Raw genomic sequence first — 275,970 nt, forward strand, 5'->3', positions numbered from 1 at the left:
TGGGTACTTTCCAGTTTTACAATGAATACGTTAAAAATATTCCAATTTAACAAATTTTTATGTTCCAAGTTGCGAAAAAGGCGATAAAGTTTCATTTCCATGGCTGAATATTATTTCCATGTGTATTATAGACTTCAAGTTCTCCATCACAAAATGTGACTATAATTCAACTTTAAAATAATACGTTACAATGTGGATATTCTTCTCTGTAGTTAAAATATAATTCCATCTTCTGTACCTTGTCAAGAGAGTAAGGCTGTGATAAGTTCAAATATAGTAGTGTTTATAAAGTTCTGGAGTAAATGGTGGAATCATATTAAGAATCTGAGTGACGTTTTCATATGAAGGAAAAGTCAAGGTTCAGTGTATGTTTGGTGATTTAAGTAGGATGTATGCAAGAAAATACAAGATATTTTTGTAAAATATTTCAAAGAGTTAGCAAAATTTTTGTCAGTAGTATAAATGAATTTTACTGAGTAAAAGGTAGTGTTCTGAATATATATATGTGGGAAATCATAACATCCAATGCCGAATTAGAATACTAGATGACGTCATCCGTACAGCCCAGCGCAGTAAGAATCATCCCAGACAGCGCTGAGACCTGGTCGAGAGCGGAGGGCAGACGTGAACAGACGGCTCACACGTCTTCAATAGTTTATGAACTTAGATTGTGCTTTGATGTTATGCCTTTAGCTGTGATGATTTAGATTATCATACTATTTAAAGCTATGCTCGAATGTTTGTGTAAAAGGACTGTTGGTGCATCATTATGTTAATCCTGCATACCGTTAACTTCATCTTTATATACTTTTCTTAATTACTTTTATTTCTTTCTATTAAATAAACCATTTAAATATTACTTCGTGCTCTCATGCTGTGAATTAAGTCAAATTCTACAAAAAATATGGCGACCAACCGTGCGGCTCGAACTTGGAAAATATGTGAGTGACATTATGAACTGTGTTCTCAACTGTGCATTGAACTACTGAGTGAACTGTTCTCACAAGTCATTCGATTTATTGGATTACACGTATAAAATGTGGATTACCCAATTGACGACGATCATCTGTCGGGTGAGTACAAAACTTTCTTTCCAATATGAAGTTAGTAGAAATTCCAGAATTGGAAGCAGCTTTAAAGAACAGTAAAAGTTCTGAAATCAAAAGTTTGCATAAACTTATTTTTAATACTGATGGAGATCGAAATAACCGGAAACGATTACGTGAATTTTCTGGCTTTATATTTAAACCAGATTCTGAAGAATATAATAAGAAAATAGATGCAGGGCAGAATAGTTTTACTTTGAATGAGTTAATTAAAGTTTGCAATGTACTATGCATAAATTCAGAAGGTTTAAAAACGGAAGTCGTAACCCGAATTGTCTCTTTCCTATGTGATTTATCTGTATTATTTGAAAATATTTTGCATGAAGAAAATAGTGATATTGAAGATGAAACTATTAATAAAATTTCTGAAGTAATGCTTGATGATATTCAAAGAGACAATCCTGGTTTTAACGAGTCTCAAGTAAATAACAGTATGCAGCTTCCAATTCAAGATCATTTTAAACCTCATCTTAGTTTTTCGGATATTGAAAGTATTGTTAATCCTTTTTCTGGTAATTCATATGAAAACGTTGATAAATGGATTGATGAATTTGAAGATGTTATAAATTCTTTGAAATTAAGTGATTTGCATAAATTAGTTTTTGCTAAAAGATCATTAAAAGGTAAAGCGAAACTATTTATTCAGAGTGAACCTAAAGTTAATGACTGGTGTAAGTTAAAAAAGCTTTTGAAATCTGAATATGGTAAAGCTTTTAATTCTGCTGAATTGCATGAAATGTTATGTAAGCGTAAATTAATGCCTAATGAATCTTTAGATGTGTATTTTTTGAAAATGAATGAAATGTGTTCGCGAGGTAACATTGAAGATGCTTCATTAATTAAATATGTTATTGATGGTATTCCCGATTCTGTGGTTAGGAAAACTATACTATATGGTTGCGAAACGATAACTGAATTTAAAGAAAGGCTTAAAATTTATGATAAAATGAGATCGGACAATGATAAGTTTAAAAATCCGAAACCGAAAGTAGACACTCAAGTTAAAGATAGAAGTAAGCTTTCGTCATCAAACCGAAATCAATCTAACGTTAATAAGGTCAAATGTTTTAATTGCTAGAAATTTGGGCATTATTCAAAGCATTGTGTAAACAAATCGAAGGGTGTAAAATGTATAAAATGTAAGAAGTTTGGGCATTATTCAACGGACTGTCCAGAGCGGAACCCCGAGACACAATAAGCAGCTTTATTACAACGAATTTCCGACAAGGATAGAATTATGAAGACTGTAGAAATACATAATCATTTAGTTGATAGTCTAGTTGACACTGGTTCAGATGTAACGATATGCAGCGTAGAGTTACACAAGCAGATTGGTTCTCCTAATTTAAATTGTAGCGATATCACATTAAACGGAATTGAATCAAAGCAAACGTACCCCATCGGCTTTTTCATTTCTGATATTTCAGTTGATAGTTTTTCACTTCGTACGAAAATTTATGTGTCGTTTCAATTCAGTAAAAAACAGATCATTCAAAATTCTAGATAAGCAAATGAAGAAAGGTTGCTTACCTTTATGATCCGCGTTCTTCGATTCTGGTCCACCGCTTTTGTAGACTCCGATTTGGTTTCAAACTCATCTAAAATTGGCACTATTTTGTATGAATCACTTTATTTGACGTTTGACACAAAAGAGGAACAAAATCTAAATCATTACACTATCAAAAAAACACTTCTAACTACTTAGCATCATTGTTCTACATATCTAACAGCGTCATTAGTCTACTGCGTCACTGTTCTAAAAGCATACACTTATCGTTGCCAGTTCTCAAAAAACAAACTTTCTTTTTCAATTTTCGTCGGTCTGGAGGCTCAATCCGTTCCTCAAGAGCGGAGCGTGCGTCGTTCGCGACACACTCCCCCCGATGAGTTTCACCAAGTTGAAACTCAGCCGCAGTCTGGTTGAAAGTTCATGAGGTTTAATCGTTCAGGAGTTCGAATCACTCGTCCACATCTGGTTGTTTTGAGGGGATTCTGATTGAGTTCATCTGACTGATCTTTGTCAGTGGCACTAAACTCTGTAGATCCAATAGAAATTGTAGGCTTATCACACATTTTTTGATCAGAATGCTTCTTTCTCAAACAGTCTCCTATATTATCCGTTTGTAAATGGACTTCCAACGGATAAATTCGTTGTATGGGTCGAAGGATTTCGCCACTTTTGGTGCGTAATTTTACTAAACGAACTACACCATTATTTCCTGGGATGAGTGTTATAATTTTTCCTAGAGGCCACTTAATTCTTTTCTCAGGTGTTTCTATTAACACAATGTCTCCAAGCGATAGTTTAACATATTTCTCTGTTTTTAAAATATGGTTTTTCAGTTGTCCTAAGTATTCAGTTCTGAACTGTTTTCTTAGATCTTCTCTAACCTTCACCTGATATGCATACCTTTTTGTAAGTATTTGGCATCAATAATATCTAGATCTGGAACGCCACTTTCTTTTAGATCACAAAAAAACATTGCAGGTGTCAAGGGTTCCAGTTCCAAGTCCTCGGAAATATAAGTTAATGGTCTGCAATTTAAGATATTTTCGCAATCACAGAGGATCGTATAGAGTTCTTCATATTTCAGTGAGGCATTACCTAAAACTTTTCTGAGAATGTTTTTCATCAGGCCAATCATTCTTTCCCAAAATCCACCCCACCAGGGAGAAGCTGGTGGGATAAATTTCCACTTAATGCGGTTGACAACATGATTTTTAATAAGTTTATCCCAGTCAATCATTTTTAGGAGCGAATTTGTACCAATAAAATTACTACCGTTATCAGTGTAGACAATTTCAGGTCTTCCTCTGCGTGCTATAAAACGTCGGAAAGCCAATAAAAAGTTATCTGTTGACAAAGACGTTAAAAGTTCAAGATGAATTGCCCTGTATACAGCACATGTAAATAAAACGATCCACGTTTTCGATCCATTTTTTAAAAACAAAGGGCCAGCTAAGTCGATACCTGTCACTTCAAAAATAGAAGAATCTTTAACACGGTCCTTTGGCAAAGGTGCGGATTGTACCGTGGAGGGCCTCGAATCAAATCTTCTACATTTAGTGCAGTTTTTCAACACTTTACGAATAGTTTTACGACTTTTCAAAATCCAGAAATTTTCTCGTAGCATTGCCATTAAAGTCTGAGTTCCGCAATGCATTTGTTGTTCATGTTTTTCCATAATCAGTTTAGAGACAACTGGATGTTCAGGAGGTAGGATTACAGGTGTTCTAAAATTTTTGAAGTCTTGTCTCATTAATATTCTTGACTTTACTCTTAAAAGACCAGATGAATCAACAAATGGTTTTAAATTTCGTAAGCGTTTATCCTTTTCTGTTTTAAAGGAGACCCTTTGCACAATTTTCCAAACAAGAACTTCAGCTGCATTCAATTCTTCGATTTCTAAGTTCTTTGACGTTGTTCTGTTTTTATCTCTGCAGTTATCAATATACCTTTTTATCCAAGCTGTAACTCTAATTATTTTCTCAAAAGAAGAAATTCGTGAGAAATGCGAAAATTCTTCATCTACATTTGTTAACGAGGATACAACTGTTTTTCTTCTTTCTCGATCAATCATATCTTTGTCAGCAGAAATATCACAAGTAGGCCAACAGTCTGGATTCAACTTCAACCATGCTGGACCTTCATGCCATCTTTTGGCTTTAATAGTTTCAACAGAACATCCTCTTGACGGAATATCCGCCGGATTCAAGTTGCCAGGAACATAATTCCATGCATCAGGATTAGTAAGAGCTCGTATTTCTTTCACTCTATTCATAACAAATACACCCCAATTTTCTTCATTCTTAATCCAGTACAATGTGTTCCTTGAATCTGTCCAATAAAACGTAGGTATATTTTCTTCCTTCAAATCTTGTTTTATAGATTTCATTAATCTTGCACCAACAACACAAGCTAATAATTCTAGTCTACAAATTGATGTGGGTTTTAGAGGAGCAACTCTAGATCGTGCTTGAACTAAATGACACGAAACTTTATTTTCATTTTCATTTCTTAAATAAACGCAGGTTGCATATGCCATTCGGGATGCATCACAAAATATATGAAAGGATAATTTCAATTCAGAATCAATATTAAGCATCATCTGTCGAGGAATTTTTATTTATGTTAAACGATTTGCATCATTTTTCCATTTCATGTATTTCCTTTGAATTTCTTCAGGAAGAGCTTCATCCCAAGTTACTTTTAATTCCCAGCAGTTTTGTAACAGAATTTTAGGAATTAAAATTATAGGGCAGGTGAATCCAATAGGGTCATAAATTTTATGAATTTCAGACAAAATTGTTCTTTTAGTAACAGGTTTGTTTTTTGATTCATTTAATCCCTTAATATCACAACTTAATGTGTCATCATGCAAATTCCAAAGAAGTCCCAAAATGTTGACCGTTTTAGCTTCACAAGGATCATCGAAAAACTCATTCTCATTTAATTTATCAAGCTTCGACTGTTCTAAAATGGGTTCAACAACAAATGCATCCCTTTTATTTCGAGGATAGTTATATGCCCACTCTTGTAATTCAAATTTAGCACTTGCCAAAATTTCAGTGGCATCATTTTTTAACTTCTTTAACTCTGATTCATCATTCACACTTGTAACTAAATTATCAACGTACCAGGATTCTACTAATTTATTAGCACTCGCACGATAATTTTCTGGTACTTCATTCATTAATTTCGTTAGTGTTGCATTTAAGAGAAATGGACTGCTGGTTATTCCAAAGACCACTCTTCTATGCCTGTATATTTTCAAACGCTCAGAATTTCCCTGTTCCCACCATAAAAATCTTAAATAATCTCTGTCTTTAGGATTAAGTGCTATCTGCAGAAAAGCCTTCTTAATATCAGCGCTAACGCCAATTTTTCCCAGTCGAAATCTATTTATTATAGCTGGAACAGTATCAATCAAATTTGGACCCTTTTCCAAACAGTCATTTACGGAGGGTGATCCTTTAGTTCTTACGGATCCATCGAAAACCGGTCTTATTTTTGTCGTGGTGGAATTCATTCGAATAACAGCACGATGGGGTAAATAATGAGAGGGGTTATTAACTTCTTCCTCAGGAACAATCTCTATTATTTTATCATCTTCCCAAGATTTAAAAATTGCGTTATAATCTTCTAAAAATCCCCCATCCCTTAAATTCTTCACTGTGCTCTTTAATCTCTTTTTTGCTATTTCTCGATAGTTTGGAAGTAGGGAACGATTTTCAATCCAAGGTAAACAAACTTGAAACCTTCCTTCTTCATCTCTTTTCACATTGGAAAGAAAATGTGTCATTGTTTGTTTTTCTAATTCCCTTTTAGTTTGACTTTCTGAAGGGTCTAATATCCCAAGAGTATCAAGTTTCCATAAATCAGAAATTTTACTATCTGATACTAACATAGAAAATGAATAAGAACAATCATATTTATTTTCCATTTCTACGGGAATTTTCCCCATGATACTCCAGCCTAAATAAGTTTCAATGCAAACTAATCCACATTCTAACTTCTTTATTTTCCCTGTAAGCAATTTTCCCGCTATGTCTGCGCCTATGAGGATATGAATTTCAGAAGGAGAATGCTCGAACAACAATTTTTTATGCCTACCTTCAACATCATTCAAAAATATGTTATGGGTTTTTAACTCATTTAAATAAGGCTTGATGTTCAATTGTGGAATATCAGAACAAATATTCGCTTGATCAAAAGCTTTGAAGTTACACTGATAATCGTTTTTGATACTACTTAAAAGTACAACGAACTGTTTATGAGTTTCAACCACTTCAGTTCCTCCGAACAGACTATGAATCACACTGCTTTCGTTAATACATTCGTACTGCATAACATTAGCTAAGAATTTAGATACATAGCTTCGTTGACTCCCAGAATCAATTAAACAGCGGCAGTATTTTTCTGGACCATTGCCACGCACTCTTACAACTAATGTTTGTAATAAAACTTTCTCTAAACATGATTTGTTCGTCAAATTGAGATCCTTCTTATTTGATTTTTGCTCATCTAAACTATTTCTGTCACAGATTAAACTGTTGTGTTTCCACCCACATGAATCACACTTTATCTTCGAAAAGCAATTTTTTGCCAAATGGTTACCCCTTTTAAGGCATAAATAACACATTCCGAGTTTCCGAAGTGACGCCTTTCTGTCTGTTACAGACTTCGGACAAGCATCGGAAGTATGTTTTTCTTTTTCTGAATCCTCGCAAAATATGCAGCTGTTAATTGAAACCTTTAACACAGCAGCCGTTGGAATAGAAATTTTATTTATTCTTTTTTCTTTAGGAAAGTGGCTCGAATTATGGTTGTTTATTTTATCTTGAATTTGTAGCATGGATTCGCGGCACTCAATTTCCGTTTTCAAGAACTCTAATAATTCGTTTACATCGAAATTATCTTTCGATTTCCTTTTTCTTTGGAAATCAAGATTCAGTTCATTCGGAATTAATTTTAATAAAACTGGTGTCAATAACGTGCCATATGTGCCAGAAGTTACATTAAGTGATTTTAAACTTCTTATCTGTATTTCGATATCATCATACAACTTACGTAATGCAAATATGTTGTTAGCATTCCTAACAGGTTCTAAATTTAACAGTTTTCCCATATGTGCATTTATAATTAAATCTGTTCGACCAAAGCGTGTTTTAAGTAACTCAATTGCGGCAAAATAATTTTCACTTGATAATGCAAAACCACTAACAGCATTAGAAGCAGCACCTGATAAAAATGATATCAAATAATTAAATTTGTCTGTATCTGTTAAATCACTATTCTGATGCATCGCATTGTCAAACTGGTTCCAAAATGATAACCAATTAACAGGATCGCCATTAAATTTATTGATCGATAGTTTAGGCAATTTAATTTTTGAATGAGATACAGAAATATTTGAAATATCATTATTCACAATATTACCAATTGTATTCGAAACAGGAATTTCAGGTTTCCTATTCTCTTTTAACATAAATGTTAGTTTTGATTTCATGGAAATTATTTTCTCGGAATAAACTTCACAAGTTTCAAATTCCGATTCATATTCAGTAGCCTCAATTAATTCTTGTATTTGTTTATCTAATTCTTTTAGGCTGTTATATTTTGAATCTAATAAATCAATATTTTCATTAAGAATACACAAATCGTGTTCTGTTTCTTGGAGGTATTCTTTACAATTATTTATCAACTTTGTTGTCATACTCCTAACTACAGTTCGTCTTTTCTTTAATTCTTCTATTTTAGTAGACATGTTTAAATATTTCAGATAGAAAATATTTCAAATTAAAATCAGTACTCTCAAATCATAAATAAACTTCTCAAATCAAAAGAAGATATTTTTTAAACATTCCTAAATCTTTCACTTCAATATAGTCTACATCGGCGGTCCCTGTTCGGGCGCCAAAAAATTTATGTCGTTTCAATTCAGTAAAAAACAGATCATTCAAAATTCTAGATAAGCAAATGAAGAAAGGTTGCTTACCTTTATGATCCGCGTTCTTCGATTCTGGTCCGCCGCTTTTGTAGACTCCGATTTGGTTTCAAACTCATCTAAAATTGGCACTATTTTGTATGAATCACTTTATTTGACGTTTGACACAAAAGAGGAACAAAATCTAAATCATTACACTATCAAAAAAACACTTCTAACTACTTAGCATCATTGTTCTACATATCTAACAGCGTCATTAGTCTACTGCGTCACTGTTCTAAAAGCATACACTTATCGTTGCCAGTTCTCAAAAAACAAACTTTCTTTTTCAATTCTCGTCGGTCTGGAGGCTCAATCCGTTCCTCAAGAGCGGAGCGTGCGTCGTTCGCGACATTATGTTGTTAAGTCATTATGTAATCAAACTGTATTAGGTTTGGATGTATTGAATCAGTTTAACTTCTCTTTTACCGAGAATGGCCTTCAAATAATTTCTCATCGGAATAAAAGTAATGTAAACTTGATAACTGCTGAGTCATCTCGAAATTCTAACGTTCGTTGCGTTATGGGAAATTTGAATATTGCAATGTCATTGAAGAATGTTTATGATCCTTCGCAATCGTCTGTCGTCTCTGTTAATGTAAACAAAAGTCCCGAAAGCGGAAGTAGCGCGACGTTTAATTATCTTTCACATCTGGTGAATGTTATTTCTGTCAACGAGATTGATTTATCGCATATTTCAAATGCAGAACATAAAGAAAGACTGTGTAATTTAATTAATTCGTACCAGCCTCGGAAAAATAGACAATCTGACTTCAAGATGCAAATAAATTTATGCGATGATATTCCTGTCTGTCAAAATAGAAGATACATGTCTTTCGCGAAACAAAAAGTTATTGACGATCAAATTAAGGAATGGTTAAAAGAGGGCATAATAAAGCCTAGCAATTCTAATTATTCGGCGCCTATTGTTTTGTGTAACAAGCGTGATAATTCGAAACGTTTATGCGTGGACTATCGGAAATTGAATAAGAAGATTATTAAAGACAAATTTCCACTGCCTTTAATTCCGGAAGTACTTGATCGCTTAGAACAGTCAAAAGTTTTCACGACACTAGATTTGAAAAATGGCTTTTTCCATGTAGACATAGATGAAAATTGCACCAAATATACCGCATTTGTAACACATAATGGTATTTACGAATTTCTAAAAGCTCCTTTTGGTTTATGTATTAGTCCAAATGTTTTTCAAAGGTATATTTATTCAGTATTTCGTGACTTTCTAAATGAAGGTGTACTAATTATTTATATGGATGATATAGTCATACCGGCTAATGATGAAGTTGAATGTTTAGATAAATTAGAAAGAGTATTCAAAACTGCTTCGGAGTATGGATTACAAATAAATTTCAAAAAGTGCCAATTCTTAAAACGTAAAATTGAATTTTTGGTACATGTAATTGAAAACGGAACTATTCGACCATCACCTTCCAAAACTGTTGCCGTTCGAAACTTTCCACAACCGCGTAACTGTAAACAACTACAAAGCTTTTTAGGACTAACAAGTTATTTCCGTAAATTCATTCCTCAATATGCTAAAATAGCTAAACCTCTTAGTGACTTACTTAGAAAAGGTATTGGTTTTAAGTTCGATTCCGAACAACAGGAAGCTTTTTGCAGATTGAAATAAATTCTCTCTCAGGCACCTGTTCTACATATATTTAGGCAAGGATATCCATTAGATCTTCATACTGATGCTAGTAGTCAAGCCTTTGGTGCGGCATTACTCCAATTGTCTGATGATGGTAATTATCACCCAATCCAGTATATGAGTAAGAAGACTTCACCGCAGCAAGAGAAACTCTGTAGTTACGAATTAGAAGCCCTTGCAGTAATAGAAGCTCTGAAGAAATTTCGAAACTATTTGTTAGGGACTAAATTCAAAATTGTAACTGATTGTAGTGCTTTTCAGAAAACTTTAGATAAGAAAGATTTAACTCCTAAAATTGCAAGATGGGCAATGTGTAATGAAGAATTCGATTACGAAATTGTACATCGTTCAGGAAGCCAAATGAAACATGCTGATGCTCTAAGTAAAAATGCTCTAATTTTAACATCATACACATCCGATGTAAATGAGAAGATTCGGTTAGCACAACAACAGAATGAAGATGAACAAGTGAAATTGATAAAAAATTTAGTTGAGAAGGGAGAAGAAAATGGATTCTTCGTGAGAAATGATATTTTGTACAAATCTGATAATGGTAAAGATCTTCTAGTAGTGCCAGAATCCTTACAGAACGAAATCATACAGAAGGTACACAAAAAAGGTCACTTTGCTGTAGATAAAACTGTGAATGCCGTAGAGCAAGAATTCTATATTCCCAGACTGAAATGTAAAGTTGAGAAAGTAATTGCTAACTGTATAGAATGTATACTGTACAACAAGAAGCAAGGAAAAGCAGAAGGATTTCTTCATTCTGTACCGAAAGAAAACGTTCCCTTGAGTACGTATCATATCGACTTTATTGGACCTCTTCCATCAACAAACAAGAGATACCAACACATTCTAACTGTTGTCGACGCTTTTACGAAATTTACTTGGTTCTATCCAGTGAAATCACCAACTACGCAAGAAGTTATTTCAAAATTGAAGCAACAACAGACTGTATTTGGAAATTCAGCCAGAATCATTTCAGATCGAGGTAGTGCCTTTACATCGAAAGAATTTTCAGAGTATTGTACTGAAGAAGGAATAGAACATGTCAAAATTACTACCGGTATTCCAAGAGGTAACGGACAAATTGAGCGAATACATAGAATTTTGATTCCTGTTTTGTCAAAATTATCACATGAAGATTCAACGAAATGGTTTAAGTATGTTCCAGATGTTCAGAAAATAATCAACAGCACAACTACGAGAAGTACGAAATATTCACCGTTTGAGCTTCTCATAGGCACGAAAATGAAGAATAAAGAAGATTTGAGAATTAGTGAAATATTGAATGAAGAATATTTAAAGCAATTGATGCAAGAACGTGATGAGATGAGAGAAGATGCTAAAAACAACATTTTGAAGATACAAGAAGAGAATCGAAAACAATTCAACAAGAAACGTAAGAAACCGAAACTATACAAGATTGGCGACTTGGTAGCCATTCAGAGAACTCAATATGGGACTGGTTTGAAACTACGACCTAAGTTTCATGGACCGTATAAAATCATAGTTGTTCGATCAAAGGACAGATATGAAGTCGAAAAAGTAGGATGCCATGAAGGACCAAATTTGACATCTACTGCGGCTGACAATATGAAGCCATGGTCAAATTGATTTAATGCTTGTATCAGCTCAAAACCTAAGGACCTGATACTCTCTTTTTTCCTTTTTTTTTTTTTTTTTTTTTTTTTTTTTTTTTTATTATCTTTGCAGGTACATGATAGTGATGTCCATTCAATAGACATCGAGGACGATGCCTCTTCAGGCTGGCCGAAGCTGTGGGAAATCATAACATCCAATGCCGAATTAGAATACCAGATGACGTCATCCGTACAGCCCAGCGCAGTAAGAATCATCACAGACAGCGCTGAGACCTGGTCGAGAGCGGAGGGCAGACGTGAACAAACGGCTCACACGTCTTCAAGAGTTTATGAAATTAGATTGTGCTTTGATGTTATGCCTTTAGCTGTGATGATTTAGATTATCAAACTATTTAAAGCTATGCTCGAATGTTTGTGTAAAAGGACTGTTGGTGCATCATTATGTTAATCCTGCATACCGTTAACTTCATCTTTATTTACTTTTCTTAATTACTTTTATTTCTTTCTATTAAATAAACCATTTAAATATTACTTCGTGCTCTCATGCTGTGAATTAAGTCAAATTCTACATATATATGTATGTAAAAATGTCTGTAGAGTAAAATAAGAAAAAATGAAGTACTATTGGTACGTATCTAAACTTAACTTTGTAGAAATGCTCCATGCATTGGTTTGAGTGGGCTTCATATCATGAAAATTTATTGCTCCTTATAAGATTTGTTTAAAGTCAGTCTTACAATAAAGAAACATGTGTAAGTCTGTATTTATTATGGGAAAAAGGAATCAGAAATACAGCATAAATATGTTTTATAAGTTAAATATAAGGGTAAATGTGTAAATGGAAAGTGTAAAAATTACATTTGTCAGACATAGTTTGGTGAACCCTTTGAATAAAAGTAAGACGTGTAAAAGGGAATCAACAAAGTTTTGTATAGTTGGCCAAAAAGTTAATACAGTCATTAATAGTTAGTACAATGCATTAGAAGGAAAGTATCTCCAACTTAAGTAGTAAAAAAGTAAGAAATATAGTATTCCAGTTAAACTATATAGAATGAGCATTGTGTATATTGGCTTAAAGTTACAGAAAATATTATCTAGTGAAGTTATATGCATGTAAATTCAAGCTTAAAATTTCAAAGACAGAGAAATGTAGGTAAGTTTACTTTTGGAGAAATGGAAATGTAATATCATATTGTATTTAAAACAAGGGGAAAAAGTTAAGGGTAAAATAAAAATGTAACAAAAAAAATTAAAGGAAAGGGGAAACAAATAATAAAATTTACTTTTGGAAGTAAAATGTATAAGGGAAAAAACAAATAACTGCATTTGTGTAAACAAAAACTCAAAAAATTAAAATTATGACACTAAATATTACTTTTGTAAAAAAATAAAGTTAAAAACGTAGTAACACCTTTTTTTAAATAAAAAGAGGAGAGGAAAAATTAAATTTGTCAAAATAAATATTACTTTTGTAAAACCAAAAAAAGTTTAAACAAAAAATTAAAATAAAGTAAAGTAAAAATACGAAAAGGAATAAATTTTAGCAAACAAACTTTTGCAAAATAAAAAAGTGAAAAGGAAAAAATAAATTCGTAAAAATAAAATATTACTGTTGTAAAACCAAAAAAAGAAAGTTAAATATAAAAAAAATTGAAAAAGAAAAAAAAAAACTTTTACAAAATAAAAAGTAAAAAGAAAATGTAAATTCACTTTTGTGGAAATAAACGTCAATTTTCGAAAGTTAAAAAAATTATGTTTGGAAAAGGGAAACATAGAAAAATTAATAAATTAACTATTAGTAAGTATGTGAAGAAAAAAGAAAACAATTAAAATATCTTAATAATAAAAAAAATTTAAATGTGGGAAAATCTTACGTTTAAAACAGCAATGAATAATGTAATGATTAAGAAACCAAAATAAATCCTAGCCGTCGTGTAAAAACCCATGTGTGACGCGGTTATCATCTCAAAGCGCATGCGCAGACTTTCAGCCTAATGACATCAGTGGTGGAAACAAGGGACAAAGAGGGTTTCAAATAACAAGTCTGATAAGACGACCGGGTAGCCGTGTGGTGACGTTCAGGTCTTTCATCTCAGAGATGGCTGGTTCGAATCCCGCTCGTGGAGTTATTTTTAAAATTCAGGGAAAATAATATTAAATTCAATAAAATTTATTCAAAGGCAATAATTAAAATAATGACGTACTAAATAGTTAAGATACTTATTAAAAAAGGGTAAATAATTAAAAATTAATGACGTATTAAATAATTAATCACGTGTTAAATAATTAAAAATAATAAATTAAAAGTGATGCCATTCCAAACACGTGGCTCCAGAGCTCGTTGCCACAAAAAATAAAAACTTTGAAATCATAAAATTGTTGCCACAGAATAAAAACGAATGTTTGATGATGTCATTCCATCGCCTGATACAAGATGGCGCTGGTGTCGTCACTTTTGGAGAAATTCAAAATGGCGGAGGGCACGCCCTCTTTTCTGTGACGTCACTTCCGCCGCCCTGTTACCCCTGCCTACTACTTACGTCGAATCAGTATTCTTATACGTTTCCCTTTTCAAAGCTTCCGTTTCAGTTTCGTCGCTGGCTTGGCGAGTCACGTAAAATAGTCAATATAAAAAGAAAATATATTTATATATATATAACGCTTTCAATGAAATTCAGCTAGTGTCATTTCACGGGTACAGCTGTTAATTAATGAAATAGATAAGGAACTGCATTTATGGCTTTTAAATCGTTTAGTTCATTAATCAATAATAGGCAGATTAAATTTAAAAGAAAAATTAAATATCATACACTTTGCCGAGTGGCAACAAACTGACTCGTGGAAATTTAAAAAATCCGATAACGGAAATCTTTAGACTTCTGGATAAAGTTTCAAATGTTGCCATATAATTTTTTTTATATTCTCCATTTTATTTCTTTAAAAATAATGCATGGCGATAACATTTGATGGCAACATCCTCTTGTTTGTGTTGCCATACATTCTTTTGTATTTATTATATTATTTCTTTAAAAATAATTCTTGTTGAAAACATTTTGGTGACAATACTTGAAAAGTGATACGGACAAAAAAGTTAGGTTTGAGACTAATAACGCGTCTGGTACTAAAAATTCTGGCATGGATGTTGATTTAGGTAATTGTTGAAAGCTGTATCTGAAAATTAATATTAGTTCGAGCCTTTCTTCTTAGAGATGTAAGAAAAAAAAAAGAAAAGAGTGGAACAAAGATCGGAAAGAGCTGATGCACAACCTGAGTTGTTTGTCCGCCGTCAAGAGTACAATGGTCTTAGACAGTAAGAACCGGCTCCAAATAGTGCAACTGCTATCAGAGATTTGAGGAAAACTCAATCTGAATATTACATCTTACAAAGGTATCAGGTTTCTAAATCTACTTTCAGTAAGGACTAAGAATTGTTTCTTGTTTTACATTTTTTGACTTAAGGTCTGAATTGTATTGCCGTTGTTTCAAAAGGCCGAACATTTGTAATTTAATTCATTCGTCGGGAAATGTTAATAACCATCAGTCATTTAGCAGTTTCAATACGAATACCGTTGCTCAACAACTGAGGACGGGGAAGTCCCATCCCAATTTTGATGATGAGCACTGCGGATGGTGTATCGGAGAATTTTCTAGCCCTGTTTCTCTACCACAAACCCCTCAAGAAGACTTTCAGCCAGCCAGTATTTTAAGTGTCTTTGGTATTCAGATAATTTTAAGAGTCCTTGATATTCAGATAATTTTAAGTGTATAATGCTGCGGTTCTTAAAGAGTACAAAGACTTTTTTGGGGAAAGTACTTGGCTTTTTGGAGCACTTCAAAAATTATGAAAATTCAAATGTGCCTTTGATGAGATCTGAATCATGAACCTTCTCCATTAACCAGCTGGACGGGCTAATCGCTCACCACGAGAACACGCTCCAGGAAATGCGATAGTTATTTATATTCTCTTCCACTGCCATCTTCTTCGGTATGATGGTTAGCGGAGAGGGCCGTTGTATCTTCGAAAAGCCCTCGAATCCTGAAGCCGGGATGAATGTTTGTAATTTTTTATACCCCTTCTTTAGGGTTTAATATTCGTATCCTATTGCGGCATCCTGTGAAATACTTTCCTGGAAAGACGACGAAATGATCGATGGGTTTGACCATTCCAGTCAAAAGCTTAACAAGCAACTGTCCGTGCATTAAAATGATTTACTTCACCTCTCAAAGAAATTGATTTTTCAACTGGACATTTTGTTCATACATTCGGTTGCTCAATTAATTTAAAATTCAATTCCACTGATTTTGCCGTATCTCTATAACTTAATTAAAAGTAGAATGATTTAGACTTTTTTTTTTTTTTTCGTTTATTTGAGAAAAGAAAACAAGACATACGCTAAAATGAAACCTTGAAAGCAAAACACACAAAAACATGTACTTTTTTTTTTTTTTTTTGTTTAAATAACTTTGAATGAGCTGTGTTAAATTTGAAGGTTATTTCATGAAATATTTTACATGAAATATACTTTAACTGAAATATAAATTGCATTAGTGACATCTAAATCAACCTCCACTAATTACCAAACCATCACCTTGCGTTTAAAAGAGCTGCTTTAAAACATATAGGCCAACGCGAAAATTTTCTTCAAAAGGGTTTTACTTTCCGTTAATTAATTTTAAGAAAAATAAAAGTGCTTCAATTCCCAGTAAATGAAATTAACCTTCGAATTGTTACATTAAAACCTTTGAAATTTTACTAATAATCATTTTCTTTTCTTTTCTTTTCTTTTTTTTTTTTTTTTTTTTTTTTGAATTTTTAATACTTCTTACACTGCTAATCTTGAAATATAAGCAAAATTCATTTTTTGAGAATTAAGGGGAAAATTATGTAATTTTGCTTTTCTGAACTTTCTTAGGGGGTAAAATATTTACGTTATATTTATCAAATTGTGGATAAAAATTAGTGAATATGTTCTCTAAATAAATATTATTTAAAATAAAACGTCGCCCAGAGGGGTTAGTGACTCTGACTGCGGTGCCGAAGGGCCAGGTTCGAATCCCGGAGAAGGCATGGATGTAAATTGTTTGTCCCTTAATAGGGACAGACAACGATAACCGATATAGGATAACCGCTAACCGATAGGAGACGACGATAACCCACCTATTAAATGCCACCATAATAAACTGGCCACCGCTTCCGGCTTTAGTAAAGGCCAACGCCTATAATAGCTAGTGCCTGCCATTGGGGGTGAAAAATATTAAAAATAAAACTCATTTCCATATTGGTTGCAAACGACTTGCAGTCAGACTGAAGAAATCATGAAAAGCAACGTTCTATTAAACCGCAGTTTTTCCTTTCTTTTATAATTTTCTAAAAAGTTTAGGTGTTAATTCTAACAGTTGCATTCATTGGGTTTTGCGTTATCAATACAATCTGCAATAACTGAAAGCTTTTAAGTTTTTGGATATGGAAACTTTATTTAATTTTCAATGCGAAGGAAAATAGTTCAGACTCCCATAAAACAAAAATTTATTTCCGTTTAATGCAATTTTAATAAAACGCAGGAAAGTTTCCTCATTTAGTCGATGTATTTCATGTTTATTCTTCGTTTATGTACAGAAAGTTATTAATCACTCGAAAAGCTATTAACTGCACTGCACCATTGAAAGACGGTCTGGATGTGTTCCGCGTTGTGAAGCAGAGCTTAAATTGAGCAGGAGGCCGGCTCCGGTAATTCTTAGTTTTTAGGATAAATCATAATTCTAGCCGGAGCGCACTGGATGCCTAAATAAGAAGGTTCCACCATTTATGTTATGTAGCTGAACAACAACTTCAGTAGAAATTTAATATAGACTATTTTATTTTTAGCAATAAAATTATATTAAAAATCGCTTATTAAATGTTAATTTATCTCTTTACATTTATTTAATTTTAATTTCTTTAATCTTTAATTATTTCAAATATCAATTAATTAAATAACAGTTAATAAATATTAATTATTACCATTAATTTTTTTAAAAAAATATTAGTTTGATAATAATTAACTATTTGATTTTTAAATTATTAATGGTTTTAATAGTCATTTTATTTATTTATTTATTCTTGTTCCTCTTTCCTGATGGTCTTCCATAGGACTCCGGCACTTGTAATTTTAGAAATTAAACTCTGTAGTGAAGCATTATTCTCATTATCCAAATTTTAGTCGAACTATATTCCACGATAGAGTGTCTGCTGAATTGCATTAACAACAATAGCTTTTGCTCTTTCTTTCATAGAGTTTCTATCTGCGAACTGCATTTCAGATACTAAGCTCTAAACATAAGCATTTTAAAGAATCCGTCACCTCGGAGTTCTGATGATCACGATAATGCTTGGTCCAGGTTCCTTTGCTTTTTTCTTCTTCCTTTGAACAGCAAATACAAATTATTCTAATAAAGCTAAGCAAAAGTTCTATTCATACCGTTAATGTGTTTGGCATATACGTATTTTGTTTCACAATTATACTTCTTTCAATATGTAAAACACAAATATAAATATAATTATATATAATATATATTATAATAAATTATATATAAAATATATCAAATATAATTCTTACATCATTCTTACATTCATAATTTTTTACATAAAATGTAATTCTTATGCCAAACATAAGACAACTAATACTCACAATTTATGCAAAAAGTGAGCACTCTTACTGATTTAAGTTAATTATTAGAAGAGCATAAGTGAATATGGCTCCTACTATCGTTAAAAGAGAGCTTCTTTTGAAATGAATGAATTCCCATCCTGAAAACACAGAACTAGTTCTGTTCATTATCTGCCTTCCAAGAAGGGAATTTTTCAAACGAAGGAATGGCCTGTTATCACATTTCAAATTAAAAGCGTCATTCAGTTTATCCAGTTTGATGGGAACTTGACTGGCCGAAAAGATAATCAGCGTTAAAGATAACGATGTATTCATTAAAGCATAAATAGCATTCATTATAATAAATGCCTTAAATTCTTTTAACGAGGAGTCCAGAATCGAAGATATCGTTATGAAAAGCGAGCAAGAATTTGAAACGCAAAGCAAGAATGATGTCAGTGAGAATGCGTTTTGAATTCGGGTTATGATGGAAAAGATCCTAGCCCGAATTTTGATTATATGAATTTGTTTCTTACTTGAGAATTGTCTCGTAGAATATCTTTCCACTTTCCGATTAAGGCTTTTAATTAATGCGGTACAGGCGTTACATAATATGCTGTATTGCAGGCTTAATATAGAAGTGAAAACAGGATCCGTAAGTTTATGTAACAAGAACTTCGAAAAAACAATAACTCTTATTGAGGCTTCGCTTGAAACTGTTATGCCGTATGTGTAAAAATTGTATAATAAAAAAGCTTTCGTATCTTCCGTCATTACTAATGCAACAGTCTGAAAGGCAGACATACTGAATATCATGTAGATAAAGAAATTGGTTGTGGATTTCTTTCCAGGAATAGTGATTCCTGGTAGGATACTTAGTAACACTGTCAGTTGCTGTCTTTTCTGACGCATATCGTAATATATAAGGTAGTTTACGACGCAGGATAAAATGTAAACTATACTACGTCTGAAATCGATCAAGCCTTTAACCTGAATTAGTATTATTCGTGTAATAAAATCTACATTAGTCATAAAAACAAAAGCTCCAAACATTTTTGCTATATTTCTTCGTCTTCGTGTTGCGTCAGACTGATCAACAAATCCTGACCAACAAAGAAATCTGAAAAGCAAACCATATTTTTTCAAGAATGGATAATCGCCGGAAAGATGCCTAACTTTATTCGACGTCCAAAGACACTCCATTATATAAGAATGTATCTTTTAAAAAAGTTTTAAAGCCGAATCAGAACACTTGTAGTCTGATATAATCTTCGGCGCAAAGACGAGTGGAGCGAGGTATTACGGCGCAAGATAATCTGAAATCTATTAAGAAAATTAAAATGGGGAACAATGTATTTATTTAAGGAATTAATGTTGTTTGTGATATACTAATGCATCTCAGGTTCAATCGATATCCCATGAAAGAGTTTTATTGGGTGGAAGATTCATTATTAAATGTGATAGAAATTGAATAAATCTGAAAATTAAAGTTATTAACGTTTTGAAAGGTTTAGCCTTTTCAGAAAATTCTTCAGAATATCTTTTGTATAGTTCTAATCGAAAGTTTATCAGAGAGTGAATGGCTGGTGGACAATTGCAAGAAAGGATAATCGCCGGAGCAGACTAGTAGATAATTGCTAAGCCTGGATGACAATAGCTGCTATAGCAATCACAAAAACTTCTATTTTCGGTATGTCTTCCCGACATCATTTATATGATTTTACGCATTGGCCAGATTGAAGGGCGAAAAATAACAGACGTTTCTAGAGAGTTTCATTTCAGCCAGTGTTGTTTCAAGGCTTTGGTAATCATTTCAAACAAACGGAATGTGTAGTGGACGTCATGGTGGAGATCTTAATTGCAGTATGACGCCTGCGAATGATTGGTACATACTGCTATCGACCAAAAGTAATCGACGTAGCACACCTACTGGACTAGCAATCAGCTACTTGCTGCTAGTAGCAAACGAATCTCCGAAAAACTGTACCCAGACTATAGACCCGCAATCCTGCTGGATGCATTCTATTGTCTAGCCATGCTGTTCCGCCCATTGCAATAGTTTCGCCAGCTTCGCTATTGGAGGGAAGACGACTGGGATGGTGTACCATTCTCAGATGAGAGTAGCTTCAGTCTGTCATCGAAATGTAGACGCCAGTTGATCTGGCGAGAGAGTGGTACTGCATATAGTTCTGCAAACATACAGGAAAGGGACCGATATGGGCTGGGATCCTGATCAACGGTCGTAAGTTGCTCTTGGTGCTTCCAATTGGGATTATGACTGGCCAACGATACATTATTGATGTCCAGCTGCCTCATGTTCGCATGTTTCGTGGTGCTGTCGGTGATAAATTTGTTTTCATGGATGATAACACAACGTGACTTGATACAGTCACTGTCCAGGAGCATCTAGAACGTGATAATATTGAATGTCTCCTATGACCAGATCTGAATCCCATTGAAAATGTATGGAACACTTTAGGGAGGAGTCTTGCTGGTCGAGAACGCTCTCTAATAAACAAGTACATCCTCATCGTAAACTGACAGAGGAATGAAATAAATTACCCCAACATCTGCTGGATAATGGAATGCAAAGCATGACTCGACATGTGGAATCTTGCATCGCCCTCCATGGTGGCTATATCCAGTACTGACATCTTACGTCAGAATGCCTAGCGACGATAACAGCACTGTTTTTCACTTTTACGTATTCAGAACAAGGTGACCATTTTCCTCCTTGAACTCTTCAAAGCCAAGATTTTCAAAGGATTTCAGAACACAGTAAGTTTCTGGCATTATTTTATTATGCCTGTCATCAAACCACGCTTACTTTTCTACGCAGCCGTTTGAGATCCATCTTTAGCAACTGTTCACGACTGTATTTACATGATTTCATTATTGAAATACTTACTTTATCATCTTGGATTGTCATCGAAACCGTCGTACAGTGGTGATCTCTGTTAAACGTCATTAATCTATTCCAGATCCTTGGACGTATACCAAACGCATATTTATTCTAAAGAATAAGAGGAAAATAATTAAACCGTTCTTATAAAAAAATCTGTTTTTATTAGTATATTACTGTTTAATACTAGACTATAAATGGGCAGTGGGTGAAATACATAATCTAGATCTAAATCAGAGGTCCTCAACCCTATACCCACTGCTCCCGCCAGTGGTTTTATATGCGTCTGCTATTGTGCAACCACGCTAGTTAAAATATTTAAGTTTTCAATAAAATTATATGTTTTATTTATGTGCGTGGTCATCACAGATTCTGTGGAAGTGAAAGAGCTGATTTCTTAGTTAAAGATGCTTTAAATTTTCCCTTTGATATGAATGTTGGTATTCCAAAGAGTTATTAAAAAGTCCTTTTACTATAAAAAAACTTCTATCTAAGCGGACTGAGGAATACATTTCATATTGTAATACTGAGGCCACCAAAAAGTTCTTTCCTTCTATTTAGCATAGAGTGCAATCCCAATCTTTCCTCTTTATTAGTTTTAAAGTATCTCAGTTTTTATCTGGTCGCGGCAAGTTATCTGCTTCGCATTAATCTAAGATCAAATAATTAATGTGAGTGTTAAAAAAAAAGTACCTCAAAATATGGAACATTTAATATTTTCCTGCTCTATCTTGAATGGCTCTAGATTGTACTTACGGAACGATTTTAAAACGTTTGGAGTGACTTAGCCAGTAAAGTCTAGACTGCTACTCTGCATGTAACATTTAATGTTTAGTTAACTTACTTTTGTAAACCCCATGTTGTACATTTATGGTGTGCTGGGAGAGTGTAAATGTTCAAAATAAATAATAATAATAATAAATAAAATTATAGGTAAATTTTTTTATATTTAGTACTTGCTTAGAGAAATATAAGCGTATTTATTTGTTTAAAAAAAGTTATTTATTTATAATGAAATGTTTATATTCTAAATCGGCTTACAGATGCCCCGGTTTAATCGGGATCGTCCCAGTTTGAAGGTATAGTCGTAGCAACCCTGCCAATTTGTCATTTTGACCCAGTTTTTTATTAAAAATGAAAAAATGCCAAATATCATTGTTTTCAACAAGAAAATGTCATAAAATCAAAGTATAGAGCTTGACTTACAGAGGAACAATCTACTTACGAGCAGAATTATCATAACACTCTCTTAATTATGAAGCAATGGTCTGTGAAATGTAATGCCAAATATCACATTGGCTTTACGAATTACATTTTTTTACAATGAAATTTTACACATAACATTATAAACCAAAGAATTTGTAAAGGTTTGTCTGTACTATATAATAACTGTTTATTTTACATAAGAATGCCATTAATAATATTTACATCTTGAAATTATATTTTTGGAATAGTTTTTTTGTATATTAGGCATATTATTAACTATGTCAACCTATAAATATACCTTGAAAGAGTAAATGAGCCAGCGAGCCACTGATATTCAATAATGCGCTCTAATGAACAAGAAGGTTGGAGATCTCTGCTCCAGATAAATGAAAATTTACCAACTTTATATTTCTCTTTTCCGTTATGTCTTCTGAAATTACTAAATGTATTAACATAACTCTACAGTCCTCCCAATGAGGCTATTAAACAATGGGTTTTTACCCAGTCATTGTTTAATAGCCTCATTGGTGCTATTCTTAATAGCCTCATTGGTGTCATTGTTAATAGCCTCATTGGCCTCATTGGTAAATGATAAAGTGATTCTCAAAATGAATAAAAGTTTTATATTAGAGAGACACGAGAGAACAGAGAAAACGATCCATATACAGGAACAGCGAAGGCTGTGATGCAAATGATGCAAATTTTGTACGAATACAGATCTAGCATCAGAGCCTGTAGTTAGTTCACAAGGAAGTGTAAATTTTTTGTTGCAAATTTACTTACGTGCTTTTATACACGTTGTCTTGAAAGAGGCAAACAAGGATAGCGTGCGTGGTCATGACTCATCGAATTCGAGTCGTATTCCAAACCAATATCGCACTTACCAGCGGCGGAGCCGTAAAGTCGCTTAACACTGGTAGTTCGGTTCGGGTTTCGAGTTTCGGCGAACGGGCAGGCTGTATGGGCATTTTCGTAGCTTCCCCCATGTCTGAAATATATACGAGCCAGTTTCTCTTTGAAAGTCCTCCACGAAGGCATTCCGCCCCTTCAGCAGATAGCCCTCGCGTGGTTTAAGATATTTAAAACAAAACAAAAAATATACAAGTATCGTATATCAAACAAAATTTTTTCATATCCAAAGAGGACGAATATCAAATTAAAAGTGTTTCAAATTGAATGTTTACCGTGTAAGGATCTTAAGTTTTACTAACGTTTATTTTATTTTAAATCTTTACTATCACTTCTTATTTTCTTATACGTTAGTGTTTTGATTGTAGGAGGCAGTGTTGAACACGTATACATAAACACATTCGTGTTTGGTGTTCTTTTACAACACATGTCAGAGAGCACGGGGAGAGATAATTAAAATAGTCATGAATGAAATAAGAATGTTAAGAGAAATATAAATATGCATGTTACTTGCCATTTCATTGTGTAACATTTCATTAAACTAGTTTTCCTTCCAGAGATCTGGAAGGAACCAGATTTGAATAAAAGCTCCTGTTTAGATGCAGTACAGATGAAAAATCGGGTGTCCATGGAGCTGCTATTGTAAAAACAAATTTTTTTTTTTTTTTTAAATTTCTAGTTTCTAGTGAGAAATGTTTGTAAAAGATTGGCCTCGCGTTAGATTCTAGAGCTAAAAGTTTTCAACAAGGTCATTTTAGACCTCAGTTTCAAACTAATTAACTCTGGCGGGAAGTATGTAAGGATCTTAAGTTTTACTAACGTTTATTTTATTTTAAATCTTTACTATCACTTCTTATTTTCTACTTCCGGCCAGAATTAAAAGCGTTAACTTATTTATGCAAAATTTGTCTGGCGAACGCCAAGTACTTAAGTTGTGGCTTTTTGCCAAGCGAGAGAGAGGAAGGAGTTAGTCGAAGCAGGCCGCTTGCCTTAGAAGTTTTACTCGGTTGCTGTTTGCCTTCCAGGCCAGAGGTTTAATCCTCGTGATAATTTTAAACGTATTGTAGTGTTAACAGTTCTCTGTACTACATACGGCTTCCTGTTAATATCCGGCCAATCTTCCACGTTTATTATTCCAAAGTTAAGTTAGAGTTTAGTTAAATATTTTTATATTCTTACGTTCAGACCATAAGTAGTTGGTCTCTGTATTCCGAAGTACGGAAATTATTGTAAAGAGTGAAAAATAAAGGGTTTTGTATACCCTTCCTGTGTATCTTGTCTACTTCCCACATTTATTGAACATAGCTTTAGTAAGCTCCCTGTTCCGAGTCAGGTCTGTGCATGTTCCCAAAGAAAGTAAGACGGAACATTGAACCTGATAGTGGCGCCCAACGAAGAAGAATATCCATGGCCGAGTTTCAAGAAGAACCTGTGCTGCCTGCAGAAGCGGCTCAGAATCCAGAAATGGCAGCTGCCGCCCTGGAAGGATTTGGTTACATCGTCCAGACCATGCGCGCTTCGATGAAACCAGAAGCAACATTTAATGGAAACTCACCGGTAACCAGTTTTTTGGAAAAATTGGATGACCACTTCATGCTCTACTCCGTGCACGAGTTTCAAAAAGTTACCTTAGCTACCAGCGCTTTGAGGGGCCAAGCGCTTAACTGGTTCAAATGTATAGGCAGAAGTCTTTTGGGTCAAGCAGGAAGTCCCACCTATACTTACGAGAATTTCAAGACTGCCCTAGTAAAAGGCTTCCCTGTCGTAAGGGATCGTGCGAAATTAGAAACGAAACGTTTCAGCATATATCAGCAAAGAATCGAAAATCTCTCAAGCTTTATTTTAAGAAAAATTCATGTCTTCAAACTCTTGTATGGAAACCGTCCGGATCCTGAGATAATTCAAGTGATTTTGCCGAGGTTACTTCCCCAAGTGCAAGACTTTATTGAATTAAGAAATCCGACTACATTGGAAAAGTTATTTGAGCTAGCAATCCAGTTTGAAAGTAGAAGAACGGCGGACATTGAAAGAAGACGCCAATATCAACAACGAAACCAATTTGGTGCGCCAAGACCACAGCAAAGTCAAGCACACGGCTACGGAAGCAAAGCGAATCAGTGGGCAAGGAAACCCGAGCATTCAAAAACAGCCGGCGAACGTCGACATTTCAATAGCAACCCAGGAAAAAAGTCTCAAGGCCAGTGGAAAAGAGAAGGAAAGCATGGAAACAAAAAAGGATTTAAACTAAAACAGATTTCTGCTGACGGGAGTGTGCGGAAATCCGAAGGCCAAGAAAACCCCTCTTCCTTCAAGTTAAATACAGTAATGGTGAAAAATTTGACTCTTCCGAAGATTGAAGTGTTGGTGAATAATATCCCAGCCACCGCACTCCTGGATACAGGCGCGCAGTGTTCCTGTGTGGCAGAAGATTTTTTAAGGAAGTATTTTCGGAAATACCGCATATATAATTCGGATAATACGACAGTGTTAGCGGCGCAAGGAGAAAGATGTAAGTGCATAGGTAAATTACTATTATACATCCGTATCAAGGACGAACAAGTAAAGGTTATGTTTTTCATAGTAAAGAATCCGCAAGCACATATTATCTTAGGAATAGATTTTCTTTCAGAGGCACAAGCAACGCTGAATTTTAATGAAGCGTCCCTTAAGCTGACGATGAAACCAGTTCGAGAAGAAAAGGCTGAACCGCCGATGTTAAACCTTGACCACCTGCCTAATGAAGAGCAACGAAGAATTCGACAAGTGGTAAGTGAATTTGCTTCGTTATTTAGTGATATTCCAGGATTTACTCAGGTTACTAACCATAGCATTGACACCGGAGATTCAATGCCAGTTCGCCACAAAGCATACCGGTATGATAAGAATACGGAAAAAATTATAGAATTGCATATCACCTATATGCTACGTAAAAATATCATAACGCCCATCTCAAATAGTTATGCTAGCCCGGTGGTTTTATGTAAGAAAAATAATAACTATCCATTGACACATCCAAAAGGTGGAGATTCGCGATTGACTACCGTAAATTAAACTCCATAACTAAATATCCGGTATATCCGTTACCTATTATTGAAGAAATTCTAAGGAACATAACATCGACCAAATATATGACGACTTTAGACTTAACGACTGGTTATTTTCAAATAGGGGTTAGGCCTGAGGACGTGCCTAAGACTGCTTTTATAACCAAGTCTGGCACTTATGCATTTGCCGCGTATGCCGTTTGGCCTTTCAGGGGCACCGGCAACATTTCAGTGATGTATGGACATTGTGTTAAGGCCTGTTCTTGGAAAGTCCACATTTATCTATTTAGACGATATCATTATTACTAGTGATAATCTCGACCAACATGTACAGGATTTAAGACAGGTGTTTTCTTTATTAAATGAGGCCGGTCTAAAAGTTAATGTCGAAAAGTGCAAATTTGTAGCCCCTGAATTAAAATATTTAGGTTACAAAATATCTCAGAAAGGAATCGAGACAGACGAATTAAAAATAATTGCTGTACAAAAGTATCCGACTCCAAACACGGCGAAGAAGCTCTCTTCTTTTCTAGGACTTTGTTCATATTATAGGTCCTTTATAAAAGATTTTGCAGCTATTGCTGAACCATTGTTAAAATTAAAAAGGAAAAAGGCAAGATTCTCGTGGACGGCCGAAGCCAATAGTGCTTTCGAAAAATTAAAACAAGCATTAACGCAAGCCCCTGTGTTGAAATTTCCTGAAAAGGATGAAAATTTAGAAATTTCAGCGGATGCTTCGGATTATGCGGTAGGAGCGGTACTTTCGCAAAATCAGCAGCCTGTGGCATTTTTTAGCCGAACTTTAAATCAAACACAAAGAAACTATTCCGCGACCGAGAGAGAGGCACTTGCAGTTCTGTTAGCAGTGCAAAAGTTCCGAGTCTATTTTGGAAAGGCGCCGATAACAGTATATTCTGATCATGCGGCGGTAAATAGATTGTACTCAGGGAAAAATTTATCCCCAAGGTTAACAAGATGGGCACTCAAGCTGCAAGAATATAATCTGGTAATCAAGCATACCCCCGGAAAGGAAAATATCGTAGCAGATGCCCTATCACGAATTAAATTAGACGAACAGGGTAATACCGTAAAAGTTGCAATGCTGACAGCGTGTACAATAAATTCCCGAGAAACTGTAATAACCGAACTGGGTAAGGATCCTGAGTTTGGAAGTATTTATGAGTATTTGAAGGATCCTGAAAATTTTAGCCACCAAGATATTGTGGCGATAAGAAATAGGGCGGCCCATTACGAACTAATAGATGGTCTATTATTCTACACAAAAACTACGAATTCCAACAACGAATTTCGACCTGTTATCCCAGCTAGTCTTAGATTAAATATCCTGCAGTAGTTGCATGACAGCCCTTTAGCTTCTCATGCTGGTATTCGAAAAACTATACAACGCGTACGCGAGGCAGTCTATTTTCCTGAACTGCAAAAGTTAACAAGGCGTATGTCCAGTCCTGCCTAACATGTCAAGCAGTTAATTATATTAATTTCCGCCCGGCCGGGTTTCTAAATAGTATTAAATCCGAATTTCCAAATGAAATAATTGGCATCGATTTATTGGGCCCTTTCCCAAAAAGTCAGTTAAATAAAAGTCGCTATCTCCTTGTTATGGTTGATCATTTTAGTAAGTGGACCGAAATTTTTCCCTTAATACGAGCCTCCGCGAAATTAGTTACTGATTCTATTTTAAATAAATATATTTTAAAATACGGGGCGCCCCTAAAAGTTATATCGGATAATGGTCCTCAATTTGTAAGTAATGTATTTGAAGACATGTGCCAAAAACTGGGCATACGTCATTTAAAAATGGTCCCTTATCGGCCGCAATCAAATATAGCGGAACGGATCAATAGAAATATAGTGAAAATTATCCGTAGTTATGTTAAAAATTTTCATAAAAGCTGGGATAACTATGTCAATGAATTTGCTTTCGCCCTTAGGACCGCAAAACATGATACAACGTGCAAAACTCCTGCTGAGTTATTTTTAGGCAGAAAGATTATAACGCCGTTAGATAAATTATTTTATGTGCAACAAAGAGCCCCAGAATTTAAAATGGGTGATATAGAAAAATTAATTAAAGAATCAAAAAAGAATACTGAAGTAGCACAGAGAAAACAGAAGATTTATTATGACATGAAACGACGGGGAGTAACTTATAAAGTAGGGGATGAAGTGTTAAAAATTAAGCATTCAGTTTCTTCAGCACCAGAAGATAAAACTGCCAAATTTTTTCTACGATTTGAAGGACCATATGTCATAGAAAAAATAACTCACCCTGTAGTGGTGTTAAAAGCGAGAAATGGTGAAACGTGCTCCGCAAACATTGATCAAATAAAACCCTACTATGATCGTAAAAAAATGCAAATTTTCAAGGATCCGGCACGGCAGACACGGCAGGCACAAGCTCCAGAGGTGGAACAATGTCAAGCACAAGGACAAGCCATTAGGAGGCAGGAGCAATTGAAAAGAAAGTTTCCCCGCTGGAAAATTGAAGGTAACAAGAAAAAGAAGCCGTTCCACCGTCCAGAAAAGAGATCTCACGAACACCCCCAGAATGAAGAAGGGAGAAGTACGACGAATCCAAAGAAAGCCACGAGAAATAATGGCAACTATAACCCGGCTCCCAAACGGAAGATCAACTCATCGGACAGGACTCTCCGCAGCAAATGTCGCCGAACTGCGGAAGGGCCACCAGCGGCGGAGGAAAAGTTACAAGGAAAATTTGAACGGCTAGCAACGAGGTCCAAGCAGGAACGCGAAAGAAGTGTCCCGGTTCCGCCAAGACCAGCTGCCATCAAACGGCCAAGACCACAGGTAGAGGCGAAAAAGAAGGTATTCAAGGGTCACCGAACTGGAGGAAAAAGAAAGCTTCTAGAGGAAGGCACTGAAGGGCGAGCCCGCACAAGAAGGAGGATAAATCAAACCAGAATCTGCGCTACCTTCCAGGACTGGGCTCAGAAAAGAATGTCCGAATATAACAAAGATAAGTAAAATTTTATGTTACTTTGCAAACTTAAGTTAATCTTTCATTCTTACTGCAAGTGGCAGATTTCAAGAAGTTTTACCTCATGTGAGGTCTACCTTTATCGCCAGAAAGGCGAGAAATGAGTTGTTACCGATTTTGGTATTATGTTTTTCAATTACTCGCGCGTAAAACTAAAGTTGATGTATAATAGGAATGTGTAAATACTTAAATATTGTAAAAGTTATTGTATAAATTTTATTTAAAACATTCTGGAAAGAAAGAAGTTTTAGTCTGAAAGACTTTTTGAAATGTAGTATTTCACTGTAGAAGAATTGGCACTTGCTTTGAAAAGAATAGAAGTTAACAATGTACTACTAATGTATGTTTTAAAATGCGTAAAATTAACGGCATGTTAATATGTTCTTATATACAATGTGAACTGTTATTTTAAATCTTAAGAAATACTGTGATATGGTAAAAGTGAAAGTAATGCCAAAAATTTTTAACTTATTCGTGTGACTGTAAAAAGACCAAATTATGGTGAATATGTGTTAAAGGTTGAATGAATGTAGTTAGGCTCTCTGACGCTACACTTCAGAGTTAGCCACTTTCAGAATAGTACCTCAGGGTTTAGAGTTGAAGATAGGGTGTGTTACGAGGTCCTGTCATGTTGAATTTTAACACGTTAGTGTTTTGATTGTAGGAGGCAGTGTTGAACACGTATACATAAACACATTCGTGTTTGGTGTTCTTTTACAACACATGTCAGAGAGCACGGGGAGAGATAATTAAAATAGTCATGAATGAAATAAGAATGTTAAGAGAAATATAAATATGCATGTTACTTGCCATTTCATTGTGTAACATTTCATTAAACTAGTTTTCCTTCCAGAGATCTGGAAGGAACCAGATTTGAATAAAAGCTCCTGTTTAGATGCAGTACAGATGAAAAATCGGGTGTCCATGGAGCTGCTATTGTAAAAACAAATTTTTTTTTTTTTTTTTTAAATTTCTAGTTTCTAGTGAGAAATGTTTGTAAAAGATTGGCCTCGCGTTAGATTCTAGAGCTAAAAGTTTTCAACAAGGTCATTTTAGACCTCAGTTTCAAACTAATTAACTCTGGCGGGAAGTATGTAAGGATCTTAAGTTTTACTAACGTTTATTTTATTTTAAATCTTTACTATTACTTCTTATTTTCTACTTCCGGCCAGAATTAAAAGCGTTAACTTATTTATGCAAAATTTGTCTGGCGAACGCCAAGTACTTAAGTTGTGGCTTTTTGCCAAGCGAGAGAGAGGAAGGAGTTAGTCGAAGCAGGGCGCTTGCCTTAGAAGTTTTACTCGGTTGCTGTTTGCCTTCCAGGCCAGAGGTTTAATCCTCGTGATAATTTTAAACGTATTGTAGTGTTAACAGTTCTCCGTACTACATACGGCTTCCTGTTAATATCCGGCCAATCTTCCACGTTTATTATTCCAAAGTTAAGTTAGAGTTTAGTTAAATATTTTTATATTCTTACGTTCAGACCATAAGTAGTTGGTCTCTGTATTCCGAAGTACGGAAATTATTGTAAAGAGTGAAAAATAAAGGGTTTTGTATACCCTTCCTGTGTATCTTGTCTACTTCCCACATTTATTGAACATAGCTTTAGTAAGCTCCCTGTTCCGAGTCAGGTCTGTGCATGTTCCCAAAGAAAGTAAGACGGAACATTGAACCTGATAACCGAAGAACCACTTTTTGTTCACAGGTATTTAAGACTAGTTGGAAATAAAGAAAAAAAAATTAAATTACTTTATAAATAAACTTCTGAGCGATCATAGAGAAGGTTCGAAATATGATTTATAATTTTACAAACATATAAATTTTGCAAATCTATAATTTACAGATTTAGCCTCATAATTCAAAACCAGGATCAAAGCTTACAAAAACCAAATTCAAATATCTCAAAAATATCCCATTATCTGCAAATTATCTATAAGAATCCCATAAGTTAGCTAGTACGCGTAGGCAGACTGTTCTTCCAATATACGCTTTTAAGCTTATTAAAGAACGTTTGTTGTTTACATGAGTGATTTAAGACCCGAAAACATATTTTCAAATGATACTTTAGAATACGTTAATTAGTCTAAAGTCCATGATAACGCTGAAAGTGCCATAGTTTACTTTGACGCATAAGAGAATATTGTACGTAGATCATGGTGCACAGACCAGCGTTATAACAAAAGTTTTCTCATAAATAATAAAAAAAAAGGAATTTTTAATGTAGTTCAAATAAACTATGTCATAAAATACTATTTATTCGAGAATAAACATACTCATGAAACACAAACACCAAGCTTTAATGGACTGTAGCTTTATTTCTTTTAACTTCTGTTTGGATGGACACTCTTGCCATCGCATAGGTGCACCTCCCAGCACGCAATCAAACACAATAATGGCCGCTAGCTAACCACGTTGTCGTTTTCTCTCATCGTGGTTGCCAGATCACTTCTGCCTTAACATACCGCCCGGGTTGGGCATTTGTTACATAGTTAACAATGACCAAAATTAAACAGTTTTAAATCACCATATAGTCCAAATCATATATCAGAAAATTTAAATTGATACACATGAACAAAAGCAATAAACATAATTAACCACAGAACATGAAATGCACAACATCTAAATTAAAATACAATGCATATATATAACAATTTTTTGAACTCAGGAAATATACATGAAATTATGTAACATCTACTGGTAGTACAGCTAATTTAGTTATTGGTCTTTTTAAAAAACCTGACTTGGTTCTTACAATACAAACTCTAACCTTTTTATCCTTACCATAAATTACCTCTTCTATTTTACCCAGTAACCAAGTCGAAGTGGGCATGTTGTCTTCCTTTACTAAAACTATAGTGCCCTTTTTAACGTTATGCTTAGAGAAATACCACTTAAATCGTTGCTGTAAATGACTGATGTAATCATTTTGCCATCTTTTCCACAAATATTGCGTTACTTTAGTAGTGCGCTGCCAGCGCTTTAAAGAACTATCAGAAAAATCAGTTAAATCAGGCTCTGTTATTGATGTTAAAGGTCGCCCGACTAGAAAGTGTGCGGGCGTAAGAGCTTCTAAATCATTGGTGTCATTTGACAAAGGGGATATTGGACGTGAATTTAAAATTCCTTCAATCTGGTTCAAAATTGTAAGAAACTCCTCAAATGTAAAAATCAATCTCCCAACTGCACACTTAAGATAAAACTTAAACGACTTAACACCTGCCTCCCAGATACCTCCAAAGTGAGGAGCCCTGGGAGGGATAAACTTCCAATGAATTCTTTCAGATGTCAGATATTTGGTTAAGAATTCATCAGGGTATTTCAACAAATAGTAGAGTCGCTTCAATTCATTGCTAGCCCCAACAAAATTTCGAGCGTTATCGCTAAATAAGGTTGCGCATTTACCCCTTCTAGAAATAAATCGCCTCAAAGCAGCAATAAATGATTCTGTAGACAAATTTGAAACGATCTCGAGGTGGACTGCACGAGTCAAGAGGCAAACAAAAATTGCAACATAAATCTTGTGCACTACGCTCTTCCTTTGAGTTGTATACTTTATACCAAAAGGACCACAAAAGTCAACACCAGTATGGTTAAAGGGAAAGGATGGGTTTAGTCTCTCTAACGGTAAATTTCCCATCTTTTGATCCAGCAATACTGGTTTTACTTTGGCACACGTAACACATTCTCTTACTATCTTTCTAGCAAGATTACGCCTACTTATCGGCCAAAATTTTTGTCTAACACTATGCAAGAGCGCTTGTGCTCCAGTATGAAAGTTTCGAATATGGTAGTGTAACATAATTAAATGAGTCAGTTTATGATTTTTTGGCAGGACAGCAGGGTGCTTTGTGTTAAAGGGTAAGTTAGCTTCCTGCAGTCTACCACCTACTCTAATAACTTGAGATTCATCTAAAAAGGCACATAAAAATTTTAACTGACTATTTCACATACTTCCCTTCTCTTACTTAAGTTCTTCAATTCTTCAGAAAAGTTTTGACATTGGACTAAGGAAAGTAATTTATTTTCGCATAACGAAACCTCATCTACTGTCAGATGACCTACTTGTTTTTCCTTGGATCTACAATTTCTTATAAATCTTAAAACATAAGCAAAAACATTAATTAATTTAGCATAACAATTAGTAATACTAAAACATAATCCAAAAGAGAATTTTTAACAGTTACGGTCAAATTTACATTAGAAATAAGTTTCAGTTCGCGCACATAGTTCTCATTTGAATTTTCAAAGTTATTATTAACACTATAATTGATGACCTGTTGATGCAGAAAATTTGGTCCTTGAAACCACAAAGAGTTGTCAGCAATAATTTCCGGTCTCAGACCGCGAGAAATTAGGTCAGCGGGATTGTCTGCTGTTCTGACATGTTGCCAGCAGAAATCCTTAGTTAGCTCTTGGATACAAGCTACTCTATTTGACACAAACACTTTTAGAAGATGAGGAGATGTAGCAATCCAAGCTAACACAATTGTTGAATCTGTGTACAGAATAACTTTCTCAACATATAAACTCAAAGATGTTATTACCTTACACACAAGTTTGGAAAGGAGCTCTGCTGCACACAACTCCAGACGAGGAATGGTTATTACCTTGATAGGCGATACTCGAGATTTACTGCAAAGTAAAGTCACTTTAACTTCGCCAATTTTAGAGACACAGCGCAAGTAAATTACTCCACCATATCCAAACTTTGAAGCATCAGCAAAACAGTGGAGCTCAGTTTCTTTAATTGATTCTATTAGAGTGCAACGAGGGACTTTGATTTGTTTCAACTCTGGTAGGGCCTTTTGAAATGTCTCCCATTCTTGTTGCTCTTTGAAAGGAAGTGGATCATCCCACTCTAGATGTAAAAGCCACAGCCTTTGCAGGAATATCTTAGCACGCATGATTGCAGGCCCTAGGAAACCTAAAGGATCAAACAGTTTAGCAATATCAGCCAAAACCGTGCGTTTTGTACAGATTTTTGACGAACTAGACACAGTAAAACTAAAAGAGTCTTCTTCTGGATTCCATCTTAAACTCAGAGTCTTTACGGTGCTTTGTGAAGATTCTCCAAAACGATACTCTTGTTTTTCGAATGGAACTTGTTCTAAAAGAATTTTTTCGTTTGAGCACCACTTGTGCAATTCCATTTTCGCAGATTGTAGCATGTCTATTAACTGCCGCTGCAATTCTACAGCAGAGGTGACATCTTCTGCACCAGACAAAATGTCATCAACATAAAAATCGTTGAGTGTCGTTTTAGAAGCCAATGGATACTTATCCTTTTCATCTAAGGCTAACTGCTTTAACACTCTTGTTGCTAAAAAAGGCGCTTATTTTGTTCCATATGTTACCGTAAGTAATTGATAAAGTTTAGATGCATCATTCAACGTATGTTTCCAAAGGATGCATTGAAGTTTGCGTTGCTCAGGATCTATACGAATCTGCCGATACATTTTGCATATATCAGCAGTGAAAGCCACCTTGTGTTTTCTAAATCGTAGCAAGATAGCAAACAGGTCATCTTGAACTACACCTCCATTCATCAAACAGTCGTTTAATGAAAAACCAGACGATGAAGGAGCCGATGCGTCGAATACCACTCGTAACTTAGTTGTACTGCTGTCTGCCTTATAAACACCATGATGAGGCATTATGTATTTAGGAGTTTTCGTCACACTCTGCATTTTTTGCGTATGCCCTAACGCTTCATATTCACTCATGAACTCACAATACATCCTAGACATGTCAGGGGTTTTGTCTAGTCTCTTCCACAAATTATTTAACCGTTGGGTTGCTAATTGCGAAGAATCACCCAAATGAACATCTTGCCTTAATAGTAGCGTCACTACATATCTACCCTCAGTAACCCTCTGATGGGTTTTCACAAAATGCTCCTCACATTCTACTTCTTCTTTATTTTTTATTTTGAGAGATTCTGTAACAGCCTCAATTTCCCAAAAGCACTTGATCAGTGAATTTAAGTCTTCTTCGACTTTCATAAATCCGCACTGAATCGTATTGACTGAATTTGAAACAACATTTACACCGGTAGCAATGTATCCAAATACGAAATTTTGAAGAATTAAATTAGAATTTCGTGGATGAATTTGATCAGCCTTCAATAGTTCATAAAAGCATTCTGCACCTAACAAGGCATCTATTTTCTGGGGTTTCTTAAAATGAGGATCCGCTAGTTTGATCTTTTGCGGAAGCTGTGAAAATGAAAATTTAAAATAATTCACTGGTACCAAATCATTAATTTTAGGTACAACAAAGAATTCGAGAGCACGGTGGTAATCACGCTTGTTTGATATCACAGCAGTAAGCTTGACCGATAGAGCTTTTCCATTTAAACATGAAATTGATATGTTAATTTTACTCCCTTTTATTCCAAGCCTATTAGCGAAATCATAGGTGAAACACGAACACTGACTTCCGCAGTCAAGTAAAGCTCGACAAGCAATAAAATTCCCGCAAGAATCTTTAACATAAATAATAGCAGTAGATAGTAATACCTCCTTCGAAATCACTTGTGAAGCAGTTACAGACGAACCACTAAATTCCGAATTGTTTGTTTGGTTGCAATTAGATAACATTTCAAAACATCTGACGTCAGGGTTTAGATTCAAGTTGTCTACTAAAGGAGGGTCAGAATTATTAGCCGGTGCTTCCTCCTTCCCCACACAACTCGCTATAGTAGCAGGTGAATGCGAAATGTCTTGATTGGGAAAATACAGTAAACTATGGTGTTTTATCATGCATTTTGAACAGCTGAATTCTGAACGACAGTTCTTTGCAGAATGAGTCGGATTCAAACCCAAGCAATTAAAGCATAATTTATGTTTCTTAACAAATTCAAGACGTTCACTTACAGTCATTTTCAAGAAAGAATTACATTTATACAACTTGTGAAAATTGATACTTTTACAACAAATACATTTAAAATCTTGACCTTTAACATTTGACACTAAGGCAGTCACCTTTTGAATAGGTTGACCCTTTTTTGCATTAAACACATTAGATGACTTTGACGACTGCAAAGTTCTAGCATGATTTTTTAGAAATGTAATAAGCTCAGATAATTTAGGTAACTCACTTGTTTTTGAATCTCTTTCCCACCAAAGACGAGTGGAAACATCCAATTTTTGCAGCAAAATATATGCAAGAAATGTTTCTGCGAATCCCTCTATTTTTTGGTCTAATATTTCCAGAGACCTTACACTTTCATTCACTGTGTCTACTAATTTCAAAATAGAAGACGGGCTTTCATTTTGTGTGGGAGAAATAGACATGAAACGCTTTATCTGAGCGAAAACCTGATCACGTTTATTGGAGTATCTCTCTTCTAAAAAATCCCAAGCAATTTTATAGTTATTGTCACAAATTGTGACTGATTGAATAATCCTAGTTGCTTCGCCATGAAGCGATAACTTCAAATACGAGAGCTTTTGGGAATCCGATAATACATTATTATTATGAAGGCTTGAAATGAAAAGATCCCGAAAGCTTAACCAATCTTGAATATTTCCATTAAAAGACGGCAAGTTTAATTTAGGTAATTTCATACCGTGTGCACTGGTATTTTCAATCTTTACATTGCTTGCATCTTTAGCACTAAATTTTGACATTTGTCGTTTAACCTTAACCCACAAAGTATCAATGTTGTTTCGAACAGTTTGTTGTTCATTTTGAAAAAGAGTTTTGTCAAACTCTTTTTCATCTACTACTACAAATAATTTATCAAAAATATCTGAACATTCATTATTAAATTTTGCACATTTATTTTCAAAAAGTTGTAACTGAAATTCATCACAAGTATATTTTTCGAAGTCTGATGTCGCTTTCGTTATATTTGACTTTAAAATTCTTTTCTTAATTAAAAATGCTTCCATAATTAACGTTAATTAATAATACCGAACATATGAGCAAATTCACTTACCTCCGTTTGAGGTAATCCAAATGAATCCGAAATTTGTAAATCCAAACACACACTAATTTTTATGTCGAATGCGAAGTAACATATCACACTTTTTTATCAATTTAACACTTCACCTTTAAGCTTTTTAACCAGCACTTTATCCACAGGCACTAATCTTCCTACCTGGTTGCACGGACCACAATTATGTTCGAGAATAAACATACTCATGAAACACAAACACCAAGCTTTAATGGACTGTAGCTTTATCTCTTTTAACTTCTGTTTGGATGGACACTCTTGCCATCGCATAGGTGCACCTCCCAGAACGCAATCAAACACAATAATGGCCGCTAGCTAACCACGTTGTCGTTTTCTCTCATCGTGGTTGCCAGGTCACTTCTGCCTTAACACTATTGAATGCTAACTTCAATTTTCTAAGTATCTGAAGTACTGATTATGTAAGAAGTAAATCATGTAGAAAGTAACTGTGCATGTTTTAATAATTGTTGAGTAACGTTAACTTCCGGAGTTTAAATTTAGTCTTTGAAAAAGATAAATTAACTTCAAATAGCCAAGTTATGTCAATGAAATGAATAGAGCATGTCCTGAATATGTATATACACTTTGAATGAAAGTCAGATGTGTGATTTATTTCAGAAATTTAAAAGAGCTAACAGAAGTAAATAATTTGTTTTAATGCCTATTATTAAATTTGGCTAAAATTTAAAGATGTAAAATAGTATTTTCCCCCTCTTTGTCACGAGTTGTCGTGGTACAAATGGAAACATTTTTGACTAGCAATCGCAAGATCCGAAGTTCGAATACCGGGTAGGGTATTACCACCTTGTTTGAATGAGCATTTTACATTTTCCATGTTTATTACTTCAATAAGTATGAGAAGGGTTTTTGTCGTTTCATGAAAAATTTTGAAGTTTACGATTTTATTTAATTACATATTTTTATTTATAATTATTGATTAATAGTTTTAGTTATACAGAAGGCTCTATAATTGAAAAATTATATAGATAGACAAAGTCCTGTAATTAACTTTTCTAAGAACTACACACAGTTATTTAATATCAAATTTTACTTTAAAATATTAAAAATTATCTGCAAAAATGAATATTATTTTTTTATTAATGCTTGCTTTTAAACGTTACCTCAGCGTTGCAGTTATTCTTTTTTAAAAATTATCATTCTTCGCATACCTTGATGAGAATTATTTACATAGCAGCAGTCTTTAATTCGAGAACATGGATTATTCTGAGGATGTAACTTTTCCAATGGCAGCCCTTTCAAATGCGAGCAGCACGTGATTTTAAAATTCCTACCTCACGTCGAGCTAAATTATACATTTTCATCATTTCTGATGATAAATTTACCATCAACTTTTCTTACCTTTTAATGAGCATTGATGTACGAGGTCTTCCACCAACATTTAAATTCTGAAGAGATAAATCTGTCTAGAAAAGGTGGATCTGTTTGGAACACTCTCTCTCCTAACTCTCCTTCAACTTTAACTGAATTTTCAAAGTTCCAGTAATACCTTAAGAAAATATTTCTTTTTTCAATACGTAATCTACCTCTTACCTTTATTTTACATCGGTTAAACCGGAAAAGAAAAATAATTAAGTGATTTATCAAGTGTTAAAGTGTACATAAATCTTGTAAGACATTTTATATTTTAATCACTTAAAAGCAGTAAATTCAGATTCTGCAGCTGGCAGCAGCTTTCAATAAAGCACAAAGGACTTATCATTTATGTTTTCGATTCTCAAATGTTGGAGAAAATTCTTTCCTTAGTACACCTAACTTTTAAAAAAAAAATTCCTTAAGGTACTAAGTTCAAAATTTGGTAATGATTTCAAATTATATATGTTATATTATATACAAAATGGCACGAATGATCTCTAAAAATATCATGCAAACATATACATTTAGGTAAATTTTCTAAAAGAAATTTTTTTAAAAATTATTAAACAAAATTTACCGCGGGAAAGCAAGAGCTTTAAATACTTCCACAATTATTAAAACCCGTAACATTTCCTAAATATCATTCGCAATAGAATTAGAAAATACGCTATCATCGTCTTAAACGAAGTATGGAAAAATTGCACTTTTATACATTACGCATATATCATCCAAATCTTAACAGCTTCAGGAAAAACTTCGTTCTGTGAATTAGTTTTTGCATATAGAGGTTCATTCAAGCAGAAATAAACCCTATATTGCAGGGATTCTCAACTGGTGATAGACGTACCACTGGTTGTACGGCAAAAGAAACAAAGTATTTTTAACAAATAAATTCAAAAATCTCCTGAAGAAAAAGAACAATTGATAGAAATTTCCTGTGATCGAACTCTAACTGAAGATTTAAAAAAACACACTTTTTAACTTTTTTGCTGAACCGGAAAAAAAAAAAAAAAATTAAAGGCATTTCAAATAAAGCTATTAAATTTTTATTGCCTTTTTGCACAACTTATTTGTGCGAACAAGGATTTTTCGCTCATATCATATTGGAAAATAAATACAGAACAAAATTAAAAGGTTAAAGCTAAGTGAAATAAGACCAGATATAACGAAATTTATCTCTCTGAAACGGGCCCAAATTTCGCCCTAAATTTTAGAATTAAATTATTATAACTTAAATTCTAATAATTAAAATGGTAACCAATTTTTAATCTAATATTTTTAATGTGTACATATTTAATGCAAATAGCCAATAGGTTGTGCAAATGGCAAAATATATTTTTTTAAATATTTCTATTGAGAAATTGAAAAAAAAAATCATTGTAAAATGTAGTGGTAGTACTAAAGTTCTTCAGTTTTTGTTTAGATGGTACGCGCTAGTCAAAACATTGAGAACCGCTGCTATACTGTGTTAACTCGATGTTCAGAACTACAAAGAGTTCTCAAGTTACATTTCCAAAATCTGCAAAGTTTTCATTTCTGAATGTGCAGATTGAATCTCTTGATGACCTCTTCATTAAGCGGGAAAAACACAAGTGCCATTCTGGGATAGAAGGCCTGACTTTGCGTCCGTTTTCAAAAGGGAGGAACAGGTATACGCCCACGGGACAATAGGGTTCCACATTAGGAGATAATTACACGATGGCAGCGCGCGTGCTCATCTCTCGCCCAAGATGTCACGCAATACGGAAAGGCAGGCAGCATTTTTACTTTTTACCTCCTAAGAAGCTAGATTTGCTTTGTGGGTGGCTTGCTGGACGCAAATCCACATGAGTTTTATTCAAACTGAACATGCTCGCTTGCTCATTGGGGAGTAGGAATGGGAGGAAGAAAGGGGGGAATCTTTGTGATCCCTCTCATTATCTCAACCAAAATATAATGCGACAAAGCTGCTTGGGGCAATGTTCTATGCGTTTTGGACATAGACCGTTGCTCGAAGATGTAGCCATTATCAGCCATAGCGTAGTGAAAGGATAAAATCAATGGTATCTGGTCTAACTGAGAGCAATCTGAATGCATCATATAAAAGTTCACTGGAAATGGAACCGTTTTTGTAGATGTGGTCCACAAAAATCCTCACGGCTTTTATTTCCGCATATTTAAAGAAACGATTGCAGCTAAGGGAAAACAACTGTGATTTGTCGCGGAAAAGGATAATGAAACTGGAAAAAGCTAAAACATAAGGATTTTGAAAGCGTTAAAAAATGATTGTCAATTACTAAAGAAGATAAAATTTTGTTAATATGAAAGGGTTCAAAGAAATCCAGTTTACATTACATTTTGTTTCGCTTTGCTCCGCTCATTCTTTTTATATAAAATAGTTTCACTCTTTCAACTGCTGAAATTTTCTTTTCCACTTCGGAAATATGGAGACCTATATCCGATTACTGTCGAAGTTGATTTCGAAATCTACTCCAAAATGAGGTTGCTTTTGTGTCCAATTTTAAAATTCATAGTTTCTTTGACAATAGATTAGGTCAACATGGTCCTTGATCATACACCTCCTTGTTACGTACCATAAAAGCAGCCAATTTTTCCTTCATAAATAGGAGAAACATTTACTACAATATTGTCGCTTTTTGTTGTTGATGTTGCTTGCTGTCAGTTAAACGTGCTGTCCGTTAAATGCCTTGTCGTCTAATTGTCCTGTCGGCTAACTGTTCGAGTCGATTAAATGCACGTGTCGTTTAAATCTGCTGGTTAAGTGTCCACAACCGCAGTTGGACACCAGAGCAGTTGGCCACGAATGTGGCATGATGTGTTGAGCAAAGAGGTTATGAACTGTGAAAGTATTAGAAATCTGAAAGCAGTGGGAAGAGCGAGACTCATTGTCGGCGAAATGTCCTGTCGGCTAACTGTCCGTGTCGGGAAAATGTCCTGACAGCTAAGTGTTCTTGTCGGCTAAATGTCCTGTCAGCCAAATGTCCTGTCGGCAAACTGTCTTTGTCGGTTAAGCGTCCTGTTGGCTAAGTGTCCATGTCAGCTAAGTGTCCATGTCAGCTTCAGCTAAGTGTCCATGTCAGCTAAGTGTCCATGACAGCTAAGTGTCCTGTTGGTTAACTGGTGTCGGTTAAATGTCTCGTCGGCTGTGTCCGCAACCGCAACACATGCTGCATGGGATTAACCCAGCGCCGGGAGAACGAAGTGCAGTCACGGGACCGGACCCTCTGAAATGGAGGGTTGCTACCGGCCCGCGCATTTTCAGCAGTTAAGCCTAATTTTACAAAAAAAAAAAAAAAAAATCGAATAAAATCAGCATTTTTATATTATGAGTTCAATTTTTGAGGTTGCGTATTTAATGTATTTGTTTTTAATGTGTATTAATATAAAGAATACCGCATTAATAGAAATAAATTAAACCGGCAAAATACTAAAATCATAACTATACACAAAGAAATAAGTACTATAAACATGAAAAAAATTTTACAAATATGAAATTTAAAAAAAAAAAAACTAAATAAGAATTATTTGTAGGTCATTAAATTCCAGTTTAAAAATTCTGCTGTGTATGAAATAATTCAAAACAAGAATCAACACACAATTCTACATTGCATATTTCGCACTCAAAATGCGTTGTTTGCTTTCGCTTTTCCTTGGTTTTAGCGCACACAACGCATCTTTCTCCTACCTTTATTACCTCCTCCGTCAACGTAAATTTTCGGAAACTGTCTTCCAGTTAGACGGAAAGGTGGAGTGTCCGGTGATTTTGGACAAATTTTAAAGTTTTTAAGTAAGGTTTTAAGTAAGCCATGGCTAACGGAATGAAACTGAATATAACCCCAACACGTGTCACAAAACTTCAAAAGACACTAAGAAATATTTCATCCTCAAAGACTGTGTGACATCAGGCTTATATTAGAAGACTTCCTGTTTTTCTAAATCGAAAGCAGCGTCCACGATGACCGGAAAGTGATCAAGGAAAGACACCCCCCCCCCCACTGACGGGACATCTGTCACTGATCACGTCAATATATACATTATATATAATTACATTATATGTAAAGTAAATACATTATATACCAAAATATAATGCCTGTGTCATTATATATAATGACCATTCAAGGCATTACATATAATGACCTATTAAATCGAGTAAGAAAAAAACGTTGGCTCTTTCCTGAGAAATGCGAGCAAGACGCATTACGCGTCGAGAAAGCTGATAGTCTTTCCCCCTTCTGTAATAATGTTGTGATGTTACTTTTTAGAAAAACAAAGAAAATCCTAACAAAATAAACAAAAACGCATGTGCCCCTTTAATTCACCGGCGAATTTATAAAGAGCTGTGATTTCTAGTTTGTTTATTTCAATAAATCTCTCAAAACCGGAAGCACAAAACAGAAACTAATGCCAGTACATGAAGGTCAAATGCCGTATGAATCAATCCATGTGAAAACAATTACCGCTTAGCTCTATTTATTGGCTTTTAAAAATTCAAATAAATCGTTCCGTTTTAATGTCGCGTATACGCGACGCTGGGCTTGTAGGAGTAGAATCGTTGCGTCGCGTATACGAGACGCTGGGCTGGTAGGAGTGGAATCATTCCGTCGCGTATACGCGATGCTGCTCCTGCGCGGGTTAAAGATCCCATATTAAAATGCTACAAAGTGACCGTCGTACTTAGCTAAAAAAAAATTCTTTTTTTCTTTTGAAAATTAATTCCTATTTTCCGACGAGAAATTTCAACGCTTTTTCAATTTGGCCAGTATACAACAAACAGCACGATATTTAGCCGGTTTATATATTAAACTATTCTAAATTATACTATCAAACTATGCTAAATTATACAAGAATTAAACGCACATATAGGATACTAAGAATGTTGTGTCCGCTAAGTCCGTTTAAGTCCGTGTCGGCTAAGTGTCTTGTCGTTTATGTGTCTCGTCGGCTAAGTGTCAAGGATCCCATGTGTGGGACATGTTGGGAAATTCATAGCCAGTCGCAGTATGCCGTCAGGCACCTTCAACGAGCTCTGACATGCATTAATACAGGAATAAGCGCTACTGCAAAATTTCATATATACTGTCAGAAAATATAATAAGTTATACATCAGAGTAAGCTAAAAACTAAGAAACAAGTTAAAAATTACATCTAATATTAAATAAAAGTCATGTATATGGTCAGAAAATACAGCAATTAAGTTTCAATTAAAAGTATGTTCGAAATTATGTAGATTGAAATGTATCTAAAAATTCAAAATTATATCTAAAATTAAATAATATGACAATAAAAAACCCGTATTTTAGTAATTACGTTTAGGTTTATAAAATGTAACAAATAAGTTAAAATTAAGGTTATTGGTTAAATAATATGATCGTAAAACATAACAAGTTAAAAATTAGAGTACGCTAAAAATTACGAAAGTTAAAATGTATTAAAAGTTAAAACCTACCTAAAATTATACCTTAAATAATAGAATAAATAAAAATGCGTGTCTGAATAATTACGCTAGTAAAATATAAGAAATAAGTTAAAATTAAGAGTTTTCGGTGACAAGATATGAAAAAATTCTGCGTAAAATGAATGAAATAATAAAAATTAGCAATGCAATTAAGATTAAGGAAATTTAATGTGGTATAATGGACAGAAGATTTAATAAATAAAGTAAAATTCAGAGTATCTAGGAAAATAAAAGGCTTAAAATATACGGTAAGAATTAAAAATTCACATCTAAAATTAAGGCCTTAAAATCAGTTATTAAATTTGAAAATAAGCGACGTTAAGGGTACATAGGTATTAACGATTATACGTAGTAAAATAACTGGAAAACGAAGTAAAATACGAAGGCTAAAAATTATTAATAAAGGTAATTAATCTCCGCTAAATCAATAAATGGTAATCTCTTGCCAATGTATCACCTTATCTTGGTCCTTCCCCTTATCAGCTTCGACCGCTGGCTTGCACCGTGCATCCCTTCCTGGCTCTGAACTGTCCGTTTCATACTACTTACATAAAATTATTCACGAAGAAATGCATATGAAAACGTTAGTTCGTCATTGGGTCCCCTATAAATTAGCAGAATACCAAAAAGCGGAGCTTGTCAGACTACGTAAAGAAAAACACTAAAATGACTTAATGGTGGTGGACAATTCATTATTTTTAAAATCATAAATGATTAGATCTACATACATTTTTTTGACGTTCCAATATATCAAGAAAATAAAGTATGGATCTTTGAAGATTCAGAAATTCTTCAAGACCACGTTTCACTATGATAATACATCTTCTCATTCAGCAAGACGAACAGTCGAATTACTCCGACAAAAACACATCAAAGGACATGGATATGGATATGGTGAAGGGTGATGGATCCATTGTTTAACCGTACGCAATATGGATATTGTCCAGCCCCCATTAATTATCCTGATAACTATACTTAACAGTGCCCCCAAGGGGGCCCTCCAGGCGTTGCTGTGTTTTATTCTGTGTTGCATAGCTTCGTGTTTCTTGTGGACAGAAAGTTCATGATGCTTATAATTTCCTTTTCTGATATGTTTGTTCTTGGTAGCCCATCTTACGAAAGGATTTATTTCACTTTTATGAGTTTGGAAGTTTTTGATAACGTTCAGCTATGAGCGACCATTTAAATAAGCAGTCTTCGGGGCTGGCTCTTTCTCCATTTACACAGTGAGCTGATGTAGCTAAATTCCTTGCATAAAAGTACGTGAGAAAGAGCCCATACCCAGATTTGAACTACGTTATTTCTCTTGTTACTGAACTGGGTGCAGTTTCTACTTTTGGAACCAGCTGATACATCTTTTTCCTTATTTTGCACTGCCCCACCAATTCTGCCATTCAGCTTAAGATTTGTTGATTATGAGTTTTTGAGGTGCATGACAGCATAGCACTGATAGGTTTTATACATTTTGGCCCCTAGCTGCTTCTTTGACCATGACATCAGCCTCCTAGTTCCTTTTTGTCCCTGCATTTGCTTTCAGCCTAAGTGACAAAGAAGTGTTGATTTGGTGATGCTGAATTTCTTTCTGTATCTCTTGGAACGTCAAGTGATAGAACGTCCACTCTATTCATCCGATTCTCTTTATCTTGCCTTGTGTGATGTTTGAATATCTTTTAATCTGAAACAAAATTTACATGGCCGTCATTTTCCTTCCGAAGATGAGACTGCGAAAGCATATGTTCCGTTGATTTCAAGAAATGAATGACTGGAAGCATTTAATCTTTGAAAAATTCTCCTACAAAAGTGAATTCATGTTTGAAGAAACTACATTGAACAAACACATCGCAGATTTGGTAAGTTTAACTTGTACAATTTGACTGCATCTCACAAGTTTCAGATGGAACTTTAATTATCAAAGAGAACAAAATAAGATTTATTTTCTCACAAATGATGACCAGTTTTTAAAATAACATATGGTAACCATTTTTTAAACTGCTCACATACAAAATAAAGCCCCTTTTATGAACATCTCAGAAAATTTTGAGAATAATTTAAAAATGTACAGCCTCATAGGAAAAAAAAATTTAAAAATGGAAGTTTTTTTTTTTTTAAATCACTGCAAAATAATATGAACTAGCATTAAATCTTATGCTTATCCAGCTGTTTTCAAATTCATAATGAGAAGACTGTATGTAAATATTGCTCCGGTAACACTTAAAAGAGAACTTCTTCTAAACTCGATAATTTCCCAACCCGATAATACAAAACTAGGTCGATTTATAAGTTCTTTTGCCACTATGTTATTTTCCAAGCCGATGCACAGTCTGTTGTCACACATTTTGTTGAAAATATCTCTCAGAGTATCAAACGCTATGGGAACTTGGCCAGCCGACAAGATTACAAAAATTAAAGATGTTGAGGAGCTTAAAAAAACCAAACAATCTTCCATTATCAAAGGTACTGTCTGCACTTCCTCAGTCTTCACCAAATACACCGCCAATATGTCAAAACAAGAAACAGAACACAAAGCACAGAGGAAAAAGGCTGCTTGTGCAAATACACGTTGAATCTTCTTCAGCTTATCAATGTTTTTGTCTTGAATTTTAAAAATTTGAATTTGTTCTTGAGGTGAAAATGTCAAGAAGCTGAGCTTCTCTAAGTCACGGGCAAGACGTTTAACAGACCCAGCACCCCGATGGCATAATAAACAATACACAACAGTAACTAAATTAAAGAAAGTGGGATATATGAGAAGGTAGAAAAAATACTTGAAAGAAAATAAAACTTTTTGTAATGTTTTGCTTTCATACGTATATCCATACATAAAGAAACGAAATGTTTTATCGTCAAGCATTATAGTGTGTACAGAAACTTGTATAATGAACACGCCAATTACAGTGCATATGAAGGAAGTAACTATTTTTTTCTCACGTGGGTTTGAAACATCGGAATAGTCATTCAGCAAATCGAATAATTGTTCCCGTTTAAAATGCAACATAAAATATGTGATGATTGCCGTTATATGCATACCAAAATAAGCTATTGTGGTTTGCCAGCTATCAGAATTGTCAGTAAAAAATATGGTAGTGCGTACCGTGACATCAATAGAAATAACGATAATGCAAATTCTGAACAGGAAGGCAGCTATCTTAGATCGTCTGCTAGAAACGGTTTCGTCTATAAGACCAGTAAGGCAAAGAATTCTGAATAGAAATCCGTACGAATCGTAGCCACTTTTCTTTTCAGAAGACTCCGTATTTCTCATTTTAAGCTCAAAACTGTTGACAAGGTACAGCGAATCTTAATATTAGCGCTTGACACTAGAATTATACTCGATAAAGTATAGTCGGCGTGAGGGAGAGAAGAGAAAGGGGGAAAAACAGATTTTGATTGATTGATAAATGATTAGTGGTGAGTTTTTTAATTCCAATAATAATTATTAGAATTTCCTTGAACCTGGAAAAAATATTCTATCCCATTAAAATCCCTGAATAAAACTGGGTTTATGATGTTTGTACATTGTACGAGTAAAAAGTCTTCTTGGAATCAATATATCGATTACACTCAGTAAATTAACTTATCGTTTTCCTATAAAGCAAATATTCCATGTATTAGAGCTAAGTCAATTCATTTTATGTTGAAAACCACTTTGGAGAAGAATTATTCAATTTTCACTTTCTGAGAATGTCTTCGAAGTGCTTCGAGAATGAAAGACGCATGGAAAAGAAAAATAAAATCTTTAAAATAAATTATGAAAGAAAATTAAAACATGCAATCTCCTAAAAGTAAAAGATTTTACAATATTGCACTTCTAGTTTAATATATGGCAGTGTAATATATGACAGAACATTTGCGATAACTGAATGAAGGAACTCTTAAAAAATCAAGTAAAAATTTATGTATTTACGGTGAGATTGTAATGATCTAAGAGAATTCTTTTAAATCTTTCCTTTTAAATGATAAAAAAAAATTACACTACTTTTAATCGTAGATCATACTGGTAATGAGATTTGAAAAATAAAACCTGTTTAATCATAGAATGAATAGAATCTTCCAAACTCTGTACTTCTTAATCCCACAAGTCATACCAAAGGACTTAGAAGTTTTTTATGCACTCGTTGAGCTTACAGTTTATACATCTGCTCTTGAACTGACTTCTGAAACAATTTTTAAAAAAATCTTTTTAACCTTAAGCATTACTTTCTTTGCATTTACGCCAGATAGAATTCAACTGCAAAATCCCAAATTTTTAAAAAACGGCATATTTTTAGAATTCTTACTACAGTATGCTTACTATGCCCGAGAGGCACACTCGTCGTTCGACCTGAGCTCGATTTCAGATGATGACCTGACTTCATAAGCGTTTAATGATTTTCCTCACATGTAACTTGGCCACGGACAAATTTCCTTTAGAAAATCCTCCATGGAGGTATGCCTTCCTTTAGACAGATAACCCTAGTGTGCTTTGTCATGATCAAATAAACCAAATTAAACTCGACACAGTATTAAGTGTTGCAATACGTTTTGTTTTAGTCCAGAAGAGCTATTATTCTCGAGCCTCATTTTTGTGTCTAATCACTATTCTTATCCGTTTCCCTTTTCAAAGCTTCCGTTTCACAAGCCGCCTAAAATAGTTACTATAAAAAAGAAAAAAACATATATGCTTAATGCTTTTAATGAAATTCGGCTAGTGTTATTTCACGGGTACAACTACGGGAACTCAAAATGATAACATACAATAAAGCCAGAGCTTTATATAAAAGAAAAATTAAAGAGGCCAAGTTAATCTCATGGAGAACTTACTGTAGTAATGTCACTAAAGCCTTTGGACCTACTCAAAAGATAACATATAACAAGGTGTTCCGTCCTACGACCCTTTCGCCTATGGTGAATAGTACTGCCTCATCCAACATCGAAGTAATCAGTGATACCATAAATGCAGTTTTTCCTGGTCATGATGAAGAGGATTTCTTAGAGGATCAAGAAGAAGCGAGAAAAACCTACAGTATGAAATTTCGCCAAGTTACCAGAAGAGACGAACCCCCTCCTACTCAAATGGAAGTGGATAACATCATACGTACTCTGGCACTCAAAAAACTCCAGGTCGGATGGAATTGATAATATCATCATTAGAGAGATACACCGGGAATTCCCAAAACTATTCCTTGCGGTCATTTCAGCTTGCTGGAAACATCAGTACTTTCCTAAAAATATGAAGTTAGCGGAAGTGGCGTTATTCCTAAAGTCAGGCAAAACTCCGGCAGAACCTTCATCTTACAGGCCAGTCTGTCTACTGCCAGCGCTCGGTAAGGTATTGGAAAGAGTAATTCTTTACAGACTGGACTTCTTCCTGCAAAGGAACAACGCCCTGCATCCCAACCAATATGGATTCCGAATGGGCAATTCAACTGAACATTCCATAAAAGACTTAATGGCCACTATCAAACAGAACAAGGATAACAATTTACACTCACTGGTAATAGCCATTGACATCAAGGGAGCCTTTGACTCCCTTTGGTGGCCAGACGTAATAAATTTGCTGCACAACATGGCCTGCCCAACAGCCATTATTACCATCCTTCGCTCGTACCTTCAAGATCGAAGTGTACAAGTAACATCAGACAGCGGCATTTATGTCAAGAATGTCTTTAGAGGGTGCCCACAGGGGTCATGCCTTGGACCAACACTGTGGAATATAGTCGTAAACTCGGCACTTCGTCAGTTTGAGAGCGTAGAATACGCTCGAATCATAGCCTATGCGGACGATTTTATGCTAGTTGTGGCAGGAAGGAGTAACCTCGAAATGAGATCTCAATACTGTCTTGATCTGTTCTCCCAATGGGCCAGAGCACATAAGCTTCAGATTTCGGCAGAAAAAACTAAAGCTTTGCTCATAGGACGCAGCAGGCAGCTAAGATGCAACCTAAGCATTAAACTCCATGGGATACCGGTAAAATGTTTTTCCCAATTGAAATATCTTGGGCTATTACTCGACAACAGACTTTCTTGGATGCCGCATGTCAGGAATCTTAAGACTCGAATTAGCATCCTAAGCAACAACATGAGACGCATGTTCTCACATAAATGGGGTATCTCATCTAAGCTACTAAAAATTTGGCATAGAACCATTACACAAAGAGTAATAACTTATGAGCAGCAATCTGGGGTGGCGAACTTACCTCTCATATGAAAAGATCCCTGCTCTCTATTCAGAGACAGCAGCTACTTCAAGTATGCAGGGCCTACCGTACCACGTCAACACTATTTTTCCTTCCTTAAATATAAGAGTTGCAATTTCCACTTAAATCAGTGTCTGTGGAGAAAGATTCAAGATTTGGGACTTGTTAACGAATATAGGCATAATGAAGAAATTAGATCCCTTGCATACATACCCGCGGAATGTGTCGATGATGGTTGGCTGTGCATACAAGAAAGTTCACCTCGTAATGCAAGATTAGAGGCAGTTTATGATTACTTTGTTGAGCAGTGGCTTGAAAATGACGTCGTAATTATACAGATGTGGAATAGCAATGAAAAATTGCACAGGACAAATAATATTGTTGAAGGATGGCATCATAAATTAAATTCTGTTATTAGGAAAATCCATCCTAAAACTCTAGAACTGATAAAATTTTTGAAAAACGAAGCTAAAGAAAGTGATTATTTTATAGCTCGTTGTTATGTAAATTTAGAAGGGAAAAGAAGGAAAACAAGTATGGTCAAAAAAGAGTAAAGAATCCAATGTATTATGCAAGAATTTTACTCATCATAAAATATAAGAAAGTGCTTATTATCTCTTTCTTATCTACAAAAATTCGATTAAGACATATGAAAATTTTCTCTAAAATTAACTTAATAATATTTTTTTTTTTTTTTTTTTTTTTTTTTTTTTTTTAAGGAAAGTGACTAACATCACACAACTTTTAAACACGCCAGTATTTTTACTACCAGTCCTAAGCCTGGAAAAGTGTGAAGGAAAGTTGAATTTTCTCTGTTATTAAATTGATAATTTTAGTTATAAGGTATTTTATGCCTCCTTTCCGCATGCCTTCGTGATTAATTTGAAGCATACTCGGGCGTGTATTCGAGAGGTCCAGGGTTCGAGACTCGGGGAGGGCACTGCATATTTTTCACGTTTGCTGCATTGATTATACCTAATAACGCCACACTGTAATCAAATTTATTAAATTTTCTAATCGTAGCATGCATTTTAAGGGATTATCAGAGATTTCGAAAGCACGAATTTTAAGGGGTTATCAGAATATCGCAATATTTGATGAATACTTGAATTCTCCACTTTTTAAATATCCATCGTCAGAGTAAACTAAAGTCGTTTGATATTTGCCTTAAAGAAGCTGATTGTACATACTCTTCAGTTACAACTATTGAACCAGTGTTTCTGAAGTTTTTAATATTGCCACCATACGAATAAATTAAATTGCGAATCGCATTTACAGTTGGAATTGAAAGTAACTCACAAAGTACAGTTTCTCTTAAAAAAGAAGCTAGATGAATAGGAGATTTAGAAAAAGAGCATTAATAATTAGCAATTTCATTATATACAAATACAGATGTGTATATAAAAATAAATTATTTAAAATATACTCTTTAACTATTTATATTTACTGTCAATAATTACTAACAAGTATATACACATAATTAATTATTTTAAATTAGTATGATAAATATATACAATCACTGCTGAATCGTGCGCTATGCTTCTGGAATTTCTGAATTAAATCTTTGAAACTAACAAATTTACCTTTGACAATTGATATTCCGATGAATGCAAGTGAAGCAAGTCCATTCAATCGAGATTCAGATGCTATATTTCTGAATTATGACTTTGACAATTTACAGTTAGGACAAAAAAGCTTCTTTTGGCTAGGACAAAGCTTTCTCAGAAGCTGCCTTGATATTCGAGGTATATTTTCTTCTCATCTGCCTTTCTTTTCGCAACGAATATATATTCGGAGATTTTATTATAATTCACCTTTATGCAGAATTTCGGAAGAATACTGTTTTTACTTTAGGAAACGATCTTTTAGTTCATTGCCAAAATCATCGCAGAGCATGAACATCTCTTCCCTTTTAAATACAGTACTTCATTTATGCAAAGATATACAAAGACTCATACTTCGTAAATATCTTTCGATTATTTCTTTTAAAAATTATTTTTTTAAATCTAAAAAATTTTTGCTTTTCTACATTTCGGAGGAGGCCAAAGCCCAGTCGCCCCCCCCATTATAGAACCCCTTTGGAAGAGGGGTAATGAAGATTGATGATTTCGCGCAAACAGGAAGACACCAGAAAGGGAGGCACCTATCGTAAGGGTTACCAGGCTGGGTCAAACTTCAACACTCTGGGGTCAAAGTTATCACCACTCGGACTACGAGGAGCAAAACAACTGCAATAACTTTCATCCAGAAGCTTTTAATCTCTCCGACGGTATCAGCATAAACGACCAACCAATTCAGAGGAACAGTAATAACCTTCTCACAGATGGCTCCAAAACTGAGAACGGCACGAGCAGCGCCTTCTGTAAACTGGAAAATGGAGTTGTAACATTCGAGTGGAAAAGGAAACTAGGCTTGAACAACTCGGTATACCAAGCAGAGCTTCTAGCTATCAGTGCTGCAATTAGATATGCGAACACATGTCAACAGGAGAAATTCTCCATACTCAGTGATTCGGCATCAAGTCTGGCGGCTATCGCAAGTCAAAACAGCCGGAGTCCTTTGGTATACCGAATTCAGAAACAGCTTCTGACAATGCCTATTTCGCAAAAACCCACTTTAAAATGGGTTCCCGCTCACACAAGGATTCAAGGCAATGAAGCCGCTGGCCTACTGGCCAAGCAGGCAGCCAATTGCACGGATATATCAGAAAGACCAACTAAACTTCCTTGGTCTCATACTAAGCGAACAACTTTGACAAGTCTGCTACAAAATTGTCAAAGTAGATGGACAGAGGCAGAGGTAGGACGAAGGACATTTCGCTTACTGCCAAAAGTTAACATGGAAATAAAGACCCACTGTGCTAGCCTAACACAGTTCTTCACAGGTCATGGACCATTCTCAGTATACCTGAACAGATTCAGACTTAGGGATACTCCTTTCTGCGAATGCGGAGAGGAAGGCGACATGGACCATTATTACTTCCATTGTGCACATACAAGAACCTGGCACTTGAAGAAACCAGCGGACTTTGAATGGGCAATGTGGACGTCTAACACACTCAAAAACAGAATAGCCCTTGATAAAATAGAGAAAATCTCAAGACACTGCCTAAGCAGAAACAACCGTGAATAATATCATGTTTCAAATGTTCAGAACTTAAAGCAGATAACCAGAATAACGCTTAGTGCCTGTAGTTATCAATATGTAAAAACTGTTATTAGTATGTAGTATTCAACCTTATTACTTTCGAGTCTTCGCCGCCGTGACAGTATATAATTCCGTTTGGTTCATGTCCGTGGTCGGAAGCCATCATAGCGGTGCACTCATTCACTCACGGGTACAACTGGTAATTAATAAAATTAGATTAAAAACTGCGTTTATTGCTTTTAAATCGTTTAGTTTATTAATCAATAATAGGCAGATTAAATTTAAAAGAAAAATTAAATATTTTACACTTTCCCGAGTGGCAACAAAGTGTATCTTGAAAATTGATTTAAAAAACGGCTATCGGTTATCTTTAGAATTCTTGATAAAATTTTAAATATTACCATACTTTTCCCCTATATTCTCCATATTATTTCTTTAAAATTAATACATGGCAATAATATTTGATGGCAACATCCTCTTGTTTGTGTTGCCATACATTTGTTGTATTTGCTATATTATTTCTTTAACAATAATTCATGCCGGAAACATTTTTGGGGTAACGTATGAAAAGTGATACGGACAAAAATGTTAGGTTTGAGACTAATATCACCTCTGGTGCTAAAAATTCTGACTTGTGGATTTTGGTAATTGTTGAAATCTGTATTTTAAACTTAATAATAGTTCGAGCCTTTCTTTTTAGGGATGTAAGAAGAAAAAATGAAAAAATAATGAAATAAGAGAAAAGAAACAATCTACTTTGTAGAATTGCAAAGAAAAGTGCGGGGAAAAAGATCGGAAAGAGCAGATGTACAGCCTTGAGTTATTTGCCCGCCGTTAAGAGTATAGTAGTCTTACACAACATGAACTGGCTCCAAATAGTGCAGCTGCAGTCAGAGATTTGGACATAACCCTCAATCTGAATATTACAACTTACAAAGGTATTAGTTTTCTAAATATACTTTCAGTAAGGACTTAGAATTATTTCTCGATTTTTCATTTACTAAAATGCAATAGACTTAAAGTCTGAATTGCATTGCCGTTGTTTCAAACGTCAGAACATTTGTAATTTAATCCGTTCTTCGGGAAAGGTTAATAACCATCAGTCATTTAGCCGTTTCAACACGAAGACCGTTGCTGAAGGTGGACGGATGCCAACAACTCAGGACGGGAAAGCCCCATCCCAATTTTAACGAAGAGCACTGCGGATAGTAGATCCAAGAATTTCCTACCCCACTTTCTCTACCACAAACCCCTCAAGGAAACTTTCAACTCGCCAGTATTTTAAGTGTCCTTGGTATTCACGTAATTTTAAGTGTATAATGCTGCGGTTCTTATGCTTAAAGAGAACAATGACTTTTTTTTGTAGAAACTATTAGTCTTTTTAGAGAACTTACAAATTTACGAAAAATGAACTGTGCTCTTGCTGAGGTCTCAATCATGGATCTTCTCCATTAACTAGCTGGACTGGCTAATCGCTCACCACGAGAACAGGCTCGAGGAAATGCGATAGTTATTTATATTCTCTTCCACTGCCAGCTTCTTCGGTATGATGGTTAGCGGACACGGCCGCCATATCTTCCTTCGAAAAGGCTTCGAATCCTGAAGCCGGGATGAATGTTTGTAATTTTGCGGCATCCTGTGAAATATTTTCCTGGAAAGGCGGCGAAATGATCGATGGGTTTGACCATTCCAGTCAAAAGCTTAACAAGCAACTGTCCGTACATTAGTCCGTATGCTCTTTTCTCCAAATAGATTTTAAAAAAACCCGTAAAGCTATAATTAACTTTTAAGACAGCGAGGACATAATACTACGGAATGATCGACCAAGAGCAATGATTTCTTCACTTCTCAAAGAAACTGATTTTTCAATTCGACAGTTTGTTTATACATTCGATTGCTCAATTAACATAAAAATCGATTCCACTGCTTGTGGCATATCTTCATAACTTAGTTAAGAGTAGCCACTGGCAGCCGATTTTGCAAATTTGGCCATGAGTCATCTAACGCTCTTCTGCTAATACTAAACTTATGGGAGGTTTTCAGTTGATAGCTATTAAATGTCCCTATTCCGCTAATACTACAAATATGCTTTGTTCATGATTTGAGACTGAATCAAACCATTCGTAAAATCAACCTCCACTAATTACCAAACCATGTGCCTTGCGTTTGAAAGAACTGCTTTTTAAAGCATATAGAGAAACGCGAAATTTTTCTTCAAAAGGGTTTCACTTTCTGGTAATTAATTTTAAGAGAAAAAAATTCTTCATTTCCCAGTAAATGAAATTAATCCTCGCATTGTTACATTAAAACCTTTGAAATTTTACTAATAATTATTTATTTATTTATTTATTTATTTTTTTTGAATTTTTAATACTTCTTACACTGCTAATCTTGATATATAAGCAAAATTCATTTTTTGAGAATTAAGGGGAAAAAAGAAAATTTGGAAAATTACGTAATTTTGCTTTTCTGAATTTTGTTATGGGGTAAATTAATTGCGAAATATTTATCAAATTGTGGGTAAAAGTTAGTGAATATGTTCTCGGAATAAATATTATTAAAAATAAAACGTCGCTCAGAGGGGAAAATGGTTAGTGACTCTGACTGCGGTGCCGAAGGCCCGGGTTCGAATCCCGGAGAACGCATGCATGCAAATTGTCTGTCTCTTAATAGGAGACAACGGTAACCCCACCTATTAAGTGCTTCCATAATAACGTGACCACCGCTTCCGGCGTTAGTAAAGGCCAACGCCTATAATAGCTAGTACTTGCCATTAGAGGTGAAAAATATTAAAAATAAAACTGATTTCCATGTTGGTTGCAAGCGACTTGAAGTCAGACTGAAGAAATTAGGAGAAGCAACGTTATTATTAAAGCGCAGTTTTCCCTTTCCTTTACAATATTCTAAAACGTTTAGCTATTAATTTCAACAGTTGCATTCACAGGGTTTTGCATTATCAATACAATCTGCAATAATAGAAAGCATTTAAGTTTTCGGATATGAAAACTTTAATTTTTTAAGCGAAGGAAAATAAGACTCCCATAAACGAAAAGTTATTTCTCTTTTATTCAACTTATTGTAATTTAATCCATTCGTCGGGAAAGGTTAATAAAGGTTAATAAAATGGAGGAAAGTTTCCTCATTTACTCAATGTATCTCAAGTTTATTCTTCTTTTATGTATGGAAAGCATCATAAAAAGGTAAAAGGAATCTTATTGTTCATGGAAAATATTTTATTTCCCACGAAAACATTTAACATGCTGTCTATGAAAGTATTTTGTTTTAAGTTAGCTGTCGATGTCATCAACTTAAAAATTATCGATATCTTAAATTTTTATAAAATAAATTTGCATTTTCATATAGAATTTTGATCTCTAATTTATCATTATGAAAAGAAACTGTATTTGAATTCAAGTTATAATTCATGTACGAATTATTTGCATTCAAAGAGAGTTTTCTTTTTTACTTCTTTGTGCTAAGTAAAGAAAGTATTGTAATTGAAAAAAAAAATCAGGTATCATATTTCAAAGAAAATATCGATTTTGACACCTCTCGAATCCATTTGAACGATGTTTTTGAGTGACATCTGTATGTACGGACAGAATAAAGGACTCTTTTTTTCTGAAACGGATTGTAAAATGGATTTAAAAATGGATTCTGAATAGATTTTTGTTATGACTTACAGAAAGGCTTAACCTCGCTTACATTTTTATACTTAAATCATATTGAATTTCATTATTTTAGCGATCAATTATCGCCGCAAAATATTTTAGTTCATAAAATTATTGGATTATCAGACAATTGATTAATTCTTCAAATGTAACAAAATAAGGAAAACCCAGTTGATTTCGTTGAAGATTATCCGTGTAATTCTGACAAGGTTTCCCAACCAAATTAATTCACGTTGCATTCTTCTGTAAATAATATGCTTCTAATCAATACTTCTAACCTATGCTTCTCCATAAGAGACTGACATCTCTAGTGACATCGGAAAAATTCGTTTTTTTTTCTCAAATTAAGAGTATTTTTAACGGAACAGATCGAAATAATAAAATAAATTTCTGTATCTCGCATGTTCTTTATTTAATTATACACAAAGCCCAAATTTTGAAGGCATATGCAATTTTTTTTAGTATTTTCCTCTTTTAAAACATTTTTAAGCTATGTTCTTTCCATGTCCTCTTTTTTAAGCTTTTTTAAATTTTATTTATTAAATATAATGTCCTTCGCCCTTAGACCCCATAAAATTCAGTTCAATGTCAAAATCACCAAATATTTAGAAACAGCATATCTTTAGAATTTTCAACAGACAGTTTCGCGTGCTTGGAGTTAAAAATATTTCATTCCGTGCAGTGTTGCCACTGCTCGCTTTCAAATCGTTGAGTTTATTTATCAAAAATTCATTAAAGTTATATAAAATATGAAATATAAATTCCAAATTCCAGCTTCCAGGCGGCCCTGTTCGGTGGGACTACGTTGTTCAAAATCTGCTGGCCCTAAGTACCGTCGTTTTTTCACAATGCGAGGAAGATATTTAAATACACGTAATAGATGCTTCATTATTTAATTGCAAAGAATTCAAATAAAATTTCGCAGCTATTTTACGATTTGTTTTTAAAATTTATATTATTTAGTAATTTTTATAAATTTTCCGAGAAAAAGTTTGAAGTGCAATCTACAAATTTTTACCATCACCTTAAAGTAGATGTATTGCTAAGCATACCAGCAAAAATTTAAAGGTTTTTATTCAAAATTTCCAAAGGTATACGTGAATTTATAGTTTGACGCGTTTTGAAATTTGTCGTATTTGTTATGAGCGATAATAACGCCAAATGTGGTTATGCCTTTTGTTAAAATTATTTGAAAATTAAGATGCATCTTCTTTCTCGCTCGTGCACATTGGAAAAAAATAAAAGGAAAACAAATTACCATAAAGTAAAAACTGGATGCATCGACTAACATCAACAGTGAGGTGGTTCATGTCCCGTGGCCCAAGTCCCACATAAAAATTACACTAATTGCAATTATCGACTCAAAGTGGCAAGAAGAATGGGATTCTGTATTGCAAGGCAGAAGAGTCCACGATTTGTTCCCAAGAACTGACAAAGTGGTGTAGTGGTGTATTTAATTACGGCAAAGCACACGAGGGCTATCTGCCTAAGGGAAGTGATGCCTTCGTGGAGGACTTTCTAAGGGAAACTGGCTCATACACACGTTACACATGGGAAAAACCACGAAAACGCCCATGCAGCCAGCCCGTTCGCGGGATTCGAACCTCGGACCGAACTACCAGTGCTCAGCGACTTTACAGCTCGGCCGCTGGTGGGCCCTCAAGAACTGACAAAGAGACACTGCACTATGGCCATGTTCTTGAATCAGTATATCACAGTATCTGAATCAGTATCCTTTCCCCACCTACTTCCATGACAGAGGCATGTGCGCCACGGATCTCTGCATATGTGGCGAAAGGGGGGACCCTGATCATTATATTTTTGACTGTAATCTAACAGACGGTAAACAAATATTCAAGCTTTCGGTAAATTCTTAGTAAAAACAAAAAATACACAATGCAAAAAAGTCACAAAAATACTACATACATCCTAACAAAATTGGGCACAAACTTATGTCAAGTAATATAATTTCATATAACAAGTTATAAAAAAAAAGATGTAATATTATAATAAATAAAGAAGTAAAGTAATAAGTGTAATCTATAATAGAGTAAAGCAAATAACATCAGTGCTCATAATTTGAAAAAGTAATTAATTTCTAGCAAAAAGTATCTATCATATATATTATATTTAAAATGTACATGCATTTAATATGTACATGCATTCAAATTACGATAAATAAATACTGACTTTTCGCTATTATGAAGGCATGACGCATTGGTAGTTAAATTGTCATGAAGATATTATAAACTTGAAAATCAAGTTACGAGAAAGCATAACCATGCTGATTCGGTGTGATCAAAGACAGATAGGATTCAGTGACATACAAAAGGAAGAGACGAAAAACTTTCGAAATAAAATGTACTATTTCTTAAGACATTAGCACAATTTATAAGGTATAATACGAAGAATACAATAAATACCTTGAAACTGAGAAACTCATGAAAGAACTGCAGCAAAATGGAAAGACAACATTCTAGTTGAAATGGTACAAATAACAAAAGAGAAATTTCACGGTAACGAAATAATATATAGACTGTTTAAAATAAAAAGAAATTACAAAAGGAAGAAATTCATTAGAGAAAATTCTCCAATCAAAATTTATGTAATAAGTTATGTTATGTTAATAATGTGAATACAATTATTGTATAAACTTTATTTGTAAATCAGCCACAACATATGGCAATGTAAAATTTTAGAATTATTAATAAATACTAGACAAGGACGGACGTGGGCAGAACCGATTAACCGTAATGGTAGAGGAATGGTGCCCACGTCCTCCATTACTACTACTACTACTACTACTACTAAGCCTAACAACAATCTAATACCACTTAATACTTAATAAAGAAAAGACACCTTAGGGTCAAAATCAGAGTCGTTCTTATACCGGGTGATCAAAAAGTCAGTATAAATTTGAAAACTTAATAAATCACGGAATAATGTAGATAGAGAGGTAAAAATTGACACACATACTTAGAATGACATGGGGTTTTATAAGATAAGCAATAATCTGATCAGAAAAGCAATAATTAGCATAATAAATTAAGACAAAGCAAAGATGATGTTCTTTACAGGAAATGCTCAATATGTTCACCATCAATTCCTCAACAATAGCTGTAGTCGAGGAATAATGTTGTGAACAGCACTGTAAAGCATGTCCGGAGTTATCGTGAGGCATTGGCGTAGGATGTTGTTTTTCAGCATCCCTAGAGATGTCGGTCGATCACGATACACTTGCGACTTCAGGTAACCTCAAAGCCAATAATCGCACGGACTGAGGTCTGGGGACCTGGGAGGCCAAGCATGACGAAAGTGGCGGCTGAGCACACGATCATCACCAAACGACGCACGCAAGAGATCTTTCACGCGTCTAGCAATATGGGGTGGAGCGCCATCCTGCATAAAAATCGTAACATTTTTTGAACTTTTTCTTGGTTCTAATAAAACCCCATGTCATTCTAAGTATGTGTGTCAATTTTTACCTCTCTATCTACATTATTCCGTGATTTATTAAGTTTTCAAATTTATACTGACTTTTTGATCACCCGGTACATATCCAAGGACTCGAACTGGATATTTCTCATATCTAATGCTTATTCATCTCCATATATTACTAAAATATATTTATTTAATTTTTTTTAATTTATTGTTCCAATAATTTCATTTTTCTATGCAACGCTGATGGACGGGATCCCCACAGACTTGCTTATTACACCGTCCGTCTTAGAAAGGACATTTGTTCATACATTTAGACTTTTGACAGCATTAGTTGTTGAACTTTTCAAGGACAGTCTTTTCTCAGTATGATTTGTACACTATTAAAACCAAAAATCAGTTGTCTCAGAAAGTCCTCTCAAGGGGTTGATGGTAAATATGAGGAGCAGAGATCCTCGGACCACCCCGGGGTGTTCTCCCTCAAAATTGGGGTGGAAAGTTTAACAGTTAGCTAGGTTCAGCAATACCTCAATTACCTGTGGTACTACGGAGGTGCTGGCCTAGCTTCTACCTGTACCTATAAAGTAAAAACTGCTGATCGTTTAGCTAAAGATGCAGCCTCCGAACATGCTGACGTACAAATAAGCTTACAGTGGCTTACATCCCATCTCAAGAAGACATTGCAACTCCAGGCCTTAAGTCAATGGCAAAACGAATGAGACAATAGCCTGACTGGCAGACGTACGTACTACCATCTTTCGAACGTCAACACACAACGAAACATTTCTTCTGCATCTTTAGTTCGTTACATTACCGGACATGGGCCTTTTCTTCAATATTATGCAAGACACGGCATCAGTAACACTGACATATATAGCTGCGGGGAGGTCGGTACACCCAATTATTACGTCACAACTTCTCCTTTGATATCAGAACTGCACATTCCTTTTCCCAACACCAATCGGCAAGCCTTTTCGAAATTCTTGATAAAGCAATGCCACTTAATTCGCACATTAAGTGCTTATCATTGATAAGTTCTCTTCTTTAAACTTGGATTTATGTCAACCATCTTAGAACTTTATTCTGCATATAAGCTCCGTACGAATCGGAATATATGACTTCTGCACAATTATACTTCATTACCTAATATATACAATCTGTTATAATATTCTATAGTATATCCATATGTATTTACTTATTGTATCACACAATCTTGCTACATCTTTTGTATTAATATTACTTATTAGGCATTTCATACAAATGTCTAAAATGTTTTGTAACAAAATATCATCAATACATATGCAATTATATTCAACATAGTATTTATATGCTGCCTTGCATTACTTCTATCCATCATTTTTCATTAATTAATGGATTTATAATGTGTATTTTAGACTATTCTAAACTGTATCATATGTACATCTATTTTTGTCTATGAATTTAAACATCTATGTATTTAAACTATTCTAAACTGTATTATGTCATGTGCACATCTATTTTTAACTGACATAATATTTTCAATGTAATTTACTGCAAACATATTAGTCCATATTTTTGTATTCATCATTACTATAATCTGTGTAAACTACGGTATTTTTATCATCCTATACTGCATTTTTATCATACTGTATTGTATTTTTATAATATTATAATCTCTCTATAATTACATGTTTGACTTCTCTTCAGGAGTTTATCCCCGCGCTGTATCATGTATTAAGTATAATTATATATCACTTTTTAGAAGTCTTATGCAATAACACATATCACTTCTTAATTACATCGTATTATGTTAAATGTATCGTAACCTGTTATTTACACAAATGCAACAATTTTATTGCCAAGGTACACTACAATTGTTTGTAATCAGTCATTCATTTTCAATTATGTACCCACGTATTTGAATTATTGTTGTCTTAAGGGTTCTCTAGATCATGGTGGACGTGGTGCTGTACTAATTAACCGTGTGGTAGAGGCATAGTGCCACACGTTCCCTATTCCTTATCCTTACAAAGTAAAAATTTCTTTCAAGTGAATTATTCTTGGCGCAAACTGAAGAAAGTTCGCCAAGACAAATTTTTGAATTTCTCGGCAAATTCCTCATTACATTTTACACAATCTAATATTCAGGCATAATTTCAGTCGTAGAATCGAAATGTCGAAAAATTAGGTATGCTATTTCAGAAAAAGTCCGATTTTGTGTCTAAGAATACATATATTATAATAATGTTAGATATAAATCTAACATATAACCTGAGTCGCGCTTTCGAAACATGAAAAACGCAAGTTAAATTTCATCAATCAGCTCAGTAAAACGGGAGATACACAACTTGTCCCTTTATGGTGTGTGTTTATGCAGGGTGTACAACGGTTTTGATACCAGTTCAAGATGATAAATAAATATAACAATAAAAGGTATCTCGTGAATAAAAGATGTGTTTCTATTACACACATAATAGCATTACATTATAAATATAACATAAAATAAATGCTACTATATATGATATTAGGCCTCTAAGCTTTAGTCCTTTAATGTGCAATGATACATAAATGACCGCTGAACGTTTTGGCAGTCTTGTGTCCATACTCTCTCAGTTTCTTAGGCTTGATCTTTAAAATCTAATAAACTATATCGATAAGAAATATTAAAAAAAAAAAAAAAAGTGTTCCGAAGAGTTTTGTGAAAGCCGTGACCTTCAGTTCTAAATTTATTTGTTTTCCATCACATTTAATAAATTAATTCTTTAACCAAAATCTTTTTAACAGTGTTATCGATTGAAGATGTGTTGTGTTAATACGACACAAACAACATTCTCAGAAAAATACATTGATTCCTATTTTAATTTACTTAATTGATTTCAGATTAACATAAGCAGTAATATCTCGCTTCACTCGTTGTTACGCAAAGGATCTTTTCAGACTACATTCCAAAATGGCGAATTTTTGGACGTCGAATAAATTAACGCATCTTTCCGACGATTATCCCGTCTTGCAAAAGTATGGTTTGCTCTTCAAATTCCTTCGTTGGTCGGGATTTGTTGAACAGTCTGACGCAACACGAGGACGAAGACATACAGCAAAAATGTTTGGAGCTTTGATGCTCCTAACTAATATAGATTTTATTACACAGATAATATTTGCTCAGATTGAATGCTCAGTTGAACTCAGACGTGGTATAGTTTACATTATATCCTACATTGTCAACTACCTTACGTACTACGAAATGCGTCAGAAACGGCAGCAACTGACAGTATTACTAAACATGCTACCAGGAATCACTATTCCTGGAAAGAAATTCACAGCCGATTTCTTTACGTGCATGATTTTCAGTATGTTTGCAATTCCGTGTCTCACAATGGCAATGACAGAAGATGCGAAACTTCCTGTATTATACGGTTTTTACACATACGGAATAATAGTTTCAAACGAAGCTTTACTAAGAACTATTGTTTTTCTAAAGGTTCTGTTACAGAAGTTTTTGAATCCCGTTTTCACTTGTCTCTTAAGCCTGCAATACAGCATATTATGTCACGGATGTACTGCGTTGATTAAAAGTCTTAGTCGGAAAGTGGAAGGATATTCAGCAAGACAATTCTCAACTAAGAAACAAATTCATATAATCAAAATTCGCGCTAAGATCCTTTCCATCATAACCCGAACTCAAGACGCATTCTCACTGACATCATTCTTGCTTTGCGCTTCGAATTCTTGCTCTATTTTTATCACGATATCTACACTTTTAGACTCCTCGCTGAAACAAATTATGACATTTATCATAATTGACGCTACTTATGTGTTAATGAATGCATCGTTATCTTTACTGTTGATTATCTTTTCGGCCAGCCAAGTTCCCATCGAACTGGATAAACTGAATGACGCTTTTAATTTGAAATGTGATAACAGGGCATTCCTTCGTTTGAAAAATTCCCTTCTTGGAAGGCAGATCATGAATAGAGCTAGTTCTGTGCTTTCAGGATGGGAAGTCATTCATTTCAAAAGAAGCTCTTTTTTAACACTAATAGGAGCCATATTCACTTATGCTCTTTTGATAATTAGCTTAAAGTAATAAGAACGCTAACTTTTTGCATACATTTTGAGAATTATTTATTTCATGTTTGGCAAATAAATTACACTTTATGTATGAAGATATGAATATAACAATTGTAGTTTGTTTATAAGGATAATTATAATTTATGCATCGAAAGACTCGAAGCGTTAGAATTGCCACGTTCATATTCAAATAAAGGCAACTGTAAGCGAAAGCCCTTTAACATGAGTAGCATACATTGAACACATGAGTAGCATACATTGAAATTATTGCTTTGCTTTACTAAATAGTTTATACTTGCTGTTTAATGGAAGATGCAGATAAAGGAAGCAGGATAGTGGTAAGCGCGGGTACTCGTGCGGTCAAAGGATGCCGCCATGACGTAATAGAACAATAGATTACGTAAGAGAGGGGGTGTGTCTTTCATGTGCCGCCACCGCCATCTTGGATCACGTTACAAACGAAAGTTACGATATCAGCGCCATCTTGGATTTCTCCGAAAAGGACACATTGGAATGACGTCATAATAGTTCTGTTGTAATTCTGTGGCAACGACCCTATTTTTGAAAGTTTTTATTTTTTTTTTTTGTAGCAGCGACAATACTTGTTTATGTTTATGGCAACGGTATCTTTAGCCATGTGTTTGGAATGACACCACTTTTAATTTATTACTTTTAATTATTTGACACGTGATTAATTATTTAATCCGTCATTATTTTTAATTACTTTTAATTGATTCCATTATATTTTAATCTGTTTTTAATGAATTTTAAAAATAACTCCACAGCCGAGATTCGAACTCGCTATCTCTAGGATGGGAGTCTAGTGCTTTATACCGCTTGGCTAAGCCCTTCTTGTTATCAAACCTGTTATTTTTCCGTTTAGAGCGAAAATGACCATGACGTCAATAGGCTGGGGGAAACAGGCAAACGTCATCTCTTTCACGTTGCAGCATGCCGAAACCGCTTCACGCTTTGTACATCTGCAATGGCGAACGTATACAATCTTAACAACCAATCAGCATTTCGCTAACAATATCTATCTTATTTCAGCCAATGTTTTCATTTTTCATCTTATTTTTACTATTTTTTAAGTTATTAGTTAATTTATTAAGTTTTGATTTAATATGTCTTTCCTTTCCCAAACATAAAAATTTTATTTTTAACTTTCGCAAATTGACGTTTATTTCTACAAAAGTGAATTTACATTTTCTTTTTACTTTACAAAGGATTTTTTTCTTCTTTTTTTTTAAATTTATTACTTATTGTATTTTTACTTTATTTTTTTTTTATATTTAATTTCCTTTTTTGGTTTTACAAAAGTAATATTTTATTTTTACGAATTTATTTTTTTTCCTTTTCACTTTTTTATTTTGCAATTTTTTTTTTCAAATTTATTCCTTTTTTGTATTTTTATTTTATTTTTTTATTTACATTTAACTTTTTTACTTTAAAAAGGTTTTTTTATTGAAACTTTTCTTTTTTTTACAAAAGTAATATCTATTTTTACAAATTTAATTTTCCTTCCCGCTTTTTATTTTCAAAAAAGGTGTTACTACATTTTTAACTTTATTTTTTTACAAAAGTAATATTTAGTTTCATAGGTTTAATTTTTTTTATGAGTTTTTTGTTTACACAAATGCAGTTTTTTGTTTTTTCCCTTATGCATTTTACTTCCAAAAGTAAATTTTATTGTTTGTTTCCCTTTCCTTTAATTTTTTTTTTGTTACATTTTTATTTTACCCTTAACTTTTTCCCCTTGTTTTAAATACAATATAGTGTTACATTTTCATTTCTCCAAAAGTAAACTTACCTACATTTCTCTGCCTTTGAAATTTTAAGCTTGAATTTACATGCATATAACTTCACTAGATAATATTTTCTGTAACTTTAAGCCAATATACACAATGCTCATTGTATATAGTTTAACTGGAATACTATATTTCTTACTTTTTTACTACTTAAGTTGGAGATACTCAGAACTTTTCCTTCTAATGCATTGTACTACCTATTAATGACTGTATTAACATTTTGGCCAACTACACAAAACTTTGTTGATTCCCTTTTACACGTCTTACTTTTATTCAAAGGATTCACCACACTATGTCTGACAAATGTAATTTTTACACTTTCCATTTACAGATTTACCCTTATATTTAACTTATAAAACATATTTATGCTGTATTTATGATTCCTTTTTCCCATAATAAATACAGACTTACACATGTTTCTTTATTGTAAGACTGACTTTAAACAAATCCTTATCAGGAGCAATAAATTTTCATAATATGAAGCCCACTCAAACCAATGCATGGAGCATTTCTACAAAGTTAAGTTTAGATACGCACCAATAGTACTTCATTTTTTCTTATTTTACTCTACAGACATTTTTACATATATATATATATATATATTCAAAACACTCCCTTTTATTCAGTAAAATTCATTTATACTACTGACAAAAATTTTGCTAACTCTTTGAAATATTTTACAAAAATATCTTGTATTTTCTTGCACACATCCTACTTAAATCACCAAACATACACTGAACCTTGACTTTTCCTTCATATGAAAACGTCACTCGGATTCTTAATATGATTCCACCATTTACTCCAGAACTTTATAAACACTACTATATTTGAACTTATCACAGCCTTACTCTCTTAACAAGGTACAGAAGATTGAATTATATTTTAACTATAGAGAAGAATATCCACATTGTAACGTATTATTTTAAATTTGAATTATAGTCACATTTTGTGAAGGAGAACTTAAAGTCTATAATACACAGGGAATTAATATTCAGCCATGGAAATGAAACTTTATCGCCTTTTTCCCAATTTGGAATATAAAAATTTGTTAACTTGGAATATTTTTAACGTATTCATTGTAACTTAACTGAAAAAGACGCATATTTCACATTGTCAATAATTTATTTAGCACTGAACTCTTACAGCCTTTTGAGAACGAAATTTAATTTATCATACCTGACAAATGACTCCTACATAGTTATGATACATTACACGAAATATTGAGTAGAGTTCCAAATAATGATCTATAATTAACATAATAGACCTAATACAAATAATTTTAAGATAGAAATTTCAAACTGGCATTGCTTAATAATGAACTTTTACAGCTTTTTTGACATTTAACTTCTCATAGATAATAAATTAAATTACACACAAATAATTATACAAAATAGGTAATAATGACAGAAAGTCCATATAATGATCTACTATAGTCACCAACTTTAAAAATTTTAACGCATTTTTAATATGTCATAAGAAAGACCACACTTTTTGAAAAGCATTATTTTAATTAAACATTGGAACCACGCAGTCCTGCGCACATGTATAACATTTTTATTTATCATGAGCATGACACATAATAAGTAAATAAAATTTTCACAAAGTACGAAACACATTTCTCTTTTAACTGAACTGTACTCTTAAGAAAAATGCAGTATGGAATGCTTAGAACACTCAGGGCCACAGTTCCTCATTTCCCCACGCATTGACCAAAATATACATGTACTTTAAAATCAGTTAAACAAATTAAAATGTTAGTATTCAAAGAGGAATACTTCACAAATTAGATGAAAGAAAGGTACACAATGAATTTGAGTGATAAATACAGAAAAGCATGTAAGGACCGAGAAAAAGATGTATTCGTGGAGAACTTTTTTAAGATAAACTTGCTCTATTTTTGTACATGGGTTACATTTTGCATTTCAGATTAAGGAAACATTCAAGATAATTCCTGTATAACTAAAGATTTTATTCACACTTGTTAGTAATGTAATTTATTAGAACAGTCACAGATATATAGGACAAGTATGCCATTTCCAAGGAAAACAATTTTCCCAAGCCAGACTTTAACAGTGAAATATAAAATGGAATAAGAAAATCCCATATTTCAAACAAAATTAGTATCTGAGTATGCAAAAACATGAACAAGAAACGAATATTTTTTCTGAAAATGTATCGAATGGTTTAAGTCAGGACTAGTTTCATGAACAGAGCATGAAAAATAATGATGAATTTTTAATTTTATTTTGTCTGTAGTACATTTACTTATGCTAAAATCTTTCATTTGGTTGACTGTACTTTACATTTAGACGCAAGTTGATAAATCAGAGTGATTTTGTGTTTTAAAGCTTCAGATTCAGAAATATTACAACTTCAGAAATAATACAACTCAAAAGCAAAAAGATTAAAACGACAAGAGAATATACTGCAAGCAAGTGAACTTGATTAAATGACATTTTTGGGCCGATTTTCATGAATTCATAGATCGGGTGCAAAATTTTAATGCGCTGTGTATGAACTATTTTTCAAATGTATTACGATCACTGTTTTCCAACTATACATAGACTTTAAGTAAACATTTCATGTTAATTTACCATTTTTCCTGAGATTTATCTACGTATTTACTAAATTTTTGCATTTTGTTTATAACTATAATGCCAAAAGGACATAAGAGAACATTTGTTTCTTGAAAATGTCCATATTTTTTACCCAACTGTTATTTCTTTCATAGCTTTGACATGAAGTAACTTATTAAACACATAGTTATCCTGTATTGACCAGACAGCCGTTGGTCTTGCCAATGTCTGAGGGAAGTCTCAAAGCTAGAGAATTTAAGCAATATTTTACCCATGGAGATAGGAAAGGGAGGAGGGGCCATTCCGCGCTAGAAGTTACTGCTTTGAAGCTTGGGTCACCAGACGGGGTGTTCTTTGTTTACATTCAGAAGCTCGCTTGACAAGATTCTGATAGTATTTCGACAGACGACAGTTCCACAGAAATCGAAAAAGGGACACTCTCGCATGAAAGAAACATTCATAGTGTGATGGATAATAGCAATTTGTATAGTTTACTGACATTTACGCAAAAAATCACATCTTGGTTATTTTTCGATAACTAACAACAGCGATTTTGATTATGAATTTGTTTTATAAAATTCTAAGCTGTTGCACTACAAAAATATAGATTTTAAGAAAATTGCTAAAAGAGATCTGCAAAAATTTATTTTCTAGAAGATTTGAAAAGTTTGAAACTTGATGGCTAAATGTAAATATAAAATTATGTATGTTAAAATATTTGTAATTAGGCACAAAGGTCAGATTAAGTTTTTATTAAATAGGGTAACGCATGCAAGGGCTATCTGCCTAAAGAGAGAGATGCCATCGTGGAGGAATTTTGAAGAAAAACTGACCTTTGAGTGGGTATTAAAAATAATACTTACAAATTTCATTCAAATTATATTCATATATATTTTTTATGTAAAACTTTCAGGTGTATGCTAAATTAGTGTAAATTACTTTAGACGAAAAATATAGTGAATGCACAGAAATTAAAGATTTGCACATGCCGGAAATGATAAATAGGAAATATGTATGGGTATTTATGCATGTGCTTGCAAAAAGCATGTATCTGCCTTTGACAAAATACTTAAATATTCATTAAATTATTTATAAATGTATTTGAAATGAAGAATTTATTCACTTATAAACAACTGTGAAAGTACTGTGAAGAAATCTAATGATTAAATGTATCTAATTTATAATGATTATAAATGTTATCTAAATATATAATAACCTTAATATTGAATTGTAAACATAAATTGAAATCCTGTTGACAAATACGTTATAAAACTATTTAAGCAAGAATTGTTCGTATTGAAAAGTAATCTGTCAAAAGGTATTGTAAAGCAAATCCTATGAGATGCGCACTTAAGAACGTAATAAAGAGTTTTGGAATATGTATTGTTGAAATGAAGGGTAAAAAAAAAAAATCTGATAAGTATAATTAAAAGAATTATTCCCTTTACATTTTATAATAACTCAGTTACAAGTTTTAAATAATACTTAAAAAAAAAACTTATTTTATTACCTTTCAGAAATGTTCAGAGAAAGTCAAATACTATTTAATACCTGTTTAATTATTAGGAATTAGCGAAATACTTATTTAAAGTATTTCGCTAATTCCTAATAATTCTCTAATTTAAAATGAACCGAATAGAGCATTAATTATAAATTGACTTACATTTTTCGATTTAAAAGAAGCCAAAAATTCATGTCATATTTAAGAAAGTATTTTAGGAAGAAGCTCTATAAATAGAAAAGAAATAATGCATAATTTTAATATTAATAATACAATAAACTTTGATCTTAATTTTTGTACCTTAACCGAATAAAATCGAATTACCTTAATTTTTTTTTCTAATGTAATTAACGAAAACTTGTGAAAATATTTCATTCAAATTAAACCATTCTGAGAAAACTGTCCTGTGAAAAGTATAGCATTTAATTCCGTTCAGAATGAAATGTCGTTTAAAAATATGTTGTTTTCACATACTTAGGAATCTGAAGTGTTGTAGAAAAAGAAAATATATACATTTATATGTATATTTGCGACGTAATTACAAAATATTTACACCCGAACGCTTCAAATCCCATAGAACTCAATGGTAAATGACCCAATGTTTTGGTCACCACGTAGGGATCGTCGGTGCTTCAGAGCAGGGTACGGAGAAACTTGTTTAGGGCGACTCCATCTTACTTCCTACCTCCATGATTTTACCAGTACGGAGAACTTCTTACGGCGTTTTTGATGAAAATTGACCGAATTTAGTAGTTCATTACTAACCTAGGAGCCTTTAACTATTGTTTTATTCGAAAAAAACACACAGAAATTATCATCAAGATTGTACTACTTTTCATGCCATTACATTTCCCAATGAAATTTGATTCATTGTCATATAGTTAAATGTTTGTTATTTTTTTGCATACGAATGTATTTCGTGTCTCACATACGCTCATTACATATGATTTAATAAAACTGTAAACAAGTTGGAAGTTAAATGAATATTTCCTGAAATACTGTACATTTCATTCCGGAAAGTTTACATGAGAATTTTCATTTTGAAACCCCTAATGTTTCTTTTCCTGCATTCAATGTAAATTTTGAGTACAAAATTTTCAGTTGTGACGGAAGTTATTTGTGGGTGGTTGTGATGTGTTCGTGTTTTCATAAACCATTTTTTCGTGAAGTACCTTTTGAAACTTTGAATATTTCGGCCACTGCAAATCATTGAATTTTTCAAATATTTTTCTTATTTATCTTTTACAAGTCCTTGTAAAGATTTGAGAACAAATTTTTATTAAATAGTTATATGGTATGATTTAATAAATTTTTACACGTTTGGAAGATTTAACTTCAACAACACTACCACACCGAATCAGAAATTAAGAAAAGAAATGGAATTTTTTATTTTAGTATACTACAGGAATAGATTAATTTTCTCTAGCATTGATGTATTCGAATGTAGTAGATAATGGAGACTTTTAACACAGATCATACAGACTTTGAATATTTTCTCTAAGTCACCAAAAATTGCATTGTCATAGATTTTTCTCATAAAGTCTATTTCTTTCTTAAAAGAAGTTTATATACTAATTTCATTAGAAACATGTCTAAGAAAATATCTCACATTCATAAGAAAATCAGCGCTTGTTTCTTTACCAAATTTGTACTTTCTGACTTCATTCTACTGAAACGAAAACATTCATAACTTATTGCGAAGAAAAATGTTATACTTTTTGATTAATTTTCATACCACAGTATTTATCTTTGAAAATTTTTTTCCTAGTCCTCTGCTAATATATTGCTAATTTTCGTACGTGACAAAACAAAACTCAGTTTAGAAACTTTTTTACTTAAAACCTTGTATTATTGCATTGCTGATGATTGTCATTTCACTCAAATCCGACGATAGCTTAATAAAATTTATTTTATCAACATAAACACTTCAAAGTTCTGGAATTTTCCACAGAAATACTCGTACAAGTGTTTAGAAAAGCACTAAGTATAATCAGTAGTTATGCTTCAATCTAATAAGAACGTTAAACACAACGGAATGCAAAACGCATCTTAAGAGAAGTTAACTCAGAAATATCTCCAATCTCACGCTGAACTAACAACTGGTAATAATAACAACTTATATAGCATAAATAATGTCATAAAAATAGTGTGGTATAATGAGATTATTACTTTGAAACCGACGTTTCGAATTGATGCCCAAAAAGAACCAATATTTCCCATTCTGCTTTATTGAATATCTTTCAAAAAAGTAAAAAAATCATCCGATTAATTTCCATTATCATTTTTTTTTAAATGCGAAAAGTTTGTTTTATAAGCTGTGAAAATGTCGGAAGTTTGTAACCGATATATTTTTAGATATGAAATTTTAAAATTACAATATATCTGTATGGACAATCTTGATGATAATTTCTGTGTGTTTTTTTCGAATAAAAAAAATAGTTAAAGGCTCCTAGTTAGTAATGAACTACTAAATTCGGTCAATTTTCATCAAAAACGCCGTAAGAAGTTCTCCGTTCTGGTAAAATATTGCTTAAATTCTCTAGCTTTGAGACTTCCCTCAGACATTGGCAAGACCAACGGCTGTCTGGTCAGTACAGGATAACTATGTGTTTAATAGGTTACTTCAAAGCTATGAAAGAAATAACAGTTGGGTAAAAAATATGGATATTTTCAAGAAACAAATGTTCTCTTATGTCCTTTTGGCATTATAGTTATAAACAAAATGCAAAAATTTAGTAAATACGTAGATAAATCTCAGGAAAAATGGTAAATTAACATGAAATGTTTGTGATATCTGGCGACTGTTTGGCGATCAACAGAGCATGCTTGGCGCAGGTAGCTCTTCTTCGAGAAGGGTTAATGTATTTATTAGGAGTTGCATGTTAGCCTCGGAAGAGGAAGGTAGTAGATTGTACTATGCGGTAGGAGCGACGTACTGCTCTGAGTAACTATTATATTATTATTTGAATTATATATTTAATAAATGTTTGTTTCGTCTTGCTAAATGGTGCCTTATTAAACCATGAAGTCATCACAACACGCTCTCTTACGAGAAAACCAGAGAGGTTAGAAGCTTAGAGCGTTGAAAACGGAAGAGGCGTAAAGTTAAGCCTAACTAACGAAAGAAGTGTTCATTTGCAAAAGAGAGTAAAAACGTGAGAATTATTTAATCGAGAGTTTGAAAGGCTTGATTCTAAAGGAAAATAGAAGAAAATGTTCAAAAACGCAAAGAAAGAGGATTTAGTAACAGTTCTATTGGAAATTGGCGAAGAAGCATCCCCAGATTTGAAGCTGGTAGAACTGAAACACAAACTCCAGAATAGCAAGGAATACATCGAAGATGCTGATTTCGTGAAAGAAATTCTGATTACTACAGTGGAGAATAGAAAAAGAAAAGAAGAAATGGAAAGAATGCAAATGGAAGAAGAAAGAATAAGAACAGAAAGAGAACACGAAATAGAACTAGCGAAGATTCGAGCAACTCAAAATGAAGGAAGTAGAAGTCCAACACCTTTAATCCAAAACACAGAACGAGAAACCGAAATTTCACTGGACAAGCTGATCAAAGGAGTAGAAACACTGACTATACCAGTACCGAAGAGAGCAGAAGAATGGAATATATTTTTCGATTCTATCGAAAGAGCATTTAAGCACAAGAAGGTTCCTGAAGAATACAAATCAGAAATATTATTGAAATTAATTGGAGAAAAAGCTTCAAATGTTCTTGTTTATATAAAGGAGGAAGATCTGCAAAATTACGAAAAAGTGAAAACTCTTGTTCTGAAGGAATATCAACCTACTCCTCAAACCTGTTTAGAAAACTTCAGAAAAACTAAACGTTATTCCGGCGAAACGCATATCCAGTTCGCTTCAAGACTAACAGCTACATGGGACTATTACTGCAAGTCAAGAGAAGTAAAGGATTTCGAAACACTCAAGGAGTTAATTATTTCCGATAAATTATTCCAAGCATTAGATGAAGAAACAGCTGCACACGTCGCAATACGCCAAGGAAATAAATGGCTGAAGCCTCAAGAATTAGCTACAGAATGTGATATTTATTTCACGGCCAAAGGAAAATCTTTCGACGAAGTTCGAAATGGAATTAAGCGATCACCGAGATTCCTGGATACAACATGTGCACACGACAAATATATTCCACCACCCATGAGAAAAGAATATCCAAAACACGAAAGATTTCACGCGAGAAGAAAAGAATGTTATATTTGTGGAAATTATCAACACATCGCGAGAGATTGTCCAGACAAAAGAAGAAAGAACGAAACTGCAGTAAATAAGAAGGGAAAGGATGATTCCAAAACTCAAAAAAATTCAAACAGAACATCAAAAGAAGAAGCCATCGTAGCTAAAGTAGACTCATCCCATCTACGATCTGAATTCGCAGAACGCATCGTTCAACCACTGCAAAAAGTAGATATTTTTATTAACTCTGAGAAAATCGAAGCTATCGTAGACTCTGGAACGCAGATAACGATCGTACATTCATCGCTCATTCCAAATTTAGAGGAGAGAGAAGGAGGTAAAATATTGCTAACACCTGCTTTCGGACAACCAATTGAAGCAAAAGTTTGCCGTGTACCTATTTACCATAAAGATCATGGAAGCAATATATTTAATTTTGTGGATACATTAATTGCAGTGACTGATAAGCTAAATGTGCCTTGCCTAATAACTCCAGAAATATACGAACTCTTGATTAATCCTGCGGCAGAAGAACCAAACGCAGAAAGAAATAATTACGGAAGCGAAAACTTACAAACTTTATTCGCCAATGCACAGTCAAACGACAGCGTCGATTCCCCCCCCCCCCCCGCTAATGCTTATGGAGGAGAAAAACGAAGAGGAGGAAGTCAAGAAGGCGAGTGTTTATGTAAACACAGACTTATCGTCTGCTGAACGCCTTCGCGAAGAGCAAGCTAACTGTCCGTCGCTGAGAGAAGCATGGAAGCTAGCAATAAAAAAAAAAGGAAATTATTTATTTATTGATCATCTTTTACATCACCAAGAAAAAATATTAGGACAGAATGTTTTTCAGTTAGTGCTTCCACTTAGTAGAAGAGCACAAGTGTTGGAATTAGCACATAGTTCCATTTTCGGCGCACATCTTGGAATAAGAAAAACAAAGGAGCGAATACGATATTCATTTTATTGGCCTGGATTAGCACAAGATGTTGAAACCTTTTGTAAAACGTGCAAAGATTGTCAGTTGAAAAGTCCAGAAAAGCGATCTGACAAGATTCCCATCACACCGGTCAGAAGGCCAGGATTACCTTTCGAAACAGTTAACATCGACATTATTGGACCTATTGAACCTTCCTCTGCTAGGAAACATAAATATGTGTTATGTCTGGTAGATCAACATTCCCGATTGCCAGAAGCCATTCCACTGAGAAGCTTGACAGCAAAAGCCACTTGCGACGCGATTTTGGAGATTTTCATGAGAACAGGAATCCCTAATACAATAGTTAGTGACAACGGAAGTAACTTCGTTTCAAAATTAACTAAAGAATTCCAGAAAAGACTAGGTTCTCACCCTAGGTTCTCTACACCTGCTTACAGTGCTTCAAATGGATTAGTAGAAAGATGGAACAAGTCCTTCAAGCAAATGTTACATCATGTCATCAGGACTGATCCTTCGAATTGGGATAAGCACATCCCATACCTGCTCTTTGCATACAGAGAAGTACCAAACTGCACCACGGGTGTCTCACCATTTCAGCTGATGTATGGAAGACAACCAAGAGGTCCTTTAGCAGTACTGAAGTCTTCATGGTCAGGAGAAATACCTATACCACCTAATCTAAGCGAATCGGCAGTGGATTACTTACAACTTTTAAAAATAAGGTTAGAACAAGCAGCCGAACAAGCCAATTTAATTGCAAGTGATAAACAACAAAAATATGCTGACTACTTTAATCGGAGATCAATACCAAAAAATTTCAAAATCGGAGAACAAGTTTATTTACTCATACCAGATTCAAATAACAAACTCTATGCACGATGGACTGGTCCAGAAGAAATCGTGAATCATTGCCCACCTCATTCCTATAAAGTAAAACTACCTGATAGAAAGATCAAACATGTTCATGCAAATAAAATTAGAAAATTCCAAGCTAGTGTCAATGCAGTTGGAGTGATATTTGAAAATGAAGAAGAATTTGGAGAAATTATAACTTTACCGGGAAAAGATCTCTCGACCCCCCTGGAAGATTTTAAAATAGATGCAAATCTGAATTTAGAAAATTTGAATACGCAGCAGATAAGAAAATTGATAGCTCTTATCAACAAACACCGAGCACTATTTACCGGAAAGCTGAAAATAGCTAAAGTTGAAGCTCATAAAATTAGATTAATACCCAATATGGAGAGGAAGAAACCTTACATTTATAGGATTCCTGAAACATTGAAACCCAAGGTCGATGAAGAAGTAGAAGAATTATTGAAATCGGGACTAATAGAAGAAAGTAATGCAGAAATAGCTCATCCAGTAGTTTGTGTAAGCAAAAAAAATGGAGATATCAGATTGTGCTTAGATTATCGAGCTTTGAATGCAGTGACGAAGCCAGATGACTTTCCTATGCAAAATTCCATTGATTTAATGTACAGTATAGGAAGAGCCAACGTCATAACAACTTTAGATTTGCTGAAAGGATATTGGGCAATTCCCATGGAGGAACAAAGTAAAGAGTACACATTGTTCAAAACTCATCGAGGTCAATATCAGTTTAAAGTGCTACCCTTTGGATTAAGGAACGCAGCAGCAACTTTTCAGAGAGTAATGAATAACGCGCTGAAAGAATTTCAACAATTTTCAAGAGCCTATATTGATGACATAGCTATATTTTCCACGGATTTCGACACTCATCTCCGACATCTGGATAAAGTTTTTACCAAACTAGAGTCACTTGGATTTACTATCAATTCGAAGAAATGTTCGTTTGCAAAACCTCAAATTAAATATTTAGGACACATCATTGGATCAGGAAAACATCAACCAGATCCCGAGAAAATAGAGGCAATAAAGAAGCTGGAAACGCCGAAAACGAAAAGAGATCTTAAAAGTCTGTTAGGACTATGTAATTATTATCGCGATTATATCCCAGGGTATGCAGAGATCGCCTACCCACTCACAGAACTCACGAAAAATAAACAACCGGAAATACTCGAATGGAAAGAAATTCATGAGTCAACATTTCAACAACTGAAGGAACGATTAGCGATGTCAACGGAGCTGATCACCCCAACACTGCAGGATCCGTTTGTCATTCATTCTGATGCATCCCAAATCGGAATAGGTGCATGTTTGTCACAGCAAAGGGGAGAGAAGCAATTTCCCATCTGCTACGCGAGCAAGAAATTATCGAAACCTCAACAGAGCTGGCCGACTATAGAGCGAGAAGCTTATGCTATAGTATGGGCATTGAAGAAGTTTGAACCTTGGATATTCGGTTCATCAGTGAAAATTGTGACTGATCATAATCCTCTAGCCTTTATAGTGAGAAATGCTCCGCAATCGTCCAAATTACAACGATGGGCCATAGCTTTGCAGAAATATAATCTCGAAATTGAACATTGCCCTGGAAAAAAACTGTCAAACGCGGATGCATTATCCAGACTTCCCACTTGTGAACTTTGAACATTAATTTACTGTTCATCTTCACGAACATTTTGTATAGTTAATAATTATATAGTTTTCTTTGCTTTTCATAATCATTTTACAATTTTGTGCAAATAAGATGTTTATGTAATTTGAAATAGATAGAGAAATTATTGGATAACAAATATTCGAGGTAAGTGGTAAATTTAGATATTTGTCTCCCAAGGATTTAAATCATGCTGCAGCATCATTAATTAAAAGGAATGCTAAGAATATAATTTTATATATATATAAGAAACTTAATAATTTTACTGTCATCATTGGAATAATACTAGGGTATATTTTAACATGTTTATAAAAGAAAATATCAACTTGGTTTCTTTGAATTAAGAATTGATAAATTGTTACAATAATAATAAGGTTCGGAACAAGTGAAGTTAAAAATGATTTATCTCTGTTTATATATAAAAATGTGTTATCTATGTTTATGTAGTAAATTGAGGTATGTCTATAGTAGTTGAGATTTGAAAATTAGGATAGAATGTATAAAAGTATATGTAGTTTTTTTTCTTTTTCACGTTGATCGCAAACAGTTGCTAGATTTTAGTTTCCAGATTGCTGATTGATTTGTAAATAATATCAACAACAATCTTACGACGGGGGTGTGATATCTGGCGACTGTTTGGCGATCAACAGAGCATGCTTGGCGCAGGTAGCTCTTCTTCGAGAAGGGTTAATGTATTTATTAGGAGTTGCATGTTAGCCTCGGAAGAGGAAGGTAGTAGATTGTACTATGCGGTAGGAGCGACGTACTGCTCTGAGTAACTATTATATTATTATTTGAATTATATATTTAATAAATGTTTGTTTCGTCTTGCTAAATGGTGCCTTATTAAACCATGAAGTCATCACAATGTTTACTTAAAGTCTATGTATAGTTGGAAAACAGTGATCGTAATACATTTGAAAAATAGTTCATATACAGCGCATTAAAATTTTGCACCCGATCTATGAATTCATGAAAATCGGCCCAAAAATGTCATTTAATCACGTTCACTTGCTTGCAGTATATTCTCTTGTCGTTTTAATCTTTTTGCTTTTGAGTTGTATTATTTCTGAAGTTGTAATATTTCTGAATCTGAAGCATTAAAACTCAAAATCACTCTGATTTATCAACTTGCGTCTAAATGTAAAGTACAGTCAACCAAATGGAAGATTTTAGCATAAGTAAATGTACTACAGACAAAATAAAATTAAAAATTCATCATTATTTTTCATGCTCTGTTCATGAAACTAGTCCTGACTTAAACCATTCGGAACATTTTCAGAAAAAATATTCGTTTCTTGTTCATATTTTTGCATACTCAGATACTAATTTTGTTTGAAATATGGGATTTTCTTATTCCATTTTATATTTCACTGTTAAAGTCTGGCTTGGGAAAATTGTTTTCCTTGGAAATGGCATACTTGTCCTATATATCTGTGACTGTTCTAATAAATTACATTACTAACAAGTGTGAATAAAATCCCTAGTTTACAGAAATTATCTTGAAGGTTTCCTTAATCTGAAATGCAAAATGTAAACCATGTGCAAAAATAGAGCAAGTTTATTTTAAAAAAGTTCTCCACGAATACATCTTTTTCTCGGTCCTTACATGCTTTTCTGTATTTATCACTCAAGTTCATTGTGTACCTTTCTTTCATCTAATTTGTGAAGTATTCCTCTTTGAATACTAACATTTGAATTTGTTTAACTGATTTTAAAGTATATGTATATTTTGGTCAATGCGTGGGGAAATGAGGAACTGTGGCCTTGAGTGTTCTAAGCATTCCATACTGCATTTTTCTTAAGAGTACAGTTCAGTTAAAAGAGAAATGTGTTTCGTACTTTGTGAAAATTTTATTTACTTATTATGTGTCATGCTCATGATAAATAAAAATGTTATACATGTGCGCAGGACTGCGTGGTTCCAATGTTTAATTAAAATAATGCTTTTCAAAAAAGTGTGGTCTTTCTTATGACATATTAAAATGCGTTAAAATTTTTAAAGTTAGTGACAATAGTAGATCATTATATGGACTTTCTGTCATTATTACCTATTTTGTATAATTATTTGTGTGTAATTTTATTTATTATCTATGAGAAGTTAAATGTCAAAAAAGCTGTAAAAGTTCATTACTAAGCAATGTCAGTTTGAAATTTCTATCTTAAAATTATTTGTGTTAGGTCTCTTATGTTAATTACTATTTTAGATCATTATTTGGAACTCTACTCAATATTTCGTGTAATGTATAATAACTATGTAGGAGTCATTTGTCAGGTATGATAAATTAAATTTCGTTCTCAAAAGGCTGTAAGAGTTCAGTAAGTTTGCGGAATAAATTTATGACAATGTAAAATATGGGTATCTTTCAGTTAAGTTACAATGAATACGTTAAAAATATTCCAAGTTAACAAATTTTTATATTCCAAGTTGGGAAAAAGACGATAAAGTTTCATTTCCATGGCTGAGTATTAATTCCCTGTGTATTATAGACTTCAAGTTCTCCTTCACAAAATATGACTATAATTAAAATATAAAATAATACGTTACAATGTGGATATTCTTCTCTGTAGTTAAAATATAATTCAATCTTCTGTACCTTGTTAAGAGAGTAAGGCTGTGATAAGTTCAAATATAGTAGTGTTTATAAAGTTCTGGAGTAAATGGTGGAATCATATTAAGAATCCGAGTGACGTTTTCATATGAAGGAAAAGTCAAGGTTCAGTGTATGTTTGGTGATTTAAGTAGGATGTGTGCAAGAAAATACAAGATATTTTTGTAAAATATTTCAAAGAGTTAGCAAAATTTTTGTCAGTAGTATAAATGAATTTTACTGAATAAAAGGGAGTGTTCTGAATATATATATATATGTAAAAATGTCTGTAGAGTAAAATAAGAAAAAATGAAGTACTATTGGTACGTATCTAAACTTAACTTTGTAGAAATGCTCCATGCATTGGTTTGAGTGGGCTTCATATTATGGAAATTTATTGCTCCTTATAAGATTTGTTTAAAGTCAGTCTTACAATAAAGAAACATGTGTAAGTCTGTATTTATTATGGGAAAAAGGAATCAGAAATACAGCATGAATATGTTTTATAAGTTAAATATAAGGGTAAATGTGTAAATGGAAAGTGTAAAAATTACATTTGTCAGACATAGTTTGGTGAACCCTTTGAATAAAAGTAAGACGTGTAAAAGGGAATCAACAAAGTTTTGTATAGTTGGCCAAAAAGTTAATACAGTCATTAATAGTTAGTACAATGCATTAGAAGGAAAGTATCTCCAACTTAAGTAGTAAAAAAGTAAGAAATATAGTATTCCAGTTAAACTATATATAATGAGCATTGTGTATATTGGCTTAAAGTTACAGAAAATATTATCTAGTGAAGTTATATGCATGTAAATTCAAGCTTAAAATTTCAAAGACAGAGAAATGTAGGTACGTTTACTTTTGGAGAAATGGAAATGTAACACTATATTGTATTTAAAACAAGGGGAAAAAGTTAAGGGTAAAATAAAAATATAACAAAAAAATTAAAGGAAAGGGGAAACAAATAATAAAATTTACTTTTGGAAGTAAAATGCATAAGGGAAAAAACAAAAAACTGCATTTGTGTAAACAAAAAACTCATAAAAAAATTAAACCTATGAAACTAAATATTACTTTTGTAAAAAAATAAAGTTAAAAATGTAGTAACACCTTTTTTGAAAATAAAAAGCGGGAAGGAAAATTAAATTTGTAAAAATAGATATTACTTTTGTAAAAAAAAAGAAAAGTTTTAATAAAAAAAACCTTTTTAAAGTAAAAAAGTTAAATGTAAATAAAAAAATAAAATAAAAATACAAAAAAGGAATAAATTTGAAAAAAAAATTGCAAAATAAAAAAGTGAAAAGGAAAAAAATAAGTTCGTAAAAATAAAATATTACTTTTGTAAAACCAAAAAAGGAAATTAAATATAAAAAAAATAAAGTAAAAATACAATAAGGAATAAATTTGAAAAAAAAAAAAAAAGAAGAAAAAAATCCTTTGTAAAGTAAAAAGAAAATGTAAATTCACTTTTGTAGAAATAAACGTCAATTTGCGAAAGTTAAAAATAAAATTTTTATGTTTGGGAAAGGAAAGACATATTAAATCAAAAATTAATAAATTAACTAATAACTTAAAAAATAGTAAAAATAAGATGAAAAATGAAAACATTGGCTGAAATAAGATAGATATTGTTAGCGAAATGCTGATTGGTTGTTAAGATTGTATACGTTCGCCATTGCAGATGTACAAAGCGTGAAGCGGTTTCGGCATTCTGCAACGTGAAAGAGATGACGTTTGCCTGTTTCCCCCAGCCTATTGACGTCATGGTCATTTTCGCTCTAAACGGAAAAATAACAGGTTTGATAACAAGAAGGGCTTAGCCAAGCGGTATAAAGCACTAGACTCCCATCCTAGAGATAGCGAGTTCGAATCTCGGCCGTGGAGTTATTTTTAAAATTCATTAAAAACAGATTAAAATATAATGGAATCAATTAAAAGTAATTAAAAATAATGACGGATTAAATAATTAATCACGTGTCAAATAATTAAAAATAATAAATTAAAAGTGGTGTCATTCCAAACACATGGCTGAAGATACCGTTGCCATAAACATAAACAAGTATTGTCGCTGCTACAAAAAAAAAAAAAAATAAAAACTTTCAAAAATAGGGTCGTTGCCACAGAATTACAACAGAACTATTATGACGTCATTCCAATGTGTCCTTTTCGGAGAAATCCAAGATGGCGCTGATATCGTAACTTTCGTTTGTAACGTGATCCAAGATGGCGGTGGCGGCACATGAAAGACACACCCACTGTTGCGTTATCTATTGTTCTCTTACGTAATCTTTGTTCTATTACGTCATGGCAGCATCCTTTGACCGCTCGAGTACCCGCGCTTACTACTCAGGATAAAGGCAAAATTGAAATCATCAGAATTCCGAGGTGAAAGTTTAGTTTGGTTTAGTTGATTATGGCAGAGCACTCTATAGCAGTGCTCCGCAACCGGTGTGCCATGAGTAGGATATAGGTGTGCCGCAATCAAATACATGTATTTGACATTTTGCAATTTTTTATCATGTATTTAATACACACTGACAATTTTTTTTTTCCTTAATAATGTCTATTTTAAATGTTTTTTTATATTTCACTGTTGTGTGTGTGATTGTAAGTGTGTCAGCATTTGAATTTTTTCGGCACTTCCTTGATAACTCGGAACTCTTTGGTGTGCCACGAAATTCCCGAAAGATTTTTTGTGCGTCGCAGGTGAGAAAAGGTTGCGGAGCATTGCTCTATAGGGCTATCTGCCAAATGGAAGAGGTGCCTTCAAGGAGAACGTTTCAACGGAAACTGGTTCGTATATACATCACAAAGGGAGGAAACTACGAAAACGTCCATGCAGCCAGCTTATTCGCCTGGAATGGAACCTAGGTCGGAACTATCGGCGTTCAGCAATTTTGCCGCTCGCCCTCCGAGGTGAAAGACTCTAAAAATGCTTATGGTTGTTATATTTGGCATCTGAAATACAGTTCCAGCTTTCGAAATATAGAAAACAGAAGTTAAATTTATCAACTTACCTAATAAAATGGTAGATGTAAAACTTTTTTTTTTCCTCAATGCAGTGTGTTTTATTATTTTTAATTACAGAAGAAATATTCTATAATTCCGCAGATTCGAGATTTTGGTTATACTGAATTATATTGGACTTATCAGGATAATGTGGCAAAAACATTTTTATCAATATAATTTATTGTAACAATAAACAATTTCATAGCTCTGTCTATAAAATTACCTTTAATGGCTTGAAAACGTGATTAGCATAAGCTAATCACATTTCTCAAACTAAAGAATATATATGATTTATCAGAATATACACGTTTATAGAATATACATAACTACGTATAGTCAATTTATATTTCGGAATTAATTGTATTGCTGTTTATATACAGTTCGAATTGTTCGCCTTCTCAAAACATTATTGAGGTTGTTAGAAGATTTATTACTTATCAACCGATTTCCGATTATTACGATCCGCAAATTTCACAAATTATTTTAATGTTTCGCAGCCTTTTACCAGGTAATATTAGTTAAATCTTCCTTGCCATTTTACTCTACTTTTGCCACCAGCGGGAATTTCCAGAAGTGGCTAAAATCTGGCTTCCTTATTCAAGTTAGCAAACTTCGTTTTCACAATATGTAACAAGAGAATTTTTTCGATTGATATGATTGAGGTCAAGAATTTTTTTATTTAAATTTAGAATACGAAACAATGACACGCTTTAAACTACATAATTTTATGCTATTATCCGTTATATAAATTCCTTACAATGTAATTTTCATATGATATATCGAATTCATATACTTATTTATTGCTTAAAAACAGTATATGGTGAAGATCGTACAATTCTTTGTTAATAGAAACCAGTGTATTTCTTTCACGTGATGAAGAACATTAGAGAAATATGCAGCAGAATTCCTGAAGTACTTACTGGGGGAACAAAACCTCACATCGCAGTTATTTTCACTTGGAAATTTATATCCGTTCGTACATTTTTCAACAGCAGAAAATAACTGAGAATTTTATGTTTTTTATTATTTTGTTATACTCAGAATTCACTTCGGAATTGTAACTGGCAGACGCGAGAACCAATCGTTCTTAGAACTGTAACTCAAAGGTAGCCGCTCACAGAAATAGATTTATTTTTCATCAAGATGACTGCGAAGGAACATTCGCTGCTGAGCCCCATTCTTCTAATTCCCCTGACATAGTCGGCAAACCATGGACCTTATAAGAGATAGACTAACCCAGTGGGCGGTGCGAGCGTCACCGACATGTCGGCAAGAAAGAGTAGGGACGATCTGGATTACTTTAACAATGAAACCTATGGCGTTTGTATCACATAACGCTTTTTAATTATTAAATGTGATACGTTGTATAATGATGAGATTATGAAGGCGACAGTTTCTTCCAAATAGGATTTTATATATATCATTAAAGCACTTTTTACTGCATTTCGCGCAATTTTTCACGCGTAATTCTTGTACAAGCATCTTTACTTTGATAAAACGGAAAAAACTATAAGCACAAAATTTATGAACTTAATTTTGTGTAAAAATAAAGTAAAATTAAATAAGATTGGTAGTACGTGATGGTTTCAAATAAATAAGGAAAAATTGAACAAGATCTGATAATTTTTTTAAAAAATTTAATGAACATTTTCTGGCAGTGATTTTCAAAACTATAATAGCATTATAAAACGATCATTTATTTGATTATATCATCATTAAATTATTAACATTAAAGTGGATTAGTTATTTTAGTAATTTATAAAATGCGGAGCATAAAATTTTCATAGTGTAATGAAGGAAAAAAACAAAAAGATAAAATAAAATATAGAAGCACTCAGATTTTATATTACGCCCAAAAGGAACCTTTTTTTAAAGTTTTCTGTGTTACCTATATTTATTGAATAGCATGTCGTTCACCCGTAAACACATACATTTGAAAACAGCATATCTTTAGAATTTCGGCACTGGAGATAAAACTGTTATTTACCGTTCAGTGCACGCTCTGAACTCGTTGAGTTTGTTAATCAAAAATTCGTTAAAGTTTTAAAAAATATGAAGTAGATTAAAAGAAATTCGAAATTCGGCCATCCAGATGCTTATGTTCGAGTGAAGAATTACATTATTAAAAATTTGATGGCTCTAGATACTGTCGTTTTTGTCACAGTGCGAGAAACATACATGTATTCATGCAGATTCTTCATTATTTAATTTCTTTAAAAGCAATACAGGGCGATAATGTTTGGTAACCACAATTTGCAAGGAAACACGGACATTTACAGTAAAAAAGCCCAAAATGCCTCTTCGAAACTAACAGCCTTTCTAGGCTACCGCCCCTTTGGGCTAATAAATTAAATTAACAGTAAACAAAAAAAAAAAAAAAAAAATCTGATGCAGAACTAAAAATAAATTTAAAAAATAATGACTATAAAATACAAGGAAAATTAGTTATTATGGTTAAATACAATTTTAATATTAGAATTAAATGTATAAAAATTTTTAAGGAATCAAAAGTCTTTGTCACTATGATGTATTATGAAATATAATTGAAATAAAATTCCTTTATAGAAATTGTGCTATAATACTCATCTATAATTTTAAAAAAGCAGCACAATTTAGAGTTTTAAACGAAACTTTCAAAAATTCGTTTTTAAATATTTTAGTATTTTTTACTTATTTACACCAATAAAAAGCATAAAAATTGCAAGAAAAAATTGCTTGTTTGAAATTTTCTATTAGTTTAGATTTAAAATATTATTTTTTAAAAGAAATAGTTACAAATCTCCTTACATACATAGGAAAAGCTAAAAAAAATCCAGTCCTGAAAGCATGCAATAGCTTCATAATTATTTGGTTTATTATGCTTGATAAATATGCTAAATTTTTAAAAATCAATCTCGATTTCAAAAATAAAAATGTGGAGAAATTCTAATTTGGGAAATGAGGCGCTACAACCAGCTTTTTCTTGACAATTATACACGCTGCAATAGGCAACCAATGTTAAATTTCTGCAAGTCGTCCCTACATCTCCGGATGTGATCAAGTTGACAGCCGGCAACGCCTCAGACAAGGGAGAAAACCCGTTTGGGTTAGTCTATTTCTTATTAGGTCCGTGCGCCAAACACGATGATATGTTGCAAAATGAACTTCTATAGGATGATGTAATCATTTGTGAGAGATTTATCGTTTGCCATTTTAGGCAGTTCATCTCCATTTTCAAACAACGTTCAACTCAAATGACGTTTTTTGAATAGGTCAAAATTCGATCTTCGATTGGAGTAGTTAAAAAAAAAAAAAAAAAAAAAAAAAGTTCTGTGAATGGTGACATTTCATGAACAGAAATATGAATTCCTTGCTATACGAGGTTTTATGATTTCTGTAATAGAACATCGTATTACATGAAAAATTATGTGTTAGAGCTATGCCGACAGATTTCAACACTTCGAAAAAGCAAGATCCGATTTACAAAACCGGCGGCATGGAACAAAATTTGTTTTACAGTGTATTGTATGCTATTAATGTACATTATATCTCATATTGTTGCGTGCGTACGGGTTCGTAAAAGACTGAATGCACCCAGATCTGATGATAGGTTATCAAACGAAACGCATCAGATTTCTAGAACTTTCCACAGAAATACTCGTATAGATGTTCACGGTATCACTAAGTACAATCCGTAGTTACACTTCGAACTACAAAGAACGTTAAACAAAAGGCGCATCTGAAAGGCAAAACTTTCACGCATATCTCAATATACCGAAGTCGCCCTAAATTAACAACTGACAACTGAGAAACTGATGCCTTCTCCGGTCTTATATAGTTTTTACCCGGCTGCCGAGATAATTTTACTACTTTCTCTTCTCGAAGTTACTGGAAGGCATATGAGAGAGCCGAATACGGTTCCAGTTACACAGAGCATTAATTTTAGTTATTCAAGTTATCATATCCGTTGCAGTTATACAGTGACCAGACCAACATATCGTGAAATGTTCAAATTTTTTGGCGACAAATATTAGTCGCCCAAACCATCTCCAGCTTGGCAACATCTCGCCATTTACTCAATGTTAAATATATTTGCCCTGTATTCTTACTTTTCAGGCAAAGCGTCATTTTTCTCAGCTTTTCATGTTACGTTATACGGAAAAATATAACAATTTCCCTAAAATTACCTATCTATATACAGAATTCGTAACAATATAAAGAATATCTTCTAACAAAACTTATAATTTAATATTTTTCATCTAAAGTTATTTAAACAATAAAGTAAATTCATGTTTTTAGGCTTTTATTTTCATGTTTTCGGTATAGAATGTGTTACATAAATTATAAACTTAACACATTTTAATCAAAGGCCTTATTTTTCAGAACGAACCTGAAAAAAAAAGGGGAAGAGCCTAAAGAATCGTTACTAATTTTACTATAACGCTTAAATTATACAAATGTGACAAAATTAATGCAATTAAACTGTTTATCAGTTAAGCAATCAAATACTTGAATAAAATGTAGAATTAAAAATTTCAGCTTCTTTTGATCGTGGAAGAAATAATTTTTTCTGGGGAGTTGTGCTTCTTATTTTTATAATGGGAAAGAATGACGTGCCAAGTTAAAATTATCACTAGGGAAAATACGTAGATTACATTAGTTAACACTATTTATCTTGCACTCAAAGTGCAAGATAAATAGTGTGCAAGTTAAATCGTTAACACTATTTATCTTACGCACTTGCCTAAAGCAAGTCTGAAGTTTATATTTATAAAAATAATACAGATTAGAAGGAACTGTGTCAGTATTCTTAATGAAACCTCGAAAGCATCTACTAAAAAGTTGGAATGTAGAATACATACAAGTTCGATCCGGATTATGATCCTAAAGTTACAGTTTTAAATGTTCGCTTTGGTTATTGTACAAATGTTCTGATGTTGTCAAAACTTTATATTCTCCGAATTTAAATCCTATGGAACTGAATGCAATGAATTGAAAAAAAAAAAAAAAAAAAAATGAGGAAACGTGATGTTTCGTCGGAAACACTAATAAAGGCATTTCTTAGGTAGTAATGGAATAAATAAAATATTTATACGCGAAAAAATTATTTGAATCCATGCCTAATTTTAGCTAAAGGATATCCAACGAAATATTGAATGTCTCGTTATTTTCACATTTTTATTAAATACAAACCGTTTGTATAAAGTGCCCAAATATTGGGTGGGTCCGTTAGCCCGGGCCGTTCTCCACTGGGTTGGCAACACTGGATTGTACAGCTTTCGTTTTTCGTTCTTCAGTTGTTTCTCTTCAGTTTGGAGTTTGATTGTTGCAAACAGGAGCTTGTATGTTGTTAACAGATTATTTTGGCCGTTTTCTGGGCTAATCAGTGTGGAGTGTCAAATAGAGAGAAAATGAATATTCCCTAGGCGGACCCTCCCTCTTAAGTTATGTCACTTATCCATACGGCTGATTTTACATGAACTTCATAGCCCACCAGCGGCCGAGCGGTAAAGTCGCTGAACACTGGTAGTTCGGTCCGAGGTTCGAATCCCTCAAACGGGCTAGCTGCATGCGTTTTTCGTGGTTTTCCCCATGTGTAACGTGTATACGAGACAGTTTCCCTTAGAAAGTCCTCCACGAAGGCATCCCTTCCCTTAGGCAGACAGCACTCGAGGCTTTTCCGTAATTAAATAACCTACCTAACCATGAACTTCACAAAGCGATGGTGAGATGCCTTTTTTCAGGTTTTTTCAGTCTGTGGTCCTTTGAATACAAGAAGTCTTCGAATCGTCGAAGCTTTCCCTTGCGATCCTCCTAGAACTTAAAAAAAAAAAAAAAAAAAAAAAAAGTAAAATTAAAATTAACTGCGTATAGCTGAGATTCTTAGAATTAAGAAATTACATATAGCAGATTTCTGTCACATTTTCTCCCAAGCCTGACATTTTATGTAAATCAGTTACCCTCCTTACAAACTTCTACTCTAGTTCTAACATTAAAAGAGAGATTTAAAGCACCATGATTGTGGTGCTTCTTACCAAGACGCATCCAAATATAGAACAGCCATGGATCGACAGGCTTATCCATCTCTTTAATGGGATGAACAGCATTTATTTAATTTTCAGTGTATGAGTGTTTTGAATGATGAGTTTTCAGTGAGATTATCCAAACTGTTTGCTTTTAATAATTCAAAGTTATAAGAATAACTTTGAATTATTAAAAAGAAATACAGTACAACTCCAATTATCCGAACTCCGACTACTCGAATCGCTGATTATCCGAATCGTTTTCAGAATTTAAGAAAAAAAAATTAAGAAGGAAGCGTAGTGTTGGACGATCAGCGATTTCATACATTAAAAGGAACAACCAAACCTACACTTTTAAACTTCGTGTGACTGCTGGAAAACGGAAATGGAAGTTCTTCAAGAAAATCAATGAAGGCAGCAACAAATAAAAATTTAGAAGATGTCGTTTTCAAGTGGTTTTTGCAGCAACGTTCTATGGGAAACCCACTTTCAGGTCCAATTCTTTGTGAAAAAGCTAAGATCTTAGCTCGGAAGATTCGTTGTTCATCTTAGTAATGACTGGCTAAGAAATTTTAACCGAGATATTCGGCAAGCAACGCCCTTGGCGTGTTATACAGCGTACTATACTTGTAAGCACTGAATAGTACGCTGTATAACATGTACGTTAAAGTTCTGCCTTTTCATTTTAATTAATTAAAACCTCTTTTTCTTTAAAAATAGTCCCCCCCCCTCTTTTATTTCCAACATTACATACGGTCCTTAATTAAACTGTACGTAGACTCTTTCTTCGGGACAAATCCAATTATCCGAATTTTTGATTATCCGAATGGTGTCCGATCTCAATTGATTCGGATAATTGGAGTTCTACTGTGTAACTTTTCTTCTATTAACTTAATTACTGCACTGCAATATAAAGTTATATAAATTTGATTAACTGTATATCAAAACTGTAAGTATGCTAGTGGTAATTGCTTTCAAAGAGGGTAAGAGTAAGGGTATTTGCACAGCGTTTCTAATTTATAAAAGTGGTCTTCACTTGGAAAATTTTGAAAAGCGGTGCCTTCCTCTAAAAAAGGATTAAGTTACATATGAGGTAATATTTAACAAAGCGTATGCTTCTTCATTCTTTTTCATAAAATTACTCCTGCCCTAGAACTCTGCTATTAATTCGCACAAAGTTAGAATGTAACTAATTCCACCCCTTTCGCTCCAAAAGAAAGCCTTCAAGATAATAATAAAAAAACTTCAAAGGTCGAATATCCCCTTCCTCAGTTCATCTCTTCTACCCTCTTTCCCCCTGTTTCAAAAAACAACTTCAACAAAAAGGTAATTTCGGCGGAGAACAGATTGAGAGATTTTCCGGTAACCCTGCGACCTTGGCGTGGAGATGGGCGGCGATTTCGTGCACCGGCGGCAACCCGGGGCTACGAGTCAGGTAGGTACCCCGTCATCAGCAGCCGTCACGGAGTCTTGATGTCTCAATCTGCGGCGCTCGCTCGCCCCGGGCCACGAACCGACTTAACTCGTGAAGGCCACGCTTAACTTCGACCGAAGATGCTTTCAGGATCGGGAAAGAGAAATTTCGGGGATTTTCTCGACATTACCGATATTTGGACTTCTCACGCCTTCGAGAAAATGAAGTCATTCTTCAGAAGAACGAAATCACATCATTCTTGTTAGCCCAGAAGGGCTATTAATTTCGTTTTGGCATTTTGCGTTGGTTCATTATAAATGTCGGTTCACTTTTCAAACTGTTGCCACCAAATATTAGAGCCCCGGGTTATATTAAAAAAATAAATAATGAAGAATGTTCATAAATGTATATGTTACGTTTCTCGCATCGTGATAAAACAACGATACCTAGAGCCATCCAATTTTGAATAACGTATTTTTCCACCTAAATGTGGAATTTGTTTTATTATCTATTTAATATTTTGTAAAACTTTAACGAATTTTTGATTAACATACTCACGGATTTCAAAGCGAACAATGGCCAACGTTGTACAGAAAAAACAATCTCCAGCGCGTTAGACGGTGTACCGAAAATTCTAAAGATATGCTCATTTTAAAATTATTTCGCGATATTGCTGTTGAACTTAATTTTATGTTTTAAGTGCGAAGAACATGATATTTAATAAATAAAGGTAACACACAAAACGTTAAAAAAAACGCCCCTTTGGATGTAATTTAAAATTTGAAACCTTTCAGATTTTTATTATTTTGAAATCATTATCTAATAATCTTACGAAAAATTCATTAGCTAGAAATACTATTTTTAATTTTTAATTCTGCAAATAACGTTACGAATTGGCTGTGTGCCAATGCTGAAGATTGCGAGTGTTTTAGAGCACGAATTTTATATAATTCTGTGAAGATCTCTTTCTTGAAAAATTCGTGTCGATCAATATTTTTATGACATTTTGCACTGAATTGTTCGTCACTTAATCTATTAGCGGAACAAGCATTTTTCTAAACTTCTGTTTTACTGTACGGACTCTGAATAGAATTACCAAATTTAAAGTGAAATATCTGTCAGATTTTGCCGTACGGGAATCGAACCTAGAGCCATCCAGTTTTGAATAACGTAATCTTCCACTGAATATGGGCATCTGAAAGCCCGAATTTGGAGCTTGAAATTTGTTTTATTATCGATTTCATATTTTTAACACTTTAACGAATTTTTGAGTAACAAACTCAACGATTTCAAAGTGAGCAATGGCAACACTAAACGAAAAAAAAAAAAAAAAAAAAAAATATCTCCAGCGAGCGAGACTGTGTATCGGAAATTCTAAAGATCTGCTCATTTTAAAATTATTTTGTGATATTGCTGTTGAATTGAATTTTATGTTTTAAGTGCGAAGAACATGATACTTAATAAATAAAGGTAGCACAGAAAACTTTAAAAAAATGCCCCTTTGTGCGTAATGTAAAATCTGAAAGCTTTATTTATTTTTTACTATTTTATTAATTCTCTTAGTTTCTTAAAAAGTATAAATGAAGCCTTTCTAAACTGATACAGACAATTTTGAGATTTAAAGATCTTGTCTTCAGAGAATTATTTCAAATTGTGTTAATAGTCACATCTAATTTAAACTCTAGTCACTGGAGCAGCTTTAGAGGGCGGTCTGCCTCAGGGGCCATATTTTGGAAGCGGTAATTTTCGCGTGAAACATTATTTTATTATATCATGTGAATTATAGAATTAGGTAAAGAATACGGAGTTTCTGAATTGCCATATGGAATTAAACTGAGAAGAAATGTTATTTTTACATTAGTAAAGTATTCAAAGAAATCATTGCGAGATTTTAACAGCCATATACTCTTATAATATCATTCTTTACTACATCGAAACTTTTGAATGAGAAATACGAATGTCTATTGTTTGAGGATCAAGAGAACATTAATAACGAAGAATTTCTCGTTAGGAGAAAAATATTTCACAGTTTTATTCCCATTATTGCTAAGGAAAACGATACGGAGACACTCTTTTGAATTTTCAAAGAGCGCGGCCCTTTTGAATTACTGCAGTTTTTTCTACCATAAAAACTTCATAACTAAGTTTCAAACATTATTGCACTGCCGCGAGCTTTACGGGTAATTTGCTTCCTCACAATTTTGTTTAACTGTTGTAAGTGCTTAGTTTTGAGCAAAGTTTTCTAAATGAAAAATCATTTAAGACCTATAAATGTGCACTTTGCATTTAAGAAATATTTCCACAGGAGCCGATAAAGCACTTGGCCCCGGCCTCCACTTTCAACGGAGACTCCAAAACACCAATAGTATGTGTAAAACATAGTTACGAATTTTGTACATATGTAAATAATTTTAGTGAAATTATATGTCAAACGTTTTTTTAATAATATAATATGAAAAACTGGCGCTTAATATAACATGAAATATAACATGAAATCTAAAGAACTGGTATCTTGCTTAATTGGCGAGATATCGGCAAGCTGGTGACGGTTTTAGCGACTAATTTTTCTTGCCAAATTTGGCGAAATTCTGGACCGTTCCTATATAATTGTAATAAGTGTTGGAATTGAATAACTGTAATTGATATTCTATGTAATAACTGTAACCATATCCTTCCCTCATATGCCTTCCAGAAATTTCGAGAAGTATTGAAGATTTCTCAGCGGCCGGCGGAAAACTATATAAGACCGGAGAGAAATCTCTAGTAAATTCCATTTCTCGAAATTACTGGAAGGCATCTACAGTTAAAGTTACATCTAAGGGTCGGACAGGGATACAGTTGCATACATAGATTAATTACAATTATTCGATTGCAATACCCATTACAGATATACAGAGATCGAAATCAAATGTAACCAAATGGTCGCCTAATTTGGCGAATTGTGGCGATTTCTCGCAAAATTTGGAGTCAAAAATTAGTTGCCAAAACCATCAGTAGCATGGCGATATTTCACCAATTTAACGAAATAGCCATTTATTCAATGTTAAATAAACTTGACGTTGTACTCTTATTTTTCCGACACAACATCGCTTATTGTCCCCTTCTCAAGGACTGCACGTCCCGAGCTGTACAATCCTTGGGCAGGAAGCGGTATTTAAAATTAAGGAAAATCAGTGCTATATTAAAACAATAATTTCAATAAATAACAAATCAAACACTAAGTCAACATATAAATGCATTAATTTACAAATTTATGTACAAAAAGACAATGGTAATAGTGTACTATTTACATTATATACACTATGGGGACTACGTACTATGGTCACAGTAAGGGACTACCCTGCCGTAATGAAAGACTTTAGGCTTAGAATCTGATGACTTAGGATCCGAACTCCGACGTCATTCAGTCTGTTTAGGACTGTGTAAAGACCGTCCCAAGGTGACTGTAGTTTAAGAGAAAGTATTTTCTGTCTAATCGGATGCCATATCCATAACTTGTTAACTTCGTTGAATCGATGTCCTGTAGCTCTCGCGTTGTATCGGGTCTTCATCTTCTCCGTCGCAAAACTGACTCACTCTCGTGAAAAAGTATGCATCTCTTCAAACTGTGCCTGGAGATCTTCGGTGTACTCCTCAGGCGCTGAAGGCACATCCCAAGGGCGACCACAAGCCAGACGAATCTCACGAGGGAAGAGCATCGGGGATGGTGAAGAGCCGGTAGTCTTGGGGACAGCGCTGTGATAGGATAGTAAGAACAGTGGTAACTTCTGGTCCCAAGTCTGCTGGTTTCTGGTAACCATCAGCGATGGTTCGATTAAACCTCTCTACCATGCCGTCTGATTGGGTATGTAAAGGTATAGTTTGGATTTTGTCGATGCCGAATAGCTTACTGGGTTCTTTAATTACAACCGAGGTAAAATTTCTTCTTTGTTCAAAGTGTAACTGAAGAGGCATACCGAACCTGGAAATCCAATGTTGTATCATTTCCTCTGCTACCGTGACAGCCTTCTGATCAAGGATGGGATGTGCTTCAGGCTACTTCAAGTAATCAGTGACAACAAAAATGGAATTATTGTCATCATTTCGTGGTAGAGGTCCCAGGGTGTCAAAGGCGATACGTTCAAAAGGCGCTTCTACATTGTAACGTTGCAGCTTTCCTCAGGTGCATTTTCTCGGTCCTTTGCGACCCGCACAAGCATCGCAAGATTTGCACCACTTTGGCGCGTCAGGCTGTGCATTACTGCAGTATAGCGCTCTCAAAATGCATGCAAAGTCTTCATTATTCCGAAGTAGCCCCCTGTTGGACTGCTATGTAATTATTTAAGGATGTCTGGGATCCGGGATCTTGGAAGTATCATCTGCCATCAGAGTGCTTTTCCATCATCAGATTCGAACTTTCGGTATAACATGCTGTTTCGAATATGGAATGAGTCCCAGACAGCCCAATATTAGAAATATGGATCGAAATGGCTTGCCAGGTAGGTTTCTTATTTGAAGAGTCCATTAAGTCAATTTTGGCTTTAATGTCGCTGTCTTCCAACTGGTCTTTCCTGATTTCCTCTTCACTCCCTGGATCTGGGTCAGTCAACAGTGAATTCGTAACTTGACGTACGACCGGATTATGCTGCTTGTATTTCTCTTCGACCCTGGAACAATATCAACCGCTTTTTGGGCTGAGTCTTCTACACAAGGGGTCAGCTTTTCCATGTGATAATTCCCTTACGATGACGGATAGTTATGTCATATTCCTGGAGTCTCTGTGTCTATCTGGCTATTTAGCCTTCGAGATTCTTGAAATTTAAAAGCCAGGTCAACGAAATATGATCTGTACGGCGCAGGAATTTTCTTCCGTATAGAAAATGATGGAAATGTTTTATTCTTTGAATATAGCGGGCAATTCTTTCCTTGTGAAACAGTAATTCCTCTCCGGTTTAGATAAGCACTTGCTCCAGTATATCACGAAATGTTCTTGACCGTTTATTTCTTGGGACAGAACAACATACAGACACAATCATTGCTTGCATCCCTGTCGAGAACAAATGGTTTGTCGAGCTGAGGATACGTCAGGATTGGAGAACATGTTAAAGCATCCTTCAGTTTGTTAAACATCCTCATATTATTTTGTCCACAACAACTTTTGCTTACTCTCTGTCACTTTGTAAAGGGGTCTAGCGATAGAAGAAGAGTCTTTCACAAATCTCCTATGGTAAGTGCAAAGTGCCAAAAAACTTTTTACTCATGGACATTTTCGGAGTCTTTAACTGCTGACACTTTTCCTGGATGCCTACAAACACCTTTGGGAGAGAGAATATGTCCAAGGTCCTGTCTAAATAATTTGCATTTGGCGGGACTAAATTTTAGATATGCTTCCTTCAATTTCTGAAGTACTTTCCTACAACAGGGTGGTTATAATTAAAGTTCCACTTCGAAATGGTCATAAAAGGAAAACTACTTGTCTAAATGTTACCAAACTTGGTAGTTTGTCATCGATTTTTCTATACCTCCCGATAAGCTATCGAGCTCAAATTTTATGCACACACTGTTTGTGGATGACAATGAATGTGGTCAAATGATTTTTTGTAAATTCGATTCATATTTTTACCCCAAAAGGAACGTTAGTCCCGAATGGGATATTAGTCTCGAAACTGCATTTTAGGTTGAATCATTATAAGCGGCATATCACTTTTCAAATTATTGCCAGCAAGCAAATATTGTTGCTCTGTATTAAATTTAAAGAAATTAAATAATGAAGAATCAGCATTAATGTACGCACGTTTCTCCCAATGCGTAAAAACAACGGTACCTAAAATCCAATTTTTAATTCCGAATTCGTTTTATTCTCTATTTCATATTTTGTGAAACATTTAATTAACAAACTCACTTTACTTTGAGGAACTCAATTACTTTGAGGAACATTTAATTAATAAACTCGACGATTTCAAATTTAGCAGAAGCAACACTGTACGGTATACAATATTTTTATCTCCAGCTAGCAAGACTTCTGTCGGAAAATCTATAGACGTACTGTTTTTAAATATTTTATGATTTTGCCGCTGAATCGAGTTTTATGTGGCGTAAGCGCCAAAAACTTGATATTTAATAGATAAAGTAAGCACACAAAACGTTAATAAAAAGACAAAAAAAAAAAAAAAAAAAAAAAAAAAAAAAAGGTTTTACAGCAAATACACAGAATGAATTTAAAATTGCAAAAGAGAAACTTGTTGAATAAAAATATTTTGAAAAGTGTCCCAATAACCCTCTAAAAATAATGAAAGCAAACTGCATTAACTCTTAGCTTTGTGACGTTAGAAATGTTTTTAGAAACACTAGAATCTTCTTCGAAATTTTTAGACAGTTATGTCTCGCTATTATAGTAACTTATATGAATACATAATTCTTTGCCTAAACGAGTGTTGCAACTCCACAAACATAAAGACTTCACTTTATGTTTTGCGCAAACACTTAAGTAATTACAACTTAAGTAATTACTTGTAATTACAACTGAAGTCCGCAAAAAATAAGACTTCAGTTACCCTACGTTCCCTTTGAGATTAAAAAAAAAAAAAAAAAAAGAGCCTTTTTAAAAGGAACCAAAACTCGTTTGTCAGTTTTCTTTTTCCAACAGCTTATCTCGTATTTTGCTTTAAAAGTACAATAACGTCATTACTTCTATGTTTTATTAAGCTAATGTATTCTCTTTCATGAAACTTCCCGAAAAATATTAAAATTCCTTTCGATCACTTAAAGTAGATTCTCATCAACTTACGACCGAAGAATGAATCAAAATTCTACCTCTTACATTATCTATATCAGTGTGCAAAGCAATAAAGAATATTGGAAACGTTTATCGATAAACGATAATCCATATTTTGTTTTAAATTCCGCCCAGTAGTATTAGATATCAGTACGCTATGTGAACAGTAAAATAAAGTCTCAAAAGAAAAGGAAAAATATCATTAATTTTGAACTACTTTGAAGAGACTTTTTTCCACGTTCGAAGAACTTCTGGTTTCAGACTCTTGGCTGGGGCTAAGCAGTAACTTTGATCGATATTTTTTACGTTTTCAGTATTTCACGTGTGAAAATACAAAATAAGGTTTCTTCAGCGTGACAGAGTTGCAATACATCGTATGGGCTCCTTTTCGGAATTCTGCGTTTCTTAGGTTTGTTGAAAGAATCCGATCTCAAAAGGAAGACACAAGCATCGGCCTTTCTTTTTGGCTCGTGCCTCTTTTGGATGTCGCGGTACGTGTCAGCATAGAGTTAATAAACGGTCTTGGTGGATGGCAAATTAGGATACCCTATTTTAGTATATGCATATTAAATTTCATCATTTACTTGAATTTGCGTTGCAAGAGACAACAACTATCTGATTTATTGAATACCTATTCCGGAATTAGAAGATTATTTGAAAAAAAAAAAAAAAAGAATTATTACAGTCTTTATGTGCATTATTTTTACGAGTTTTTTGTACAATTCGTGGTATATTTTATAACAACAGATAATGACAAATTTTACGCTGATAGCATCATTGTTGGAAGAAAAGAAGTAAGAAAACTTTTCTTAATTCTCAAGCAATTTCTTGCTTTCTTTTTCTACCCAACATTTACTAATATAGTAGTCGTTGTATTTTGTACAGTGTGCTGCCGTGGTGCATCATCGATCAATAAACTTTATGCAAAGTTGGAGGTGCAGGAATTTCCAGAATTTTCTCCGGAAAAACAAATTCAGTTTCTGAGGACTCGTAGCATTTGCATCCAAAACGTGTTTCTCAAGATAGGATTCTTTCTTTTTGTTGTGAATTCCACTTCTTCCTTTAATATACTTGCGAATTACATAATGAACACCAGTGAAGTGCTGACAATGTCATTAATCCTAGAAGATATCACTGCTTTCGGAAGTTCTTCGATATCCTTGGCAATGATGTACTTATATGCTGGACAAATTCCCAATGAGCTAGATCGACTCAAAGAAATCTTTGAAGAAAAATGTGACAATAGAATGTATTCCGGTTTAAGAAATGCTCCGCAAGAAAGGGAAGTTCTTTGCAGACCAAATTTCGGGATATCTGTTTGGGGTATGATAGAGTTTAGAAGAAATTCTCTTTTAAGTGTCGCCGGAGCAATCCTCACTTATAGTCTCCTCTTTATAAACTTGAAGTTAAATGATAATACACTCATGTCCATAAATTAAGGATAATTCGGAGTCATGTGAAAATCGAACTCTAAAATAAATATATCACCTGTAAAATCACTACACACATCTTCAAGAATCATATGCAAATTTCAGAAAATAACCACATGACATCGATGGTACGTCACAATGACGAGAGTCTAAGAGAGTGATATATAAGGAATACAGGCAAAGAAGTAAAATTGTTCGCAGGCGCTTTATACGCATTTCAGTGCAATAACCGAATAGTTATGACACAAAGGACGCATTTGGATGATTTTTTACGTGGTAGAATTATCGGCCGTCTGGAATGTGGGTTTACCCAACTGGAAGTATCAGACGAACTTGGAATTGCCGAGAGTGTCATCTGCAGGCTTTGGCAACGATTCCAAGATGATGGACTATACTGTTACATACATTGTAACAGTATAATTCTTGAGGTATGTTACATACATTTTCAGGAAAGATTCCAGTTTCTTAACTGTCAACGATAGTCTATACGATTTAAAATTTATAGCGTTGTTAATATTCAAGACTCAACTTGAAATGCGCATCTTTTAGCTTAAATTAGAATGAATATGTTAATAAGTTCTGAGACTCATAAAAAATAATGATAATATTTGTTGAAAAAACTTTCTCAAATTGGGAAAAGGAGAAAAGCTTTCATTTTCCTGCTCTAACATTAATTCTTTAAGTATCTTCAGACTTTGCTTTCAGGTCTGCCCCTCAGAATTTGCCTATAATTCAAATTTAATTAATACGTTCCTATGTAAAAATCTTTCTCTATAATTAAATTCGACTTCCATGTATCTTATTCAGAAAGTGAAGGCTGTGCTTTAAGTTTGAAGATAGTAGTGGTTAGAGGATTTGCGGTATATTGTGACATCACGTTACGAATCCGTGTAATGTTTTCAAGAGACAAAAAGCAAGTTTTAGCGTGTGTTTAGTGGTTTAACGTAGAATATGTAAAAGAAAAACCAATAAACTTTTGTAAAATGTTTTAGTGAGTTAACAGATAATTAAATCTCAGCAAGTAATATAAATCAATCCTTCTTGCTGAATAAAAGAGAGTATTCTCAATATATTCGCATAAATGTCTGTACCATAAATTAATAAGATATTAAATGCATTTTGGTATGTTTTTCAACTGAACTGAGTGGAAAAGCATACGTAAGCAGAATAAAAGTTGAAAATAAGGAGAAATGTGTAATAGAAGCAGAATTTGTAAAGTTTACATTTGGTGGACACAATTTTGGTGAATATTTTAAGTGAACGTAAGATGTGTAAAAAAGAATTCGTGATGTTTTGGGTAGTGTTTCAAGAAATTAGTGCAATACATTAGAAGAAAAAGTTCCGAATATCTCCAGTTAAGTGTTAGCAGCATAAAAAGTAAGAAATGTGATAATCCAACTGTATATAGAAAGAACATTCTAAGTATTGGTTTAAGTCAGTTTTAAAATATAGAAAATATTATCCATGAAGGCCTGTGGAATGAATGGATATGCATGCAAATTCCAGTTAAATTTCGGAGACAAAGAAATGTGTTCGAGTTTACTTGTAAAAAAGTATAACGTCAATAGGTATTTAAAACATGGGAAACAATTAAGCGGTAAAATAAAAATGTATAACCAGGAAAAAATTTTAAAGTATAAAAATTCATATTTATACACTCACGTTTGTGAAAATTGCAACACCAAGAAGGAATCGTCATAATTGAATGCAATTTAATACACAGTTGAGTGGTAGTGGTACAAATAAATGATTAAATGTTCAAAGCAAACAAACAAGAACAAGAGATCAGAATCAGTATTTTGTGTGGCCACCACGCGCCGCAATAAGTGCTGCTACACGACGTGGCATGGAGTCAAACAAAGTTTGAATGTCTGACTGAGGAAGAGCATTCCATATCGTTTGTACGCGTACCCAAAGTTCGTCTGCAGACGCAACAGGACGAGGATCACGAGCAAGACGCCGACCAATGACATCCCACACATGTTCAATTGGCGACATATCCGGGGAACACGCAGGCCAAGGAAGAAGCTGTACCTGCTGCGCTGCAAAGAAGGATTTAACAATTCGAGCAGTATGAGGGCGGGCATTGTCCTGTTGAAATACAGCGCCTGTCAAGCTTTGAAGGAAGGGGACAGCTTCGGGCTGTAGAACTTCACGGATATACCGGTTGCTGTTCAGATTGCCCACAATTCGTAGCAATTGAGATCGTCTATGATATGCTATGGCGCCCCAGACCATAACTCCGGATGTTCGTCCACGGTGGCGTTCGATAATGCACTGCGGAAGGTGGCGTTCACCGGCATAGCGTCTGACACGAATGCGGCCATCATGGTACCACAAATTAAAGCGGGATTCGTCAGAAAACACGACATGCTGCTAATCAGCACTCCAGTCTCTATGCTGATTGGCCCATTGTAGCCGCAGGCGGCGATGGTCGTGCGTTAGGGGGATCCTGTATAAAGGAGTCCGTGTGCGCAGTCCACACTGCAGCAGACGTCTACGAATTGATGAAGCACACAATGAAACACCTGTAGCTATTGACCACAGTGCTGCCAATTGTCTAGAGGAAGCTGTACGGTCCGTCCGCGCCATGCGGACCAGGTGTCTATCATCGCGAGCTGACGTCACATTTCGGGGTCCACTCCCGGATTTCCGAGTTGTCCGACACTCGTCCGTCCACTGCTTCCAAACGCGCATCACTGTGCTGCTGTTACGCTGCACACGAGAGGCTACTGCACGATACGACAATCCAGCTTCACGAAGGCCGATGATTCTCCCTCGTTCAAACTCTGTAAGTTGTTCAAATCTCGCTCTTTCATCGACGAGGCATAAGTACAGATTGAGTTAACGTTTACCACTAGCAGATAACCACAGATAACCATACACGCCTCGCTACAGCCGTCTATTTATTCGGATCCATCAGCCGTTCAGAGGGCGCTGCTCAGCATACGCATGCGCTACGGATTTGCAATTCTAATCATTTGCATATCATGCGCTACTTTGCATTTCCTGAAAATTTCAGCTCACTCGCGTAAGTCCTTCATGGTGTTGCAATTTTCACAAACGTGAGTGTAAAAACGAAAACTAAAAAAAGTGAAATGGAAATACTAAACTTTATTTTGGACGTAAAATATAGAAAGAAAAAAATAAAGCCAAAAATTGCGCTTGTGCAAACAGAAAAGTGAAAAAAATTTAATTTATGAAAATGTATACAGTCAAAAGTCTTTAATCCGGACGTATATATAATCCGGACCTCAAAGCTACAAACTTTCTGCGCATGCGTATACGCATACCTTTACGCATGCGCGTTTAATGTATAACGGACGGTATAAGCCAAGCTAAAATTATCTAATTATCTATTTCAGTTAATGTTGCTGTTTGCGTTGTTCCTTAATCTTCGAATTGGATCTGGCTTATTGTTTTTTGCAGACTGTTAAAGCAATTTTATAAAAGTAAGCTTGAACTTTCGATTATGTCAAAAACAATTTCCGATTCTGGAGCTGCCAAAGGATCTACAAAGTGAAAGTATGTTTCGATGTCCATCAAACGAAAAGTGGAATTGCTGCAAAAAATGGATAAAGGCATATCCTTTGTTTCTCTAACCATTCCGAAATCTGTTTATCAATTTCACGCTGGTCTGCGAGGGGGGGGACGTCGTGGCGTGCAATGAATTGGAAGTTGATCTGTCAGCACTATCCTTATCTTCAGGGTAGATGTTTTTATTTTATTCGGCTTATAATTCCTTACTAAATGTAGTATTTCATCTCGATGTACTCCGTCTTTGATATGATTTAAATCAAATTCCTCGTCATTATAAATGTCACGAATGCACGTCAAATAGTTTTCTGGTTGCAATTTTCTAATTTCGACTATGCGTAATGTATGCTTTACGCATACGCGCGTTGAAAGAAATGTTTAATAAAGTAAACAAATAAATATTAAGCTTTTTTTGTAAATGTTGATAACCTTTAGATCATAATTGCCCTTTATTTCATAAATTATGGTTTCATATTTTTAATTTTATAATTTCTGCATGCCATCTTACCAGATTTAAGTTGATGATCTATAATCCGGAATCGCCGAAGTAACGACGAGTCCGGATTAAAGACTTTTGACTGTATTACTTTTGTAAAATAAAATATCTGATGTGGACACCACATGATTTCCTTGTATGGACTATTCAACTACACGCAATTTTTTGCCGCATTTCATATAAACTTGTTTACGAATTTCATTAGAGATATATTTCTCATTCAATTAATTCAATTCTTATCTCGCAGCAAGGCAAAAATACATAAAAACTCGAAAAATCATTTAAAAAATACAGAAAACACCATATACAGTTAAAAACCATTTTTACAATTAAAATTACAGTTTCTACGCAAAAACAAGCAATTCGTTCAGCGGACAGTAAGACAGATTTTTCGATACCCAAAACTGAAAGTTTACTTTTGGTTCCATTAGGAAAAAAAAAAAAAAAAAAGAAACAAACTGACTTAATTCACTATTCTACTAAGAGTTTCAAATTTCAACAAATGGAGGCCTTCTTCGGCTTAACTTAAACTTTTAAATTGCTGATAATTGTAGAACTATTGCAGGCAAATTAATTAAAGGCATAAAAAACTTACTCGAAAGATGAGAACAACATAATCAATCGCTTTTAAACCAACATATAAGTAAAAAACATGCTTAGCCGGGTAATACAGTGAATATGCAGGGTGGTTCTAATCAAAGTTCCACTTTGAAATGGTCATAAAAGGAAAACTACTGGACCAAATGTTATCAAACTTGGTAATCGTATAAAGGAGGTCACAGGAATTTATTTCTCGCGGAAAAAAACAAGTAAAAAAACTCACCACCAAGGCGGTTTGGTTTATTTAATTACGGCAAAGGACACTAGGGCTATCTGCCTAAGAAGAGGAGGGATGCCTTCGTGGAGGACTTTGTTTTTATTCGTTTCTAAAACGAAACTGTTTGCGGTGTTATGCGAAACCGCAACGGCTTGTAATTGCCTGACGAGAGGAAGAAAAAAATGATTTATGTAAAATATGCTTTACACGTCGTTTGATTTTTCAAATAAAAGTGAGCGTATTTGTCAGAGTTCTCATTCTTACGAATCGACAATGTCTCGTGAAATGTTATTATGAATGTTACAGCAAGGAGCCCCAAGGACTTGCTGAAGGTTCGATAATGTTGCTTTCTTGAATATTTTTTAGAAGTTTCCTACCTGTTCCTGTTTAGCAATTAGTAGACGTCTTGCATGTTGCTTGCTTGGTGCATGATCTCCCGTATGAATTCTATGCTGAGCCAAACTGGGTCGACGTACGTCAGAAGGTGAGCGAGAGGAAACATCTTAAAATTCTTGAATGACAAGTTCAGGAACTCTCCTCTCTTCATCGCTTAGTTGTGCATTCTGCAATAATTCCGATAGTAGGGTCTCTGAAAACACAGAAATTGGCGAAGTATTTGGTCATTTAACACAGGTGACTGGAGTACATGCTGCAACCACTTTGCCTTCCTAATAATTTTTCCTTTACCACCGACGATGGCATTTCAGCGGAATAACATTCCTAGATAGGTCGACTAGTGCCAAGGCTACTGGTATACCTCTAGCTGTTACAGTTCTCGGTGTTCATTACATCTGTTGGCCGTAGAATTTTTCTCTTACATTTATATCCACTATGTGTATCATTTTTTTAGTTATTTAATCAGGCCAGAGATGCATAAGCAACAACAAGATACTTTATGCTGTCCTTACAAATGCAGAGTCGTTAGTATCGCCTGTTGCATGGTTACATCTTTTGTGTATCGCTTTTTTTTTATTACAAATGCTTTGAATGATCATGACGTCATCTGACGGTAAACTGTGGAAATTGCTAACACACCGAACCCGAAATTTCTGTTTTTAGCTATAGACACAGGAAGTAAAAATTCTGTTCTTGCTGGTACTGTGATATCACCTTGAGCTATGATTTGATGGACTATCCTTCATCATTAATTTGGAATAAGGTTGTGGTCTTCAGAGGCAGAATGCAGTTCTTTATTTTCAAAGTCCAGGGAAAAATTATATTTCCTTAGAAAGTCTAATCTAAGTATGCAAGGGTCGGTAATATCTGTTAAATATGCCATGTGATGGTAAGCATCATTTCCAAACGTGATGTTAACGTTTAGCTTTCCATCAATTTCGATTTTAACAGCAGACATATAGTCCGATGGGTTACGCAGGGCAGCGTCCAGATGAGTTTACCTTCCAACTCTTCAGTCAAATCTTTTCGAATGATGGTAACATTGGATACTCGTACTGTATCAGAACTCCACTGTCCCACGAAGAAGAGACCATTACGGCCGCTACACATTGCAGAAACCTGCAGCGCTTTAAAACGGGGCTTCTCAATATCTGGCATCCTCTGCCCCGTAAGATATCCACTAATTAGTTTCCCTCCTTCTTTCTCGAGTCATAGCTTCCGCGCCTGGGGTTTCCGTGTAGTTCAGATCAAGGAAGTATGTACAGTCGAAAGTCGTTAATTCGGACACCCATAATCCGGACCTCAAAAACTAAAAACTTTCTGCGCATGCGCCGAGTTGACACATGCGCATAGGCGTTTACGCGTGCGCGTAAGACCTTTACGACTGCGCAAGCGCAGAATACGTATTTGCGTGCGCGTTTAATGTATAACGGACGGTATAAGCTAAAATTATCTATTTCAGTTAATGTTGATGATTGCGTTGTTCCTTAATCTTCGAATTGGATGCGGCCTTTTTTTTTTTTTTAACCTTTACGACTGCGCAAGCGCAGAGTACGTATTTGCGTGCGCGTTTAATGTATAACGGACGGTATAAGCTAAAATTATCTATTTCAGTTAATGTTGATGATTGCGTTGTTCCTTAATCTTCGAATTGGATGCGGCTTTTTTTTTTTTTTGGAAGACTTTAAGAGCAATGTTATAAAAGTAAACTTGAACTTTCGATTATGTCAAATAGAATTTCCGTTGCTGGAGCTCCCAAAGGATCTACAAAACGAAAGTATGTTTCGATGTCCATCAAACAAAAAGTGGAATTGCTGCAAAAAATGGATAAAGAAATGAAGAAGGTGACAGAGAGGTTAGTGAAAACGTAAAAATTTCGAAAAATTGCTGTGTCGAGAATACCGACTAACTTGTCAATAGAATTTTTTTTGTTTTTTTCTGTCACTTTCTTCACTATCGGAAGCGTGCATGTGTAAACGATTTACTGGCTTTATGCGCATGCGTATCGGACGTGCGTATTGTTGAAAATATGACCCTTTTTCTGCATCATCTCTTCTCCTTAAAATAATTTTAATTTTCACATAAGGTTTAGTTCTTATTTTAGAGGGATATTGCAATTACTTCTACTTCTTTTTCACTGCCACTGTTTTTGTATTAAGAATGGACTGTTCCAGCCTAATTAAGATGCTAAAACGAAACTTGATGTTACGTCATCTGGAAAGCTAAGTCGTGCCGATAGATGATTGACTGCCGTGAGATGACGTCATGTCTACTTCAGGTATAAGTATCTCGCATTGCTCTTATTCCTTCTCTATGTGATGAAATTTGGTTTATTCCATATGTTGTTACTCTGATGATTACTAGAAAAATTTCCCTTTTATGTAATTATTTCCGCAATTTTGTACATTTATTGTTTTCTTCAGCATTTCTAACCTGAAATCTCGCAACGTCTATAACAACTACTTCACACCTGATGTGACAAGGTAGCTACGCCCTCTCAACATCTGCAATCCTGACTTAGGTCTCACTCATGGATTCTCCTACTTTCGGTGCTCTATAGCAACTAACTCAGACAGACGGAACAAAACTTGCAAATCCTGCAAGTTAATCAGCGGAACATCCAGCGGAATTTGGAATATTCCTTCTGGTTCCTGTTTCATTGCTCCTTGGTATGCCGTTCCAGCACCCATTGGAAGACAATATTGAGATGCGTGCCGTCCAGCGATAAATACCGTGGTTCCAGTCCAAGATGATTTTTCTTGGATTCTGCAAAGCGGCTACGATGTTTTTCCAAGCTGTGATTTCTCGTGAGCGGTGTTTGCCAGTTCAAATGCACTCAAGGCTTAGTTTAATTTTTCACGTGCCTTCTTGGCCAAAAAGCATGGACTTACTTATAGTGAAGTGAAATTCATATTAATCGCGTAGTTTTTGTTCTGCGATTTGTTTTTCGCGTATTGAATGCCAGTATTCAAAGATCAGGTAAAATATTTACTGTATCATTAATAGTGTAATATTCTTTAAAGGAAAAAACCCTGGGGTTAATGAATAGCCAACTAAATGTAATTTTTGATGTTACACTCTTTAAGTTTCTGGTGTTGATTAAATTTATTTATTGCATTTTTATATATATTATTAATAAATTGGTTAAGACTTTTGTCTTCTATGTCTGCACAATATATAATCTTAGGGAGCTTCTATTGCTATTTCTGCTAAATGTTTTTATAGCTTTAAACTTTGCTTTTGCATCACACATCAAACGTGCATGCGTAAGTTTGTGGCTTTGAGGTCCGGATTATAGATCATTCCTGATAATGGACGTCCGGAGTACGGACTTTGAACTGTATACATATTCATGCAACAATGATTATGCAATAAATGTAGCATTTATAAATGAACCTCTTGTCAATATTCCCAGAAACATTCATGTGAATTAGAAGTATTACATACACAATATTGAATATCTTGCATATTGTAAAAATTGTATCTCTACTCTATCTTGTGTAAAGAATTTCATCATGGCAAACAATAGTTGTTGCGTAGATCTTGCAAAGCGTGGGGTTGTCGGACATAAGAATGTTAAAAAAGACAAAAGATTAGTTCGAATTGCAAAGAAAATTGCTAACCTTTAACTGAGATTTGAGCGGATGCATATTTGAGAAGCTTTCAAGAGCAAGACCTACAGCAAAGAAAACTGAAGTCCTGATGATCTTGAAAGTTGGAATCAGCTCAATAAAATCGTTTACACCTCATACAGATGAATGTGAAATATCTTGCAGACTCTTCGTCGAGACGTCATCAGAGCCAAAGGGGCAGTTTATAACCTAACGGTAAATGGATACAGTCAAAAAAGTTTTGAAACAACTAATTTCTCATCCGTTAGATATTTCGAAAGATTTTTGCATGGACTTAACTTTTCCTCTTATCAAAGACTAAATTACATTATGTTACTTTTTATTACTTTTGACATGTTACATTTTTCCAGGTTCATTACAAACTCACGAAGGGAGGTGTAATGAAAAGGTTACAGTCACAAAGAAAAAGCCATACCAAAGTGGAATAGAAAGCATGCATCATTCAACATGTTTAGTCATAGAGAAGGAGAATTCAACAATGTAAAATAAACATAATGGGAAAAACAAAAAGTAAAACACCAGCAGAAACTTTTGAAATGATTTTCACAGATGATTGAGTAAATCATACTGTACAGCAGAGTGTATCTTATGCAGCTCTAAATAACTGTCACCAATTTAAACTCTCTGGACTGTTTAAAAAAAAAAAAAACACGATTTTTTTATAGTTAATTGGATATCGCTCTTTACCTCGAGCAGATTATATGTCAGAAGTAGACATAAACATTAAAATAAAAAGCACCCAATAATAAATGGGAACAAAGACATATTATTCAATCTACGGCCAATTTTAGATGAGCTAAATGAAATATTTATGCACTTTGAGGTATTTTCACATAATCTGAGTATCGATGAGCAAATACTGTGTTATTAAGGTCATCATTTTCAGAAGAAGCCCATTCACTTTGGTTTCAAGCAATGGACAATGTGCTGTAGTCTAACTGAATATTGTTACACTGCTGAAATATATGGAGTAGTAGTTCAGAAAAGATACATACAGATTAGGCATGTCAGTAATATTGAATAAGTTAACAATTATAGACAAACCACAAGAACACTGGTTTTATTTCAATAATTTTTTTACAGGTTTTGATCTGATGAAAAATCTAAGAGAGAAATATACCTGCAATAGGAACATTTTAATTTTGGGATATGTCCAAATATTGTCTAGAACTGAAGAAGAGTTATAATTCTGGAACCTAATGCCACTGAAAATTACAGTAATAACATGAGTGGTGTTGACAAGCTTGACTGAGATATACAAAAGTATAGAATAAAAATTAGAGGCAAGAAAAGGCATTTAACAGAAATGTGTACCAGAAAACCTGAGAAAAAAATTCTGAAGGGCATTATTTAAAAAGAACAAGAGATGGCAAATAAACAGATGAAATATGCAGTTTGTTAAAAAAAAAAAATGTTAGAAAGTAATGCGCAATTTGCGATGTTGAAATTACATGTAGAATGTGTTACCGTATGACACTCTTACGAAAATTACTCATATAGTTTACATATATTCCCCAAATGGAGAGTGATATTTAAAACAATAAAAATTACATATTTATTTTCAATAATGTAAAATTTATGTTTATTTACATACAATAAAGGAGCTATGTTTTGGGAGAAAATGATTTTTAAAAAATCTGGCAGTTAATAGGTTAAACATAGTCTTTTTTTCATTTATATATATATACAGTGGTACTTCGATATACGAGCGTTTCGAGATATGAGCCACCGAGCAAGCGATTTGATGAGAGCAAGATTTGAGATACGAGGAATCGCACAACGCTGCACGCGACCGCAATATGCGCGTGCACGTTGGTGTCGCGTGCAGCATCCAACAGTTTCTCCAACCTCAATTACACAATCTACATTCACAGCAGCACACGGTGGTTCGAAAAATTAGTTTTGAAGAGGAGCCAGAGATGGGTTATCCCTACAAGAGATAAAAAGGAAATCTTGGGAATGTGGGAGAAAGTTGTAGAGTTCGTGGATATAAATCACCCCGAAAAAGTTGTAACTGGTCGTGCACTGGAGTTGTTTAACGAAACTTGCTTAACTCATTTCTGCAATATCCTGAAAGGGAGGAAGAAACAAACCTCTTTGAACAGTTTTTTTAAACGATCTGCAGGTGAAAATGAGCAAAGCTTGACGAAAAAAGCGAAGACCAATGATGAAAATTAAGTGCTTCTGTAAGCACTTCACTTTTTCTTTTAATTATGTTTTTATAGAATATGTATTTGTTATTTATAAATAAATGTTTCTTCTTGTAAATAAATTTTTCTTATTCAAAACACTTAAACAAAAACAACTGAGGTGGTTTTTTGGGAGCTGGAACGGATTAATGGCATTTTAATTACAGTAGATTCCCGATTATCTGCGCCTCCCGCACAAAGTTTTTTTTTTAAACAAGCGTAAAGCAAAGAAAATAAAAATGTTCACAAAACTGAGCAAAATGTTAAATTTCCTAAAATCGTGCTTATTTATGGCAAAAATATCTCAAGCCTTCTCGGAACCTTGCCCTCTGATAAGTAATTGATTTCTTACTCACCCTTACAGTGTCCGCTCCACCGCCCTCTCTCGTCTTAATCTTGGAATTCGAGAAATTGGACTTCATGGGGAGAAACTTAGTGGTGACCAAAAAGCAGCCGATGATTTCCACCATGAATTTGAAGAATTTGTTTTAAAAGAAGAGTCTTAAATCTTTTGAACAAATTTACAATTCCGGCAAATCGGGACTTTTGTGGAAATGTCTTCCCACTCGCACTTTAGCATTTGAAAATGAAAGTAAAGCGTCTGGTCATAAAAGCAGCAAGGAAAGGATCACTATCATGTCTTGCAGTAATGCTACCGGTGGACATAATTGTCATTGGAAAGTCAAAAAACCCAAGATCTTTCAAAGGCACAAGGATAGAAAAGTTGTCCTTTGATTACTTTAACGGGGGAAAAAAAAAAAAAAGCATGGATGAACCAAAACATTTTTCAAAAATGGTTTGAAAAATCTTTGTTCTTCAAGTACATAAACATCTTAAATCGAAAAACCTGTGCTACTGATCGACAACGCACCTTCTCACCCAGCAACAAGCGTGCTAAGGTCTTCTGATGGACAAATTTTTGCAAAGTTTCTCCCCCCAAAACGTTACTGCGCTAATCTAACCCATGGACCAAGGAGTCATTGCAACAATGAAGAGAACATACCGAACCAAGCTGCTAATGACCAAAATTGAAGAAGGTTATGATCTGAAAGAGTTTTGGAAACACTACACAATCTTGGACAGCATCTACGATATTGCATCTGCATGGGACTCAGTGTAACCGTCAACCCTCATAATATCATGGAGAAAACTCATGCCTAATGTTGAAGCCAACAACAACCTAACCCCTTTGAGTTGTGAAGAAGTGAATGAAGATGTAGACACGCCCACAGTGACTCTTGTCGATATGGTGAAAACAATTCTGGGTGATGAGAACGTCGATTGGAGTGTGATGTCAACAAACCTGGCTTCGAACGCTTGACAGATGACAAAATTGTGAAGAAAGCAAGGGAAGAGACCGATAATGAAGGACAGCGAACTGAAGGCGAAGACGAGCCCACTGTGCAGATGCGGAAGACTCACGAAGTGGCTTTGCAACAAGTCGACGGACTGCTGAGCTATTTGGAAGAACAAGACGACGCGGAGTTGGCCGAGAAACTTATGCTACGAAAAATGCAATCTCGGATCAAGATAAAATGCTTCCAAAGCAATAAGCAAACATAAATGACTATTTCTCCAAAAAGGTGTAGCTTTACTTACATAATACATTACAGTATTGAAACAGTACATATGTATTAATTTTTCTGTGTATCCTTGACGCCTCTCGTAAGTACAAAGCACTTTTCTGTTTTCATTAACAAAATGCATTTTAGGTTAGTTTGGAGTGATATACTAAAATATTAAGTGTTAGTTAAACAATTCCTGCTGTTTATTTTACGTTTTATTGTCTATAAAACAATTTTTCAAAGTTGGAATGACTGTTTTCTCTTTTGCAATACCCGTTTTTTAGCTTTTTTCGGATTATCCGCGATTTTTGTTATCCGCGGCGGACATGCCACCCAATTCCGTGGATAATCAGGAGTGTACTGTAATTTCAATGGGAAAAATTGCTTTGAGATATGAGCAAGGTTACGGAACGAATTAAACTCGTATCTCGAGGTATCACTGTATATATATCAGGCTGTTTTTAAAAAATCCCTTCATTTAAGATGATATTTACATTATTAAAAAAGAAAGCAAGCAGAATATTTTAAATTATAACCCATCACATGCCAAGTGACAAATCTCATGACTGGATAAAGGCAGTCATGGGGTTAATATAATCGTTGCCCCCCAAAACCCTTGTATATATTTGAGATAATTCAACAAAGCAATCCATTTTCAGGCAATAAGAAAAGCAAAAACTGTATTCCATTCATGCATATGAGAGAGATTATTTTTGCATTTGTCAAAATTTCCCTTTAGGTGTAGTAAAAAACAATATACCTTTTGACCATAGGGGTTCTCGCTATGAAATTGCATCCCACTTTTAGAAGATATTTGCATTTCCCTTTTTCTTATAATGTTTGTATTGTATCAGAAGTCGCACTTTGTTTTTCAAAGAAACTGAAATTCGTAAATTTACTGTGCATAGGATAAATGCACTGCGAATTTCAAATGCTTTCCAGGTGAACCACATTGATTATCTAATGTTCTAAATTGGTATCAGAGTTTAATAGTTATGCTACCATGCACTAATATTTTGTCTTTTGCAGGTATAAGAATGAATATTCTAATATAAAATGGAGATTATTCTATTAGATATATGTTAATATATCTAATAGAGACTATTTCTTATTTTCTTCACAGACCAGTCTCAACTTTCATTTAAAATAAAATTTACCAACAGAATTCTTAATTCTATATTTCTGTCTAACATACATAGCATTTTCACTGAATATAAGAAGCTAAGAGTCACTAAATTTTTTGGATTTTAGATTGTATGTTTCAAAAGGAGATCTATTCCTTTACAGTATATGTTTATTTATTCATTGAACTGTTTACACAGTTAAAAATTGTTGAAAGCACATATTATGTAATCTAAATCTGCAATGAGTTTTGAGAACAATCAGATCAAACTGGATGATAGTTTTTCCATAACCCTGCCTGTAAGATATATTTAAATAAAACTAGGTCTTAATTGACATAAACTGAGGGGTAAGTGTTTCTGAAGTCAAAATTAATATCCTAAAGAATTTATAAGCATAACCTAACTAAACATTTAAATTAATGACACTTATTTCTATCATTGCTATTAATCTACCTGTTTTTACACATCAAATTATTAAAAAAAGATGATTTTTTACATATGTAAAATGATTCCAACATTGACATTTTTTAAACTCTGACGAGGATGATAGCAGTTTCACAAAAAGAAATTGCAGTTTTAAGGATCTCATAAACTGACAGTGTATGATGACCATTTGTATAAATCAAAAGCAGTTTATTGAAAAAACACAAACAGAAATTACATACAACACTTTTATTGACAAAACACATTTTACAATGAGTCAAAGCATAACAAATACCACTTGAAATACCAGTCTCTTAAAAAAAATCTTACACACAGCAGGATACTGCAATAACAAAAAAACATTTCTGTGGGGATTGAGAAGCCTAAAATGCTATGCTTTTTTAACTCCACACAAGTCCAAAAAATTTGTTGTTTACAATTTGGAACCATCACATAGTTGGGCATATGAAGCACCCAGTGGAAATAACATTTATTTAGAGTGATGAATATGAAAAAAAAAAAATCTACATGAGAACTGCAGCATGTATGCAAGGGCATTTTGAAGAATACTCAGGTGCATAATAACACCAGCATATATATAGATATATATATATATACTAAAATAAAATTTGAGTTCCAATGAGAACAACTACTATGAAAATGCTTTTCACAGTTTAGATTTCCATACTGATCAAGCCTTAGTTTCTGTCTCCATTTTTTCTGGCTTTTCTTCCTCTTTCTTATCTTTTTTACCATTAGCCCCTGCATAAAAATTAAAATTTCTATGTAGTATTTAATAATGAATTAGGCCCTTTCTAAAACAAAGTGGCATTACAAAGATAAATGAGCTTACAAAAAAGAAAAGCAACATCACTCTGCAATAAATTCCAGTTTTTATACAATAACAATTGGCAAATTCATACAAAGTACTTAGATCTAGACCTAATATACATTTTAAAGATTACAATGTGCATTAATGAATACATTTCACATGAACTAAGAAACCACAAAATATGCACAACTTATTTCACTAAGATAGTCAAAGTAAAACAGTCTTGTTATGTTCGATATTTAAAAATGCTTACGTGACTAGTACACAAGCTCTTGAAAATCTATTAAATGCTAAATAAATAAATAAATGTTTACCTTCAGAATCATTACCCTCGCCAGTGCTATTATCACGACGACGTTTTCGGGGAAATGGCCCTCTGGTAAACTTGGGAGGAGGCAGGGGATCCATCCCAAGGACTTTGTGAATTTGACGGAAGGCAATTAACCTTAACGCATGCTGCAACAATGTAAGAAAAATGTTAAAATTCCTATCAAATATCTGATTTTTAAAATGTTCACATTAAAATTGAAAACTAGAATGAACTGTAATAAGAGTACCTAACAATTTATAAACAGGCATAAAAATTTCAAGCAGCCGATTGAGAACCCCTGCTCTAATCTATATCAATTATACACTGAAGTGCCACTGAATTAGGGATGTTAGTCAATAATAAGTTGGACCTCCTCTGGCCTTGATAATTGGCAAGGCATAGATTCTATAAGTTTGCAAGAGCATTCTATAGGAAGGACTTGCCAAATATCAGATAGAGGTGTCCATAATTTATGATGGGGCGCTAGTGTTGCGTGATGCGGTTTCAACATACCGTAATTTCCGGAAGAAACGCCGCAGCGTTTACGTGTTTAAAACTTAAATTTTCAGCGGGTGCGGCGTTTAGGTGCACTAAAAATAAAATATTTCCTATGATGGTCATTGTACATAGTTTGGATGGCCTTGTCATTGTGCATAGACTGGTGCTGTTCCCACACAAAAGACCACTCAGTTGCTTTTTGCGAACGTTATTTTGTTTACATTCTTTCCCTTGAACAGACCTACATGCCTTATTCACTCTAAACGAGATCTCAGAACAATAACATTCTTCCCCCTTTCAAATCAACATTCTCATCAGTTTGAATAGTCTTTCTCCTCTGTCATTCGATGAATCTTCCAAGACCCATCCTCTCCCCATCCCTGCCTTTTCTGCAATTTTTTTCAAAGGCGGACAGGACTCCACCTGCCTTGCAATAATGAACTCTGACGTATTTCCCCTTCAGCATGAATGGATTTTTCTTGGCATTTTGCCAAATACAGATCCCATCAGTTTGAGTACAAGTACTTGTTGGACAGTTTTTAAGTAAGAAGGGAGCGGAAAATTTTTGAAAATGTCTCTAAACGGCACAGAAGCTATATATTTCTTACATTTAATTTATTTTTGAGTTATGGTTTCATTTCATGCATTTTTCTTAACTGGTATGTCATATATCAGGACTTAGGTTGAGTTTTTGCATCTATATGGCCCACGACGATGTCACGCGCAATTTAATCTATTGCGGCGTTTCTGTGTAATTTTAATTTTTTTCCCGCCATTTTTCTCGAGTGCGGCATTTACGCTGATGCGGCCTTTCTTCCGGAAATTACGGTATTTTTCCGAAACATCCAAAAGGTGCTTGGTAGAATTTAAGTCAGGGCTTCTAGGCAGACAATTTATGACAGAGAAGTCAGAAGAATACTCATCCAACTAGGCAGTAGCCAACCGGGACCTTTGAGAGGTCCGATTATCTTGCTGGGATATTCCATTTCCATGTGAATGACAGGAGAACATAAACGGATGGAGATGATCGCTAAGCAACCCTACATACCGAATCATACTGAGGTACCAAAGATTATACAAGTATACAAGTACCAAAGATCCCAAACACTGATGAGCTGCCATGGCCTTGTACAATTCCAACCTGGCATGCAGGATCCATGGCTTCATAAGCCTGATGCCAAATTCTCAGCTTTCCGTTGGTATTAATTAGTCGGAATCGAGACTAATCACTCCATGCTACTCCTTTCCAGCCCTCTACAGTCTATTCTCTGTGCTCTCTCGCCCAAAAAAGAAATGTAACTTGAAATTAACTATGGCAGCAATGGTACTCTCATGGGTCTACATCTCTTGAAGCCCATATCGTGAAACAAGAGCTGCACGCTCCGTTTACCGGCTATACAACTGTCACTCTGATTCAGCTGGATGGTAATTTGAGCTCATATTTGGCTTCGTTGACTATGTACAAGTAAGGGCTATTAAGCACTGTATGAACCCTGTTTGATGCAATAACTTTCAAATAACAATTTTACATAAATATTCATTGCTATCCTCCTAGTATTTTATAAAGTTCATTTACTGAACATGAGAAATTTGCTGTTCTTATGAAACAATTCTAAATTTCAGCCTAAAATGCAAAGAAATTCACATGACTTATGATATACACAGGGTTCGTACACATTTCCTTACATGAAAATTAAGGACTTTTAAGGACCAAAGAAAAAATTAAGGACCCATCAGCAAACAAAAAAATGAATAGTTTATCAATGCATGTTTATCAACGGATGACAACTTGAGAGATGAATCATGCGGCGACGCCAAATAACAGAGTATTATCCGATTACAGATTTAAGTTTAATGCGCTAAAATGTTGACAAGGGAAGATTTAGCAGAAATTTCTTTCCTTATGCTAAAAATAGATTTTGTTAATGATACTCATAGGACAAACGATTATATTTAGTGCTATTTGAATTAAGAATAACTGATTTGTTATTCACATAAAGCCAGAACCAGAGCCAGAGCTCGCATGGCCGCACCAGGCGGCAGAATTTAGCGAAGTTAAACAGAAGTTTTTCATTGCGATGACAATGCCCAATCATCAATCAATTAACGGAGAGCGAAATCTGTAGTATGGTTCTAAATCCAGAAAATACAGCTACCGATAGTGAAGAAAGTAACAGAGAGGTTACTGAATGAGATAAAATTTTGATTGACAAGTTATTCGGAATTCTCGACACAGCAATTACAGGACTTGAACAATGGAACTTAATAACTGAACAAGAAATTATATGTCTATAGTATTAGTCTAAAGTATTAGCAGAGAAAACAAATCAAACAACTCACATTGAAAGAAATGTTTAATAAAGTAAACATATAAATATTAAGCTCTTTTCTTTTGTAAATTTTGATACCCTTTAAATCATAAATGCTTCATTATTTCATAAATCACGATTTCATATTTTCAATTTTATAATTTCTACATGCCACATTAGTAGATTTAAAATGATCTAATATCCGGAAAAATCTCAAATCTGGGATCGCCGAAGTCCTGACGAGTCCGACCTCGGACTTTCTACTGTATAAATATATATATAATACGGAATGTATATTTTCAGTTAAACTTCTACCCAATAACTTTAGTAATTCATGAAAGTAAATTTTGCGTCTAGTTAATTCAGGAAAATTAGTTTCAATTAGTTGTTTTCAACTTTAAAAATATTAAAAAAATTTTAATTAGTTATTTTCAACTAATAATTGTATCGCCATTAGCAAAAATTATGCATTACTATCAACAACATAGGTTTAAACCAAATACTTAATTGTCTATTGAAGCTTCAAAACGTATTTCCGAACTTCACTTTTTCTCGGCTAGCGTTACCGAATTTGCCCTTGGCGACCTAAAATCGAAATGGAGCCAACAGATTTCCCGCGAAATCGATAACAGACCCTCTGCAGAAATAAACTCATAATCCCGATATCCCATACATATAGTATGTGCAAAAGAGAATGAACTCCGCAGAAGGTGATAAAAAATTAATTTATGGCTTAATTGAAACAAACACAGAAATTGAGCTAAGCAAAATCGTGTAAAAACAAATTGAAATGATAAAACGAAACATAATTTTCATGTGAATTTTCAGCGCTGACTCTCCCATTCTAGAAATTTCAAGTTGTTTCAGACAAAGACCACATTTAAGGATTGCCATCCATCAATATCCAGTCTTTATAGTCAGCTTGATGAAGCCACAGTTTATTGAAAATGCACTTTCCAGGCATCTCGTTCCTACTGGCGTCGGAAGGTTGTGGCCTTCCAGGTTGGGATTGCTCTAATTTTGGCAAATATTTTCAGAATCCCCCCCTTTTTTTTCCTCGAGCACCTTCATCATCACTTTCGCCTCTTAAAGAACTTCCGGCTTCACGCTTTCGTCACAATCTGCCTAAATTTATGGATAACACCTGTTTCGAAAGATTGGGTGAATAGCCAATCAGACACTGATACTTTCGTTCGAGTAGCTAATTTTTTTTTTTTTTTTTTTTTTTAAATATTGTTTGCAATGCAAATCCGCCAACAGATTGGTTAAGAGCCATGTAATTTTAATTCCATATTTATGAGAAATCGTAATTCAAACTTAGAATAGCAATCATTAGAAATGATAACAAATATCAAATGAGCAAAATTAAGGACCGTTTATTCATTTTGGCCCAAAATTAAGGACTTTTAAGGACCAAAAATCATTTTTGAAAAAATTAAGAACTTTTAAGGACCGTACGAACCCTGTATACATGCAACTGAATATGTTTAACCCTCTCAGCGTTACGGCCGGAAAATTCCATACAGAAGGTTGCCTTCCACATTCATTATACATGAAAATTTCTGCTAGCTTTTAATGTATCTGATTTCAGTTTGGATGTATATTGGAAGAAAAGGAATCAAAGTACAAAATGAGAGTCATTTTTTAATTAAAATCAAGAAAATATTACTTATTCATGACATTTTGAGGAACTTTGAAATTTCAGGGCTAATTCCGTAACGCTCAGAGGGTTAATGTTTCGTCTTACAATTGTTAAATCACACATAAACTTACACTAGCAAAAATATGTATTACAATTTACTTACTTGTGCACTAGCTGTAATATCCTCCCTTTCTTGGCTGGTAAGATTGCCAGCAGCGTCAGTAGGATCTTTTTCACATGGATCCAGTAATCCAGAACTCCCTGAAAAAGAAAATAAATTTGTAAGCAAAAAAAATATGTATTGACTGTTCTAATATTTTTTAGGGAATATATTAAAACATCTACCTGGCAAAAGAATACCAGATGCTATAGCTTCAAAAACACGTCGCAGAGCATCACCTGGACTCAAAGGTTGACCACTACTGCTGAGAACTTTCTCAACAAGGAGCTCCATAGCCTACATTCGAAAACAAAACTGATTTAATAAAGTGTTTAAAAAATTTAATTTGTGAGTAATTATATACTTCAATATTTCAGGAATATTTGGCAATAAACAAAATCAATACTGATATTTTAGTAGAAAATATATCAGAAGAAAAACACACTTTTTACACACATTTTTGACAGCCCTCTCTTTCTCCAGAGGGAGAGGAAAAAATAACATTGGCACAGTTCTGCCTAAATTAAAATTTGTATCTTACCCATCCATTTAGACGGCCCCAAGTAGGTACACGCTGGCACAAATCTCTCAATATTCTGATTATCATGACACATGACTGTAGTCCACTTGCTCTAGCCTATAGAAATACCAAAAATGATAAAGTGACAAGCAACAGATTAAAGATACATACCTGAATTGCTTTTTTTTTTTTTTTTTTTTAATGTAGAATAAACAATACAAAGTCAAAGTTTTCCTAACCCCTATTTCAATTACATTCAAATACTTGAATTAATTTTTTTGTAACAGTTAACCGATTTAACAATTTAAGAGAAAATTTTAAGCATAACCTTTTACAGTTACATATTTCAATCATATCTTAATTCAATACTGATCGGGTCACGCTTAATAATTTAGCCCTATATATTCCAAAAGTTCTTACACACGAGTCTATTATAACATATTTTAGTACTGTAATATCCGACCTGATGTAAAGAAATAACAAAATAACTCAATTAGGAATATAGCCTAACATGCAATTCGCACAAACAAAATATTTGCGCAGTGTGTAATCTTGTACAGTAAAACTTTTTTTATAGAAATGATAACTGAAAACATAACAATTCTGCAGCTGTAAATTAAAACATTTTACAGATATTAATACTACACATTAAGTTCAAATAAAGTTTTTAAATTTTGCCAGCAAATTCAGGTATGCTAACATTTTTGTTTTACAACCACATAAAATACTATGGGAATTTTTTTTAATAAACGCATAACCTATGTTGACCTGATATATATGCAAATTAAATAATCAAAAATTCTATCGAATGTTGCTGCAAAATTCGTGCTGACAAAGGATGCAATATTGCATATATATTTGGTCTTCAAAAATTCAAGACCTAATATAAAAAAATAACACCAAGTGCCAAAAAAATACTACGGGAATAAAAATAAATAAAACTGAAACAATCATACAGTCTCATATCTTTGCAATCTTGTATTAGGCTATTTTAAGATTTTGCTTATCTCCTAAACAAACAAATGCAAATTTAACCTATTAAAAAAGTAGTAGTAGATTCAATTTTCTCCAAAGTGCTAATTAAAAATAATTCAATTTCATAGTTAAGTAGTAAAGCTGACAAGACCAAAACCATTAATCAAATCTATCAATTTACTGCATATAATAAAGCAGCAAATATGTATACTACTATTGAAGAAAATCATAAACAGCAAGTTTAGTTCAATAAATAACAAGCGTTACGATAAACTGACTATCACTGTAACATTCTAGTATAAAATACACAGAAAAAATGCACACACTAAATTACACAAAATGTTATTTAAGTTAATATTGTACGTATATATTCAAAGTTTCATCTGAATTAAAGCCTACCACTTAACTGAAACACTATATGCAACTAAATCTGGACAAAAAAGTATTTAATGTCTTGGCAGATAAAAAAAGTATTTAATGTCTTCGGCAGATAAAATTTATTATTGCATATTGATCAGCCAAATCATCATGACTAATCCTACATTGTGAAGATATTTTGCAGAAAAAAATGCCGTATGAAAAAATGGAATGTTACTTACAGTTGATACTATACTATGGCACAATTTTGTCGACTATGTGCTCATGCGATGGGGAAGGTTGTCAATTTAAATAACTTTGATAAAAGCCATATTATTATTGTGGCTAGAAGTGAGTTAACTCTGAAATGGCACTGCTCATCAGGTATTCCTGAGCTGAAAGGAAAGAGGCTGCCACCAATGGCTCAAATAAATCGTGACCACAATACAAGTGCACAGCAAACAAACTACAATGGACTGTTACACACTATACTCCAGATGCAAAAACTTTCCTCATGCACATCTATTAATTCCACATCATTAATGCTTAGGACTACAGTTGGCCTATGAATACTGCAAATGAACTATGTAACAATAGAAGAGTTGTCTGGTTATACCGGTATATCACCATCTTTTAGGTGAGCAACTGATCAACACACAATGCATCCTGATGATGGAGTCAATATACCAATGCTAGCTGTATAGAACACATCATAACAACTGCAGATTATGTGAACACTGCTACTAACCAGTAAAATCCCTATCTTTCCCAGCAGAAATTTTGAGTTTTTTAGTTGATGTCTGCAGTACCTGATACAATCTTCTTCTGGACACTTAACAAGAACAGACAGAATCCATACCAAGCTGCAACTGTGCATACTAAAGTGGAGCAACACTGGATTAAGAAACTGGTAATAATATTCTGGCTGAACAACATATTACAACTTATTAAAGGTGAAAATAGCATTGTAGCTATACTGAAAGAAATGAATCAAGTACCAAATATTTTTGGGACTTGATTTAATACAATTAAAAGTTTAAAAGATATATGGATGGATACACTGTCTGATGAGAATTTATACAAAAATCCTTATTCAAGTTACTTGTTATTTTCTAGCAAACTACACAATGCAGATTAGCTATTAACAGTCACTCTCACACTTAACAGACTCCAATAGGATTTTTTTATTTTTAAATGGTAGGCACTAGCCATTTTATTATGGAAGTGCCTGACGGCCACCATTACCTCTTATGAGGGGACAGACCGTTTACAGCAATGCCTTCTTGAGGATTTGAACCCGGGCTTTTGGCATCGCAGTCTGCTTCCCTAATCACTATACTGTCAGAGTGGCTAGAATGAATACTACCTTTCCATTAAAAGCTTTGCTAACTTTCTTCCACAGATTTTTTTTTTTTTTTTTTTTTTAAAGGAGAGGATGGAAAGAGATGAAAAGAAAGTAATCTACTACCTCAGTTTATCATTAAAATTTTTAAATATACAGAAAAATCTCACCAAACTTGGATTTGTGAAATGAGATTTTAATTCTTTAAGTTAACTGTGGAATACTAGAATTTCATTTATGTGCGATCCCACATTCACCAAATGCTTGCGGGCATAAGCTAAGGCCAGAAGTTATCAACAATTTTAAAGGATTTTTATCAACCAAAGACAAAACCTAAGAAATCCGACAAAACTGCAAGAGCAACTGGCAACAAGAATTTTCAGATTTGGAAGAAGTGAAAGAATCAGTCAAGAAAATGACGAATGAAGAATTGGATGATCGACACCAGCAGACAGTGAAAGCACTGATAATGAAGAGGATAGACTGCCTTTAACTTAAAGCGATTACAATTAATGAAGATATGGTATGTTTCACACAATGGCAATTCTTGCTAAAGTGCATGGATGAAAGATACAAAATAGTATAGCAATGTTTCAAAAATTTTGTGAACAGTATGTTATGGATATTTCTGAAGCCAAAAATTGTCAAAAATATAACCTTATCTTTACATTATTGAGATTTCAATTAAGCCACTGAAACATATTAAAATTAAGCATTCACAATAAGCCCTAGTAGTTACAGAAACAATCCTCGCATAATCTAAATCATATTTAAATTGAGACAGTCAAAAGAGTGATACCAAATGACACCCCAAAAGGCTATGATAATATTTCGTCATATATTAACACAACATGGAGACATTTGCTGTGAATCGACAACATAAAAGGCTTGCAACAAATATTTTCTGCATGAGGAGTGGCAACACTTTCTATTCTAGCAAAATAGAAAATACACTGTAGTATTTATTTTTTTTTAAATAAATAAATAAACTTTTATAATTTTTGATGTAGTTCAACTTATGCTAAATGACAACTTCTGCAAGTTTATCTGAATTCAGAACAAAAATGTTCACATTAACCCTTTGGCTGCTCATCCTGTGATTTCGAAGGGCAACTTATATGTAGAGAAATCTGCCCAACCCATGATTTCTACGACATGTGTTTTTCTTCCTTTATTGAGAAGCGTATCCCATTTAACCATTGAAATAAATTATATAAAGTATTAGGCATTTAGTTTATGTTTTGGCCAACAAATGTCGTTAGTTGTCCACTAAATTGCAGCATTTAAAGGAACGCGGTTTTACAGCTCAAACTTCACTTTTTGCCGTTTTTTTCTTACTGAAATGGCTGCTAGAAAACGTTCAGCGATCGACAAAGAGTATATTCCTGATGACTTATCAATTCTGAAAGCAATTTTAGTTTTGATAGCGATAGTGATGTAAATTTTTCGAACTGCTCCTCAAATAGCAATGATTCTGATCATGATTCAATAAACTTGAACTCTATTGTAAAAAATATAAATTAACTGAAACTTATTTTAAAAGTTTTTTTTTTTTTTTTTTTTTGTGATAACATTTGAAATTGGTTTTTCTGGCAACTTAGTTTCTCATGATAAAAATCTATGTAAAAATATTTTCTAGAAAGAATTCTCCAATATATATAGATTTAAAAAAAAAAATAAATTTTTTAAGTGATTTTGGTCCACAAATTGAGTGAGTCAGAGAGTTACGGAGAAGGGTATATATAAATGCTATGTTTTATTGTATTAAACCATCTCATTTTATAAATAATATATAATTTATAGTATATCTGAACCAAACTCAAATATAAAATGCTCATAAATAAGACAGCTAAATGGGCATCACAGCTGCCACCTTAAAATATGAAAAACTAGAAGTTTTTGGAAGGCTTTCATGTTGCACAGCAATGCCATTTTAAAAGAATTCTAAATCAAATCACAGGATCTGTTCCAGAAAGTGATGAGGACGATTCCATAAAATTTGTTTACTTAATCAATAGTCTTTAAAATAGCTTCCTCCTGCATAACTACACTATTGCCAATGACTCTAACCACCCATTGATGCCTTCCTGAAAGTCATCAACTGGAATGTTGTTCAGAACGTGTGTTACTTCTTTCTCCAGAGTGTCAAAATGATGACCTTTTAACTGAGGAAATAGAAAAATGTCTGCCGGTGATAGATCAGGGTTTGTGCAGCAGTTGGGGAAGCATTGTGACATTGCGTTTTACTAGGAAATGAATCGCTTCTGTCTTTCTGTGTCACCTAACCACTTGAGCCTTGAACAAAGAATCCTTCCCATATAGGCTTCTTGTAACATGGAAGGGTCTTAATAGTCAAATTGTTTAGTTTTACACATAACTTTTTGGTGTATCGCTACACAACACTCTGCCGCATTCTTGAAAAACCTAATGCCACCTTCAAACGTGTGTTCCATGCACTGCAAAGGGCAACCCATTTCCACCAGACTCTGTAGCTGACATGTCTCACCACTCATTAAGCCCGCAAACTCTGCCCCTTTGGCCTTCTGCTTGGCACGAAAAATTCAGTCTTATTACTTTCTGGACAAACACTGTATATTTTTCTTTATAATGCACGTATATTAACTATTTATAATACGAGTCTGATGTAAAATATTTTAAATTTTACATTGAATTTATTAATTTCCTTACACTTTTACGTTGAGAAAATCATAAGGAAGGAATGATCTAACATTACCATGCATTAAAAGTATTTTTAAACATGGTGAAAATAAAAACAATTGATAGATGAGGTTGCTCAAAAAATACTGGTTAATTGTTTTATTAGCTTTAAAGAAATTTAATGTAACTGCTATTTTTACAATGCTTTATACAAAATTTTATATACTTAATAACTGATGTGTATGAACTTCTTAATAATTCCCTTATAACTTCTAAGAGTATCACAAAACTGTAAAGCTTATGAACCTTTTTTAATGCATTAGTTCAAACACAGTCATTGATAGTTATTTGGGAGTTCAACATAGCATAGGATGAAAGGTTCGCAAGTGACATGAAGGTTATTTCAGAAAGTCTGTAGAGGCAACGACAGCCTTGGAAGATAAAGAAGGTAAAGAAATGCCATGCACTTCTTTTGAATACATACAATGAATTTTTAAAACCAATAAGCCAAATAAGAGTAAAGCAAACAGCTAACAAAATGCTCCTTCACTTGGGAAAATGAAATGTGCACTATTGGATCCATGTAACCCAATTCTACTCTACAACGCATGGCCACATAATGCCAAGGATTTAGGATACGACATTTTCTCCATATCTTGCCAATATTCACCAATTGGCAACCATTTTCTTTTCTTTTCCTAAACAGCGAAAACAGGTGAAAGCTGTAGTGGCAGGTGTTAAAGCAGGTGGTTTTTTTATGAAGAAGAGGTAAATGATCATGTCATCAATGGCAGAAAAACATAGATCTCCAGGAAGCCAGTATTTTTTCAAACAACATAATACTCAGTATTGTGCAGATTAATTACTTAGTAAAATTACGCAAGACAAATTAAATATACAAATATTTACGAAATAAAACTCTACAGTAGATTAAGAAAATTTAGATCAAATAAAATTTAATCTGAAAAATTATCACTAGGGGAGATGGAATGAAATTTACCCAATAAATTTCTTCTCTATGAAAATCTTAAATTTCTGACTCAATACTACTGAATTGATTATCTCAAAATTTTGTAAACATACATACTTATATAACAAGTCTATATTTCACAGAGATTTTGCTTCAAATTTTAAATATAGTTTTTAATTTCACACTTTTATATATATATACACCCTGCTTTAGTATCAGGTAAGAGAAAATGACCTTCGAAAGGAAGTGTATTCTAATTTTCTAACACACTTTACACATTTTCAAAATTGATTTATACTTTTTAATCACTTCTTTAAACTAATTAGCTTGAACAACTATCCTCCAGCGACTTCAATTTTTTAAAGTATTGTTCCTACACAGTTCACAGGCATGGTCTTTTGAAAGTCAGTAAAATGTACTACAAAAAACGTTTTTTGGCTAAAATATTCTGTGTCAACTGAAAATAAAACTGTGGGATGCTCTTAAAAATAATGAACTGGTGCATAACAAAATTTTAAATAAAAAAAAAGACCCAGAAATGATAAATATAGCATTCAAAAATGGAGGGAAAAAACTCTTAAAAACCACTACTGTATGTTTAAAAAAAAAAATCCTAGAAGGAACTCTTAAGAAAAAGAAAAAAGCACACATTCACACTTGCAATTTTTTAGTTACTTCATTTTGAATATTTTTAATCTGAAATTCTTTTCTGATATACTTCCATACCAACTCTCAAATTTGCAGAAGGTCATATCTATTTCTGCTTCAATCACATATTTTACAACCTTTAGCTTGAACTATCCTTTTCTTTAATTCTCATTTAAAAAAATATTTGGCCTTTCAGATAAAGGATGTTTCGTGCTGCCAAAAAAGGTAATAAAAAAGGTAATAAGCTAGATAGTTTAAGGATTCCCTCAATAAATCTCATGCGATCATTAGTAATTGTATTACTCTTTTGGCTACACATGCTGGCCCATTTTACTAACAAGATATTCATGTAATTTCTCCGATTATGTAACTGCACCAATACTTTACCAGATCAAATTTCCAACAATTTCAAATAAAATATTCAACTTCTGCAATTTTTCCAAGCCTGGAAAAACAAAAACATCCAAGATTTGCATAACCCATATGAATTTCATATACACTGCAGGCCAAATAAACATCATGAAGAACAAGAGATGGTAAAAGTGTATTTACTGGACAAATTTTACAATACACAAAGATGATTAATTGTAGTCGCAGCCCAATATGACCTTCAGAACATGAAGAATTCAGAAGGATTTGGACATGTGCTAGGGAATGGACCAGTATGATGATGAATAATGTGAGGGCCGTAATGTGTGTCACTGCAATTCCAGCCATCTTGAACACAACCATTCTGGTTTATAGGCAGGATTAGATTTTTCTGTAAAGAAAATACAGTATCATTCATTTGTCCATGCCCAGCATTCAATGGATTATTGCAGCCCATATACTTCCTGTACAGAGTGTACGGTAATTGCAGCAATGGATGGCAAGCAAAGTTTTCTCTCCTCTGCAAACACCAAATAGTACAGACCATCATGTTATGTGATCCATCATAGTGGACATGACATTACTGTTCTCTCATTCACTAGTAAGATGTTGATACAATTGTTCCCAACGGTTGGATAATTCCCTTCTGCACCTACTAATGTCATGCCCAAATTCACTGTGGCTTGTAGTCTTAATCATTCCAATCAAACTCAAACTTACTAAATGACTGACATTTTTTAAACAAGCTATAATGAAGCTTCTCATACAGTGGGAAAATAAACAATTCTAGTACTGAGAACAACTTACTGTTGTTACCCCTTTTTGGAGATGGTAAGTAGGGACAATACCTGATGCATCCTGGTGCTCCCCATTTCTACCTGCATATAGTACTTACTTATGCACGTGATTTGTATATGTGCTGCACTTGGGATAACCAGCACTATGTTCATGAATTTGATACATTAAAAATTTCTAAAAACTTTAATTTTAAAATTAACTACTGCTGTTGAGCGATCCAACAATTTTATTTTTAGTCACATAACATACTGAGATGTGAATAATGTCATCTTATACTTTTAACAGCTACAGATGTAAAACATAAAATGTAATTTCTTAAAACAATAATCGCTTAAATTTCAAATTAAGTTAACACATTTTAAAAATTAAGATGAATTTTTTTAATATGTTTTCTTTTACAGCAAATGAATTACTCAACTGGTAGCCCATTGTTTTCAAACACTTGTTTTTTGGCACAAAATTTCATTTTGTTATTTCTCCCAAAACCAAACTAAGAGCTCTTTTTTTTTTTTTTTTTTTTGACACTTAGTTCTTTTTCATATTAGGCCTAGAATTATTGATTTTAAATTATATAACTTTTCAGGTACCATTTTGAGATGGAAGTAACAAATTTAGTGATTATGGATATTAAAAAATTTACTACCAAATTACTTCCCTTTCCTTTATGCTTCATGTATTTTTCTTTTGTATAAAAAATAAGGCAATATCTTTGCTATCCATAATCACAAAAAATATTACTCACAAAGTGTGAGTACATTAATTTAATATACGTTAAAATAACACTGCCTAATACTTGACATGCGAACGGTATCACTGTAAAGATCTTTTTTAAATTTTTTTTTTCGACTTTCCAGCCTCATGTTTTGCAAGAACACGCTTGCAACATACTCTAATAGGTAAGTTTTAAAAGACAGTTTTCTGAAATATATAGTTATGTTTCAAACACATTATCATGCATAAACTAATATAATATAAACACATTAATTTAAATGTGATACAACAGAATGACTTCAAATTCACATCATCACTACGGTGAAATCTCAATTTGAAATATTAATAATGGTAATTAGCAAAATAGATTTAACTGCTAAGGTAACACGAATTAAACTGTCATATTTCTTCTTTGCCACACATGAAAAATACAGAAAATATTTTATTCTGGAAATACTGAGAAAATATGTCATTGACTTCATTGTACTTTATGAAGAGTTCTACATGTTTCATAACTTAAAAATACTAAATTTAGTGATTTTTTTTTTTTTTTTAATTTCACAAAGAGAACACTTGTTTTCTACTCTGGGGAGGGATACGAAAAAAAAAAAAAAAAAAAAAAAAAGGTGGTGTATTCTCCTTTTTTATATGTACTCAACTGTGACTTCACTGCAGTGCAAAAAATTACCTTTCAATAAAGCTTTAGGTTTTCCTCTTTTTTAAATATTTAACATATTCTCACAAAACCTTGTACAAATACAAATATTTAACAGCACAGATATCAGCTTATGATGGAAAACTGTTTGAAACATAACATTTTCTAGGAAGAAATACTATCTTTTTGGTGATAACATTTGAAATTGGTTTTTCTGGCAACTTAGTTTCTCATGATAAAAATCTATGTAAAAATATTTTCTAGAAAGAATTCTCCAATATATATAGATTTAAAAAAAAAAATAAATTTTTTAAGTGATTTTGGTCCACAAATTGAGTGAGTCAGAGAGTTACGGAGAAGGGTATATATAAATGCTATGTTTTATTGTATTAAACCATCTCATTTTATAAATAATATATAATTTATAGTATATCTGAACCAAACTCAAATATAGAATGCTCATAAATAAGACAGCTAAATGGGCATCACAGCTGCCACCTTAAAATATGAAAAACTAGAAGTTTTTGGAAGGCTTTCATGTTGCACAGCAATGCCATTTTAAAAGAATTCTAAATCAAATCACAGGATCTGTTCCAGAAAGTGATGAGGACGATTCCATAAAATTTGTTTACTTAATCAATAGTCTTTAAAATAGCTTCCTCCTGCATAACTACACTATTGCCAATGACTCTAACCACCCATTGATGCCTTCCTGAAAGTCATCAACTGGAATGTTGTTCAGAACGTGTGTTACTTCTTTCTCCAGAGTGTCAAAATGATGACCTTTTAACTGAGGAAATAGAAAAATGTCTGCCGGTGATAGATCAGGGTTTGTGCAGCAGTTGGGGAAGCATTGTGACATTGCGTTTTACTAGGAAATGAATCGCTTCTGTCTTTCTGTGTCACCTAACCACTTGAGCCTTGAACAAAGAATCCTTCCCATATAGGCTTCTTGTAACATGGAAGGGTCTTAATAGTCAAATTGTTTAGTTTTACACATAACTTTTTGGTGTATCGCTACACAACACTCTGCCGCATTCTTGAAAAACCTAATGCCACCTTCAAACGTGTGTTCCATGCACTGCAAAGGGCAACCCATTTCCACCAGACTCTGTAGCTGACATGTCTCACCACTCATTAAGCCCGCAAACTCTGCCCCTTTGGCCTTCTGCTTGGCACGAAAAATTCAGTCTTATTACTTTCTGGACAAACACTGTATATTTTTCTTTATAATGCACGTATATTAACTATTTATAATACGAGTCTGATGTAAAATATTTTAAATTTTACATTGAATTTATTAATTTCCTTACACTTTTACGTTGAGAAAATCATAAGGAAGGAATGATCTAACATTACCATGCATTAAAAGTATTTTTAAACATGGTGAAAATAAAAACAATTGATAGATGAGGTTGCTCAAAAAATACTGGTTAATTGTTTTATTAGCTTTAAAGAAATTTAATGTAACTGCTATTTTTACAATGCTTTATACAAAATTTTATATACTTAATAACTGATGTGTATGAACTTCTTAATAATTCCCTTATAACTTCTAAGAGTATCACAAAACTGTAAAGCTTATGAACCTTTTTTAATGCATTAGTTCAAACACAGTCATTGATAGTTATTTGGGAGTTCAACATAGCATAGGATGAAAGGTTCGCAAGTGACATGAAGGTTATTTCAGAAAGTCTGTAGAGGCAACGACAGCCTTGGAAGATAAAGAAGGTAAAGAAATGCCATGCACTCTTTTGAATACATACAATGAATTTTTAAAACCAATAAGCCAAATAAGAGTAAAGCAAACAGCTAACAAAATGCTCCTTCACTTGGGAAAATGAAATGTGCACTATTGGATCCATGTAACCCAATTCTACTCTACAACGCATGGCCACATAATGCCAAGGATTTAGGATACGACATTTTCTCCATATCTTGCCAATATTCACCAATTGGCAACCATTTTCTTTTCTTTTCCTAAACAGCGAAAACAGGTGAAAGCTGTAGTGGCAGGTGTTAAAGCAGGTGGTTTTTTTATGAAGAAGAGGTAAATGATCATGTCATCAATGGCAGAAAAACATAGATCTCCAGGAAGCCAGTATTTTTTCAAACAACATAATACTCAGTATTGTGCAGATTAATTACTTAGTAAAATTACGCAAGACAAATTAAATATACAAATATTTACGAAATAAAACTCTACAGTAGATTAAGAAAATTTAGATCAAATAAAATTTAATCTGAAAAATTATCACTAGGGGAGATGGAATGAAATTTACCCAATAAATTTCTTCTCTATGAAAATCTTAAATTTCTGACTCAATACTACTGAATTGATTATCTCAAAATTTTGTAAACATACATACTTATATAACAAGTCTATATTTCACAGAGATTTTGCTTCAAATTTTAAATATAGTTTTTAATTTCACACTTTTATATATATATATATATACACCCTGCTTTAGTATCAGGTAAGAGAAAATGACCTTCGAAAGGAAGTGTATTCTAATTTTCTAACACACTTTACACATTTTCAAAATTGATTTATACTTTTTAATCACTTCTTTAAACTAATTAGCTTGAACAACTATCCTCCAGCGACTTCAATTTTTTAAAGTATTGTTCCTACACAGTTCACAGGCATGGTCTTTTGAAAGTCAGTAAAATGTACTACAAAAAACGTTTTTTGGCTAAAATATTCTGTGTCAACTGAAAATAAAACTGTGGGATGCTCTTAAAAATAATGAACTGGTGCATAACAAAATTTTAAATAAAAAAAAAGACCCAGAAATGATAAATATAGCATTCAAAAATGAAGGGAAAAAACTCTTAAAAACCACTACTGTATGTTTAAAAAAAAAAAATCCTAGAAGGAACTCTTAAGAAAAAGAAAAAAGCACACATTCACACTTGCAATTTTTTAGTTACTTCATTTTGAATATTTTTAATCTGGAATTCTTTTCTGATATACTTCCATACCAACTCTCAAATTTGCAGAAGGTCATATCTATTTCTGCTTCAATCACATATTTTACAACCTTTAGCTTGAACTATCCTTTTCTTTAATTCTCATTTAAAAAAAATTTGGCCTTTCAGATAAAGGATGTTTCGTGCTGCCAAAAAAGGTAATAAGCTAGATAGTTTAAGGATTCCCTCAATAAATCTCATGCGATCATTAGTAATTGTATTACTCTTTTGGCTACACATGCTGGCCCATTTTACTAACAAGATATTCATGTAATTTCTCCGATTATGTAACTGCACCAATACTTTACCAGATCAAATTTCCAACAATTTCAAATAAAATATTCAACTTCTGCAATTTTTCCAAGCCTGGAAAAACAAAAACATCCAAGATTTGCATAACCCATATGAATTTCATATACACTGCAGGCCAAATAAACATCATGAAGAACAAGAGATGGTAAAAGTGTATTTACTGGACAAATTTTACAATACACAAAGATGATTAATTGTAGTCGCAGCCCAATATGACCTTCAGAACATGAAGAATTCAGAAGGATTTGGACATGTGCTAGGGAATGGACCAGTATGATGATGAATAATGTGAGGGTCGTAATGTGTGTCACTGCAATTCCAGCCATCTTGAACACAACCATTCTGGTTTATAGGCAGGATTAGATTTTTCTGTAAAGAAAATACAGTATCATTCATTTGTCCATGCCCAGCATTCAATGGATTATTGCAGCCCATATACTTCCTGTACAGAGTGTACGGTAATTGCAGCAATGGATGGCAAGCAAAGTTTTCTCTCCTCTGCAAACACCAAATAGTACAGACCATCATGTTATGTGATCCATCATAGTGGACATGACATTACTGTTCTCTCATTCACTAGTAAGAAGTTGATACAATTGTTCCCAACGGTTGGATAATTCCCTTCTGCACCTACTAATGTCATGCCCAAATTCACTGTGGCTTGTAGTCTTAATCATTCCAATCAAACTCAAACTTACTAAATGACTGACATTTTTTAAACAAGCTATAATGAAGCTTCTCATACAGTGAGAAAATAAACAATTCTAGTACTGAGAACAACTTACTGTTGTTACCCCTTTTTGGAGATGGTAAGTAGGGACAATACCTGATGCATCCTGGTGCTCCCCATTTCTACCTGCATATAGTACTTACTTATGCACGTGATTTGTATATGTGCTGCACTTGGGATAACCAGCACTATGTTCATGAATTTGATACATTAAAAATTTCTAAAAACTTTAATTTTAAAATTAACTACTGCTGTTGAGCGATCCAACAATTTTATTTTTAGTCACATAACATACTGAGATGTGAATAATGTCATCTTATACTTTTAACAGCTACAGATGTAAAACATAAAATGTAATTTCTTAAAACAATAATCGCTTAAATTTCAAATTAAGTTAACACATTTTAAAAATTAAGATGAATTTTTTTAATATGTTTTCTTTTACAGCAAATGAATTACTCAACTGGTAGCCCATTGTTTTCAAACACTTGTTTTTTGGCACAAAATTTCATTTTGTTATTTCTCCCAAAACCAAACTAAGAGCTCTTTTTTTTTTTTTTTTTTTTTTTTTTTGACACTTAGTTCTTTTTCATATTAGGCCTAGAATTATTGATTTTAAATTATATAACTTTTCAGGTACCATTTTGAGATGGAAGTAACAAATTTAGTGATTATGGATATTAAAAAATTTACTACCAAATTACTTCCCTTTCCTTTATGCTTCATGTATTTTTCTTTTGTATAAAAAATAAGGCAATATCTTTGCTATCCATAATCACAAAAAATATTACTCACAAAGTGTGAGTACATTAATTTAATATACGTTAAAATAACACTGCCTAATACTTGACATGCGAACGGTATCACTGTAAAGATCTTTTTTAAATTTTTTTTTCGACTTTCCAGCCTCATGTTTTGCAAGAACACGCTTGCAACATACTCTAATAGGTAAGTTTTAAAAGACAGTTTTCTGAAATATATAGTTATGTTTCAAACACATTATCATGCATAAACTAATATAATATAAACACATTAATTTAAATGTGATACAACAGAATGACTTCAAATTCACATCATCACTACGGTGAAATCTCAATTTGAAATATTAATAATGGTAATTAGCAAAATAGATTTAACTGCTAAGGTAACACGAATTAAACTGTCATATTTCTTCTTTGCCACACATGAAAAATACAGAAAATATTTTATTCTGGAAATACTGAGAAAATATGTCATTGACTTCATTGTACTTTATGAAGAGTTCTACATGTTTCATAACTTAAAAATACTAAATTTAGTGATTTTTTTTTTTTTTTAATTTCACAAAGAGAACACTTGTTTTCTACTCTGGGGAGGGATACGAAAAAAAAAAAAAAAAAAAGGTGGTATATTCTCCTTTTTTATATGTACTCAACTGTGACTTCACTGCAGTGCAAAAAATTACCTTCCAATAAAGCTTTAGGTTTCCCTCTTTTTTAAATATTTAACATATTCTCACAAAACCTTGTACAAATACAAATATTTAACAGCACAGATATCAGCTTATGATGGAAAACTGTTTGAAACATAACATTTTCTAGGAAGAAATACTATCTTTTTGTATGCTGTACAGGTTTTTGTTTTATATTGTCTTTAACAAACTATTAATTGCAAATACACGTAGTAGGATATCACATAGTAGATATACATAAGGCTGAAAAGTAAAGAAAATGCAAACCTGGAACCACTTGGCATGTCTCAAGGCGGCCAAGGCGTCCAGGCATTTCTGCCTGTCCAGAACATCCGGCGGGTCTTTAACAGTCTCTAGAAAACCAGATGATAGAAGACTGACATTAGCACAAAGGAGACTGAAAGGAATGGGTGTTTGACCTATGGGAGGTATGTCAATGTGCTGCCTTTTTCTAATAATAAACTACTTTCAAACTTTATACCTACTGTTCAGGAATACTAATTATAATAGCAAAAAAGTTGTAATTCTGTATTATTTATATATAAATATAAAATGAAATACATATATAGCAATTTGATTACATTTTTTAATATAACAAAACCACGTGAAATTAAAAATGACAATAACAAAACACTGGTTAAATTGAAACTTAATAAAATATGATTTCAGTATTTCATTAGAATATAGGATCTCCCCAATCCATTCACTATGCACATATGAGAAGTAGCATAACATTTTTAGAATGTAAAAAGATACATGTAAAAAATTTATTATTCATTTTGTGCTATGAGTGAGGTCATTACATATTTATTAACTTTATCCGACAAATTATATTAAATTTTTTAAATGTAGCTACAAATTATACTAAATTTTAAATGTATATAGAAGTTACATGAGTATATGCGATTAGAATCAGATATTAAAAAAAGCCTTTCTTTATCCCTCTCCTTTTTCCAGTGCTCATTTTAAAAAACACCAGCTTTATCTGGCTCCAAAGCATATATAATATTTTATGCTGTTTTATTATCTTACAAACTGTTACAAACATCCTCTTATGCTTTCCCCTAAAACAGTCATCTCATATACATGTTAAATGCATGAATATGTAAGAAGATATCTGTACACAGTCTCATTTTAATCCAGTTTTCATATTTTTTAAGAAAAAACATTATTACAAGGCCTAAGCAGCCCCGAAAAAAATCGTATATTTTGCCCCTTCTCTGCTAAAACATTTTTAAACATTTATATGAAATGGCATTTGAAGTATTTAGGCCAAAAATAAGCTTATTTAAATTTTACAATATTAAAAATCCAATTAATATATAAGAAACTTATCGGTTACAAATCGTACCTGCATTAATTTTACAAGCCATATTTTATTGATTATAACAGATGATCTATTTTTTCTGAGGTATTTTTATTTTAAAATGTTAAACATTTGTAGCCTTTAGAAGTTAGATGCAATTTATTTCATTATATTCCCTTCAGCTGTAACATCCTTAATTACATTCATATTGCAGAGCTCCCAACTTAAAATAAAAAAAGATATTTTTCTCAGGAACAAAAATAAGAGAATTTATTAAAAATAGTATGTACAGAAAATGCAGTGCTTAAACCCTTAAATGCAAACGGTACAAGAAATTTTTATGTAAACTTTTTACTTCACATACCTTTTAATAAATAAATGCATGAAAATAATAAAACTTTTAACATAATTGGTATCAAAAATAATATATTTTAATTCCTTAAAAAAGTGTTATATTTTTGTTTATCACATTTGCAACACAACCTAGCTTTTTACGAATGAAGTTTCCATCCCTCAACCACACAAAACCAAGAAATCATAATTACTATTGGTACACATTTCCCTTCATAAATTACATCATTTATGAAAATATTCCAAAAAGTTCATAAAACATTACTTATCTCAGGAAAATAAGACAAAAGATCACAATTTCTTACAACACTTAAAATTATCATTGTTTAGTAATGACAGAACACAAAGAACACTCTCGCTTTTACTTTGTACCAAATGGCTAACATGTACCGTATTGATCATTCCAAACATCTGATGCTCAACATCGAAAATGAAGCATCGTACTATCAGGCATACCAGTTCTCTCATACACAATGATAGCACACCACGATATTTAACTGATGAAACAGCCCTCCTTTTCTTTTATAAGTAACCAGGTAAGGAATAAGCACTTTCAGATAATAGAAATTACATTTTTGGATTAAGTAATGAAATACTAAGCCAAGTAACATAAAAAGAGAGATTTTAGGAATAAAAACAAATCAGGAGAAATGTATACTGGGTTGTAGGAGGGCAATCAAAAACTGCAACAGTTGGCATCTTTGAAATAAATTCAAAGAATCCAATATATTTAAATTACACAACTCAAAATAAAAGAACTCACAAAAATTGTTCTGATTTATCAGGAAGGTTTAGAATATAGATGAATCCAAATACTGAATCAGTTTAAAATGACTTACTTAATACTTTAATAACTTTATATTACAAATTTAATGCATATCTAACCTCCCATATTCACACATGCTTTTCTAGCAAGAAAACAAGAACTAAAATTAAACAATTGATAATTTTTTTTCAAATTATGCTTTTGAAACGATCAACTTCACTAAAAATGCACATCAGAATATATGAATAAATCTGCATGATGAATATAATTTTTTAAAATAAACCTATTAAAATAATATTAACATAGAACACTGATTTTTACAAATTCTTATTTTGTACAAAATATGACTTTCAAATAACAAATACATTTTAAGACATAAGACACAAACATTCTGAAATAAGGCAGCACATCATGACAACCACCCAGGGTGATCAAAAATCCTTCCAGGTCAGCCACCCACAGCATTCAACCTTCAGGATGTTGTTCCCCTAGAATGCTTCAAAGCAAAACTAAACAAAATATACATGTTACTTGACACATACTCAGTGTTTCATCATTTAAGTAAGCTAGAATGTAAACTGATTGTAAGAAAAACACGAGAACTTTAAAACCAGTGAACAAAGAATTCCTGAATGACTGAACAAATAGAACAATTTTCTGGAAACTATGTACATCTAAAGAAATGCTAACTATACAGACAATTATTAAAATATAACTGAACTAAGATTGATCAACAAATTCACTGATAAGTTATAAAATTTATAATATAAATCTTAGACTAAAAATATAAGATTTTACTTAAGTTCACCATGAAATATATAATTATCATAACACAAATCTGATATTCAGAACAGGAAAATTTACTGAAATCCACCATAAAATAAAATTAAGAGACTGTTTTATCTAAATTATTGAATCATCATTTTTTTATCAAAAAGTCTAGTTTTGGATAATTTTTAAATAATTATAAAAATGAGATTTCATTTACAGAGACAGAATGCGTTTAGCCTAGAAATAGAATCTTAACACACATGCTGCTTTGAATTAAAGTACCCTCATTCAAACCTTCCAATGGAAGACCTGACTCAAAAGTTAAAACGAGTTGCACACCCATTTCAAACAGGAAGGGAAAAATGGCACTGTGAGTACAAGATTATTTAAATTATTATATGTCACGAATAAAGTCTTTCAGATAACCTTTTAAAGAGTCAGAAGTATTTTTCAAAGTAAAACCAAAGCGTCGCATCTTATGGTGATATTTCACATAATATTGTATGATTATTGTCTTAAGTCTAAAAAGCTGCTAGTACAGTATAATTTCAATAATACATAAATATCTGTGATGTGTTGATTTTTAAATGCTTGATTTTCACAAAATTTAACATGGCAAATTTTTCCTGTAATCTTATTTTCTTATACGGGTATGTTTTCATACAGTTATTTATGTGTAAAATATCCAAAATACACGGTGAGAAATGTAAAACTCAAATTCCAAGGATTATACTTTACATTCTTCCCTCTGTAAAATGCTGCTTCAGTTATTGCTAATTTTGCTGGGAAATCATGGATAAAATTTGGATAATATTTTCTTATAATGTTCAGCATTATAGTAACTCCGAAATTATATAGAGAAAATATTTTTCAGAAGAGAAATGGACTAATCAGAAAACCAACGTGGATTTTAAACTTTTAAAAACAAACCTTTAAAGACTATTAGTTCTACAAGAAAACTTTAAAAGTTTTCCTGTAGAACTAGTGGTCTTTCATTGTCATTATTTGTTGCCTTGATACTGATGCAACATGCAAATTTTACTCCCATTTACTAGAGGCAATGTCATTTTATCCCTATCAATGAATATTTTTGTCTATTTTTTACAGCATGTATTCATTCCCTATGTCTGAAATGTATGCACAGCAAGTCTGACATTAGGTCCAATTGTTCTTCCATTAGAGAGCTCTGAAAAGATAATTCTACTTGAAATAGGCTATATTTTAGTTATTTCATAAAAAGGGAAGGACAGAGGCTATGACTGACACACTTGAAAATCTGATATTCGTTCTTTCATGCAGGCACACACAGGTCTTTTAACCGCATAACTTTTGTCAAATATACATGCATAATACCAGAAAGAGAATTTTGTTTAATACTATAATATCTCACACAATTTAAGACAGTGAGGGAATAGTTTTGCGAAGAAATTGTAAATATATGTTAATCTAACTTTTACTTGAATTCCAAAGAGGACATTTTTTAAGATATACCTTCACAATTGTTCAGCAGTTAATACACACAAAGAAAGAAAAAAGAAAAAAAAAAAGAAAAAAAAAACTTCTGGTTTCAGATAAACTTAATGAGGGTGGAGGGAAAAAAATTAGCTCATGGATTACAGCAAAGCACTCTTGAGCAATCGGTTTATAAGGGGAAGCATTCAATGAAATAAACAGGCCTATATTTACGTTACACTATGGAAATCAATTTTCCCACAAAGAACTTAATTATGGTGAAACAAAAGAGCATGTTATGGCCTACCCATAATATAGCAAAGGGAAATAGAAAAGACTGAAATTTTTTCGTTCATTATTCAACAGTACAACACTATTCGTTCATTACAAGTTCTCAAACCATGTTTAAAATTTTACTGTAATTCTACTTTTTATTCAAAATATTACTTAAAGTATGTAAAAAATGTATTTAAGTATACTTAAATAACTATTGCAAATAGAAATAATAAAACAGCAATAAATATACTAATACCTTAATAGTTTGGGAAGCCATTATAAATTACTTTGAGAAAAAACCAATTTTTCCTCCCACATTTTTCTTTATAATTATAAATTATTACAAACTTTCAAAATCTTCTTAAAACACATAGTATTTCAACTAGTATAACAATGTGTACATTCTTTGCTTTTTATCAGACTACTATTTAATTTGTTATATCTAACATAATTTAAAATAAAACATTTATTGCATAGTACTTTTTCCTCTGCCAAAACAAACATCTGCATCTTGAACATTAACTTTTGTTTTAATATTTTAAATTTTTCATAAATTCTGAATATTATATGAAGCAAATTATTTATTTAATTCTTTATCCTTACTTGAAAAAATTCTTAAAAAAAAAAAAAAAAGACTTGCAAAATAATAATAAAGTAATTAAAGCTGTTAATTACACCTACTGTGATTTTAAGATATTGTAAAAGTTAAAAGGACATAAACGAAAATTTCGGAGCAAGGCCTTCTGCAAATAAAATCTAATGCTGCTACACGAGTTTTGCTATAGCAAAATGAATCCCCGCACGAGCAAATACACGTTGCATGCAGAGAATCACATTAAATAATTTTTAAATCATATTAAAAACTTCTGGAAATGTAATATTTAGATATATTAGAAAATTAAACCATACAGCTCATGATTTAACATTCCCCTCCCAAAATAAAAGGCACAACTTTTCCTTTTATTCTGTCTGAATGTGATCCCTATTTTGTTATTTGGAAAGCTGGGTGCAAATAAGAAGCTCTGAATATTGCTACAGCAACCTGATTTACTGGCTGTATGACAGCAATTGTGTTTTGAGGAAGATACACTACCTTTATGTCTGGGTGCAGATTATTAAGATGTCAGGGATGGCATGGAGCATTTATCAAACAGTTGAATAATTTCAATATCAACTTCTATTTTCAAAAAATAACACTAGATTGGCGGAATGAAGCAGGTCAAAAATCAATTGTCAAATAAAGGTTGTGTCATTCATGCCGTTTCATATACATGATAGTAAACGGACAGACAGTTTTTACTGACGTTCTTTAACCCCTTCGAGCCGGTTAGCGCAAATGCGGGCTTATCGCGGAGGCCGGCAGTGTCTTATGCGAGCGTCTCTCCAGGGCAGGGGGCTTTTTTGCTACTAAGCCTAAATCCATGAAATTTCCGAAGTATCAACGCATTGTTTAATAATGCTCTATAGAGTATTTAAACGGCTTATGCTTTATAGATATTTTTATACTATATACTTTAATTACCTTATTTCTTGTTTAAATGCACATTTTATTTTCATTACTCACCATTTTATGACTTTTAACATTATACATTGGAAAATTAAATATGTTAAATTTCTCTTTTCGTATGAAAAATTTGAAAACAGGGATCTACACACATACCTACGTTACATTCCTTGCACTCGTAATAATTCATTTGCTGTTTTGGAGGATTTTTCCGGTAATGTGAACAAACGAAGCATCGTCGTCTCATTTTCTTATCAGTCTCTTCTGAACAAAGTTTTGGAAAATGTCTTTCAGTTAATCTTTCAGAATCAATATCTGAAATATTTTGCATCATTTCTGCTATTTCATGCTCTGTTAAACATTTTCGACGCTTCGACATTGCAATGGTAAAAACAGAAAGAATTCACGTCTAACAAGATCTAATTATTTTCTAAAAACTGAACTGCAAACTGAAATACCCAGCGCTTTAGTGCAAATAAAACTTCTCTACTTAAATAAACAACTACCACGTGCGAATCAAGTGCGATTTAAAGAGACGTCATAAATCACGCCATTCGGAAACATTTATTTCCCCTTTTGTTTATATAATCAAAAACACGTGTATGCGAGTCATGCTTCTCTCATTTCGAGTAGAAGGTCTAATGTACATGTATCTGAAACCATATGGACATACACTGCCATCTTGTGGCAGAAATTATAGTTTGAAAAACGTTCTAGGACACTGGCACAAACACGTGACAGTCGGTAGTGAACAGGAAAATGCTCTGGTACGCCTGCGTGTCGGCCGGGAAGTGAGTGTGTTCGTTGCTGGCACGTAGACTTTACAGTCGGCGCGAAGGGGTTAATACTTATTAGTTTTCAGATCAATAGAGAACCCAGCAGCAACCCCTCCCAACAACAACAGCATCATGCTAACAGCCTGAAAAGTGGGAATTGCCTTAGCTTCACTGTGTACGTTGGACCTCTCAGTCATTTCCCCTTGCCAAAGACCAATCTCATCCACATTGAATATCTTTCCAGGAAGTAACTTCCTTTTTAAATTGTTCCATGCAATTCTTCCAACAAAATTTTCGGCTGCTTCTACATCTTCGCTTGCCACCTCACTGCTGATTCTCCAATTATACAGATTAGATCTCCACCTACAGCACTGAAACCAACCACAGCTTGCTGTAAATGATTCTGTTGATTTTTTGCCCTCAAAGATACTGCATGCTTCAGTTTAAATTATTAAAAGGCTTATTATTTTGCAGCTGATTGTCAAACCAGATTACCATTAATTTCTCCACCTCGTCAGTTAGATCTTTTTGCTACCTAGTTAACCATGGCTTTAAATCCTATCGATTTCACCACCTTTCTCGCTGTAACTTTATCCTTTAAAATTGTTACAATTTTCAGGTGTTCCAACTTAGCGTGATATTATTATGTTATTGCCTTAAAAGTTCTGCCATCTTGTATAATTTTATTTTTCAGTTCAATAGCATTCCATCATTTCTTAATAATTTCTCCAGATGACGCCATACTTCTTTTTGATGACACCCATATTATTTTGGGATAATAAATATGTAAAATATAACGAACTCGCAGTGACTGATTGTTGGAATGGATTTGACTGAAAAGTGCATAGCAAGGCTACGCTCAACGTGCCCATCACCATTTGCCACAGAATGGTACACATGCTGAAACAGGGGATTCCCTGAACTGCAAGTCGAAACTCAATTGGTAGTTAAGCAGATAGGTAATAAAAGTGATGAGTACCTGCGCGTGTGTGTGTGTGTATACATATACACATATGGTCTAAAATATTTTCTGTAAAAGATTTAAATACGTTTGTACCCGTGTGTGTGTGTACATATACACATATGGTCTAAAATATTTTCTGTAAAAGGTTTAAATAAGTATATATACATGCACCTCGAAGTCCCCAGAAATTAAAACACTACTTAAAAAGAAAATGATTCCATGTATCAAATACCAGAAGCATTTTGGTATTTTAATCAAGAAAATATCTCATTCTTTTGCTGGTTTGGAGAAATTTTGGGTTTCAAAGTCGAATTGTTGGCCAATTGATGGGTTAAAGCTGAACCACATAAAATGCAAATTAAGTAATTGTTTTGGTCACATTATTTCTGTTGTACATTGATCCCAAGAAAATCAAGGATGTTTATAACTGCGGTCGCCTGCAAAAAATTTATTAGGAAGTTTTTTGATTCCCTGCACTTATTATCAAAGATTTGTTACAGGCAAGATCATAAAGCCTTTATATCAACCAATTGAATGAAAAAAAAGGTTTCATGTAGTGATAGCTTTGAAAAAGCATTTGACATCTGTTCCCATAGCTTACCCTCAACTCGAATATGACTTTTTTCTTTATACAGATGTTTGTAATGAAGAAACTGAAGCTGCTGTTTCACAATAAATTGACGACCAGGCACATGTGATTGCATATTCCCCAATTTGAAGAACATCCATTCATATTAAGAACAAATTTTACACCTACCATGGACTGTGTATGAATATCTTGGGACCAAAAACAAATGCATTAAGAATGCTGTTCATTATAACCCTGGACTTTCTACATTACAAATTACTACTAGCTATGATCTTTGCCCCATAACGTGCTTTTCGGACAACTACAGGATGTCTTTTCTGCCTGAGCAGTAACTCACAGATCTCCAGACATTTTTTAGAATATATTTATCAATTCACCAGGGAAAGAACCAATACAGTAATCAAGATAATGAAGACGTGTATGCCAAGCTGACAGAGAGGGAATCCAAGCATCGAGATGGAGCCCGATTGTGAAATCCCAAGCTGCAGACTTCCTGGAAGCTACTTAATGTCATCAAGACGGTTAATGACAGTGGTGTATATGTAAAGAGCTTGTTTTTCTGCAGTAATGTACTACAACAGACTTGCACCTTACAATGCTAATTTGACTTAATCATACCTGTCTTAGGGATTGTGCTATTCACGACATGCAGCCTTTAAGGAGGGTGCGATATAGTATAAATTTCTGCAAATAGTTGAGTCCATTTTACTTTTTCCCTCACCACAATACAATTATTCGCTGCATTTCGTACACATATGCGTAAAGAAATGTAAATCTTTTTAATTCAATATTTACATTACAAAAATAGCTCAAGAAAAATTGTTACATGTAAGCACCATAGACAAGAAGCGGACTATTATGTTTAGGGAAAAGAAAACTGAAATATTTGTCAGTCATTCAAGAAAAAATGTTGGAAAATAATTTTTTAGTTACCTACAGTTTATTAATATAAAAATAAATTTACATAAAACTTCGAGAATTACTTTATAAATAGGATTTGTAAGATGAAACTTAGAGATTCCTACTACAGTTAAAGGGGAAAAAAAAACACTACTCCCAAAACACTAAGCATATCCGTAAAGCCTACCTCCACTAGTACTAGCATCAGCATTGGATTCACGCATGACAGGAGAAGTCAGAGTAACTGTTACTGTAATCTTTGGTTCAGTCACAGAACTGACTACTATGGCTGCTTCCTCTAGACTTCTTTTAACTTCATACTTGTCATCTGGAGCAACGGTCTGAAAAACATGGGCATAATATAGCGTTGAAAACAAGCCAAACTTAAAACAATTGTAAATATCCAATTCATATGAAAAAAATAATAAATACATATTTTGATTACTTAAAAATTATTTTTACTCCTTGCTAGCCTTGAAATCTTAAAAACAAGAGATTTTTGCAAGCAAGCAAAGAGAAACTGAGAAGTTTTCAAGTTGGGTAGTGACACCATTTCTAAGAAACTCCAAATTGACAAAAAATTATTTCCTTTTATAATACATGGTTCAAGTTACTGTATAATTTCTAGTTCATTTCTGATGGAAAATATATTAGCATTTAATTGACTATTCTAAAATTTACGTTCTAATGCTAATTTTTTTTTTTTTTTTTTTTTTTTTTTTTTTTTTTTTTTTAATTTTCTTACACTTTTATCCCAAGAAAATCCTGAATACTGAAGTAAAGCTTTTATTTACCAAAGGACTTTTAATATGATGCAAATAAAATTATAATTAATGTACAAAGTATTAGTGTAGATAAACTTAGTTATGTACCATATACTGAAGTAAAATACAAATAGTCTATGCTTGAATCTGCATATAAAAATCTATAAATGTCTAACAGTAGATTAAGACAACTTAGATCAAATAAAACTTAATACGACAAGCATCTATAGTATGCAAAACGGAAATAATACAATTCAGATGAATTATAATGAAGATTATTAGAGGTGAGGGACTGGAATTTTCCTAATTCAATCAATTTCACTTACTGCTGGGAAACATTTTCCTTGGTAAAGGCTAAAAATTAAAAACCGGGGGATTTGGTGATCTACCAGGAGATGTAAAACTGGGAGAGTTGGCAGCTTAATTTCTAAAGTTAGCATTCTTGTACTTAACTTATACCTATAAATCATGCAACTTTCCAATGGCATACTTGCCAACCTATGACACTCAAAAATCAGGAGGTTTTTCACAATGTTAAAAAGACTTTTTAAATGATAAAAATATAGTTTTTAATAATGAATTAACTTTAAATAGTTACTAAGTCTTAAATGCAAGCAACACAAAAATACCTTAGACATAAAAAACATTTTTATTACTTGCATCGTTTAAAAAAAAAAAAAAAAAAAAAAAAAAAAAAAAAAAAAAAAAAAAAGACACTTTAATCAGTTTTTGTACAGATGTTATGAACAGTGGCAGATTTTGCTTAAGATAAGAAAGAAACTTCATAATTTTGTTCATAGCAATTGAAACGCAGGCCTGCTTTCACTAATAAAAGTTTTTCTAATGTGTCATCCCTAATATTAGATCTAAATTTAGTCCTCGTTTTCACAACACTGAAAATCCTCTCACATTCCGCATTACTATGGGGAACTGTCAAGATGGCCAACATGAATCTAGACAGTTCACTATATTTTAAAATTCCATTAGTACCTTTCAGTTTTCCAATTAAACTCCATTGGGTGTCAATCGTAGCTGATTTTAAACCTTCATCCAAGTTTTCTAATTGTAAACTGCAAAAATGCGACTGTAGTATATATAAGTAGCAACATCAATAACATCATCTTTCATGACTAAATGAAGTAACACAGGAAATCTGTTCAAAAAGTACCTTATATCAGAAAAAGATGCATTTGCTAGAGCAGAAACATCAGCAACTTTAGCATGCAAAATCACTTCATCGTTGACTGGAAATTTATGTAGTATGTAATCACATACTCGACAGAAGTAACTTCTAACATGAAGATAAAACTTATTTTTGTCTTCTGAAAATTCTTCCACTACTTTTGTAGTTGCAGCTCCTATTACCAAATCTTCATCTTTGTTCTGATTTTCTATTTCACCATAAATCACATCATATATAAAATTACAAGACAAAACACCAACTGGTTTTACAAACTTTGATAAAATGTCTTAAACAGATCACAAATCATTGATTGCAAAACATGAATTAAAGGAATTTTGCTTTGTAGAATTGTGTTAAGAACATCGAATGATGGCAAAATTATTGTAAAAAAAAAAGCAAAAAGCTTTTGTTAAGGTCCGAAGAAAAAAACATAAATATTCGCTCTTCACATGATAAAGTAATCGGAAAATGTTTTGTGTGTTGAGAATTTTTTTTATTTTGAGAGAAATTTGTATCAGCTTTACGCTTATATTTTGCAGTATTATTTTGAGAACTGCCAGTTGTATTGCTGAATGATGCAGAAATTACTTTAGGTATTTTATAACTTTCAATAGAGCCTTATCTTAACTCTCGAAGCATTTTTTCTTCTTTAAAAAATGCAAGAAGTGGGTTCCATTGATTGAGGATTCTAGATAAGCATTTCTTTAAAGACAGCCAGCATGTACACACGTTTCAAAATTTTTCTCATTTCAGTATTATGCAGATGTTGGAACTGTTTCAATTTTTCCTTTCTTTTAGAACTCCTTTCAAGATAATAAACATCAACAATGTGTTCATCCACCTTTATTGGTAAGAAGCTGCCCCTTTTTCAGCTGCTAAATTTAAGAGGTGACGGGTGCACCTCATAATCTGCAAATCTGAATTTGCCTTTCTTAAGACGCCTGCAAAACCAGTTTTCAAGCCTACCATTACTGGTGCATTATCGGCACCAAGTGTTAAGCAATTATCCAGAAGGACTGCATTTTCTTTTAAAGTTTTAATAATTAGCTGTGCTATATTAAAGCCTGTCTTCTAAAGCGGGAACAGAAAGTAAACTGCACTCAATTTCTGAAGACTCTGGATTAAAAAAAGAAACAACAATCGGATACAGTTTTGAATCAGTATTATTGCTTCCATCTGTACAGAGGCAGAACGGAGCTGTTTTAATGCAATCAATAACTGAAGATTTATTTTTCAAACCCATTTCTTTAACAACTGCATCTGTTTTGGTCCTTGCACTAGAGTATTTCTTAGCGATTTCACTATCGAAAAACATTTTTCTAAATAAAGCTGCAGCGTGATCCGGTGCATTCAGTGGCAGGTTGTGCTCCAGTAAAAAGGCAGACAACAGACATTCTGCATTAATCACTTTTTGGTCTTTTGTTTACAAAGAAAAATTTAATTTTTCGTTTTTTTTTTCCAAAACAACTAATGTTGTCCTTGTGTTTTTGTGTACACACATGTTTGAGAACATCCGCCCTTTCTACTATGCGAAATCGAAAAATCGCAACGACAGATGGTACACATTCCAAATTTATTACATTTCCTTGAGGAAATAATGGAAGGAAAGTCAGCTGTGTACGATTTTTGAAACGTGCACGAGTATTTCACATTTTTCGCAGACAAATCAAAAGATGACAATTTCTAAAACTATTTCCCGAAGGCCCGTGTACTCACACAACTCAGGACAAGATGAACGAAAGAACATCCAAATAACGGCCTTGAGCTTGCTTTCTGCTCATTGGCTAATATATGGCAGATGACACGCAGTGGAGCTTGATGCCCATTGGAGAACTGGAGAACGACGTTTCTGGATACGTATGCTGTCACTCACAAGGCAGAAATTCTCATCTGATTCGCAAAGTTTTGCTTCAGATATAATCTAGAGAAAATTCAGTTGCTTTCAGATGTTCAAAATCACTTTTTTTGTTTGTTCAAATAACGAAGTATTAAGCCAAGTTCCATAAAAACCATGAGAAATATTACGAATAAGGAAAAGTCAGGAGAAATATATTGTAAATCGGGTTGGCGGGAGAGCAGTCGAAAATCGGGAGAGTTCACAACTCTGCAATAGAATACAGTAAAGTGCACATTTGATAATCCGGCATCTTATGTATGGGCACATCTGATAATCTTGAGCCATTTTCACCAAAATTTCGACCCTATGATCACATTGCTAACATTTTATTTAGCAATATTCTGAAAGGCTTAATTTACATTGCATCTTTTTGCCATTTGCAGTCTATCCGATGTTTTAAACTTCACAAAAATGTTTATCAGAAATGAATGGGATGATTTAAAAGCAAAAACTAATTAAATATAATTAACAATGAATAAATTTTTTTACTAATAAGCTTGGCCTATGATCTACGTTTTAAGAATTATCACATGAAGTTTTTCCATTCTTCAATAGATTCAACAGATTAAAACAAAAGGTTTGAGGAACTGTACAATGCGATATCGTGGTTTTGTTAAATTCCTGAATGTGCAGGATTATTGAACTTTTAATTATAGTCTCACTATAGCATATATATATAAAATAAGCCATACGGCAGTAAGAACGCTTTCAAAGTAACAGCAATCATCAACTACATTTTTCAAAATTCATTTATAACACTTTAGACTACAAGGGAGAGAAAAAAAAATCGTAAAGAAACAAGATTTTAGGGGTTTCTATCTTGCCAGGTCAATTTTAGTCTACTCTAATAAACAGGAAATAGTTTAAGAAGTGAAAGCAATGTTTAAAAATGTTCTCAAAGATACATAAACTTTGTTCCTTTCTTGTTATAAAATGGTTATGATTTAATGCTTGTTGTGTAAATATGCCTTCTAACACTTAAACAAAACACCATTCGAATAGTTTTCAAAAATTTGTAATTTTTTTATTTCAAATCTAAATTTTTAAAATTATTGAAAAAATTAAAAGCAATCCATATAAATATAGTACTGATATAAAACATCTCATTAAGAATGAATCTTAATATATAATTAAAAAATTACTTACATGCAAAAATTTTAATAACATTAAAAACTTAAAAATCATGAATACAACATTCAACTCACTGCAAGTTGCTTGGGCAAATTGTCAATAACTCTTTCTAATAATGTACGCGTAGGCTTTTCAGCACACATGACTACAAGCTGCACACTAAGATCACCAGTAAGTACTAGTCCTTTGGCAAGCACTCCAACACGCATTACTCCCTTCAATACTCTATATGGCTGGGCACTGTCTTTATTACCTCTATTAAAAAACAAAAATTAACACATTATAAACAGAATTTACTTACTAGACTAGCCTGAACATAAGAAAGCCTGAATTCTTAAGGTATTTTACATGATAAAAATCATCTATCTGCATATAACAACATTTCATGTCTGAACTTTATATGTTCAAAATGGTCTACAATTAAGAAAAAATTTTAATAAACTAAGTAAAGAGGTTTCTTTAAATTTGAAAGTACATCAATAACAACAAACATCATATAAAAACATCAATCAGATGGATTCGAGTGTTAAAATTGTATATTTTTGTTGAAAAACGATACCCGAAATTTTTTACAATTACAATACTACCTTTACCTTGTACAAGAAAGTAAAAAGGATACCGCATTTCTCATTTTCAGCTTTGTGAGCACAAAATATATGCAACCCTAGCAAGTACTCATTATCATTACATATAACAGAACTAATTTAATGTACACAACTATAGGCATTTAAATTACTTACTCTGCTGGCTTAACATCCTTTTTATCTTCAGGGTTTCCTTTCGGCACATCTCTAAATTAAAAATAAACAAATTAACAACATAACATATAAAAATATTTTACAATTGTATACACAATTAATATAAAATAAAATATTTAAAATAATTAAGCTACAAAAGCATGCATACTTTTTTTCACTCTTTTCGGTTAAATAATCTGACACCAACTTTAAAGCTTTTTCTGAATTAGTAATTATTTTCTGCACAGCATTCAACTCCTCCTCTTTTGGATAAATTTGAGTATGCTTTGCTATCACATGGCGATCATCAACCGAATCTGGTCTTCTAATCTACAAAAATGAATATAATCAAATTATTAGGCAATTAGTATCTTAAATATTGAAATATATAATAAAACTAATTCTTTTTATAACATTCACAATTTTATTGCATAATATGCTAAAAAAGGCTGCACCCATAAGGAAAAAGGAGCCTTTACCATTTTTTAGCAAGATGGAAAAACACAGATGCGTTATAACATTTCAGATAGCAAATTACTATTTATGTTATTACCAGTCATCTTAGCTCCAAGATATAAAGATAAGATATAAAAGTATCAGAATTTCACCATAGGTTGTAAAAATAAAGCCCCACTGTAGTATTTGTGCAAGTCTGCCCCAATTTTGAGGCAGACCTTGGATGAGGTCTAAAGGTATTCCCCACCTCTTCCTCTCTCATTTTAAAGGACTTTCAGCTTGCCAATATTTTGAGCGCCACACAGATACTCTGCACCTTAAAACACATATGCCTTCTCTGAAATTCAAACTCCAATTAAAAGTTCAGCAGTCACCATTGTATAGCCAACTACACAAATCGAAAATAAATGTCTTTGAGATGACATATAACAAAAAGTTAATCCTCGAAGACTTCTAAAAATATATTTCTCTATTGCTTAGTTTAAAATGACAAAGGCAAACAGCAAGTGACTTAACAGATTATAAATTCAGCCTGGAGTAAGCTATGGCAGATCATACTGCAGGCAGAAACTGAAGGCCTTTTTCTTGGGGGGGGGGCACTTAATGACATCTGTACCTCTTGACAGAATCAGACGTGGAAGTTAACAATGGAAGACTTGGAAGCACTACAGAATTGCAGAAGAGAGTTCTCCACGGAAGAGCATGAATAACTTCGGGTGCACCAATAAAAGGCAAAAAACGAGGAGGAAATATCTTTAGGAGAAAAGGAAGTAAGCCTAGTTGTTTGATATGTAAAATTTACACCGAAGTACAGTGTACAGTACAATGAACCCCAATAAAGCACTGCAGGCATTGCATAAGCATTTTCGGTACTTTTCCGTTTCGCCGGCGCAAATCTCGCCAAGCAGACTTTATTGGCGACAACATACAGTATACACATAAAAAATATTTAAAAAATGTTAGTTTTAAGAATTCTTTTTTTGAAGGCATAAACATTTTAATATCGCTTAAAATTTTATAAAAAACCAATAAATAAAGACAATAAATTTGTAAAAAAAACATTAATTTAAGAATTTACTATGCTTTCATGGTTCACCATCCTGATTCGCCGGTTCATATCACGTGACCCCAAGCGATCTCATCTCACGTAAACTACTCTACAAAATTCTAATGCTCTCAGTAATTATCTACATTAATTTCAAGTTAAATCTTAATTTGGAACACAAGTTTAAATGCAAGAAATATTTCAATTCGTACGAATAGCTTACTCAGAAATTATGTAAAACTGCAGTGCTTTACTTCGCTAATGCATTCTCATTAGAATTGAATTTAACCCTTGACTTTACCTTTTCTATATTTTCGGCTTCAGGTAAGCACTGTGATTGCATTCTAATTGACTTAATTACCGAAAATGGCCTTAGACATAAAGCTGAACTATCTGATAAAAATTCTATGCAATTATATGCCAGTATTGAAAAAAAACAATCAATCTGATAAGAAAAAGCTGCGACTTGTTTTGAAAATGAGGCGTAAAAGGTTACCAGCGAGAATATTCCGTTTGGCATCGGTTGTACCATTATTGGCAACTTTATCGCTTGCGTCGGCAAAACGGAAAAGTACCGCATTTTCTACTTGAATACCATTTCTTCTTTACAAATGTGTAAAAAGTATCAAAAATACGGTTTTTTTAAGGAAATCCGGTGATCCTTAAGAAAGCCAGTTACCTGATTTTCTATGGAAGGCAATTCCACCATCCAAACTGTCTTCCTGTTTTCTGTCTCATCACCTTCAATTTATGTTATCAACTGCACTTTGTACAGAAAAAATTTTCATCCAACTTGTTTGTTTCGTACCATGTTTATTAGCCCAAGAGGCACTGACCCACAAGAGCTATTAATCTCGAAATGGCATTTTGCGCAAATCACCAAAACATTTTCAAATTATTGCCACCAAATTATTATTGCACTGTAATACATTTGAAGAAATTGTATAGTGAATAATCTGCATGAATGTATGTATATTTCTCGCATTGTGAAAAAACAATGGTACCCAGAGCCATCTAATTTTAAATAATGCAGTCCTCCACCTGAATCTGGGCACCCTGAAGCCCAAATTTTTCATTCGTTTTATTACCTATTTCATATTTTATTAAACTCTAAATGAATTTTTGAATGATTTAAAAGCAAGCAGTGGCAACACTGTGTGAAACGAAATATTTTTACCTCCAGCGCTCAAGACTGTCTATCAGAAATTCTAAAGATATGCTGTTTTTAAATAGCCCAAAGGCTCTTAAAATGTGTATGTAAATGAAAATGGTTTCATTTTACAAACACTGAATGACAACAGCTTTCATGAATAAATTACATTTATGAACTGAGATTAAACTGCATTTGGATAAGGCAAAGCACATGAAATAAGGAAGATTAAGGATGCATGACATCATTGCAAGCATGTGTAAGTAATTTGAAATGAACACAATTAAAAACAAATTGCTGCAAAATAAGTATAACTTCGCATTAATGAAGATATGACATCCCGAATTCTTTAATCATCAAGGCATGTAATATGACATTAAAAACTATAAAAAAGGGTGCACATTTAATAAGGAACTCATCTAACCATAACTACTCATGTTAACTACGGTAAACCACACACACAAAAGAAAATTCAACAATTGTTAAATCATGGAGATGAGTAATAATACCTTTCATATTAAGAGCAGAAATTATTAATACCTAAAATACCCCCGCCTCCTCGGAGAGAAAAATTACACAGCTTTTGCTCATTATTTTGAGGTATGGTTGAAAGAAAAATTTCGCTCTCAATATCTTACTCTGCCACATCTGGCAGTAAATAAACTGAAAATGCACTCACTTTCAATTTATCCCGCTATGGTGTAATCTACCTTCATCTGTGACTTTGTAATATCCTTTGAAACTGTTTTACATTACGTAAATATTTCAAAGTTACTTCATGAGTCATCATTATGTGAGAAAATTTCCTCTCACATTACACAGCAATACATTTCCTACAGTTTATCTTTTATATACTTGGACATAACAATATCATAAAGAATGATCTAATCAAAGGAGTGATATATATATATCTATATATATAAAAAAATGTAGTAAGCTCACCTAAAAGTTACCAAGAGCTGCTGCTCCAAAAAGTTCAACACGTTACAAAAAATTAATACATATGAAAATCAAACATTAAACATGTAAAACATTAAAAAACAGAATCAGATAAAAAGGTAAGCGGAAAATGGTAAATTAGCCCAACTCGACTTCCAAACTGGCTTTTCAAGGGAAATTTAATTTATTTGAACGTCGAATCAAGCTAACCCCATTACGCGTTTCGCCGAAACAGACAATTGATACTTTTACGCTACAAATTTTTTTTTTTTTTTTTTTTTTTTTTTTTTTTTTTTTTTTTTTTAAATTTAGACAAAGTGTCTTGGAAATTTTAATAGTCTCAATTCTGTGTTCCAATTTCCCGACGCGTCCGCACAAAATGACACATTAAGGTGTTAAATATGTTAAACTATACCTAAACTCTTAAATCTAGACTAAAATCAAAATTAAAATAAAAATAAAAACGAAAATAAGTAGCGGTCAGCTATTAGTCCTAAATATGCAAAAAACATACGGGCTGGGCCTGTAAGCTTAGCAAGCAATTTAATTTTTTATATATTTTAGAAATCTGTAATGAAAAACTGTAATTAAATAAAATAAAAGAAAAGAAAATTAAGATGATAACAAACTAAGTGGGTCTTGCTAGGACCAAGAAAAAAGTTGTAACAAAAGAAACAAAAAACTGACCTGTGGCGATGCAAAGCTCTCCCTCTTAAAACTAGTTGAAAAGTGCTTGCAATTCCCTTCTGTGTACTTCATCCAAATGACGTACGTAGGGGGAAGCGAAGTTCTGTGGGCATTAGCCAATATGAAGAGATTTCCGTTAGGTCAACTAGTTATCAACCACCATGTTATACAAGATAATAGCAAATGTAACTGCCAATTGACTGTCTACAAAAAATATGTCGATCCTTTCCACCAACATATTATTACAGGATATCTTAATATTGTTGAAGATGTTGAATTACATAACCTTTTGCAACTTGGCACCAAATTTCGTCCTACTTTTGGTATTAATAGACACGTCTGCCTCAAACAATTCAATAATGATTTTGATAAATTTATTATTTTAGCTAGTAATAGATCCAATTTACCAACTACAACTTTTCTTGAATGGAAAGTTGCACTTATTAAAGAATTTCAACTTTTGCTGTTCAAGGCACCTTGTTTCAACTCTCGACACAATAAAAAACGCCTGAAGGATCTAATTCAAATATTGCAAAATCACTTTATCATCACAAAGATTGACAAAGCAAGCAACAACTTTAGTATTATTTGAGAAAAATTCTACTACAACCTTCTGCATAAAGAGTTAAATAACACCTGCACTTACCAAAAAATCACTACCAGTGCTCAGATTCTTCTCAATAAATTTAAAGCACTCCATAAAAGACTAAAAATACAACCCCAGAAATATAACAACAGGTTTGCCAATCTCTATGCCTTACCTAAATTTCATAAGTCTCCAATAAAATTCAGGTTCATAGCGAATAGTACCAAAAGTTATCTCAAAGAAATAGATTATCTCTTTGCACAAAAACTTCGTATGATACGTGACCTAATCAATAACTTTGATTTTGAGGGTTTGCATTGCAACTGGATGATCTCTAGTAACGAACTAGTTCTTAAAACTATGAATTCACTTAAAATAGACCATATCCAATGCTACGACTTTGAAAACCTTTATACATCTCATCGAATGCAGCCTAAACACGCATCAGCGAGGAACCTGGGAGAAGGACAATTGGGTGGAACTATTGATAAGTCGTTAACGGTTGGAGTTACTGATCTACGATTGGCTAATTCTTCAAAACTAGGAACGCACTCAACACGTGATATATGATAACACGAGTATTCAGCCAATCATCGGATGAATTAGTTGGTTCCGTTTTGCGTACTGGTTCTCCTGCTCTTGTTTCTGTAAAATCCGTAGTTTTTCATGAATTTCCGTAGAAACTACGGAGAATCTGTAGTAGTTGGAGTCTATGTAATTTACCATTTTCCGCTTACCTTTTTATCCGATTCTGTTTTTTTAATGTTTTACATGTTTAATGGTTTGATTTTCAAATGTATTAATTTTTTATAACGTGTTGAACTTTTTGGAGCAGCAGCTCTTGGTAACTTTTAGGCGAGCTTACTACATTTTTTTATATTTTACTTATTTTGCAGCATATTGCACAAGATGTTTTCTAGACCAAAATTAGTTTTTCAAAATTGTAATTACTACCTTGCTTGATATATCTATATCTATATCTATATATATATATGAATTATATTCTCAACAGAAATTAGTTTGAGAACTACACATTTTTAGATAATAATATTTACAAGTTTTAATCACTGTTCAGAAATCTGGGTATATAAAATAATGGTGAATTAATAAACATCAGCTAATACATTTTAGACCACAAGACCAGTGACATAATTTCATCAGGATAAAAATTTGCCACAGTCAATTAACACTGTTATATAACCATGATTATAAAACTATCACTAAGTTTTAATCATAAAGATAAATAACATATGGTATAAATACTTGTATTAGAAATTAGTGCTCATAAAATTGGGAATATTTAGTGAACAATGGTTATAACTAAAGGTCAACTAATAAATTTTAGACCTAGAAGTTTTTTAGCTAACAATGGTTATAAGTTTTACTCAGTTTTTAGAAATACGGATATGGCAAATCATAAATCATCAATTCATACATTTTAGATTCTCAAGAACAGCAATATTCCATAGTTTAATAAAGTGGATGGACAAAAATATGGAAACACCTTGTGAAATGCATGTTTGAAAAGAAAGATTGATTTTAATGAAATATGCATGTGGCGCTGGCATTTTTGACTACTGACGCCACCTATACAACTTCGTAAATGTGCTAAACAGTTCAGTTGTTGTCGGAGTACTGTTATATGAGGTTGTTATTGCATTATGTCAGAGTTAACAGACTTCGAACGTGGGCAAACTGTTGGAGCACGTATGGTAGGTGCTTCCGTAAGCAAGGTAGCTGAGGTGTTTAGTGTTTCAAGAGGTACTGTATCGAAGATTTATTCCGCATATTTAAAAAGCGGAAAAACATCATCTGCTAAATCACAGCGCGGATGAAAGTGTGTCCTGAGTGATCATGACAGACGATCATTAAGGGCAATTGTGACAAAGACCACAGCTGCAAAAGTTACTGCTGAAATGAATGTTGTGTTACCGAACCCTGTGAGTACCAAAACAATTAGAAGGGAGCTTCATAAACAGGGAATTGCTGGCCATGCTGCAATTGAGAAGCCACTCATCAGTGATGCTAATGCCCGTAACAGGAAAAGGTGGTGTTTAAGTCATAAAGCCTGGACCATAGAGCAGTGGAAGCGAGTAATATGGTCTGACGAGTCTTCTTTCACATTGTTTCCCACTTCTGGCCGAGTTTACGTCTGGAGAACGCCATCTCAAGCCTATAATACAGACTGCTTGTAGCCAAGAGCGAAACATGGTGGGGGTTCTGTTATGGTTTGGGCAGCCATATCGTGGTTCGCTGCTAGCCCCATGATAACTGTGTCAGGGCATATGACTGCCAAGACTTATGTGAACATTTTGGCCGATCAAGTTCATCCCATGGTACAAACTTTGTTCCTCAATAGTGATGGTGTCTTCCAGCTCACATTATCCAGGACTGGTTTTCTGAGCACGAGGATGAGTTGTCTTATCTCCCCTGGCCACCACAGTCACCAGACCTGAATATTATCAAACCTTTGTGGTCTACATTGGAACGGAAAGTGCATTCTCGTTATCCACCGCCAACATTGTTATCTGAACTTGCCACCGTTTTGCAGGAAGAATGGTACAATATTCTCTTGGCAAACATACAGGAACTGTATTTATCCATTCCGAGAAGACTGCAAGCTGTTTTGGATGCTAACGGGTTTCCTACACCATATTAAGCAAAGAAACACGTTTTTTTAAAGGTGTTTCCATATTTTTGTCCAACCCCTGTAATATTAATATACTCATTCATCTTTCATATACTTGGATATAAAAATATCACAAAGAATCAGCAAGAAGGTTTTAATCATCAAGATGAATAATAAATGATATAAATGCTTCTTGTATTACAAATCACTGTGATTTAAAATAGGAGCTTTTAGGAAACAATAGGTACAAGTTTTACTCATTTAATCAGAAGTATGGATATGGTAAATCATGAAGCATCAAATAATACATTTTAGATTACCAAGATTTGTAATCTGCCATAATTTAATAAATAATATTTATACACTCTATTCATCTTTCATATACTTGGATATAAAAAATATCACAAAGAATCAGTATGCAGGTTTTAATCATTAAGAAGAATACTATACGGTAAATACATTTGTATTAGAAATCAATGCAATTAAAACTAGGAGCTTTTAACAAATAATGGTTGTACTCATGTTTCAGAAGTTTAGATATGGCAAATCATAGAGAATCAAATAATACACTTTAGAACCCCAAGATCAGTGATACATTTCATTGAGATAAAAATCTGCCATTTGTCAATAAACAGTAATGTTTATAAATTCTTTATTCATATAAAAGGGATTTACAGATTTTCAGCATGCATTTTAAACCATTGTGACAAATAATATGACCTATACATGTGTAAATTTAAATATTAATGTGATTAAGAATTAGAAAATTTTAGGGAATAATGGCTGCAAGTTCTCTTCCACGTTTTGGAAAATACAATAATAAAATGAATTTTTAAATCATAACAATGAGACATAATACTTGACAGAGATTGAAAGGCATGATGAATAGACATACACTTACAGCTGGTGGTCCTATACCAACAGGAGGCATTCCCATTAAGTATGGTCTAGGTGGAGGAGGTGGTGGCATTGGAGGACCAATGCGCGGCTCACGACCAAATCGACGGTGCCATTCATAGTATTCCAATTCGTCCTCATAACGTCTGCGCTCTTCCCAGTATATTCTTTCCTCTTCTTCCATAAGCCTACAGCAAATATATTACATCATATGAAAAATGGCATATACACACTCAAACACATATTCATCAGAAACAAACACGACTGAAAACTAAGAACTAAAACATAAGGGGAGATTATGATTATTAAACAATATTCCCCGACGGCCATTCTTTCCTCTGTACTTTTTTTAAAATTACAAATAAAATGGTATTTCAAGATGAATTTATATGAAACTACCCCTGTTTTTTCTTACAAGTAAATCCCATGTAAAAATTCACTCTAAAACCTTCATAAGTTTTAAAAAAAAACTTAAGATTTTGCCATTTTTTGCATTTCAATGAGTGATTGCAACTCGAAAAATTAAACTTTGGTGGGCCATAACATCTTTCTTCAATTTTATCTCTTATCAGAGCAGTAACAGCAATTTATTAATTTCCACTCTTATACTGCTTGTCTGATGGACTTGTTTGTCAAAGGACTTGAATTTTTTTATATGAAAAGTTTGAATCCTTGAATTTAATCTGCTGAATGATTTTAATATAATAATAGTCATAAACTTTCGAAGGATTTTATTTTTCAACTGAGGTTTCATAAAAATGTGATTTTACAGCTTGCATATATGATTTTTTCTGAACTAGCCAATTAGAATTTCAAGAAACTATAACTGTGCAAACACTATTATCTGTATAAAATTAATATTTATTGTACATAAGAATTTTTAGAACTATAATTAAATTTGAAATCATACAAAAATTTTGATTCCTCACTTTTTACTGTCTTTGCTGTTTGACTACATAATTATAAATACTTACAAACTTAAAAATACATTTTTACATTTCTTTATTGAAATAATGCACATTAACAGCATTGCAGGTTAATTATATCTATCTATCTATAAAGATTTCTCAAAAATATAACTTTCCAGTTTTGCAGATTATTGTCCAAAAAAAACCACAAGTCAGAATTACAAGAAATTTTGAATTTACAAGGTTCTGAATTAAATTTATAATTTAAGTTTAATTTTATGCCCAAAAATATCTGATTTTAATTCCGCATCACTTTTTAAATTTGGCAAGGTGGGAATTTTTTTTTAAAGTTCTGCACTGACACATATCAATTTTAAAGCAAAGTTATTTTATTTAAAATAGTTTAAAATTTACAACAAAAAGTAAACATAGCAAATACAATAGTAAAGGTACTGAAATGAAATATATAAATTTTCACAATAATAACTGGTTAGTTACAAAGATTTTGAGGTTTTAAAACATACTACACAGTTTGCAAATTTTAAGCAATGCAATAAAATTACATTTTAGGCATTAAACACAACTTTTATGGAATTGTAAAGATGGTAGTATGTTTTTATAGAAGACAGACTAAAGTGATAATGCTCGTTTCACATACATTCAATACAAAGCTAATTCAAAACACTTAATAACTAATCTCTTTTTTCAAAATTTTTATGCTATTTTAGTAATTTCGTCACAGTATTTCATTTATTGCTGCTTAATTCACTTCAGCATTAAAATCTCAATGTGCACTTTTTGTTTATTGCCTTATTTATCATTTGCCCTTTTTTCTGCTATTGTAAGTTACAAAATGCATCTTAAATAAAGCTGCACAGAACTGTAGATTGATTTACTTTTAGTTATTTATACCTTTTAAAAGATTTTTTTCCCTATAATAATTTTATTACGTATGGTATTTGGTAAATGTATTATACCACCTCTGCATTTCCAATTTAAAGCAATTTTAAGATAGCCGAGTAGGAAAGAAAAAAAAAATTCAAAGTAAAAATATTTCAATTATATCTCTTCCCAGAATTTCATACTGCACCAACCTCATTTCCTCTCTCCAACGTTCTTCTTCACGCCTCTTCCAATAATCATCTAGCATTTGTTGACGTCTTAAACGTTCTTCTTGTATTTTACGATGACGTAAACTAGGTTTAATATCAACTACAAGGTCTGGATTAACCTTTTTCTGAAAAATAACATTCTTTATAAGTATAAAATTATATAAACAAACACTTACATTGGCATATCCTATATCACTATTCCTTTCTAAATATAATTTTCAAGAAACATTGACTAAAATAAATAAAGTAAATGCACTAAGCAAGTTTATAGATGAAATATAAATGCTAATAATCCCAAAAACTTTTTTAGAATTTGGTCAAACTTTTCTAGTTTAACATTGCAAGGAATTCAAATATATCTAGCTTAATTCAAAATCCAAGTAATAACATTTTGCAAATGGTATGCTTTAACATAACAGCTTGTTAGAAAAGGCGGGGCTCCATCTTTTTTTACCATTTTAATCAGTAACTTGCACATGAATTTTATAACAGGAAAAAATATGGTATTTTTCTGTTACTTAATTGCATGTTTACCATCAAACATAACAAATTTTACAGAACCTATTTGAACATATTAAATTCTTACATTTATTAACACATGCCATATGCAGAAAGAATTAATCTTTAAATAATTAAAAATAGCTTTTTCCTCCTTTTTTTTAAATTCTAGAATTATGTATTTATTTAACAATCAAAATAAATAAAATAGAGTTTGTTTTTGATAAAATAAAAATGACTTCAAAAAGTACTCCCAATGTCTACAAATTTAATCAATTTTTAATCTTAGCAAAATCAAAGTATTTAGTATTTTAAATACTACAATTAGCTTTTCATCTGAATACTAAAACTAGCTTTAGTTCATGATAAGGGTTCCCCTTCTCCCGGCATGAGGGCAAAGCTTAATATTTGGAAATTCTGTACGAATATCTTTATATAAACTCCTTACTTAACCTATTTTGCACTATTTTATTTTATGAAAATTTTTTCAGTATTATTTAGCTGCAAATAACAAAATTTCATAATTTTACACACTAATAGAGCTAATGAAAAAGACTATATGTGTTATTTTAACATTTGCTTTATGTTTATATCATACAAGCTATGAAATACACATCATTTCCTTCCTGCTACAGATTTTTCTCAGAACTTCAGAAATGATACAATTTTCATTATATGACAAAATTTATAACAGTTCTTTCTTATTGAATTTCTTACACAGAATACAAAATTATTCTAGAAATTCTGTAACAATTATGATATAACTATCCACATACAAATCTCCTCTTATGTTTTCAAACCGAAAAGAATGAAAATGTCTCAACATAAAAGAGGGTATCTGCACATGCAGTGATTAAGGTTAAAAAGACACAAGCATTAAATATTTTCAATGATGTATACATACCTTATATTGCAATCTGTGTCGTCGTCCTTTCATATGCATTTCTTTTGCATTAGGATCATTGAATTTACATTCACAGAGTTTGCACTGGAAGCTTACAACTTTACCTTCTTCGTTCTTTATTTCATCAATGTAATCTTGTCCTATAAAAAAAATTGCACATCGAACTTAATGGAGATAAAAATATATCCTCATCATGCACACAAAGATATGCAAGTAAAAAATATTCTACGAAAATTAGCGGATATACAAAAATAACTACACAGCATTAAAAATTAATGTTTTTAGTATACTGAAAGGACATATCGTCAATGAAAACTAATATCAAAAGGACCCTATCCTATGCCGCAATAAAAGTAGCAACATTAATACCTGACAGTTGAAAACATGTAATTTTTGTATACATGAAATTTACTAATCCAGTAGTTAAAGGCAAAACACTGTTTATAAATTTCTATTAGCAAAAATATGCAGAAAGTAAGCATTTAATGAAAACTCCAACACCTTCATCATTCAGCAACTCGCAGTGTATTGTCTCTATCCCCCAACCAGGTCAGATCATGCAGAATAAGTGTACACTTAAATAAATAAATAAATAAAATAAAATAATTTTTTTTTAAAAATATTATACCGTTAAATTTGGACTGAGGACCAAGGTGTGTTGATTACGGAGTACCTTTGGAATTAAATACAATTACCTTCACATCGTTGTTAATAAGAACTGAAATAAGAAAGTGCATTTGTTAAAGAATGAAGCCTGAAGAAAGGAGCTAATTAAGAAGTTCCTTGGAGAAAAGAGAGATGACTAGCCACAGCTTACCTCATAAAAAGAGCCTTTAGCCCCAACTGAGAGGAAAGCAAGCAGAAGTCGAAACGCTAAGTGGAGTTGGTAGCAGGCATATGCCAGTGTGAATGGTTTCCATGGATTGGATTGCTCAATTATGGCAAAGCACACGAGGGCTATGTGCCTAAAGGGAGGGATGCTTAGTGGAGTACTTTTTAAGGGAAACTGGCTCGCATACACGTGACACATGGGGAAACAATGAAAACGACCATGCAGCCAGCCCGTTCGTGGGATTTGAACCTTGGACCGAACTACCAATGTTCAGAGTCTTTACCGCTCGGCCGCTGGTGGGCTAGTTTTCATGGAAATATGCAGCAATGCTGAAGGTGTGAACAGCGACTCGCAAAGCTAATATTTGAGAAAGATAAGGGAGGTTCGTAACATAAGCGATTCCTAACAGCCTTAACTGGTGGTCAGGGAAGCAGGAGAAGTCAATAGCCTAATATACGAATGAGTGAAAAAGAGAACAGATTGTGGGAGGCTGTCAGTCTGTAATTCTGCAGATATCACGTCAATTTAACTGAATAAATCTGAGAATGATTAATATTGCAGTGAGGGATACATAAAAATTAAAATTGAGAGTGTGTAAATTTTTAAAATTTACAAATTTTAGTTTATTTTTAAATTATAAAGTTGAATTTTGTGATTATAAATTTTTATAAATAAGGGTGGACATAAAAAGGAAATTACTTAAGTGGCATTTTTACAATGTATAAATACTATAACACTCTTTTAAGAGGGGAAAAAAAAAAAAAAAAAAAGAGGATCCATTTAACAATATATTAGAGTTAGTAATTTAAAGAACATTCTTGTAACCCAAGCACATGAGATTAAGAAACTGGGATCAGCAATTCCACCAAGATCTGAGTTAACAGTATGTACAACAAAGTATATGTGGAGGAATTTAAGGTCATATGCATTATTTCCACAGTTACCAGCAAAAATAAATTAGACAAAAACCAAAATTTTTTATACAATTAAGAATTTAATGAAACATTGTAAAACAGAACAATGCAATCCAAAATTAATTTTAATATTTGTTTAGAACACAAATTTCTTAAGATCAGGAATATAAATCCTACAGTTAGACAGTTAAGACAATCTTGCAGAAAAGATGTGAAAAATATTATGGTACATTACTGTATAAACTTCCTTTTATTACGATTCAATTAGTTTACAAAAATCTATCCATTTTCAGTAATTTTTTTACCATTACTTATAACTAAAAGTATTAATTCCTTACTTCTATTTACTAATATCATATCCTAAGAAAACTATTCACACATCTATGCTTAATATTAATATTTCTGCCTTTTGAATTATACATGCAATAACACTTACCCACAGGTTGAACTTCATTATCTTCCTTACATCCTTCACCCTCTAAAAGAAATAAATAATGCATTGATTCTTTATATCTACACAAAAAATCAGTTATTTAATGACAGCAAATGCCAAAAAAAAAAAAAAAAAAAAAAAAAAAAAAAAAAAAAAAAAAAAACCTAAATTTGTTATGTAGCAGGAACAGGCCGACTTGCCCTTCAACACTTTCACTGCCGGTCATGTTAGGTTGTATTGATAGTTAATGCAAAGAAATAGATTTGTATCCTATACCAACTTACTTATTATACGAAATATGTTTTGAAAAAGGTAATAAAAGATTATTATGTGCACCATATTGATTACTAAGCCTTTAAGCATAGAATTTTATGACTAGCGCGTGATCAGCACTACAGGTAAAATTATTTCTGCAATGCAGCATTATGCACTGGTGTGTGGCATTTAAAAGTGAAACAAAATAAATAACAATATGCACTATTTTCATATGAAACTATATCACAAATACATATTTGTGAATTTATTTACAAATACACTGACTACCAATAAGTATTTAGACACTTATGCAAATGACGATATATGAGGTCCTAAGGTACATTCGGACTCCGCCGGTTTATATCGTGTAGGAAACAGCATCGGCTTTAGTCGCATGTAAGATGTCTCGCAGTTCGGAGCTCTCTGGTTTCGAGAAAGGTATAATTATCGGGTATCACAAATGTGGCCGATCTTTAAGGGACATATCTAGTGATCTGAAGTACACAAAATTGACAGTGCGCTATGTGATTAAGAAGTGGAAGGTGAGCGGTGATTGTCGATATGTGCCCCGAGTCGGCAGACCAACAAAACTGGGAGATAGAGACCGACGAGTGCTGTCCAGAGAAATTCGGATGAACAACACCCAACCAATGGCCCTCGTCTGCGAGGAGTTTCAACAGGCATCCGGGAGTATTGTTTCAATGAATACCATCTGTAAGGAAGCACATCTGCTTGGTTTTCATGGTCGTGCTGCTACCCATAAGCCTTTGATCACAAAGTCCAACTGCGCTGATCTGTTAATGTGGTGCAAATCACATCAAAACTGGACCGTAGATCAGTGGAAACGGATACTTTGGAGGGACGAATCACCCTTTACCAGTCGGATGGCAGGGACTGGGTCTGGCGTCTACCTGGAGAACGTCTCTTGCCAGAATGCATTGTGCCAACAGTCAAGTTCGGCGGAGGCGGAATTATAGTCTGGGGGTGTTTCTCCTGGTATGGGCTGGGACCCTTGGTCCCCATTCATGGTAAGCTCAACTCCGATGCCTACTGCACTATTTTAGAGGACAATGTGCTTCCTACGTTATGGCAGTTTTACGGGTTGGACCCCTGTTACTTTCAGGATGACAATGCCAGTTGTCATGTTTCCACGTTAACCAAGGCTTGGTATGGTGCCAATGGAGTTCATCGAATGGACTGGCCTGCCCAGAGTCCAGACCTGAACCTATCGAGAACCTCTGGGACGAGTTGCATTGCTGAATTCAGGGGTGCACTACCCGTGCAAAATCGGTGAAGGAACTTCTATGTCTTCTCCAAGCCGAGTGGAAGAAAATACCACTAGCTGTCATACAAAGACTCGTGGAAAGTATGCACCGGAGGGTCCATGCTCTAATTACCTCTCGTGCAGGCTCTACCAACTATTGATTTTGAATGAAGTTAGTTTTTCGTTTCTATTACAGGTGTCCAAATACTTATTGGTTTCTTGTTTCTATTCCAAACCGCACACATTTTCAAAACATAATGCTGACTGAACTTGAAAATAAACAATGAGACACTGCACTTCTCAGGCCAGCATGCTTTCTCGTACATGACTAGAACCTGATACATCACACTATGCACAAGAGTGTGATTGGCAGCAAATGTCTTAAGCCAAAAAGCCAGTTTTATTTAGCTAGAAAGACTGTTTAAAAATAGCTTTTCAAGCTCCATCTTTGCATTTAACTTGCTTCCAATGCTCACATTTTACCACCCACTCGATTACAAAACTGTTAATTTTAGTCATGCTTAACCCTTCCAGTTGTAATTATCAATTCTATTGCAATCTACATGTTCCCTTACTCATTTATTTTATTCAATGATGCTGTTTTTATCTGGTTTCACTTTAGGTTTAACCCTTTAACTGTCAAGTTATTTTGATGATTTGGGTACACAAATTGTCAAATTTTTTATTGGAAAAACCAAATGTAGCCGAAATAAACATCTCCCGATATACAATACGATGCACTCAAAAAAAAAAAATATCCCGAGAAATACTCGGGCGTGACATTTTTGAACACCAGTGCTGTGCCTGAGATAATCTCGGGCATGGCAGTTAAAAGGTTAAATAAATAACGACAATTTCAAACCGTCATGCATCTACAGGCATGAAAGTGCAAGTTGGCAAAAAAAGCTGAACAATGTGCAGACACAAAATTACACATAAATTAATTACGCACGCGTGACCTAAAAAAACACATTTTAATAAAATATCAACCTTTTAATATAAAAAGTATTAAACATATACATATAATTAAACTAAAATAATACTTGTACTTACTGTTTTGCTATTAATTTTATCTTCCACTTGTATAAAAAAAATCAATAAATCACCAAGAGATTGTAATGAATTCACCTTCTTTAAGATGCTCTTTATGTAACTTAATTTAACAGTTGATACATGAATACTGTACACAACATTGCAACACACTAATATACATATTTATGTTATATATTACTGCCCATTTTCAGGCAATCACAAGTTTTAGAGATAATATATATATATCTAACTGTTACTATAGCTTTCAATTATCTTCACTTACATAACACTAGAAAAAGTAGTCATGTAATAATATAGTTACAACATAACATATAGTTAAAGGAGGAATATAAAAAATAACTATTTTGTCTCAGTTGATCCTGATTAAAAATTTTTAGGGTAAAAGCTTTTTCTTTTCTGCTACTTTTGCAGCCAACTTTTCTAATTTCCGTTTGCGAGCTAGTCTCAATTTCTTTTCAGCAGCTTTTACGCAATCCATTGATACTTTATTTTCTGCAATGTTTTCACTCCTCCTTTTCTATCTCTAGCTATTCTTTGTATAGTTTATGAGCATTCCTTAAATATTTACATAGAGTTTTGTGTACTAGAGAATGCAAATGGTTATCCGTATGTCCGACAGATGGCGCCAGCACTGATCGCTGAAATTATTGAAGTCAGCTCTCGTTTGACAGTTGCTTGCTCTTCTTTGATTAAAAATTAGTATGCATCTAGTTCTACCTTACCACGTAAGCCCCACCTACTTCGCCTTGATGTGAAACAACGTATTTCGCGATCTCGGCTCAGGCAAACTCGAAAAGTTCGCAACCAGGGGTGCCCGCAATTGTTAACCCAGAGTAATATTATACGATGGCATGATGTAAAGTTTTTTTTACAATGAAAAGAGGAAGAGAGAGAGCATGTCCTCCATTTACCCCCCCCCCCCCACACACACACATGCACATTTGCCGGTCGCGGTTTCTCAACGGTTCTGCATCGATCTCAGAAACAGCCCGGGTGACGTTCAAAAAGGCAGAATTCTGCAAAAACGTGGAAAACTTTCATGCCTGATGCATCTACATCAATACCTATTTTCATCAAATAAATCTTGGGGGGGGGGGACTGCACATAAGATTTTGGATGCTTCTGTTTTGAATAAAAATTTCTTGCTCCCGAGCTTAATAGTTCGGGAGGGAGAATTAAAAAAATTCTTAATTGAAATATTAAAAAGAACTACATGTGAAAACTAAAAATAATTCTAGTTTATTTTATGCACTTTTTCCAAAAAAAAAAAAAAAAGTGAGAGAGAGAAGAAGAAGAAAAAGAAAGGGGGGGATTAAAACCTCTACCTTAATGACAGAAAAAATCTTTAAAAAAAAAAAAAAAAAACTTTGCTCTATCAAAACATGAACACCACGAAACAGTACTTAAAACAATTTTATGAAATTTTTCTATGTTTCCACATAAATACTACAAACACATCCACACATCAAAATATCACATTTCTCAATAATAAACTCACTTTCTTCTTCATTTTCTTCTTTAATCTCAGCATTATCTTCTGATTTTGATGCTAAGAAGCAAACAAAAGTTAAAGACATTAGCAAATAAAGCTAAAAAGATTTTATTATGTTCAACTCATATAAAATAATAATTAAAAATTTCTATAAATTTTGCTTTTAAACTTGGCACCTTCTGAGGTGCTAAAACTAAAAATCATCCCACTTTGTATGAGCAAAAAGCCTGAAGATTTTTGAATAAAAAAATTCAGAAAAGAAAAGTGCAAAGTGAATTTTTAAGACAAAACTGACACATGTTTGAATATTCTGAAGCAACTACACCAGGAAAAACTCTCGTGAATAAATATAAAAAGACATGAATGATGAAATTAATTTTTAAATAATTATGTACCTTTTTTGCTTTTGCTAAGAAGTGCTTCGAAAACTGCTTTTTACAGCATTCATTATCTTATTTATTTTTCAGAATAAAAATATTAAGACACCCAAAATGGAAAATATCATTTTAAAATCAGACATGGGAAAATGAAAATGTTTTATTCTTAACCTATTTTTTAATTACAGTTCTAATAGATTACCATGATTTTAATATGTTTAAAAAATTGCAAATCTCCAAATGAATTTTTTACACTAATTGGTTTTGGAATCAGCAATACGATAAATTACTAAATTTAGCATTGTGTAATAAAAGAAATTCGATCTCAAAAAGAAAAAGCAGTTTTTATGTAATAATTGATGAACTTCATTCTAAAAAAAAAAAAAGAAAGAAAGAAAGAATTTCAAAAGTTAATTTTTCAATAGAGGCAGAGTGTGCTGCTCTAAAATTCAGGAATCACACTGTTTATATTAAGGAGTAGGAACAAATTCAAACGATAACCCATAAACACATATTAAAACATTCCTCAAAAATGTTAATTAACACTCAAAATCAGAGTAAAAAAAATCAATTGAGTAAAATTAAGGACCTTTCGTGGATTCTGACCAAAATGTAGCACATTTTAGGACCAAATATCATCTAAAAAAAACCTAAGGAATTAAGTATTTTAAAAACCATACAAGAAAATCATTAGGGACGAAGGAATAGAATTTGCCCAATTTCGAGTTCATAAATTTCATTTATGGGAGCTACTTTCCTGAGTAAAGACTAAAAATTAAAAACTGGGACCATCAGCAGCTATCGTATACATACACACTAACACATATACACAATGACAAGCTATCAAATTTAAAAACAACTTATTTAAAGATTAATATGTTCTAAAAAACTGGTCAAGTTTTGGGAACTCTAGCAGGCAATTTATTAGTGTTTACATTGAAAAATACCAAATTAAGAAAAAAATATACACCTCTCAGTTTTTATCAAATCAATTATATTTCAATAAATGAATACTTTTAAAAAATTATATCCTCACCAACAAATGTTATTTTAGGTGGGCCTGACTTTTTAACAGTATTTCCTTTCCCTGATGTTTTGTTTCCACTACTCGAGCCTTTACCAGATGCATTATTATTTCCTGTGCTCAAGACCTGTGGTTCTGTAGATGGGATAGGTTTTCCCAATTTGGTATGCAGCTTAACAACCTATTGCAACATATTTAAAAATATATTAGAAAAATGAAAATGCTTATGTAATTAAATAAGGAAACATTAAATAACTAATAACCTTTTGATGCTTTGCTCCTCTTATATGTGCAGCATAGGCATCAGAGCCAGTACATGTCACATCACAAAGCTCGCACTTCAATGTAGTTCCACCTCTCGATACATGATGTATAACTGTACCAGATTTTGCAGCAGCCTCTTTTTTCTTATGTTTCTGTCCTTCTAGATGCTCTCGATAAGTCTAGAAAAACAAATGCAAGACAGTTTAAATATTACATTAAAAAATCATTGTATGATTTTATAAATTTTTTTTCTTGCTAACAGATTAACAACCAAAATTTTATGAAACTCTTAATGATACTATCAAAAAAATTTTTTTTAAAGTTTAAAAATTAACACACTAGCCCAGTATGATGGAGCAAAATTAAGGACTGTTTGCAAATTTTGTTTAAAATTAAAGACTTATATTATATTTAAAGAATAAAGAAATCATTTCACAAATACTTAAAGGATTTTTAATAATCGTACGAACCCTGTAAATACTTGACAATAATGTTAAGGCCCCGGTTTACATTTACATCACAAATGATACTATTATTATTACAAAAGGAACATTTTCTGCTGTTTATAATTCGCATTCAAAACTTTACCTAGTAATCATGCATAACATAAGAATTGTATTTTTTACATGTAATGGTTAGTCTTTCATTAATAAAATTTTAATGTTGCATAATTAACACAACCGTGTTAAGTAAGTCACAAGAAGTATCGACAATTTATGCAGCATGAGTCAAGTTTACTTATGATTTTTTTAAAAAAAAACCTACCTGTGGTCCAGCACAGCTGATCTTGCACACTTCACAATAATGCAGCTGCTGAGGCTTCGGGGGGAGTTTAGGACGAGCCATTCTAATAGGCCCTTTCTTGAAAGACATCCAATTATTGGAATGAACTTTAGGAGTAGTTACAGCACTGGTTGTAGATGACTGGATTGTTTGAACCTGTTGTGGCTGTTGCACAATGCTTGATTGTGCAGCTTGCACAGGCTGTACAGTAACAGAGGGCTGTTGTACATACATTGAAGCTGGAGGGGAAAAAATTATAATATGCTAAATATTTTTAATTGCAAAAAATGTGCTATATTTGTTATAAAGGCACTCTTTTTATACTTCTCAAGCCTGGGAAACAATATTATAAATGGGGGGGGGAAGAAGGCTGAAGCAGTAGAAATTACAAATTTTTATAAAAAAAAGCTAAATAATTCCCTTAAATAATGTAAAACATTATTGCTTCAAATGATTCGGGAATAATTCAATTGAAAATAACTAGGACTTTAATTTTGAATCTAATTTAAGTAAAAGTACATCAGCAAAAAATTTGTGGGCCAGATCATGAATTTGCTTTTTTTCATTACATATTTTTATATTGTACATATGATTGGAATGAGAGGTTATTCAATAGAAACACCAACTGAGATATGCAAAATTCACATCATAATGCAACAAGAAATACCATGTAACTACAATACAGCACTGCTGTGATGTACAGCATCACATATGTGCTGCTAAAGAAACTTGCAACTACTGATATGTGCTACTAAAGAAACTTGAAAAAAGAAAAAAAAGAAGCAAAATCTGATTTTGTTGTCACACATAAAAAATATTGCCTATGACAGAAAAAAAAATTGAATAAGTAGTCACCCCCCCAAAAAAAACATAAAATTACAAACAATCTGATATTGATCAATGCCTGTGATGATAATATACAAATACCATATGAGACGGTGATGCATTTAAAATTTATTCTTTTAAGGTTTCAGGTATTACTTCCAATGTTACGGTGCAGGGCCAAATAGCGGATCAACACAGCAAAAAGCAGCAACACGGTGACAGCTTTTAAAAGCATTTCCAAAAAGCAGGGAAACCCCAATACATGACGATCACGCAGCACAAGAGTGAATGAAAATGCTGATGACGTATTGTTAAAGCTCTTAATCTCCAAAGAAAAATATACAGCATATGTTAAAAGAGTTGTATGTACCAGGGTCTGACGTATGCTAAATGATAATGATGCTTATTCTTATTTGATACAGGTATTTCAAGAGCTGTAGCAACCTGACTTCAATCCTCACATGCAGTACAGTAAATGTGTTTTAGCAGATCTATATAATGATCCCCATTACACGAGTAGTTGACTGTTTTCTGATGCATGTCATGTTCTCCTCAGTAAATCATGTAAAAAAAAAAAAAAAAAGAGTTCCCCACCCCCCACTGAGAGATTCCGCAAACCACAAAGATCATTCCATTTGATGTGGGCAGCAATTTCAAGTCATAGGAAGTTCTAAGGTAATGTCATGTTAGGTTTACAAACAGTTTGCAGTCCGCATGATCTCGATTTCCATCAGCAAGTCTTTCAGCAAGACAAAGCTCACCATCCATACAGGCCAAGAAGATGACTGGTTTCTAGAGGAATTGACTTCTTTTCCTCCTAGAAATCCAGACCTAACAATATGTTATGCTTCTTGTGGGGAATATTAAAAAAATGCTTAAAACACATTCCACAAACTGTGAAAGATCTTTGTGAGAACATTTAATCAATAATTGGGGATACCAGCCTTCAACAGTGTTCACATACGTTGTGACCAAAAATGGTTAACATGCAACATGTATTTATCCTTGATAGACAGCATTTAGAACATTTTATAAGGTATTTATTTCTCCCGACTTCTTAGCATGCCTCTGTGGTGTGGCGGTTAGCAAACATGGCGCGTAATCGAGAGGTCCATGGTTTGAGTCCTGGTGAGGACACTGATCATTTTTCATCTCTTCTGCTTTGAATTGAAAAAATACCTAATGTCTCTACAATGTCTTTGTGCAATATAAGCATAAATAAATAAAGGCAGTAGGTTTTGATTACACCCTCCCCCAACTTCCCTTTTACATGCAAAAATATAAAAACTTCATAAAGATTATTTATTGTGTTACAAAACATACTACTAGAAATTAACAGGCTTTATATATAGAAATTGTGTATGACAATGAATGGGAAAATATATTTAGAAATCCTGATAATCGTATGCACTAGAAAGGGAAGTAACAATTATGTCTATTTCTTTATAATTTTACTTACAAAACTGATAATCATTAAAGCATCGTTACTTTTCTTGTGATTTGGAACATAACAGAATTTCGAAAATATTAAAAATTACAATTAACCACTAAACAGGCAAATCTAGAGGTCTAACAATTATGATAATAAAATCAGACTAAAACACATTTAATGCAGAAAAACTTCAGAAATGATTTATACCAGAATAGGTTGTAGTTGCTGCAGAACTATTATATGCAGAACTATAGTTAGATGCTGAGTTTCCTGATGATGCACCAGTAGAATACAGATATGAAGTGGCTGATGGTTGGGCAGTCTGTGTTTGAGCTTTTGCAGAGGCTGTTTGTCGTGTATTATAACTGACATTCGTAGTAGTTGAATATACTGGCTTATTACTGCTCACTAAAAATGAAATGAAAAATAAATTCAGAAACTCTAGTTTGACTATCATTTTACACAGGATTAACTTTCAGAATTTTTCAGACCAAAAATGAATTATTAATACCTAGCATTATCAATCGCAATTGCTTTTTTTGTTGCATATTTTCATTTTTGATGATTTCATGGAACTTGAATTTACTTGAATACTTCTAGCATATAAAGAAATATGTACATATCTAGACTAATTCTTTATCAATACATAAATTTATTATGAAAAATTTAAAAATAATCCAAAATATTTTATATATTTATACCTTAACCAAAACAGCTCATTAGACTGTCACAGATGTCACATTAAGGGAGGAGAAAAGCATTTAAATTGGAAAATTAAATATTTGTTTTATTATAATAAAGCATACATGGGCTATCGGTTTAAGGGGAGGGAAGCCTTTGATTTATTATTCATAGAAATTTATGATACATATTGTTACGAAATGTACAGGTACGGTAAAATAGCTTCTCCACAAAGCAGGTTTAGGGTTGCCACATCGCTCATTTGGTGACAAAATCGGCGAAATGCCATGGACAGACAGAGAATCTTCTGGAATGAATTCTTACCGGTTTAGCCCAGAATGTGCTCGAACACAAGCCAAAAACTATATAAACCCTGCTGGTACGCGAAGAGAGAGTGCGAGAGCTAGTCAGTCTGTGTGGAGTCAATAGAGTTGACAGCCAGGCAGCGAGTGCCGAGTGGGTTGTTGAGTGCATCGAAAGAGTCTCTTAGTGTATCGGGGTTATTGCATCGTCGAGAGAGTGTGTTGAGCTCCGGGAACGACTGAACCAAAGAGTCAGGAACTGTGCCCTGTGTGTCGTAGAGTGCATCGCGAGTTGTAATGTGGAGAGTCTCGAGAATACGTGGAGTTCCGAGAATGACCAAGCAGAGTCGGGTGCTGTACTCTGGTGCCTTGCAGTGAAGCTCTCTCCACCTGATAACCTGAAGGCTGTATCGTTGATTGTTCCAGTGAGTGTATAGTAGATCTTCGACGACTGTAAAAAGTGACTTCAGAGCCGTCCTGATTAATATTGGCTAAATAAAGTGTGTTTCGATATTTCATCAAGTGCTGTCGTTGTTATTCATTCCAAATCCACATGAACCCCGTACGAACGTAACAAGTGGTGTAAGAAAAAAACGTAACAATATGAGCATCCATGCAGCCAGTCCTACCACCAGGACTTGAACCCAAATTCAACGATCAAACTTCCACTTGACCACTGGAAAATCAAGAAGTACCACTGCATTGATAACTTCTTTTGCAACATATGTATTTGAGATAATGTATTGCACTGAATTTTGTTGCCAGTTATGGAAAATAGTGGTAAAATTTTCTTTTTAAAGAAGAGGTGCTTTAGAAAAAGAAGGAAGTTCTTGTTTGAATCATACACAAGCAAGCACATGGGAGCCAACCTATTCAGTTAGCAGAAACAGAACTGATGGGCTAAGCTTAACCAAAAAGGAAGACAGAGGAGTGAATCCATCTTTCACCAGGCAAGCCGTAATAGATTTTTGCATACTGTTTCCACATAAGAAACTAATCAAATAAAATTTGCTGGAAAGCTGTGGGGTACCTCTGAGCTACCCAAAAAAATAATCATTTTAATTAGCTTTTTATCGTAAGTTTTAATGTTTTCACACCCAGAATGATTTACAACTACACTGTACTTTAGCTTTCATCAGCTTTTTATCTATTAAACTCTCGATTTTCAAACAGAAACTTAAAAGTAACATCCTAAAACCTCAATTTATGATGAAGACTTCTAATACAGTACAAAGTCCGAAATTCAGACTCGTTCAGACTTTGGCGATTCCGGATTTTTCCAGATACTAGATCATCAGTTTAAATCTAGTAAGATGGCATGTAAAAATTATAAAATTAAAAATATGAAATAGTGATTTATGACATAATGAAGTATTTATGATCTAAAAGGTATCAAAATTTACAAAAAAAAAAAAAAAAAAAAAAAAAAAAAGGAGCTTAATATTTGCTAAGTAACCGTATTAAACATTTCTTTCAATGCAAGTTGTTTAAATTGCTGTTTTTTGTGCTAATACTTTCTCTTTAATTCTGTAGACGGACATAATCTCTTGGTCAGTTATATTGTTGAAGTGCTGTAACTGCTCTTTGGAGAAATCCAACTAACTTGTCAATTGAAACTTTCTCGTTTTCAGCAACTTCTCTGTCACTTTCTTCACTATCAGTAGTGGTATTTTCTGGATCTAGACCCATACTACAGATTTCGCCATTCATTAATTGATTAATGATTGAGAAGCACGGTCATCAAAATGAAAAACATCTTTTATATCATCTTCATTTATTACCACTTCTCCAACATTTTACAAAATTCATTAATTGGAAATTTTCACCTTTGTTTTGCAATACCTGGAAACCTTTAAAATTAGCTGATATCATCTTTAGCTTGGCGGCTAACGATAAATTGTTCAGTTAAATTTTATCTTTCTTCTATCGTACACTGAGACAATTAAGCCTAGACAATTGTACTAACTAGACAATTGTACTAGTTACTTATTGTACTTATGTCTATTTCTTTCACATGCTTAAGGCTTATCAGGGTTCTGAATAAATTTCCACATATACTTAAGCCTTACTGATGGCTGGCACTAGATATCTTACCGCCTGATGCAGTCTATGTGGGTCCTAAATTCTGCGACTCTGGCCATACAAGCCCTGGTGCTGGTTCTAGATTAATGTGAATAACAAATAAGTTATTCTTAATTCAAACAGCCTTAAATGCAATGTCTATGAGTATCATAAACAAAATCTATTTTTAGCATATGGAAAGAAATTTTGGGTAAATTTTTTCTCGTCAACATTTTTAAGCGCATTCAACTTAAATATGTAATCATCGCCAAGCGTAATGTCAACATAAAAGGTGACCATACTCCTTTATTATTCAATTACTAACATAAAAAAAAATGTTTAGGCATCACTACATGAGTCATTACTCAAGTTGTCATGTTTTGATAAGCATGCGGGGATGAAAGGAAAGTATAATAATTTACCAGGTTGGCGTCAGATCAACGATGTATCTATGTGGAATGTTTCGGTTTGAGATGTGTGCCAAAAAGCATATACGCAACGATGGAGCAAAATTACTGATCGTACAAATTTATGCTAAAACGTTTGTTTCTTCAATAACAAGGTTATAGTTTTGGAGCGAAATTAAGAATCAGGACTCTCCAGATGTTTTATTATGTGAAGGTGGAATCAAATGTGCATGCATAAAGCCTAGGAGAGTAACACTGTTGGTGATTTGGAGGTCCGTATCATTCCGGATGATGGATGGCCTATTTCGGACTTCGTACTGTAATGCCCAGTTAATCTCATACAGGCTTAATTTCCCTGCCCCCAAAATAAGTGAACTAATTTAAAATGAGATATTAATCCTTTACCTAGCAGCTCAATGAAACAAATTTCATTCTCCAATGAATTTATTTCTTGACTGTAAAATGGCATACACAGGAGAGCACTTGAAATACTTAAAACTGGATCATATGTTGAATGGTGAAATACTCATTTTTTCCCCCCAGATATTATATTTTTAGAATTCTACAATGCTACTTTCTTTTGAAGAATTAGATTCCAGTTTCAGACTGCAATCCCCTCCCATCGCCCCCCCTATCAATACCTGCATGGAAAAGGTAACCTTTACTTCTCTTCAAAACAATATTCTCATGTCTTACCTGTTTTTTAATTAAATTTTATAATACCCTATTATAGATACAAACATATACAACAGATTAATTAATACCTCTTTTCTCCTTTCATTTTTCCATATATTTTGCATTATTCATTTTCCATCTGTTGCACATCTCTAATTAATTTAATCGAGTATCCATAATATTAGATGTTTCTCTAAATTTAGTCATTAACATTTGCATTTAGTTCTTTTTAATGCATAAATAAAATAATCAAAATTTTCCATTAACACTGAGAATGCTCACTGAAGTCACTTTGACTCCAGTGGGATTTATAAGGTAGACATATACGAGAGCACAATAAAAACATTCAATTAAAAATTTTAATTTATTATTAGGAACGATAGATAAAAGTATTACTAAAAAAAGGGGGTAACTAAATTTACAGTTTTAAGAAAATGGCATGTTTTTCACAAAATTCAAATACTTACAATTTTTTTAACCTAAAATTCAGGAATGCAATTTTTGCATGCACAATCTAACTTGGCATAGCATTTTCTGCATACAATTTTCTTGTAAGAAATATTAACACTAGTAGTCACATTGCCATTACAAAATTTCATTTTACATTTCCTCCTCTTTGGTGGAACTGTTCTGCTTGCATTTCTTTTTGATTATCAGTAAGGCAAATATAGTTTTGATGCATTTCATCAGCCAACATATGGATGAACATACGTCTTGTGATTGGTTTTTCAGTAAATTTTTTAAAAATAATCCAGGCATTTATTGCAGCTGAATCAAACATATTGCAAAAAGTATGATAAAAGCATCTTCTAGAAGCTGCTTTTACAGTGTACTTTCTAGCGGATCCGTGACACTTAGCCGACGGGGACAGTTATCCAACAGGACATTTAGCTGACACAGACAATTAATTAGCCAACAGGACATTTATCAGAAAAGGACACTTAGCCGACACAGAAAGTTAGCCGTCAGGACATTTAGAGTTACAGGACACTTACCTGTCAAGACATTTAGTCAACGGGTTACTAAGCTGACAGTGACGTTTAACTGACACGTACCAAAAATTATTTAAACTATCAATTACAAAATTTCTCGACTACTCCATAAGTTCAATATATAAGTCATTTTTTCACATATCAGTAAAATTCACTTTTCGATTCTTAAAGATCTCACGTGCTTTTAATTATTGTGATAATTTAGCATTGTTTGATACGTATCGTGCTGTACATTGGCCAAATTGAAAAAGTGGTAAAATTTCTCTAAAATAAAACCTTAAAGAATATTTTACTTCTAAATTAAACATTATGAACTAGTTTAGGGCTATAAACATTAACCTAAGTAAGTATTTTAAGCGAGAGGCGTGGTCAATAAAATGTTACAGAATTTTTCTCTCACATGAACTGCAAATTATAGAGGTCACAAATAATTTATACCTTTGCTTGTCTTAAAATTCACTTTTTTAATTATTTTTAATAACAAAATAAAATATATTTGCTAAACTAACCCTCACAACTCTATGTTTCCATAAAAAGCATAATTCAAGAATAACAATAATTTTTATTGCATTATTTAGATTTTTCATGAGAGGGAAAGGAAATTTCATTAGTGGAAGGAGCCAAACGATTTTGTGAGGGAAAGAATGTAACATGTGATGTGTAAAATAGTATTGAAAAGTCAAGGTATTAAAAATTTGAAAGCATTTGGAAGAGCGAGATTGGAAAATTAATATCATCAAGTAAACAAGAAAAATTATTAATGATGTGAAAGTGTTCAAAAGAACCCAGTTGATTAAATGAAGAAGCTTTATGGATAATTTTAGAAGATCTCGCATTAAAATGTAATTAAGTGACCACCATACTTGGGTAAAAAAATTTTTTTTTCCTTTCAAAATTTCATTCATATTCCCCGACGAGCAATTTCAGCACTTTATCAATTTCCCCAATATACACCTAACAGCACAATAGATACATAGACCTCATAAAAGATAGACTAAGCCAGTGGGCGGAGCGTGCGTCGCTCACATGTCCGCAAGAAAGACTAGGGACGATCTGGCTTACTTTAACATGGAAACCCATGGTGTTTGTATCACATAACTGTTTTTAATTATTAAACATGATACGTTGTATAAGTGATGAGATTATGAAAGTCACATTTTTTGCAAACAAGATTTAATATATCTCATACAAGCACTTTTTACTGCATTTTGCACATTTTTTTCAAACATAATTCTTGTGTAAATTTCCTTACTTTAGTAAAAGGGTAAAAATTCTAAACGCAAAACTTATGAACTTATTTTTGTGTACAAATAAAGTAAAATTAAATAATACTGATAGCATATGATGCTTTGAAACAAATATTAAACAAGATCTGATAATTTTCTTTGATTTTATGAGTCAGTAGTTTTTAAAATTATTATAACATAACAAGACGATCATTTATTTGATTATATGATTTGAAAATGACATATCTTTAGAATTTCCGCGTTGGAGATAAAAATGTTATTTTCTGTACAGGGTTGCCATTGCTTGCTTTGAACTCGTTGAGTTTGTTAATCAAAACTTCGTTAAAGTTACAAAATATGAAGTGGATTAAAACAAATTCAAAATTAGGCCGTGTAGGTGCCCATGTTCGGGTGGAGGATTACGTTATTCAAAATTTTATGGTTCTAAATTCTGTTGTTTTTTTTCCCACAGTGCGAGATAAAAAACATACATGCATTCACGCAGATTCTTCATTATTTAATTTTTTTAAATATCATACAGGGCGATAATATTTGGTGGCAACAGTTCGCAAAGTGAAATGGACATTTATAGTGAAACACACTAAAATGCCGTTTCGAAACTAATAGCTTTTCTGAGCTGCCGCCCCTTTGGGCTAATAAAATGAATTAACAATAAATCAGAAAACTTATGCAGAATTAGACATGAATTTAAAAAAATAATCACTATAAAATGCTAGCACAATTAATTATTACAGTTAAATACAATTTTTAATATTAGAATAAATGCATAAAAATTATTAAAGTGTTAATCACTACGATGTATTATGAAATATTATTGAAATAAAACTTCTTTGTAGAATATTATGCTATAATACTCAGATATAATTTTGAAAAAGCAGTACAAATAAGAATTTTAAGCAAAAACTTTCAAAAATCCATTTTTTCGATTTTAGTATTTTTTGCTTATTTATACCAATAAAAAGCATAAAAATTGTAAGAGAAAATTGTTTGTTTGAATTTTTCTTTTAGTTCAGATTTAAAATATTATTTTTTAAAAGGAGATACAAATTTCCTTACAGCATAGGAAAACCTAAAAAAATATCCAGACCTGAAATCATGCAACAACTTTATAAATATATAGAACATTAATTATGCTTAACAAACATGCTAAATTTTTAAAATCAATCTCGGTTTCAAAAATAAAAATAGCTAAAAATTCTAATTTGTGAAATGAGGTGCTATAACCAGCTTCTTCTTGACAATTATACGTGCTGCATACTCCTCCGGATGTGGGCAAGGTGACAGCTGGCAATACGCCAAGGCAAGGGAGAAAACCCATTTGAGTTGGTATATTTCTTATAAGGTCCATGGATACATATCAAACAATCCTAAATTAATACAATAATTAAAATTATATATAAGATCTTTAAGAATCGAAAAATGAATTTTACTGATAGTGAGAAAATAACTTAAATATTGAACTTATTGGAGAAGTCGAGAAATTTTGTAATTGATAGTAAGTTTGAATAATTATTGGGTACATGTCAGCTAAACGTTACTGTCGGCTTTGTGTCCTGTGGATTAAATATGTTGACAGTTAAGTGTCCCATAGCTAAATGTCTTGACGGCTAATTCTCTTTCCTTGATATGCCGTAAAAGTAGCACTTGCTTCGTAAGGTTTCAGAATTTTTAGAATTTCATACAGTGCCCCTCAGAAATCTTTCATGGATTTCAGGATTTTTCTTTTTGCCTTGCTGACAGTTCTACCCAGCTTGTTCCTTTCTTTTGATATTCTTCTCCTAAATGAAGTGACATTAAAAAAAATTGTCAACTGTGAGATTTAGACCTTAGTTTAGAACAAGTTTTACCAGTCTCATAACAAGGTATTCAGATAATCTTTGATTGTATGGTCGTTCTGCATTTTTTCCTAGGTAAAGGAAATCATTGAAGAAGTATCTTGTCTTTACAGCAATAGAAAGCCTAAATTTTTTTCCATATTTATCGTGCTTTGATAGTATAAACTGAGTAAGGACATTGGGTTCTGCTTGGAAACAGTTGTTCATCTATAGTTATAATCCCCTCGCAGTTTGAAGCAAAGAAATATGATTATCAATGAAGCAATTCCAAATTTATCTGTTTGCAAACATGCAAAACACAATGCAGACTTGTCAAATCGTACAAAATCACAGAATTTCACAAACTTCTGTGCAAAAATTCAGGCCCCAGTTTTACAACACAAGAAATGATGCTCTATTCCTTTCGCACCATTCAACATGAGCATGTAGTATTCCAATAAAGGTAAGTAACTCGACTATACAAAGAGACAAAGTATCATTCTCAAGGACGTGCTTTCCTTTACTTGGGTACATTTCTTTATATTGTTCAAAACTGTGCTATCTATAAATAAAAACCAAGCACTTAACACATTATTATCAGCGAAGTTTCTTTTGGCATGTTGGTCCACTATCTTGCTGTATAATATTTTGTTTTAGAAACCTTAGAGAATTTTAAAATTTTTTATACACTTCCCATTTTGCACCATCACGAGCAATGAAAGCTTCTGTAATAACTGATATACTTTCTGAAATTTCCTTGTTCTCGCCTCCATCAGAATCTGACGAACAATCCATTTTTGCATTGGAAATCAGTCTTCACTGTCTCATATTTTCATTACCTGAAAGCTCATTTGCTATTTTTTCTATGTTTTTAATGAGCCATTTTTTTACAATATATTCATCAAAACTGAGTAGCATGTACATTTATGGGGTGCAAAAGAAGTCATCCCAAGAGGTAAACCATTTTGGCAAGAAGGTGCAAAGAACTGACCGTTTTTTTTTTTTTTTTTTTTTTTTTCAATTTAGGAGTGGAAAGGGAAATGTCACAATAACTGATGGTTTTGAAGAGCACATACAGTCTGAGGTCTTGACTCCTAAACAGGAAGTAAATAATAAAACTGCAGCTCAAATCCCTCCCAGGAGTGATGCGATTCCAATCCGCATTCTAGGGATACAGGCCAAAAATATTTTACAAATTAAGTTGAATATTTCTGGTTTTCTCAAGTCATAGACATCATTAATTCATTAAAAGTTACAGAAGGAAAACAACTGAAATGAAAAATATGGAAAGTTGTGATTGAAAGGGCTCCATCGGGCGTTCTAGTGTTAAGCCACACAAATAGCCTAGCGGATAACCACTGAACACTAGTAGTTCGACTTCAACTTGAAATCCGCACACTGGGTTTGATGCGTGCAAGTTTTTCATAGTTTTCTCCCACATGTGATGTGAATATGAGCCAGTTTCTCTACAAAATTAAGACATGCCTTTCCTTGCGTAGCTAGCCATCCTGGGAAAATGCAATGTAGAGTGTAAGTTAATCAACCAGTTATTGTGATTTAAGTCTTTACTAGAACTTATCCTTTCTATATGCACCAGAATGCAAATTACCTTATCTTTGCAATGTATTTAAAGCTGAGGTTTTTTGAATCTTCTTATTAGAGCTTCTGGCAATCACATCTTATTGTTAGCTTATTGTTATATAATTCTGCTTAAAAGTTATATTTCAGCTTTAGCATTCTCGCTAAGTGATGTTTTTAATCGTGCAATAATAGCACATCTGAGACAGCTTATTTAACGTGTAGTCTGACTACATTATCAACATTTGAATTTAATTATTTGTTGTTACTTTAAGTATCCACAAATAGTGAAAATTTCGTTTGCAGCACAAATTATAAGACTAAATGAAAAAAGTTCTTTTAACATACTTCCCTCCACGTTGTTTAACCCTCAGAGTGTCACAGGTTCCTCAAAATGTCATGAATAAATAGTATTTTCTCGATAATACAAAAGTTTACTTTGTACCTTAATTTCTTTTCTTCTAACCCAAAATCTGATGCATTAAAAGCTGGCAAAAAATTTTCTTGTGTAATGAATAAGAAAGCCACTCTTCCATATGGAACTTTACATCCATTATGCTGAGAGGGTTAAGATACAGCAATAATGCTATTTGTTTAACAGGGTCTGCAGGTTTCTCTCCAGCTTACAATTACATACCCTCCAAAATCTCTACATTCATATTCAAATAATCTAAGCTAACATAACCAAATTTTCTATTGCTTGTAAACAAGTATTTAGATCATGCCATTTAAAAATAAAGTTTCCTACACATATTAAAAATTAGAATAAGACAAATGAAGACCAAAATTAGAAAAATTTTCTTGTGCCACTAGCAAGCATATTAAAACAATTATATTAGAAGTACTTAAATAAAAATTAGACATTCATAATCTTTTCCCTTTAAAAGATTTACACATGAATACCTAAAGCAAAGCTCTTACACACAAAAATAATTTGATGCTTGGTCTTCGTACCAGTTTCTTATGCGTGCATAATTTTTATAATTTATTTCTATAAGTAATCCACAATGCTACATTAGTAATATTCAGCTTATTATTGCCTTTATTCACTTTAGCAATTAAGAAAGGGAATCATTTTTTGTTCTGGGCATATAAAATATTCACTTAAAATTCTAAATGCATCTCCGAGAAGAATTCATTACTCCGGAGTTTGAATTAAGCAAACATATATGTACGTAATACATATAAATGAAAACGACTAATTACTAATAACTGTTTTTGAAGTAGTCTCCAAGACATAACCCAACCTTTGTTATTTTACTTACAATCTCACTTTGCTCTGTATAATGTTAACCAAGCATTTGAAGATACCAAGTAAATTTGGGTGAATCACTACGGAATGGTTTCTTCAACCCAAGGGTAATTCAGGTGAACCAGGAAAGATAAAACCACAGATGCGAGAGACACACAAAACTAATGCATTAAGAAATGAACTTAACAATATTTTTTTCTTTGATCAAAAATTAAATAAGAAAACTTACCACTCTGATAATGAGGAGTTTCAGTGGTAGAATATGGAACTTGGGCTTGATAATATGTTTGAGCCTTTTCATAAGTAGTCTGTATAAAAAGTAATATGTCAATACTAATAATTTAAAATGCATCCTTAGTCAGAAAAGTTCCAAGACAATTTTTTATTTCTGAGTTTGCAGTACTAAAAAGGAACAAAAGTTTTTTTTCGTGTTACCTGTTACGTATTCTTACTTGGCACGAACTTCACTATGTTTCCATGCAAACTTACTAGCTGGTAGGGCTGTGCTTAACAACACACTGTTTGGATTGATGTTGCGAGCAAAGAGTGAACATTATGTTCTGGGTTAAGCTCGAGAAAACACCTAGTGCAACATGATTAAGCAAGCATATGCAGGCGAGGCGCTTCCAAGAAGTTGAGTTTTCGAGTGGCACAAAAAGTTTTGTGAAGGCAGAGATTCAGTGCAAGACGATCCCGAGAGCTAGTCACTCGTCTATAGCACATACTGATACAAACGGGGAAGGTGTAAGGCAGTTATTGTAAGAAGATAATCATTGTGTTACAGTGGCATATGGTATCAGAAAAACTGAATTTGAATCGTGATGTGTGTCCTATGATTTTACACGATTTAGGGGAACGGAAACTTAATGCAAAAATCATCCCTCACTCACTAACATATGAACAAAAAAGAGGAAAGACTAAGAATTTCTGCTAAACTATTAGATAGAGCCAGATGTGATCCCACATTTGTGTCAGAGATTGTGATTTTTTCTTGTTCCCGTTCACAGTTGAAGATTTCCCTACTTTGTTACAAGACCTTCAGAAATGGCAGTTGTGTATAGAGAGCCAAAGGACTAACTTCAATAGCAGCTGGGATTCTTAATTGGTAAATGCAAATTTCTTTTTTTTTTATGGCCTTTGTCCTGGAATTTTTCTGACAAAGAATGTTTATATCATGTAAGCACAAAGCCTAAAACATAGAATCAAATAAATTACTCCAAATTTTCTAAATATCATTTATAACAATATAAAATGCTTATGAGATGAAATTTCTAAAAGAATTTAAAAAAAAAAAAAAAAAATATGCCTAGCCTTACTGGTATTTTCTGATGAACTGCCTCCCTATAGAAAAATAAAAAAAAGTACTCATGAAGCAACACGTCACTAAAATGATTATGTGGCAAACCAAGTATCTACATGGTATATGTGTATTTTTGGTCGTGAAGTTGATTACACAGGGTCGGGGCAGAGCAACTTGCTGATTTAGAAATTCAATTAAAAAAGAGTAATGAACATATATTTGATTCTTTGGACAACATCAAACACAACATTTACACAGTTTTAAAAATATTGGGCTCATTACACTCCATTTATCGAACTCATAATTCATGGAATTCTTTCCAGCACATCAACCGGTACATTAAACTATCGATGTGTGCGGATAGGCACGACATTTTCGAGAAACGAGATTCTAGTTTATACGGGAAGCTTCCAAGAAATGTTTCAGCTAGCAAGGTGCAACATCTCCCGTCTATTAGCAAGATTTTGAAACCTTCCCGAAAATGTTCCGTCTGGAGACATGTTCCGCACACGTTCAACCAATCAGACAAAAGTTCTGCTTCTGAAGGATCACGGGCAATTCTTAATATGCCAATGGCTCTTGTGAAATCATGGACGGTGGAAATAGATCCTGATTTAATTGAAGAAACACGGAATAAGCCGCATATATATTGCTGTGTTGTCGTAGTATAACTATCTAAGTCATTTTTAAATGTTTATACAGTGGTGGCCAAAATTGTGGACACTTTTGGAAATTTTTATGTTTTTGAACTTTGTATGCTTATAGAAAATGTTACGTTTCGCAAAATGCAAACTTGTATATATCATTCTAAAGATAATTTATTACTGAATTCAATACAAAACACAAAATTCAATTATTTGCAATACAAAAAAAAAGTTATATGTTCTTTAATATAAATAAAAAAGTTATGAAGTGGTTTGTAATGTCTAGCTTTCCTGGCCAATCACTGTTCTTGTTCTGAGAACCAATCAAATGTTAGTAACTGCCAATAGAAGCTGACATCATGTTTACACTTGAAATAATTCATTATTTTGCTTTGTTCTGTAGAAGGAGGACATGTTTCTTATACACTGCAATTACAAGTAGGGATTTTTGTAAAAATTTTTAATATTTAGTCAAGAAGCAATGGCATCAAATAAAAGAGTAGATTGGACACCTAGAAAGAGATGTATTATTATTGTGCTACGAGAAAGTGGTCTTTCCTATGCTGAAATTGCAAGACAGGTGGGCGGTTCAGTGACTACATCTGGAGTACGAAAGATTTGTTTACGATATCAGGAGACAAATTCAATAAAAAACAAAGGAAAAGGCCTAAAAAGGTGCACCACATCTATTGATGACAGAAGAATAAAAAGACTATGTCTCCAAGATAGAAAAATGTCATCAGCAGCCATCAGAAGTGATTGGAATGATGCTGGTGTTTCTGTCAGTTCAAGAACAATCAGAAGAAGATTAACAGATGAGAGGTAGAAATCCACGAAAAAAGTCTTATCTTAATTTTCAGCAACGAAAAAAAGACTACAGTGGACAAAGAAACACAATAATTGGACAGATGATCAGTGGTCACCAGTTATATGGAATGATGAAACTAAGATATTGTTATTCGGTAGTGATGGGCGAAAATATGTAAGACGTAAAATAGGAGAAGAGCTACATCCTGACTGCATTCAAGCAACTGTGAAGAATCCAGTTAGTGTTATGATTTGGTCATGCATGTCAGCAGATGGTATTGGTCGCCTTCATGTCATCAATGGGATACTGAATGCCAGAAAATACATTGACACTATTCTAGAACCAAAACTTCTACCTTCCATCAGAGATCACTTTCCCAACAATGCTTAGTTTTTTTTTCAGCAGGATTCTGCTCCTTGCCACATGGCCAAAATATCGAAAGAGTGGTTTCATACAAAGAGCATTAAATTGTTGTCATGGCCAGGAAACAGTCCTGACCTCAATCCTATCGAAAATTTGTGGCACCATTTGAAAACTCTTGTCTGAATAAGGCGCTCATCAAATAAAAGGGAACTAATTGAGGCTAAAATTGTTTCCTGGCATCATGTAATAACGAAAGAAGAGCTTAAAACTCTTGTCAGCTCAATGAAACGTTCAATGTGAAGCTGTAATAAAAAATAAAGGGTACCCCCTACTAATAACTGATAACTCACTGCAGTCATCACTATCTAATGTATATCGATAACTATTATCGTTTAACTTTTTTTGTATTGCAAGTAATTAAATTTTGTGTTTTGTATTGAATTCAGTAATATATTCTCTTTAAAATGATATATACAAGTTTGCATTTTGTGAAACGTATTGTTTTCTATAAGCATACAAAGTTCAAAAACATAAAAATTTCCAAGTGTCCACAATTTTGGCTACCACTGTATATTTATTAAATTTATAACCATGGAAATTTTAGAGTAGACAATATTTTATGATGTGATATTTCTGATGATTTGTTTACAAATTATACATCGCCAAATTTGTCATATTTTAGGCTGATCACGTGAAAAGAATGTTATTGTTATACAATAGATTTTTTTATTAAGGAGAATAATTTTTTAAAATATGTTTGTATATGCATGAATTTACTTTTCTGCTAATTACTTTTAAACTGAAATTCCATAATCAGCGATTATGTATATTTATTAAAACAGATGATTTAATAATGAGGATACACATTAAGAACTATATTTTTATTACAAATGCTACATATAGAAACATTGGAAATTTATGAATTTATTATTATGAATGATGAAAAAAATTTGCATATATATTGATTTACAAAAATCTTATTCATTACATTAATACTAAAAAACATACATTAACAACTAAATCATCGTATCTCTCTTGCTATGTGTAGATAAATATATGACTTATTAGATGTGTGTGTGTGTGTGTGTATATATATGAATATATATATGAATGAAATACAAACATTGCCAAAAAGTTTATTTGAAGTTAGTTCTAATTCATCTAACGATTATGTAATTGTCAGCAACTGTAGTCATCAGTTCTTTGCACATTATCATGGATATGAAATACACAGTTGAAAAATAATTGAAGTGCATGTTGTGCATTAGGCTAGTTATTACAATTCACCCATTTACACACAACCTTTGCATTTGTAACTATACTTTGTAATTTAAACAAAAAATTGAGCAAGTACCCTTTATGAAATATTTAACATTTGGGGATAAAATAAAAATTTTTGACTCATCACAAAACAAATATCAGTAAATGGCATTATATCATGTACATAAAAGTTATTTAATAAATATATGAATACAAAAATAATTATTTACAATAATAAAATCAAATATATACAACAGATCATTATAAAGAATAGGACTTCTCTTTTTACATCTTTTCTCCTTAGCTTTTATAATCACCAGAGTCAAGATAAAAGTGAGTTAACTTGATAGCCATTACCTTTATATTATTTTCCATAACTAACAATAAAGCTTAAAACAAAAAGAGTATGAGCAACACAAAATACAACACGGAAAAGCAATCGCGACATGAAAGGAAAAGTCACTTTCACCGATCTGAGCGATAACTGATTCTTGTTCGGCTTCCAACCTATTTACCAAGATGGTAACTTGATTATGCGGAAGGTCACTTCCAAGAATTGTTTCTTCTAACATTATGTTTCGGCCACAAATATCATATGTGATAGCAGCCTTAGTGATAGCTTGACAAATGTTGTTCTTCAGGTGATCTATGGTCCTAAGATGATCATTGTAAACAAGCTACTTTAGATAACCTCGGGAAAAATAGCAGCAGGGGGCTAAATAAGGCAACTGTGCTGACCAGCCAGACTGCCCCTTAACGAGACGAGGCATCCTGCGAAGTGCTGTTGCAAAACAGCCATTGACACGCGCTTGTGTGCCGTGGCACTATGCTGCTGGAACTAAACATCTTCTACATTATATCTAATCAGAAAGAGAAATACACCTATGTAAAATTTATAATTAGGTTAAAAGCAATCTTATATTAAATTTTAAATAAAACTATCGATTTTAAGGGCAGTCAAACATGTTTCTCTTCTTTAGCTGCAGGGAAAATGTGTGGGGGGGGGGGTCTGACATACATATTTAAAATTATGGCAATTCTGCCCCAGCTTATTGTTATCTTGGGGAAAGTGCTTGGCATGTTTTTAAGAATTGCACATACATGTATCCATGTACACGTCGACCTATTTTCACTTAAAAAGGTCAAAGAAAATTGACAAAAATACAGTTCTTATTCTTGTAAAAACCACCACACATATAAGTGGGCGATTCTGCATGTTATCCATAATTATTTTGTGATAAAAATCACCAACATACCACCAGCAATTAATCGTTACCTTCCGGCTATAAAATACACTCACTTCCAAAAGTTAAGCACAGAGAGGAAAATGCTAATTTCCGGAAGCCAATCAGAATTGAAGAGGATTCAATTCGCTGCAGAGGTAGATGGATGTATGCAAATATGTTAGGTAATAGCCAATCGCACTTTCATGTCAAGAATGCAAAAAAGGCAGTCATAAGAAGCCAGCTTTATGAAGGGTTGCAGAAGTTTATTGCAAGTACTGATAGAAGGTGTTTAAAACTTTTGTACAATTTGTTTTCAAGACATACCTGTTTCTATGACTTCCAGAAGACAAATGGAAGATTTTGAGCGCTGGCGTGCTGTGAGGCGTATTGAAGCAGGACAGTCGATTATAGATGTTGCTCTTTTCTTCTGCATTCATCATTCTGTTATTTCACATTTATGGAAACAATTCCAAACCACACAGACAGTTGTACGAAGACCCGTAGCCGGTCGCCCAAGGGTTACAACCCTCCACGGGAGATCGATATATCGCTATTGTAGCCAAGCAGAATCGCAGAGCGACCTCCACATGTGTGACATCTATGGTTACAGAGTCCATTGATAAGGTGATATCTGCAGCTACCGTACGCTGAAGATTACATATGAGTAGACTGTACACTCGAGTACCTCGAGTTTGTGTTCCTCTATTTGTCCAATCAAGAGGGGCACGATTACAGTGGTGCCGGGAACATGTCATTTGGAATGTGTCTGACTGGGGCAATGTCATGTTTACTGATGAGTCAAGATTTGCTCTGGAGCCACAAAATATCACCGAACATCGCGCATTCCAAGGCTGAAGCATTATGGTGTGGGCAAGGATTTCATTAGGATACCCCACCAACCTGCACATCTTTAAACAGGGTTCTTTGACAGCTGTCTCCGGTATCGAGATGAAGTCCTAGAACCCATTGTGAGATCGTATGCTGCAGCAGCTAGCCCTACTTTTGTTTTAATGAATATCCCCATAGAGCTGACATCGTCAATGACTACCTGGAGAGTGAAGGGATTGTGCGTATGGCATGGCCAGCATATCTTTGGGATGCTCTTGGCCGTACTGTATCTTCACGTTTCTCACCTCTAGCCACTCTTACTGAGCTGGAAATTGCTCTACAAGAAGAATGGTGATTGCTTAATTCTACGGTGGTTGACCACCTAATTGAAAGCATGGTCACAAGGTGTAAACTTTGCATACAGATGAGGGGAGATCAAATACCCTATTAATGTTCTTTTTTTAAATTTTATGCTGTTTATTTTCACTTTATACATAATTCTGTTTAAGTCTCTAGTATGTCATCTGATAACTTACAAAGATTTAATATTGTTTTCATTCTGTATATAATTATTGATTTTGTTTTATGCATAAATATATATACTACTTTCCTGCCAAATTTTGTGTCAATCAAAGCAGTATTTGTTGATTTTTTTTTTGCATTTTACATCTTCGTGCTTAACTTTTGGAAGTGAGTGTATATCTCTGTCATCAGATCATTTAAACCAGCTTTTTGATTTTGCTAATGAAGTTGCTTGGCAGCTGTGATCAAAAGTAGATGAAATAGATTAATATTCTTAAGACAACTGACTTTCCTTGAACCAATTACCATTCTTTACTCTGACAACAAATGTTCAAAAACATTTGTTTAATAACAAATTATAACAAACAATTATAACATTTTCACACCACATCTTTTGTCATGTACAGTTTTATCAAAAGAGATTAGAAAACTTAATTCAATTTATTAATAATTATTTCAATGAGATAAGAACAACATAATTCAATCATTTTTAAAGCAAAAAACGTACAATTTACAAACATAAAGAGTAAAGAAAGTGAGATCACTGAGCCGGGTATCAGAGTGGATATATATATATTTATATACGTTTGGTGTTTAATGTTTTTAAGTTAGAAAATATGTGTTTTTGATTATTTGTTAGGCTCTGTGCATTAAGACAGCAGCAAATGTTTTTCTAGTTAACATGACAGGTTTAACTTTGATTTAGTTTCCTGATTTTGTTTATGCAAAAATAAATCGTACATCAACAATCTTACAGCAATGCCTCGTTTGTGCAAATCTTTTTTTTTTTTTTCTTTAAGTTAAAATAGGTCTATATGTACATTGACCAAGTTAAGACAGTGTACAATGTCTAGTATGTGCAATTCTCTGATGTTTTTACTTTCTTGAACGAAGTAAAAAGGAAGTATTGTAATCATGAATAGTTTCAGGCAGCATATTTCAACAAAAATATCCATTTTGACCGCTATCGAATGCAATTTAACAATGTTTTTGCATGATATCTGTACATAAGGACAGAATAAAATACTCTTTACCTTCAAAAAAATTATAAAACTGCTTTAAAATGAATTCTGAAGAGAATGTTTCGTGGCGTCTGTACAAACGTATGTACGTACGTAGGTATCTCGCATAACTCAAAAAAGAGTAGCCTCAGAACTTTGAAATTTTATACATAGGACTGTTATAACATGTAGATGTGCACCTCGTATTTTGGTTGCAATCGGCCGCACCAAACGTATATAAATATATTTATATATATATCCACTCTGTTACCCTGCTCAGTGATCTCAGTTTCTTTACTCTTATATGTTTGTAAATTGTACATTTTTTGCTTTAAAAATGATTGTATTATTTTGTTTTTATCTTCCGGTTAAGGTTTATATGCCTTTAGTAAATCTGTATGCAATATTTTTTGAATTATCAACAATTTTAATGTTGTCTAAGGGCCGTTAAGCCTTTTTTATATGGCGTCCATGGATGTTTACATTTGAAACAGACTAGTGGATTTGTTGCCAATCTACAGAAACTTAGCTTCGCAACAACAAAGATAACGAATTCATTTATTATTGCCAATTAAATGATACTTAATTCTTTCTGGATTTTTTTTGAGGAAATAAGTGTTTGAGATTTACTTCTTAATTTTTAATATAGATAATTTGAGTTTTTATGTATTTTTGTTTTCTTGCGAAGTGAGAACTGAATTAATTAAATGAGAAATACTCAATCGTCTGTGAAAAACTCTTTCTTTTTTGTTTTGTTTGCTTAATTTCTTTTCTACATCATTCTAGCTTTATTATAGTATTTGAATAGAATATGTGGCAACGATTAGATAATTCTATTCTTTAAATGATATAAATTTTGTGCATTAAGAGTTATAATATGAACAAAATATATTAACTGTTATATAATTATTGGATTATATAACAGTTAACTTAGTTTTATAATTATTATATAAGTTAACTGTCATATACTTATTAATACTGTTAAGTGAATCTAGCGCCAGAGTGTCGTTATGGTAAACAAATACTAGATTGTATTTTAAAGAATGCATTTATTCTATTGTGGTTTATGCGCTGTCAGCGAAGTAGACGTAATTCAATCCAATAAGTTTAAATGAAATGCAAGAAAAAATGCGTATAATTTCATATTCCGTACAAGGAAGTCATGGTGTGTACACATCAGATTTTTTCAAGTTAAAATAGGTCTACATGTACACTACTCCAAAAAAAAATGGGACAGTGCTATATCTCCCGTTCTACTGGGCCGATTGACAAAATTCAAACTGCGTTTTTCATGTCTCGAAAGCGTGACTTAGGATATATATCAGATTTATATACAGCACTATTCTAACATAGGTATTTTGAAACAAAATAGGACTTTTACTGAAATAACATACCAGTTTTTTCCATATTTCGATTCTAAAACTCAAATTATGCCAGAATACCAAGTTTTGTAAAAATCGTACAAGTAGCTTTTAAAATATTAGCTCTCAAAATTTTAGCTCCTCAATGTTAATTGAATTTGGCAAATATTTATTAATATCTCTTTTTTGATTAAACTTTTTTGATTTTTTCTCTCACATTTCGAAATTTAGTTTCATTCCAAATAAAATTTACCCATTTTTTGTGTTTTATTTTTAAATAATTTTTATAAATTTTTCAAAAAAAATTTTGAATTATAACCTATAAAATTTTTACCATCATCTTAAAGTAGGTGTATTTTTAAGCATATCTGCAAAAAATTAGACTTTTTTATTTAAAATTTTCTAAGATATACACGAATTTACATATTTTTGCGTTTTGAAATTTGGCGTCTTTTTTTTGAGCGATAATAACGCCAATTGTGGTCTATGGATTTTTACCATAGTGAATTGCCACAGCTATTTTCAACCTTAATTTTCAAGTAAAATTTTACAGAGAATTAATTATATGACATTTTTTCCCTCAATGATGCATAATAAATATTTATTAATACTATATGAAAAGCTATTTTTTTAATTATAGATGATATTATTCAAATTTTTAATTATTTTTTTTTTCTGAATTTCTCTCTATCTTTTTTTAATAAAAAAAATAAGTAAATTTTTGTAACAGTAAATTTTCACCTTCAGCGTTTTATCATCTGCTACTTTACTTCGTTTAAATCGAATTGTCCAAAACTGATAATTTTCGTTTGATGCTCATTTGAATTTTATGACATTAACTGCATAATTTATTTCTAAACAAACTGTTGTTTCTAAAGTGGCTGAAAGAGCTTCTGATACTATCATCCATATTTTTAAAGCAGGCTATATTTTCATAGAAACATAAGATTTAGAATAATCATTTTTATAAAAGTCAAATTATATTATAAACAACAACCCTCTATAGACTGAATTAATGGAAGTTCAATGGTAATGTAGAAATGATCTACAGCTACTTAATGGCTGGATAAGTCAGCAGGTTCTGTGGACAAGTAAGAACAATTATATAAACGACACCCAACATTCTGGATTCAATTAACAACGAGGATACGATATTTATTAAATGAATTCAAGAAGTTTTTAAACATAAAAAAATCAAATCATTTTTTTATCCTAAAATGTATTTTTATGTGTAGCCTATGAAGTAATTGCAAATATTTCAAAAAACTTTCTGTTTTAATGCAAATATTTTTAATTTTATATTAATCAAGATTGCACACGATATTATTTATTTACACTTCAATTCTTACCGTCAGCTCTAGTGGAAGTTACAAATCAATTATATTTAATTACGGATTGGATTATTTAATTATGGCATGGGGAAAACCACGAAAACGTCCATGCAGCCAGCCTGTTCGCTGGATTCGAACCTCAGACCGAACTACCAGTGTTTAGCAACTTTACCACTCGGCCGCTGGTGGGCTATTTAATTAAGGAATGACCATCTTAGTTTAGAAACAGCGTACCGTAACAGCAATTCAATTATTGGCGCCGTATCTCTCATGTTACTCCCGATTGGCAAGCTACATGATTTTTAATGAGTATTCGGGTTTTGATGGTAACTTCACTTGGAAATCGCGCTTAAACTAGGTTAGTTGGTTATTTGAACATAAAAAGAACATGGGAGCTATTTGATTAAGATGATTTCATAGAGAACCTTTGTAAAGAGAACCTAGAAAACTACGAAAACCTACCATGCAGTCTGGGTTAGACTTCGCAACAAACAATTAGTATTTAACAATCTTCAAGTGCTAGGCAACTTGGTGAGGCTCTAATTAAATCTTCAATTTAATATTTTATTTGTAAATATTTAAAATATTGTTGTATCCTTAGACACAAAAAGGAGAATTTAAGTTTTGTTAACTCGTTAGTAAACTACCAAGCCGTAGTGCAAATGAATATTCAATTTCTTTTGCAATAATTGTATTCACTTAATATTCTTGGAATATGAGCTAAAGAAGGAACGTTGTCCGGAAGATTAAAGAAGTGCTTAAATCCAGTGATATTAGGTTTGTCTTACAACTCAGGATCAAAACAATTCTGCAATTGCCCAAGAGTAGTTGACTTGTACATGGCTGTGAATTAAGCAGATGACTTTTAATCTTACGTTTTCAGTCGGAAAACGTATTCCAAATGTTTTGTATTGCATGACAATGCATCTTTTCATTATTCAATAACCAGTCGGAGAACCACTTGTGTTCCGAAAATAGGTATATGTACTCAATCATCCTGCATGTTCTTCAAATTTGTCTTCTTGTGATTTTTTTTCTTTCGCAAAAACTAAAGTAGCCTCTCAAAGGAAAGTTTTTTGACATTGAAGAGACAAAAGGAGTATGACATCTACTTTTAGAGGCATGTCAAAAACAGATCTCTACAAGCCTTCTTTTCCATTACATGTTGTGCAGTCAAACAAAAAGTTGCATCAGCGTAAATTCTATAATCTAGTTTTATAACACTCTGATTACTTTATTAACATACAGTGAATATATACTTAATCTTTTACTTCAGTTTAAATAATTCGGAATTGTTGTTGGAACTAGGAGGAACTAGTCCGGATTAACGAGTTTTGACTGTACCAGTGTTTCACAGCTTAAGCAACTCTATCATTAATATGCTTGATTTGCAGATGATTCCATCTAAAGAAGGGAATAGCCAGATTTTTTCATATCATATGCTTGTTGTTTTTATACCTCATGGAAATCTATTGTTTTTACCTAGCTTATACAGTCCTACACAACAAGATATAATTCGCAGATTCTCAGAGCACTGAATCAGTCTGCTTTTAAGACATTTACCGTATTAAACGACAGTTTTTATAAATTGAGAGATGTAAAAGTAATGTATTCCCCTTTACGAAGCAAAAGACTCACCTTTCAGGCTACATCGTACATAGACCTTTCATTCTTCAAAGCATAAAAACTAACTTATTTTTAAAATACAAGCAAAATGTCGTTTAATACAGTAAATGTCTTAAAAGCAGTAAATGCACTGAATCTTTCCGATTTTCTTCTTCTTCTTCTTTTTTTTTTTTTTTACATTTTTTTGCTCTTATGAACAAAAAAGTTGTAACTAATATAAGACATTTCTAATGTTATAATTGTAATTGATAAGTGGAACTAAATGGTACATGATTAATTAGTTGGTATAAGATCATTTGTTTCTTAATTTTTACGTTTGTTTCACAATTTTAAAGTTTTAATTTTTTTCTAATACCTTGAAATTTTTAATGGTAAACTCTTTAGTCAAGACACAATAACACGCCGAATAAATACTAATTCAGAAGTCAAACAACAAAAATCAGCGTTAATTTACAAAATTTTCACAGGACTAGTTTCGATGGTTTTACCGAACCATCATCATGATAAACAATGCAGAAAATCAAACTAAATTAACTGAGCAATAATAAAGTACACACAAAATAGCAGAAAAATCCCTCACTGATATGAATAGAAAACAAAAGTTTTAGTTTGATTTTCTGCATTGTTTATCATGCCTTCATCCGTTAATCGTTTCACTAAATTACGCCTGAAACGGCAAAAATTCCTGAATCATCTTGACTTTTTACTTAAATGTAAATGTAAAAAATTGATCCCCAATTTTATTCAAATCAAATCTAATCAAAAACCTTCGAGTCGCGTTTCAAGAATTCTGTTAAATTGCAAACTTGCCTTACTTCGGTCCGTGATAAGGGATACACGTCAACAATTGTCCAAAATTGAACATGAACTCTATAAGCTTCATCTGGAACTCGCTAAAACATATCCAAAATTTACTGCCCTTGAACAAAAGTCTTGGTCTAGAACGGAGAATGCAGTTAACCGTCATAAAAACACCCTTGCAGTTAAATTCGAAAAACTTCTTTTACAGTCTTCCAGTTCAAGTAGTTCAAAAAATCTTCCCATTGTAAACATCAAGCCAATAGTTAATATTTCTAATGTTAGTCTTTCAGAAGAACAAGAGAGAATTCTAAAATATAATTTTAACTTCTCACAAACCTGTAAACCCTCGATTCCAAAGATTTTGGCTCCTATCGAAAAAGCTTTCAAGTTCAGTAAAGTTTCAGATTCACAGAAAGAAATGATTAGGCATCTTATCGCTCATAATGTGAAATTCAATAATAAACCATTGAAACCAAATCTAACTGCGAGAGAAAGAGCTACAATGCGCGAGATTCATTCTAACCCGGATATTGTCATTTCAAAGGCCGACAAAGGTGGCCAGATAGTCGTCATGGATAAGAACACTTACATCGATGGTGTCACTAAACTCTTAAACGAAGGACCATATAATCCGATCCCTAAAGATCCTTCACCTTCGGACTTATCCAAAATAAAAACTGCGATCAAATCTTCGCAGATCATTTCAAGCAACTTAAAACATTCGCTTATCCCATCTGTTGCGAATTGTGCCAGATTATATGCTCTTCCCAAAATTCATAAAAGTGGTATTCCTTTCCGCCCTATTGTATCAAATTTAGGTACTGCCTCGTATCCATTAGCTAAATATTTAGTTTCTAGATTTTCCAATCTATTAGATAATAACATTTACACCATAAAAAATTCAATAGAGTTTGTAAAAAAGGTTAAAAACATTTCTCCTCGTAATTTACTCATGGTTTCTTTTGATGTAAAATCATTATTCACCAATGTCCCAGTGGAGGGTGCATTAGGATGTCTAGAAACCAGACTTCGCGAATTTCATTTCTCTTGCATCGAAATTGATGAGCTAATTTCTCTCACTCAACTCTGTTTGAAACAAACACATTTTATTTTTTAAAATAAATATTACAAGCAAACTGAGGGATTAGCCATGGGAAGCCCCCTCAGTCCCATCCTGGCTGATATCTACGAGTACATGCATTATTATGAATGAAAATTGTTTGAAACTTTAAACTTCCCGGCATGGTTCCACTACGTAGACGATACTTTTACCCTGTTTGAAGGTAATAAAGATGATTTAAATAGAGTTCTTTCAACAATGAATTCTATTGATCCTGCTATTCAGTTCACTTTTGAACTTGAGACTTGCAATTCTCTTCCGTTTCTCGACATTCTGGTCACACGTAACACATCCAACTTCAGTACTACAGTTTACCGTAAACCTTCATCGGTTTGCCTTCCACCACACTTTAAATCATGTCATCCGACTAAACAAAAGTTAGCTTCATTTTATTCCTATGTTTTCCGTGCTCTTCAAGTTTGCTCCTCCAAACTAGCCCTTGATGAAGAACTAAATTATTTAAAAGCAATAGCTATTGACAGGGGCTTTTCACCCAACATTATTAATCAAGCAGTTAAAAAATTCTCATCTCAACACACTAAAAGCCACACTCTTATTTTAGGAGATTATAAAAATTCTGTTGTCATTCCCTTCTTTCCATCAATTAGCTATAAAGTTGCACATATTTTGCAGAAATTTAACTTTCGGGTTGTTTACTCTCCCATCAATAAAATTCCAACTTCTATACTCAAGGACCCCATTCCGGATATGAATTCCTGGGGTATTTATAGGATTCCTTGCCAGTGCGGTTTAATTTACATTGGCCAAACTAAGAGAGCCTTAAAATTTCACGTCAAAGAACATGAGGCATATGTTAGAAAAAAGGAAACACAGAAGTCTTCTGTTGCTCAACATTGTTGGTCCGAAAATCACACTTTCAATTTTTCTGCTGCCAAAATTATTCAAAAAACATCTTCCATTGGAGAACTGGATTTTCTAGAGGCATTTCACATTCATAAAAATCTTTCTGTTCTAGTTAACGATCCTAATTCCAATCCAAATTTGCCTTCGGCTTTTAGAGAAATTATGTTTTAGTTCTGGTTTCGCCAACAGATGGCGCCACTTGCTTATTCTTGTCCAGGCTTTCTTATCTTATCTAAACATTATTTCCTATCTTGTTCATTTGCGGTTTTGCAGCTGAAGATGATGGTTCGGTAAAACCATCGAAACTAGTCCTGTGAAAATTTTGTAAATTAACGCTGATTTTTGTTGTTTGACTTCTGAATTAGTAAACTCTTTAGTCGTTAGACTGCAATCTGAAGATCTCAGTTTCCAGTCTTTTAATTCATTTTATTTTTTATTTTAAACAGTAATCAGAAAGATATGATTAAACGTACTGTAGAAGGGTGATTACATGGGCCTGACTGGAAAGTGTATGCGTCTACGGAGACAATTAATACCGGATAAGTTTTAAAATGTCTGCTATAAAATATTGTCATATAAAGTTTTTTAAACAATCGCAAATTAAAATCAAAATATCGTCTTTAAAAAATAAAAATTTCCCCTTGTTCACAGTTTTGGTAGCAACAAGCTGCATAAACTCTTAAGAATTCAGAAAAAATAACTTACTACCAGATTTTTCAAAATTTATATATTTTATTTTTAACTAAGCGAACGGTCTTGGGGGAAAACAATTTGACCCAAACTGGAAGCAATAATTTGTTAGCTCTTCCTTTCCAAATTTAAGCAACGATTCGGGTTTTAAATGTCATCAAATTCGTATACGTCACATTTAGATAACAGTGAAATATTTCATATAAATTAAGACATTGAATCACATGTCCTACATTTTACACTACAATGAACTATCAATTTCAACTGCAGCTTCACTGCATAAAAATATTGTTATTTTAAATATGCTGGATTTGACAAGAATTCGCCAAATGTGTAGCAAATTTGAGGAATTGAATATCTGCGGCCAGTTTACTGCGTATGGATAACTTGAAGGACAGGGTGAAAAGCTGCTAAAAAGGTTCGTTCCAGCCTTGTATGTGTTCAAAGGTTAGCTTGTCGCAAAGTATAGTAGACACAGGGAATTGACTTCGTTAGCTCAGATAAACCCCAGTGGGAACAGCCCTTTAAAGCTTGATTGATCGGCATACTCAGAAATTGCCGAATATTTGAAAATTCCGGATAGTCGAGCTTAACTGGAAAAAGAGGCGGCTAAATTGTAGCCAATCTTTAGATTTTTCAGCTAAATAAAGCTTTTGACATTTCAAAAACTAAATAATGCATTTTGCTTTTGACAGCTAAATAATGTATGTTTGACACATAAAAATAGCCCAATGGAACTGAAAAATAAATTCCTTAGCAAGCACAGTAAAACTCTTTTACCTCTGCAAAATATCGCAACGTCTATTGCACATTATGTGCCTTTTAATCCTGCCGCACCGGAGAATAACTAAATAAAGGAAAAGAAAGAGACTTCCCAATCTAGGGGGTTTGTCGTTCTAATTTTTTGAACAGAACGTGTTAAATTTCCGGAATAGAATCATCCTTTGCTTTGGTTGGTAGACCACAGAACTTTTATTCAGATTGGACAGTGACAAAAAAAAGTACGTTGCTTGCTTTGCTACGAACTGTAACACTTTCAATATTCGAGATTTTGCGGAAAAAGGAGAGGGCATTTCCCTCCCCAACTTCCATACTGTAAAATGCATCGGGGGGACTGAAAAGTTTAAATTACATCCAAAGGAATGTTTTTTTAACATTTTGTGTGTTACCTTTATTTATTAAATATCATGTTATTCACACTTAAACCATAAAATTTAGTTCAATAGCAATGTCGCAAAATAATTTTAAAATGAGGATATTTTTAGAATTTCGGACACACAGTTCGACGAGCTGGAGATAATAACCCCCCCCCCGTAGAGTGTTGTCATTGCTTGCTTTGAAATCGTTGAGTTTGTTACTCAAAAGTTCATTAAAGTTTTACAAAATATGAAATCGATAATAAAACAAATTCCAAATTCGTGATTTCAGATGCCATATTCACAGTAGGATTATGTCATTCAAAATTGGATGGCTCTAGATACCGTTGTTCTATCACAGAGGTCGGCAACCTATGACTCGTGGGTCACCGAGTGATCCATTTGGTAATTTCAAGTGACCCACTTTAGTTCCGAAAATAAAGTATAAGATATACAATCATTTTTTTTCTTTTTCCCAAAAAATTTTTGTTGCAAAGTTATTAACGTACCAAATTTGAATCCAGTATAACATAAAAATATCAGTTAAGAGCCCCACCCCCGCCTGACTGGATATGGAATCGGCCGATAGTATGCAGAATGCAGCGACATTGAGCAAATTGTACCATTCCTGGATGCGCACGTCGTTATCTCAGGTGTAGTACATTAGCACAATAATATTGACCTAGAGAAATAAATATTATTATTTAAAAAAATTACCATGAGCAAACAAAAAGCAAAAAAGAGATTATTTCAAGATGAGTGGACAGAAAAGTATGGGTGTATCAAAAATGGTGACAAACTGATATGTACTTTATGTACAGATATAATTGCCGCCAGGACTTATAATATTGAGCGACACTTTTCTTCAAAACATAAAGATGTGAGTGAAATGGCAAATGAAGATAAATCTGAATACATTGCTAAATGTGTATTAAATTTTGGAAAACAAAATAAATTCTTAAAGAGTTTTGTTACCAGCAACAATCCCGCTACGTCTGCCAGCTTTGTTGCAGCTCTTAGCATTGGTACCAGCGGAAAACCATTTACAGACGGTGAGTTTTTGAAAAACGCATTCATAAATTGTTCCGAACACTTATTTAATGACTTTGCAAATAAAAACAAATAATTGAGAGAATCAAAGAAATGCTATTGTCAGCTAGAACAGTTCAACGTCACGTTGACGATATGGCCAGGAATATTAATGAGCAGGTCAAAAATGATTTGTTATCTTGTGACATAATTAGCATTGCAGTTGACGAAAGTACCGACATAGTGTTGGTAGGCTTGCAATAATTATTAGATTTGCATCAATAAATAGCTCGAATGTCAGCGTTCTTGCTTCAATGAGTGACACCACCAAAGGCACTGATATTTTTCGTCAAGCACAAGAGTTCACAAATTTAAAAAATGGGCAAGTATTGGATTTAAAAAGTAAACTATTTTTGATAACAACTGACAGTGCTCCAAGTATGAGAGGAAAAATTGTTGGATTTGTAAAACTAATGGAAAATGAACTTGGCCGTTCACTTTTATCATTTCGTTGTATCATACATGAAGAAAATTTATTTGCAAAGGCATCTACACAACTTAAAGATGTAATAGAAAAAGTTGTTAAGATCGTAAACATGATAATAGCGTGATCAGCATCAGCATTAATACACAGGCGCTTTAAAGCTTTTTTGGAGGAAATTGAATCGAAATATGGAGATTTGTTATTACATTCTGAAATACGATGGTTAAGTCGGGGCAAAGTTCTTAATAGATTTGTAGAGTGTTTTGAGATATACAAATATTTCTTCACGAAATCGGTGAAAATTATCTCGAACTCAATGATAAACAATGGTTTTTAAGACTTTTGTTCTTAACAGACATAATGAACCATTATAATGATTTCAACGTACGACTCGAAGGAAATAACCACACAATTTTGAAAATGTATGAGGAATGGAAGAGTTTTACTCCAAATTTGATATTATTTGAAACTGACATAAAAACTAAAAAATTTCATTTCTTTTCCTTGTTAAAAGGGAACATGGAAAAGAAAATATCGATGAATGCAATCTAAATATGTTCGAAACTTGGATTTCGGTCATTAAAAGTGAATATGAAAGTCGGTTTCAAAGTCTTAAGAAACATGGAAAAATGTTTACATTTACAATAAAGCCCGATGAAATAGAAGAAAATATTATAAATTTACAGTATTTTGAATATCTAAGAATTGACAATTTTAGTTTAGAAATAATTGATTTTAAAAGTTCAACATTATGGACGGATAAATTCAAGAAATTGCGGAACGATTTGGAAAATACAGAAGATAATCATTTTCTTATGATATCAACATGTTGGGCATCACTTCCTACGAGGTTTTCATCATTAACAAAAATTGCCTTTGCCATTTTGTCCACATTCGGGTCCACTTAAAAATTTGAGCAAATATTTTCATAAATGAAATTTATTTTACGCAAAAACAAGAGCAGATTAACTACTGAAAATTCAGATGCTTGTGTTCAACTAACTATAAGCCAGACTTGACTAAATTGACGTCACAAGTTCAACATCAGGGGAGCCATTGATATCGTAAAAAAAGCTTATAAATAAAGTTTATTCAATTATGTTTGTAATTATTTTCTTAATAAAATATATCTTATTATTTACTAAAATGCTGTTTTAATACGAAAATATCTCTGACCCAAACCTCTCTTTAATACTTGCATTTTGGTTATTTTGACCCGCGACCAAAAAAGGTTGCCGACCCATTCTATCACAACACGAGAGCGAGAAATATACATACATTTATGCACATTTTTCATTATTTAATTTCTTCAAATATAATACAAAACAAATTTCACTATCCATATTTTAAAATGATGATTCATTGGACGGAACGATTTCCGCATTGTATATCCAACCAAAAAATGCTAATATAGCACTAAACCTTCATAGACCAAACACCCTCCAACCAATTTTTAACACTAGGCAAGTTTTAGATATATAGTCAAAAGTCGTTAATCCGGACTCGTCGGGACTTTGGCGATTCCGGATTATAGATCATCAGTTTAAATCTGGTAAGATTGCATGCAGAAATTATAAAATTAAAAATATGAAACCGTAATTTATAAAATAAAGAACAATTATGATGTAAAGGATATCAAAATTTACAAAAAAAAAAGGCTTAATATTTATTTGTTTACTTTACGAAACATTTCTTTCAATGCAAGTTATTTAAAGTTGCTTTGTTTTTTATGTGATAATACATTCTCTTTAATTCTATAAACATACATAATTTCTTGTTCAGTTACAAAGTTTTGCTGTTCAAGTCCTATAATTGCTGTGTCTACCGACTAATTTGTCAATTGAAATTTTTTCGTTTTCAATAACCTCTGTCACTTTCTTCGCTATCGGAAGCGAATTATAATGACGAGGAATTTGATTTTAATCATATCAAAGACGGAGTACATCGAGATGAAATACTACATTCAGTAAGGAATTATAAGCCAAATAAAAAATCTGCCCTGAAGATAAGGATAGTGCTGACAGATCAAGTTCCAATTCATTGCGTGCCACGGTGTTAAAGATAAACAAAGTTTAGATAAACAAACGTTAAAGATTAGATAAACAAAGGATATGCCTTTATCCATTTTTTGCAGCAATTCCACTTTTTAATGAACTTCGAACTATACTTTCGCTTCATAGATCCTTTACATATTAATAAATATATATCAGAAATTCTATTTGACATAATCGAAAGTTCAAGCTTACTTTTATAAAATTGCTCTAACAGTCTGCAAAAAATAATAAGCCGGATCCAATTCGAAGATTAAGGAACAACGCAATCTGCAACATTAACTGAAATAGATAATTAGATAATTTTAGCTTAGCTTATACCATCCGTTATACATTAAACGTGCACTCATAAAAGTATTTGTGCACGCGCACAAGCATATTCGCAGCCGTAAAGGTCTTACGCGCATGCGCAGAAAGTTTGTAGCTTTGAGGTCCGGATTATAGATCATTCCGGATTATGGGTGTCTGAATTAACGACTTTTGACTGCATAAGAAAAACGTGTAAGGTTCCTAGTGAAAATACAGAAATTAAGCAAATTTTAATTACCTGTTGCCTTGAGGCATATGGATAATTTGTCGTAGTATGAGCTGGCTGTTGATAACTTTCATACGCAGACTGACTGGAGCGCTGCGCAGTAGCAGCCGCGGCATAAGGTTGAGCTGAATGCTGCACAGTGTAACCAGCAGTTGCTTGATTGGTAGAATAATTCGCTGGAGAGGGTGTAGCACTCCTAGACAAATAAGAAAATTAATTTGTACTGAATAAAAAAAATACATTACTAATACAACGATACCTCTGTATACTTTGAAATATGACCTGTTTGGATGCAAAATTTTTAGTTTGGGAAATGGACATGTTTTTGGAATATGATCTTACTCGAGTTCAATGAGAAACTACTACGCACACTACACTTGCAGTAAAAAAACTGGTGCTATAACTGAATTTTCAACTGAGAGGTTACAGGACATTAAAAAATCGCATTTCATCTGGATAGCAGAAAAACATTTAATACATAAATTAGTATTTTAGTGTTAAACAGTATTATAATAAAGATAGGATTTTTTTAATAATATGAACGGATTGATTATTTTCCCTTTTTTTCTTACTGGAAAAGTTCATATGGTGTATGTCCAGGGATCTAGATTGCATTGACATATACTGAGGTACCACTGTATTTAATTTGGCAAAACTAATACACTAATAATGAATTTATTTAACAACTCATTCTATTTAAACTATGAAAATTTTTAAAACAATCTAATTCTTAAGGTTCTATCAATTCAGTTTTTAATGAAATTTAATACTGGGAAAAAAGTATACCTCAAATCAAAAGAAATACATCTAAATATCTTTTATATCACTTGTAAACAAAGTGATTTCTCTCCTTAGACCATAGCATTTGAATTAAAAAGAAGAATCTTCCCACTCATCACTTAATGAAGAACACAACACTTTTTGATTATCTACAACCCTCTCCCAAAAGTCACCAATTTGTTAAAAGCAATACAATTACAAAATCTGATGAAAATTTATTCACAAAAAGAAAACATATAGGCAGTGTTCTTCCCCTCACAATGAATTTTTGGTACTCCTCTGTTATTGGGACTGAATTTAGAAATGTATGTATATATGTAATCATGTATATACACAAGTATGTATGAATACATACTTATATACATTTCTGAATCCCGTACCAATAAAAAAAGAGTACCAAATTTTTTAGATGATTTTGCAATGAAATTATTTTCAAACCCCACAAAATTTTGCAGGTTAAGATTTTAGGCTACATCATGTAACATAAGAATTCTATTTTCTTTAGCTGCATACATCTTTAAAATTTCAGACTAACTATGAAGTTTTACTCTATCTTCCTACTTCCTCTTAACCTTTAAAAGACGAGTGGCCTAAGAATCGGCCAGAGCTGCAGTGTCTCAAAAAGACGGCTGTGGCTGAAATATCGGCCAGCGAATTCCCCTTCCCAGTTTTGGTGTCTACAAAATCATAACTGTGATTCACAGTGAAATGTTCATACCCAGCATTTCTTAATTCCTCTTTTTTACATCCTTTCAATCAGTTTGAAAACATAATGCTGCCATCTGCGATGATTTCCTGAATGACTGTCATCAATGTTGTAGCACAATGATCGGGAACGGCGACCAGAAAATATTCTTTGCTTTCCCAGCATACTCACATCTTCGAAAGAACATATCCAGCTTTTTTTCGGGGGGGGGGAGACTACTTTAAAGTATTTATTTTAATTTATTGTTGGCATTTATTGTAATGGAAGTTGGTAAAATTCAATCAACGTCAATTCTTGACACCAGAGATAGTAAAGCGAATGGCAATGAGGAAAGAAAGACGCGAGCCTTCAAACCATGTTCTGGCTTTATATCCTTTTTTTTGTCACAGCAAGAACGTACGGAACAATGTTATATAAGAGCTTTATTAGATACAAAAGTTAAATTCATCAGATGATTTTGAGAACAAAGTCTATTGCTATGAATTATTCCTTTGTCATAAGGTAATTGCAAAATTGTCTAATCATCATATTAAAAAAAATGGCAAAAAATAACAAGTGATATTTCAATTGCTGAAACGCAATATTTGGCGTGTTGTTCAAGCATGTTTTCTCATTTTTCCCCGACGCCGCTCTAACAGAATAGTAACAAAAATTGGCTCTAGTGTAGTATTGGGTTCCCTTCGATAGGCAACAAATTTTGTTTAATTTTGATGATGAAATCCCATTTCTGGTTACCATGATAGTTTTAGCTTCCCAATTGTTTTTTTTAAAGTGAAAATAGATCAATGTGTACATGGCTAAAGTCAAGGCAGTGTGCAATGCCGAGTTTTTGTAAATGGACACTGAGTTTGCAATTCAACTTCTTATTTTGGTTTACAATTGGCTGTCCCTTGCTTTTTGGCAATTCATTTTTGACAAAACGTTCGGCACCAGGAAGGCACAATTTCAAGATGGCCACTAAACAAAACCAAAATAAGAAGCCAAAGAACAAACAAAACTGTGTCCATGTACACATCGATCTATTTTCACTTAAAAAATCATCAGAGAATTCCACAAACTAGGCATTGCATACTGCCTTAACTTTGTCCATGTACACATCAATCCTTTAAGATAAAACAAAGTTAAAACTATCATAACCAGAAATGACAAATGAATTTTAACAAAATTTGTTTCTAATTGAAGGGGCACCCAATTCTACACGAGAGCCAATACATTCCAAATGGCAGCAGTTCTACAGAATACTGAAACTATATAATGTGCATGATCAGAAAATGAAAAAAAAAAAAAAAAAAAAAAAAAAAAAAAACATTGTCACACAATTTGGCTCTACTCTTATAATGTGCGCTACGGTTGCCAAATAGGGCGATATGTGTTGTTCACTGGTTTTTGGCATGATCGTGTATTCTGAACAGCGATGATTGGCTTCTGTGGCAACCCTTTTTACATGGAAACTTGGATTTGCTAGTTGGTTCGTGTGGTAATTGATTTATGACGTGTTGGCAAAATTTTAGTCGCATGCCTGGTACAACTATTTTTTTCGGATAGCTGGAAATTCTACAAGTATTTAGGAGGAGAAGGTTTTGAACATTTATTTGTGAAACTGTCAACACTTTTGTGTGTGAAACATTTGTGCTGTCATATAAACACGATAGATTACGTGACAGCGTGTTAACCTTTTAACTGTCATGCCCGAGCACGCCCAAGTATTACTCGGGGTTATTTTTTTTTTGAGTGCATTGTACCCGAATATATATCGAATTATACCCGAATATATATCGGAAAACGTTTATTTCGGCTTCATCTATTTGTCAAACCCGACTGTATCTCGGGAAAAGTTAATGTGCACTCAATTCAATAGATGGCAGCACTTTATTGAAGATTTCAAAGGTTAGAAGTTCTTTGGTTTAAAATGTGTGGTTTTTTTTTTTTTTTTTTTTTTTGTTGTAAAATGGCGTCCAGTTCTTTGAAACGTTATAAAGATGATTTAGATCAGGGATAGGCAACGCGGTGCCCCCGATCGATTTTTAATGCGCCCTCACTGGACTAATGTAAATGTATGGTAGCCAGAGCGATTTACTTCCTCTTGTCAAACGGTGATATACAGCAAGTACTGTCTGACCACGTATTCCACATCTATGTAAACATCCGGTTTGGGGCGAAAGTGAGCACATCTATCAGTTATGTAGGGATGAGTGCAGTAACTCGGTAGACACCAAATGTCCCCTGACCTTCGATTTCACCCACACACCTTCAGCCTTCAAGAGGGAAAAATACCCACGCTTTTCGTCCACACCCCCTTCAATTAAACTGACCCATCTTGGCCCTCAGCCAAACTGCTCTCGCTAGCGTGGTTAGACAGTAGTCAGTTGAGTTTAGGATTGTGCATAGATTAGCAGTTTGCTTACCTTGAGCGTATCTAATAACATGCACATATTTCTTGTTAGTGTGTGATCGTATTTCAAATAGACCACGCATAGACCATGCATTTAAAACTACCAAGTAATCCGAAATAATTCTTTTCTTTCAAAACCCTCTATGGATAAACGTAAAAGAACATATTATTTTAATGATGAATGGGAACATCTATATTGTTTCGTTGATTACAAAGGGAAGTGTATTTGTTTGTTGTGTAATAATAGTGTTGCAATTCCCAAGAAAAGTAATATTGAACAACATTTTAAGACCGTTCATACCAATTTTGATAGTGACTATCCAATGAACTCTGAAATTAGAAGAAAAAAAAATTATTTCTTTAAAATCTTCAATAACTAACCAGCAAAGTTTTTTACTAAACCACTGCAACAACATAAAGCAGCAACGATCGCGTCATAAAATATCGCATTTGCTAGCTAAGAATAAAAAACCATTTACAGATGGAGAATTAGTGAAAGAAGCCATGTTAGAAGCTGCTGATTAACTTTTTGAAGAATTTAAAAATAAAAACGAAATAGTTTCAGCTATTAACATGTTGCAATTATCGGCACAAACTGTTACTAGAAGAATCAAAGTAATTGCGAAGAATTTGGAGGCAGAATTAGCAAATGATATGGAAAATTGTATTTTCTTTTCGCTACAGATGGATGAATCGGCAGACGTGACAAATATATCACAATTAGCAATTTGCGTGAAGATGGTATTTTCTGATTTTACAACAAAAGAAGAATTAAAGGGAAGCACCAGAAGAGAAGATATCTTTTCTACTTTTAAAAAGTATATAACAGATGTAAAATTACCTGTACAAAAGTTATCATCAATTACAACAGACGGGGCACCAGCGATGACAGGTAAGAAAAAAGGATTTATTGCCTTATGTTACAGGATTCCTTATTCCCGAAATTTATTTCTTATCATTGCCTCATACATCAGGAAATGTTATGCACAAAAACAATCGGTTTTCAACATGTATTTACGATAGTAACAAAAATTATTAATTCCATAAGATCGGGAGCTATGCAACACAGATTGTTTAAATTACTTTTAGAAGATGAGGACGTTCAGTTCACAGATCTTCTTTTACATACTGAAGTGAAGTGGCTGAGCAGAGGTAAAATACTTGAGAGGTTTACCATGCTTTTGCCACAAATAAAGGAATTTATTGCATCAAGAGGCGAATTTTACGAGCAATTAGAAAATAAGGATTGGCTAATCGGCCTCGGATTTCTGACAGATACAACAGCAAAGTTGAATGAATTAAATTTAAAAATACAAGGGGAAAATCAGCATATCGCTGACATGATTAGTGCAGTAAATGCATTCAAATGCAAGTTAGTGTTGTTGAAATCCCATCTATTGAAAAAATCATTATCACATTTCCCAAATATAAAATATACTGTTGAGAGTTTAAATTTGAATAATGAAAATTTTACTGCTACATCATATTTAGAAATTATAGATAAGCTAATAGAAGAGTTTTCTTCTAGATTTGAAGATTTTGCAGCATTAGAACCCGTTCTAAGATTTTTCATAAATCCATTCAATAATGATAAAATGTTTTGGAGCTTAGTCGATGAAAATAAGTATCCTATTTTAAGGAAATGTGCGCTAAAAATTTATTTATATTGTGCAACAACATTCAATTGCGAGTGTCTTTGTTCTCAAATATGAAATATTTGAAATCAAAATACCAAACAAAGCTTAATGACTCACATTTAGATAATTGTTTAAGGACCGGGAACTCTAAATATATCCCCAATTATAAGAAATTAGCTGAAAATATGGACACCCAAGTTTCAGACTGAATCATATTTATCATTATGTATGACACCAACAAAATAAAGTTATAAAAAATCTGTTTTTTTAATGCCTATTTATACCTGTTGATTGTCTGTAATATATGCGCCCTCGGTGATTTTCAAATTTAGTATTGCGCCCTTAAGGTCAAACAGGTTGCCGACCCCTGATTTAGATTCTTCAACCGAAGAAGATTTTGAAGGCATCGATACTTACTAGTGACGCAGGTGAAACTGAGGAGAGTGACATCGAAAGTAGCAGTGAATCAACGGATAGCAGTGATGATGATATAGGAAATACGAGAGACTGGTGTGAAATAACTGCTTCTGGCCGATCAGAGCCCTCGCGGTTTCCTTTTACAGGTACTCCAGGTGCAACTTTTCCTGCAAACATAAACTACACTCCTTTAGATATTTTAGAAATGTTTCTGGATCCAAATCTAATGGATATAATTGTCAAAGAAATGAACATTTATTTTGCTTTTTTGATATTTACATTTTTGCAATAATGAAGCTGAAAAAAGATGATTTTCCAAATCGAAAACTTTGGAAGCTGTGTAATGTGACAGAAAATTTACGGAAAAAATTTTATAATTTTTACATACCGGAAAGTGATGTATCAGTTGATGAAAGCTTGATGCCTTATAAAGGAAGGTTATCTTGGAAACAATATATTCCTATCAAACGTGCATGATTTGGAATCGAATTTTTTATGCTTTGTGAGGCGGAAACAGGGTATATTTGTGACTTCATTATCTATATAGGAAATAGTACTGTCTTCAATCAATTGTATACAAATTATGGACTTTCTACAAAAATCGTCATGCACCTATTGAATCGCTTTCTAGGAAATTATTGTGTGACTGTAGATAACTATTAGATGTCACCCGAGCTTGCAGATTTACTTATAGCCCAAAAAAAGAGATATTTATGGCACAGTAAGGATAAACAGACGAGATTTACCTACAGAATTTGCTAAAAGAAAATTACAAAAAGGTCAAATCATAGCTTTTCAAAATGGTATGATTTTGGCTATAAGGCGGAAAGATAAGAAGGATGTGTGTTTGATGAGCAGTATTCATGATATTTCCATGGTCAGCCTCAAAAATAAAAAAATGAAGATATACTTAAGCCGAAGATTGTTTCCGACTACATTCTCTAGCTGTGATCAGGAAATATCCTTTCATCCAACAATTCGAAAATGTCAGAAAAAATATTATAAAAAGATATTTTTACATTTACTAGATAAGGTACTTTGGAACTCATATTTGCTCTATAAATATGTAGTTGAGAAATGTAATACATTTTTAGAATTTTGAATCCAGGTTATAGAAGAGCTTTTACATAAATATATGCTGATGCAGCTTCTGGACAAAAGAATGTTAGTAGACCACCTACAATAGATAACCCTGCCCATCTTACTGAACGACAATTTATATCCCATATTCTTCCTGCGAAACGTGAGCCTAGAAGACAGTGCAAAGTGTGTTGTTCGAAAAAGGTCGACGTGTACATGGATAAAGTTAAAAGAGTGCGCAATGCCATTCTTGTGCAATTCGGAGATTTTTTTTAAAGTGAAAATAGGTCAACGTGTGCATGGAGTGCACAATATGCAATTCGGGGATTTTTTTTTAAAGTGAAAATAAGTCGATTTGTACATGGATACCGAGTTTGTGCAATTGTTTGTCTTGTTATTTTGGCTTTGTGTAGCGGCGATCCGCTTCTCAAGCCAAAATAACGAGTCAAAGAATTGCACAAAATCTGTATCTATGTACCGCCAAAAATCGCCAAGAGGTACACTAAACTATACTTTTACCGATAGTGCAATTCGTAGATGTTTTCTAAAGTTCAAACAGAACGCTGTGTACACGGTATTCTTGAAACTTATTATGTTAATTTAGATATTAAAGCGAGGTGTGCATAGTTCGCAGATTCCTTCGCTGCCTAGATTGTGCAATTCGTAGATTTTTTTAAAGTTTAAACAAGAAAACTGTGTATATGGTATTCTTTCAAATTTACTGTTGTTATGTTCATTTATTTAAGCTAGATGAGCGCAGTTCATAAATTCCTTCGCTACATAGATTGTGCAATTCTTTAATTTTTTATAAGTTAAAACATATCACTGTGTACATGGATTCTTGTCGAATATTTTTGGTTAGAAACTTTACGTTTTTGCTAGGTAGTAATATGGCGGCGTGTAATTTGTCGCCGCATTTGGGGACCTGAGGGCGCATATGAGTAGTTCCCAAAATTTCCTTAGAATAAGACAACAAAGCTTAGGTGTAATAAAGACTTCATTAAATTCCTATGAAATTTTTTACTTTAACTGACTCAGAAAAATAACTTCAAAAATTACGCAGGGCAAACATATATACCATACTCTGTAAGAAAATTTTAATTTCTCACCATATTCAGATTTAAAATAAGGGTAATAAGTTCATATTGCACTTAAATATTCCAGTTAAGATGCAGTCCTTTCATGACAAATTTTATTCATATTCACGGGGTATAACAAATGACGACATAGACGTCAAAATGCTAAGCCTATTACGATCAGGACACATTTTGCATTTTCAAGAATGCTTTTAGAAGAATTCGATGAGATTGAAATTCATATTTCCTTTTCAACTACAGTAAGTTTTCATTGACCACAATCTACCAAGATTAGATAATTAGTATGCAATAATAGGATACTTCGTGAACTGGCCATGAGGTTTACAAAATAGGCTGTTTTACATAAATACAAGGAAAGACGAATGTAACGCAGGATTAAAAATTAAACAGTAATATAATACACTACCACACGAACACATGATGCATTAGTGCATGAACTAACCAAGAAAATACAATGCCTTAATTTGAGAAATCTACGTATTTATTACCAAGATGTAGACACATGATTTAAGACCATGCATAACTTATCAAATTCTACAATTTTTATTGAGGAAAAAGAAGTACATTGTTTATTTAATAAAGATCAGCATTCTAAATTATATGGCAAGTTAAAACAATAAAATATACGCTGAACAAAAAAAAAAAAAGTTTCCGTAATCAAAATACACCAGAACCATTGCTATTATTCACAAATTACGGAAATCAATGGTATAAGAAGATAAATACATTGTTGTATTCGTGAAAAAATTCGTAACATTCATTCAGATGTTAACTTTTTCAGAAATGAGTGTCTTTATATGGTACGCCGCCATCTTAAGCCGGCACGAAAAAATGGCATTCGAAGAAATGAAGTAATAAGAATATTTTGCACAATATGAATATATGCTTAAATATAATTTTGCAAAATACATAAACTTAACTTACCCATACTGCGTGCCTCCAGTCGTGAAACCAAAATAATTATTTGCAGCCATCTTAATTTCTTAGTACGCCGCAAACTATCAACCAAAGAACAACCTTCACTTACGTCAGAGGAACTGCATCAATTTGGTTGCCACCATAGGTACACTGAATACTTAAATATGATGGTCCTTGATAGCAATCTATAAATGAAAAACATTTTTAAAATACACAATTTCACATTAAATATATTATACTTTAAAGTATAAAAATAATTCATATATTTTTACAATGTATAATATTTATATGAATTCATTTAATGGCGTTAAATATTTGAAGGTTAAATCACCAATAAGAGCGGAACCCTTTTGATGCCCTAAAGCAATTAAACAGGTTCTAAGGTTTAGATTGTTCCTATCACCAATACTTAGTTTATTCTCTCATCTAAAAATTTTAAAGGCAAAACGTAAGGAAATAAAGCTGCATGAAGTAAGTATTTTGAGGAGCAATCATAAATATTGCTTTTAAGTAGCTGTTGTCAATCATATTACTTTTAAATGTCACTTATGTGTAGTTTTCTTTTAAAAAAATATGATACTGCATTTTAAGCTATTTCAATTTCTAGATTTTTTGAAATCTCGATATTTTCTTGAAATCCTACTGTCTCTGAAAGTTTGTACTTTGTAATATAAAAATGGCCACAAACGCTTTGTCATTGTAGTAAACAAACACTAAAAGGAACGTAGGATAGTAGCGTAAAAAGTATTACTAAATTTTCATATAAAAATAAGTTGGCATAGTCATAACATTTTGTTTTAAATCAAGTAGGGAAATCTAAACATAGTCACCGGATTCCAGTGTAGTCCTCTCCCAGATTTTTTTCCGTTTAAATTTCGTTTTAATTTATACTAGTTTTGGTCACTGAAATATTTCGAAAATGTCTAATGGTGTTGAAAAAGAGCGTGTTATGGATACTATTGCATTACCATCTACTTCAATGGTATTGAAAGAAAAAACGAATCTCGAATTACCTGTTGTAGAAAATAAACAAAACTGGACTGAGCACAGAGGTAAAATAGTATGGAATTGTAACTTTGTTTTCTGTGAATAAGCCAAGGTCGTTTTCCCAAAAGGATGCCATACATATTTATAGTTTAAAAGTGTATTTGAATGAAATTGGATTGCTTTGTTTGAACACGTATTTGTTGTAAATCCGATATTTATATTTCTGTATATATATGGCTTATGTACTTTACCTTAAATGTAGAAATTAAATATATTTATATGCACACATGTAAAGTACCTTTATAAATTTTGTATATTTTTTGTTTGCAATTAAGGATTAATTAAAAGAATTTGGTAGATACCGTTTTATTCATTTATTAACTGCATTTTAAGAACTTTTTATCGCTATGTTATGAAAAGAAATTTTCTTCCATTTCTTTTCACTAGATTACAGGAATACTAGGAACATAAAATTTTGTAAGAACTTAAGTACCTTGGACTTTTTTGCAAATCTAATGAATTTTTACACTAATGTATCCATCTCTCTGTATGTTTACATATACATGCATATACACGAAAGATTGTCAGTTTACAAACTTGTGTAGACCACTAGAAATGTTTGTAAAGTCAAGTTCATAATATAAAAGGATGAAAGTAAAACTATAAGCTTTTTGAACCTGTGCACTTGTTTCTAAGTTGGCTATTCAGCAAAATATGAGTCTGCTGTATGTAGCCAGAAAGTGGATCTTGGAAAATTCTAAATTTAAATTGAAAGATTGGGATTGCTTAAAAAGTACTCTAAATTTCAATAGTTTGTGAAAAACGAAGTTCATAAATTAGAGATTAATTGGTACATGAATCCAGTCAGTGATAAGAAAGCTTGATCTCTGATTAATTTACAGAACCTAGTTAAATAACTTTCTATAAGCTTCTAGTTTTAATACAGCCTAGCTTTCTATATTAGTACTTATCAATTACATGTTATTCATCTGTGTTATAATAATTTTCTTTTTTGTAACATTCCTATTATTTGATCTTTAAATAATTTATACTGTGCTATTTCATGTTACTTTCTAAATCATTTAATTAATGAATAATGTATTTAGGGTTTAAATAATATGCAAGAGAATTGTACCAGAAATTCACTAATACAATAACCCATTCTAGATAAAAATAAAATTAAAGAAACTGTATTTTGCCATGTTTGTAAATTGTGATGCTCGAGGTAATTATTTATTTCATTGTTAGTTATTTTAAAAATTAAATTCCCCTTTAATTAAAGTTTTAAACTGATAATATAATTTTATATTGAAATGAATACATATTTTGTTGTAGCTGTTGCTTGCTTTAAAAAAAAAAAATCCAAATTAAATTTAATAGTGTTTATTAGTTTACAATTTAAATTATTGCTTTTTATTAATAATAATACTATATGAGACACTAAGGCAGCATTTTAACTCACTCATTTGTTAGTAGATATGTTTACTTATCTTTTAAATTGCAAAATAATATTTGAATTTTTGTCCAGTGTTAGAAACATTGCATAGCTTTAAAAGAATTTAAGAAATATCATTACCTTTGGTTTGGGGGAAACTCAACATTTTACTATACTGAATAGAATAAATGTGAAGGCACTTTCTTTCTGATAATAAATAATTCTTTTATCATTATTGGCTTTCACAAATTGGCTGTATGTTATGTTCATTATTTGTAATACTATTTTAGGCAACAATTAATAAATTTCATGACAGTGTAGAATTAATGCTCTAAAAAATTGCCTTTTTTTATTTATTTCTTTACACCTACTAAGATCTGTCATTGCAAAATCTGAAATTCTCTTAAATATTTCTATTTTTAATTTTATAATTTATTATTCTTATTTTTAATTTTATAATTTCTGCATGCCATCTTACCAGATTTAAACTGATGATGTATAATCCGGAAAAATCGATAATCCGGAATCGCCGAAGTCCCGATGAGTCCGGATTAAAGACTTTTGACTGTACTATGGTTCACAAATAAATAAAATCACAAATAATCACAAATCCCTACTTCTATCATGCACAGCCACAAAAATAATCTAACAGACCCTCTTTCCACACCTACAAAGATGATTTGCCGAACTTCAATTCAACAACTTCCACCATTTTATCTTTTTCCCATATTTTCTCAGACACAGAGCATGACATGAACCAACGAGCTCCAGCGAAAGATTTTTCAACGTCAACAAGGTTGCCATAAAACACGCAATCACGCCAAAAAACAGCGCATTGTGCAGGAAATTTTTGAAGTCTTCATGACATATATTTTTTCAGTTTAAGTATATAAAGTGAATGCATGCCAGTTTTGCTTAGAAAGCCACCCGTAAAAGCATGCCCTGTAAGACAGATAACCTTTCATTACTTATTCAGAAGTCAAACAACACTTCATTACTTCTTCATAGTTAGCAGATGCAAAAAAATTTTTGTCTTATTACAAAATTTGTGGCTTTGTCTTGTTCAACTTTACTATCTTGTTATTAAATTTATTGATTTTTAAGCGCTTAGTAATATAGTTGTACAAAATTGTAATATTTGAAATATGTTAACGTTTAAAAGATAAGTATTAGAAGACTGTTGTATTTTACTTTTTTTTTAATTTTTATTTATTATTATTATTATTATTATTATTATTATTATTGTTATTGTTTCTATTACAAGCCTAAGGTCTCAGTGTTAAAAGACAAGAAACTGCTGTATATATTTTTCTTTTATTGGGAAAGATTATTTTTATCCCTATTAATAATGCTTTTTTAATTGAAAACTTTGTCATGTTTACGAATTCCAGCGGATATTTTTCCATCTTTTGTTGCATATATTTCTATGTGACTAGTTTTTTTTTCAAAATCTGCTGTTATGTTATCTTGTAGAATCAATGGAACTCAGGACTAATGCAAGCACTGATGATCTGTTGTTTCTTGAAAGTGGAAGTCAGACTCCTGAGCAAGTTCATACTAATTTTAATGTCAACACTGCAGCTTCACTTGAGAGCACTGAACAATTACCTCAGGCAACTCCACACACAACCCCATCAATTAGAAGAAAGCCTCGAAATACACTCAGACTTGATTTAGATGCAAATACATGGTCAAAACAAGATAGTCCAACTAAAGCTCCTGCTACAACAAAACTTCGGCAAAATTTGCAAGCTGGGGTATGTATAAAAGCTTCGTAAAGTTCACACTATTTTGTATTATGTATCATATTATTAAATATTATTCAGTTGGTGCTTCTCCATCCACTGAGTGCATAATAACACTTAGTTGCAACTAAATAAAATTATCATGTATCGCAACCTTGTTGAACTAAGTAATTATGATATCATGCTTGCTCAATAATTAACCTGTCACTTTCAGTAGCAGACAAGTTTTTACCTGTATGTAAAAGTAAAAAATAAATAATAAAAATAAATAATATTTTAAACATGTTTTAGTTTATTAGAAAATTTATTAAATATTTTAAAATATGGAATGGAATTAAGTGTCAAAGAGCTCATTTTTTGCTGAATTTTAAATAAAATACTGACTACAGTTGTAAGACAAATTACAATTTTTTCTAAAGCATAATTTTAAATAATCTTAAATTATGTAATTATGTGCCAGAATGATTAAAAGACTTAAAAGCCACAGGAATAAATGTTCACATTCTAGAAAAAAGATATTAGGATCACTGGTTTACAAGTAACATTTGGTTTCAGCATATGAGAAAAGAAATGTGAGAAAAACAATTTCAGTATCATTCAAAAAAGTTCTGTTAATGAATTTATACAACTTATTGCAAAACAAAATCAGAATTAAAGAGAAAAGTAAACATTAATTTGTTATCTTTCATCAACTAATTAATTACATTTCATAATTTTTTATATTTGTCTGCTGAATATATTAAAAGTTTTGTATTACTGAAAACTATTGTAATCATGTAGTTTTACTGTATTTTTTTAAATTTAAATTTCCAATTTTCCACTTATTTTTATTTATTTATTTATTTTAAAGGCAGCTCGTGTATCAGCTGTTGTGCAGAAAGGTAAGACACCTGAATTCAGATTTCGTCTTATTTTGATTTTTCTTTTTGGGAGCATTGTTGGCTTAGTAACTTTCACATGGTACCTCTATCAACGTCATATGATGCAGTTAGCATTTGGTGATAAAATACGATTTCATGAAACATTGCGAATCATACATCTTTTAAAAGCAGATGGTCAAGAAATTTTAAAAGTTGCTGTAGGAATGCACATTCCTCCTGAGCTAAAGTCATTTGATTGTGAGTTACTATACCCAGCAAAAGGTCCAAACATATGTCAAGAATGGAAATATCGAGCAAGGCTGCATATTAATTACAGCCACACTGAAGTTATGAGTTGCTATCAAGTGCATTGGGAAAACCTTGCTCCAACTACCACACTGAAAGATTGCATAAGTCTAAAAAATGCCCATTGGTATGGTATGGGTGAAGTAAGAAACATATCTTGGCCCTTATCTGGCATATCTGAAAGATCGCAACCATTTGTAACTGGTGATTTAAATCGTGATGATTATGGTGCTATTTTAGAGAGATATTGGCTTTCTTCAGAAGGCGTAGCTATTATGGTTTCTGCAGATATACCTTTATATGTAAGTTTAAACAGTAGTCAGAATAACAACTTATGTTTTGAAGCAAAATATGATAGTTTTCCATATTACAATGATAGATCAGACTTACATTTAGATTATACCATTTGCACTGGTTCAGATATGAAACAAGTGCACAAAGGGATGTGGAAAAAGTATTTTAAAACTGCAAATATATCTATGGAATTCTTAGAAGTTCCTATCTGGGCTACTGCACCTAAGCTGGAAGGTACTCTGAACCAGGATTCTCTTCTGACTTATTCAAACCACATTATGGAACATGGATTTTCTGCCGGTTTTCTGTTGATAGATACGAAATGGCAGGAAGTAGAAGGGGATCTGAATTTCAATCCACATTTGTTTCCTGTTCCATCTGAAATTTTAAGCATATTACACAACAAAGGATTTAAAGTTCTATTAGCAGTGCATCCATACATATGTTTAGGAGCTTCAATTTTCACAAATGCTACTGAAAAGCGGTATTTAGTATCTGATGAGAAGCGCCAGGTGCCTCTGTTAACTAGATGGAATAAAGAGGTGTGTGCTATAGTAGATGTTACTCGCAATTCTTCAGAGCAGTGGTTTTATGATCGCATCATAGATGTAAAAACAAATCACGGCATTGATGGATTCTTATTTGTTGGTGGTCAGTCTTCATTTTTGCCACCATATTATTATTTTTATACAATGACTGTAAATCCTGATAACTTTCTGTCATTATATCTTAGATTAGCTTCTCAAACAAGTACCTATCTTGGGGTATCTGTTGGATTTCAATCTCAACATATCTCAGCATTTGTACGTTTAGCACCTCGTACTTCAACATGGGATGCTTCAACTGGCTTGAAATCTATAATACCAGCTGTCTTAACATTAGGACTGCTTGGATATCCATTGGTGAATCCTGGCTCAGTAGGTGGGGACATCTTTCCTTCTCCGAATGTTACAATGCCAGATAAAGAGCTCTACATACGCTGGCTTCAGTTGGCTGCCTTTATGCCCGTTGTGCAATTATCTGTACCACCTGGTGACTATGATTTAGATGTTATAAAAGCTGCAAAATTCATGTTTAAAGTACGTACAGAAAGGATTCAATCAAATGAATATATGAAACGTGTCATAAATGATTATTATGAAACTGGAGCTCCCATTGTTAGGCCACTATGGTGGCTGGCTCCCAAAGATCCTAATGCTCAAATAATTGATTCCCAGTTTGCAGTTGGAAATGACTTAATTGTTGCTCCAGTGCTTGAAGAAGGTAAGCGCTCTAGAGATGTTTATCTTCCTCCTGGCCGCTGGAGAGATGAATTATTTGGAACTAGTAGACTAGGAAGTAAATGGATATATAATTATACAGTTCCTTTAGATAAAGTGGCTTATTTTATAAAAATAGAAGAGTGATATGTTAATTTTTAAGTATACATAAAGATGATGGTTACAAAATGTCAGTAGGATGAAAAACAAAACAAAAATGTGTCTACGCATAATCTTATTTGACTTATGACTGCATTTCTGTATCATATGAATGCATATTACCATGAAGCAAATAAATGCTGTGACAGAGAGTAAAATATATGCATTTTTTTATAAATCAGAACTGTTTTGGACAAATTTAGTTTATGACTGGAACATTTTTAACTTTCAGTATAATACTTTTTTAATAGTTGAATACTTTGTAAAATGTACAAGTTTGCAAAATGTTATTTAAATTTATTCTTGAAATAATTAGTTTTAAAGTTGTGTAGCAGTTTGAACTATTATATGCAACACAATGATTGCTGTATTTACTCATGTATTCACCTTTTTTTTTTTTTTTTTTTTTTTTTTTTATTTTTTTACGAATTCTGTTGTTCAAAAAATCAAGAAGGGAAAATTATGTGAATAATTTAATTTTAAAAGGATGTAATTACAGTAAAAAGATAACAAGTGAAAAGTGTTCATGGGTAAAATATTGGTAATTATCACAGTATTATTTTTGAAAGAAACCTACATTCCAATAAAAGTACGTAGTATTATTAGCATTACAGTATCTAATAAAGTATCTTATACTTCTTGTATCGTGATCACTTTTATTATTATACATTGCTGTTCCCTAAGCCTGAAATTATTTAATGCTGTTAAAACTGCTGTCTCTGTCATTTGCTACAGTTTAAAAGATGCCATTGTTGTCATTGTTTAGTCTTCTTATTTGCAGTGATCTTCAAAACAATCCAAAATATTAGATATCTCCATTTTTGTGAACGTGTTCACTATATTTGCTTAATCAGAGCACATGAATCTAAAATGTCATGAGTAAATTAATTAGTAAAATAAAAATAATTATGGGGACGAATTCATTTTAACATTCAGAGAAGCTTGCTTTCTGAAGGCCTTGAGAAGAAGGAAAATTGTATGAAAACTTCAAAAAATTTAGAAGCCTGTTATTTAGCTAAAGGGGAAAATATATGAGTAAATACAGTATTTATATATTAAATGCCTAAATTATTAGAAGACCTTTTTTGTTTGCAATTTTAAAATATAATCAAGATAAAGAAATCATATTTGTATATTTTAGAAGATGTATAGCAGATTTTATTTTCAGTATTAACTTATTGAAAAGATTTGCATAAAGATTTTATGTTTAGAGGTATATATTTTTTGTACATTTGATTAATAAATGCTATAGTTTTAATGGTTTAGGATATTAAAACATTTCATGACATCACTAGTCATTTTGTAACATTTGATATGTATATTATATGTTATTAATTACAATCAGGGCCAACTCTAAGCATAGATGCCACAGGCATTCACTTAGTTTGTTGATTTTTGGAGGATTCTAGCTAAGTTATTCTCTACTGACAATTAAATAAAGGTATATTTTGCTTTGAATTATCAAATATATTTAATTTATACTGGGAGCCAATTGTACTGATCTCCTGAGGTGCTGAAAGTGTTGGAGCCATACCTTATTACAGTTATTTCAGAGTTTGTAATATGAATCTTTACTTTTTTGTAAATTTATTGTTTTGTTTTATTTCTTTTATGTATATTTTATTCTACTGTTATCAGTTTTTCATTTGATGTTATACTTAATCATTTATAAAGCACAAAATTATTGTGCTTCCCATTTTCTTTTAATCTAATTCACTAATTTTTACACCAATGCTGAGTTTGGAAAATTGAATGTTTTTGACTATTAATTTTCTATTTTTTCCTAAAAGATCTCATTATTTTTAGAACTGCTCACCATTTATCATTTGCTAATTATTACTTTATATTAAGTGACTGAGATGTGTATTGCAATACTTTACCATTGGCAAAGTTTTAAGAAAGAAAGGATCCTTTGGAAGAAGTATTAATAGTGTTTTACTGTATATGTATTATTTGATTGGTTCAATGTGCTAAATGTTCCTTTCTTTATTTTACTGATTGCCATATTATTATATTTTCTTTCACTTTTGAGCATATGCTAAAGACATTTTGTGATGGAATTTTACATAATAAATAGAGACTTTAAAGCAGTTAGTTATAGTTTTAAAGTGGCTGACTCCAAACCATGCTATTCTTGTAAAAACTTATAGATCTGACATTTTATTATTATATTACATTTTATCACATATTTTATGCTTTTTAATTGTAAAGCTACATTTTATATTAGAATATTGAAATTTTAAGTACTTTTTTACATTGTTATCAAAGATTGCAAAGCATTAAAACTATTTAAAATGTTTTATATATACATACATACATACAAGGCGTATTCGGAAACTAAGTACCGTTTTGAAAAAAAAAATAGTAAAACAATTTTTTTTAATCCAATTTTATTTTTACATGAAAATACATGTCTTAAACTATTTTTCAACATAGTTTCCATCAAACAATTGTCATAGCGGGTGACCAGTTTTTGTATACCATCGTCAAAGAAACTTCCCGCCAGTTTCGATAACCACGCCTCCACAGCATTTTTCGTGTCATCGTCAGATCCAAAGCGCTTGCCACCAAGCTCGTGCTTCATGTGCAGGAACACAAATGATAGTTGGATGGCGCTGAGTCCGGGCTGTACGGCGGGTGATCGAACTGCTCCCAATGAAACTGTCAAATTAACGATTGAGTGACACCAGCAGTATGGGGCCGAGCATTATCATGGAGCAACACAATTCCTTTACTGAGCATTCTTCTTCGTTTGTTTTGAATGGCACGCCTTAGTTTTGTTAAAGTTTCACAATATCGTGCCGCATTAATGGTTTCACCTCTGGGAAGAAATTCAGTAAGCAAAACGCCTTTCCTATCCCAGAAGACAGTGCACATGATTTTTTGTGATGACATTGTCACTTTGAACTTTTGTTTTTTCGGAGAATGAGTGTGTCTCCACTCCATCGATTGTTGTTTCGATTCTGGTGTGAAATGACACACCCAAGTTTCATCACCTGTCACAATTTGGTTTAAAAAGTTTTATCTCTCATCACTGTACCGTGTGAGAAATGTCAGGGCACTACCAAGTCGCTTTGTTTTGTGAACATCAGTGAGCATTTTTGGAACCCATCGGGAACACAATTTGCGATAATTCAAGCGGTCAGACACAATTTCGAACAAAACAGTACGTGAAATTTGTGGAAATGCCTCTGAAAGAGTTCTGTTCTCATGAATTGCTTCATCAACTTTCCTTACCAAATCATCGGTGACAACAGAAGGCTGAGCCTCGGCATGGACATTTGTTCGACCTGCATTAAACATTCTTACATACTTTCTCACCATTCCATCACTTATCGCGTATTCACCGTAAACTTCTGTCACTTGAAGATAAATTTCGGCCGGTTTAAAATTCCTCGCGTTCAAAAATTTAATCACGGCTCGAATCTCACAGTCAGCGGGAGAACTAATTGTCTTAAACATTTTGAATGTGCACAGCAAACTGAAAACACAACATAGAGCAACCAAAATGGCGACAATTGAAAGCCAGTGAACAAGAAAGACTAGTGCGCATGTGCGGGACGCCTACCACAGAACTGCAACGGCGCTAGAATGAAACGGTACTTAGTTTCTGAATATGCTACGTATAAATTATAATTGGAAATTTTAAGTCTCTTCCACTTTAGCCAAATGAAGAACACAGTTGTGATTCATTTTGACTATAAATTTACAAAACATTCTTCTCCTCTTGTTAACATAAATTCTGTGGAATAACATAAAGATATATACTTTGGGTTTAAATAATTCATTATTTATGTTGTATTTGGACTGTTTTGCATTGTTCATTTATTAAGATTTTCGATTAAGATTTATGTATACACTTCTCTGTTTTTAATTAGACATGGTAGAATTTTTTTCAATTCTTAGAATAGGCAGCCGACATATCTGACTTTTTAGTTTTATCTTATTAAATTGTGGTTTGGTAATTAACTTGTTTTAGCTCTGTTTTTGTTTCAGATATCATTTTGTGTATTACTCTTGAGTATTAGTAATTGCAATAAGTATTAATAATTATTTCTACGTGATATTTTGTGTGTAATAGGTATAACATAATGTTTATTTTGTATATGTTTAAATTCATTATTATTAATTAAGATAGAATAACTGCTGAACAAATGTTAATGTAGAAGTCAAACAACAAAAATCAGCGTTATATTTTCAAATTTTCACAGGACTAGTTTCGATGGTTTTACCGAACAATCATCAAAAGTGCAAATAGATTATTATTTTTTATATGATGTAAAGAATATGGAATTTAAATTGTTTACTGATAAATTAGCTTTAGGAAAGGATTAAAAAAAACTACTAAAAGATATCTGACAATTTTGTTAAAAAATTTTTTAGATTGCAGTACACTAAAAAATAGTTCTTATATAATAACTCTAGCAGTTTTTTCTGTGATTGTTGTCTTCTTATGAAGTGCCTTTATTAATTTAGTGTTTTTCCTTTATTTAGTTTTCTGTATTTGCATAATGAACCAAGCTTAATTTATGGCAGCTTTTCAGTTATCAAAAAGTAAAACGTATGAATTTTAAAACAATTACCATTAATGATTTCATCTAGTAATAGCTCTAAAAGTACATACTATGAAACCATATTTTGTAACATATATGTAGATGAAGTGTACTATAAGGTACACTATATTTTTGTACAAGAATTCCTGCTTTTTTTATTTATAATCACAACTATAACTTTGAAGCATATTCTAGTTGTCATGCTTTTGAAATTTAAAAATGAGTTTTAATCCCGTTATGGTAGTTTTCTATGTATAAAACATGTTATATAGTTTTTCTCACATTCATAAATAATATATAACCGAATTATGTTTGCAAGGTAAAAAATGACAATTTTCCTTTCTGTGGCTTTCATCTTTCACTAGTAATCTAGCTTTTGTTGGATAAGCAATGCATGTGCCTTGTTGAATAAGCAAAATATTGCCTTTGTGTATAAATTGTAAATTTAAGACTGCATTTTGTTGCTGTACAGACTGCTTGATTGTATAACTGTTTGTAGACCGCTTGCAAAAATTAACTACTTTGTCTGTGATATTTTGTAATTATAAGAGTTTTTAAAATATATATATAATTATCACAATCAATTATCAGAATTGCGTATTAGCGCAAGTAATTGGAATGGCCGCAGGCTGAACATAGTTCCCTCAGGCAGAAATGGGACACAGGAATTTCACAATAAAACTTGTGGAGACCTTTTTTTTTTTTTTTTTTTTTTAAAGAAAGAAACAACATGAAAAATCAAATTAACGCATGACATTAAGGAAAGAACTATTTCATTGTTTAAAGTTACTGCATTTAAAATAACTTTTCATAAACTTGCGGAGACCATTTTATTTTTTGGAGAAAGAAACATGAAAAATCAAATGTGTGTTAGCTAGGATTTAAACTATGGATCTTCCAGCTGCTAGGATGACATGCCAGTCATTTATTCCACAAGCATCTGCAAGGAGTATTCAAATTATTGCTTATGTTTTCAGTGATGAATTTATCCACTTATTTTATTTTGGATGTCATTATAAAAACCATTAGATGTTTTAAAACAGTAATTAACAAAATTATGCTGGGATTTGAACCACAGGTTTTCTGGTTGCTAATTGGTCATGCTAACCATTTACATCATGAAAGCACACAGTCATTAATTCCTTATGTCCCTGCACAGAAACTTTATATTGCTATAGAACTGAATATCTTGATCTTCATACCTTGTATATTTTAAATCTGAATTTATATTATGTGATGGATTCGAATCTATCATTATCCATGAGCAACTGAAACCATATTTCTAAGAATGGTAGGGAAAGGCATTGCAGTATTGGCAGATTGCTCTTGAATTCACCAAAATAAATTTATAATTTATCCATTTTGGTGAACTATAATTCATTTTTAAGATAACTTTTTAATGTGAAGTTTTACACCTTTGTCATTTTCATTTTTGTGGTCACAAAATGACAAACTTTATTTAAAGGAAGAAGGTAAAAGAATAAGGTTATGTTGCTAACAGCAAGCTCATGGAATAAACATATGAAGTACTAAAACACATTGCCAGCTCATATTTTTCTAGTTCTTCTTGATCTAGATAGTTCACTTAAATGGGATTGATAGATATTATTGACATGAACTTGTTTGCAATTTATGACAGATCAACATTAAAGCTTAGTAGACCTACAAAAAAAAAAAAAAAAAAAAAGTATTAAAATAGAGATTTTTATTTTACAAAAAACGGCAAACAAGGCAAGGTAATAAAATAAAAATTTCTATTATTATTTATTTATTACATGTTCACTAAATAGTCAGTTTATCTGAAATATTTGTAAATAGTGTCATGGTAGGTTAAAGAAAATGTTTTATCATGTATGAGAAAATGCTATTTAATCAGTATTTTTATTTTGTTATGATATGATATAAATATGGTTAGTTATTTTATTACATTTGTCATCTAATTTTGCAGAGATTATTTTAAATGTAAAACAAATTTATTTAATAATTAGATAAAAGTTGATATTGATAAACATCTTGGTATTTCAAAATTGCAGTAACAACCTTGTATTTAGTGTATATATATTAAAACACTTAATCAATTTCGAGGGCAGCTAAAGGTCCCTCCTCATCAGGAGAAAGAAATTACTAGAAGGGGGAAAAAGAAGAAAAATAAAGCATTGGCAAAAGAGTCTCAGAAACACGTGGCCGTTATCAGCACTGCACGTGGTCGTAACCGGATTTTGAATCAGAGTTACACTGGCCGCATACTTTTACTAAGCCAGGTTATCTGATCAAACATAAACCACATAGACTAAAATGCAAAAAAATCAGCAAAGTCAAAAAATAGGGAGCGAGGGGCAACTGCACCTTCACGCACCAAGTCTGAACCTCGAATAAAGGGAAAGCAGACTTAGACAGATTGATATTACCGAGCTATTGCAGGTGCAGCATTGCCGGTTCCTTAAATAAAGCCCAAAGGCACATGACATAATGAATACTGGAAATGGAAAACGTCTCGGAAGAGAAAACAAAGAAAGGAAAAGTGAGAGGGGTACCAAAAGGAAAAAGGCCAAAGGCATCTGGCAGGCCTTTGGGCCCATGGGCTTTATTTAAGGAACCGGCAACATTGTGCCTGCAATAGCTCCGTTAATATCAATCTGTCTAAGTCTCTGCTTTCCCTTCATTCGAGGTTCAGACTTAATGTGTGAAGGTGCAGTTGCCTCTCGCTCCCTATTTTTTTGACCTCACTGTTTTTTTTTTTTTTTTTTTTTTTTTTTTTTTCCATTTTAGTCTATGTATTATATGTTTGATCGGATTGCCTGGCTTAGTAAAAGCAGGCGGCCAGTGTAACTCTGATTCAAAATCTGGTTACGACCACATGCAGTGCTGATAACAACCACGTGTTTCTGAGACTCCTTTGCCAATGCTTTATTTTGCTTCCTTTTTCCCCTTTCTACTAATTTCTTTCTCCTGATGAGGAGGACCTTTAGCTGCCCTCGAAATTGATTGAGTGTTTTAATATATGTACACTAAATACAAGGTTGTTATTGCGATTTTGATTGTAACATTGGCTTGTTTCTCTTCTTTTCTGTCTTGGTATTTCCTTACAAAGGCATCCACAAATTTTGTAAATTATGAATTTAACATTAAGTTTGCTAGTTTTTAACTATGGTGACTGCTTTAATAATAAAGTATCAACTTTTTTTAAATTGTGTGATGGGCCTTGGTAATATCGATACATTAAATTGTAATATGTGTATGTACACACATTAATTTTCTAATCTATGAATCTGTTGCTGTAAAAATATCCAGCAATTTTTTTCTGTTGCTTTGATTATGCCATAAGTGAAAATAAAAACAGTTCCAACTAATTTCTTTGAATGAGCACTAGGTATTTTTAGATTTTACTCTCCTTTTGGCAAAATGATTGTTTTCTCTCTTCCCCCCCCCCTTGTTATATGTGTGGTCTAGTAGTAATTAGTGACGTTTGTATTGCATCTTTTTTTTTTTTTTTTTTTTTTTTAAGTCTTGGTCCCTTTGAATAAGGACCTTTATGTATTTACCTCCTAGTAAGGAATTATTTACATTGAAAAAAGTTTCAAAAATAAGGTAACGGTAGGAAAGTAAGTAAAAATAGAAATAATCTTTGTTAGTAATTTTTGAAAGTTTCAAAAGCAAATTTTTGCTCAGTGAACAACAGTTTTTTTGACATGTGAACTATAAAATGAAAGGTTAATCTCTCTCTCTTTTTTGCTTTTCAACAGGGAAAAGGGAAATGATATACTGGTCATCAAAAGTAAAGGATAATGACAGGAATAAAACATAACTGATAGTTAATGAAACATTATTAGTAGAAGGTTGTACAAAAACATTAGTTAACATAAATTACAATGTTTGCCCTTTTTTATTATTCACAAAGTATTGAAATTAAAACCAATTTATGGAAATTGGAAAGTGATGGAAAAATTAAGTCACCTCTTGTGGGAAAATTTTTTCATTAATATTATGTATGGTCATTTTGGACAGATATGCATACTTCACATCTTAATTTCATAGACTTTACCAAAGCGTTCATCAAGTCTTGTGGAATATCATGCCACTCTTCTAAAAGTGAACTTTTCAGCCCCTGGAGGGTCTGGGGAGGAATTTGGCATCTTGAAATTCAGCACCTTAAGGCATCCTACACATGCTTAATCAGTTTCATACACGTGCTTAATCAGTTAAGATGGCCAATCCATTTTAGTGTTAATATCTTCTGTTTGCAAGTATTCTGATCCCACATATGTTCGATGAGGCTGAACATTGTCATCCATTAGCAAAAACTCTGGACCAACAGCACCCCTAAACAGTCTAATTTGGGGTTCCAATACCTCTACATATCTCCAAGTGGTTACAGAACCTTCTTGAAAGATATGCAGATTGGTGCTGCCATTTGTCATGATTTTTCCTCAAACCATTAATCCGCGATCACGGAAACTGTATATTTTATGGACAAGGGAAGGCACATTGCATGTTCCTTTCTCTCTTGAGACATGTTTTGATAAACATGTTTAGAATCACTGTTCATGCTATATCTGGAGTCATCAGTAAACATTACTCACGCCCAGGTGTCTTAACACCATTGAACATGATGACGGCACCAGTTTAAAGGGACTCCACTGGAAGCTGGAGTGAGTGGGACTTGCATACAGTCCAGTCTCATTAAGCCTTCATGCAGCAGCACAACAGCTAATTTAAGTTCCCGTGGCAGCCTGAAGGTCTAAAATCAAATCTTGTGTAGTTGATTTGCAGTTTCTTCCAAGTTGTTGCTCTTGGTTGCCCTTGACCAGGCTGTCTGTCAACTGATCCAGTGCCTCAAAAGCGGCTCCAAACTCTTAATCTGAGGCATATTCAAATCTTGGACGACCTCCATTTGTGTTTGACTTCTCTTGATTCTACCAATTATTAGCCATTTTTTATCTTCATTTAAATTATGCCTTTGAGCCATAACAACTGAATCCTGATCATTCTCAGAAACCACATTCACTTTAAACAGCTCTTTCGACTGAAATTCCAACATGCATCCATTGCGCACTACCTTGTTAATCACCGAATTCGCATATTTCCGGTGCTAATGTATGCACAAAAATACAGTTTTGTGTTCAGTTGTATTTAATTAATGTAAATAATTACAGCATTGGGAATTGATTGCAACATTAACGTAGTGAGCATATTTTTCTCATTATCCTTTAATTAGACCATTGTACATTGGGAAAGAGGAAGTTGTGGTGCAATCAAAAGGATATTTCATATTCACAGAATTCAAAATCTATTTATTCTTGCTAAAGTTCTCAGTAGTAGTAGGGAAGAAAACAATGTTAGCAAGATGTAAGGCAATCTAAGACAGGGACCAATGGGAAAGAAAAGTAATGAAATGATTGGACCACTTGCCAAAGCATAGGGTCTCATGTGAATAGAAAGAAAACTTCTAGCATTCTTAGTTCTTGCTAGGACTGGGGAGTGTAGTTCTGTACTTGTGTGTTATTTTTGCATGTGTTATTAGCATGGCTTTGGAGAGGTAGGATAAAAATTGGAAATAAGTTTTAAAAAAAAAAAAAAAAAACAAGTAAGTCGTGCTAAAGAATGGAGAAGAAATAAAAATATTCTGGATTACTAATTAGAACAAACATTCCAAAACTGTACAATATAGAAAAACTGAAGTATGTGAAATTTATACATTAGTGTTCAATTGATTTTGTTCTGAAAGTTTCAGAACCAGAGGTGTTTAAGTGGTCCCAAACAATATTCCTTAAGTGGAGTATTATTGCAAGAAAAGACAAAAGAAGTCTAAACAAACTTCAGCAAAGAGAGAACATTACTTTTAAGACTAATTATGGTGAAGAAAACCCAGTGGATATGCAACATATAACAGACTGGATAATATGCTAAATGAAATTTTTGAAGGATATGACACTAAAAACATCTTCAGTGCAGATGAAACTGGATTATTTTATTGAATATTGCCTAAAAGAACTCTATGCTTTAAACATAAAAAGGGGTGTGGTGATAAAAGCTCCAAGGAAACATCTCATTGTGCTACTTTGTTGTAGCATGGAGTAAGAGTTTGAGATCCACTTGTAATAAGAAAGCTGGCAATTTCATATGCCTCGAGTGAAAATAATACTGATGAAAATGAATTGTTTGAACTTGTCAAAATAAGTGGCACTGCTCATATGCAAGAATAGTTAGAAATTAACTAAAACTTGCTTACTGAAGACAGCAATGTTTTACTTTAATTGATGATGTGAGTTTTAACAAAATAGCTTAGAAACGAATGAGGAAGACAAAGAAGAGTCAAGTGTGACATAAGTGACTATGCAGATGCTTTAAAATACACCTTCCAATCAAACAAATTAATGGATAATTGATGGTGACAGTGAAGGACTTAATATCATCAGTTATGTTATACATATTAAACATTTTTAGATAAGAATTTTCGTTTTTTATTAACTTCAAATTCAGAATACTCGTGACTAACTTATACATTTATCATTTATTTAAAACTTGATGCAACATGATTTTCTAATTAAATTACATTTTTTTAGTATATACTCTCTGAAGAAGGTAGACAAAATGTCAGGTCCGATGGAGTCTTATTGGGAGGTACTACTATATTCATTTGAATTATCTGAATATCTTAAATATCTCTGTTGGTTTAGAAATTCTTATGTTCTTAATGGATTTTGATCTTACATGTGTTAGAAAAAGTTGATTTTCCTGTCTACAGAGGCTGTTCAAACATTTTTTAGACGGTTTTCATTGTATTCAGATGTTCCATTTGATAACCCTCATTCTTCATTGTCTTTCTACATCATAATTTCCAAGACAACAAAGCTTTTTTTAGTATTAAAAGAGGTATTTTATCTCATTCTTCTTGGAAAATTTTCTACTAAAGTCCAAGGAAGGTTGTAGGTCAATGTCTGGACAATTCGTCCAAAAGTGCAAAAATCCGTGGATGATACAGCAGAATGTTTACTAGAGATATGTGTGAAAGGTATGGTCTTCATACTTGTTTCTTGCTCAATTTTTTCCAGGAAATTAACAGTGGATTTTGACTTGTGGATGCTTGCTTTGTCTTAATGCAGTTCTATTGATTGATGGCATTGAGGGTAAAGAGAATGTATTACATATTTGAAAATTGGGTATATGTTCCTGATAATATGCGGAGGTGACCTTAACCGTTTCTGCACTGTCTTTAATTTGTATTTGTTGTTTTATCAAAAACCAACAACAATAATAAACCCATTTCTCTAGATTCTCTGAACTATGTTCTAAGATTTTTTTTTTCTCTTTGATGGTAATAAATAAAACTCTTTTTATTGCAGTCATTTAAATGTACCCAAGGTTCATCTATTGTGACAACATTTGTCCATTTTTGTTCGAATAATTGTTTCTAATAGAGAATTCTGCTTTCAGCGATATGTCGTGGAGAAAGACGATGCACGTTACATTTTTTCATCTTTTTAAGATTCATATCAGCATTAATCACCTTGTCTATAGTTGATACTGAGCATTTTAATGATTATTCAACTGTCTTTTTGACTTTGCAGCATTAAAGTTTTTACCTTTGCGACATTCGACACGTTCCGGTTTTTCCTTGGATATGTATTTTGAAACTTTTTTCTCCTTGACATTTTTTTCTTTTCTTATTGACAATATTATCTGTCGTTGCTTTAGATACCGAAAAATCATGGATTTTATAGCATTTTTTTAATAACTAACTAGGAATAATTTTCTTCAAAATGAGCACATAGCCTTCCTTCCATTGCTTCTTTAAAAGTACCATTTTACATGAAAATAAAATTGTCAAGGAGCAAATGATAATTCACACTTCAGAAAGCATAGTTGCAGTTAAAAAAAAAAAATTTTCCAACATGGTGATTTTTTATAGCAAAGCAAAGTCGTCTAAACAAAATGTGTGAACCATCCTTGTGTATTGCTATAACTATTCTAGCAGATTTTACCCCTCTATTATAAACTGTATCAGCTTGATGCAGTATTTACTGACAAAGTATGTAATTGAAATGTTCCTTTCTAGGTATCATAAGTTACATGGTGATTTTTTTCATTGGAAATAAGTTTTACAGTAAACTAAGATACTTTTGACATTCATTTGTAAAAAAGTTAGTTTGTCATTAATTATGAAGATGGAAGTCTGAGATATTCATTGCCCAACTTAAACTGTGCTTTTTCCCTCAGATATCTGTGTGCATGCAGGTATTACAGTCAAAAGTCGTTAATCTGGACTCGTTGGGACTTCGGCGACTCCGGATTATTGATTTTTAACGGATTATAGATCATCAGTTTAAATCTGGTAAGATGGCATGCAGAAATTATAAAATTAAAAATATGAAACCGTAATTTATGAAATAAAGAACGATTATGATCTAAAGGGTATCAAAATCCACAAAAAAAAAAAAAAGCTTAATATTTGTTTACTTTACTAAACATTTCTTTCAATGTAAGTTGTTTAAGTTGCTTCGTTTTATATGATAATACTTTCTCTTTAATTCTATAAACAGACATAATTTCTTATTCAGTTACAAAGTTCCGCTGTTCAAGTCCTATAATTGCTGTGTCGAGAATATCGACTAATTTGTCAATCGAAATTTTTTCGTTTTCAATAACCGCTGTGTCACTTTCTTCACTATCGGAAGCGAATTATAATGACGAGGAATTTGATTTAAATCATATCAAAGACGGAGTACATTGAGATGAAATACTACATTTAGTAAGGAATTATAAGCCAAATAAAATAAAAACACCTGCCCTGAACATAAGGATAGTACTGACAAATCAACTTCCAATTCATTGCCCCCCCGTCGCAGAGCCCCCCTCCCGCCGCAGAGCAGCGTGAAATTGATAAACAGATTTCGGAATGGTTAGAGAAACAAAGGATATGCCTTTATCGATTTTTTGCAGCAATTCCACTTTTTGTTTGATGGACATCGAAACATCCTTTCGCTTCGTAGATCCTTTGGGAGCTCCAGCATCAGAAATTCTATTTGACATAATCGAAAGTTCAAGCTTACTTTTATAAAATTGCTCTAACAGTCTGCAAAAAATAATAAGCTGTATCCAATTCGAAGATTAAGGAACACGCAATCTGCAACATTAACTGAAATAGATAATTACATAATTTTAGCTTATACCGTACGTTAGACATTAAACGCACATGCGTAAACGTATTATGTGCATGCGCACACGCATATGCGCAGCCGTAAAAGTCTTACGCGCATGCGTAGACGCTACGCATGCGCAGAAAATTTGTAGCTTTGAGGTCCGGATTATGGGTGTCCGAATTAACGACTTTTAACTGTAAAACTATCTCAAGAAAGTTTCAGATGTTCAGCTCAACTTCATCTTGACTGATTAATTAAAAATGCATTAGTAACCAGTCAAAATGATGCTTTTATAAGAATATGGTATAGCATCAACAACCTCTCTGTTGGTGCATGACAGCTCAAATACCAATTGTGCTATTCCTTTGTTGATTTTATGCTGCTGTCAGTCCTAGGCAAGTACCATAAAAACAATATTAAATCAAATTCTTTGTCTCTGCATTTGCAGTATTGCTAATTATAAGTCTTATGTAGACTATACCAATATTGATTGTATACCAGTATTGATCTTATGCTCCATCAGGCCTATACTAGTGCTATGTTGGTGTTGATTTTATACAACTTGATGCTGTACTGTTATCGACTTTACACCAGGGTGCCTACTATTAGTATATTTGTGCTAGATCTGCCATCGTTTATCACTTCATAGTATTCTAATGCATTTACTATCAGATCTTGTACTTTCTTCCATTTGAGTAATAATAATAATAAATAAATAAAGCAAGAGCATTAGACATATGAATTTCTTCCTCAACTTCAGTGTGGTAGAAGGTAGTATCTAACAAGCCTGTAATAACCTTGCAGACTTTCTTATGAACATCTCTTTTTAACATTCATTCTGCAAAAATTATTAAATCTAAATTTAGGTTGCTATTTTTAGGTTAAATATTGCTTAATATTGCTTTCATTTCCTAATTCATTATTAAGAAATAAAATAAAAAATATTTTGAAATAATTTATGAAACCTTAACTAATTATGAATAATACCAACTGACAAGATAAATTTAGGTGACATAGGTAATGTGTATTTAAACTCAAGAGTTTCATGAAATCATCTATGAACTCCCTTAAAAAATGACTCATTTTGATAAAAAAAAAAAAAAAAAAAAGTAAAATCTTTCATTAATAATAAATTTAACTATGTTTTGAGATTTAATTATTTTAACGAAAACTGCAAGAAATAATGAATAAATGTGTTCAGTGTTTTCACATATGTATGATAATGCATAATAAGTACACTGCTCAAAAAAAAAAAAAAAAATGGGACAGTGCTATATCTCCTGTTCTACTGGGCCGATTGACAAAATTCAAACTGTGTTTTTCATGTCTCGAAAGCGCGACTTAGGATATATATTAGATTTATATATAGCACTATTCTAACATAGGTATTTTGACAAAATGTTATTCATATTTTAGTCAAATATTTTATTTTTTAAATCGCAAGAATCAAATATCATAAGATTAAAAAGTTTTAAATTAAAAAAGATACAAATACTAAATTTTACAAAAAAATTTATTTTTCTTCTCTTTTTCTTTAAGCATTCTGCAAGTATATTAAAAAGTATCCAACTTTTCGAAACATTTTGGTATTTCTGTCAATCATTTTAAATAAAGTTATCGCCTTCCATTTCATAAAGGCCCACAAGCGGCCGAGCGGTAAAGTCGCTGAACAGTGATAGTTCACTCCGGGGTTCGAACCCCGGTAAACGGGCTGGTTGCATGGGCGTTTTCATGGATTTTCTCATGTGTACCACGTATGACAGCTAGTTTCCCTTAGAAAGTTCTTCACGAAGTATTTCGTCAGAGCCTTTATCAGTCCTTAGAGGCTAAACATTTTGAAGGTATGAGATGAAAGGAAAGACTGGTTTCATCAAAAGGTTTTGGTTTATTTAATTATGACAAAGCACACTAGGGCTATCTGCCTAAGGGGAGGGATGCCTTCGTGGAGGACTTTCTAAGGGAAACTGGCTCACGTACACGTTACACATGGGAAAAACCACGAAAACGCCCATGCAGCCAAGCCAGCCCGTTCTAGGGATTCGAACCTCGGACCGAACTACCAGTGTTCAGCGACTTTACCGCTCGGCAGCTGTTTCATCAGGAGGGGAAAAAAAACGCCTTTAGGTAACATCCACATACAATACTGGATAAACTCCTGAATCTTCAAATAATTCGACTGAGAAAATCACGGGATTCTCCATTTATGATACGATATGATGTTGTATAATGTAATTTAAATTTATACAACCATATAGTCTAAAACCAGTCGCTCTTCACTTTAATCTGCAATGATATTGTTTTTGTATTTTCTGCTAACACAAGTTCAATTGATGATATTTGCTGGTGTACACACGTCCAAGTGTTTTATCTTTGAACGCCTAAATTCTTTAAAGTATCCTGAAAGTATATTAAGAGCGTCAACTTTTTGAAACATCTTGGTATGTTTGACAGCCAAATTTCCCTGCAAATGTTTGCTCACTTTTCTCCCTAATTTTCTTATTTCTTTCTACAGTTATTTTCAGTGCTCACACAAGAAAATTAAGATTTTTCAATTGCTAGACTTCCATAAATTTTGCATTCTTGTCAATTTTTTAAAATATCAATTACATCAATTGCGTTTCAGCTGAAGACAGCTGTTTCATTTTCTAGTCATTTTAACTATAAATAAAGTTTAAAGCGAAGTCCAAAGGATAAATATTTTAATTAAAAGATTTTTGCTAAATGACAAAGAAATAAAACAGTCCGGCAGGGTAAGAGTTCAAAAACTCACCACCAGGGGAAAAATGGCGCTGTATACAATATTGTTAAATGAAATGAGACACGAAAACATCTGTTTAAAATGTGTTTAATATTTTCCGAAACGTGTTACAAAGCATGTTCAATGTAGCGTCCAGCATTTTCCGAAAGCAAGTTAAATACTGTTACTGCATTCTCAACAGCAGCTCTTAGCATATCAGAAGGAATGTTACGGACATGTCAGTGTATCACATTTTTCATTTCTGCCAAATTGTTTAGATTAAACAGTGCTTTTGAGATAACCCCATAGCCAAAAGTCACAGAGGATGAGGTCTGGTGGTAAAACAGGAAGTGTAGGCCTATAAGACATTCATTCGTGAAATGTTGCCTAAGTAACTGTGCGATACATGTGTGGTGGGGCCCAGCCCTGCATAAAAATCCTAGTATCTAAAATGCCACGTTACTGCAGTCCATGTATCACGAAACATTTTAACATTGACTCTAAGCGAGGTGCAATCACAGTGATCCATCTGTCGACTTCTCTTCAGAGAAAAATGGTTCAGTTATGAAACCAGACGGTGTGGAATGACTGCTACGCAATCGAATGCAGTAGGAGAATGCAATGGAACTAGGTAGATAACATGAGGGATTTCTTTGGCATAAATCGATTAAAAGCGTTTTGAATCTTCTTGTTTTAGGGCCGAATTCAGGCTTCAAAAATTACAAATTAGCGATCTGTAAGAAAACTATTTCCAGATTGTACGCACTTGTGCGACTGATTTGCATTCTCACCCCACATAGCACAAAAACATCCTTGGGATATCCCGAGGATATTGCTCGCGGGATATGCACACATCCCGAAATATCCCGCAAACCTCCTCCCGAGTCCTTTATGTCACATCACGGGATATCCTCAGGACATCCTAAATAAGTCCCATCGACAGCGTGCGGGATGTTATTAGGATATGAACTCCTACTTACTACATCCTCAGGACATCCCACTAACCTCCTAAACACATCCCATCATATCCTAAAAACATCCTATCTATCTCTCATCGACAGCACATGGGATGTTATTAGGATTTAACGTTCTACTTACTACATCCTCAAGACACCCCGTAATATCCCAGTTTCCTCCTAAACTCATCCTCCTGAGTGTTTAATGTCACATCCCAGTATATCCTTAGGACATCCTATCTAGGTCCCACCGACAGCATATGGGATGTTATCAGGATTTCAAATTTTTACTAGTTACAATATGACTTTAACCTTTTAAATACATACTCTCCACTGCTTAATACCCTGTATATATACAAAGAAACTTCCAGTGAAAATATGTGAAGGTGTCGTAATGATCTACAACCTACTTATTTTACACAGACAGTCTCAAATCCTTCTTCTAGGGTTACTCTGGAAAAATCAGAAATGTTGAGAATATTTATACAACTTATTTTGTTTTTAAAACTGAATTTGTGAATATATTAAAACTGAGCAAGGAAATTAAAATGAATTATTAATACAAAATATTATAACAGAAAATTTTGCTTTTATTTTTAAGATATTAAAAATCTTTCGAACATTTTTAAACATCCAATAGCCCCTAAATTGGAGTATTCATAATTAAACTATTTTACAAAATCAGTTTCTAATTTCAGTTAATTTGTATTAAAAATTCAATAATAAAATTAGCCATTTACATGTTTACATGTTTTAAAGAAACATGTAATACATGTTTACATGTTTACCTTTACATGTTTTAAAGAAAGATGATACATAAATGAATCATCTTTCTTTAAAACATGTAAAGAAATTTTAGTGTTTTGATGAAACTGTTGGGAAATTGTTAAAAGGAATAAATTATATTTTTAAAACTAAATCAATTCCTAGCCACAGAATAAATAAATATGTTTTCGTAACATGAAAATGCTGCAGGCTGTTTTATATATTTAATATTTAGTTGTAAAAATTATGTTCTTGACATTATGTTAACAATTCTTTACATCATTCAAAAGGTAACTCAAGGAGCTCTTCTAAAATTCTACCTTTCTACTCACACACACACACACACACACAAAAATAAATAAATCTGAAAGGCCTCAGATTTTAGCAGTCACTTAAAAGGGCTCAAAGTTTATGAGTGCATAGATTATCAATACAGACGGGGCAGTGGAAATAGCAAAACATTTTATAAGATACTGACACCAGAAAGTTAAATATCTTCTGTATATTTGAAAAGGGAAGAACTATATCATGTAATTATATAAAAATATTAAATGTTTTCAATTAGATATATGATGAATTAAATGCATTTTAAATCAATCAGATTGAAAAGTAAAAAAAAACATTGTTAAGAACTGTGTGTATTGCTTTTAAATAGCTTGGCTTGTTAATCGATAAGAGATTAGATTTTAATATGTTAAATTTTGCCAAATGGCAAGACTTGAATGAAAAGCGAAACAAGTTTACGATTGACGATATGAAGTCACATTTTGAGACTAATAGCCCTTTTGGACTAAAAAAAAAGTTCTGAAAATAATTTGCACTTGTGCTTATGCAAATTTCAGTAAAATGAAATTTACCAGTTGAAATCAGCACCAAATTAAACTTCGTAAATTCTAGCACATGTTAAAGGTTATCTCATCCAGAATTTTATTACTAACCATTCATTTCAGAGCAAAATAACACAGTAATTGCCATTTATATGACAATCAATATCAAAAATTTAAATCTGCATTTTACGCAACACAGAAAAACTACAAAAGAAGATCTACTGTTTATCATGCAATTAAGGCATTTTATTCTGCAATCAGCTCTACCAATTATTAATACTTCTAAGTATATTCAGTTTATTCTTTCTGTTTAATATATGCTGTGTAAAATTTTTCATAAATTTATTAATTCATTTTATTTTGAGGTGAGCTGTTGTTCAACTCTCAATGTCAACGAAAATGTTTAGTTCATTTTTTATTCGGTCTCAAAAGAGAAATCAAAATATGTGGATTTATGTACGTGTTATAAATACATGTATTTATGAATCAAAATAGTACATGAGAAATCAGAGTGAGAAAAGCACTACTACCTTAATCTGTGATTATATACGAGGGCTATCCAGAAAGTAGATTACGTTTTGGAATAAAAAAATAAACAAAGTATAGGAAACAAATTTTATTATATGCAGATGAAAGCCACACTCAAATACTACTTTTCTACATAGTCACCATACAAATTAAGGCATTTATCGTAGCGATGTACGAGCTTGGAAATTCCTTCGTCGAAAAATTCGGCCGCCTGCGCCTTCAACCACTTCGTTACCTCTTCTTGCAGCTGTGCGTCGTCATCAAAACGCTGCATAGCCAGCCACTTCTTCATTGCTGGGAATAGGTGGAAGTCGCTCGGTGCCAGGTCGGGACTGTACGGCGGATGAGGAAACAACTCCCACTTAAAAGATTCAAGAACTTTACGAGTGACATTTGCCGTGTGGGGCCGGGCGTTGTCGTGAATCAACAAGATCTTAGAGCTCAACATTCCTCTGCGCTTGTTTTGAATTGCTCTTCTGAGTTTTTGGAGAGTTTGGCAATACCTTTGAGAGTTTATTGTAGTGCCTCTTTCCAGGAAGTCCACCAAAATTACACCTTTTCTGTCCCAAAAAACAGTCGCCATCATCTTCCTTGCCGACATTGTTTGCATGCATTTCTTGGGTTTTTGGGGAGAACTTGTGTGCCCCCACTGCATTGATTGCAATTTCGTTTTACAGTTCACATGTTTCACCCATGTTTCGTCACCAGTAACGATGCGATCGAGTAAAGAGTCACCATCCTTATGGTAAGCGTCCAAAAAGTTCAACGCTGCAGCCATTCGCTGATTTTTGTGGTCCTCTGTCAAGATTTTTGGAATCCATCTTGCACAAAACTTGTGGTAACCAAGCTTTTCGCTGATGATTTCGTGCAACAAACTTCGCGAAATTTGTGGAAAACTCAAAGAAAGTTCCGTTATTGTGAAATTTCGATTTTCACGGACTTTAGCATCGACTTTTTCGAGAAGTTCGGCGGTCACTATGCTGGGTCTCCCACTTCGATCTTCGTCGTGAACATTGGTTCAGCCATTTTGAAATCTTATGACCCACTGACGCACTCCACCTTCAGTGATAATGTTGTCCCCATACACTTCACGAAGCTGCCGATAGATTTCTATCGGTTTACAGTTTTTTGCAGTCAGAAACCTTATTACCGAGCGCAGCTCGCGGGATTTTCAATTAACGCAGACATTTCAAACCGTCACAGTATCTGAACGGAGCACAGCACGAACCTCTCACTAGCACGGCTAGATGCAGACTGAGCTGCGCAACGCTCTGACCCCAAGATGGCCGCGCTAGCCCCGCCCCTAGCGGACACAGACGGAAACGTAATCTACTTCCTGGATGGCCCTCGTATAACAAATGCAGTGAATTATAGTTAACAAATAGTGAAAATATTTATATTTGTGAAATATTTCATATATAACATTTTAAGTTTCGCATATGTCGCAGTTTGAGAATTTTTTACGTATACCAATTTTTTTTTAATGTCTAAAAATTTTTGTATTTTCAAGGAAAGCTTATTCTTTCACCTTTAGTATATAAGTAATGGTGTAACCAATCCCTTAACATAAACTGTTGGACTAATTGTGACAACAAGGCTGCCCTCTGGTCACTAGCCAGAGAAGTACTTCAGTAAAAGCCAAGGCTTCCACTAGATAGGTTGTACCAGACTGTTGTTCTGTAATTTTTCTTAAAGCTAAATGTAATGTCCGTGTGTTACTTAAACCTGTTAATAAATATTTGTTACACTATACCGGACTCTTCTATGACCCTATCTAAAATGATCCTTTTACAATGGTAATTTACCAGATAAAATTACTTAATAGGAAATACAGAAAAATATCTAACCACTTACCTTTGTGACTTCATCTGCAGAGAGACTAAAAAAGTAGTTCAGCTAAATCTGTTATAATAAATATTTATAATAATGCTAAATCCTGCAATAACTAATATTAATATGACAAATTTTGTAAACCTATTTATTTGGATGAAAAATAAACACTTTCAGAAATTTATGGCACTATTATGATTAACAGAGGAAAAACACTTTTCAAAATTCAAAATAGTTTTTATTAATCCAATTTATGACATTTTCTTTTAATTCCTGAAAAATAATCTTAGATCCATGTAAAAAAAAAAAAAAATGTATTCTTATGTATATAAGAACTCTTGGTAAACTGGATCTCTGCCATTGCCTTTCACAGCACCTAAAATAAAAAAACACTCACAATTACTATATGTGAATATAATTTATAATTAAATTTAAACAAATGACTATTAGAATGCAAATTAAAGGAAGCATTTAAAATATTTTAACATTTAGTACCTATAAACAGAGTAGCAATTATTTGATTATTCGATTATAGTAAAATAAATATGGGGGATGCCTTTTAAAATTTTTTATGTCAGAAACTAAACTCAAACCACCAGCTGAACATATGAGCAGTTTTATCAATCAGCCACTGGTAGGTAACCTGGATACCGAATCAACATATAAAGTTGCCAAGATAAAGAGAGAAACAAAATTATGATAATCACATCCTACCTAATCATAAAACTATTTTAAATTTAATGTGTAGGCAAGTCCAAAAAGAATGAGAATGAATTTATTTTGTAACACAAAGTAAAGTTATCTTGCAGGAGCAGAAAAACTTGTCTCATGAGATTGGCAACTAAAAAATAACTGCATCTGATAACATTTATCTGATAACACATAAGTGATTGTTAACCATGTGCAGAAAATAAAATCTGATCATGATAAGATTTTATTTTCTGCACAGATTAGATTTTATTCATTTTAAACTTTTGAATTTAACTGCAGAAATCTGCCAAAGAAGTACAGTCAAAAGTCGTTAATCCGGACTCGTCGAGACTTCGGCGATTCCGGATTATCGATTTTTCCGGATTAGAGATCATCAGTTTAAATCTCGTAAGATGGCATGCAGAAATTTTAAAATTAAAAATATGAAACCGTAATTTATAAAATAATGAGCAATTATGATCTAAAGGGTATCAAAATTTACCAAAAAAAAAAAACTTAATATTTATTTGTTTACTTTATTAAACATTTCTTTCAATGTAAGTTGTTTAAGTTGCTTCGTTTTATGTGATAATACTTTCTCTTTAATTCTATAAACAGACATAATTTCTTGTTCAGTTACAAAGTTCCGCTGTTCAAGTCCCGTTAATTGCTGTGCCGAGAATACCGACTAACTTGTCAATGGAAATTTTTTCGTTTTCACTAACCTCTCTGTCACATTCTTCATGTCTTTATCCATTTTTTGCAGCAATTCCACTTTTTGTTTGTTGGACATCGAAACATACTTTCGTTTTGTAGATCCTTTGGGAGCTCCAGCAACGGAAATTCTATTTGACATAATCGAAAGTTCAAGTTTACTTTTATAAAATTGCTCTTACAGTCTGCAAAAAATAATAAGCGGGATCCAATTCGAAGATTAAGGAACAACGCAATCATTAACTGAAATAGATAATTTTAGCTTACACCGTCCGTTATACATTAAACGCGCAGGCGAAAACGTATTCTGCACTTGCGCACACGCATATGCGCAGTAGTCAAGGTCTTACGCGCACGCGTAAATGATGCTAAAGCAAAGTTTAAAGTTTAAAGAAATTAAAAATTTAGCAGTAGTAGCAATAAAAGCTCCCTGAGATATGTTGTGCAGACATTGAAGACAATAAAAGATTTTGAACTTAACCAATTTATTAACAATATAATAAAGAATAAAAACACAGAAAAATAAATGTCAACAATATTAGAGTCTTAGGAAAAATATAATATAACCATCATTCATCAAATATTTTTACCTGGTCTCCAAAACACTGGCATTCTATACAAACAAAAAGTCCTAAACAGTAATTATGCGGTCTAAAATTGAAGCTGGCTACACATTTAATAAGTCCATAATCAATGGTCAAGAAAAATACCTGAAAATTTAAATGAAGTTCTTGAAAGCACTTAAAACAGGCCTAACCCCGTTTGTACAAGGAGTCGCCGCTCACGTATTTTTAATTGCCGCCTTTATTGAAGAACATGGATGCAGTCACTCACATGGTAGCCTCTGGAACCAAAGAACTTTAATCTGGAACAATCATCCCGAAAACCGGAACCAAAGCACTTTAATCACCGGACTGCATGCATCCTTCTGAAGGGGCTGGAAACCGCTCACTCAAGTGCCGGGAAAGCAGGAACTAGAAGGGTTGAGCCAGGTCAGGTCAGGTCGTAACTTTAGATTATGAGTGTCGTACTAATTAAAGTACATGACTCATCAATGCGCGAGATACTTATAGCAAAAGTAGGAATGACGTCATCTCACGGCAACCAATCAGCTATCGGCACGAATCGGCTTTTCAGATGACGTAACATCATGTTTCGTTTTTGCATCTCAATTAGGTTGAAACAGTCCGTTCTCAATGCAAACAGTGGCAGCAAGAAAAAGAAGTAGAAGTAACTACTATATTACATTAAAATAAGGACTAAACTAAATAAACATTTCAAGGAGGAGAGATGATGCAGTAAAAGGTTTAAAAATAAGCTATATTTTCCAACAGTAAAACACCTGTGCGCATATGCCAACGCGGCGCATGCGCAGAAATTTTTTAGCTTTGAGATCCGGATTATGGGTGTCCGAATTAACGACTTTTGACTGTATATATTTTATGTTGTAACAGTAGTAAATGAAGATGTGGCTAATCTTTGCTGTATGGTACATCTTGGTTTCTGTCTGAAAAAAATCGCAAAGTGGTATTGGTTGTTCATGAAATCTGGAAGCCCATTGTGTCAAATAAGTTTGTTGGTAACCCTAATGTTGATAATGTTAGCGAAAGTATCCTTGGGAGGGAAATTAAGTTTTTGTCGATAACAAAGGGTTATTTCCGCAAATATTGTCAATGTGTTGTGATAAATTTAGTTTTGGGCTCTTTTTTTGTTATAGTAACTCTTTTATATGGACCCGGGTTTTTGGTTATTACCATTCTTTTCAATTGCAGTGTTTGGTTTCATGTAAGTGGTATGGTCTTGTATTTTGAACGTGCGAACGTGCTATTATTTTGGTGTGGGTACCATCATTTGAGTATGTCTGAGGTGACTAAGAGATGAAAACTTTAATTGAATTGCTTACCTGGAGGATGGAATGATGATGGTGGTGCTTATGATATGATGATGATGGTGGTCGAATCTTAAAATGATATGATGGTTAAATGAAATGATGGTGGTGGGAAGCCTAAACGTATGCATTTGAAAAAAAGATATGTTAAAAAATGACGTTTCATTTATTTATTCGTCTCTGTGTGTTAATTTTTGTTAAAAGATTTGTTGTTTAATGTTTTTATGTTAGGAAATATGTATTTTTTGTAACTTATTCTACTCTGTTTGTGCATTTTTGGTTGTCTCTGTGTTTTAAGACAGCGGCGAATTTTTTCTGGTTAACATGATAGTTTTAACTTTCTGATTTTCTTAAAGTGCAAATAGATCGATGTGTACATGGACAAAGGCAGTGCACAATGCCTAGTTTGTGCAGTTCTCTGTTTTTTTTGTTTTTAAGTTAAAATAGGTCGATGTGTACATGGACACCAAGTTTGTGTACGTCTTTGACTTCTTATTTTGGTTTTGTGTAGCGCCCATCTTGAAATTGGTGCCGATCTTGGTATCAAAAAAGAAACAATTCGCTAAGGGTTACCGTAGAGTAAATTTTTACCAAAGATGTTCTACTATAATCACCATTTCAGTGGTTTAAACACTAGTGGAGCAGTATGCAGAGATGAAGATTTGAGTTTTGTTTACACAGCTTGATGGTTTAGGAACTCCAGCTATTACAGTGAAAAAGATTATAATAAACATAGCCACAACAATTGTCTACAGTCAAAAGTCGTTAATTCCGACACCCATAATCCGGAATGATCTATAATCCGGATCTCAAAGCTAAAAACTTTCTGCGCACAGGTGTTTTACTGTTGCAAAATATAGCTTATTTTTAAACCTTTTACTGCATCATCTCTCCTCCTTGAAATGTTTATTTAGTTTAGTCCTTATTTTAATGTAATATAGTAGTTACTTCTACTTCTTTTTCTTGCTGCCACTGTTTGCATTGAGAACGGACTGTTTCAACCTAATTGAGATGCAAAAACGAAACATGATGTTACGTCATCTGAAAAGCCGATTCGTGCCGATAGCTGATTGGTTGCCGTGAGATGACGTCATTCCTACTTTTGCTATAAGTATCTCGCGCATTGATGAGTCATGTACTTTAATTAGTACGACACTCATAATCTAAAGTTACGACCTGACCTGACCTGGCTCAACCCTTCTAGTTCCTGCTTTCCCGGCACTTGAGTGAGCGGTTTCCAGCCCCTTCAGAAGGATGCATGCAGTCCGGTGATTAAAGTGCTTTGGTTCCGGTTTTCGGGATGATTGTTCCAGATTAAAGTTCTTTGGTTCCAGAGGCTACCATGTGAGTGACTGCATCCATGTTCTTCAATAAAGGCGGCAATTAAAAATACGTGAGCGGCGACTCCTTGTACAAACGGGGTTAGGCCTGTTTTAAGTGCTTTCAAGAACTTCATTTAAATTTTCAGGTATTTTTCTTGACCATTGATTATGGACTTATTAAATGTGTAGCCAGCTTCAATTTTAGACCGCATAATTACTGTTTAGGACTTTTTGTTTGTATAGAATGCCAGTGTTTTGGAGACCAGGTAAAAATATTTGATGAATGATGGTTATATTATATTTTTCCTAAGACTCTAATATTGTTGACATTTATTTTTCTGTGTTTTTATTCTTTATTATATTGTTAATAAATTGGTTAAGTTCAAAATCTTTTATTGTCTTCAATGTCTGCACAACATATCTCAGGGAGCTTTTATTGCTACTACTGCTAAATTTTTAATTTCTTTAAACTTTAAACTTTGCTTTAGCATCATTTACGCGTGCGCGTAAGACCTTGACTACTGCGCATATGCGTGTGCGCAAGTGCAGAATACGTTTTCGCCTGCGCGTTTAATGTATAACGGACGGTGTAAGCTAAAATTATCTAATTATCTATTTCAGTTAATGATTGCGTTGTTCCTTAATCTTCGAATTGGATCCCGCTTATTATTTTTTGCAGACTGTAAGAGCAATTTTATAAAAGTAAACTTGAACTTTCGATTATGTCAAATAGAATTTCCGTTGCTGGAGCTCCCAAAGGATCTACAAAACGAAAGTATGTTTCGATGTCCAACAAACAAAAAGTGGAATTGCTGCAAAAAATGGATAAAGACATGAAGAATGTGACAGAGAGGTTAGTGAAAACGAAAAAATTTCCATTGACAAGTTAGTCGGTATTCTCGGCATAGCAATTAACGGGACTTGAACAGCGGAACTTTGTAACTGAACAAGAAATTATGTCTGTTTATAGAATTAAAGAGAAAGTATTATCACATAAAACGAAGCAACTTAAACAACTTACATTGAAAGAAATGTTTAATAAAGTAAACAAATAAATATTAAGTTTTTTTTTTTTTTGGTAAATTTTGATACCCTTTAGATCATAATTGCTCATTATTTTATAAATTACGGTTTCATATTTTTAATTTTAAAATTTCTGCATGCCATCTTACGAGATTTAAACTGATGATCTATAATCCGGAAAAATCGATAATCCGGAATCGCCGAAGTCCCGACGAGTCCGGATTAACGACTTTTGACTGTATAAATATTGATGTATAACACTGCACGAACTAATAGATTTCTTATGTTAGTATATACAGAATCCTTAATCGAAGTGAAAATGAGAAGACTGTGCATGCATTTCCTTTAATTGAAACATGGGTTTGACCATACAAACATACAAATCTCAGTCTTACGGGACATGCCACACTATGCAGATAGACAGTAAATAGTGCTCATGCTGTTTTTGTTTCTTAGAGCTATGAAATAAATACACTTCTACATTTTAATTTTTTTTTTTTTTTTTTTTTTCTTGTTTCACATTTGGATTACCTATCAAAAAGTAAGGAATTTTGATATTATTACAATATCTGAGTTCAAATAACAATTATTGGACATGTTAAGGTAATGAAAATTATAAATTAGGTTGAAAAGTAACCCTTAATGTGGCATATTTTTGAATGAAACTCTATCGACTTTAAAAACAGCAAAACATCCCTCTTTATTAGGGAATTTAATAAACTAATTTTAAATACAGAGCTATGTATGAATTCTTTCCCTTCCATGTTATAATAACTGAAACAAAATTACACTGATACAGTTAAAATTCCTAAATGCAAGTACATAAAATTTACTTTAGGAATTTTAAGAGATGAGACAGACTGAACACATGAATAAATTTCTATCAAAGAATAATTTATTATTAAATTTGGTCCGTTCCATAGTAAACTTTAACCATTAGATTACATTATTACACCATGTCATCAATTTGAAAAGCAAGTCATATGCCAGATCTTGATTGTAAAAGAAATACACAGAATAATATATAGATTATTGAAAAATGATCTATACCAGTGTTTATAGATATGATTAAATGTAACAGAAAGTTTACTGTCACAACCACATTTTTAAGTGAAATGTATAATTTTAACATTTTATAATATTTAAGATATGGCATTAAATGCAAAACTATGTGCATAGACATAAGTTAGTAAATTTAAAAAAATAATAATAATTAAAGAATGAATGTCATGAAAAATTTCAAAACAAGCAGAATTTAATTTAGAAGTCTTTTAGACACTTATGATAAATAAATTTGAGATTTCTTCACCCAAAATTAAATTATAATTAACTAAATGTGTGACTGACCTTCCACAAAATCCTTCAGTTGCGATTTTTTCAAGCTTGAAAACCAAATTTTTCTGGTAATAACAGCTTAACCAGTTGAAATCCCTACAGAAAGTTTGATAACACAATAATAGAATTAATAGAATAGAAAAATTAAAACAAAATTATTAGAAAAATTAACACAAAATTATAGAACATCATTTAAACTTAACATTATTAAAAATTTTGGTGCTTTCTGACTACCTGCAAAGCTGTGAAAATTGGCAAAATGTTTGGTTAGTTTCTGGTTCATATCTACTGCTGTGTTCACAAGTAGTAATTCAAATAAGCACTTTAATTTTAGGATGCACACACACAAAAATATATATATTAGGTCAATGTTCACATATTTTTCATCCAATGGAATACTATTCGGAAATAAAGATTAAATATAAAGCATGTAAATACATGTGTGTGGTATGCATATTCATAATTTGCTGTTATCGTGTACATACTCTTGCAGTTTTAGCATTAAGTTGAAGCTGTGAGGGCAGATGATCAGAAAGTATCAGAATTTTTCATGTATAAGAAAAAATTTCCCTGACAATAAACAATGAGAATAGTATCTCAATTGTTTAGCACTGACATTTACATAGTGCATTAGAAATATATAGTAATATATGTATAATAAAAAGATAATTGCATACTATTAAATCATTTTTTTAAATGACAAACTTATAACAATTCTTTCACATGAACATCCAAAATCCATTCTTAACTAAAAAAATAAATAATAAAACCACGTAAATTTCTTATGAAGCCCATCATTTCCAAAATGTCCATTTCTGAAAGTTCCCAGCCTTTCTCAGTATATTATTAAATTACTAAACTAAGGATCAATGATTGTCATGTTCGCTAATGTGACAATATCTTTCACACTTCTTTGTTACCACAAGTAACAAGTAAGCTTTGATAAATCTTTAACTGATACATGCTACATTTGTCTAAAATTTGTACAAATTAAATGAGCTTTATAATATACTCAAAGAAATAATTTTGCATGAAAATGTGTATGTTATGTAGCAGAATATTGGCCTGATTAATGATTCAGGAAATAATTCAAATTTCAGCTTGTATTAAAATAAAAACTATAACACAAAGATAAGCAAATTTCCTTATGAACAATGCATATTAACAATATTCAATCACTGGCAATCACACAGTACTGATTGCTTCAATAAACATTACTGTAATTGTGTTATTTAAAAGACTAATATTTTAATTGTTTTATTATGTTTTAATTTAGTCTTTTTCTCTTCCTCTTTCTAATACCAAAAGAAAACCCAGATAAGAAATATAAAAATATCATAATAAATGTAAAAATAAATTATATTACTGAATGACACTTTACATTAATTTCACTTATGCATATATTATTTTATTATAAATTATTTCAAAATAAAAGAAGAGAAGGAGGAGAAACTTTATTATTGGCATTTCTAAAATAATATACACATTAATAATTTAGTACAGCTTGTTATTTCAGGCAAAAAGAATTCCCTTTTCTGGATAGCATTTATATTTCCATCTCACCTTCAATAAAACATTAAGAAAAATGCATATAATTTAAACACTAGTTTATTTTATTTAACAGACAGATTATGTCAACTCAAACAAACCTATCAGTAAAATTCGGTAGAAATAATTCTGAATGTTAGACAACTTGCAATATTCAACAAAAATTATCAATACTTTTATTATAATGACAATACTACAGTAACATGGACATAAAATTAAACTGCATATAACTATAAAATAAGCCAGCATATAATAATGGTGCATTGGTTTCTAAAACAATGGGCTGGATGAAAAAATACATGTATTATCTATTCATATTCTTCAGCTTTCCTAATATTCTCATGTTCACTTTACACAACTAAAGTATCTAAAATACAATAAAAATGCAAACAATATTTATGAGAAAATGACCATATTTTGTCTTCCTGCAAGTCAAATCTTAAAATGATATGCAGTTTGAAAAATGCTTAATCCCTTTATAAAATATTCAAAAAAAATTTTAAAAAAGGTACTGTTCTGTTATCAGGACCGGGTTCAGAAATGTATTTATGTATGCTTGTATATTTGTAAATGTATGTGTGTGTGTATACATATGCACATACTTACAAACCCAGGTTCATACATTTCCGAATCCGGTCCCGATAACAGAACAGTACCCCAAAAAAAACTTAAAACTTCCAATTCTCGGTTGTTCTTTACAATATGGTAACTGGTAGTTTGGCGACATTTTGGAGGCGATAAAGGTTACTACCTGGGACTTTGGTAATAATGTGAGCAGTACTCAGTTCCGATTACGCATTATTTTGTGTGAGGGAAATGAGAGATCATGGGATATGTCATGTGATATTAATGGACGAATTACGGTTCTTTAATCGGAAAAGGGGGGAAATCGGGAAAAAATCTGGAAATTTTGTATTTGGCTCTATTCTGTGTTGTGTGAAACAGTGTTCGTGAATTTTTGGATCCCATGGCCGTAACTAAAGTGAATTCGAAATGGGTATTTAGTGGTATTGAAAAGTGTAGTAATAAATGTTTCTTTAAGGTTGTGCGAGATAGAAATGAAGATGTTTTATTAAGTTATTTATTTTACCTGGTACCTTGCTGTGAAATATAAGTATGATTTTAAAGATCCTGAAACAGAAAGAAGAAAAGTTTATCGGACACGTAATCAAGATTCTGAAGAAGATTAGCTAAGTTAGTATTTTTAATTATTTGAGGATATTATTTTTATGCATTGTTCTAAATGTAAGGTGGAAGTAAAGGAATTTGGTATTATTGGGAAAATTGTTATTAGCAATGATTTAGTTTAAAGTAATTAGGATTGTAAGGTAATTTTTATTAATTTAATGTATGTGCTCATTTATATTTTAAGTAGTGTTTTTGAATTTAATTATATTTTAATGAAATGATAGTTATTTTGTGAATTTTATGTTTGTAGGAATTTGATATACGTTTTAGTTGAAGTAAACGTGCATGGAAATAATTTAAATATCTGACACGAAGTATTTGTAATGGTTGCGGTATGAATTCGTTGGTGACGTTTATAATATAATAAATGATTTAGAGGTAAAAGTTTTGGATATTTTATTTATTTTATATGTGGAAATGTTCATATTTGGAAAGGGTAAATACTTTTTCGCGATCAGGTAATTTCATATATGTTCTTTTTACCGGGTTTAAAGATTGAGAAAATTGTCATGTATTTTCGTGAAATTTTTCTAATTTATGAGAAAAAATGCAGTGTACATGGATATAGAGAAGATTATGCGCAATGCCATTTTTGTGCAATTCTGGGATGTTTTTTTAAGTAAAAATAAGTCGGCGTGTACATGGTTTATGTGTATGTGTTATTTTGAAAAACGCGTAAGGAGTATGGTATTGTGCACTTTTTCCCAATTTTGCAGTGAATATTTGTCATGATTAAGCAGTTTTGTTAGATAAAATTTCTAGCATAAGTGTAATTCGGCTAGTAGATTGTTGGAAGAAGTGTTCAGTAGATAAAAAGAAAAGAAACATGTCTTTACTTCGTGAAGACAAAATGGCGGCGGGAAAAAAAAAATAGAGGGTTGCTGTAGGAGATTTGGTCGCCAAATTTTCGCCAAAAAAACGCCAAGTTACCATAATGTAAAGATCAACCCAATTCTCCATGTTTTAAAATTGAATTACAAACTAGATTAAGATAATGTTTCAACCATACATATTTTGAACAAAACAATGCAAACTCTTATTTTTATACAATCGTTCAAACTATTTAATATAAATTTATTGCTGCAATAAAATAATAATCTGATCACACATAATATTTTGAAAGTGAATGCATAAACTGAACTAAAAAGAATTCAGTCATAAACATTTGGATAGCAGGGCAAATCAGATATTTGAAGACAGCCATTGAGATATACACGTAATTCACGACAGAACGGTAACAATTCATAAAGCTGTAATAGCTAACACATTTACCTGTCAAAATAACATAAATCGGAAAGTAAACATACAAGTATTGCAAATGAACTTACCTTTCATGCAACAAAAAATATCCATAGAAAAAGTAAACCTCATGGCTCAGCCATCTTAGATTTCGTTTCAAATCAGACGGACGTTTACGGATTTGCGGAAGAATACAAGGAACTAGTAGTTTGCCGGATACAATGTGCAATGACGCGAAAGAATATAGTTCTGCAGAACTTCATACATTATTCCGTAATAAACAGTACTATGTCATATTTTTTTCCTTATCTCATTAATTAATTAACAGGGAAATAGTTAAGTAATGCTGAATTAATTTTCAATGAAATGTAAAATTTTGCATCTATGTGACGACCACCTTCTGTCCAATATATTTCTGAGAATATAAACATATTTTGGAATCTGAGAGTATTAGTAAAAAAATGTATAGAATATAGCCTCTCAAACGACCACTCCTGAAAGTGACCTATAGTTCTGAGATTATAAATAAATATTGATATTAAGCATTATTTCTATAAGACGACCATCTCTATCTAAGACCAAAGTTTCTAGAATCTTGGATAGTCATCAGAGAATTATTTTTACTGCGAAATTATCGCACGACTGTAATTCAATATCAATAACAGATCGCGCGATTGAAAAACATTTTCTGTCCAGTAATTAGGGGGAAAAAATTTTCCTTATGAGGTATTTCTCCCGCTTTCCTAGCGTGCCTTCGTGGTGTAATGATTCTGCACGCTGGGCCGGTATTTCAGAGGTCCGTGGTTCGATTCCCGGCGAAGGCGGTTGCTAATTTTTCATCTCTACGGCTTCCCAAAAAAATCCTAATGATTCTACAGTGGCGCCCGAACTAAAAAGGTGTTGGATGAGGTATATCCACACGTAGGATTTAGTGATTGGGTACCCTTAAAAAAAGTCGCTCTTTAAAAAGGCTAGTAATATAAGGTATTTCTCCCGCTTTCCTAGCGTGTATTCGTGGTGTAGTGGTTCTGCACACTGGGCCAGTATTCCAGAGGTCCGTCGTTCGATTCCCGACGAAGGCAGTTGCTAATTTTTCATCTTTCCTGCTTCCAAAAAAAAAAAAAAAAAAAAAAAAAAAAAAATCTAATGTCTCTATACCCAAATTTAAAAAAAAAAAAATCGTTTCAGAATTAATATATATATATATATATAATTTTACCTATACTTATAGTAGGGTTAGTAATAGTGTAATAAAAATAGATTATAGAATTTACGCTGATGCAACTTTTTGTCTGACTGCACAACATGTAATGGAAGAGAAGGCTTGTAGAGATCTGTTTTTGACATGCCTCTAAAAGTAGATGTCATACTCCTTTTGTCTTTTCAATGTCAAAAAACTTTCCTTTGAGAGGCAACTTAAGTTTTTGGGAAAGAAAAAAAATCACAAGAAGACAAATTTGAAGAACATGCAGGACGATTGAGTACAGATACTTATTTTCGGAACACAAGCGGTTCTCCAACTGGTTATTGAATAATGAAAAGATGCATTGTCATGCAATACAAAACATTTGGAATACGTTTTCCGACTGAAAACTTAAGATTAAAAGTCATCTGCTTAATTCACAGCCATGTACAAGTCAACTACTCTTGGGCAATTGCAGAATTGTTTTGATCCTGAGCTTGTAAGACAAACCTAATATCACTGGATTTAAGCACTTCTTTAATCTTCCGACAACGTTCCTTCTTTAGCTCATATTCCAAGAATATTAAGTGAATACAATTATTGCAAAAGAAATTGAATATTCATTTGCACTACGGCTTGGTAGTTTACTAACGAGTTAACAAAACTTAAATTCTCCTTTTTGTGTCTAAGAATACAACAACATTTTAAATATTTACAAATAAAATATTAAATTGGAGATTTAATTGGAGCCTCACCAGTTGCCTAGCATTTGAAAAAGATTGTTAAATACTAATTGTTTGTTGCTAAGTCTAACCCAGGCTTTGCATGGTTGGTTTTCGTAGTTTTCTAGGTTCTCTTTACAAAGGTTCTCTATGAAAGCATCTTAATCAAACAGCTCCCATGTTCTTTCTATGTTCAAATAACCACCTAACCTAGTTTAAGCGCGATTTTTAAGTGAAGTTACTAGCAAAACCCGAATACTCATTAAAAATCATGTAGCTTGCCAATCGGGAGTAACATGAAAGATACGGCGCCAATAATTGAATTGCTGTTACTGTACGCTGTTTCTAAACTTAGATGGTCATTCCTTAATTAAATAGCCCGCCAGCGGCCGAGCGGTAAAAACGCTGAACACTGGTAGTTCGGTCCGAGGTTAGAATCCCGCGAACGGGCTGGCCGCATGGGTGTTTTCGTCGTTTTCTTCCATGTGTAACGTGTATACGAGCCAGTTTCCCTTAGAAAGTCCTCCACGAAGGCATCCCTCCCTTGAGGCAGATAGCCCTCGTGTGCTTTGCCATAATTAAATAATCCAATCCAATCCTTAATTAAATATAATTGATTTGTAACTTCTACTAGAACTGACGTTAAGAATTGAAGTGCAAATAAATAATATCGTGTGCAATCTTGATTAATATAAAATTAAAAATATTTGCATTCAGACAGAAAGTTTTTTTAAATATTTGCAATTACTTTATAAGAAGGATTTATTAATAACCATAATAATTACTTATTATATTACTGATGATTAGGATTCAGTTCTTGACAATTACATTCTAAATTAGAATTTTAAGGATATAATGAAAATACGCTACGCACAAAAATACATTTTAGGATAAAAAATGAGTTGATTTTTTATGTTTTAAAACTTCTTGAATTCATTTAATAAACATCGTATCCTCGTTGTTAATTGAATCCAGAATGTTGGGTGTCGTTTATATAATTATTCTTACTTGTCCACAGAATCTGCTGACTTATCCAGCGATTAAGTAGCTGCAGATCATTTCTACATAACCATTGAAGTTCCATTAATTCAATCTCTAGAGGGTTGTATGTTTATATCATAATTTGACTTTTATAAAAATGATTATTCTAAATCTTATGTTTCTATAAAAATATACTGTGCTTTAAAAATATGGATGATAGTATCAGCCGCTCTTTCAGCCACTTCAAAAGCGTCAGTTTGTTTAGAAATAAATTATGCAGTTAATGTCATAAAATTCAAATAAACATCAAACGAAAATTTTCAGTTTTAGACAATTCGAGTTAAACGAAGTAAAGTAGCAGACGATAAAACGCCGAAGGTAAAAATTTACTCTTATTTTTTTTTTTTTTTTTAAGATAGAGAGAAATTTAAAAATATATTTAAAAATTTATTTAAAAAATAGCTTTTCATATAGTATTAATAAATATTTATTACGCATCATTGAGGGAAAAAATGTCATGTAATTAATTGTCCGTAAAATTTTACTTGAAACTTAAGGTTAAAAATAGCTGTGGCAATTCAGTGTAACAAAAATCCATAGATCACATTTGGCGTTATTATCGCTCAAAAAAAAGATGCCAAATTTCAAAACGCGAAAATATGTAAATTTGTGCATATCTTAGAAAATTTTGAATAAAAAAGTCTAATTTTTTGTAGATATGCTTAAAAATACACCTACTTTAAGATGATGGTAAAAATTTTTAGGTTATAATTCAAAATGTTTTTCGAAATATTTATAAAAATTATTTAAAAATAGAAATTTAAAAAATAAAACACAAAAAAATGGGTAAATTTTATTTGTAATGAACCTAAATTTCGAAATGGGAGAGGAAAAATCAAAAAAGTTTAATCAAAAAAGAGATATTAATTAATATTTGCCAAATTCAATTAACATTGAGGAGCTAAAATTTTGAGAGCTAATATTTTAAAAACTACTCGTACGATTTTTACAAAACTTGGTATTCTGGCATAATCTGAGTCGTAGAATCGAAATATGGAAGAAAAATTGGTATGTTATTTCAGAAAAAGTCCGATTTTGTGTCAAAATACCAATGTTAGAATAGTGCTATATATAAATCTAATATATATCCTAAGTTGCGCTTTCGAGACATGAAAAACGCAGTTTGAATTTTGTCAATCGGCCCAGTAGAACGGAAAATATAGCACTGTCCTCTTTTTTTTTTTTTTTTTTTTTTTTTTTTTTGAACTGTGTACATTAAATAAATGAAGTATGTTGCATGGGAAATAATTAAAATGCCTTTATTCCAATTAAAAATGAATAACAAGAAATGTGACCTTCATAGATGACTACATTGAGGTGAATTTTGACTTTTTTTTTAAATGTATTTGGTCCACATGTAACGACAATATAGCAGTTTTAAATCGAATTCATTGATTACAATAAGATGGTAATATATTAAAATGACCTCAAGGGAGTGGAACAACAATCAGTATAAATTTAGTCCTTTTTTCCCTGTGACATCTAAAACTTTTTTTTAAAAGTTTAATGAAATTTTTTTATGAATTTGTACGAAATATGTTTTCTGTGTTGCCACCCTACCCTACCCTACACACCGTCAATCATATGCTTGTAACGAATTTAAGCAACTTGTAATTGAACATCAATTTTTTTAACCAGTTACTCTTTATTGTATAATTCTAAAAATTTCTCTTTTATGATGTTACTTGTATGCCATTGTTAATAGTCTACACTCTGCAGTATTAATTATATAAACCCTTTTTTTATATGTTTTTCAGTAGCATATTCTGTTGATTTCTTGTAAACATTTTTAGAATATCTTTTCTTATCTTCTAGCCCCGAAAAAGGGTTCAGATCAACGATCAGCTTTTATATTGTGTATAATTTCATTATGCCTTTTCTTCTGTGCAATTTTAAAAATTTACATCTGAAATGCAGATTTATGCATTTTTCGAGTTGTTCGTGGTAATATATTGTGGGAGTAGGAGGAATTTTTTGAAAAGTTTGTTGTTCTGTAAAGATATATCTCCAAGGAATGACAGCTTTTATTGTTGAACTTGTTTTTATATTTGCAGGTGTTCTCATGCTAGTCAGTGATGTTTCTCTGAAGTTCTGTTTAACTTGATTTATTAAAAGGAAGTTCTGCTATTTTATGAGACTTCTTGTTAACCCATTAACTTCCAACTTTTAAAAAAAAGGCTTCTTACTAACTTACTAACACCTAAACTACTAACTATGGAAAAGGCTTCTTATTAACACATTAATTGCCAAAAATAGTTCTAGCAACATTCTGACCCTGGCTGTCCACTATAACTGTACTAGTATTAGTACCTTAGTCTTTTTCAATGATGCATCCAATGCTGCCCCCCCCTTTTTTTTTCCATTCTCCTTTTTCATACAAGACGTGCATGCTTCTCGGTTTTTTTTTTTTTTTAGTTACTTTTTGTTTGTTTATTTTTTAGCTTCTCACGTACACAGTGATCTGTTTTCGCTTTAAAAAAATCAAAATTGCACAAACTTGCTATTACGCATGATCTAGGCACGAAAATCTTAAAATAAGTAGGAAAAAATAGGCTCATGATGTCGTTAAGCGAGCCATATTACATGCATGCAGAAAGCAGAGTCGTAGCTAGGGTTTTCAGCGCCCAGGGACAACTGAAGATTTCGCGCCCCCTGCTGCTTGCCAAGGATGGAAGACATTTAATTCTAAAATGTAGTAACATCAGTTTGGCGCCCCTTGGATTCTGCGCCCGGGGACAGATGCCCCCCTCTAGCTACGCCCCTGGCAGTAAGCAAACCCGAGGTTTTGATATGGACTTCTGATGAATGTTAATTTGATACGGACTACTAATGCAGTGTGCGGAGCATGGCTATCCAAAAAAACTGAAATTTCTGAAGAAGGGGCCATAATATGCAGTCATACTTCTGAATATTGTCTAGAGCAGTGCTCCGCAACCGGTGTGCCGCGGCACACTGGTGTGCCATGAGTAGGATATAGGTGTGCCGCAATCAAATACATGTATTTGACATTTTGCAATTTTTTATCATGTATTTAATACACAATGACAATTTTTTTTCCTTAATAATGTCTATTTTAAATGTTTTTATATATTTCACTGTTGTGTGGTTGTGTGTGTGATTGTAAAAGTGTCAGCATTTGAATTTTTTCGGCACTTTCTTGATAACTCGGAACTCTTTGGTGTGCCACGAAATTCCAGAAAGATTTTTTGTGCGTCGCAGGTGAGAAAAGGTTGCGGAGCACTGGTCTAGAGAAGTGGATGGGTGTCTGAGATGCTATGCATATACCTGGGTTGTCGCATAAATAACTTTTGGCTGCATCTTTTAGTTACCAAATAAATAGTCTTTACTCGCAAAGAGTCGCTTTTTTTTTTTTTTTTTTTTGTTGTTGTTATTGTTGTTTTTGTTGTTATTGTGAAAGTCTAGGTGCGACTATTATGAGGGGAAATCTACTACACAATATTGTAGACTTTTTGACGATTTTTTCTACTTCAAAACAGGGGTTGCGAGTAAATATGGTACTTGTAATGACATAGTGCGTTGCCTCAACAGTACGTTTTTTGTGAGGATGCTGATAATCAGAAAATACCTTCGTGTTTGTCCGCATGATTTATGTCGTTAGATACAAATGTTTTCATAGCAAATACAGGTTAATAATACATTTGAGTGCTTGGGGGGAGGATATTGAACATGTACTAATATAGAAAAATAAAACAAATTAATTTATTCATAAAATAAGTCAAAATCAATATTTTTTGTAAAAACTCTTTAACCTTAGTATTCTATAAGAGCAAATTTAAAAATCCATAAGTATCAGAATTGTCTGCTAGAAATGTTCCCACGCTGAATCACTCATATTTGCGTAGTTTGACTTCTTATAGATTACTTTTCTCTTACCTGAAATTATTATTGTGGTGATGCGCATGTGAATTATTTGAAACTAAACAGTTTTCTACTACACGCAGTAATATCCGTGTCTGAGTATGCAAAAAGAATACGAACTCATTAGTAGTAAATAGAAGAAGTGGTACGAGAAGATTCGTATTGGGCACCTAGGATCAGAATGTGCGTATACCCCATGTTAGTCAATGTGTTGAAGAATCTTTTTTATCATTTTCCTCCTTTAGTTTAAAAGCAGTTTTCAATTTTAATAATCGAACTGAGCACAACTTTCTAAAGAAAAAGGAAATACAATAAAAAACATTACTATTATTTCGTTTTTGGTACTGTTTGACTTGTTTTCTAGAATGACTTGTAGTATTCAGGTGGTTAATATTGAAGTATTATTTTGAGAAACGTTTAAAAAATGTTTTCTAGAGTCTTTGCATTTAATAAGAAAAGTGAAAGTATTTTCTTGAAATCTCATTGTTCATTGTTCGTCCTCCTAATATTTGTGCCTTATATTTGCATTTCATATAATAATTATCATTGCATATGTTTTGCATAAGATTATAAGAATGTAATAATCTGGTGGCTTATATCTGATGTAAAAGTAATTCTTTTTGTATATCTGTGTTTTGAATTAGGTTTTTTTGTAAAATAAATTAATTAAAATCATTGTCAGATAGTTTCCTACGGCAAATTTTTATTTTTATGTTCTAAATATATTTTACATATTAATTCCAGTCAGTAGAACTAACAATGGAGTGAATTCTTTACATATGAATCTATTTTATTTCTATTAAAATTGTTAATATGAGGATGTTAAAAATTACTGTAGTCATAAAATCAAGCATTCATAAAATAAACAGAATTTTAAAAGAATACTTCGTTTTTTTAATTAATTTATGAAAAGTTTTACTTTAAACAATTGCAGTTTAAATTAGAGTAAGAATACTGCATGTATGTTTTCTTAATAAAATGTAATTTGCACTGTGGGCGTGGACCCCCCCCCCATCCGCAACTGCGCTTGTTTGTGTAAGTATAGAATAGTTGCACAACTAACCGAAAATCAAGAGCGGTGAACTATACAGTTCGTTTGAACCGTGCAGTAAAATATAACATAAAAATTGTAACAATTCATTTGAAAGTGGTAAATTGCACAGCCGCACAAAAAATATAGATTATTATTTTCAAAAATCTATATTTTTTGTCTGTCATCATCATGCTGTCTGTCGTAAATCTTGTCATCTTTTGTTGACTGTTTACGCATAATATGTATGTGTACATACGAGTTCGTAATAGCTTGATGAAATTTATTTTACCAAAAGAAACCCTGTACAGTTCTGGAACTTTTCACAGAAATGCTCGTACAGCTGTTCTCAGTATCACAGAGTATAATTAGTAGTTACATTTCAAAATACTAGAACATTAATGACAATGCATCTAAAAGGCGAAGCTGTCACGGAGATCTCTCATTACTCCGAACTCGATGTTGAACTAAATAACTGACAGCAGATGCCCTCTCCGGTCTTGTATAGTTTTCACCCGGCCGCTGAGAAATCCCTAGCACATTCCATTTCTGGAAGTTACTGGAAGGCATAGACGGTTACAGTTATACAGGGATCCCGACCAAATGATCGCCAAGTTTGGCGATTTTTGCCAAATTTTGGAACAAAAATTACTAGCCAAAACTATCGCCAGCTTGCCGATATCTCACCAATTTAGAGATAGTCATTTACTTCAATGTTAAATAGTAATTTTATTTTTTCGCCAGAGTTTCGTCTCTTCAGATTTTTCATGTTACATTATACAAAATATACTATAATTTCACTAAAATTACATACACATATAAAAAATTCGTAACACAGTTTTAGAATTCATAAACGATAATAAAATCCTACTTACAAAATATCCACTTAATTATATTCCCTTTTCCCAAATTATTCAATTTTCTTATAACTTTATCATGAATCCAGAATTCCAGGCTTACAAATCTTACGGTTAAAATTCGAACAGAAGTGCTTGATCTGCGATAAGCATTAGGAAGCAAAATTGCTATTAATTCGGAAATCGCGAAATAAATGGTTTATGACCAGAAAAGTTTTACAGGTGGTCAGAAGAACACTACTTCATTTTGCACATAATAATAAAGATTCATTTAAAAAAAATTGTGCATGATATTTCTTATTTTTCAGTCAGCTGTGATGCCAGTTTCAGTCAGCTATGATGCCAGCTGCTTTTCTCCAATAAGTCATCTGACTTATAGGAGAAAAGTCTTGAAAGTCCATTTCAAATGCATCATGGGAATTGTATTCTTTTTCATCAGTGAAGTTTTATAAGCTTCGAACCATTAGCCGCTTTTCATTACCAGCCACTAAAGGCTTCAAAAGATTTTTTTCACGTGAATAAACAGTATTGCAGATGTTCGCATTTTCCCTTCGAATCGACAATAAGTTCATACGGAATATACGTGTCAAATTTAGACATTTTCCAAATTCCTTCAAATGGCGAGACCCACCTGTAGCCGAGCGGTAAAGTGGCTGAATACGGGTAGTTCGATTCGAAGTTCGAACCTCACAAACGGGCTAGTTGCATGGCCGTTTTCGTGGTTTTCCCATGTGTAACATGTACACGAGCCAGTTTCTCTTAGAAGGTCCTCTACGAAGGCATCTGTCCTCTTAGGCAGATAGCCCTCGAGGCTTTGCCGTAATCACATAAAACAAATCCTACGAGTGGCGATAGACAGTTGATGATAATGAATTAACCTTTCTGCAAACTCTTCAACAGTTGCATATTGTTGCGTGCATACGGTTTCGTTATGAAATGAATGCTCAAGTCCGATAAAAAGTGAACGAAATTTATTATTACTACAACGAAAATGCTTAAATTTCCTCAGATATTCGTGCAGTATTACAACATCTCACAGTAGTTATCTTTTAAATGCTCAAACGTTCAAGAGAACTTAATTCAAAACAGCTAAAGAAAGCTAATCTGCGAATTCGCTACAGTCAGCAAGAGCAGTTTTCTAAGCAAACTCTTAAAACAACAGCAAACTAACTAATAACAATGAATTATGACTTACTTTTTTCTGGTCATTAACTACTAAAGAGTTTTCGCCAGTAGATCGCATTAAAGTGCACTAGGCAAAGATATTTCCAAATAAATGGTCCTAGGGAAGTACCAATACCCGTGGGCGAAAAAAATTCAGCTGCGTGAGCAGGTATATCTTAATACTTACGAAAGTAGGTGTTCATTATAAAAATTGTGCAGTGATAAGCAATGGCATTAAATTGAAGCATGCAGGCAGATGCAGTGAGTTTATATGGCAAATGCAGATAGTGAGTGCAATATAGCTAGTAAGAGTGCAGGATAAGCAGTAGTGAGAGATCATAAAAATGGCGCGAAGACAGTTTGAAACTGTCAATGGCATAAGAGTTCAAAGTCCTTCAGAAGTATGCAGTAGCTAGATAGGCCGTAAAAAAGTTCAAAAGTTCGTAGAATCATAAGATAAAGTAAAAATTCAAACAAAATAATTAAAAAAGGAAATAGTAACATAAAAATCTTGAATAAAAAACGTTTCTTGATTAACATAAGTATAAGATGCAACAAAAATAATAGGATAGAATCCAATTTCAGAGTTCAAGTAAATTTTAAAATTAAAATTTACAAGTTACCACCATGATGAATTGTGATGGATTGTCCTTGGGCTGAGTTTTGATTTTTTGCCGATAATAGGATAAATTGCCATGTAGGCTGCATTTGCTTTGTTTGTAAGAAATATGATCTTTGAAGTTGAGAGACTTATCTATGTAAACACATAAATATTTATAGTAATTAGCTACAGGGACTAGAGTTCTATTGTTGTACTTTTCCAGATAATCTTTAATTTCTTGATATTGTTTTATGACATCGTTCGCATTGAAATAGGAAATTTTTAAAAATTTATTGGCAGCTGAAATCATTGCGTTTATATTGCTATGAGGTCTAAAAGTCTAAACAGGGTTTGTACGGTCTTTAAAAGTCCTTAATTTTTTTAAAAAATGATTTTTGGTCCTTAAAAGTCCTTAATTTTGGCGAAAATGAATAAACGGTCCTTAATTTTGCTCATTTGACATTTCTTATCATTTCTAATGATTGCCATTCTAAGTGTGAATTACGATTTCTCATGAATATGGAATTAAAATTACACGGCTTTTAACCAATCTGTTGGCGGATTTGCGTTGCAAACGATAAAAAAAAAAAAAAAAAACAATTAGCTACCCGAAAAAAAAGGGGGGGGGATTCTGAAAATATTTGCCAAAATTAGAGCAATCCCAACCTGGAAACCCACAACCCTTCCGACGCCAATAGGAACGAGATGTCTGGAAAGTGCATTTTCAATAAACTGTGGCTTCATCAAGCTGACTACAAAGACTGGATTATTGATGGATGGCAATCCTTAAATGTGGTCTTTGTCTGAAACAAATTGAAATTTCTAGAATGGGAGAGTCAGCGCTGAAAATTCACATGAAAATTATGTTTCGTTTTATCATTTCAATTTGTTTTTACACGGTTTTGCTTAGCTCAATTTCTGTGTTTGTTTCAATTAAGCCATAAATTAATTTTTTATCACCTTCTGCGGAGTTTATTCTCTTTTGCACATACTATATGTATGGGATATCGGGATTATGAGTTTATTTCTGCAGAGGGTCTGTTATCGATTTCGCGGGAAATCTGTTGGCTCCATTTCGATTTTAGGTCGCCAAGGGCAAATTCGGTAACGCTAGCCGAGAAAAAGTGAAGTTCGGAAATACGTTTTGAAGCTTCAATAGACAATTAAGTATTTGGTTTAAACCTATGTTGTTGATAGTAATGCATAATTTTTGCTAATGGCGATACAATTATTAGTTGAAAATAACTAAATAATTAAAAATTTTTTAATATTTTTAAAGTTGAAAACAACTAATTGAAACTAATTTTCCTGAATTAACTAGACGCAAAATTTACTTTCATAAATTACTAAAGTTATTGGGTAGAAGTTTAACTGAAAATATACATTCCGTATTATATATATATGTATTTATTTATTTATACAGTACAAAGTCCGAGGTCTGGACTCGTCGGGACTTCGGCGATCCCAGATTTGAGATTTTTCCGGATATTAGATCTGAAAACATTACAGTTATTAATTAGCCGGTAGGATGTATCCTCTACGTGGGAAAAAAGCTCCTAGGATTTATTTCTAACGCGCTTCTAAATTCAACAGTGGGTCAAGGACAGTGTGTTATCGTCTTATGCTTTTGCTTCTTTTCCGGCGATTCTTAAGTGCTTTCCCTCGTCTCCAAAGTTATGCGTTTTATCAAGTGCTTCTAAAGTGATTGATTTTAGTGTTCAAATTGATGTGTATGCGAACTCTTAAATTCAAGATTTGGTGATTGGAATGCTAACACGCTCAAAAACGGCAAAAATGTCAACTGATAAGCAAGAATCCGTAGCTATTGTGGATACAGTGAAATTTCAATTCCCTATTTTTGACGGCACAAGTACAAATTTTCCAATATACAAATATCTTCTATTGTTTGAAGAGAAATGTGCCGCAAGGAACATTCCAGAAAAGGAAAAGAAATTTGTTTTCTCGGAGTGTACTAGAGGAGAGGCTTTAGCCCTCTATTTACGTGATTGTTTAGATAAAGACTGGGACAACATAAAGGATATTTTCGAGACATACTTCACAACATCGGAATCTGTTACTTTTAGTGATTTTGTGTCTTTAAAATACGAGAAATTTAATAATATTGATGTTTATTTTCGTAATAAGTTGAAATTAGGAGCCAGCTTGAAACTAACAGATTCCACAATGGTGGAAGCACTTACGGAAGGTCTTCCTGAGTCTCAAAGAATGCTGTTAACAGTGCAAAAAATAGACACACCGAAAAACTGGATTACTCTTGCTAGGAAACTGTTTCCAGTTCAGATGCCGTTGGATGGTCTAGGAAATAGTAATTACCAATTTGTTTCTCCAAGGCAAACTGTTCCGAGGTGCTATTATCCCAGACCAGTGCAAGCGACTCCTTATCAATGTTTTCGTAGTGTGAGACCTTTTAATTATCAACAAGTGCAATACCGACCTCTACAGTATGCGTATCGGCCAATTCGATATCCACAATTACCTGCTATTAACTCTAACACGGTTTCTAAAAGAGAAGTTAAAAAATGATATTACTTTAAAGTGAATGTCCAAATTGGACAGGAAAAAATTCCCAGTATTATTGATACGGGATCGCAAATTGACGTTTTACCGTTAAAAATTTTTAAAAAAATTGGTGATAAATTTAGAGAAATTTCAGTGAAATCCCATGATAAAATATTTTCAATATCTAGTCAACTTCATATAGAGAAAATAATCAAAGTAAAGTGTAAAGTAGGTAAAATAGAAAATAATGTGATATTTTATGTAGTAGATTCAAATTTGAATTATTTATTGCTTTCATCACCATGTGTTTCATTATTTAAATTACAATTGAATTTTCATAATTATGAAGTGTATCAGCTTGGAAAACAGGTAAGTAAAAATGTTAAAGTAGACAAGTTTTTCCAAAATAATTATGTATGTAAAAATGATATCAGTGCTGAACAATCTAGTAAATATTTTGATAATAGCGAAAATTTTGTATGTAAAAATGATCTTAGTACTAAAAATTTTGGTAATTATTTTGAAAATAGTAAAAATTCTGATAGTAAATTACAGAAATTGTTGAATGATTATAATCATATATTTGCAAAAATTAAATATGGTGTTGGTTGTATAAGGGTTGAACCTCCCAGAGTTATATTAACTTCTGTATTACCAATAGCCTATAGACCATATAGAGCATCTCCTAAAGATAATAGTGAAATTAAAAAACAAATAGATGAATTGTTAAAAGCTGGAATTATTAAACCTTCTTATAGTCCTTATGCTGCTCCTGTAACTTTAGCTTATAAGCGAGACGAGCAGTCCAGAAGCAGATTGTGTATTGATTTCAGGAAGCTTAACCAAATTACTAAAACTGATTCTGAACCTATTCTTAGAATTGGTGCTGTTTTAGATCAATTAACAAATGCAAAAATCTTTTCTACATTGGATTTGGCATCAGGCTATTGGCATATAAAATTAAATGAAAAGGATACTGAAAAATTGGCATTCACTACAAATTTTGGACTGTATGAGTTTACTAGATTACCTTTTGGTTGGAAAAAATCCCCAGCTGTTTTCCAACGAGCTGTTAGACAAATTTTAAACAAATATAAGATTCAATTTGCTTTAAATTATTTTGATGATATTATAGTATTCTCTCCAAATTTTGATGAACATTTAAATCATCTTAAAATAATATTTGATATATGTGAGAAAGAGAATATAAAATTAAAACAATCTAAATGTAATTTTGCTAAAGAAAAAATAAATTTTCTAGGATATGAAATTCAAGCAGGTAAATACCAGCCCAGTAATGCAAATATAGAGGTTATTAAGAAATTGCAACCCCCTAAAAATATCAAAGAAATACAAAGATTTTTAGGAAGTATTAATTTTTATCATAAATTTATTCAAAATTATGCTAAAATTAGAGCCCCATTAACTAATTTACTTAAGAAAGATACTCCTTATAATTGGACTGATGAATGTCAAAGAGCTTTTCAAAAATTAAAAGATGCATTGATTTCTAGACCTATTTTAACTTTGTTTAATCCTAAACATCACTGTCATGTATTTGTTGATGCGTCCAAAGAAGCTGTTGGTGCTGTTTTAAAACAAGAACATCCTGATGGTAGTTTACATCCAATTGCTTTTCATTCTAGAAAATTAAGATCTTATGAACAAAAATATGCCATTACTGAGCTGGAATGTTTATCTATTATTGATGCAATTGATAAATTTTATTGTTATTTACATGGTAACCATTTTAGTGTACATACTGATCATGCTGCTTTAGTTTGGCTTAAAAATATAAAACACCCTACAGGTCGTCTATTTAGGTGGTCTTTAAAATTATCTATGTATGATTTTGATATAAAATATAAAAAAAGGATCTACAGCCAAAAGTCGTTAATCCGGACTCGTCGGGACTTCGGCGATTCCGGATTATCGATTTTTCCGGATTATAGATCATCAGTTTAAATCTGGTAAAATGGCATGAAGAAATTATAAAATTAAAAATATGAAACCGTAATTTACGAAATAAAGAACAATTATGATCTAAAGTGTATGAAAATTTACAAAAAAAAAAAAAAAAAGCTTAATATTTATTTGTTTACTTTATTAAACATTTCTTTCAATGTAAGTTGTTGAAGTTGCTTCGTTTTTATGTAATAATACATTCTCTTTAATTCTATAAACATACATAATTTCTTGTTCAGTTACAAAGTTCCGCCGTTCAAGTCCTATAATTGTGTGTCGAGAATACCGACTAATTTGTCAATTGAAATTTTTTCGTTTTCAATAACCTCTGTTACTTTCTTCGCTATCGGAAGCGAATTATAATGACAAGGCATTTGATTTAAATCATATCAAAGACGGAGTATATCGAAATGAAATACTACATTTAGTAAGCAATTATAAGCCAAATAAAATAAAAACATCTGCCCTGAAGATAAGGATAGTGCTGTCAGATCAACTTCCAATTCATGCGCGCCCGCCGCGGCGTTAAAGATAAACAAAGTTTAGATAAACAAACGTTAAAGTTTAGATAAACAAAGGATATGCCTTTATCCATTTTTTGCAGCAATTCCACTTTTCGTTTAATGTACTCCGAAACATACTTTCGCTTTGTAGATCCGTTACATATTAGTAAATATGAATCGGAAATTCTATTTGACATAATCGAAAGTTCAAGCTCACTTTTATAAAATTGCTCTAACACTCTGCAAAAAATAATAAGCCGGATCCAATTTGAAGATTAAGGAACAACGCAATCTGGAACATTAACTGAAATAGATAATTTGAGCTTAGCTTATACAGTCCGTTATACATTAAACGCGCATTCGTAAACGTATTTTGCGCACACGCAAATTCGCAGCCGTAAAGGTCTTACGCGCATGCATCAACGCGACGCATGCGCAGAAAGTTTGTAGCTTTGAAGTCCGGATTATAAATCATTCCGGATTATGGGTGTCCGAATTAACGACTTTTGACTGTACTAATGTTGAAGCTGAGATGCTCTCTAGAAATCCTTATGTGTCAACATTTAAGATGGCAAGTTAATTTATTATCATTAGAAGAAATAAAAGAATATCAAAATTTAGATAATGTTTGTAATACTAAGTATAGGAAAATGAAGGATGTCTTAACTATCAAAAAACAGGGATTGTACAAAATTGTGATACCCATGTATCTACGTACGAAATTACTTGAAAAGGCCCATATACAATTTGGTCATATTGGTGTATCATCTATGCTAAATTTGTTATCTCCACAATATTATTGGCCAGGAATTGTTCAAGATGTTAGAAATTATTGTAAACATTGTGAAGTATGTCAGTTTAATAAGAAAAATAAACAAAAGAAATTTGGTTTAATGCAAAATTTACCATCAGTTAGTGAACCTTTTGAAATATTATCTATTGATACTGTAGGTGGTTTAAATTATTATAATTCTACTAAAAAGTATATTCACATAATTATTGATCATGCAACTAGATATATCTGGACATTTGCTTCCAAAAGTGTAACTACAGATACTTATATAAATTGCTTAAAACAAATTTTCCAAATTCAGGTCCCTAAAAAGATTTTAAGTGATAGGAACGCTGCTTTTACATCTTCAAAATTTAAGCACTTTTTAAGGAATCATAATGTAAAACAATTGCTAACTACTGCAAATAGACCCCAAACTAATGGTAAAATTGAGCGTGTTAATCAAACTATTATAACTAGATTAAAATGTAAACTAAATTCTTATCAAGGTAATATAGCATGCAAAAATTATTTCCCCAAGTAACTGAAGAGTATAATAATACCCCTCGTTCTGTAACAAAATTCCCTCCATCATATTTGATGTATGGAAAATTACCTTATGATTCCTTAATTGAAAATCAAGAATTGTATCCGTCAATAGAAGAAGCTAGAAAAATAGCTCAAAAGAGATCTGATGATTATCATAATGTAAATAAAGAAAGATATGATATTCATTTTAAACCTAGTAATTTTAAAATTGGTGATTTAGTAATGTATGAAGAATTTCAATACCCTAATACACGTAAATTATCTCCTCAGGACCTTATAAAATTTTAAAACAATATTCTGAAATTACTTATGAAATAGATAAACCTAATCCTTTAACTAAAAAGAAATCAGAAATTGTTCATTCAACTAGATTAAGACCTTTTAATCCAGCAAGTGAGTTTAAGTTAACTGTCAGAAATAGTAGAATTCCTATCTCTGTTCAAAATTAAAATTAATTTTTTCAAAATTCTCTATTAAAAATCTTTCTGATTATGACTTTTAATACCTGATTTAGACTTAAACCCTAATTATGACAAGTTATTTTCCCGACTATGACAAATTATTCTCCCGATCTTGACCTTTTATATTTTTCACATAATTTGAATTATTTTGTAGCAAAAATTTTCTTCTTATTGTAGGATAATATTCGTTTCTAATTTACAAAATTATAAAAAAAGACTTTAACCTGATTATACAAGTTATCTGTCTTATAATTTTGATTTTATATGATCTTTTATTTTTCTAAAACCACTTTGAAGTAATGTACAATGCCAAAAACCAGTTACCTTGTATTGGGCAACGGAGGTTTTTCGATATTTGTACCTAGCACCCCCCAACCATCAGCAAGTAATCACGCTGATCTGTTGGCGAGGGCATGCCATAGTTTTAAAGTCAAAGTGTTCTTGTTCTAGTGTATAATTGTATTACTTATATTGAATTGTTTTTTGAATAATTATAATATTTTGTATTGAAGTGTAAAATATGTCGATCTTTAATTGCCTCCGATGAGAGGAAAAAATGTACATAATATATTTATTCATAAATTGTATAATCTATTTCTTTTCTAAGTTTTATCTGAAGGAAGAAAAATTTAAAATATTTTCTAATCTAAGCATACTATTATGAAAACATATTCAGCGAAAAAAATGCATCATATTTGTGAACTATTAACATGCATAATATTTGTGGACTATCTGGCATTTAGAGATTTTACCAGATATTTTCATTCTATTCGAACTCTTTTTATGAAAAGGACTTTCAAAAAACAAAATGGACATTTTAAAAAAAATTGAGGACTTTTGTAATTATAACTTATTTATTTATCAGTATTCCATAATTATTATGTTATAGTTTTAAAATTAGTCATATATTGTATATTTATTTATAACTCATAGTTTTAATGTTCAAAATTTCATATGCTATTAAGTCAAAATTTTATATGAGAAAGTCATGAACTATGATAGGCCATAGTTAAAGCTTGTACGCTATGTTCTGGATGTTTTCATGTCTTTTCTCATACTTTTGCTTCACTCCTGTACTAATGCTTTTCTCACCCCGGCCTCTCTTTTTGACGGGGGGGGGGGAGATGTAAGATATAAAAAAAAAAAAAAAAAAAAATACGATGGCTTTGCTCTTTGCGAACCAGCAACCTTTAATTAATTTTCTGCAATTCAGCATCTTTCCCTAAACCAGTACCTTCTAGAACATTCGCACCTATTACATAACCTCCTCATATAAATGCTGCGTCATAAGTTTTTCTACACAGATGCCTTCTCGCCTTCGTCCTGCTAACGCTTCCGCTATGCTCCTCTTTCTTTATTAGAACGTTATGACGTATTAAAGTTTAAAGTCAGTCGTATCTAATAGTTCAATTACTGAATAAGTTCTTTAATTAACTTCATCTGGAAAAAGTCATCTGCTGTAAATTAAAATAAAGATATGCTTGCTGTTAAAAGTGAAAAGTCCTGAGTCGTCATTTTTCTCCGTATGTCAATCATCCCAGCTTCGTCAACCATCTGCCAGAACGTGTAATGGAATAGCCTCGTCCACGATGTGTTGGAATAACTGAAAACATTACACATATATATTTATACAGTACAAAGTCCGAGGTCTGGACTCGTCGGGACTTCGGCGATCCCAGATTTGAGATTTTTCCGGATATAAGATCATTTTAAATCTACTAAGATGGCACGTAGAAATTATAAAATTGAAAATATGAAATCGTGATTTATGGCATAATGAAGCATTTATGATTTAAAGGGTATCAAAATTTACAAAAGAAAAGAGCTTAATATTTATATGTTTACTTTATTAAACATTTCTTTCAATGTGAGTTGTTTGATTTGTTTTCTCTGCTAATACTTTAGACTAATACTATAGACATATAATTTCTTGTTCAGTTATTAAGTTCCATAGTTCAAGTCCTGTAATTGCTGTGTCGAGAATTCCGAATAACTTGTCAATCAAAATTTTTTCTCGTTCAGTAACCTCTCTGTTACTTTCTTCACTATCGGTATCTGTATTTTCTGGATTTAGAACCATACTACAGATTTCGCCCTCTGTTAATTGATTGATGATTGGGCATTGTCATCGCAATGAAAAACTTCTGTTTAACTTCGCTAAATTCTGCCGCCTGGTGCGGCCATGCGAGCTCTGGCGCGGGTTCTGGCTTTATGTGAATAACAAATCAGTTATTCTTAATTCAAAAAGCACTAAATATAATCGTTTGTCCTATGAGTATCATTAACAAAATCTTATTATAGCATAAGGAAAGAAATTTCTGCTAAATCTTCCCTTGTCAACATTTTAGCGCATTAAACTTAAATTTGTAATCGGATAATACTCTGTTATTTAGAGTCGCTGCATGATTCATCACTCAAGTTGTCATCCGTTGATGAACATGCGGTGATGAAAGCAAAATACAATAAATAATGATTCGCGATTTCGGCATCAAGGATATAAAATATTAGTTGGTGTAAAATTAACAAATGCTTCGGTTTGAGATTATGCCAAGCAGATACGCAGCTATGGAGTCAAGTTACTAATCACAGAAATTTATGCTAAAATAATTATTTCTTCAATAATGAGATATTTTATTTAGCGCCAAACTGAGATTAAGAATCGGGATTTCCGACATGTTTTTTTATGATGAGTAAAAAAATCTAATGCGCGTGCGTAAAGCATACCCCTTCCCTTCAAAAAAGCCCTAAAAAATTGGTTGGTGGTGGCTTTGAGGTCCGGATTTTAGATCATTCCAGATATTGGATGTCCGGATGTCGGACTTTGTACTGTATTAAAAGAAAGAAGTAAAGAAGTGAAATATTCAATTGCAGCCATTCCGACCTCGAGTTTACCCATGATGTTTTTTACTTTTTTAAATTCTGTAAAGAATTCTTTCGCTTTTAGGAGTTGGATTTTTATCCTCTCAAAAAATGAAACTTCTTTAGTTTCGCTCTCTTGTTTATTTTTGTCTTCCTTTTGGGTTGTCCAGCTCGGTTGATTTTTAGTATTTTCGTTTTCCGTAGCTCCAGGGAGGGTTAAGAAAATCTTTATTTAATTGAAATTGTTCCTGTTCCTGCTGTTTCTCGTTTTGATTGCTCTTATTGAAGACTCTTTTGGGTAGGTTATCCGGATGGTATTTGCATTCCTTCGAGTTGCTCGGGTGGCAATCGCCGCACAGAACGCAGAGCGCTGGTACTTCGTCCTTGTTCTTCTTACAGGTGTAAGTTTCGTGCGTTTCGTCGCATTTAAGACACCTAGGTTTGTAATAACATAGATCTCGAGTGTGTCCGTATCTCTGCCACCTGTGGCATTGCATAGGACTAGGTCTGGATTTGTAAGCACGAACTATGACGTTTAATCCACGAAGTTGCTTTACTTGTTAAATTTGTTTAGCCTTTTAGTTTCTTTTGACCTCGACTAAGAATATAGGTAATTTAACAATTTTCTATCTCGGAATCTTTCGAGCTGACGTATCTTTTCTACAGGAATTCCGTGTTCAGTGAGTTCTTTGTGAATTATTTCCATGTTGAAGTTTCTAGGCAGCTTCTTAATTACTACTTTGATTGGTTTGACGGAATTAATTCTGTATGTGTAAAATTGCACACCTCGTTTGGCCAGAAACGCCGTGATTGCGCGATAGTCATCATTATCCCAGACTTTGATATTGAGTGTATCTCCTGTGAGATTGCCTTTGACTTTTTTTACTCCTAATTTTTCAATTTCCTCTTTTAACGTATCCCAGTTGGCTGTAAAATCTGAGAAAACAATTGGGAGAATATGTCCAGTGCTTTTTTTGACGAGAGTAAATCCTGCGGACTCTGAGTTCGATTCCTACTCCATGCTGTCGTCGTCCTGTAGGTCATTGAACTTATTTTTCTGTACGGGTAGTTCAGCTTCCGATGAATTTGAATGCGTTCTTTTATGCGTGATACGGGGGGGGGGAGTTAAACCCGTCGCTGTCAGTAGTAATTTTTCTTATTCTTAGAGATAGTCGGACGCTCGATATTATTTGCATCGCTTTTTTGTGTTTGATTAGATGCTTTTGCCTTTAACATAGCATCGCTTTCGTTATTATTTAATAACAACGAATTGAAATCGAAATCGAGTGAATGGTTGGGCGGCATTTAGTAGCCTCTGCTACTTTAACCGTCTCTGTTGGAGATATGCCTTAAGGCGTTGGGAAGAATTAAAAATTAAGGTGATTTACACCGCACCCACAAAGGTGAAGCAGGAACATGTGCTAATGCACGTGAGTTGGTCAAGTAGACTTTGGAGAAGGAGGGTTCAAGCATCTGGCCGCCGTATAAGCTGTGATGTATCTTCACTAGTTGAAGAAAGATGATACGTCGAGGCCAGTCACGTGGGTGGTCACCCACCCAAGTACTGACCCCGAGCTCTGTTGCTGTAAACAGGGGAACCTGTGTGTTGAAAAAGTGAAAAGAAATCGTAAACATAGTGAAATTTCCTCAAATGCTTCTAAGCTGGTGATTACTCTTCACTTTCAGCAAATCTCATCAGTGTCATGGCTGCTTTGAACCCGGCAGTAAACTTCTCAGCCGTGGTTTTTGCAGCGCAGATCTTCTCAACGTGCTCAACCATACTGTTCAGAAATTTTTTGATTTTAGGATCTTGGATCCAGTTTATGATATCCTTGTACTCTGTGGGTGGGTTTTCCAATTTTTTCTTTACTCTATCACTGTAGAGAGGTTTCATCTGGGTTTTACTGCTGTCTTCCTCTGTTTCGATGAATTTCGGAAAATCTGCCGGCGTAAGGATCTTAGCTGCTGGCTTCGCCTGCTGCTTCTTTGCTGCATATCGCTTCTTGTACACGGGACAACCCCTGTATGAACTTACATGTGGTAGTGAGCAGAAGATGCACTTAGGTCTTTCTTCTGGCTTTAGAGGGCATTCTTTACTTCTGTGGTGCTGTCCACACTTGCAGCATCGCTCAGGATTTGAGCAAAGATGTTGCGAATGTCCATATATTCTTGACATCTATAGCATTGAATTACGCGTTTTTTCGGGGCAAACTTCTCGATCTTGACATTAACACTTAACATATTGTTGAGTCCATGAATTGCACGTCCTTCCTTCGTTTTCTTCAGCTCCAACAGGAAAATCGGAAGTTTCTCGATAGCGTCTCCTCTTCGTCTGGGAAACTGCTTGACTTTACTTATCGGGAATTTCCTTCTCTCCAGATCTGCCTGGATTATTTCTTCCTTC

At 33.0% G+C, this 275,970-nt stretch overlaps 2 protein-coding genes across 5 annotated transcripts; one reads left to right on the plus strand and one right to left on the minus strand.

Annotated features, from left to right (window-relative positions):
* Positions 1-114,005: 114,005 nt before the first annotated feature.
* Positions 114,006-214,293, minus strand: Zn72D (Zinc-finger protein 72D). 3 transcript variants are annotated; one of them, XM_085813464.1, is made up of 22 exons: positions 214,139-214,293; positions 205,118-205,301; positions 184,355-184,433; positions 173,324-173,524; positions 170,842-171,098; positions 170,076-170,255; positions 169,825-169,993; positions 168,418-168,468; positions 164,351-164,392; positions 162,169-162,308; positions 160,749-160,891; positions 158,751-158,934; positions 150,527-150,687; positions 150,361-150,411; positions 149,695-149,875; positions 144,833-144,986; positions 135,258-135,343; positions 120,064-120,159; positions 119,708-119,819; positions 119,526-119,623; positions 114,918-115,059; positions 114,006-114,533 (listed from the first exon to the last, which is right to left on the minus strand). In XM_085813464.1, the coding sequence occupies exons 1-22, from the start codon at positions 214,186-214,188 to the stop codon at positions 114,463-114,465; spliced, it is 2,832 nt and encodes a 943-aa protein (XP_085669590.1). In that variant the 5' UTR covers positions 214,189-214,293; the 3' UTR covers positions 114,006-114,462. The 3 variants fall into 3 exon arrangements, with proteins under 3 accessions (XP_085669590.1, XP_085669589.1, XP_085669591.1); XM_085813463.1 differs by having other exon boundaries at positions 158,745-158,934; XM_085813465.1 differs by lacking the exon at positions 173,324-173,524 and having other exon boundaries at positions 158,745-158,934.
* A 180-nt stretch (positions 214,294-214,473) lies between these two features.
* On the plus strand, positions 214,474-242,433 carry LOC118191971 (alpha-galactosidase MYORG-like). Of its 2 annotated transcripts, none has more exons than XM_035362843.2 (3): positions 214,474-214,603; positions 218,028-218,311; positions 219,150-242,433. In XM_035362843.2, exons 2-3 carry the CDS (start codon positions 218,033-218,035, stop codon positions 221,163-221,165), a joined length of 2,295 nt encoding a protein of 764 aa, XP_035218734.1. In that variant the 5' UTR covers positions 214,474-214,603; positions 218,028-218,032; the 3' UTR covers positions 221,166-242,433. The 2 variants fall into 2 exon arrangements, with proteins under 2 accessions (XP_035218734.1, XP_035218733.1); XM_035362842.2 differs by lacking the exon at positions 214,474-214,603 and adding an exon at positions 214,722-215,184.
* Positions 242,434-275,970: the final 33,537 nt, after the last annotated feature.

The sequence above is a fragment of the Stegodyphus dumicola genome, chromosome 3, assembly GCF_044657685.1.
Source record: "Stegodyphus dumicola isolate Sdum_Otavi_A_Nest chromosome 3, ASM4465768v1".
Taxonomy (NCBI): domain Eukaryota; kingdom Metazoa; phylum Arthropoda; class Arachnida; order Araneae; family Eresidae; genus Stegodyphus; species Stegodyphus dumicola.

Bases quoted from the DNA above. Each gene is read 5' to 3' on its own strand.
- Zn72D (XM_085813463.1), bottom strand. From the start codon at position 214,188: ATGGCTGCAAATAATTATTTTGGTTTCACGACTGGAGGCACGCAGTAT. The intron at 168,469-169,824 runs GTGAGGATATAA...TTTGCTTCTTAG, and splicing joins ACCTAAAATAACATTTGTTG to CATCAAAATCAGAAGATAAT. The intron at 119,624-119,707 runs GTAGATGTTTTA...TTTCTTTTTCAG, and splicing joins ATCTGGTATTCTTTTGCCAG to GGAGTTCTGGATTACTGGAT.
- LOC118191971 (XM_035362842.2), top strand. From the start codon at position 215,052: ATGTCTAATGGTGTTGAAAAAGAGCGTGTTATGGATACTATTGCATTA. The intron at 215,185-218,027 runs GTAAAATAGTAT...GTTATCTTGTAG, and splicing joins AAACTGGACTGAGCACAGAG to AATCAATGGAACTCAGGACT. The intron at 218,312-219,149 runs GTATGTATAAAA...TTTATTTTAAAG, and splicing joins GGCAAAATTTGCAAGCTGGG to GCAGCTCGTGTATCAGCTGT.